General features: G+C 36.6%; 1 protein-coding gene and 3 long non-coding RNA genes across 14 annotated transcripts in view; 2 read left to right on the forward strand and 2 right to left on the reverse strand.

The window, feature by feature from the left end:
* Nucleotides 1–22,490: 22,490 nt before the first annotated feature.
* On the reverse strand, nucleotides 22,491–23,885 carry LOC135329110 (uncharacterized). The gene is made up of 2 exons (XR_010390327.1): nucleotides 23,795–23,885; nucleotides 22,491–22,728 (listed from the first exon to the last, which is right to left on the reverse strand). It is a non-coding gene; the product is annotated as an uncharacterized LOC135329110 (long non-coding RNA).
* Nucleotides 23,886–40,752: 16,867 nt separating this feature from the next.
* On the forward strand, nucleotides 40,753–211,591 carry COL11A1 (collagen type XI alpha 1 chain). Its single transcript, XM_026111218.2, has 67 exons — nucleotides 40,753–41,313; nucleotides 58,892–59,059; nucleotides 63,062–63,275; nucleotides 65,746–65,908; nucleotides 78,783–78,911; nucleotides 92,372–92,488; nucleotides 93,100–93,195; nucleotides 95,795–96,040; nucleotides 100,550–100,612; nucleotides 102,361–102,402; nucleotides 102,772–102,834; nucleotides 105,114–105,188; nucleotides 107,693–107,776; nucleotides 108,035–108,091; nucleotides 112,178–112,231; nucleotides 113,655–113,708; nucleotides 113,823–113,876; nucleotides 114,440–114,493; nucleotides 117,814–117,867; nucleotides 117,988–118,032; nucleotides 119,428–119,481; nucleotides 119,576–119,620; nucleotides 120,042–120,095; nucleotides 120,561–120,605; nucleotides 124,475–124,528; nucleotides 127,249–127,293; nucleotides 128,750–128,803; nucleotides 128,889–128,933; nucleotides 131,299–131,352; nucleotides 132,163–132,270; nucleotides 135,722–135,775; nucleotides 138,808–138,861; nucleotides 140,995–141,039; nucleotides 141,164–141,217; nucleotides 141,313–141,357; nucleotides 145,320–145,373; nucleotides 147,229–147,282; nucleotides 150,946–150,999; nucleotides 151,913–152,020; nucleotides 152,801–152,890; nucleotides 153,194–153,247; nucleotides 164,918–165,025; nucleotides 166,815–166,922; nucleotides 167,972–168,025; nucleotides 170,124–170,177; nucleotides 170,940–171,047; nucleotides 174,773–174,826; nucleotides 175,474–175,527; nucleotides 175,622–175,675; nucleotides 183,440–183,493; nucleotides 184,008–184,115; nucleotides 184,311–184,364; nucleotides 184,659–184,712; nucleotides 185,957–186,010; nucleotides 195,407–195,460; nucleotides 195,974–196,081; nucleotides 196,171–196,224; nucleotides 200,889–200,942; nucleotides 201,834–201,941; nucleotides 202,537–202,590; nucleotides 202,680–202,715; nucleotides 202,835–202,888; nucleotides 203,672–203,921; nucleotides 206,188–206,300; nucleotides 207,122–207,190; nucleotides 207,879–208,112; nucleotides 209,840–211,591. The coding sequence occupies exons 1-67, from the start codon at nucleotides 41,199–41,201 to the stop codon at nucleotides 209,984–209,986; spliced, it is 5,424 nt and encodes a 1,807-aa protein (XP_025967003.2). The 5' UTR covers nucleotides 40,753–41,198; the 3' UTR covers nucleotides 209,987–211,591.
* A 7,625-nt stretch (nucleotides 211,592–219,216) lies between these two features.
* Nucleotides 219,217–288,358, forward strand: part of LOC112989847 (uncharacterized) — a 201,300-nt gene continuing 132,158 nt past the window's right edge. For all 7 annotated transcript variants that reach the window (XR_010390180.1, XR_010390177.1, XR_010390175.1 and 4 more), the window contains exons 1-2: nucleotides 219,217–219,314; nucleotides 219,783–219,851. This is a non-coding gene — a long non-coding RNA (uncharacterized LOC112989847). The remainder of the gene's footprint in view (nucleotides 219,315–219,782; nucleotides 219,852–288,358) is intronic.
* LOC112989846 (uncharacterized) overlaps nucleotides 276,221–288,358 on the reverse strand; it is a 385,773-nt gene continuing 373,635 nt past the window's right edge. For 4 of the 5 annotated variants that reach the window (XR_010390170.1, XR_010390171.1, XR_010390173.1 and 1 more), the window contains 3 exons: nucleotides 286,201–286,279; nucleotides 278,045–279,878; nucleotides 276,221–277,944 (listed from right to left, as the gene is read on the reverse strand). This is a non-coding gene — a long non-coding RNA (uncharacterized LOC112989846). The remainder of the gene's footprint in view (nucleotides 277,945–278,044; nucleotides 279,879–286,200; nucleotides 286,280–288,358) is intronic. The other variant, XR_010390172.1, reaches the window with a different exon arrangement.

A 288,358-nucleotide genomic window follows, 5' to 3' on the forward strand; every position in this document is an offset into this window, starting at 1 on the left:
GGACCTGTCATGCTCATCTGTTCCCACTGGCTGCACTACAGTGCCACAGCCACATCATAGTATTACCACGCCACAGTGATCTCATGAGTCTAAATATACCTGACACCAAAGACATCAAAATTCTTAGGCATGTGTGTCCTGCTGGTAGCTGTGACCCTGGTCCTGAGCCACTCTAGACTGCTCAATCCTTGTGTACCTCTGAATCAGCTGCAGTAAAGTTTGTCTCAGGTAAATATGGCCTAAAACAGCATAGTATCACAAAAAGAAGTATAGAAAAAATAAGATTTGGTGATATTATTTGGAAGACAAACTTTATGTTTGAACATGTTCTACAAATGTGGATTATTTTCAAGGTACAGGGTTCAGCTGGAGGTCTAGATATGGGTAATGGACACAGTGCAACATGGATGTACCCTATACTTTTTAAATCCTATATCAAATGTTTAAAGAGCCATTACCCAGCATCACGTTCTCTGACATTTTTGAAGAGTGTCCTTTCTCTAAGCTATTTTTAAGTTAACAGAGCCACCAATTTACGTTAAAAACTAAACACAACAGAAAAAAGGGACTTGTGTTACTCTATTTCTTGTGGGCTCTTTCCTTCCATTTAATTGCTGCGAACGGGAGAGCATAAGTATTATAACTAGAATGGGATGGCAAACTGGCACACGTCCCACACTATTTATACTGTCAGAGTCTACTTCTACTTGTTTCTGACTTCCTTAGCGGCACAGAATACTTCCTCATTGGCAGAGATTCATTCCTCATTTCACTCAACAAAGACACATCTTTCTTCTAGAGAGCCTTTAAAAGTGATCGTGTAGGCTGTTGGTAATAAGTCAGAGCCATTTTTTTAGATAAATAACAGTTCACATCAGTACCCGTATGAGCAGTATCATATGAAAAATAAAAATATTTTGTCTTCAGGGAATGATTCTTCAAATGATTTTCAAACATTTTTCTTTAGACTGCTGTGAATTAAAAGTCTCCTGTTTATCATCTGCTGCTTCATAGTTCTTCCGGCATGCAATGAATCCAGAAGAAGGTCCACTCCTGCTAGTCCAGTAAGCAATGCTGGTGCTAGGCTGGTGGGAACCATGGAAGGAGAGTAGTCAGGAGACTCACCTGTACTTTGGATTACTGCCACTGTTAATTAACATGGGGTCCCAGCTAGCTCTTCTGATCACTTATCCCTAACGGCATCCCTGACTGTGTTTACTGTTAAGTCATTCCTATTGCCCATTTCATCGGTGAGATCTCTCAACTAAAGGAACAGAAACAGCTGTGAAACTCATTAGTGTTCAAGACTTTTTTAAATCAAAGCCTCCTCTCTGTTCCAATGAATTAGCTGGATTTTAGCATGCCCCACTGAGTTCATATCTCTTCTAAATTTCTAAATAAGGCCAAATTTTCTGAAGTAACAACCCCAAACTCAGCAAGCCCAATTCTCTGTTCACCTCCCCTTCTGTTAGCCCATGGCCCACACTGCACTTTCCCACTCAGATTACATGCATTTGATAGCAGTTTTTCAGCTGTCTGATGTAGAGTACTGTTTGCCCCACCAAGGAAATGAGGTAGAAAACATTGCACTAGATGGCATTAACAAGGTCATGGACATTATATATCCTCAGTTAGACTGTGAAATCTCTTCCACAACTGGTTTAAATATTCTGCATTTAAGTGTAATTATTACATTGAAATAAACAAATCAATTTACTAGAATTACTAATTGAAATGTTTGATTCTGGAATATTTCTGATATTATCCTTTTTCCCACCTATCAATCAGACCTACTTGAAAAGTGAGCACTTATCTTAGGCAAGATGTTAAATATTGATTTTTTAAATGGTCTGTGGTTTTTGCAAGCTCATTTTATATTACAAAATACACAATTGTGACTTAAACGTGTGTCACCGAAATTTTGGGGCACAGCCAAGTAGTTGGATATTTACAGCATTATGTTTACTACAGTCATGAAGCCTTTTTGCTGCTGGAGTTAAATACCATTAGATGATGAAAGAATGGTTTTTGGAGTACTTTCAAAATCAGGGACTGAGAATTATGTGGCCCATACGCAACTCATTCAACAATTTTTCTTCTCAGCAGAGTAAAAAATAAAGCTAAGATAACTTCTTACTATAGTGTTACCTGTTGCTTTTTAAAGTACCAATTGTTTAGTTTGTCTAAGTAGAGCAACAGATTCCACAGATTTTGTTTAGTCTACAGGTCATCTTCTGGGCAAGCATTTCAAGAACATATGCCAGTAGTTAGCTGAATAACTACTGTGTGCCAGAGGCTGTAAGAGAAGAAAAATCCCTCCACTTACTGTGACTAACAGAATAATAAAACAAAACAAAGAGAAAAATGTACAGTAATATACTCAAATAGATATTTTGAGGTTACAAATCAACATTTTTTGCATTCCAAATTTATCATAATCTCTGCCAAATAGCTTTCAGATTGTTCTCAGAGGGAAACCATTCAAAAGTGCCTATGGAATTTCAAATTCTAAACTTAAGATTAACTTAAGAGTTCAGCTTTCATTGATTTACCTAGGTACTTAAGCTTAATCAGGTTTGAAAATGTGACTCAGGTAAGTAAGTTAGCTAGGTACTTTGAAAACTGTACTCCACATCTATTTAAGGAACATCTTGTTAGCGACTATATTAACATCTTACCACTAAAGTAAAACCACTTTGGGTAGATGGCCAAATTTCCTCATCTCCTCTCACGTCTAGAAGACATCTCAAATCTTTGTTATATAGTGTGCTTTCGAACACATTAGTACATACAAGAAAGCTCCCTCAAGAAGTACCATCAGGAGAACACAGATTCTACAAAATTCAGGAACAAACAGGTTACTATGTATATTCCCGAACTGTTTTCGTATGAATTCCTACTTAGTGACCCGACCCCAGCTACGTAGGTCAGGTTTTGAATCCTGTACGTGCTATTACTTCCAGGAACTCTTCTACAAAGCCCTCATCTTGGCTTCACTTTATACTCACAAATTGTGTTACTCAGAATGAGTCAAACAAATATGTGCATAAACTATATAATTTGCTTATTGCTCTTCCCCTTCCCTTTTCTCTTTCAGCTAATTCTGACTAGTCCTGTTTGTCCTGCTTTTATCTTTTCAGACACATCTAGTACATCATAAACAACACTAAAAATCAACAAAATCATCACCATCTTCTTCCTCTTGTGATAATGACAATAATTCTAGTCTCAATTTTCAGGTAGAAGTTCCTTTTCCAGCATGCATGCTTTAGTTAAAGATAAAGTTAGAAGCATGAGGCAGCTTTTTCACTTTCCTACAAAGCATCTGGCGTTGACCACTTGTTGGACAGGATACCAGATGCACCACTATTTGCTTTCTGTATGTCAGTTCATATGTTGTTAAAATTAGAACCAGACTAATACAAACCTTGACCAAGCAAACTGAATTTGCCAAGTTACTAAGAATGAATTTCAGAATCCCTAACACATCCATGTGCACTTAGTGGCATTCATATCTTCATTTCGCTATGAACTTCTGCCATTATTACCATAAAAAAGAAAGAAAATCAAAGGCAACAAGTAAAAAAACCAATGGATAGATGACAGACTAGCCTGCTAGTTGAAGCATTTCTTTGTTTCCATTCACCTCATCTATTTTTTCTGTCATTTTAGTTTGTATATAAGATGGCAATAAAAAATAAAAGGAGAAGCATAAAAACAGCTTCCGCCACACCTTAAGCAAGTGTTTCTGGTTTCACTAGGAGCAGAAAAGGAAAATAACAAACTTGGGAAATACTTTGAATTTATAACTGTTTTGTTGTGAAATATATTCCAAAGACAACAAAAACATACCCCACTAAATACTATGTAATGCATTTTGCAAGTCAGTTCATAACACATAAAGATGTAATAACTTTTAAGCAAAGAGCATAGAATAGAAATGTCAGCTTAATTTCTAGTGACCTCGTGAAAATTGTTGCTCTTACATTGAAACGAATACTCTGTGTTTGAAACCGCATAGAAAGATTGGGTATGTCTGTAGCAGGTGAGATGTATGATGTGTGGCCCTGACTCTTTTTCGCTCAGTTTCTGCTTCATAAATTAGAACATTTTATTAGGAATAAACAGTTTCTAATGATCTCCTTCAAACTATATAAATTGAAAATATTGTATGTAATTTTGCAAATACGTTTGCAAATATAGCAAAAGCAACACAAATACTGCAAAAGAGTTCATACCACATTTTCACCATAAATTCTTAAATGAGTTAATGGGTTTTACCTAAAAAGACCCAAAGGTACAAACCAGCTGTTGATGCTAGCCCAGGAAGCCGAGTCCAGGCCTAGGTGTAACCAGGGCAGTCAGGTGCCCACTGCTGCCCACCCGGTGTCTGCCGGAGCCCCGGGAAGGTGCCACAGCCACTCTCGCTGTCACCAGAGAGTTCAGAGGCAGAGCTGGTGGTTGCTTCCAGAGTGGGCAGGGAGGGGAGAGGAAGGGAAACACCCCAGCGAGCAGCCGTTGCTTTCCTGTTGTCAGAAGCAGCAGGGGCAGGAGGGTTTCCTCTGGCCCAGCTCTACCACTCCTCCTTTTCCTGCCACAGGAGTGCCTCCTCCTCCTCCTCCTCCTCCTCCTCCTCAGTCTTGCCTACTCATCTGCTGAGAAGACTTGAGGCAGGTCTCCAGTTTCATTAAAGGAACTGAATAATAAATATGCAAAAGGGCAGGAGAAATCATAAGCCAATAGATTTTATTTTATATTTGATTAGCAGGCTAGTCTTGCTGAAAGTAACTTACAGCCATTAATCTGCTAGACCTTGTTCTAGTCATCCTAATTATCTTAAGAAGAGAAACCAATTTTCATTGCCTATCTTACACTTACTCTTTTCCATCAATACCTACAAATTTTTTTTAGCTTTCAAGAGGATTTTATTAGAGACGATAAAAAATGTTCCTAGGGAAAGTTCAAGTTCACATTTTACATTACAATGCAGTGCAGTTCATGGAAAAGATTAAAGCTGCTAAAAAACTCATTTATTTCTTGACTCCTTGCAGCCATTCCTTGTACAACTGTCTTTACTAATATATTAGGAAGAAAATATGGGAAGGTCCTTGCCAGCACCCCTGGAAAGCGCTAAGGCAGCAGTAGCAGAGAAACCAACTGTCCCTTCACTAAGGCACTAGCCTTTGGCAGACTTCCCTGGAGCTCTGTTTCCACCTCCATCCATGTCATGCTCCACCCTGACGAATTCCTGCACACCGGGCCCTGCCCCCTGCACACATTCCTCTTACAACCTGAGCCTTTGGTCTCTCTCTTATGTACCGTAAACTCATGCACCATTACCCCCACTCTGGCAGTGGAGGTGTCATCATTTTGAGATGCCTGGGAGAAATAAAATATATGTTTAATTCTGGCATTTCAAATATGGCTTGCCTTACTACACATTACTCTGTGCATGTGTGTGTGTGTGTACGCATACATGCATGAAGTTTGGAATTTGTGGTAACAGTGACTGTTCAGCAGAGAAACACAAAAAGGCAAAGGAACACAGCAAACTTCCAGAAAAAAGATCATATTTAAATCTTTTCTCTGTATAAACCAGGAAATTCTTCATTTAAAATATTCAGAAAATTCCATTTTCCTCTGGTAGGTTTATTACATCAAATTGGGAGATTGAATTCAATTACTGAGAGTTAAAAAAAGAAATCTACTTTGATTTTAAATATAAATGTGGATGTATATTGAACAAAATATTAACTAATGATACTTCCATAGTCTGAACTATACACACCATGCAAATATCTATTGCATATAAACACTATAAATTTTTCTTTTAATATTAATGTTATCTTTTTCATGAGACAGAATGTTAACACCATCTTGATAAGCCACTTACGTGGTGTCGGAATGAGGTAAATAACTAGCCAGGTCCAGTTACGGCTAGACCACAAGTAAACTACAGTTTCTGTTTTTTCAGAGGTGCCAAAGTGGATACCAGGTGTCCAAAACCATTAGTCTACTGTTGTGTAAACAGCAAAGAGCATCTGAAAGTCTAATGGGAATTAAAGGTCAATTTGATGTAAAGAAGCTTGCTTGTAAAGTACTTTGATATTTATTGTTTCTGTAACTATTAACTAAATAATCAGATCAGTGTTTTATGTGTTTATTTTTCTAAACATAGGTCATATTTTCAGTTGACTATTAGACTTCTAAAGCATTTTTCTTTTTCAGTACCATCTGAGAGCAAAATTTACTGCAAAATGCCAGCTTGTTACAAATATATTTGAAATATATCATTTGATAACAGCATTTTTTAAAGCCAAAATCCTGACTGGCTGCATGGCTACATGTATGCAAGCAAACTGTGGCATTCACAGCTGTTTATCAGTCTTATATACCAAGCCATATAATTCACTGCCTCACTGGGAATTATGTTTGCAGCCATTTCCACCTGTTATGCATCTACATAGGCTTTTGCTGCTTTTCTCATGGATACCTTTGCCCAGACAATGCCACTGTGTTGAGGCTAGTTATCTCACCCAGAACTGAGGTTCAATTTTCATGGTAGACACCAGGATCAACTGCCATTTGTTTTTTTCATGTGTTGGATGTCTACATTGCGTTCTAGCAAGAATTGGACCTGTGTTTTGAAGGTTAAGAAACTCTCCATTAATCTGTTTTTAATGATAGCTCACTAGGATTCCTGCTGAAACTGTTATTTACTTAAAGCTCAAGGCAGGTTCTTGCAGAAGAGTCTGGATACACAGCTTAACCCTTATACATAGCTTTTGTGATGCTCAGCTTAATAGTGTTTGAGGGGTGCATCTCTGTTTAAGGAATAGTCACTTAAGATAAAAACTTTTATATAAAAAAAGATTCCTTTTGCAAAAAATGTAGTGTCACAGCTCCATGGATGAGAGAGTTGTATAGCAGCTGACAACACTGAGAGAGTGGAGACAGTACATATTACTTTCATCGTATGTAATGAATCAGTGCTCTGGATCCAATTCTGCAGCAAGTTCTGAGCACTACCAGTCAGCCCCTTAGAGCCTTAATTTCTTGATTCTTAAAAATGATTTTCAATTCTATTAAAAAAGGTTGTTTTTGTATTTCTTTTGCAGTATTTGTATTGCTTTTGCTATATTTGCAAACGTATTTGCAAAATTATATACAATATTTTCAATTTATATAGTTTGAAGGAGATCATTAGAAACTGTTTATTCCTAATAAAATGTTCTACTTAATGAAGCAGAAACTGAGCAAAAAAGAGTCAGGACCATGCATCATATGTCTCACCTGCTACAGACATACCCAATCTTTCTATGCGGTTTCAAACACAGAGTATTCGTTTCAATGTAAGAGCAACAATTTTCACGAGGTCACTAGAAATTAAGCTGACATTTCTATTCTATGCTCTTTGCTTAAAGGTTATTACAACTTTATCTTCTGAATTCTATGTAATATGTGTTCACTGAAGAGTCAGCTCTGAAGGCCAATAGAAAAGAAAGAGGCACACGTCTAGCATTCTTGTAGAAATGATCTGCACTGGCTCACCTTCAGCCTAAAGCTCTGTATCTTTATGTTTGTCCACTTCGTAGTCTGTTTGTTTATGCTTGTGGGAGATGCAGCATCTGTCATCTACGCTTTGTCTGTCAGATCGTCTCAGCCGCCGCTTATGTGCGCTAACCAGAGACATCTCACATGCTGTGCCCTGGCTAGGCTTGCTTCTCCTCTGCTCCAGGCAGGCTTCCAACCTTTTCCCCCGCTATCCCAGCAGTGGAGTGAGAGAGATCTGCCTACAAAACCCTGTTTTGCTACTAGTCAAAGTCCATCCATAATACTACCTCACATCCTCTCACTAATCCAAACACCTTCATGACTTAAATAAAACACAATCAAAAGCTATTAGCATAGTTAATATAGCCTTGTTATGCTGCTAGACACAAAGCTAAGTCATGAATTAGAAAACATTAGCTTAAGAGAAGAAACCTGCAGAAACAGCTACAAATAGAATTTACCAATGTTCTGATATTAATATGGTATGGCATAAGAAACATGAAATAAACTGAGCAGTGTAAGTATGCACTCTATTCATAAAGAAGTTCCCAATAGCTAGATTTTAGTTTTATTCATGCTGATGTGAATCTTGAACAATTCCAGTTTTCACATACAGCTGCTCTGGATTTGCCCTGCTGTAGCTGAGATCAGCACCTGGCCTTCGAACTCCCTTCTCTTGCTCAAAAGCAGCTGATAGGAAATCTTTAATTATTTTACTCTAAGCTTGCCAACCTTCTGTTAGCTCTTTTCTCTTTTGGGGAAACTTATTCCTTGGACATCACTTAAGCTACTATTACTGCCTTCCTTGATAATTAAGATGTATATCTAGCAAGGGAAAAAAACAGTATGCTGAACAACTCTGCAGCAGGTACTTTCGTATGGGATGTCTAACTTTTATAGACACAAGAATAAATGTTACCTTTTCTAAAGTTTGCCTGACTTTACTGCTGGCTGTAGCACAACACTGTCCAGCCTTTTACCCTATACAGAGACATCAACTGAAGCTGACGGACAACCCTGACACTGAAGAAGCCTTCAGTTAAAAAATCTCTAACTGGGACCACTTCGTTATTTCAGTTTTCCAGCTCTTCACCAGAATCAGGACTCACTTGCAAGAACTAAGCTTTCCCTTCTCTTGTTGAAATTCAGAGTCAGCACCAGTGTGGTTCTAAACTCCACTTTCTGCTTGAGGAGCTGAACTGTGGTCACTTGTTCTCTCTAACTACCAGAGAATGCAGGAAAACTGTAAAGATCAAATTATGCCTTTTCAAGGGCAGACAGCTCACATGGTAATGTGCTGAGCCACCACCAAGGAATGCTCTGGATTCTATTAATACAGGGGCAATTTTGTAGAGTTTTCTCTAAATATATAACCTTACAAAAAAGCCTTATTTTCATGAAGCTAACACAGTGGAAAATGTGGCTAGAAAATAACTAGTATAAGCATGATAACTTTGGCTTGAATAAAAGGAGGATTATTATAAAGCTTATAATTCAGAAATTTGCAGTCAGATCATAAAGTAGCCTACTAGTAAACACCAAGTATTAAGGATTATAATAATACATATTTCTCTGTTAGTGACAGAAAGAGACATAAATAAACAAAGACCAATTCACTAATTGTAGCATGTATATGTGAAATGATTAGACTTTATAGGCACATATCAGTTCAGAGTAACAGTTCCAACAGAAAGTTTCCAAACTGATTATTTCAACAGCCTTCTTTCACACAGACAGGCATACAAAAATTCTGATACATACTGATATACTAGATAACCTGAGAGGAGTGTTAAATTTCTTAACTGTATATTAAATTGATACATGTTTTCCATGGCTAATCAAAATAAAAAGCAGTTGTAACAAATCCGCAATCAGTATGAAGGGTTTCAAATTGTTCACCTAGAGAGACAAAGTTCCCACACGCAATCCAAATTCTGCATTCCTCACAAGAACGGTGACCTGAGATTTGCTCTGTGATAGTTAAACATAGGATCCCTCCCACTGCGCCACATACACGTGCACATAGACACACACGCAAACGCATGCGCACGCACACACCTACATACACACACAGAGTTATGGTCTAATTTCACTATATAATGGTGGCAGGACGCTTAAGCCTTTGTAGAGAGACTTGTGTTTCTGAGACTGAATATACTACTTTAAATAAACATGTATGATGTTGAGGTTTATACTAATTATTACAATCACTTAAGAGATCTTAGAGATACTCTGGATAATTTTCTGAAAACTGTAGTTCAGTACTCAGATGCTAACAAAAAGACAAATAGAATTTAAAAATGAATAGGAATGAAATAACAGAAACAGGAGAAAATCATTATACACTGACTAAATCCCTAGCACATGCATGTTCCCAACACTGCTACTGGTTATCACCTTCCAGATAGGATGTTCCAGTATTATATAAGTAGATGGAAGGTAACCATTTAAAAAGTTGTGGAACGGTTTCTGGAGAAGAACAGATGTAAAAGATCAGGACTTCTCAGCTTTGAATGAATAGATCTAGACATAAAAAAAAAAAAAAAAATTATAACAGAGAAAGTGGTCAGGAATTATTTCTTACTATTTCTCATAATTCAAAAAACTAGCAGTCACCAAAAGAAATTATCTAAATTATAGATTTAAATTTTAAAAAGGAAGTACTTTTTTTAGATATTGCATCTAGAAATGATAGTATTCATAGCTGCAATATTTTAAATGCCTAAGGTATAAATGGGTTCAGAAAGGAATCAAGCAAATTTATGTCAAATAGGTTCATTAGTGGCTTTCAAACATGATGGTGCAGGTGTTTCCATCTCAGAGAGTCTTTAAACAGTAGATCCCCAGAAGCTGGAAGTACACGGGGAGATGTTCTTACATTCCTGTAAACTTCCACTCCTGGCCACTGTCTGGGACAGGATGCTGGATTAGCTGGAGCACTGATCTGACACGGTATGGCCACGCTTATTTTTGTTTAACTGCATTTACTTGCAAAAAAAAGAGAATGCTACAGAAGCATCCTAGTGCTTTCTAAAGGTGCCAAAAAAAGGAAGGTGGAAAATTCAGTTATTTCAGTGAGCATCCAGTATTTAAACTGTGAGTCATTAATTTGAGTTGTTCTGGCTCTGACCAGTGTATTCTTCCTACACAGACAGGAAATCTTTAGCTCCTGAGTAGACAAAAGAATGGTCCTGAGGAGTGGCTAGAGTTTCAGAATAAAATAAAATAAAATGGAAAAAAAAGAGAATTACCAATGCAAACAATCTGTTTCCTGCCTTTCGGGAGTCTCGTGCCTTGCTGTATAGAACAGTATAAACATGAGCTCTCTGTTTTCTCATGACATTTTCATCTCAATCCATAGTAAAATCATACTTCACCATAAAAAATCCAATTAGAAACAACTTAGTGCATTACTTTGGAAACGAATTTTATGCCAGTGATAAAAATGGATCTAAAACAAGTGCTATTTTTCCTTCTTTCCATTACATTATTTAAAAGAGTTATTAGCACCATGGCCCATTGCTTGTTTTAATCTCAAAATCCAACATGTAAGACTGACACACTGTGATACTTAAACCAGAGCTTTAGTCTCCTGACTGTTCTCTCCTTTTTCACACTGGTGGCCTGGGCTCTGTGCCTGCTGTTCTGGTACACACAGGAGCCATGAGAACAGCTGCAGAGCCTCTAAGAAAAATCTCGCTAGTGGCCTGGGACTTGGAGTGCTGCTAAGAGGTATCCTACCAATCCAAATAGCCAGGCTGCTGAAGAACCAAGGAGAGGTTTGGGTTGGCAATAATATCTTGAGCACTGCTTAAGCCAGGAATCAGGAACACTGAGTATTTTCTAGGTGATTCCCTATGGAATAAAGACTTTGGGATTACACTACAGTTCTTTGTGTCTGTTAGATCCATTTTGTTGCATTGCTCCTCTCCCTGACAATGGTGACTGAAGGTTTTCATAGGGAGCTCTAGAAGGCAAAGCCATAATGGGACCTTTTGAAATTACTGCAGGCAGAGGAAGGAGGCAGTTCTTGGCAGTTGGCTCAAGGGGAGATGTTTTCTGTACAAGCTGAACTTAAACAAAAAAGACTTGGACTTTCAGCAGTCTTAATTCCCATCAGCCCACCCTGAGAAGTTTCTGTTAGAGAGGAGTTCAAACTCCTCCCTCTCATCTCTCTCCTAAACTGGGAGTTCCTCCTCTCTCATTCTTCATTCTCTCCTCCCCTTGTCCAGAGTGAACACCTTCTCCCCATGGGGAGAAAAACAGCTCAACAGCTTGATATCCTCCTATGAGCTTCTTTGTGGCTCTTCTGGTGGCTTGTGCTTGTCATTACCAGAGCAACATGAAGTCTCTGGTTTCTCCAAAAAGTGGAGGTGAGACTGCAAAATGAGATAAACTATTTCATGTTTTAAAATTTAAAAACTCTTCAGAAGATTTGTGGATTTAATGTGTTTGCATTTCTGTGCAGATATAGTTAAATATCTAAAGTAAATGATGGTTAGGAGCTATCTATGCTTCAGAGATTTTTTTTAGTAGGACGTACCCCTATTGGTAAACATTTAATTACTGAAGGAAAGCAAGGAATTTCTCTTAAGTTGCACAGTTTACATTCAGGGCTTTATATACTTAAGAATTTTTATTCTACTTTCAACGTTTCTTGGACAAATTCTTCTGCAGTTTATATCATGTTGAGATCTACACTGTGAATGCTGGAACTGTGCCAACGCAGTTTCTTCTTTTCTTTAAAATGAATGTTTCTATCTTTGTTTTTAATATTGTATGACTTCAGCATATTCAAGCTGTCATTAAAAGAGCTAAGTACTCGTAGGTCTATAATGCTTGCCCAGACAAATGCACATTCCTGTCTGTAAAGACCTAGCCGGAATGTCTAGCAACAGAGTTTCACATTTTGTGCAGTCAATTCTATTTCATATACTGAGCCACAAACCCATTATAGTTGAAAACAGCAGAAAGTCTGTTTTAAATTAGGTGACACAAATACAGTAGTAACACAAACCATAGGAATAGAATATATATGTACATGCAAGGCAACCAAATATGAAAGGCGAGTATCAATTAAAAAAAAACTTTCTAAAGGATAAAGTCACTATGTTTAGCAAATAGTACTTAAGAATAAAATACTACATTAATTGAACAAAAATGCAATGCAGTGCTTTACGTTTCACTTTTGCTGAAGTTCCATAAAGTACAAAAGCAACAGAATTAGGTAATCCCAGAATCTCTTCTATGAAGACATGCTGTATGCAAGCAGGGGTTTCTTCCTTTAATGAACAACTGGAAAAGACAGTACTATATGAACTGCTAAACAATATGGTAAGGCAAGTCATTTAGACTCATATGAGACGTGCTCATTAACCATGAATAAAGCAGGGTGAAAGAGGAAGATGTGAGCAGAAAATTAGACACTAATGCATTTTATACCATATATCTAATTCCTTGAGAAAGCTAGATGACTGCCTGCATCAATCTTATTTTTATAAACAGGCATACCAGAGAGGGATCTAGATTTCATATGGAAACAAAAGCAAATAGCTTGCAATTTTTTTACCTCATTTATATAGGTGTTCTGTTCTCTAAGTGTCATTGTGATTGATGCTGCAATTTGATGTAATAAACCATTTTTATTTGCATGATCAGACTAAATTCATATCAGTAAACCAGTGGGTTAAAATGATGCAGTCACCAATTTAATACAGAAGTGGGTCTAATTATGATGTCATTAACAGGAAAAATGCATTTGTTTTCATATTGTGAGAATCTGAAGCCACTTGTCTTTTGTCCAGCCTGGTTCTAGCCAGTATAGTATATTGTTCTGGTTGTGCAAGGACAAAGAGCAAAGTTATTCATAGGATGTTAGTGTCTGCACAATCTACATGTCTGCTGTGGTTTCAGATTCTTTAGGCCAAGAAAAATTGCCCAGTTCAGGCAATAAAGCCTTGATTTGTATTAAAGAAGTTCAGTAATTCAAGAGGAGCTGGCACAAAGAATAAAGAAGCTGTGGCTGTTCACATATTGAAGAAAATATTTTTCAGTTTTAAAATCAACTTTGAAAGCACTATAGAAATGCTCCACTTTTAAGATTTAAAGCAATAGAATAATGTTTTGCATAATATATATCTGTCTTAGTGGACATTATGAAGTAATAAGCTAAATACTAATGATGTGATAGTTAAGTGAAATGACTATTGTACAGTCACCAATTGGCTCACATACAACTGAGAAACTAGAATCTTTTCTGTTGAAGGAGGCAAGGTTTGCTACATAAAGCAAGTAGCTTCTCCTCTCCTTAAAAGGCACCATGGCGTTTTTATCTTGCATCAGTTCTAACACTAGAAACAGATAGTACAGACTTCGCTTTAATGTCTTTTTTGCCCCCCACATAGAAAAGAAGTCATAATAAGAGAGTGTCCAAAACGGCTTATTTCTTGCTCTGTATCTATCATCCAGCTCTGTCTTTCCTTCTTCCCATGTTTCTCTTTTCCAGATTTATTATTTCACTTGTATCAATTTATTTTTCCTCCCTTTCGTTACTTTTTGTCTAAATATTATTTACTTCTCTTTCATGTAATACACAAGGTATGTTTAAAAATCAATTTTCCTCATAAATATTATTCTCACAGATTCTTCAAATCCATGTGCCAATATAGTATGTTTTTTTAAAATCAGTATGATGCATTAAGGATACAGACTGTCTTGTGATAATTAAGATGACTCAACACAGCAAAAAAGGCTGCAACATCCTAGGGTATTCTTAAAACTTGCATACTTTTTGATATACCAAAAATATTTCCTCCTCAAATACTACTGTGGCATATCTGCTACATAGTTCATCCTTGCTCATCATCCATATTAATGAATAGTGTGGGTGAGGCTCAAAGTTAAAAATTAATTAGTATTTGATGTTTAAAATAATGTTTTGGCAATAAATATTTCATGTCCAGCCTTTTACATAGTCTTCAGAAAGTGAAGTCTGTAGCGTACAATGGGACTAACAGAATGGTTAGGCAGATTTTTATCATCTGTCATTTTTTACCTGTCTTTGCACTCAGTTTCTTAATAGCTATCTCACAAACTCTATCAGCTGGGGTAATTTGGGGATAATGTGGATGAAGGACTGCTTTTTTTAAATATCAGTCATTGAGTGTTCTCATATTCCTATTTAATGCTTAGCTAATAAATGTCTTCCCAGCTGCACTTGTAAATAAACACTGAAAGTACAACAGATCTGTATAATTATTTTCCTAACATAGCAAACCAAACCTCCTTATATAAAGAAATTTCCCCCAAATTTCTTATGTTTTTAAACATATCTCTCTCAGTGAATGGAATTCATGAGATTTAACCCTAAAGCAGTATCTTTATGTCCAGTTTATTGTTATTTCCAGAGCCATGTGGGTCTTTCAGAAGCTTGGCGCAAATTTGTATTTATTTAGTTATTTTCATTTTTAATCATTCCTGCATTTTCATGAAGCCAGAGTGTAAACCCAAGGGGATTAGAGATTTATCATCTACATGTTTGTAGAGTATGGTGCAAATCTGGAGAAAATGTTAATAAATGTGGACTAACGCATACTTTAGGAATCTATTGCATGGCTTTCTCCTTCACACATGAAAGGTTCGGAAGACATGGGACCAACTTGTGGATTCTGCATACTTTGTCAGTTCACGAAAGATCTGCAGAGAGCAGTAAAGGTACGAAAGATGACCACTGCAGCAGGAAATTTCGATAAAGACAATTCACTTCCTTTGAAACCAGATGCTACTTTAAAAAATACTATATAAAAATATTAAAAAATATAAATATATAAAAATACTGTATAAAAACAGAAAAAAATCCAAAGAGTATATAATATCAAATTCCTGTTGAGTTTTCCACATGACATTTAAAATAAGATCACATAATTCAAACAGTGATCTTATTCTAATGCAGTTATTGACAAGTGGGATGAATCCTTCTCCATTGCTTACCAAGCAAGCTTGGCTTAGACTAAAGATGCCAAATTTTAAGGCAGCTAAAGTTAGGTGAAGTGTATTCTGTTCTTCGGTTTTAGATTCATCATTGCAATTTATGTCAGCAAGTATTGTACTCACAAAAGTATTGTGCAGCCTGTAAAACCAACAGCCCAGAGACTCTAATCTATTTTCTGCCTGTTATACTAGATATTTTTAGTGTCATCAGCTTTATTTTCTTTCTAGGTAAGCCATCTCAATTGCTTCAGTTCTCAATACACAAAATCTTTCCCAAGCTCCTTTTTTTCTTGATAGTGGCATCTGAATTTTTTCTTCATTACTTTTCTTTAGATGGGATTATCTATAAGCTATAAGTATTCCAGGTGAAGGCTTTCCACTCATTGACCTAATGACCCTAAGCATTTCTTTTAAAAGATGCATTCAAACTAGAATGGATGCAAAGGAGAATCAGGGAAAATGAGAGCCTTTTTTACAAGAGGTGACTAAAACTATAGTTTGTTTAAGTCTACTAAAGCTGATGCTAACATGCTCACTTTAATATGCTCCTTTTCAATTAATACATCAGGTGAATGAGTTGCTGGAAGGAAGAAGAGCAATTATGCATTTGCATAGACAATATGTACAAATTAGTCATGAGTAAATGCAGCGTGCAAAATAGATTTTTTTTGAACATTAGAAGATAGACATCTGGAACAGTCTTTCAGCTGCAGAAGTCTTGGGCAAGCAACCAAACTCATCTGAGATCAGGCTTGATAAATTTACAAGAGACTGTATGCAAGAGTTGCCTGAAATACCAGGGGACTAGACTTTAGGAGGTCACTTCTTGCAATCCTGTAGTTTTATTTCCACATTATCCTGTTCCCTACGCATTCCAACATTCAACTTGCTCTCTGAAGCTGGCTGTACTTTGAGCAAAGGACTTATTTATTAACTGTCAACAGTGAGGTTCTTTAACTGCATACTATTTTTTTTATTCTGGTTGTGCTACTATTACTTGAATTACTTGCATCCTAACTTTCCTTTCTTATCCTGATATGCATTCTGTGTGCATAGCTTCCTTTCTCTGCTTCTTATACTGTTGTCATAATGGTGCAGTGACAATATGCCCAGTAATGTTCCATGGCATGTGGAGTTTCATAAATTCCAGCTGTTGATCATATGTTCAGTCTTTGGAACACGCACAAAGGGGATAGTCTCCTGCATCAAGTATCTTATTCCTGCAATATTTAAACACATTATAGAGCATAACTCTGTCATTTTTATTTAATGTTTGTAGAATCTCCCTATTTTTAACAGCAAGATAAAAGAAAAAGAGTATCTCAATATATTAGTTCTACTATCTTGTCTCCTTCCTCTCTAAACATCAGATTCTGTGGTGGCTACAGATGTCTTTGCCATGTGTCCATCAGTGAGTCTAATTTGTCCATAGTCTGATTTCCCAAAGAAATATTCATTAACAGAATACAGTTACTATCTTTACTATCAGGAACTGAAAACAAAGATTTAAAAAACTCTCAATAGTCAAAACAAAACAAAACAAAACAAAAAACAAAAAAACCCTCCAGAAGTCTAAATTGGATTGCTGTTGACCAAGAAAGTATGACTTTGGGACACAAAGGTGGAATTAGAGATGCTTAATTCAATACTAACAAAAAACTGTCTCTAAAACATTTATTTAAATGTAGCAGAACAAAAATATTTAGCTACCTAGCTGCACTTTGAGCTTCTGTCTGGAAGACAGAATTTCTGAAATAGTGAAATAGATTTTCTTTTATTCCCACATGGAAACAGAACAATTCAATTGTCCTCTTTTCTCTGCCTGGCCTCATAGCCCTGCCTTTCTCTACAGGATGTCCAGCTTATGTTCATTTTAATTGCTTTATGATGTAGGTTCACTACACTCTCAACAAAGCAACCGTTTCTCCATATTATTGCACTGTTTACACAGTCAACTTTCTCTCATATCTTTCCTGCTTACCTGAATTTTTGACTGCAAACACTGGAGTTTAGGGGGGATCTTTTTAGATAAAAATTTCTAGTGCTGTCTAAAGCAAATTGATTACATTTCCTGGCAATTTTCAACACTTTAAAATTTTCTTTTGTTCCACTTTCCTACAATATATTTGAATCAAAATTGTTCTTGACAGATATAAAAACAGATTTTCAGTTTGGTTGTCTCTCTTGCTTAGCTTTGATTATTGCAAAATAATAAAAGGGCCAATGCTGACATTCTAATTTATAATATCTGCATTTTACCATTTTATATTCTTCCTCTTCTTTTTTCTCTATTAATTTATAAAAGTACTCTTAAATATGAAGAAATTACAGAAATCAATAAATATTTATTTTACCTATTGGGCACAAATTGTTTAGCTGAGAACACACAATTTAAGAATGTACAAGGAAGCCAGTTCTAGAGTAAAGCTGTTACAGCTAAACCACAGAGTTCCTTGCAAGAGAGGAACAAAAAGAGCTGCAAGAGGTCAAAGAAAATAACCTCTTTTCTCCATCATTCCTAGACATTTCTTTTCAATCTGTTCTTAAATATATCTAGTGATAGAAATATCAGAGACTATTTTATGACACTCCTAGCAAAATTAAATAGAAAACAGGTCAGATGGATAGCTGGCCTATCAGTCCACTAACCTACATAGAGTTCTTACCACTAAAACCAACTGAAATTCTTCTGCTTTTCAAGACTCTGAGTCTCTTGATGAACTAGTGAGAAAACACACAGACAAATGCAAGCATGTATACATGCACTGAGTTTAAATTTATCCTCTGTTCTCAACTTTTATTTTATCTGAATTTTCTAAACTCCTTTTTTTCAAACTACAGAGTATTTTCCTGTAGGGAGTAAATTCCACCTTGAATTCCAGCCAGCTGAAGGCTTTGCATTCTATACCCTCAGAGTGTACACTGGGAAAATTTATGAAAATGGAATAATTATTCATCTAATATTCAGTCTCTGAAAAAAGGTCTTGGACAACATGTGTGTCTATAATCTACAAATGCAATGATCCACTCCCTCAGATGTCAGCAAAATGAATTTTGATTTTCTAGTACTTTCTATCCTGTGCTGTAACTTTTACTAAGTCAAAGTAAGTGCAGAGTAAACCACTGCTTCATCAGTATGTCTCAAAGAGCTTTCATTTAAATTAAAGCCCAGTTACACAGGCAGTGTGGAATTAGTCCCAAATCTGCATATGTGCCAAAGTACCTAATTGTATTTATTTCCTGCTCATCTTGACCAATCTCCTTATTGCAAGGTTTGTTATTCTGTAGGGCACTTATATAGGCTGCATAAAATAAAATATATCCTTTTTCCTCACTTTTTAATCTTCTTCAGAATAGGGCTAAATTAGCCATAAAACTGAGATCTCGAGTATACAGATGCAACTGAAACTGAAGACTTACCCAGATGAGTTGATCGGAACCACTGAACCACTTCTGCTGATTTGCAGAAGAAAAGATGCTGGGTAAAGATGCTGAATTCTTAGAGTAAATTCTAATGAAAAAATTTAGGATTAAGAGATATTCATAATTAAGGGCAGTTCCACTAGTCAATAAAAACTTTTGGATTTCCATAACCATTCTACACCAAACTCAAACAAAATGTCAAAATTCCTGAAAGAAAATTTTTTATACGTTTGAGCAAACTTGATTCAGTTGTTTATAAGAAAGTTTTCCTATTGCAGAAAGTTTTGTTTATTTCCTTGCTGAGTTTCTTCTCCGCAAAATCTCATATTAATTAGGATATAATATGATAGATTTTATTTAATGAGCATGAAGCAATTCTTCAGTTATATAAAGAGTGAACTGGGCTAATCAGCAGAGCTGCTACAGCATTTCTCAGGGGTGTCCTCCTCAGCATCTCAGATAGAAGAGCTGCTACAGGTATATCAGTAGGCCTTCCTACAAATGAAAATTAGATCTAATGTCTCATTTTACAAATTTCTCCCTATTTTATAATTTCTCTTTTCTTGGGCTACTTCATATATATCTGCAACCATCTAAAGGCATTTGAAAATAAATGAAAAGAAATATAATCCAGAAGTATCTGAAACCATTGTAGTCTTTCTCACTTTTGTACATTGAACGCTTTGTCACAGAGACAGAACACCAAAGAGTGGCACACAGAATGGAAGGTATCTTTCTTCCCCTTATCTAACTGAATAAACAATTAAGATTCGCAGAGCTGCTGTAGAGAAAACAAAAACAAAGGACCTTGCAACAGGTAGTACACATAACAAGACAAAGTGTAAAAGATAAATCACGTTGCTGCTCGCAACCATCACTTCAAGCAGATACATTTTCAAACCACTCAGTGGCATAGCAAAAACACTGTTCTGCTGAGATGTAGCTGCATGTTGGCATTCTCTGTTATTTGTAAACCTTTAACAAAATTAACAGAAGTAGTAAAATATGCAACTATATTGTTTTCTAAACATACTTCTCCATAACTCTAATTCAGCGTTTTTCAAAGGTTCTACATGCTCAAATTAGAATTACTGTCTTACAGGGTTCAGAATATCATTTTCACTGTTGAGATACTCTTCAGTCCACATAATCAAAGTGCTGGCCACCTTAAACTGCTTATAAGTATGTCTTCACCAAAATGCTTTATAAATTATTTTAACTGCAGAAACCTAAATGCCAACACTTCTTCACATCTCAGACTACTAATGAGATGCCTGTAGTAGCTGGAGAAAACATAAATCTCTCCTAAAGGGGAAGGACAATAAGAGGGCTAATCCATACTTGCTTATGGAGTCCCTGGCAAATGACAGCTGCCATGACATGATCTTTGCCATGTGCAACCCCCAACAAGGTACTATTGACCTCTGTGGCTACAAATCTCCTACAGTATGCTGATGGCTCTGTAGTGTATGGGGGGCTTGCCTCCTGTGCCAGACTTGACCCAACTGTGACAGTTATCCTCACATGGCACAAATAGCAAGGTGAAGGAGGTGAAGGAGCTTTTCCCCCTCAGATTTGCACACTTCGATTCCCCTGATGTAACACTGGCTCAGAAAAGGCTGTGAAACAACACTGCCTTGCTTTTGGTTCCTTTATCGAGAAAAGTTGCTGTGCTGACGTCTGTATGGATAGTTGTCATATTCTTTCTCTCACACTACACTTCTGTGAGCCAGAACTATATCATAACACATAAATCTGGGGGGGAGGGAAGTGGCCCCATCATGTGACTGAGAAGGAGAACATACTCCAGTGTGGGAGAGTGTCTAAGCCCTTCTGCTAGCACTGAAGTGTCACCTGCTCCTTTGTCCTCAGCTAGAATGAGATACAGGGAAACAGTAGCAAAATATCTCAGTTACAACTCTTGTGTAAAATGGCTTTACTTGCATGCCAGGCAACATATATGTATTACTTGGTATAGATTAGCCTTGCTTAATTCTTGTTCTACAACAAGAAATTAGCATTTTAAGGAAAAAAAAATGTTAAGAATATCTAGAAAACTTTTAAAATTTCCTTGAGGCTTTACAGGTTTCTTAACCTCTCAAACTCAGGAATACTTTCCCAATGTTTTAATGTTTTTCTTGTTTAATCTATGTTTTGTAGTGTCCATTTTATGTTTTATGACAGTGTAAAGAAAATGCAGGAAAGAGTATATAATAATATGATTCCAGCACTAATGATATGATTCCAGCACTGTAACTCTGGTCTTGTGCATCTAAATGATCACATTCCTTTAATATGCCATAGCAAGTTTTAAAATGCTGCATTTAATGGTAAGTTGGGTAAACCACAATTGCAGAGCTTGGTAATGCTTGTTTTGGCTTTGTAAAGTAAGATATCAAAGTGGTATAAGATCAACTTGCCATATTTGGCACCATCATGTTCAAGTTAGACTTGCATCCTAGGTGAATGGATAGTCAAATACAATCATCTCTCTGAAAATAGCAGGGTACTGTATATAAACTAAAAGAATTATTGGTTGTAAAGCAGTCTGGACTGAATATAACATAAACTCAGCTGGCTGGAGCTAAGGGAGCTGTTTCTTTTGCTCCATAACAGAGCTCTTGTTTCAGAAGCTGGAGACCCTATGTTTAGCCCAGCAACAAATTCCTCTTAAATGAATTAACTGTGTGTAGATTTGATAGTGTGTTTACCAAGACTTCCAGACGTGTATTGTTATGTCATATACCTTGTATGGTACGGTGTGGCTATCTATTAGATTTTAAAATAAACAAAAGTCTTTTCTTTAAAATCTCTAAAAACAATTGTGCCATAAAAGGTTTCTAGTCATCCAGAAGGCTACTATCATAGCCCTCATAAAATGACTGGTCTGCCCCATTATAAAGTCGTGTATGCATCATGGGTTTTCCTTGTTTCTCACTGGTCACAATGGTTATAGCCTCTGGGACCAGTTCTTAATTCTGTATTTCAGTTACCAATATCTTCCTTTTCCCATTGCCATTCTAACCCTCTTTCATTTCCTAAAGAACCTTATACATCTAAAATTTCCTGTTTCAGCTCATTATTGTTATTAAAGTCAATTTCTCACTTAAACATATATACACCCTGGGCATGAATATAACTGGTTGCATGTGGAAGTATGAGTGAAGGTTATTGAATGAGTCCCTTATCATATCTGTGGAACATACTGGCTAAAATTTGAATGTACATTTGTAAAATCTTTATCTTGGAGAAGAATTAGCACAATGCCCAAAGCATTCAGTTAACTAAATCATATGATTTGCATTTATGTGCTTATTTATAATTATTACTGAAGAATGGTGCTCAGGAACAGCAGAAGAAATACAAGATGGAAAGCAGTAAGTTCCATTTTTTTCATCTGAAAGGCTTGTAAACCCACCATGACTTCATGCTCTTGACAGTACCAGGGATGGCTGGGAAGCTTTACCTGGAGATACTGACAAATGTAACTGGGATTTAAAAATATGATTAGAGGGACGCCTGCATGACAGCAAATAAAAGAGATTTTATTTGTACTGACAGACATGTATTTTGTACAGTCCCAGGGAGAAATGTGATCTGCTGTCTTGCAAATCACAGCTCGGAAGGCAGTCTTCCAAATCCTGTACAGGTGAGCAGAAAGACCACGAAATAAGGAACAATGGGGTGCAGATCCTGACTCTACTTCATACAACACGCTGGTTGAAACATTTGTCAGCACTGAGAAGAAAATCCAGTTAAGATCTGGAAAAGGGAGAAAGTCATTTATCCTGTTTCTTAGGCAGATTTTGCAACTTACCCTGTGTTCTATGTTGTCATATTTCTATCATCTCTCCCGCTAACTTCAGAATGACCATGTAGGCTACTTACATAAATGCCTGCTAAAAGTCATTATTTAATGACTTTTAAGGTCTTTAATCTTCTGGGAAGTATGGCTACAGTCTATTCAATATTCAACTCTAAAATACTAAGGAAGGTATTCTATTTTCCACTGCTCACATTTAGTTCTTCTGTTGAATTAAACAAACCACAACCTTGATTTTATCCAGTTATAAATCAGGTTACTTGGCATTCTTCTAAAATACAAGTTCAGCACACTCACTTTATTGCTTTGAATGAAAGCCTGGTTATCTCCACCATCTCATTTTACTTGCTTTCACCACTATTGAACAACTAGGCAAGAATCTACTAATCTCAATCCCTTAACTTGTATCTTTTAATCATTGCCTTTTGTTCCTCTTCATATTACTGTAAAAGCCTATATAACTCATCAAATGCAGGCAACTATCCCTGCTTGCAAATATTCACAACCTCAGCTTGTGGCTTTATGGTTTACTACGGTTTCACTTCATCCTTACATTTCAAATCTCTTCTCAGCTTCCCCCACCATTTTTCTCCTCTCTTACAAACATGATGGGAAAAATGTGCAAATTCCAAAATACTTGGAAAAATACTACTTGATTAGTTATCCTACACATTTTCTCCTGTAAATTATAACAGAGGCAATTAATACACTACAGCTGCAAGAAGCATTTGCTTATCTCTCATTTGATATTTATAACACTACAGAGATAAATAATGTTTTGATAGTGATTCATCTGCTGCTTGTTCATTGGTATTTTTGTTTGTTTTCACTTTTTGTGAAACAGTAGAATTGGAAGTCTAGAAAACTACAAAGAGAAGAGACTGGCTGTCCCTTGCCACTGATGTGACAAATGCTAAATGGCAGTGATAGGTATTACAAAAACAGTAAGTTTTAAGAAAAAGATGTACCCAAAAATATGGAATAACATATACAGATTCCACTTACCTCAGGATTAAGGCTATTATTGAATAACACAGTATCCACAGCAGTAACCAAAGATCCATTTTTGCATGTGCCAAAAAATAATAGGCAAAGGACTCCTAGTAATCTATTGGCAAGAAACACAAATTCTGTAACAGGGTTATTGTAATCCATCCTGATAAGAATGCATGGAAAAAATCTATACTTCTGATACACTGATTTTCTTCTTACATTTAAAATAAGAAATGGCATAGCACAATGAGGTTAATGAGTACAAAATCATCTGGTTTTGACATCACTTATTGTTGATTTACATGGACCTAAGTCTATTTAAACAACCAAGTAAAACTGGTGTGAGGATAAGATTCTGCTCTGTATGGTCAGAATTAAAATCTCCCCTTAGCTATATTTATGTTTCAGAACACAAGTTTGTTATTAGCTGTCTTCTTTCTACCACCAATTCCTGAATATTTACGAGAGAGTATATATCCAGATACACAGACTAGAAAGGAAGTAATGTATGCATAATTTACCAGAGCTGAAAATGCAGTCAAATTACACAGGTTATGGCCTACTGATTAGTGATGAAAATTTTATGCTAGACTACACAGATACATATTCTTTTAGAGCAAACATACAGCATTTTAAAATATTTTTCTCAACTTAAAATACTTGAGTTATATTTCAAAATTCCCATGACTGCAAAACAGATTGCCTTAGTCTGATGAGTCTAATTTTGAAGACTCTGGAAGAAGAAAAACAGTATAACTGAGAAATTGCATTTATTGGTTGCTTTTAAAAACAGCCAATCTGTTTTATTTTGCATAGGAATGTTAGGCTTTAAGTTGTGGCATCACAGGACTCATTAACTCAGTGTAATTTCCCTTTTTTAATGACATCAGTTTTCTAGTTCTAGCCCTCACTGCTTGTTTCTTGCTCTAACAGACTGTTTCACAGCAAGTCAACACTAGTCAAAGATGGAATATTGCCCTTCTGGGCTTCAGGTCAACTTAATTGGGAGATGAAGCTCCACAGCTGGCAGGGAAAAAAAGAGAACATTTTTGTGGCAGGTTAGTTTAAAAAAAAAAAAAGAAAGAAAGAAAGCTGACTGAAACTGTTCAGAAGTTTGGAATGCTACTGGGATCTTGTGGGAGGTGGGTTAAGAGGCAAATGCAGGTGCAGTCATCAAAGATGTATGGTAAAGGAAGCTTATCACATGACTCCACAAGTCATCATAGAGATACCAACAGCCATATGCTAATAGGCAGGCAAAAAGACAATTCCAGCTTAGATTTGTCACAAAAATAAACATATTTGCCTTAGAGGAGTCTGTCTTTATAACCATCTGTGACAGGACACTAAGCAAGCCAGAACTTTGAGGCAGAGCTGTCTGTACCCTTGCCTTAGAGTTAGCACATCAAAAATGGTAAAATAATTTTCAATCTCTAAGCTAGGTTTTGGTGGAACCCAAACTGAAACAAGATAGCCTTTGAAACAGAGAAAATTCAAATCTGCCGAAAAAGACAGGCCCACATAAAACATTTTGTAAACAATTTCCTCCCTACTCTAGGTGCCTGTACATCAAAATCCAGCTCCCAGGTCGAGCAGTTTTCAATTCTTGAGTTGCTACAAACTCAACATTCTTTTCTGGAGCCTAAGGAAAATTTCTTTGTCCCTTTCCCCCTCCTACCTACGTGGCTGCTCCCTGCCTCTCCTGAGAACTTCCAGCTCCTCCCACACTGCCAACTCCCAACCTGCCTGCCCTGAGCTCCAGAAGCTTTGGCAGCTGAGCAGGGCCAGTAACACTCTGAAACTCATTCCAGGGAAGACACATCATCCCTTCGAACTACAAGAGTTAGCCTGATCAATAAAGCCCGCGCCAAGCCAAAGCAGACAGACAACCTGCTTTCCTCTTTCTACAAACTACAACGTGCAATAAACTGTGAACAACCAAGTAACACAATATACTTTTCATCACACCATGGATGAAAGACAATTTTCAACTGTTATGAATCAATAACTTTAAAATAATATGAATGCTGAATTTAGATTGCTTACTTCCATAGTGTAGCAGGATGATTGTGTACCACCCAGCCCTCCCTGCTCATTTGCCCTGGTAGTTTGTAGAGCAGTGAGGAATCTTTGACAGTTCTCATGTGTGGAGCTGTACAAGGCTCTTGTTCAACACATACTCAATCAAATAGAGCTCACTGGCCTTTGTTCTTTTCACTTAAAAAGAGACTTTTCAATCCTGTGCTCACATATTTTCTGGAAGCATGTGATAGCACATTTCTGCTGCAAGAGACAGTGTTTTAATGGGGGAGGAACACAAACTGCAGGGCAGAGTTTGTTAAGTCTTGTTTGCTGAGACAGGTCATCTTTTCCCATGAAATGGCCTTTACTGCCATTAAGACAGTTCGTTGGATTTTTTTTAACTCCCCAAACATAGGTTTGCCATAGATCTATGGCAGGCTTGCATGGACTTTAATTTTTATTAACTCCTGACCCTTCACTTTTCCCCAAACAAAATTTTGAAAACCGTGGGTTCGAATTAACTACCAAAATATGAATCCCAGCATACACAGTTTAATCTGATCAAATAAAATCAGCAAGTTTTTAAGAAGTGAGGATGAACATATTTTTTAAAGATAGAGGCTTGGCAACTTAAGAGGAAGCAAAGCATTGAACATCCATTTTTGAAGGGAATTTTTCAGAGACAAAATAATTCCTGCATTTCTTCCCGCTGTCTTCTGCACAGAAAGAAGCCACTGTTTTATAGGCCAGATCATTTTGCCTCTGGGAAGGGGAAGTCAGGAACAGGGAAACTCCCTGTTGAAGGGACAGCAGCATTCCCATGCCTGCAGCCCATTCCTGTGGCTCCCACAGCTGGAAATTAAACAGAAAAAGTGGGTAATGCAAACTTGTGGTCAGGTTTCAAAGTTAGTAGACTGTACTAGCTTGACATGTTTGAAATCAAACTGTGCATTCTTTCATTCCATTTTTTATTGTCTGCTCTGTCTAGGTGCTTGAAATATTACGAATATCTGCTGTGACAGCATACTATTACTCTCAACCACCATAATTTTTAACACATTGTTTCTATAACATTTCCTCTTTCTCAATGTAATATTGGATTAAATTTCACAATGTGATTAACATGTGAGGGCAACCAATATTAAATAAATTAGCAGCTTCATTTTGTAGGGCAATTTTATGGATCTTCTTAAATTATTTTTCTCCTGCCAAAACAGAAAGTCCAGTAAGTTAGAAGCATACGGGGCAATACATGCTATCACAAGTGATGTTTCTGAACAAATAACAGGATGACAAAACACCAGCTCTTTCCCATTACCTTTTATAATACAGAAACAGCTTCAGCATTTTTGGGGGGACTTAAGATGTATTCAGAACAGATATCAACATGTAAATTCTTTACAGGCTAAGGTAAATCATAGGGGAAATGATGCCTTGGAGACAAAGTAGTTCAGAAAAATCAACCATGATAGAGACGAACAAAGTGACAGACCCACAGGCAACTCCCATGTCAGCAGCTCTGCTCCTCGTGAAGTCTGCCAAGAAGCATAACTTGCCTAGGTATTTCCAGCTGCCTGTTCATTATTTCATTATTCTCATTCCTGTCAAAATGCATCTTTCTTGCAACACTGTCATTCACAAAACATCCACTTTAGGCTCTAAAGGCAAACAGGCCAAAATCAGAGTTTTATTAATCTGAAATAGGTCCACTGAAGTCAATAGTCATACCCATTTATATTCCTGGAGAAATTTGGCTCAATATTTTAAAATGCAGGAAATTCTGATCCTATTGGAGACTATTCAGCTCGGTGCAATTGCCCTGGGTTTGTGGGAATTTAGGGGATGTTTTCCAAAAACTAAGATGGCCAGACTGGGGTTCATCTCAGATATTACCTGAGATTTTTCTACTAGGTTTTATCATCAATATTACATACAACACACACAAATTACATAGTGTCTGTAATGTGCCCTTAGGTACAGAGGTCATTCTCTCAAGCAGAAGGGGTTCCATGCAATGCTGAATGGAGCTCCTGAGAGGACAAGAGTATTGATTCATGTCACTCAGATACTCTGTCTCTGATCTTGTTGGTTTCCCCTACGGCAAAATACCCTCTGCAATATTAGAGGAGGATAAAGGCATGCTGCAGAAGCTACTGCTCCCTTTCATAAAGATGAGCTGTATGTTGGAAAGCCTCTCCAGTCTGGGGAAGAGATTCCTTCCACAGTTGCTTTCAGCCATTTGTTCTGCTGCTTCCTATTCATCTAATTACTCTTAATGTTGATATGCAGCCTCTTTTCTTCGGCATTAGCAGCACAGGCATTACTGGGTGGTGGAGACTGGGAAGAATCACCAAATGAAAAGGGACATTCACAGTGCTGCAAATGAGGTTTTCTCACTCCCTTCTTCCTGTGGCTCTCCATAGGTTTTTTTAATACCATAATCACTTACGGTCAAACAAAAGAGCACCTAAAATGTACTAATCATTTTTTTTTGGGCTAGTTCAACTCTCCTCCAGCTCAAAATAATAGTAACATCTTTCAGTTTTAGCTGCATCTTAGGTGCCATATGGATGTCCAAGAAATAAATATTGATTCTACTTTCCATACGTAAATACACATATACATATAATGATTTAAAAAATGTCAAGCTACTTTGTAGTAGTTGGATTTATTCCTGGATAGAAAAAGATATACATATATATATATATATATATACCTCAACTGGGTACACGTAAATACTTCTATGCTAAAAAATTAAGCACCTGCCCAAATACTAGAAGGATCAAAGCCATAGCTGGCCTGCAGTTGTGGGAAGAAGTAAAGAATAGAAACAGTATTTATATGGTGAAGATAGGTTGGATGTTCTTATCTAGGAGAAAGTAAAAGACAAGATTTCTATATAACATCTGGAATAAATTTTGAACTTTTTACATACCTAAAAATAAAAACAGATGCATAAAAATCTTATTGGCATAACACAGACCAATTTTGAAAGGACTATTATCTGCAAATGCAATGATCCTTAAAGCTTACCTTGAGGAGGACTTAAGGATTCTGAGCAATGTAGGAAGGATAGCAAGGTAGCTAAAAAATCAGTACTTGGAGTGAAATACACACTTTTCTCTCCATTTTTCAATCTCTCTCTCATATCTGATCATAATGGTAGAATATTAGAAGATCAAACTGTAAAATTTTGGAAAATAACTCCAGTCATTATCTGGAATCAATCAGGATATAATAGATTAATATTTAACATGAGACAAATATCTCCTCCTACACTTCATTAACTGCAAATGTACACTGTAGATGTTAAATGCAAATGTAAAGCTTGATTACTCCAGATATTGGGAATCTATGTAGAATCTACAGTCTGAATCTGGGTAGTATAAACCAACTCTAGGTTTTGGTGCTACCACCTTCAAGGTATTACAGATAATTACAACAAGAGTGGGAGATTTTTTAATAAGAGTCGTAAAATATATTACATTATCTCTCATATTAAAGAAAAACAGGCTATGAACAGTTAGACTATACCCTTGAATTCTGGACTTACTATTATCTAGTGCAGATTCTTATCACATATAAACTTTACTTAATACTACGAAAACTTCTGAATCAGTTGCCTAGTACTTTAGTATTAAACATCAGGAACATATAAACTCTATAGTAGTGTAAAGAGCAATGTAACCGAACTTAAATTTCTTTAACTGAGAAGCCAAATGTGGACTTTCACATTTCCTATTTTACAGTATTTCATGAAATTCATATGAATAAATTAAGCTGGATTTTAACATACAATTTTACATTTTGTTTCTAAGAATCTCTAATTTCTTTATCTAGTTTATTGTTTTTATCTTCCTTGACTACCCCACTCAAGTGGACCTCAATACTTTTTGTTTCAGTCCAGACTAGCTACAAATGAATCTAATTATTTTATAGTTTGGGCTATCTGCCTACCACATAGCAGCAACTAGATACCAACCAGTTGTTAATGCAACTTTGAAAGTATGCATTAGCTTCATTTTTTTCTAATAAATATGATAATTTTCATGGTATTGACTCAAATAAAAAATAATCACTTTCTGAAAAACAATCAAAATACTGGGCAGTTAAGGTACAAGTTGAGAGCAGTACAGACTACAGTAGAATTAATGAAGCACTGTGAACATTTCTCTGATGTCCTTTAAAGTGCTGAATTGAACAGCAATCAATATTTTGATTATTTGATATATGAATGAATATTATGCAGACAAAAGCTTAAGCTCAATTTCACAATATCATCAAGTGGGACAAGGCATATGCAAAAATGTTCTCCTGGTCCTTCATTTACACATTATTTTGTGATTCTGCTTGAGTTGCTATTTTCTCCTCAGTTTGTGCTAACTTCAGAAGTTAATATTCATATTATATTACAGTAAACAATGTAAAAAAGGGATGTCTTTTACAAAGCACCTGCTTATTGTGGATTCAACTAATATTTTCCAGACACTTGCCTTTTCAGTATACATACACACACAGAAAGAAAATGTAAATACTCTGCTTTTGAGAGAGGAATTATGAAGGATCTGGGCTCTGCAGAAATCCATGCCCATGGACAGGAAGCCCAAGGCAATTTGGCAGTTTTAGTGCAATCTTTGCTTCATTTTTCCCTGTCGCATGAAGTACTCAATGCCTTCTGGGAACTGCTGTTAACATGCACAGCCCACTAGCCTCCTGGGACTAGTCTCAAAGACTTTGACAGGGCTTACATACTGAAGGTTGCCTCACATTTCAAAAGGGCGTAATCAGTCCTAAACAGAGGTTTGAAGCCTTAAACAATTAAAAGGCATCAAATCAAATGAAAAGTTTTACCACGTCTTAATTTTAAAGCTATTGCACATAACTAACTCAACCACTTTCAGCAAAAAGTTTTCTTCATTCTGTGGTAAATACAGAACTATGCCTTCTATGAAGAATAATTACACTGCACAACTATGCATGCCATTCAGTTTTCATCAACTAGTACTATTCTAATGTACGTTTAAACCTATTCAGAGGTGGATGATGGGAAATATTCAAAGAAGTCTGCTACCACTCTCATATACCAAGGCAGTTAGAATTCGACAATCCAGTGAGTCCTTTGACAGGAAGGCATATGAGTTTAATAGAGTTAGTATGAATTTAATATATGTGCATATTTATGGGTGATAAAGTTCTAATTTTTTATTTATTTATTTTTACTTTTTTATCTGCACATCATGTTTCTACTTCTGCTCTTCTGGGACGTGGGCAAGTGAGAGGGCAGGCATGAGACAGGGAAAGATCTGAGGCAGAAGGCGTACTGGAAATGTTATCTTTGTTTTCTTAGGTGCATAACTTAGTGCTCTTTTTTATAGAACAGGATAAACTTTTTTTCAACTCCAAACTAATTTACTCCAAAGTAATTTAACATGTGATTCAGTTGAGAGATATCCGTGCATAGGGAGCAGAAATACAGGACTGCCAAGACCAGGCATAAGTTAATCTGCTGTTAGCTATGTACCTCCTTAGTTCTCTCCCTGTTTTAATTTCCCCCAGTGCAAAGGTAACTGTGAGGGTGGTAGCATTAGTGTTGCCTGAAACTAATAAACATGCTACAAGTGTGTGACACATGCAGACCATTAGTCTGTGCCTGCACTGCCTCCTTGTGTATTAGCTAGGCCACCAGTGCTCCTCCCTACAAGACAATGCCCCGGAACAATGCAAAACAGGGCCTATAAGAGGCCTTTTATACTTAAACACCTGCATTCTTAATTTGCCACAAGTCTTACTTAAAAATGGACTGTGGTATTACATGCTGGCCCATAGATTCAAGAACAGAATAATTAAAGTAGAACCGGTCACTGAAACTCTGATAATAAGATAAACATTTGGCGATGAGAGTAATTGAGCCTGTCCAAACTGCCATTATTAGTTCTCCCAACTCCGTTCCAACTGGTCTGCAGCAAAAGAAGTCTCAGATTCATTGTAAAAACAAATCAATGAAGGGACCAACTAGATAAAAGCAATTAAAGGCAAATATTAAAAAGGTGTTGTGTTGCAAAACCACTATAGATTTATATTAATGATAAGTTTTAATGGGCTGTTGAATAGATTCAGAAATGGCACCAGAACATAGGTTTTTGACAGTTCTGGCATGTAATGGCAATATCTAAAAAAAAAAAAGAAAAAACATCTATTCAGAAACTGAGAAACTAATTCCTACATGAAATCCGGATGTCTCATTTGTAGTTGTCTTAAATAAGGAAAATTCTGACATCTTTAATAGGTCTTTCATTTTTTAGAAGATTTTACATTAATAGACAACATAATCTTTTTATTTTTGAATCAAGTATAAATACAGTTACCAAAGGTTATGAGCTGACCAGATCCCCAGAAGAAAATTATGCAAATGAAAAAGGAATGGTTGGCTGCTGTATCAATTACACTACATTGTGCTATACAGTAACAGTAAGTGAACCTTAAAAGATTAAGGAGTTTGGCTGAAATAAACACCAAAAACTTTATCCAGATTGCCAAGCTGAGCTGGCAATGCTGCACGATATCTGATACTTCCTGCTGCTTGCTAAAAAGGATGGAAATGTTGCGATGTTTATATGCTGTAAAATGCTATTTCAGCAATATCCTCCTTCCTACAATAGCGACTGCTGCCATACACTTATACAAGGTCCAATATCTCTTTCCTCACTAGCTGGGATGCTTTTGGAGGGCAGTGACCTGAGTGCTTTTGAATTCTTATGCCCAGGTGAGTATACAGCAGCAAATGAAAGGAGTGAGGAAGCTTCCTGAGTCAATCCACCCTCCCACATGCCTATACCATCTTCTACACTTGCAGAGAATCAATTACAGTAGAGATATCACTACCTGAAAAGCAGGTTTGTTATTTTAAATATGCAATGAGCTTTTTGCAGAAGAGGTAAGAGTAGGATTTTTTTAAATGGCTTTTCCTCAGGGAACTTCACAGGTTGACAGAGTTGTAACATCCTAAGGCCAAACATATAGCACATTCCCAGAACAATCCCAGTCATGGAATCTTCCATTCACAAAAATGTGGTTCTGTGGATCCACAATTCACAAACTAACTTCCCAGTTATATCCCAGTATGCTGTAGCTTCTAAAACAGGCCATCTGTATCAGCATCAGAAGAGACTGATATTGTCCATGTGCTTACATTTGTGTGTAGTGTGGCTATGGAAAGCAAGAATGAAGGAACCTGACAGAGAATTAGAAATTGTCAGACTAAATCTATCAACAAAAAGAACAAAGTAAATGAAATATTGTCCTCCTTAATAGTGGCAAGATTTTACCTTAATATGATCAATTACTTCCTCCTCTGATGTAATAATAGATGCATACTGATAAAATAGGAGGGCTGAGGAATGGAACACCTGAAAGAACATGACTGTGTGATATGGAAGTGTGCCTCATATTAGAAAATGGTTCAAGGAAAGAACACATGCCTTTTTCATCTGGGCAGACGGAGCAGAATCAAGCCACGATCTAGGTTGCCCATTCCCTGTTTTTCCAAACAACCATAATCTCCATTTTGACTAAGTACATGAAACCTACAGAAAAATTGAAAATAATGCGTTAGACCCTGATACCACCAGCTGCTTTCCTCTCCCTTTGAGGCACAGAAAATCCACCATGGGGTGGGTTCTTCAGGACTTCTTTTTCTAAACCCCAGCCATAATCATAAACCTAACTTTTTAACCATATTATATGACCACTAACCACAGCAGACACAGTGAAAGTAAGAGACTGACCCATACCTCTATCTCTGTGACTCACACAAAAATCAGGCTCTCCAAACTTAGTCTTCTCAAGCCCCACTGTAATGCCTACTTAGGTAACCAGCACTTACCGCAAAACAGAAGATGAAGCACCCTCACAGTACTAGCAAGCCACACAAAGTTTGGGGACAGCAAGACTCTTGAATTAAACATAACCCCAGTCCTAAACCTTACTTTCATTGCAGCAAGGTGACGGACTTACAAAGACACTTCAAGCCTTTATTTCCAGAGCTGTAATCTTAGGTATAGTCTGTTCAGTAACATTTACAATAATTCTAAACTAAGGCAATGGCCTATGAAAACGTCAGAGCTGCTCTTATCTCAATAGGTTGTACACAATCCAAAAATTAGCCAGCATCCTCAAGGCCTCATCTCTCAAACCATAACATCTAACCCCATCCCTAACCCCCAATTATATATGCATATGAATAATTATCAAAAAGAAAATAAAGTCATGAATATTCCATCCAACTTCCTATTCCTGCAAGCAGTGCACTGATAAGTATGGGTCTTGAAAATGTCCTTCTTCTACCCTAATCTTACAGCCAACCTTATACCTAACCTTCACTATACCCAGGTAACCAAATACAACTACAGTGCTGAAAAAAAAATATTGTCCAGTGACAGCAACAAGCTGCCTCTTATTCCCCCATCAATAACCCAGTCTCTTGGGGTCATCTTTTGTTCACTGTAACCTTAATGACAAAATATACAAGCTTAGCAGATGGAAAAGGTAGTAAACTGAAAATAAGACATTTGCCTTTGATGATACCAGCCCACTTTCTATTTCCACATCCTGAAATACACAACAATCAACTCAGTTGCCTGTGAATTATGTTGTTGAGTCCTAACCTAAACCTTGTCCCTCTTCTCCTGTTGACAGCAACCTTCCTAACTCTTCAGATCTGTTAAAAATTGATGCTGAGGTAGGGGCTTGACACTTTCCCAATCTTAATCTGAAAGATAGCCAGTCATAAAAAGAACAAATGCCAACAGTTTGTAGCATCACTGGTCTCTTTTCTGCCCCTAACAGGGTGCAATAAATTGGATTCTAGACAGGAAAGCTAATCTCAAGCTTATCCAGATCATCTGGTCTCAGGACCCTAGAACAGTCTCTGGCCCATTTTATTTACTAATATATATTTAGTCTAAAGATTCCGAAACCTCAGTCCTAACTCCAGTTCCTGTAGCTGCATCCTAACTACTGCCTTATTAATAACTAGAGGACCAATTACCAGAGGAAAAGTCATTGGCTTCTATTCTTATCAGCTGAGTCTTATTAATTCTTATTTCTAAAAACACCATAGATTCTACCCCAAAGTACGCTCTTGATACTTAAGCTTCCAAAACCCCAGCCTTAACCCGTTTTAAACAGTAACACCACTCCTATTCTTACCTAGGGCAACAATTCTACAGAGATTGACATAGGAAAAGATAGTACAAGACTTCTAGCAGTATCTGCCCGATTCTCATCTCTGCAGTCTTTGTAGAGTCCAGTGCTAATTTATAATATATTCATAGGACCCACTCCTGGAATACAAGGAAATACCAATCTCTGGCTTTCCATGGTACTGTTTCTATGCTTATCTGCAGAGGACCCTGTGGAACAGCACATTACTCAGGGATGCAGACACCTTATATTAAAAAACCTAACCCTAACCTCAAGTGTAACAAAAGCCTTGTTCAGATCTAGCAAATGAATTCCAACTGTAAAACAGAATAGAGACCCTTAGTTTATTTCTACATCTGGTATAGAAGTATCATTTTCTCTGGAGGAAGAAAACGACTAAAGGCTTTGGCTGCTAAGTACTGTAGCACAAAGCTTGCTGCCAAGATTGTTGCATTTATGAGAAATGAATTTACCTCTTGATGCTTTATTTTCCTAAGCTGTAACCCTATGCCTAACACTAGACTTATTCTTAGCCTATAGGAAAACATAATGCAAGGCACTGGTTTCTGTCGATGCCTGCTTCTTTACTATCTCCTTGTTTCTCACAGGTTCCAAATGTAACCAAATTGTTCCAAACTGTGACAATTTAGACCCCAAATCTCAGCCTTAAACCCATCTCTAGTAGTAGTTTTATTTTTAGGAAGGGCACCAGTTTCTACAGGAAATCGCAACATAGTACATCAGATTCTATTAATACCTCCCTGCTACTCATCTCTGGTAGTCTTGCAGAGTCCAGCATTACTCAGGGTTAGGACAGTTACAATTCTCAAATCCTAACTATGACTTGAACCCCAAACAAACTTGCAGGTGAGGGAGTAACGCCTAGTACTAAAGACAATATTAGCCAATGATTTCTACCAACAGTGGCCCCATTCTTACCTTTGAGGGGTCTTGTAGAAAGGTATATTGAGAGGTCTTTGCCAAAACCCTGATCATCATAATACCTACCTCCTAGACAGTCTACTAGCCCCCATAGGACTGGTAAAACTCAAGGCACAGGTCTCTTTCAGTATTAGCATATTTAATAACTCTTACTTATTGTTAGGAGTGACATAAATGCCTACAGGGAGAGACATCATCAGGTATCAGTTTCTATCAACAACAACCATCTCTGGACACTTCGCAAAAATCTATCACTGAACTGAATTCAACAATAACAACAGAAAATTTCCCAAATCTTGACCAAACCTCACATATAAATTATATATAAATTATGTAGAGGCTCATATACAAATTATGTAGAGGCAGGGGCTAATCACTATAGTACAAAACTATAATGAGTAATGGCTTTTTTGACCCAGGCCTCTTTCAATTTCTGGGGGGAGTGCCAAGTCCACATCAGAATTCTTGATGCTTTAATTTCCAAACCCTATCCTATTTTAACCTTATTTATTACTAGGGGATCAATCTCAGCAATAAAATACGATTTAAAGTTTTGGATTCTATCCATCCTGATTTTCTTCTTACCTCTGAGCTTTTGCAGAATCCACTGCCAATCAGGGATGATAACACTTCAGATTCTACAAACCTAACCCTAAACTCCTCTCTAAGTGGGGAGGGGAAAGGGGGCAGCCTGGTGACAAAAGGGGTCCTGTTGGATCTGTCTTTTCTAACCTTATTTATAGCTAAAAAACAATCCTTACAATACAGAAGTAACATAAAACGTTAGGTTCAATTACCACCTGCCACAGTTTTATCTCTGAAGATCTGCAGAATCCTACATTAAACTTGGATCTCAACACTTTGTATTCCAAAACCCTGACTTAACCCTATCCTAACCCTAATTTTATATAAACCTGGTAGGTGAGTCCTAAAGCTGGTATCAAACCTCATACACCTTTACCTTCCCTCCCAAAGAGTTCTATCATGTGATCCTTTAAATTCCTAACCCTAACCTTAACTTGAACTCTACTTATTACACAGGCCTAGAATTTTTAATCTCTCTTGTTGGTGTTTCTGGTAACAACTCCAGTCAGTGCACATTCAGTTTAAAAATGTAAAGAATTTTTCAATAGAAACTGTACAAATTCAATCCTCAATATATATATGGCAACTGATATGAACTGAACTTGCAGCCACCTCATGGCCCTGCTTTTTGGAGGTATGAAATCCAGTAAGAGTAGGTCAACGATGCGCAGTGCAGGTCTGTCTAATCACTCCAGCTTTGCCAGTGTCAACTGAAGATGCTTCTTTACACTCTCAATAGGAAAAATTAGTAATGCTAATGTTGCTATACTGCTTTGGCACCTGAGTGAATGAGTACTGAACTATACTGCTTTGTATCAAGTTTCTTTTACCATCACTTGTTCTCCGTGACTCTTAGTTATCTGCAAGAAAGAATCAATGGACACTGTGACACTCTCTAGTCCAGAGAGTTTGGTGAGGAACAGAGAAAGCCCTGGCTACGTCATCCAAAACCTTAGACAATGGAACTGGTAGAGCTCAGTGGAGTAGTAAACTTCTACTGGTAATAGCAAATAGTACAACATTACACTTCTTGAGGACAGAATCACAGAAACAAATAGGGTTGTTTATTTGGTCTGTATGCATGTATTCATATATTTCTCTCCCATAAAAACTACCCCAAAAATTAACATTTCACCTAACAGAGGTTATTCCACTAATCTCCATTTGTAAGAGATCTTTTTTTACAAAGGTTCGTTTCACTGAAGCAGTATAACTTACTTTTTTTTTCCAGCAGTATCGTACAACAGAATACTCTTCAAAAACATAGATCTGCACCAGAAATGAGACAAGGATGAGATATCCACCTACCAAATAAAAAGAATTAAAGTCACTGCAGTGAGTGATGACCTTTAAGACAGGCACATATCAAATTTTGCAACACTCATTCTGCAAATTTTGCACATTATTGTATTTTGCAAATACAATTTTGTGCTGTGAACATAATTGGAGAAGGCAGTTCAAGTTTTAGAAGGCATCAACATCTGTGCAAAGCTAGAAACAAAGTATTTTAAGACAAGTCTATGTTCCCAAGATACATGGAAAACAACAATAGCATAGAATACTGGCCTCTCAGGAGGTTTAAAATATCCTTTTCCTTACAATGCATTAGTTATTCCCAGTGAAATAACCCCTTTATATACAGAGAGAAGTCTCTGCTTTTGGTTACATCAGGGAACCTGCTATTATTGCAGTACGATTGCAAGACAGAGAAAGAACACCACACTTACAGTTATATTTTTTTTACAGTGCCTATAGGCTGAGTAATGTGAAAGTGTTGCTGTGAGTTTCTTGTAAGCTACAGTGGGCCAAGGAAACATACTCTTCTCTATAGTTCCTAACCCCTCCCCCTCTCTGCCCCAAAATACAACAATGACCCGTCTGTGTACATACAAGAGAGCAATTCCTAATATTTAAACATGGGCTAATCTGCCAACATTGATGTATCAGGGACAGAACATAATGAATGTCACAGTGCTTAGTCTTTCTTTTCACTAAAGCTGTCCTGAGGAGTAACGAGGAACAAGAAAGCCAACAGAAAGAACAAACTACTGTGAATCACAGTTGATTTTAAAAATAAGAACATTATTCATCTCTCATCAGTTTTTCTTGGAAAACTTTTTCATGTTTCAATCCTCTCTCAGATTCAGAAATAATATCTTTATTCTGAAATTACACTGAAGTGGTGAAATTTTCTACCAAAAATCTTCAAGAATTATTTTATGACTCTCATAAAGTTTACCTGTCCTCTAAAACATTTCTATTCTTTGATGCATTTTCGTTGCACCTAGACCATTATTGCATTCTGCGACATGAGCATGGCAATTAAGATGATCACAAATAATAACTATAACAATCAGTTAAATGAAAATCAATAATCCTCAAATACCAAATTTAAGGTAGATGTTTAATAAAGTTGCTAATGATGTGCTGCAAGGTGTGGATCACCACTTCAAGCATCTAAATTGCACATAACATTTGGCTTATGAGAAACTGCAGAATCTCACAGTAATTTGGTACGCATCTACGTGGCTTAATGCAGCAGCATCCAGAAATAACTGAGCTAGCTCCAGAAATTGTGGTTCTGGTATTAGAATTAATATAGTTGTATAAACATGGAACCTCATCTGGACTAACATATTCTCCTTTTAATGCCTTACAGTGACCTAAAATCTTAGTCTGGGAGGCCAAATATTCAGCATTTTGACTTATCTTGTTCTGCTTGGGCCTGATGCAAGGTCACAAAAAACAGTGGGCATCTTTCCACTGACACTTGGGGGCTGAACCACATCCCCTAAAATTTAAATAACTTTAAAGGCACTGTGTTAAATTACTGTTCTCTACACTGTGACATTAACTACCTGTTCTTTCTCAGCATCTCTCTGAAATACTTCCTCTTCCTCTCTTGGCTAGAGACAGCTTTTTTCTTTTTATTAGGATCCCTTCTAGCTGTGTTCATCAAGGCTAATAGGAAGGCTCAAAAAAAATGTCAGAGGCAAGCTGCGATGAGAGACTAGATGTAGCAAGAATGCTTGTGACAGAAAGATAATTCATAAACACCAACAGGTGACTTGAAACTTCACAGTATATGAAATTTTCCAGCAACAAAGTGTCAAGTAAAAACAATAAACTGCCTTTGGACTGCCTTCTGACATTGAAGCAGAAGGACGAAACACCAAAGGAATTATACAAATTTGTTCTCAAAAGCATCTGGTGAACCTCTGAGGACAACACGAAGGAGGTAAGCAGCAACAGTACTCAAAATTAATTCCTGGCTTTTAGGTATCTGTAGGTGTTTAGGATAACTCTACAGTTAGCTCTGAAGGAACGAGCTTGGATACAGAAAACTGGTATAGACACGGTATTTTGGTGCTTCACAGCTGTATTGGGGCTAAACTACTTGAAGTACCAGAATAAGCCGTATGCTGGTTAACTATTGCAAGCAGTTATTTTTGATGTAGAAGGGCATCAACAAAGCCCAAATTTAAAAATCCAGTATGTGCCTATACTAAAAAGCAAGCATAGGTTTCTCTCATCTGAGGGAGAAACCGCAGCGTTGAGGACCTGATCCCTCCAGAGGGGCTTCATGGAACCTCCGGCAGGGCCCAGCTCTGCGGCACGTTTCCCCCCTCAGCACCCGGGTCGACCCAGCCGAAGCCCTTCGCTACAAGCTGTGTGTGACAGACACGCTCGGGAGTGGCTGCGTGCGCGGGGTGCGAAGCGCCGAGGCGGGCAACGACTTTCGGGCGCCCCGGGAGCACTAACAGCTCCCCCTCGGCGCCCCGGGAGCGCTAACGGCTCCACCTCGGCACCTCGAGACCAACGGCTCCCCCTCAGCGCCCCGGGAGCACTAACGGCTCCCCCTCAGCGCCCCGCGCGCAAGCAGCCCCCTCCCCGCGCACGCTCCGCGCGGCTGCTCCCTGCCCACAGGCTGCTCCCCTCCCCCCTCCCCCCGCCGCCGCCGCTCGCGCCCCCCGGGCCGTCCCTCCCGCCCGTCCCCGTTTCGCGCCGCCCGGGCGGAGGGGCGCCGCGGCCGGCACTGCGCATGCTCCGAGCGCGCGGGGCCGCGGCGCGGTGGCGGGCCGGGCGGGGGGCGGCGGGGCTGAGGGGGGAGCGGGGCGCCCCAGCGCCGGCCGCCGCGCTCCTCCGGCGCCGCTGGGGCTCGCTGCCGCGCGGCCATCCCGCCGGCTCCCCCCGCGCCTCCGGGAGGGCCGGTGCCCCCCGCCGCGGGGGGCCGGCGGGGCGGCCGGCGTGCCGGGGCCGAGGCGGAGGGCGGTGCTGTGGGCGGCCGGCGGCGCCGAGCGATTGGCTTCGGCCCGGCGGCCGGGTTGTCAGTTGGGCTCCCGGGGGTGGCCGCTGGGAGCCTCTCGCCCAGCCCTCTGACGGGATGAAGCCTTTAGGGGGATGCGGAGCTCCTTGCAGTGTGATTAAAGCCCCTCATCCGCCTTCAGTCTGAGGGCAGGGCAGCGGGGAGGACGGGTCGGAGGGGCCTGCGCAAGGCCGGGCAGAGAGGGAGAGAGAGACCCCCTCTCCCCCCGCCCCAAACAGCCCCTTTGGTATTTCACGTATGGCTCTATAGGAGAAATCCTCTCTGGGAATATTGTGCAAGGGACGGAGCTGGTATAAATTGAAGGCGCCCGGGTTTAACTCACACTTGTGGGCGCCCAGCATGGAGATGCAGAGATGGTCCACAAGGTGGAAAACGAAAAGGTGGCTCTGGGACTCCCCTGTAACCGTGCTCATCACTCTCACCCTCCTTCTCCGGGCTGCGGAGGTCAGAGGAGGTAAGGAGGGAGCGGGGAGCGGGCGAGGGCAGTCGCCCCTCTGCGCCGGGGCGGGGGCATCCCGGGCAGCGCTGCTGCCGTGCTTCGGGGTGGGGGTGGGGGGCCGGCAGAGCCCGCCTGGGCGACGGGGGCATACCAAGGGGGGTGAAAAATAAATGGAAACGATGCAACGCTTGACTAGGGTAAAACGGATGAGGGCGAGGCAGCGAGGGGCGGCGCGGGGGCTGAGGGGTGCCGTCCCTGGGGCTCGGCGGCGGGTTCGGCGCGGCGAGGGGGCCGCGCGGGCGGGCTGGGGAGGTGGCAGAAACACTTGTTGAACGGAGCGATTTTTCCCCTCTTTCAGCGCTAAATCCAGTCCTGAAGTCATAAAGTGTGCCTGCGATTTTCGGCTCTGTTGAACTCGGTCATTAGGCTGATAAAGTTCCCCGAGTCTTGGCTGAAATGGAGCGACAAGTCTCTGCCTTCCCCTCGGAGGGGCGAGGGAAGGGGAGGCTGGGGGACGGAGGCTCTCCGCCACGATTCCCTTCATTCCGCGGTTATTTGTTTTCCCTTTGCAGCGGCTCACAGTGGGCAAACTGTTTTTCCCGGCCCCGCGGGGAGGAGAAGGCGCACTTGGGCCCCCCCGGCCGCGGGCGCCCCGCAGGTGGTCCGTGCGGGCTCCGGCTGCGCGCACGGCTAGCCGGGTGCGGCGGCGGCAGCGGTGGTGGTGGTGGGGGGCTTGCTCGCCCGCCGCCCCCGGGCGCTGCCCGCGCGTGTGCGGAGCCGCAGCGCGGAGCCGCCGGGGCCGGAGCGCTTTCGCCCGCCGCCGCGGGGGAGAGGCGGCCTCTTGCCCGCTCCCGCCGGGGCCCCCGGGCGCGTCTGGGGGCCGCCTCGGCTGCGGTTGGGGTCTTCGCTTCCCTGCGCGCCTGACGACCGTGAAGGGCGCTTAATTCTCCCAGAAGAAAGCTTTAATTTTTCGTGCGGTGTTTCCGTTTCTGAATCTCCACCGTCCGCCTCGCTAGTGGGAGCGCGGTGAGGGGCTCGGGCTTTCCGTTCAGCCCTGTGTACCTGGGCACGGCTCGGACCGTGTCACGTCGATCAGGGATTCCGCCCCCTGCTGGCCCCGTTTGCTGACAGGGGGTCAAATTTCATCCCTGTGCAATTCCACGGGCTCCGGTGGAGTTACACCCAGGACGAATTAACCTCCCGCAGCTTCCAGGGCTCGGCTGCTCACTACTGTGTTGAAACTAAATTTATTCAAGAAGGAGTATTGTAGACAAAGCCGAGACAGATTTTTATGCGACTTTTCGTGTGACCCATCACTGTAGAGCTGACTCTGTTAACCAGGATTTATGCAGATTATCTCTGCCTGGTGAGTTGGATATAGATGAAAATTTAAATGAAAATCTAAACCCAGGCAGCCCATAAGAATATCAGCATGAGTTAGCTGGTATTTACTGAAATATTTTCAGAAATATTAGGTGCACTAATTTGTTTTTAAGTGTTTGAGAGGTGTATTGAAAATGAAAAAGCTAATTTAAAAATCTTTTCCTCTGGTGTTCTGTACAAAGGACACTTCAGAAACATAAAACTTCACGTTTCCCATGTTTGAAGCATTCTGAACAGAACTCAGTACTTCAACTTTTCTGAAATACAGTATGCCATTTTCTTAGAAACTACAGGCAGCTGTGTGTTTAGGGCTTGATCTGTTATTGAAGTCAGTAAGAGTCTTTCCATTGACTACAGAGGGAGTAGAATTTGACCTAATTTCCCTAATGGAGTACAAGGGAGATATTTCTGAGTAGTCTTTTATGTATTCTAATCTTATTTAAAGTGGTTCAAAGATAAAATAGGACATACTGACTCACATTTGAAAGTAGGAGAGGGAAAATACTGAGAAATAAAACAAAATCGCATACTAAAGGGGGTAAAAAGTAAATGAAAATGATGCAACGTTTGATTAGGGTAAAATATGAATCATTGACCTTATAAGCTCTGTTAAATCCTGTATTCTTTCATTGGGTTTTCATAAATTCCACCCACATAAAGAAAATTACACAGTGTATTTATATAAAGTGCTAATCGAATAGTAATGAATTCTTTTAAAGACAATGGAATCTGTTCCATTTAGAGAAACCTCAAAAAATTCCTAAAATTCTTGACTTTTTTTCAAGTTTCTTTTTTTAACATAAAAAAAGAAAGAGAAGTATGAGGTGTCTTTCATAGTACCAAGAAGGGGGATGTGGAAGTTTTCTGATTGGGCTCCTGAGCTGTTTCTTCTTTAGACAGAAAAAGCTATAGAAGTTAGAAGCTGAATGGGAAAATTAGTGACTCATATTTGGTCAGCTCAGTGCCCACCAGATCTTAAGCAGCTCTTTTTAGCAAATATTTTTGCTTTATGACTTGGCAAAAGTAAACAAAATTCAGTATTTTAAAAGACATCCTTTGATTTTTCTTTCCCCTTCCTCACCTTTAGTACTAAATCTGTTGGTAATGTGTTTGGAATGAATAAACTCATTTACTTAAAATGGCATGGCTTCAGCACTATAAATTTTTGGTAACAGCCTGGCATCAATGCACTATTGTGATGCTGATTTAAATTTCATGGGCAAGAAATGAAAAATCAGCCTTTTTATTATTTATAAGCTTTTTCAAGCAAATGGAAATCCAGCTCTTACTCTGGGTGTAAAATGATATTAAGAATCCTGACTGAAAATGAGGCTGTGAAACTATATATAGAAAATACGTTTTGGACCTTCTGTGTAAGTGAATCTATGTCTGGACAAGCAGATTTATTTCTAATATAGTGTGCATATTTTTTACAGTCATCTTAGGAAATACAAAGGTTTCTTGTGCTTCCCCCAAACATACTTGGAAACTGGTGGGAGTTCTAGGTGCAGAAGGAATGCAGAACTGGGCCCAGTAGTAATGGCAGCACACCTTACACTGTTACTTGATAGTAATTGCTTAGTGAGTTGCACTGGAAAGATGTAGCTCTGTTTCTAAAATGAAAGCTGTTTAATATATCTGACCACTCCATCTTTACAAAAAGATGTTTTAAAATAGAAACGTATATATCTCTTCTCAAAACTGACTATTAGTGATGTAAAACTCTTAATTATAGATGCAGTTTTAAGGTTGTAACAATGTGAAACACTTTCCTCATTCCTTTATTTTACAGTAACATATTTTTGTGCATTAATTTTAGTTTAACAAAATACCACTAACCATCAGAAACAGAAGAAATACAAAGGATTCTGAGATAAATATTGACAATGTAAGCAAAAGTGATCAAATCAAAGGGAGGTTTGATTAGATTTTGAGTAACTGTTAGTGGTCCCAGCTGAAAAGCTTGTTTGAGTCCCAGGGATCAGCAGGTGAAATGGTCCTGTCTTCCCAGTATAGTGCAAAGGAGAGCTGTGTGCATGTGTCTGCTATATAATTCAGATTTTTTTTTAATTGTTTCTAAAGTAAAGTAATTATTTCAACCTCAACAGACATCTGGCAAAGAAAAATGACTCATATGTGTTGTAGATTCTCTAGAGCATGATTCTTTACATTTAATTTATAAGGAGATTTGACAAGGATTCCAGAAAGGACTGTTGAGGCTGAATGAAGCTGTTTCTTTTTACTAGCTCTGCAGAAAAGAAGATGAATACTTTCTGACTTTAATTTTTGTGTATATCTTAACAAGTATAACTTACACACACATGTTAAGTGATTTTTGGCTTTACTGTCTAGCACCTATTATTTGAATGTTACTAGGAAAACATTTTTTCTTTGATATGAGACCTGTTCTGATGCTATGGTGTTTTCTGACTGCTGAAAAAAAAATGAAAAAGCTGCTGGTAAAATTAGTGTCTGTGGCAATTGTAAAATGTAGCAAAGGAGTGGGCATCCTCAGTATGGCAATTGTCTTGCCCAAAACCATACGGTCTCCTCTAAATAGAGCCCTTAATTCCTACGGGGTTTCAGCGTAATAAAAGAGGCATGGCATTACTGCTGAAGTGGAGTTATACCTAAAACACATTGGAGCAATTATGTCTCTCCCAGATTTGTTTTGTACAGTGGTGAACAGTAGGGTTTCCATCTGCCAGCAAGATTAAGAAGTTGCTTTTCTTTTCTCAGTAAAGCTCTCTGCTGCTTTTCAGAAGAAATCCTCCCAGCATTGGTAAATTTATTGTTGTTCTGACTATTTGTTGATAATGGGGAGAATAAATTAAGCAGAGCTTGGGAGAAATTTGTAGTGTTCTAGGAATGTGAATGATATGCAATGATAAAGATTTGCCCTATGGATGGACACAGTAGAGGACAGTGGCTTTAAAGGAATTAGGTGAACACACATGCGTATTGTGAGGGCTTATAACTGTACTACCCAGTATGAAATACCAAGTTTACACACTGTAAATGTAAGGATTAATTGTTGACCTTGTTATTACAATAGTAGTAGAAGCTGGCAGAACTTAAATTCTTTTCAGCACATTATCACACATAAGGGGCTGTAAAAAACTTTGTAAATTCTAGATCTGGGACTTCAGTGCATGTCAAAGTGTTAATGCATACAGTGTGTGAAATAGAAGTTATTTGGCAGAGCTGATATGGGAGCAAAGTGTTTGCTACCAAGCTGAATTGAAAGAGGTATTATAAAATATGATAAAAAACTAAAGACCCTGATCCTGCCATGAATGATATCACTGGCAGCTAAACTCTGCATATGATCAGGATAACTGTATGTTACCAGTCGAATCATGGTTACATTGTTAAAGTCTCACTGCAGTCTAAGTTTTACTCACTGTACTATATCTGCTCACTTTATATATCTGATCAAAATATCATAGTAATCTGGCAGATTACCAGGCACTCATAGTAAAAAAAAAAAAAAGAAACATTCAAGGTTTTACAACTGTGCTGTCTGCTAAAGTAGAATTCCTGCTCAATCCTATACAACAGGTTACAGAATTGGGGTTGATTTGCTTGTCTTGCTGTCAAAAAGGGAGTTATACTTTTAACATCAGTGACAGTATGGTAAAATTTTCATGTTCCATGGTTTTAAAAGAATCATTTGTGTCTATCTCTATCTAATTAAATAGGATTCTCTAATCTGTAATTAAATAGGATTACTTTAAATGGCACTACTTGTGAATGTTCTCCTTAGCTGTATTTTGATTTTCTAAACATAATTCTATGCATATAGCTGAAAAATGTACAAATGTTCCACATCTGAAAACTCTTTGAAGCCTATTAGGATATTTCTATATAAATATCACTTTGTTTGTCTACAAACCTTTGGTTTAAGCAGCCTCAATCTCTTACATATTTAACTGCTGAGGGCACACCTTGTCTCTTACTGTAGCAATGACCATTTTTAGATTGTGTCTCTTTTTGCTATGGTAATAGAAACATGATACTCCAAGAATTTAGTACTTGTTTTGCTGATTTTCACAGTTAGAAATACTGCCTCTACTGTCTGTCCAAAAAGAACTTTTTTGATGTTTAGCAGAGGCCTGAACGCAGTTAGACACTTGTGCTGCAGATCTGGTATAATCCGCTTTGATGCAAAATAGGAATAACTTCACGGAAGTTCTGAGACAGAGCTTAAAACATTGTAAACTGATGGACCAATACAGCACTACACCAGATGATTAACTGGCCCAATATTTTATAGGTAACATGTGAAACGTTTTATGGAGTTAGGATCAGGTCTTAAATGCTCAGTTGTAATCAGTGTTGCCGAGCAAGTAATAAAAGTACAGAGTAGCTATCTAGTCTGAAAGAAGTATTTGGTATAAGTAAGGAAATAGTCACTTTTTCTGGCAAAATGTATAAAGCACAAATGAAACGTCAGATTCAAAGTCTAGGTTACCTCCCTGAATTGTGCAAATACTTGTAACTAATGAAAACCGAAAAGAACAATTCTTAATTCTTGAATGAATATTTCAGCTTACTAAGCCTGCAAGCTAACCTCATTAAAGGTCTGAGCATGTAGTTGTATATAGCTGAGTTTTCCACTCATCTCAACTTGGGATTTAAGTCTTTGGGTTTTTTTTAACTGCCTATTATACATTGGTATTAGAGAAGAGATATAATTAGTTGTTGGTGAGTATAAAAATGAGTCCCATATGTGCATAGTCTGTCTTTATTTTCTTTGAAATACCATTTCTGTATTTACTAGCTTTTGCAGCACTGGAAGTCAATGAAAACTTTCCCAATAATTGGTGTGGAAACAGAAATAGCCAATTCTGAGCACTTTTGCACAAGCCATCTGTTTGTGAAATAGTCAGTTGATCGTAGGCCATTTAAAGCATTCCTGCATCTGGATAATCTCTAGTTCTTGTAGCCATCAAATATGAAGCACTATAATGACACCTTCCCACAATGTCACCAGCCAAGAGCCCAATTAACCAATCTATCTTAAAGATAAACTGTGGGAAAACTTTAACAAGCCTGTATTTGGCAATATATGTTCAGTTAATCTCATATTTGATCACCTAGGAATAAACAGCTTGATTTTTCAGGAGCACTGTATAATTACTTTGGGTAGTTTAATCAGATTAATTTTTGTATCTTGAAAATGCTCTGTGCCTCACATTTGCAAACCACAGAACAGAGTTCATATTATCCAGTTCTGTGAAATACTTTGGTTAACGCCAATAAAAAGTATTGGCAGCTTCATGATAGGCACTGCAGGACCAGTGCTGAGATGCTTGGTCCCAGAAAGCTGTATTCTGTTATCTGCCCCAGGGGCTCTTAGTACAGAGTAGAGAGACAGGCAGTTTTCAGATTGCCAGTCCCAAAAGCCACTGAGGAAGTGCTGATCTGCCCAGAGCTGGACAGTAGGAAGTGTTAAGGACAGAAGAGTGTTTGAACCTTCTTTGGGGCTCAGACACCTGTGGCAGAGCTGCAGGGTATCATTGCTTGGGACATAGCAACTAGAACCTGCAGTGAGATGGTAACAAGGTCCATTCCTTCTAAGAACTGGGAAGCTGAATTAAGCCTTTTGAATGTAACATGCTCTTCAGTTCTCGCTCTTGGGATTTTGCTCCTGTAGTAATGCTTAATAGGGTCCTGCAATGTATCCCAAATGTCAGAAAACTGACAGTCTGTAACAAATCCAAATTCTAACACTACTAGTAAACGCTTCCCTATTCATCATTTGTGACAATGGCAGTATTTATTGCTCTTTATGTTCTTGCAAGCTTAGGTTTAGCTAGTAAACCGAATTGCTGCTAACTGTTGATAGAAACTGAGCTAATAATCTGGGAGACGGTATGCGAGGAGGGGAAAAGTTATCAGATTTCACAGCAGGAAAACTGCTGAAATAGCTTGACAAATGGTAGCTAGACTAAACCTATGTAGAAAAACTTGACAAAATTTCTATTTAAGACTGATTTGCAAAGAAAATCTTTCCTCTCTTTCTGGACTAACAGCACTGTTCTAAGAGGTCAGCAGCAGAAATTGAAGCTTAGCCGTCTCTTCATGAAAATACTTTGTGAACAAGAAAAATTCTCAACTCTTATCTTTATTAAGCCTTTGGCTTCCTAATAAGTGTTACTTAGAAACCATCATCATGCTAGTTTTTAATTCTGCCCACCTGTAGAATGCGTGGAGAGCCCTTAGAATGAGCACTTATAGTTATGAAGATTCCAAATTTTAAGAAAAGTCACTAACTGTCGGCTATTATGCCTCTAATAGGTACCATGGTTTCTATAAACTGTGGAACAGCCAGGATTTTCTATATAAGTTTCTAAATATATACCTAGAAATCTAACCATAGGTGTCCTTTTCAGGAAACCTTGGACACAAATATAAAAAGTCCCTTCATCAGTAGCCACCAAATATGCATATGTTAGCCTACCAGTCTATAATAGTTTCTACTCTTTAAATGATCTGACACAGTAAAATAAAACTGGCCTAAGCTTTAAAAAAGCACCATTTAGAATTAAAGATGAATGTTTCAACACTCAGAAGTTTTAGTTTTGCAGTATTTCCAATGAAACAGATTTAACTGGCAGAATGAAACATATTTCCATTGAAAAATATAAAGTAAAATAGTAATGATTTAGAAACATTAGTCTTATTCCTAAAAGTCTCAGATAATTCTTTTTTATTGGGGTGAATTAAGCTGTTTAGTGCTCCAGGGTTGTCTCTCGCCAATTGTGAGTTAGTGACACTGTTATAGGGTATTTCTGTGGTCATTTCTGATGAATTTTCACTTTCACATTAATCAAAAGAAGGGCCTTGCTGATGAATAATGATAACTCAGGAAGCAAATCAATAATGTTTATTGAATTTGGAAAGGGAAAAGTTGCAGTTACTAAAGGTATTACAAATAAAGCAAACAGTTGCACATTGAGTTTTCTAAGACATATCAGTATAAAGTAAATGAATACTGGTTCTTTTTTTCCTTGAGTTTGGTTATTATTTGTGTTTAAAATATGTCTGCTGCCATGCTCTCTGAGAGCATCTTATAAATAATGTAGATGAACATAACCCATAAATAGGGAAGGATCATTGTACTTGAGCTCTCTTACAAAACTTAAAAACCCAGGTGTTACCTGACCAAAATATAAATATCAATAGGATTTCAACTTCTGTGCTTTATTAGGCACCTGAACAAAGAGAAAATTTTTTCTGATCTAAATGAGTCATCCCTTGAACAATTTCTGATGGGAATGAATTCTGGAACCAAAGGTTGCCACAACAGTCACCTTACTGTCATATCAGTCCTGGAGGGCCTCCTTTCAAGGCTTCACTTGCTTTTAAAAATCCAGGAGCTGATTGTTTTCCTCTGTATCCCCTATCTGCCACAAGAGTATGTCTTGAACTGTTCAGTCATTAGTCAACCAGCACTTTTAACTTCAGCTAAAATTATTTGATGTACAGCTTGCAGAAAGAGAACAGATGCCAAGTTTGGGATCACCTACAAAAAGGTTCAGGGCTATCTTAGGTTCTAGTAAAGCTCCTATGTGGCTTGCAGCAAGTTCCACAAAGAAGAGAAGAAAACTCAAGGTGGTGGGACTTCCTAGATAAGAAGGACAATTGTGCATTCTGACTTTCTTGGATATCTCTTAAAAGAATAATCAAATTCACTCAACAGAACTCTTATCTGAATGACTAATATCTTTTCAATCCACAGGTATTGAGGGCCACTGAGAACAAGTGATAGGATCACTTGAGATGCTTAACCTCTTAAGATCTGACTAAGCTAAACATGAAATACTTAGTGATATCCACAGTAGTGGGGAATTGCGGCCACTCTTAGAGTTGACCCGTAAACTGTTTTTCAATAGAGCTTTACGTAGGAAAGGATGGTTAGTAACTTTTTTGTTAACTGATTAGCCTGTATAGATCAAAAAAGGCATTTTTGAGGAAGCAATGCAAAAGTATGCCGAAAATATATTCTTCTGCAAATAAAAAATTTCTAGTAGTGAAGCATCCAGGTCATCTTCCAACTATCAGTGGAACAAATGTGACACTGAATTTGTCAATTGATTTGCAACAGGAACAGACTAAAATTACTGGCAAGATACTGTGAGTGGAAGCTGATAGGTATGCTAAGAAGCAGCAGCTCAAGTGTTTCATATGCTTACGTGTAAATTGACATGTACACACTAGCTGCCTAGAATGACTGGGGACAGAGCTTTTTACTTAGTTGTATCAGTGGAGCTCTGTTTGTGTTGCATTTAATGACCATACCTAACATTTACATTAATGTTTCTGACTAGACTGATTTGAGTAAACCTTATCTAGTAGCTATTCTGATATTGTTTCTGTTTGGTTCTCTCTCTATCAATAGTACACTGGTACACAAGACTCATGGATCAGGGTTTTCTCATGCTTTTCAAAGAAAAATTAATTTTAGGTTAAAACCCATTGAGGCTTCTGGCCCAAACACGTGTTTTAAAAATTAATATAAAAATAACCTTGGTTCTTTCAAAATTGTTTCAGAAACAGAATTACTCAAGAAGCTTAATTGTTTAAGGTTACAGGCTAGTTTCAGAAACTGATCATATGGAAAGAGGTTGTTTTGCTGGTTTCCGTTTTGTCTTTTTACTTTGTCTTTACAGCCAGAAAACTGCCTGTAGTAGTTGGCAGAGGTAGATAATATCTGGTAGACCTTGGATAGATCCAAATATTTTGATTTCACATTGCATCACTTTTGCTATGTTCAGCAAAGGCAACAATGAGTGTCTTAGCACATATGTGGAAAGCCTCTTTTTTTTTTTTTTTTTTTTTTTGGATCATCATTGCAGTTGGTCAGTAGTTAGAAAACTGTAGGTCTTAAAAGCTTTTGCTGTAAATCAAAACCTTTTCATAGCTTTAAAGTTGTTAAAGATACTAGCTTTACAAGGTGATTCTATCTAGAAAGACATGTATATATGTGTGTGTGTGTGTATATATTTATGTATGTATGTTTTATCCTTTTACCCAAAATAGCTGCTGCTGGTGTAGATCCAAAGACACCTCTGCTAACATTAGATGTTTTGAGCCATCTTTTTTGTGTACCATACAGTTAGCCTTTGGAGGGTAAATGGGTTTTATTACAGTGCAGAATTTTAATGGTGGCTGCTGAAGCACAAGTAAGAAACTCTATTGCCTGTCATTGATCTCTTAAGTTTGCAATGATCTCTGTTATAGCATACATATAAACTAAGAAAATATGATTAAACACAATTCAGATGTAATTATCATCTCCTCTTGTATTTAAATAAATCCTGGTGCCAAGAATCAGGCCTGGCCATACCAAGGCAAATTCTCTTGCTTCTAATACCTTGTCCCTGTTCTCATAATGTGAATCACTTTATTTAAGGGTCATCTGCTCATCTATAAGAAGCATTCCCATAGAGAGATGTGGAATGATAACTTATTCTAAAAAATTGGGATCCTTCCCCTGGACAAGGCGTCTTGAAGTCCCATGGTAAATAAGTCATCAGCGCAGATTGTGCGTCTGAAGGAGTTCAGTTTCTGCATTGTTGTACAGTTTCTCAGTCCCTCATTCCCTTAATTCCATAACCTGTGTTGCTCTTACCCTGGAACTTCCTCCACAGGCAGTTTCTGCCAAGAGAAAGGGAGAGCCACATTAGGTAACAGGTTCCCAGTCAGATATATCATGAAATCAAAGTGAAAGAAGAGATTCCTCTCATTCTATAGAACAAGTGATGCTTATTTATGTCATTTTAACATATCAAAAATTAAGAATATGCTATTTTTCCAGCTTCTGCTTAACTCCAGAAATAATCACATTGACAATTCACTGCTTGTTAAGCATTATGCGATATAAAGGCACTAGAACTTGATCCGTATGTGTAGTGTCAGTATCAGTATTAATAATGATGATATGTGTCAGATTTTATTTCCATTTACAGGTTATGGAAGGAAGTGAAAACTCAGATATTTTTAACTGTGAATATACAATCAAAATGTAGTTCAGATATTTTCAGAGTTTCTTTTCAATCTATAGTTGCATTATCTTATTTAAAAGCTGTTGTAGGTATTAACACACTAAATATAATATGCTGCTGTAGCCTTTAAAATAAATACATCCTCATATCTATAAGAAGTCTAGGCTTGGAAATGCTAACAAAAACTGGAAATCAGTTTCTATATGCATTTTCTTCCTCTTCAAAGAAACAAAAAAACACAGGAGGTTTCCCTGACACAATTTGCTCCTGATATTCTGTGCTTACCTGAGAATATAAAAGTGTGATATAACATCCAGTTCACAATTACTTAAGTCCGCTGACTTGTAGGCGCTCCTAATATATTCGGCAAGACCTAGATCAGAATCCTATTATTCAGCTCGCAATATTTGATATTTTCCTCTTATTTTTCAGCAGAGAGGTGAAAGCAGAGGTGTGCGTTTTAGCAGGGGAGTTTCTTACTTAAGATACTTTTGCACAATTTTGGTACCATTTAAAGCAGCTTAAAAGATTTTTATATCTCTGTCATTCTGGCTCTTTTTTTCCCCAAGCTTTCTACTTAATCCATGTGGAAGAAAGCTAAAGGGAAAACAAAGGGAGAAGATTAAATACGGCTTAGGTGTTACATTTCATAGGAAATATTCTGAACCTGATGTTCTCATTCATGCCAGTATAAATGTGAAAAGTTCACTGAGTGAATGGATTTACTTCAGTCATACCATGGTGACGAAGACCAGAATTTGGCCCTATAAATTTAAATATTAAAAGTTACAAGTTATTTCTGCTCTTGAGCTGTTATGTCATTAAATTTATCTTGTGCTTTCACTCCTTTATTTTTGGAAGCAAGGCACTTATGCTATAGCTAATGAATTAATACTTTGGCATGTTGAAAAATACAACACTCATGATCTTATCTCACATAATTCTGTCTTTAAAAAAAAAAAAAAAAAAAGAGTGATATTTAAAGAATAACTTTCCTCAATCTTTCCAGATATCCCAGCCCTTTTAAACTCTGCTCTTCTGGGTGCTGCTATATAGTCCATTAGTTCAGTGAAAGTTGTACATGTCTCTTTGAACTCTGTTTTTTGAATCAAGGACATACGCTGCTGAGCTTCGCACTAGGATATTTGGGGAGGAGAACAATCCCTTGCGATTTGTTCTCTCTCAATGGACAAACAGCACAGTGGAAACCTGCTTTTTGAATGTGGTCTGATACTCAGGAGAAATTCATCTAAAAGTGAAGGATTTGCCCTGACAAAGAGGCTTTTTTTCAAAAGGTTATTTGGGGGTTTTGGCTGACTTGACCCTAGGAGGCAGCCTGCAAGCAGCAGTCCAGTGTGGCCATAAACATCTGCATAAAGAGGCCAACTTTGGTAAATCTCTGGCAAATTTGCCATGCAAACACAGCCCAATTTTTAAAGCTGATGACTAAGTTTTGCAAGCAGAATTAATTGCACTTCCCTAAGACTGGTGAACAGAGCTTTTGCATGATGGTTATTTATTGGTTATTTCCTTGTGTTCCCAAATCTTAGCACCAAATCAGAAGGATGCAAATCTATTACATCATAGATCATTAATTTGCAGTTATCTTTATTTCTCTTCATAGAGAATTATTCAGGGAATTAGATCAGAGGGTAAAATGATTTAGGCAAGCTGAATGATATATACTGTAAGGAAGCTCTTGTGAGAGACTCTAGATCTGCCAGTGTCTAGGTTACATTAACACTGCTGCATATAAATACAAGCTGTAATCCTAATCTGTGGCTTTTGCACTGGTGTCATTTGTCTGTTTCTTACCATTCCCAGACATCCTCTGGGGGAGGAGTGTTAGAGAAGAGACAGTTTTAGGAAGAGAGCTGGGAAGAGCTGGAGCTCCCAGGGAATGGTGATGCTGAGCACTGCAGAGCCTCCAGAAAGTGGCAGAGAGAAGCCACAAGTTCAGTTGATAGCTTCCAGCCAAAGCTCATACTGGGCTAGGTGAGCTCTCTTTTTCCCTCTCCACCATGATCTTCTTAGCAGGTCAGTTCTTCACTCGGTGAGGACTTCTTATCCTCCTTTGTACTTCAGAGACAAATGGGATACCTCTAAGCAGTTGTGATTTAAGCTCTGCTATTTTTCAAGACCCATCCTATTTTTTACTGGATTCCTTAGAATAAAGTATGTCTGTGTGCTGTGTAGCATATTGAGAGTGACTATGTCCAGTACTTCCTGTAGAGGCATTTGTGCAGATGATCTGAATGTGCACAGTCGGGTCATCAAGGATTTTGAGACTAATGTCAGCCTGGTCAGAGCTACTGAACTAGGCTCCCATAGTTCCATAAAATGTGTAAAGTCCTCAAATACATCAAGACAAAATTTCCAGCAAGGAAAAGAGGGTGTGTCTGCAGAAATCCAAATATATGGTAGCCCTGTGCATGGCTTCACACAGGAAGAGAGTAGGGCAGAAGTGCTTTACATAGTGAGGTGTTGTTTTCAGCTGGGGGGTGACGATAACAGCTGTAAGGAGAGTTCCATGCCTGCCACCTCCCAGCTGAGGTACATCACTGGTTGCATCCTAATCTGCGCACTTCAGGAGACTCAAGACTAGGATAAATAATGACACACCCAAGAATGTTGTAAAAACATATGTGAAAATGAGGCGCAAATTCAGTCAGCCAGTTCATTTCACAGGCATATCCAAATGATATGTAGGTTTCTATCAAAAGCAAATTTTTGATTAAGAGGCATATTAAAGTTTATACGTTCCTACCTGGATTATCTAAAGAACTTCGTTAGGATCACAGCACTTCTTACCTATTAGTCAAAGTGGTTATCTGAAATCTATTACATAAATTAGGGAAGCAATTTCTGTTACTCATAGCTTCTATTTATGAAATCAGTCATGTTATTATTAGATATAAACCGCCTACTTTTTTTGCTGAAGTTACTTCATGTACCTTGTCTTTTGTATCTAGAAATCATTGTAAAGTCACTCTAATGTTTTTGCTATGAAATCCCTTGACTTGCAGTTTGCGGAAATAAATGTCACTTCTGGACTACTCTTATGATTATTTGGTATTTGTGGTTTGAAAATTGCTCTGCTCTATCTAGCAGCAGAACTAGTGGGGAGCAATGAATAAGCTTGTTCATGAGTGAATACTCTTCCAGTCAGCCAGGCAAGGAGTAGCCATTATTCTAAAAATGAATGAAGAATAAGAATCTGCTACAAATTATAGAAAAGGGCAAAGGAAAAAGGAATGTAGCAGTGGTTGATTTATACAGCCACTTGGAATTTGTACTGATATTTCCAGTGACTGCTTTTATATTACTTTACCAGTTCAAATTATTATAGATACTGCAAAAATATCCATCAATTAATAGAAAACAGTACGGAAAATTCTTCAGGATGGTAATATCTGTAGAAGCATGTGGAGTAACTGTAGTATGAGTCATTACATTCCTCATGAAACTGCATTATACCCACTAAAATTATTTAGCCAATACTTATCAGAGAGGTAGGGCTAATGTTTCAACAATGTGCAGATTTTGAAACTTTACTTTCAAGAGTATGTAAGCAAAATTACTTGAATCTGTAGAATATATGGTTTTAAGTCATGGAGTTAACTAAGGTTTATATTGTAGCATTCATTCAAAATGTATTAACTTGTAACAAACCTTGGCTATTTGGTCTATATTTGATAACATGATTTGATGGAAAATGGAAACAAGAAGTTGAATGATGTAAAACCATTTTAAAGAAGGTCACTTAAGCATTTTTATGAATATATTTTAACGTAGAAAAAGTTATATGCATTCTAGGCTGATTAAGAAAACGTCAGAATTTTTTTTTTTAAAGAGTACACTTCTGGTGTTATTCAAAGTTAGGTTTAACCACAAAGTTGACTGCTTAATATTTGGCAATGCCAGGAGGTGAATAGGATGAACTATTTAAACTTAATTTTGTTCACATGTGCTATTGATAGAGAAAATACCACAATGATTTCTGAGATGCTACAGTGTGAGGAAAAACAGTAACATTGGCTAGAACTGTACAAACAATAAAAAGAAGTAAGTACAGATGTTTCAGTCAGTGATTCTAATTAGTTTATCACTTTGCCTATGTTTTCAAACTCTTAATTTGTTGTTGGTAAATATTTGAATAGTTGAATATTCACGAACAATGGATTTTGAGCCTGGATTCTACATTTGCTGACTCATAAAATGAATAATAACAGAAAATAAATTAGCTATAGTTAATGCCACAGAGCAGTTCAAAAACATGAAAAAGGGACACATCTATCAAACAAATTTCTCCACTTTAACAGTGAAAGTCATCCAAAACTTTGTTGGCAGACTTTATCTGAAAATACAAAGACTGCAGCATAGTCCCAGTGGGGAAATGGTCAGTTAAAATTCGGTTTCCATTTAGAAAAATAAATTAATGTAGCCAAGGTCTGTAAGGAGTATGGGAATGAACACCCTAATATTTCCCAGGAAAAAATTATGCAGTAGGCAAGCTACATCATGTCACTGTCTCTGTTGAAGTATTTGTCCATTTGTACTTCACCCTTTTGCTATGGTGGTAATTTATCTATTAAGAGTTTATTTTTACATTTTAAAATCATAGCATATTGGTCTCAGAGCAGTAGCAGCTCTGGATTTCTTAGGATCCACAACTGTGTGCTGTTAGTTACAGAAACGGCACATTTGAAATTTGACTTGAAAATAAGGCTTTGTATCTTTAACAAGAATAAATAAAAAGTCCTGCTCCTGAGATGCAATAACCCCTTGCAATAGTACAGCCTAGAGACTGATTGGGTAGATAGCAACTCTTCTGAAAAGGACCTACGGCTTCTGATGGACAGCAAGTTAAACATGAATCAGTTGTGTGCCCACACTGGGCTGTATCAAAAGAAGTGTAGGTAGCAGACTAAGGCACATGTCATTTGTTCAGCAGTCATTAGACCACTTCTGGAATCCCCAATACAAGAAAGTTTTTGATAAACTGGAGCAAATCAAGCAGGTGGCTGCCAGGATTTTTGGGGACTGGAGTGGGTGGTCTGTGAGGAGAGACGTCAGGAAATGGGCCTGTATAGCCTGGAGAAGGGAAGGCTTAGGGGGCACCTAAAGGCAGCTTTCCAATACCTAAGCAGATATCCTCAAGAAAACAGAGCAGTGCTGTTCAGAGATGCACAGTGGGAGGAGGCATGATGACAAGCATCAGCTGAAATGGGAGTTTTCAACTGGATACAAGTAAATGGTTTTCAGCATTAGCACACCCAAGCATTGGAGCAGGTTGCCAGAGGGGCTCTGGGTTCGCCATGCTTGGAGGTTTTCAAGACCAGACTGGACGAAGCCCTATAAACAAACTATATCCTATAAACAAAGAATGTCACAGCTCTTTAAGGACCAACTAGACTGTCCCAAGTAAAGATCTGAAGAAAGGCTTGATCCAGACAAATACTGGATACAAATAAAAGAAAATAGTTATCCCACTACCTCACCTTCTTTGGTTTTCTGTTTGAAGACCACCCCCCTGCAAATCGCCTTGTCAAACTAACCCTGGTCCATCTAACTATATCCCTTTTCTGATGTTAGCAAAGGTGGAAGGGAAGTAATTCCCCAAACCTGGACCAGTCCTTTCACTCCTTGCAGGCAAAACAGGTAAATTTTTCTTTCTCTAACAAGATGAGGGAAGAAATCAGCCTCTTGCTTATCCCTTTGTGACTGAGAAGGCAGTCATATGTAATTAGAATATATTTCATTGTTAGTGGACAGATGAGATTCTGGCAGCAGATTATTGGTAGCTGAATGCTTCTGAAAATTTTGTGCAAGCTTTTTAAATCAGTTACACTCCTTAGAAATCACTTGTTAAAAGAATGTGTGTTGCAAATTTCACTAACCAAGATTCCCTGAATTTGGGAAACAGTGATTTTCAATTTGTGGTCAAGCTGTTCAAAAATTTGATCATAGCTATTACACTGGAGGGGATGAAATCTTACATATTTGAAAAATGAATAATCCTGTTAAAACAATATTCTTGTCTAGGAGTTATCTGCAATAAATCAAAACAGGATGCAGCTACTGTTATGATTACACATATGCTTTTGCAATGAAATTCATTTCGTTTTTAAAGGCTGCATACTTTGGAAATGCAAGATGAGTAATTCTTTTTGTTGTTATTTTTGTTGCTTTTTCAGCTGAACCAGTTGATGTGCTAAAAGCATTAGAATTTCACAATTCACCAGAAGGAGTATCAAGAACAGCAGGATTTTGCACAAATAGAAGGGATTCAAAAGGATCAGATGTCGCCTACAGAGTTTCAAAAACTGCACAGCTCAGTGCCCCAACAAAGCAGCTGTACCCAGGTGAGATTGTCAGAAAGCTATTACTCTGGTAAATTTTCTTATTGCCTATGTTTTCACACTGTCTAAAGCACAACATGTAGCCCATCATCAGTACCACAAAGCACTTCTGTTACCCTTCAGTTGGAGTTGTGTCAGCATAAGAACATTCTCTTTACCCACTGAATGAAGCCATTTTTAGTGCCTTCATTTATAAAGCTCTTCACCAGAATCTGTATCACTGGCAGAACTAGCCTGTAAGTCATTTTACCTGTTTTTTCATCACTCTGTCTGAAGGGAAGCTTGTTTGGTGACTTTAGTAAGTTTCTTCCTCCAGTTTCAGGAGCAGTCCACTTAAAAGCAGATTTTTTTGGAGCAATGCTGCAGTGGTAGGAATGAATTGTATTTCGTGATTGCAAAATCATTCCCAGGAAAAAAAATACATATTTTGTATGTTCACTTAACTCATCTGTTCACTTTTTTATTTGTGGTGGAAATTGAAGAGATAGTCACTACAGAAATTTATTTATGTTAATTTTGTTCGCAGTTCTTCACTTTTGAATATACCATCTCAACCAAGCTACATATAAGTTAAGAGTTGTCCAGCTGAAAATATCATTCACTGAGTAGCATATTACAGTCTGCATTGTCATTAGTATAACTATATGTGTAATAAATTACTACTTCACCTAAGTGAGGTTAGCAGGATATGGACTGGACTTTCCTTAAAAAATGCAAAAATGATCCAGTATATTGAAAAACTGCACAATATAATAAATTGGCACCTTTACATTCAGCGTTTTACAATGTCTTTCATTGAAGTTGAGTGGTATAGCAAAACTTTTAATGAGCATTCAAATACAACTGGACAAAGACTGAACTGATTTTCAATCACTGACATTTTTAAAAGTTTAGAACAGAACAAGCACTTTCTGCTAAACCAAAGCCTGAGAATCTAGACATTCCCTGGGAGGAGCTTGGGTTAACTTGCACTCAAGAGGAGATCTGTCAGCTATAGCAAAAATTGCTCATTTGGTTCCTGAATGCCAGAACAAATAAGTACATGATGTTGCTTGCTGACATCTACATTTCTGTAGCCTTTGACAATCTTAATTTAGGCATGCTTCTTTTTAATGCTTTCAGTTTCTGCATTACAGCTGGGATAAGTTTGCTCGATTTCACACATCTGTTGCAACTCTTCTGCATGTGGGAGGTACTAAAAAGCATTGCTTACAGTATAAAAAGAAACCATCACAAAACCTTCATATAGGAAAATACCATACTACTCTCTGCTTCAATAAAAAACCTAGAAATATTTTTTAGGAGGTGATTATGGTAATTACTTCTTTTTGAATTTTGTGGAAGAGGAATCCTCTCCCCACCACAAGAAAAAAAAATCCTTCTTTTTCAGATAATATTCTTAAAGATATTTGGGTGACTATATAGCTTTTACTTAGTGCTCTGTAATAGAGGAAAGACTACAGAAGGTGTCCAAGACAAGACTCAGTTGTGAGACATCATTTTAGCTAAACAGAACAACAAGTTATAATATATCCTGTGCTTGCTTTAATCTAACTCCCACAACTAATCAGGAAGTATCTTTTAATTACTTAATCTGGTAATTACAGCTAAGTAATGTTTTAGTTATTATAGCTCAAAGGGAGCTAATAGTAAAAAAAAGTTGGAAGCCTCAGTATACCTACCTGTAAAAATGGATCTAATAATATTTGCCAGCTTCCCAGAATATAATGAGCCTTGATTTCACTGGCTGAAAGGTGTTATATAATTGTGAAGAATCATTCAGATAAGTGCTTAGATTTTTGTTGCACTGTTTGTTTATATTTTCTTAGTTATCTGTTCCAAAAGCATATAAGAATGACAGGAATAGCAATTCATGCATATACAAAGATTTTTTCTAGTGATTTTCCCTCTGGTATTGTTCAAATATAATCATACCGTTTCTATTACATTAAGATATAATTGTTTCAGACAAGAAATTTAAAAGTAGTTGAGAAGGCTTTGATAACTGTTTCAGACAAGTATCCAAGAACTGTACATAGCCATACATAAAGATTTTTTTAATGCACTTTCTGTTAGGATGTTATTTGTTTTCTGGCTTTTTAAATTAAACTGTGCTTGGAGGAAATGTACTTATAATCATACAATGTATGTACAAGGTAAAACATTTGGGAATATTATGTCAGATACAGCACAATATGACTGAACTGCAGCACATTACTTATATTTAGTCACCTTTCTTAGAAGGGTCGCTCAGTTGTTTTTTCTTCTCCATAGGATGTTGTCTGATGGAAGAGCATATGCTCAGACTAGATGAATTAGTGTCACCTGCCTTAAGCATTTTCAACATATCTTTCAGATTTACAGTTCATACAAGGCAAGCATTCAGTGCTTTTCAAATCATCTGTTTGGCCTTCCTTCTTCACAGTCATCTTTTCTGTCTTTCTTTTTCTACTTCTGCTGTCATCTATTTACTCTGATATTAGAACCTATAACATAGTTTAATTAAACAAATTAAAGCAACAGCTTTGCTTTATCATTAACAATCTTGACCAAAAGCGCATTAAATGTTTCCTATTTATTGCAGTGACCTTTGGTCCCTTTGAAATAAGATCTCACAAGGCCTAAATTGGTCTACGTTACTACAATGTTTCAACTTTGTGTAACTACAAAGTTTAAAGATGGTAGAAAGCACTTGAAACAGCATTGCAGCAGACAGTACAGTAAATGTAAGACCAAGGATTTCCTATTTTAGAATAGAGTAGTATGTCCTTTTAAAAATGACATTTTAATACCTTTTGGTTTCATATTGTAATTAACAAGTTAATGCCATTAATAGCTGGTTTTCAGGAGAAACTTCATGGAATCTTTGAAGAGTTTTCCCACAATAGCTATCTTAGAAACAGTCCTAGATTTTCTCCAATGGAAAAAAAGACTTCCTAAATCAGATTTAAGTCTTGAATTCTTTCATGCTTTTATTCATTACAAAATATAATTTATAATATTTTATTAAAATTTACTCTGTTATTTTATTAAAACATTTAAGAACATTTTACCCATGCTCTCCTGCACTCAAAGTTGCAGTTATACACATTTTAAAAGAATGTATATGCCAACATTACAGTTAGATTCTAATCCCTCTATTGCTAGCATGTCAAAGCCCTGCTGAGGCCATGTTGATCCAGTGTGTATTCTGTCTTTTAGAATCTCGATCTTACACTCATTGTTATTAAGCCTAATAAACTTTCACTTCAAGTCAAATGCAGATTTACAATTAGATTCAACAGGAGCAGTAGTGAGTACAAACCTCTTTATAGACAAGCAGTATCCATTTTTAATTTTTTTTGCTTGTAGTTGTAAAAGTTGAAATGATGATTTGAAACGATGATATATAATCTCTACTTCAAAGAGACAGCATCAGGGAGCCAGTGGAAATAAGATGCTCTTTGTTTTCGCCTGGAACTCCCATTAAATAAGACTATGCACGTATTTTTTTCAATAAGTTATTCACAAAATGATCCTGGAAACATTGAAATATTTTATATATACATATATGTATTATATATTGCAAGAGAGAAACTAAAACAAATGGCCATCAAGGGAGATCAAGTGACTGAGAACAAATGTGCTGTAATGGCAATACTTATTTTGTTGACTGAAATTGTAGAGCACACTTGAATTGCTAAAAAGAAGAGGAAAAGAAAAAATAATGAATTTGAAACTTTTATTTCTTGCATATATTATATTTCCACGTAAATTCACAATAATTTTACAAATCCAGTTTTTAACAACTCTTAAGGTATATCTTTTGGGAAGTAAAGTGAGATCAGAAAGAAAAGAGGAGAAGAAAAAAATTCCCTAATGTAATTCGTTATGTATTTATTCTGCAGAAGGAAAAAAAACAAGCAGTTTGGATGCAGATCCTCTATACTTTCAGCAGAATGTAAATGTTCATAGAATTTTTTCATCTTTTCCAAATTGGTAACACTATATGTCCCTTTTTTACAGGTGGAGACTTTCCAGAAGATTTTTCAATATTAATGACAGTAAAGCCTAAAAAGGGTATCCAGTCTTTCCTTCTATCTGTTTACAATGAACAAGGAATTCAGCAAGTAGGTGTTGAAGTTGGTAGATCCCCTGTCTTCCTGTTTGAAGACCAAAATGGAAAACCTGCCCCAGAAGACTATCCTCTTTTCAGAACAGTCAACATTGCTGATGGCAAGTAAGTGTAAAATAAACAGAGTTGAACATAAAAAATAATACCACAAACCACTGTATCTGTGATTGTATGGTCATTACAAACAGACATCTTTAATATTAAAATCAAGCAGTTACAGTTTTTCCAGCCAGGACTGCAGTGCTATAAAATCAAGGGATCTTTGCAGCACAGTGCAATTCCAGCTTCAATTGGCATATATAGCTACAAATAAAGCCAGACAACATTTCTTATTTGCCATTTCCATAAATCAGAAAAGAGGAAATACTCACAGAAGTTAAAGCTACATCAAAACTAAACATATGAAGATTCTCCCTGGGTGGTATGGGAAGATACTCTGTTCTCAAAAGACTCGGGATAGTTTCACTATAATGGCTCTCTAGAGGTCCCTTCCAGCCTCAACCATTCTGTGATTCTGTCTTCTCCATTAGAAGGTGGCAGAGTGAAGGCAAATTAATAGGATAGCATAGAATTGTTCCTATCCTGAATCAATCCAGTGAATAAACATGACAGTTCAAGATGTCTCTGTGTAAGGAAGTTAGAATAAACTAGAGATTACCTCGAAGAGCTGCAAGGACCTCACACTCTGCCCTCAGTAAAGGGGAATAGTCCCAAACACATATTGCATTTAAATACAGGTGCTATTTTTTTTATGCACTAACTTCCCTTTGTGGGCATGCACTCAGTCTCAGGGAATGCCATTCTAGTGCTTTTCACATCCATTATTGTTGCTTTTAAAGGAATATTCATCCTTTCAAAGGCTTTTTATTTATTGTTCTGCAATCCTGGAAGAACAGCCACAGTCTTCAGAGCTACACAGAATGAAATTTTATTAAAGCGAAAGAAAGCAACTTGGTAGGAAAGGGCAAATAAATTCAACTATAATGAAATAGACTTACATTTATAAATCAGTAAAGGATAAAAAAAAATGTAGTTGTCTTTTAGCCTTTGTGTTACCACAAAATGAAATTATACCATGAAACCCAATAAACTGATGCATTTCCCCAGCAGAAGATGTAGTAGAACAAAACAACTGACTTTTTTCATTGGCTTCCTCTAAATAACATTTTGGGTGAAATTCTGATGTCTGTGTCAAAGCTTTGTTGAGAATCTGATAGGAATTAAGAAATCAAAATGAACTTTGTTGTGTGCAGTTTGCCGCAATGAGACTATACCAATTATAAATCAAGGGTAGTGAATGCAGTCCACAGAGTGTGCTATGTTTTCGTGCTTTCAGCTTCTGCATACTTGCCAAAGGTCAACCAGTATTTCTCATCTGACTCAGCTGTTCTGCGATGGATGTAGGGCAACAATCTTCATCTCAAAATAAGATACACTAAAAAACATGTAAACTGTGTAATATGCCTGAGGATGTATGCACAGTTTGCTTTTATAATGATAATGTTTAACGCATTCCAGAGGAAACACAGAATTGGCATTCTGGCTCAGTGATACTGTTTAGCAGTCAGACTGCATTAGCTTTGAGGTGTTCCTTTTGATATACAGAAGCTCTTTTTAACAATGATTCCAACCGTCTCTCTGATTTAGACAGTTAGTGACAAAAAATGCCACCTAAAATCATTTGATTCCAGCCTTCCTCTTGTCTGTTACCAATATGACACACTTTCTCTGATGCTTCTTGCCCTTCTCTATCAAAGATGTTATAACTTATTTACTCCCTGTTACATTATAAAGTGTCTGCTTCTTTCTCTGAGATATTTAAGTTGTCATTGCAGATAGCCTCACTAAATTAATGTGGTCTGTCATGTAATAAAGTGCTATAAAGCACATATTACAGTTTGGCAAATTGTACAAGATTTTGTTCTCAAATGTCTTTAAAGTAAAATCTTTCATCAGTATTCCTAATCTTTCACTTTTTTTGATGAATTATCTATACAGAGCTATTGTTGCAGGAGTATTGGCAAGCATTTCTAAGTACATGTATTTGCAGAAGGATCAATGTTGGAACTGTAGTCCATTTTTGAAAAACCTCTAAAGCATGGGAGTTATTGAAATAGGCAAGCAAAAGAGTTTGGTAAAATTTTGGTGATTAATCACAGAGCACAATTAGTAAAATGTAAATAGGAAAGAATTCACCGCCCAGCCACTCTGGGTGAAATATTTTTGCACAAGTAATTCCTTAAGTAATTTGGAAAACCAAACACATTCTTAAAAATCTATTTAAAGCTTTAGAGAAGACCAGCTTGAACTCCATCTAATACGGGATTCTTACAGTGAGCTTTAGATCAGATTCCTTTATACTAAGGAACAGAACTTATATAGTAAATAGCCAAAACATCCTTTGTACATTTGTGTAGGTATGAAAGAAGGAAAGAAATTTAGACATTTAAAATTTTATAATTTCAATATCTAAGACATTTCACTGTCTCCCAATCTGTTATAAATTCTCTTGTTATAAGCATATTGACCTGTTTTTAAAATAGAGATTACAGCAGAAGTATGTCTCTTTTGATAGGTGGCATCGAGTAGCTATTAGTGTGGAAAAGAAAAGCGTTACCATGATAGTTGACTGTAACAAAAAAACCACAAAACCACTTGAAAGAAGCGACAAAACAATTGTGGACACCAATGGCATCACTGTATTTGGAACCAGGATTCTGGATGAAGAAGTTTTTGAGGTAAAAATCAACATTTAAATGAAGTGCTTAATGCAGATTAGAATATCTCTTTAAGGCAAATGTTAGTACAGTGTAGAAACTTTGACTTATAGAACCTGTTAGGATCGGCTGAAGTGAAAGAGAAGTGGAACAGAGAACTGTCTCTATTGTTGGAAAATGTGCTGTATTTTTCTGTTTTTCAGATTATGTTGTATCTGGAAAGGGCTTCCTTTTATTATCTTTCTGCCTGATATTGAGATATCTGAGATATTTAGGAGAGTTAATCTGAGGAAAATTGAATAGTATGATATTGAATCATTTTAGTTCTGCCTCTCTTAAGCAGTTATAGCTATTTGTGCATGGTAACAGTATTTGGGAGAGGGGGAGAAGGACTTGGAAAGGGCTTTTTTTGTGTGTGTGTGTAATGAGAATCTCTTATATTGTTTATCCCACTTACTAATCTTTCCAGTAACTGCAGCATACTTTGGCAAGAAGGCCATATATATGTTTCCAACATTTACTGGCCAAGAAGTAAATATAGGGAGGGTGAATTGCCTCTAAAGAGGCATGTGACTGCCAATCATGAGGCCTTTCTAGGTAGAATCCTTAGGTCAACAATTATTTTTACAGGCTAATAATGAATCTTCTCTAAATCTACGCTCTTAAGTTTCTTTTATCATATTGTTATACAACAGTCAGAACTGTCAAAATTTAAATTAAAATTGGACAATAAGAATAAAAATACAGATCAATAGTTAACTTATTTTGCATGCAGAACATCTGGGTTCCATAAATGCCTAGAAACGTAATCCTAGCTTTAAGCAGCACATATAATTGAGAAGTTGCATAGGTATCAAGAGAGGAAATATGAATTCTGAGTGTATCACTGTGGCATTGGTTCCTTGAATTTCATGAACTTGACAAAACCTGAGCCTTCTAAATGGAGAAATTGCTGGCATGGTTTAATGGGTCAACCAATATGACACAATTTTGGTATTCACAGCCTAATTTATCTGTAGTACCCCATACAGTTTGCACATCAGAAATAAATTATTTTCCATCTGAAGATGAATTCCACCACTGCATGCCTCAACTGGAGGGGAGCGAGCAGTTTTGGTCCTCACTTGGGATAACTCCTTGCCAATTGCATTTTTTTTGGGGGGGGGGGGGGGGGGAGGGAAGGGGGGGGGGAGAGGGGTGTCAGCAACCAAGTCCCACAGTTTTTATATATAATAAATTGCTGAAATATGTACAATATTGGTATATATAAGTCAAAAGAATTCAGCAAAAATGTAATAAAAATAGATAAACTGGTATTTTGTTAGTGTTTTACAGGACTAGATTCTAATGGAAACTAAGGCAACAAGCTCTGGCTTGTTCTTATATGGTTTGAAACCATTTTAAAACTTGTCAAGAAGGGAAGTATACAATAGCTAAACTGTGGTCTTTGGTTTTCTTTTACTCTGTACAATTGCTAAATAGAACTGTCTGAAATTTCAGAAGTGCTGAAATGACTGTACATAGTTGTTTGAAAATAAATATAATCATTGATGCCACATACATAAAGGGAAATATCTGGTTTAATCATCTGCATTTACTGCTGTGTTTGAGCAGAACAGAAGCATGCTAGGGACTTCTCATCTGTGAAGCTGTTGATGATTATGATATTATATCTGTCCTCTATATTTTAAAGTGTTTTAAAGGTTCAGTGAAGTTCAATGAACTTTTCACTGAAGTCTCCTATACTGACTTGGCAAATTGGTACTTCAAATCCAGCTCAAACCCACTAAGAAGAAAAATGACTATGGACTCGCAAAAGAAAGAGTGCAGCTGTTTGTAGTGCCAGTTTACAGACTGAATGTAAACATTCAGCACTGAGAACAGCAACATTTCTGCCATTTGCAGCATCATTGTAGATTTCCACGTTCCTTTAGTGGCTAGGTTTCCTTAGCTACCTGATTGCGCCCCTTTTCTCTTGCTTCGTTCAGGGGAATCAGTTAGGTTCTTGTAAGGCTTTTCTTGTGATAGCTGGGGGGGTTAGATATAGTCTGAAGTCTCTTACTTAAATTAGAAGCTTGCAGTCCCTTCTTTTAGGATTAGTTTCCACTTTCTCTTTTACTGTAGAGCCACCATGGTTATGTTTATTCATATGTTTTCAATTATTTGATTCTTTAACTAGAAATGTAAGGGTTGAAAATAGGCAATTAGAATGTCCTTCAACATTTAAACAAAGTGCTGTATCATATATGTTTGTAATGATGTGTGTCCTCCAAAGTCTGGCCAAGCAGACTATAATGTAGGGTTTTAAATGTTTAAATATATACATTTTAATCAGTTTAACATGACTACCTTGATGTCACTTTCCTGTGCTGATGATCAATAATCTTTGAGTCTGTTTTAACAGAACTAAATACCTGAAAATATAGATTTACAGAATCTGGGATAAATCCTGGGACATTTATTTACATGAACAGCCTTTTGGATGAAAGAAATTGCTAATGTATTCTCTGTCATTTTTTTTACCTCAAAGTTAGGACTACTGTGAGCAAAATATTTGCAGGACTGAGTTCAACCTCTTTGTATCTGATTGTAGTCTTGCCCAGCACTGCTTTTAGTAGTCATATTTTCTTTGTTATACAAGAGGTCAGACTGAGAATCTGACCTGCAAAACCAAACTAACATTGACAGGTCCAAAAATAATGCCCATATTGGATTTATTAAGCAACTGTGTATCAAAAATGCATTGAAAACTAACCAACATACCTGATGTCAGGTTACAATGGTCTCTCTATATGTTCAATGTAAAGTTATGCTGCATGTACATACATGGTGCCGTTTGCTCAAGATTGCAAACACGTGGGGTGTCCAGAAGTCAGGTAGCTCACCTCAGTGAAAGGAGGAAAAGGGCTGAATATTGTCCCAATAAAAGAGAGTGATAAATGATTACCCAACCTGCTAACTTGGAATATTCAGCAAACATTCTTTGGTAGCTTAACCTATTGGTGCTAAAGAGGCCTTTTTTAAGATTTAAGACATGTTCCTCTGTTTCGGCTTTAAAAGCAAGAGCAAATTTATCTTAAGTATTTGCCCAAATTTTGTTGAGGTTTTGTGTTTGTTTTATATGAGGAATTTATTATTAGGAGTTGCTCTGCTGCTTATTCCTCAATGTAAGTGCTAGTCTGATATTTTATGATATCATCAATTAATATGGAAATTGGTGTGATGTCACAAGCAGGATATTGAATTCAAGCAAGAGTTAACCGTCAGCTGCATGCAAATGCTTGAGAAGCAAATAATAAACTGCGCATGTGTCTTTCAAAGTAATAAAATTATATTGGCTAGAAATGATGTGCACAGAATCACAGAATGGTTAAGGTTGAAAGGGACCTCTGGAGATTATCTAGTCCGACCCCCCTCCTCAAGCAGGGCCACCTAGGGCACATTGACCAGTGTCGTGTCCAGATGGCTTTTGAATATCTCCAAGGATGGAGACTTCACAACCTCTCTGGGCAACCTGTTCCAGTGCTCAGTCACCCCCACAGTAAAGAAGTTTTTCCTTATGTTCAGACAGAACGTAAGGAACTGCTATTGACCAAATTTTGGGTTCCTCGTTTACGCTGCTAAGTAGTTGCTCACTGAAGTGGAGCTATTGGCATCAGTGGGACTCATTTGTAAATGCTAGTTTTTATAAGACTGACACAATATAACTTAAACTTTCAGATGTCTCATTTGAAATTAATCTCACGTATGCTTTCAAATATAGTGTGCACCAAGGGCTGGTTTGTAAGTGACTGATAGTAAGAAGAGAATTCCTTCCTATAGCATACAAATATTCAAAAAAAAAAAAAAAAGAAAAAAAGAAGAAATTAATCAGTGCTGGTACATGACACCTAGTACAAGAGTTTTGAAGTATGTCCATTGAAATACGTCTGTAGCTTAAATATTTGATAAATAGCAGGGATCTTTTTATTCTTTGCCAGCTTTAAGGATTTGTCATTCCTCATTTAGTACTGTTAGTGTGAACAATACAACAGGTATTTTATAATAAGTTATTAACTAACACAGTCTTTATGCAGAGATTTCCCTATAGAGAATTTTTCCTTCAAAACTGTCCAGGTTTCAGATTGATACAATGCTCTTTTAAGCACTGTGCTGTAAATGAGTATAACAACCCAGATCCTGATGTAGGTAAAATTCTAATTTAAAGCCAATGAAAGTTTTGACTGAACAGAGTTTACAAGACTAAATCCTTGGAGTAATTCTAGTTAATAAAGGGTGGAGATTTTCCTACGAGGCATTAACCTGATTTCATTAAAAAACATTTGAACACTTATGTACCCCCTAAGGTTCCTCCAAAAAACCTGAGTGAGCATTCGAAGATGTAGTGAGAACTCCTTGATAGCAATATGATTTAACCTATAGGCCCATTCAGACAAATAACTGTCCCTCACATGTTTGTAAGCATGGCAGTTCCAAGTGCTTAAGTGCCGATAGGCCATTCATCTGTGCGCATACTGCATGAAGAAGATAGCAGTAGCAGAATGGGTAGAGCTTTTACTGGCTGACCAAAATTGCTGAACAACTAGGGTAGAACAGGGAAGCTAGCCCAAAGTAAAATTTCCACGGACATGTAGCATGAATGATGAGTCATCAGTACTTTCTGTTTCACACTATCCTTTTGAACTGCACTACTTACTAATGTAGCCATAGCCAATGTGGTTTCCGTTACACGTCACCTTTAGTGACCTGCTAAATGTTTACTGTCAGACAAAAAATGGAACACGAATGGAACATAAACCAAAAATGCAATAGGTTCTGGGCAAAAATATCAATTAGCAACCTTCTAGCTATCGATCGCCAGAGAAGTGACCAAGTTCTAGCTTGGGATCAAAAAAAAGAACCCAAAAGAAAGCAAACCAGTTTTCCATTTCAGAGGCAGGTAATAAAAAGACACATTTTTTGCAAAAGCTTACTATTTGGCTTTTTTTTTTCTTTGATTTTTATCTGAAAGGATGGTCATTTGGTCATTATTGTTGGTTTTTTTAAATAGTATTTCCAAACTTATGCACAAAGAGCAAAGGTAAACAATTCTGTTTTCCTTTTTTCACTTCCTTATTTTTAAAAGGGAGGGGAAAGGAAGAAAAAGCAAAGCTCTGGTAATTACTTGGAGTTCCAGTTCATTTTCAAGGAATATTTTTGAGAAGCCAAGAAATGGCCACTCAACTAAACTACAATTAGATTTATAGTTAACAATCTAGGCCCAAGTAGTACTGCCTGTTACACCAACTCCAGTAAGTTTTACAGATGGGATTTATTATCCCCTCATTTAATATTGTGTGTAGTACACATTTAAGTTTTAAAGAAGAATAAAGGATATTCAAAGATAAATGGTAATTTAAAACATTTGCATGTGTTGCACCAAGAAAATAGGATGTCCTTCTCAAGACTTTAGACACAGTTTTATCAATTTTCTGTCAAGGAACTATTTCTGCACAGCATTAAGCAGTGTTCACGTATTGTGTGTGTGTGTGTTATGTACACATGCTGTACACATAGGAATTGTAGTAACCTCTCACAGCCAGGACTTGCAGCAGACTTAGGTCTTTGTCAGACCTAAGAACAGCCATGTTGAGAAGGTTACAAATTATGACTGGACCTACCAACCTATTTCTTAACGAGGCTGAATCTATAGTAGGGTAACCACTAGTTTTCGAAGAATCAAGAAGACATTGATTTCTATGGAAATTTTGACCTGTACAGAATTCTGCTTTCAGAATTTATTGCTTTTACAGTGCTTCAGTCTGGCAGGCTCTTAATGTCTTTCTTTTGCTATATTATGCAATGGGCCTGGGTTATGGAATATTATATTAAAGGCCTCTGGAACTCTTCATCCCTCAAATCTTTGCAGGATGATTAAATGAATTCTGCAGCAGGTTTTTCTAAATTCTATAGTAACAATATCCAGGCTGTCTAGACTTCTATTCTTTGGAGTCTATAGTTTTACTGTCACATAACTAATTAGAGAAGGTTGGCACATAGGCACAGTTAGGGTTTCCATTGATTTACTGAAGATTCCACCCTTGAATCCTTAGGTTTTAGTTATCATATGAAAATGGAAGTTACTGATTTTGTTATCATGAGTTCCTATAGTGCCTGGCACTGCTTTCGTTATGCTCTTGTCACCATTTAGGTAGTTATATCTAAAAGCAAATTGTCATTATAAGCACAGAAGAGGTACTCATTTTGGGTATCCAAAATATGAGTTAGAAGGACAGGGTTTTGCTAGTATTAACCCTCCCACTCTAGCTGTCTGAGTGTCATGTAGAACTAGGGAACTAGATTATAAAAAGTTAGATACTGGAAAAAAACAATAGTTTTATCTCTGATTCCTTCATATAGTGTGATTGCTCTTACAGCCTTGAAAGAATTCACACTTCTGCTTTTTTAACACTTCTTCCAGGTAATATTAGAGCAGATGTCCTTTATCAATGATAGAGGCCTTTAGATGATAAATAGAATATAAATGAACTGCTTTATGGTTGTACTTCGATAATACACCATATTTAGAGAGCATTTGTAAGATTACATAGTTAAAGGGAAAAGAGAATTTGCTTCATTGTTTCAAGAAAAGAGATAATATCAAAGACTTTTTATGAAGTCACAATTAAGGTAAAAAGGAGCCATTTACATGTATTGCATATAATGATAAAATAATTCATTCCTTACATACGAGGCCCCCTAATTTACATCATTGAGCAGGTCAGACACCATAGCTATTGGAGACTTGCCTTATCTCTGATCTCTGCTATAGAATTTAACAAAGGCTCTGAAAAGATGGAATTAACATCAAACATAGTGATTACTACCATAAGGCTAGTATTAAGAGGTTATTCACTCTGTTAAATTGTAAGGAGAACCTGTCAATCCACTGTTTTCTTGTAAATTGTGTCTTCATTTCGTATTTCATTATAGACAACTCAGTAGTTTTCTCACTGTTGCAAAGTGTTTCAAGATCAACAGGCTATGTTTTCAGTGCAGATAGCCCACCCTTGTGCATTGCTCCTTAGTGAGGTGTATTTTTCAACAAAAGCTGCAAGTGCACACACACGTACCCTTTCTGATTCTGGAATGTCATGCTTTTGCCTGTGAGATATTCACAGAGGAATTTTCAAAAAATGAGTTCACCATACACTTCTAGATCTTAGCTGGACCATTCCATGTTGCAGAACAGTTAATTTGAGAGAATGTCTGTGCAGCTGTTCCAATAGGCAGATATTCAACAGATCTGAGCATATTCTCCCACCCTGGTAGCTCTGTAGCCTCTTTCTTCATACGTGTTGTGGCATGCCACAAAGATGCTCTGAAGAATGTTTCCTCAGATCTAATAAATTCCTTGTAATAAGCCTTGAAGAATTCTGCAAAGAGCCTTTCATTTTTTCAGTATGTTTTAGAATAATGCCATAGAAGTAATCCTTCTGTATCTCATTTGCATCCTAGAATTAATTGATGGGCAAGCTATTTTTTGATTCTCAGGCAGCTCATTTCATATAACCATAAGGCTGATTCAAAAGCCTATGATTTTAATTATCATCACATTCCCAAAATAGATAGGAATTAAAACATCCATAGACTTTAACTATTTCTATTCTGTACTGAGATGGATTGCTCAGCTAGCTACTTTTTGAAAAATAGTTTCCTTAGCTAATTTAAACCAGTTTATTTCATTTGTATTTGTTAGAACTCTGTGAAAGGTAAAAGGAATTTGAAAGTTGCGTCTTACTGCATTACATTATTTGGCATCTCACTCTTCATTCGGTTGTAAAATAGATAATATATTGTTTCTGTTGAATGGAAGTTTGAGTCATTCAGCTGAGCTTGTTAGAATTGATTAACCATTTTTTTCAGTGCATATATGTTTTCAGGCTTACGTATGTTGTTAGCACCCCATCTTCCCTTTTCTGGGAAGACCCATGTTGAGGAGCTTTGGGAAGTTGCCTGAGTACTCTTTGCTCCAAAAAAAGCTGTTCATGACGATTTAATAGGGACAGAAATGGAACTAATTTAAATAGACAGCTGCCTTTTTATGCATATTTTTTGGCTACTCTGTTCTAGTATCTTCCTCCCCATCTCAATTCTTTCTCTCTTGCTCTCATAATTCTATCCTGTGAGACTTCCTTTTGTGCTGCAAGTTTTATAGGGGAATAGCATTATGCATATATGTTTAGATACCTCAATGTCGATTTAGAGACTTTTAGAACTGTTAACAACCCATGACTCCATTTAACCATATTCATTCAAAGTTCTTGGGATTTGTGCAGGTAAATCAGTGTGTGCCAAATTTCATGACTTCAGGTCTTAAACTACTGCCAGCTTGAATATTTGTAGTTTATTCACGAAGAGCTTTACAGCATTCTATTTAAGTCTCAAAGAGTCAAGTGGTTACAATCAAAGAATGCATTTGTGAAGACTGAAGTCATTTTGTGACAAATTCTCAATGAGTGTAGATTTGTCCAATAAACACCTGTGACTATGGGATAACTAAGTCACAATTATGAAATTCACAATAATGTATGTGGAAATTTGTGTGTTGTGTTGGTGACCTGATCTGAGTTGAAAGCTCTTCAGTGACTAGTGAATAGCATTGTCTGTACGTCAAATGCTCAAAGAAGCCATTTAACAAGCAAAGACAGAAAATTGAAAGCAATGACTGTATTGAAAAAAGAAAAACAATAAGTTTATTGAGAATATTTTTATAGCAGATGTTGAAGGAGAAAAGAGGAAAATTGATATGTGAGATGCCAGATAGTAAATCAGTCAGTTTCTCAGTAAACTCCTGCGTCAATAGCTAAGTAGCTTTGGGTACAACAGGTATACCCTGCAAGACTGAGGGCCTCCCTCTGTGTGGACCCATGACAGGCAGACAGGCGGGGCTGGGAAGTACAGTCAATGGATCAGGAGCAGCTTTAAGCAATTTGCAGACATCTAAGCCAAGTGGTAACAGCACTCTGAGTGCTTCTTGCAAGCACGCAGTCCAGCAAAAGCCGGTGCCAAAATTCCATGGCATTAAAGACCAGCACAAAGCAAACTCCAAAATCCTGGCTGTCTTCCCCTAACTGGGTTCTTTTAGCGTATCAAACTAAACAGACAGCAGTTTTAGGAGCAGTTCCCGCATTACTCACAACAGCGGGCACAGTGTGTTTGTGCTGATCTGTATGGGCCTCTCAGGGAGCCGTGTATGTTTGTGAGTATACAGCAAGGTGTGTGATTCTTCATATCACTTAAGGCAGAACAAAATGACCTGAGCTCAACAGGTGAGGACAGGGGCTCTTTTATCTTTCAGTTGCTGATTTTTTCTTACTCCTCTGCTTAGTCTTAGCTTGCCTGGTAAAAGAGGAAGGGCAGACCATTTTGGAAACACTTTGTGCTGGAGGAGACGGGATGCATAGCCTAGACAGACACTGACCGTGAAACCTCACAGCACTACGCTGCAGTCTTGAGGGAGTCGCATAAGAAATCAAAGAGAGAATTTCTCTGTACCTATAGCACGTGTCCAAATAAGGAAGCATTAGTGAGCAGGGGAAAATAAAAGAGACACAGGCAGGGGAACAGACTGCTGCATTTGTAGCATTTCTGGAAGTTTAAAAAATACATTCTAATCCTAAATTAATCTGAGACACATGAGTCTGTGAAGCAAAATGAGTTAAGATTGCTATAGCAAACAGATTTGTAAAGTATAGTCATTGTGTGCTGAGAAACTAAATATTTTGAAATTTATGTTAAATAAGTTGGTAAATAATTTTTATAGAGCTGGAAAAATTGCAGAGGGTTGTTTGATTTTTTAGTTTGAGTCTTTCTTGCTTGTCTTCTGGGATGTTTCTTTTTGAAAGGACTAACTATTTTAAAATATTCCCCAATTTTGTTAATTTGTTAAAAGCTACTATTCTGACAGGTTCAAAGAAATTTTGGAAATATTGAGGTGGTAATGAATTTTCCCAGGTCTACATTTCTACATCCGTTATGATATTTTCTCTTTAAAGACAAAACTTGCACAGGTATACTAACAAAGTGATGTCTTTGCCCCCCCGCCCCCCTTTTTTGGTAAAAACAAAATAAAATTACATTAGTAGTATATAAAGCCTTGAAAATTTTTAAGTAATAGAAATGCCAGAAGCAAACACTCGTCTTTTGGGGGAAATACAGTGAGAGACTGAACTTAATGGGCTTTGACCTAGAACATGTGCCAACTTTCAATAACCTTATTTTTATGATAGAGTAAGGAGCTCCTGTATAAAGAAAATTTATAGTGGAAATGTTGGCAAGAATTTACCTAAAGCAGCGTAAGTGGTACCACTGTGTTAAGAAATACAGTGGATACCAGACAGCTTTCTGTAGAAAATGATAAACATACACAGTCTCTGTAAGGGATCTCAGCAGAGCCTTTTTTATTATCCAGAATAGTGGGTCTTTTCAGTATGATGTTGTTTTTACATGTGATATATGGAAATAGAGATGAAAATAACATTTGTTAACTGTCAGAACTTTTATTTCAACATATTCTATATTGTATATTTACATATCACTTACTTAATTATGTTTGGTTCCAATAACTGTGTCTCTGGTACAGTCTTTTTGTATTTTTTCCCCCTCTTCTATGGGAGTACAGATGTGATGCAAACTGCCAGAATTATAGCTGATCACTTGCATGCTGAGCTGCATGCTGGTAGCTAGGAAGTGCCCTGAATTAAATCTTAGGAATTTAGACTGGTTCCCAGTGAACAAGTAAACAAACAGCATGAAAATGACAGACTGGAAGTTACACCTTCCCACCTGCTTTCCAAACCAGACAGCATGTTCAGCCAGAATTTTGCAGCTAGTCCAGCTGGCATTAGTTGGCATTGTTGTGCCATGGGAACAATAGTTAGGATTTATTTAGAGCACTAACACTATCACTTTCTCTGAACATTCTAGTGAACAGATGTTGTTCGTAACAATACTTAGAAGTTAAATGGCTTTAAAGTTCATTAACTGCATTTCTCATTTGGATGCAAGCTTATGAACATGCTTTTGATTCTTTGTCCTCTATAATACATTCTGTTCATCTCAATATATATTCTACAGATATTTGGGGGATGGAGACATGAACATATTCCTGTGGTAATGCAGGTGATGTGAAACGTATTAATGCCTAGAATCTGTGATTCATAGCTAGGCTGAGTCAATTCCTCATCCATCTCATGAATTATGCTATGATTTATTATACAAAAAACAAGTGTTAACACACTTTCTTTGAAAATGACACCTTCATAAAATTTCACACTCACACTTTCATTTTCTACTCAATTATAGCTAAAGATTTACAAACAATGTTCACATACATTTATTTGGCCATTCAAAAGCTTGTGGCACATTTTCTAAGAATGCAGTAACAGTTTGCTTTAGTTGTCTTTTCACTACCGTGGTGCTTTTTTAAGACATTCTAAGTTAGATCCCTTTTCTTAGAAATGTATCTGACTAATATGAGACATATAGCCATTGGCTATATGAGAGGGAATGTAACACCCGCCTATCAGCCAGTCTCAACATGCAGTTGCCATGGGAGTCAACCAAGCAAAGGTTAGGAAAATCCTTGTACACACACACTTGTGGTTTACTGAAACCTGCTCCAGTTACCAATATCCAAGGATATTCCTGTGATGGTGGTCCATGCAGAGGACCACAAAGGGACTCGCTCCTTGGCCCCAGCACATGCAGCAGCCTGTTATCAGCTCTAGTCATGTATTGCATCGAATCAAAGATGAAACTAAGGTGCCATGCTGAATTCAGGGGAAATCTTTTTGAGCACAGGGCCAAGTGAGGTGGTGCACATTTCTGCAGCAGATCACAGTAACTGTCTCTTCGCCCACATGTGATTTCACCTGGTAGGTGCATCTCCTGCCAGACGAACAGTGCTAGTGCTGCATAGTTGGCTCAAAGAAAAATCAACCTTGGAATTGGCAATTTATATTCATTTCCAGTGATTCATACGTATTGGTGATACTACACAATTTGGAATAGTGTATTATTGTGTCAAGTACTGGTCATGCTGTCTCAGACACGATATCTATATATAGCTTCAGAAAAGACAGAAAAAGTAATGAAAGGCCTAGAAAAATAATCCTTAAATGAAGAAAGACTTAGATGATTGTATAAGGGAACAAAGTCTATAAAATAATGAATGATCTAGAGAAAATAAAAGAGAGGGTGTCTGCTGTGGACATTCTGGAATTTTCAACCTCTTTATTGGAAGTCATTGCTCATAGTATAAATGATTAAGTATTAGAATCATTATCCCAGGAAGATAACTTCCATTTACAGCCTTTCTCATTTTGCTCTCAGCACTTCCTTAGTCCTGTTGTTTATTTTGGAATGGTACATAATACGTTACAAGAGATTTTAATTCATTTTTAATTGTTCAGAACAGAGCTTTGCAAAGTTTATCTGAACCAAAACTCATAGAAGTTTCAGGTGTAAAAAGTTAGTTTAATATTTTTGGGAATTTACATGTGAATTCTAGATATCTCAGAATTTTTACCCTTTTATTTATCTACTCCTTACTTAGGCAATCTGTATGTAAAAACTTCCAGATCTGGCCTTTTGTAGTGAAATTGTTCTGCATCCCTGTAAGAGCATCATTTTCATGTGATGTAATCACCGAAAATCATTTTGAAGTCAGTCTGAATGGAAAATGCCATCTCTAGTTTAAGTAACATGTTATATAAAACCACAAATATTAGTGTAAGGTCTACTACATGTATTGTATGCCTATTTTTTTTCTACGTGAGAACTCTGTCCTTCTGATGAACTGCAGCAGGCAATCTTTGATTTTGTTGTTTAAGCTACATATGCTTTCTTGCAGGGTGAAATCCAGCAGCTGTTGATTATAGCTGACCCCAGAGCTGCATATGACTATTGCGAGCATTATAGCCCAGACTGTGATTCCCCAGTGCCCAATGCTGCTCAAGCTCAAGATCCTCAAGTTGATGAGGTGAGTAATCAGTCATGTATTACTAGATTTATTGCACATTAGTGGTTTTGCTGGATACAAGTTACCCAGGGAGCACTTAATTACAGCTAAATGGCATACATTATGCTAGACATGAAGGAAGAAGGTTGCAGGAGTGCATTCCTTTTTGCTGCCTACTCATTTACGACAAGCACTTGAAGGAGCCTATCACTAGTGTATTTAAATTCCAGCATGCTCAACAAAAGTTAAATTATAATTCCCTAAAAAAATGGTAGCAATCTGAGTTCTTTTAGTTGCACCTATTTGCTGCTTCTTTGTATATTTTTGATTTTGCTGATGCTGAATACCCCAAAATGCCACATTTGAAAGATATGGGAGGTATGAGTACTCTGCACTTATAAAGTTCTGCTGCTAGAAATGTCATGTATGCTATGAGCTATATCCAGTGCACAAATGCATGTACATACTAAATGCTTTCAGACAGCTCTGCTAGCAGGTAAGTATCAACAGGCACAAGACAGTTGGAATTTTTCCCAGAAATACAAAAAGTGTTAGTATTCATAGAAACAGTTGTCACTGTAGACAGTTCTCACAGCCATAAACTGAGTAACTTGCTAAAGGCAACTGAGGAACTTCAGATTAGTCCTCTGAGAATCAGCTGTTGTAAGAATTGTACATGTTCCAAATACTTCTATCAAAATTGTCTCATATTTCTGACATTGTAAAGTGGGAAAGCTTTTGCAAAATGTAACTAGTCTTAACTGAACTTGGTTCTGGATAGTCAGCATACACTCAACTGTGTGTGATCTGACTGGCTGTTGTTACTCAAATGCTCAAGAGATCAGCATTAAAAGCCTGCAGAATCTAAAACATCTGCTTTGAGGCAATTTTGAGGCAGGTTTTTTCCTAAATACATGATAATTTTATTTGTTGTTACTATTCTATCTGACTGAAAATTATATCATCATATGTCAAAGGTCCATGGGGCCCCAAACTTAGTTCAAGGGGACTCGCACATCCATTGCATCAGAAGTTCAGTTCAAGATGTATCAGGTCACCTGCACATATGCAGAGGCCTTTACAGTACATTACAGTGCCTGAAGCCCGGTCTCTGTGTGAGCATCATGTAGAATCTTATGTCCATGTGCCTGCCTATGTGGATCTCCATGCACTATGTTCCAGAACAGATCAGGGTGAAAGTACATGACTGATATTCTATGGGAAGAAAATAAAAGATAGCAAAATAAAACATTTTTTTTCTCCTTATTAAATTTGAAATTTTGCTTGGGAACTTTCCTGGGCTTAGCTGCTATGTGTTTCACCATTCTGTTTATATATATATATATATATATATATATGTGTGTGTATATATGTGTATATATATGTATATATATATATAATATATATGTATAATATATGTATATATAATAATATATATATTTTTTTATATATATATATTTCCTGTGTGAAGACTAGGAAAGTTTGAATGGGCTAGAGCTTTTCTATTTTGAAATGAGAGCAAAGAGAAGTCAATCTGATGAACTGATCTTTATGGGAAAATGTTGATAATCATGTCTTGGTCTCTTTCTTGAACAAGACTATATCTAAATACTTAAAATGTATTAAATAAGTGGGTAATACTGTCACCTCCAAAGTGCCACCAACTCCTAAGCAGGAGTTAAGATGGCTTAGACAGTTTGCAAATATTTGCTTGCTCTGGCTACCATTGATGGCAGTGATGGCTCCTGTGCTTCAGTGCAATAAATGTGGACAAGACTTGGAGTTCACAAAAATCAGCTGGAGTCAGATCGTAGTTTCAAGGCCTACCTACCTCTTGATTAATTTGGAATGATTACTTGTGCTCAATTATTACCAATGGCTACTGCTGAATTGTAAGACTTTAATTCAGTGTTTCTAAAGGTTGTAGGAAATGAATAAAATAGGTTCAGGGACTACTTTTCTTCATAATAAATGACTAGCTGAATAACCCTCTGTCAAATTTTAAATTTATACTATGTCAAAGCTGTTTGATGCTAGCAGCAGTTGAGAGCTAGCACTCCTTTGTAGATCAAAAGAATAACCTCTTATCATAGTTATAAAACCTATGGTGTGCACATACATAATTACATGCTCATAGTGTAGAGTATCCAACTATATACTGCACACATATTGAAAACAGTTGGTCAGCACCAAACATTATCCTATCAATTGAGAAAGGGTACCATAAAATCAAACAGTTATGCACTGTTCTCCTTGGATGTCCTGAGCAGAGATCATTTATAGCCTAACGTAATAGCCACTAAAGTCAGCAGATACTTTACCATTAAATTCATCAGCCATTGTAAAAGTTAGTTTTTTAATATGCTTTTCTAAGACCCTCATTTTACACTTCGATAATCTGAAAATACAGACAGTTTGTGGGAGCATCTACAACGAAAAAAGTAAAATAAAAGTTCTTAATTAGTAATATAACATTTTAAAGTGATTTTGAAAGGATAAAATAATAATAGTAATAAAATGGAGAAGTCTCATTTCTGCTTGCATCCATTTATTGGTCTGAGTGGTTGTTGAATCACTTTGGTTTCTGAACTGAAGAGACAATTTCCTGGTTGCTATCCATGAGCCTACACACAGAGGTTTATATGAATATTCCCAGTGAAGTCAATGGATCTCTTTAACATGTTGCAAAGTAGTCATCTGAAGTAATCACATCAGTAGTCCTACCAGTGCAAAGAATAAGTGGGATGAATATGAAATGGATTGACTGGCTGAATTGCTCGGAATGATAGAATTGTCTGCTATAAGATAAGACGGCATGCCACCCATGACAGCAGGCTACTTCGTTATCTTCTGAGATGCAGCTTAACAAATCATGCTGATAATCATTTTCAAGTAAATAGGTGAAACAGGTCTTAAATATAGATTGGAGGAAGTTATAGAAGATACCATTGCTGATTTTTTTTAGAACTGTGTTTTATGATAGATGATTGCAAAATTAATTTAATAAGATATTACAAGATAAAAAAATAATTACAGCCAGTCTACATGGAAATCAATGTTTGCCTACAAGCCCAATTGCATGCTTTGAGGAGATTACAAATTCGATAGTGATAATGGATAGAATTTGTATACTTAGATTTTTGTGAAGTTTCTGATTTGTCAACACATGATATTTGAATTAAAAAAATAACATTATATGAAAAAAATAAAGTACCCGATAAAATCAAATCTGGCTGCTGTATTTCAGAAATTATTACAAACAGAGTGCCATCACTGAATGAACTTTTTATTGGAGCTTCTTAAGGGTTGGTGCTAGCAATCTAGAAATAAGTGTAAAATGGATGCTGTTAAATTTTGTCCATGTCATGATATTGCAGACTGGTAAATAATGATATCAGAGTATTCCAGATCTGTATGTTAATACAACTAAAACAAGTTACATATATCCAACAAAAAGAAAGAAATGCAGGCCAGTCCTACCGTACTTGGGAACATACATGCATACATGCAGCTGTAATTTGGATGAATACTTCAAACTTGGATGCGTGTGCTGACGAATGAACCTGTTGCATGATGCTGATTATGCCCATCCCTCGGCTTCATCTGTTGCTATGCCAGCGCAAGCAATTTGAGGGGTACATGATTGACCAAACTGAGATACTGATCTGGGTGAAAGCTAACATGAAAAGATAACTGTTTAGCTAGATTGGTTTCCTGCTTTTATCTCTCCGATTTTCTCACAAACTGTTGTGACTGAAAAAGGGAAGAGGCAGCACTGGGCTAAAAGCTAGGTGGGATTGTGGCTTTCAGCATCAGTTTCAGCTTAGGCCAGCATAAGCTTAGAAAGTTTGTTGGCAATTGCCTCAGAAGACTCTGGATCTCAAAATGGGGAAATAATTTGTATATGAGTACTCAAAGCAAAGCCGTGGCAAAAAAGGCAATGCATTTCTTGGTATTTAAACAAAGAAATAAGAATGCAGATGAAATTTTACTTCTCTATGTGCTGCTGACTAAAACATGTACTGCAATATTACATACAGTCTTGGTGTTTAGTCACTAAAACAATCACAAAAACGTAAAGGATTCAGGTAAGAGCTACAGACTTGCTGTGACTTAGGGAATGGAAAACTTGATGTCTTTGACTGGTCCACAATAAGAACAAAAGATTGAAAGCTAACCCAGTTAGCATATGTCAAGTAGCTTCACGAAAAGAAAATATTGGCTGCATACAAACAGAGGGAAAAAATGAAAAAAAGGAAAGTCAGGTAATTTCACATAGGAAAGAAACTACTCAACTTTTTTTATTAACAAAAGAACAAACTATTAAAGTGGTGTGTCTCTAAACAGATATTTTCAAACCAAGGATCAATGCATTTCCAAAGGATGTGTTTTGCCAAATGTGATTTAATACTTTAGTTGAGTGCAGGTAATTGGACTCAATACAGGGGTGACTGAAAGAAAATTTGGAGTCCGAAATTATACAGGAGTTGGTCAAGGTGACCTAAGGGTCCCTTCTGTCTTTACATCTCTGAGCCTCTGAATTATTGCAGACCAGAACAAGAAACTGATACTTGCCTTGGAGGAAAGAGGTGAATTAAGCGTTTGCAGAGACTGCTAATGTCTGTTACTAGCACTGACTACAAAACCCAGAGGAAGTGGTTGGCTCTTGTCCATGAAACAAAAAAGGCATATAGTAAATTAAGTTTGTGGAGTTGCACCTAGGAAGCTAAAGAGGATTCTTACTGATAACATAAACTTCTGTCATCTCCTGGCATGCTCACAGCTTGGGAATGGAGTTATTCTGAAAAGCTGGATGATTTTTGGACCACTAAAAACATCTGGAGAGAGAAAGTTTTGGCTAAGATGATGAAGGTTTAAAGGCAAAATCCACAGAAGTACTTTGTCTGTATAACTGACTGTAATCCACATCACTCTAGGCAGTGTTTTGCTTCTGCAAAGGGGCAAACTTAATCAAATGTAGAAGAAAATTTAAAATACCCAAGGTTGTAGTTTTGTTGGCATTTCTTTCAATAGCAGTTACACAAGTCCTTTTCTTCTCCATACTCATTTCCACCCCACCTGTGCTATCCTTCCCATTCAGCAGGTAGAACTTTTTGTGCATTTGTGGACAGTAAGAGTTGAGACTTCATCTGGACTAAATATAACTCATCAACAAAAAAATCAGAAAAATAATGGAATGTATTGTAGTGAATCCCCATCCCCTTAAATGAGCCTGAGAATGCACATGTCACACCATTGCAACATCAGGAGTGTAGTAATTGTTGTCTAAAATTTTGGATTTGTTTCATATGGGTTGTCTTAAGACTCTGACTCCGCTCTTGTATGTAGATTTATTGGATGCTGATTTAGAATCAGTGTCTCTACTGATGTAAAGTGCTGTGTTGAGATTTTCTTCTCCTTTTTGGGTTTTCTTCTTGCCCTAGGCTCAGATTCAAAAGGCAATTTGGGGGATGCAATAGTGCATTCTAGTTCTTACCTTTTAGGTGCAGAGTACTCTTGTCCCTGAATTAAGTGCTGAGGTCACCCTAAATAAGTCTCAGGGAGAATTAAGCATTGCACAATGGGATTCACAAAACCAGGAAGCTGACTGAATAAAGACATATATCTAGCCAACCTATGAAGGGAGGACCTATCTTAAATTCCACCCTTCTCCAAAGTCTAGGCTTAGTCAGCTGAGCCACCCCAGTCCCCTTCCCATTCTCTTACCTACCCAAGGTCAACCTCCTGTCTCCTCTCCCATCACCTCGCCCTTCCTTTATGGGGTTTAGGTAGGAGTAATCTAAGGACCTAAAGGTATAAGCTTTGGAGTTGGATGCTCTATTTCCAGTTCCATTTTAGTTGTATCAGTCACCTCTTGGGTCCAGGTAACTGTTGTATCTACCTAAACAAGGTCCATTTAACTGGGTAACCCTTGACTACCTTTTGCATACTGGCTCTTTAAAAAAATCTGTTGAATTTGGCTGTTTGCCAGGACTGTCAGGCTTTCTGTGGGCAGTTCAGGCTAGACAGAATAGAGATGTGCATGGGTGGCTTTCCTGTGCCAAATGCTTTTATTCCTCTGTGTTTTGTCCCTGACTTCATCTGACCTAGGTGTCATTCAGTCTGAAATTTGAAAATGGGAAAGCACTCAAGTAATAATAAATAAACAGTATTTTATTATATACTGTTCTATACACATGCTTTACTCTGTTGTTTCGTTTCTATTGCTCATTTCTGCCTTCAAGACATGCTTTTATTTAACTATTTAACTGTGCATAAGCTGTCCCCATGCTTGACTGTGAATAGCTATGTATGAGTCTCCTTAACTTCTGAAGCATAGAGTGATGACCTCAGCTGTTGTCACTGCACAAATAAAGTGTTGCCTAGAACGTACTACAAAAACTGTGTTGAGTGTATTTGCTTCTGGAGGAAAAGGAAAGGTATCTGGCTACAGAAAATGCTCAAGCTTGAACAGGGAGAGAGAGTACTTCCCAAATGGGCCAAACCAAATCTTTACTTAATTATTAAAATTATTACTTAATCATTATTACTTAATAACTAAATTGACAAGAAGTAGGGAGGAGAAATAAATAAAAAATGTCAATTTTCTGTACTAGACAGTTATCCTTCCGTCTTAGAATTTTACTAACAACAGTACTCCTTCTTAGAAAGTCTGATGGCTAATAATATTGGTTGAATTTTTGAGTTAAAAGATAGGATGAGTTACTGTGGAGTTTCTGGTGCTATACATTCAGATACATTGCAGGGTTTATGAAAATACTTATTGGCTATTGGTAAATTGGCTATTTAGCTGAATAGTGTCTTTGGGAGAAAAGGGTCTTTTATTTTGTTGATTTTATTTAAGCTCTTTGCTCCATCCTGCTCTTTTATTTCCGAGGGTTTTTTTTGTATTGGGCTTTAAGATTAATTCACTTTCAGGATAATTCCAAAATAGCACCAGTCATTCTTAGTGAGAATTTCTCATAAGATCTCATTACTATTGGATACAAAACGTGTCCTCTAGCTGCAACTGTAATCTAAAGATCTAACTTGATAGCCTCAGTGATCATTAAAATTGTTTCATGCTGAGCTTAGGTTATAAGGATTGAATATGGGTGTCAAATTATATTAAAAAATTATCAGGATTAATTTCCTAAGGAAGTTAGGCCTCTATACTTTTCTTATAAATATCCTCTGAATAGTCTGGCTTCTGTCTTGTGTTCAAAATCCCTTCTGCTATAAATGGAAATGCATTAAACTCAGTTCCAGTTCAATCACATATGTTTGGCCAACTCACAGAAATTAGAGCAGGGAAAGACCTACTCAATCATGTACTCCATCTTCCTTGATGTTGGACTGTACTCTATAGTATATTTTCTAGAGTGTCGTCAGGTCTAGTTTTCAATGGCCCCAGCTGTCAGGCTTTCAAATCTTCTCTTGGAAAGTTCTTCTGCAACCTGATAAATTACTGTCTGACTCCTGCTGGAGAAATTGCTCCCTGAAGGAACTTTGCTTCATTTATTTTGGACCTATCCCAAACAAGTGGATTACTTGAAGAAATGAAATGTATGCCTTTAATGAAATGAACTTGGAAGTGAAGTTGCAAATGGCACCTATATATGTCAGCTGGGAGGTTTTCAGAGATCCTTTCCATTAATTTAGTGTCATTTCTTTCAGTTGTTTGGCTGATCAGAAAGTCTAATTTTCTGAAGAATACAGGAAATTAACTGTTTTCATGTTCAGTTTCAATCACACTGAGTACTGCAGTTAGTTAACTTAGCAGGCTGTAAAAATAACAAGCTTCCAGCTCTCTTTGTACATATAGAAAGAGCATTTTTCTTTAGGCAATTAACTTAAAAGACAGTGTCTTCTATCATATAGTCTTTATACTGCCCCTGAAAGTAACGAAAGGAAGGAGATAAAAGGAGATAGGAGCAAAGCCTTCAACTTCCAAAGACAGCCTATGCGAAAATAAGAACAAGACAGTTAAAGGTCTTTATTAAGTTTTCCAACTTCTTCTTCTGCCCTAAGAGTGACATATGCTACCGTTTATTTATATTATTTCATCTGATTTTTAAAAAGTTTTATTTTGTTTGGCATCCTTTATTTTATTGCGTTTTGTAAAGTATTACTGGGCCTAGAATAGTTCAAAGTAATCTTTGCCTCCTTAGCTAGCTAGATCATTTAGCATAATCTTTAGGCAATAAAAAAATTGAGCTTGTAACAGTTTTTTGGTTTAGGATATAGATTGCTATGTGTCATTTTCTCCTGGTTCCTCCTAATTTGGAAATCTACATCTCAGGATGGGGGGATAGATTTCCAAGTAATTTGTATATGGATTGCAGAAGAATTCATTTTCAAAGTAGGGCTGTCTTCAGAATATTTAAGTCATTCCACAGTTGAAATATGCCTTGCATGCTGCTGATCTTTTGCTTCTGAAATTCATCTGATGAAGAAAACAGTTCATCTCTTTAATTGGAATTGCATGATGATCTGGTAGTGTAATATAATTGCTCTGGTAAAGAAAGCATGAGATCATAGTGGAAAGATTTTGTCCCATCAAGAAACAGCAGGTTTTATTCTTCCTTTCATTTGTAAGAAAACAGTCATATGCAATATTCATTACAAGGATGGCTGTGCTGTAACTATTGGTGGTCTTACAACAGAAGAAAGAAAAACAGAAGAAAATTGCATTGTGTTTGAAGTATGTGTTACCTGATGCCTGTTAGGAGAAATCCCTCACTAAATTCCAGCTATTGTCCAATATGAGGTCCTAACTGAACTGTAAATATCACGCATCCCATCTTTTCCTAATTAATGTAAAATTATTGGGAAAGGTAAAAGTTCTATGTATTTTGCCATTACTATGAACAGTTGGGGAATTTCATCTCTGTTGTCTCGGAGGTATTTATAATCATCCCCTTATCTAGCAGAATTAGGGCCTAGGTAAACTATGACAGAGAAAGCTCAACTTGAGCAGGATTGAAATAATGCCACACAGCTGTGGAAGATATATCTTCCATTTGGCTAAGTCCATACCCATAGGAGGATCATCAGAATGCTCCACAATCTGAATGTCTCCTTAAAAGCCATTCCAGCTTCTTGAGTCTCTGACTGCGCTACTAGCCAATAATATCTTCTTTTGTTATATAGCTAATAAATGAAATAATTTTCTCTTCACTTACACTCCTCATCTCTGTGATACCTGTTTTCCTTCCCTATAAACTGGACATAATATCCTTGACTAAATTTAGAAAGAGGAGAAGATACTTTCCTGTGTACAGACTCTTTCTCTACTAATTAATTATGAAATTCTAGGTACTTTTTCCTACATTTTCTAAAGAATCTACTGTTTCTCCATCCCCTTATTAACAGTGCAACCGTGACTGATTTCTGGGAGTGTCCCTCCAGCTAATGACAGAACTAATACTAAGGCCTGAGGTATCATGGGTTTTCTATTCAAAAATCGTAACATCCAAAATTTGAAGGTGCTCTTGTCAGGATTTGCTGAGGCCCCAGAGTGGGTCATACCGCTGCCTCAAGTCATCTCATAAAGGTGACCTTGTAGTTGTGTAGCTCCAGAAGGAGAAAGATTAAATGCTGCATAGGCACTCTTGGCTGTTAATAGCAGGGCATGTGTGAGTTGCCAGTGTCACAGCAGGTGATTCGAGCCCCACTGTTTACTCCATGAAACCTGCTCCTGGTGTTTGTAAATTTAATCCTCATATAACCGAGCGGTCCTTCAACAGTCTTCTAGTCTCATCTTAAAGAAAAGGAATGGCCTTTATCAGGTTGAGTTGATAAAATTCTGCTGTGGAGGAATATCTCTAAAATACATCTTCACACCAGTTTGGGGTATAGAGATGCATTCTTCCTTTTGGAAGGATTGTGCCTTGGGAAATATACTTGTAAGGTATTGCAACCGGTTTCTGTAGTTGCAACAGAACCTGCACAGTAGAGAAAACATATTCCCTCCATTTACTGGATAGTGTGAAAGACCGAGATTGCTGGTCTTTCAGAAGGAATGGTCTGGAAAGAAGGATTGCTGAAAATTAGAAAGCTCTGGAAGACAGGGTTGCTACTAACAAGATTGGCAAGCTTAGGGCTAGTGCATATCCTGACTTCTCCCTTCTCAGTTCTCTTTCTTCACTTGCTTGGCTGTAATCTTATTCCAGAATGGAAACCGGCATTCCCCACTTCTCATCCATTCCTGTTCTTTTTGTCTGTGCCTGCATATCATTGTTACCCAAATGTACCACTATGTTTGTGACAATATTTTGCATATATGAAGAAAGTTTAATTTTCTTTTATAGAAACAAATAAAGCACAGTCCCAAAAAGTATTTTTCCATGTGTTTATGCATGATGCAGTAGATCCCTCCACATATTCATGCTGTTGTGTGAGTGTTTTCTAGTTTCCATTCATATACGTCTGGCTTTCCAGACTATGCCTCTGGCAGATCTTAGCACAAATATCAATTTATTTACCACTTTCCTTTTTAATGCTAACATACCTGGCACAGATGTTTTTCCTGTTTTTTATTTTTTTCCAGTCAACATTTCTGCTTAATTTGTGGCCTCTGAAGAACTTTTTGTAACCTGCTGTTGTTATTTTATTAGCCACATAGTTCACACAGTTGAGCACAGCCATTCACCTTTTCCTTGAGAGATGCAATAGTGCTGAGATTGGAAAATCAGTTATAATACTGAGCAACACACAGTTATATTTTAATTATTAATTATCTAAGATGAATGTTGGAATGAATGCTTCCAGTTTCAGAATAGTTCTACAATGCTTGTTAAAAAGGAATCTGTTTTACTGGAAGTTATTCAAAACAAACTTCTAACAGTATATTTAAATTTAAATCCTCCTAAGGAAACAGTAATTCTCCCCCCAATCATCCTCCACCTATCCCTTAAGGTATTGGACAATTTTTAAGACACGTAGTGTGTTGTTTTGGTACCAGTAAGAATTATGTTGCAGAATGTTTGATTCATTTTGCTTGTCTGAGGAAACATGTAAAAGTGTGTAATTGATTGTCACTGGTAGGCCAGAATGACTGAATATGAAGAGTTAAATTCCACTAAAGACAGATTTTTTTCTTGTATATCAACGTAGACTTGTTGACAGAAGATAAACAAACCAGGTTTTATGCATTTGCACACATTTTAATCATTTCTAAACAGATATGACTGTTTCAGTGCTATTCCACTACTATTTAAAAGGACTATTTTTACCCATATGGTTAATTTTTTTACTTCTTTTACTTTTTACTTTTTTCACTTTTTACTTCTTTCTTAGGGTCTCCTAGAAACGTGCCACTGTGTTTTCTTTTCAGGTTGTCAGTGGCATACTTCATTAGAAACAAGTTGTATAGAGTTGCGTTTCCAGGACTGCAGAAGCCAGAAAACACGTTTTTATACATGTACACATCTGTAAAAATATATCATCACTTCTCATGAGGCCCTTGGACAATGCCACTTGTTTCATTGACTTCACTGGGAGTACGATTGAGTCTTAATTTACCAAACAGGGAGAGAATAATCACGTGTAACTTGTCAGGCTTAACTATAAAATACTGCTGCTTTTGAACAGTATAACTAGAATCAACTTATTTCAGCAGGTCATGCCAATGATATATCACTGATGGAATCAAAGCACAATTTAAATTATATAATAGGCAGATGTAAAGGGCTGATATACTTCAAAGGGAGGACACCCTCCACTTTAAATGATAATGTTATATCATTTAAGTTCAGTTTTCTGTTATAAATATGCAATGGAGATTGGGACAGTTAACAAAACAATGCCACTTTCTTTCTATATGTTTAAAGAATATCTAACCAAGGTGAATAGCTAACCAAGTTGTGTATGTGCAGAAATAATCAAGAGGGCAATCAAATAAAAGACTTCTGACTTACTAAGAAAAATCGTATCTTCTTTTTAAGGAAAGATGACTATCAATACAAGAAGTGCATGTAATGAAAAAAGCAAGTTAACTGGTGATCATAGTAGAAAATGATACATTTTGTTTAAAAAGTTATAATTAGCCAGAGGTGTCAGAGGAGTGAAATAACCAAAAGCCATGTTTAGGGATTTGCAGGTGCTTAAGGCCTTTCAGTATCTCCATATTTTCTGCTCAGTAAAATGTATTCAAGCATAAGTACGATAATTGTATCAAAAGCCATTGCCAGGGAAAACAGTTAAACCAGTATCATTGGCCACATGGTGGAATATGTTTTTGAATATGGAGATTTATTTTAATCTTAAATACAGTTTCTATTAAAATGTCAATCTGTTTTTAATGCTGATGATATTTATGACATCTAAGAATCCTCCGAGTCATTTGGAAGTGTATATACTAATCCTCTCAGCTATCTAATTAAACAAATAGCTATTTCCTTTGTTTTGTAGACAGTGATGTTAGTTTATAGCAGGAGAAAGGATATTTTGGAAGTGGCTGTCTGTCATGAGGCACGTTAGAACATTTATTCCTAAATGAGGAAAAGCATCAGATCCTGGACACAGCTGTACCTTCATTTGACTCCCTGCAGAAGTCAAGACAATTGGTAGCAGCCATGAGACTGCTTTAAATCACAGGACCAGCAAGTTCTTGCAGCTACAAGCAAGAGGGGAGTAGAAAGATAATTTAAAGCCACCCTTTCATTTCAACTGTGATGACTAGCACCTGGTACACCTAATATCTAGACCAGTGTCTCCATGGCAGAGCCAAGATTACAGCTTGGGAGTTCCTGGCTGCCTAGTTCATGTGCACAATGTTACACAAGCTAATTCTAAACCTATTTTCTCTTTTAAAAGTTCTGTGAGCCAAATCTTCATCTGATGTTAGTTATAGATACAGAGTTATGGAGCAATTTACAGCAGCTGAGGATCTGACCTTTAAATGCAATTAGGCCAATAAAGTGTAGAATTTGCTCAGAACATGTGTACCATGGAACTGCTCTGGTATTGGGAACTCTCCAGCAAACAAGAGGATAGCCATGGATATTTGTGAGTTATGGCCTCTCACCTGAATTGTAAGTTTTTTACCTTACTCATGTTGGACATTGGTATCTCTCTAGCTTTTCTAGTCACCAGAAGACACACAGGCAAAAGAGTATAGAGAGATGTATTACTTGGATTTAAAGAGCAAATAAGTATATGATTTCACAAAGGTCAGTTGGAGCACTCAGTAATCCAAATTATAGTTGACTCTTCTATGCAGTCCAATAAAAGAGTGTTTTTTCCTGGCACTAGTACTTGCTTTTTTATTACTTTTGTATTGGGCCATTAAAAAAAAAGAAAAAGAAATTGTATTAGTTTTTTTTTCCCCCAAATGAATAACTATATTGAATTGTTTATGCTACCTTTTTTCCTTAAGCTTTACTCCTAATTAAAGGTTAAGATGCTTTCCAGTTTTGCTAATATAGTTTGCTGCCACTAACATGGGAATGCCCGATATTTTTCCATTTGCAATGTAGTATACACCAGAAGATTTTATCGAATATGACTATGAGTATGGGGATGCAGATTATAAAGAAACTGACTCTGTAACAGAGGGACCCCCACTATTCGAGGAGACGATAGCACAAACAGAGGTAACAATCTGGTCTGTTTGTTGTGTGGTGTCCAGCTGTCCCCTACCATGTGGTTTGTCATTTTGTGTCTTCTGCATATAAACTTAATGATTTCCTTTCACTCATTTCTTTACTCTATAGCTGTAACACTTACTTTCACTTAGAGATGGAAGGCCTTACAGCTGCCAGCATTCATTTCACATTTGCTTACCCTTCTTTCATTCATGCTTTCATTCTGCATTTTCCTTTCATTTTATTTATGTTTTCCCATTCCATCTTTCACCACGTTTGCAGAAAAAGAAAGCCAAGGCCAAAAAGAAGAAGAGGACAGTGGCCGCTAGCTCAAAGGACAAACCCCAAAAGGCCACAACAAAAAAATCTGAAAAATTTGCATCCAGGAAGAAGAAAAGTTATCAAGCAGCAACAAAAGGCAAACTAGGGGTAAAAGTAGCAAAGAAATAATCAAGATCTTTCCCAGACCAAGACTGGAAGATCTCTGATCATGAGAAAAAATAGACCTAACCCCACTAGATGAATACATGTCTGGCTAATACCATAACCTGAATAAAGCGATACCTCCTGAATTTTTCCTGCAGGGGTTTTCTAATAATGTCATTTTTCTTTAATATTAGGCAAACATTGTTGATGAATTCCAGGAATATAGCATAGCTGAAACTGACTACGGCTCCCAGACAGAGGCTCCCTCCAGAACGACTGAAGCAAATGAGGTAATAACGATGCTAAGAAAATTATAGGCAAAAATACTTATCGATCAAAATCAGGTGTCGATAATTGACAAAGCAAAAACACGTTATTAAAGGAAGAATGTCTGTCTGTGAAAATATACATATCTATAACAGTGATTAATGTGATTTTATGCTCTCTCAGCTAATCAGAACCTAGTGTTTTCTTGGGCAGAACTCCCACTAATTCTGTAGAGATCTGCTGATTCTTGAGACTGCACAATTCATAATTCTGGAAATCCTTCAATAATATATGCTATGGGAATGTAGGGTTGTTGCATCCAGTGTGGATGTGAATGGAGCTATGACTAGTATAAACTAGATTAAATACTGGACATAGTCCTCCTTCTCCAAGAGGAAGAGAGATCTCTTGAATACTTCCTGTCGCTCTCGAGATGCAGCATAAAAATGAGCCTAACTAAAGACAAAGAATGGCTGCCACCTACTTGATCTTCAATATGAATTTCTGACAGCTGCTCTTTTGCCTGAAACCAGGCAGAAGGAATTAGTTATCATTCTCCTTCAGGAAGAGTTCCTGCCCACTCCCAACTCAATCATTTTTCCCAAGTATGCGTTCAACTTAGGTGCATTGAACTGTATTTGAAATATACTGTCCTAAATCCTTGGAAAGTTCTCTTTCAAATTCAGTAGTGAATCAGATCTAGAAGAAAAGGTGACTACCTGGTAACTTAAGAGTGATAGCTGTTTACAGCTGCTAATTTTGGTATTCAGCCAGCTGAATTTTTTTAATTTAGATTTTTTGCTTCATGCAAAATAGCAGCATACTGAAATTGAGTGGGAAGCCATCCTTTGCTTTCAACAGTTATTCAGCCAACAAAAACAAATTGTTTCTCACTGAGATTCTATTCAAATGAAACATTGTATTTTGGACTGTTTGAAAAAGAGATTATAAGTTACGTTAAAAGCCATGTTTTTAGAAATCCACAATGACAAGCCTAAACATTATTTTTAGTGATATTACTGCAGCTAAAGCCAGTGTTGATTAATATGCCTACATATTAATTAATACTAGTTTTAGAAAGATAGTGGCTGATTATAGGAGATATATATTTTCATTTTCATTTTACACATTCCTTTCAAAATGAAGATATACTGCTTAAAAGATGTACAAATCCTGCACCTTTAAACACGAAAGGAATCCTGAAGTTATGAGGTCTTTTAGACTATGTTTTGAATTAAAAAATAATTGTTGAACACTTCATTTGACTTAAAAAGCATAACAAAAGAGAGGAAAAGAATTGTAGTCTTTTTCCTCCTATGCGTCTTGGAAGGTAAAGGTAAATTAAGAGATATTTTAGTTAACTGTCTCCATCAACTTGTGAGAGGTTATATTTAAATCATTCTTAAATTAAATCATAGGTTAACTGTGCAAGAGTATATTTGTTTTGTGATAGATCCAAACTGTTAAATTCTCTCCGTAGTGAGAGCAGTACTGCATAAAGACAAAATTTCGCTTAGAATTTGCTCAGATATGTATTTACTCTAGCTGTAAGGCAAAAGTGATAGTCCTGTAGTTAGTGGAATTAGACAACTTTTAGGCCCTCTATTTTAATTGCAATATATTTCAATATTACGATTAGACCTTTGTATTATTAATGACCCTGGATGTTGATTAGCTTCTTAATATATTTTTTAAGATTGTATTCATTCACCTTATGTGATCACAGAATATCCATCTCATATTGGTAATGTTGGAGCTTTGATTTTTTTTTTTTTTTTCTTGAGAACTATACTTCCAAGAGAGCTGTGTAGCCTAATGGAAAACTTTTTTTCCACAAGTGGTTTTGTACATCTCAGATACAGCATTCTTTAAAACAGCTTTGGTGCTTGTAAGTTGATTGCTTGGTTTGACACTTTGCATAATTGAGGATGAAAGCTGCAAGCAGTACTTAGCTTTCAGAAATGTTCGAATTCATCTTTTATGTGTTTTGCAGGTGGAATTTTGACTCAGCCAAAAAATATATAAATTGCTGTGAAAGACATGAACCATAACTTTTTGGGTGATATATGAGCTGGAAAATCATTAAAAGGGGAAAAGAAGTTGAAACATTTAGCTTGGCATTATTATTTATTGACACAAGATAGTGAAGATGGCTGGCCCAAATTAAAGTGATGTTTGCACTTGCTGTATATGGTTATCGTAAACAGATCTGAATTCATTCTCTGCTCATTTGGGTGCATGTGTTGATTCATGGATACTTGACATTGTAAGTGTGAAACCAAGCAGGGAAACTTAGCTATATTTGGCACTGAAGTAACATTAAGCAAGCAACACACATACAGTGCTAGATATATTGTATTCAATGTTTTTGGAAAGAAAAAAAATGTATGAAAGCATTACTTCTTTGTACTAGTTGTGTACATACAATGATCTTTTAATTGCTCTGAAAGGCTGGACTTCCATTCCTTCAGACTCTAATTAAAAGATACTATGCTGTAGTTCTGCTGTTCTCTCTTCTTTTTGACAAGTCATCATAGTTGATCAGCATATGCTTACATTGCTTTACTAACAATAACCCACATATTCCTCCTATTCCCAAATCTTTGCTACTGATATGAATAGCAAAATCCTGTTGAAGAAGTATTTGCTGAAGAATACATAACTGGAGAGGATTATGATAAAAAGGCTGAGGAAACTGAATATGGAAGCAGAGGAGTAAACCTCAGTGAATCTGACCTTCTGGTAGATGGCGATTTAGGCGAATATGATTTTTATGACTATAAAGAATATGAAGAGAAACCAACTGATTCCACTAATGAGGAGTTTGGTCCAGGTGTTCCTGCAGAGACTGATATCACAGAAACAAGTGTAAGTTGGCTGCAGGCATAATGCAGTAGTATTAATTTAATTTAGCAATTCTTTTAGGTACAGAGCCTAATCCAGAGGTCATTGTGCATGTTAGAAATGTTCTCTCTACTTTCGATAGGCTTTGGATCAAACCCATGCTCTTGTCTTAGTAATCCTGAGCTTTCTAATTTTATTAATAGATTTTTTTTTTGGTCACTTTCTGTTGAATGGAGTAGGGGAGGATTGAAGATGGGAGGGAGAAAAGGAACTCCAAGAAAAAATAAGATGAGCACAGTTTTCAAAATATTTCTACACTTAAGCTAAAGCTGGAAATAATATGTTATAATTATTGGATGCAGGTGCAAGAACTGTAATAAATTGTAATGTTTTTATATAATTACCCTAAAAAAGTTGAAATGTGTGTGAGTATCTAGAAAGTTATGAACTCTGCTACCTTCCAGAGGGAAAACTCATGAGTGGGAAGCTGAAGGTCTGAACTCATTCATGAAAATAAGTTTAGGCAATGGTGACAGGTTTATGACCTTGCAGGAGTGATATAACAGCTCTGCATATATAAAGGAAGATAAGATGACATGGTGGATCCTGTGAATCATGCACTTTTTCTGTGTTTTATAGCTCTCTTCTCCCTCTGACTTAATCGTAGGCTGAACAGCAAGGCTTTAGTTTTCCCTTAGTTGTGCCAAAAGCCTCATTTACCAGACTGTGGAAGCTGCAAAGAAAACTAATACTACTAAAGCTGGAAGCAGAATTAATTCTCACTTGGATTTCTAATTGGGAAGGCCCTGAATGTAGTAGGAAAGGAGAATTTTGTTTGCAGTATCGGTTCAATCTTGTTTATATTTTTTCCTCGCAAAGTCAAAATTTCAGTTAGCAGAGGATCCAAGAAACAACAGCAAATGCGGTGAGGTCAATTCTGTCTGCCAACCTTGAAACTCATACTTCTATATTGCATTTATCACTCCCTTCTAAACCCTGTTGGAGTGATAGTATTTTTTAATGATTCTTATCTATGCAATGTGATACAGGCTTATTTTTCTCCTAGCACAGATGGGGACACTGTGGCAGAGTGACACAGAAAAGGTCAGATTATCTGCAAAGCAAAGAGCCCATAAGGCACCATTTGTGCCCGCATTAAGCGAAAGACTGTGTAGACTCTATTCTCCGGTGTAAATTTCACCTTAAAATGCCTTGCTACAAAACTGAAGGAGTCAGGCGGCTGGAATGAGAACCAGGCTCTTGGCCTTAATCTACACCAGCTTTATTATTACAACAATCATATGCTGAGTCAGTGGCATCATATCATTTTCCTTTAATATATGGATGTATTTAGAATAAGTGAGTTCTATTTTTGTTAAAAAAGGCAGGCTGAAAAGTACTTAGCATTATCCTTGTTGTGATTGAACAGAATTTAGCCTTTTTAGATACTGTAACGTAATTGTGCAAGCTTAGGACAGAAAGATTAGTTTTCATTCTTCTGATAAAAAGCCTGACTACAAAATTTTTAGCAGCAATGGAAGTGATGAGATTTCACGATTTCAGCCAAACAGTAATTAAAAAAAGACCTGGTTCAGACTAGACCTCCATTAAGTTGTCTTAATATGGGATAACATATTGCTCATCAAAAAGGATCAGTACCTGACACCAATCATGTATTGATCTATATTCAAGAACTTTAAGTGCTTCTTCTTGAAAGTTTGGGTTTTTTGGTTTTTTTTTTGTTTAGTTAGTGATGTCAAATAATTAAGTTCTGCATTTTAAGGTTCTGTTGCTTTTTTCTTGCACCTAAAAAATATCAGGTGGATTAGTACCTTCATGAGCAGCAGGAGAAACATTTTCCTTAATGCCATGTTTTAGACTTATTAGCAGCAATATTCATGGAAGAGCATCCTTTCTTAAATGTTGGTCAAAAAAGTGGCTTTGGATCATAAATTAAAACTGCTAAGTCTTCTCTCTAAACAGGTGTTATTGATGTCTGGTCAAACAGACATTTATGTTCTGCAATCCTACTGAAGAGGGAAAGAACAGTAATAAGAAGCACACAAATATAGGAATGGAGTCTTTGTTTTCAGCATTAAAGATTCTTTCCAAAGGAATCAGGCTCATATTTGTTATGTTGTTAGTGCTCAGAGATGCTGTGCTTTGTGCTACTTAGAAAGTGTTGATCCAGAGCCTAATTAAAAAATCATCTACCAAAAAAATGTTGAGAATCATAAAGCCTGATTTTGAGTTCATTCTTCCTATACCCACTGGAAAGCCCATTGCTGAATGTGGGAAAAACACATGAGCTAGTGCTGTTTAATATGGTTAAACTAGACAGACTTAAAGAATTTCTAAATTTCTAATTCATATTTATATTTAGAATACAACATTAAAGAAAATGGAAGAAAAATTAGAGCTTTACATGCTTACAAAAGATTGCATGTGGGATGTGATATTTTCATATTTGTTTTCTGTCTGCCATTTTCCTAATTGTTTAAGCAGAGTGGGAGATGGCCTTTGGACCAAAAATGAATTTGCAGGATATTCCAGTCTCTAAAATTAAAATGTAAGACCCTGAATGGTTACTTCTATGTTTCTAATTCTTTAAACCATGGAAATCGCCTAGGAAAACATTTTACATGGTCATAAATGTGCATGTGCAAAAACAAAATAGTGTATGTAAATAAAGCCTAAATATACGTATACTGGATACTATTAAACAGTCAGCACATGCCATTTGTCTGTGATTGCATTTTCATGGTATAGCTTATGTTGGTAGGACATGCTAATATTACTCAGTATGGAGCAATGAGTGTTGAAGTTTTAATTGTGCCACAAGTTTCAATATATGACACTCTGAGCACCCCCTGCTTTTCAAAATCTGGGCAAGCACGTTTACCATCTTTCTGCACTACTAGCAATTTTGTGCAAATGTCAGTGTTAGGACATGAGAATACATTAGATGCCTTCAGGTGAACCTGTATAAAAGTAGTTACTCAGCTCATGCCAGTTATTGATATTTTAAAGTAAATATGTTATTTAAGAGATTTGCTTTAAAAGTAGCATGTTTTTTTTAAGGGTTCTATATTACTATGCAGCAAGGATACCCAAACATAGGAAAGCTAAAACGTAACAAAGCTATATATATTTATTCTTTATACTTTAGCTCAAACTACTTCTCTAATATCTTTTAGGTTATTTAGTTTATATCTTAGGTTATTTAGGTTAAAAGTTAATTTAGGCATCCCTTTCTTATCAAGGGCAATTATGAGTAAAATGCCTAATGCTTACCCAGTTGTATTATAATGCATTGAAGTTGTGATATCTTTACCCCTTTCTTGAAAGCCTACAAGTATTATAATGTTTCCAAAGATGGAGAGTTAATCTCCTCTTTTTACAGCCAATTTTGTTGATCTATAACTCTTGCTACTTGACTTACATGAACTATCACTTCTAAGTGACTGCAAAATGCACACGCCATGACTCTAAACCTTTGCTTTTGCTTCCCAAAATATTTCATATTGAAATAGCATAGCATTATGCTCAGAGTCACTGGACCTGTTCAAATCACCAGTTGCGTTAGTGTAAATGTGGAATCAGTCTACTGAAATTAAAGGAATCATTTCAAATTCTCATCTGATGAGAGCTGAATTTGATTCCTAGTTTGCAGTGGATATGTTACCAATCAAGCTACTTTAGAAAAAAAAAATCTTATAGTTTGAACAGAAATCAATTTCTTTCTTCTTTGTTTGTGATTTAAATGTGTCCATGTTCTGCCATTAGCATATGTTATTGACCTATTGTTTTAGACACTTCTGTTATCTTAATCCTGAGCCCAGAACTTCCCATAGAGCTGATCCTGGAAGAATTTTACAGCTGATGCTAGTTCATATAGTTAGGAGGCAAAATTGGCTGTCCATGTAATATAATTTAATGCTTACATTGCCACTTACCTCCTTTCCCATTTAAGGCATGAAGTCACAGACTCTTAGACTGTCTCTTACATGTTGTGGATGTCTAATTTCATTCAATTAGAAGCATGAAGAATATTGTCCATATGAAGCCAAAGGATCTTTCTTTCCAGCTTGCTTTAGGCTTGTTTAACTCAGGAAGCCATGAAGGATCATTGTTTATCATTGTCATAAGCCAAGAATATGTTAATTTGAATAAGAAAAAAGAACTTTGTAATTTGCACACACAAATTTTAGATTCTAAGTCCAGAGTCCTAATGCAAACCATGGGATACACTTTAATGCAAATTATTGAATCTCTCTAGAAAACTCATTTTATTTCTGCAAATATTACAAAATCCAATGATTTGAAAAGTATTCCTGCAGTTTTTGCATTTTCTATTTCTTATATATTAAATACTTTTGATCGATATGGTTTGTGCCTATGATGTATTTTTCATAGTACAGATCTATTCCAGCTTTAGCTTTCAGTTACAGGTTATTTCAGTTCTTTAGTGTACCAGATTCTTAGGCTTTCTACTTATTTTATTCTGGGGGGGGGGGCTTTTTTCCGGGCCAGGTGATTGGACATGGGTCTTATGGAGAGAAAGGACAAAAGGGAGAACCGGCTGTGATTGAACCTGTAAGTACAGATGTGGGTGAGTTTTTCTTAAGTGCTATACAACATGCATGCACTGTTGAAAGTCATTATCAAGCCATGTCATTCATGGTAGGATAATAGCACCTTATATATGATCTATGAAACAATCATCTGCAGCATGGACTGCGTAAAAGTGATAACAGCATTCTGTTCAGCCTTCTCTTTCTGCTATACAAAGGACTAACTGCATGGCCTTCAAAACAAGCAGAATCTTATTACGCAGAGGGAAACAGCATAGAGCAGCTCTTCAGACAGTTTAGCAACTACTGCTTGAACAGACCCACAGAGAGAGCTTCAAACTCAGGTATAGGCCATGCTAACTACAGGTTTCGGTATGGGCAGGAAGGTCCCCCTGAGGGGCTAAATAAATACTCATATGCTTATATGGCACGGTCAGACTGCTGGAAGCTGAATTAAATACTGTCTTCAGAGGTTACAAATTGGAAATAAACGTATTAAGGGACCAGTAGCCTACAGAATTTTTCTCATCTTTAAATAGCAATGTGGTCACTAAGCGGCTTTTACAGTAGGACAAAGTTATATTGTAGCATTGTGGATCACTTGTAAGCTAAAATGTACCTGAATTAAAACAAACAGATTACACAAAAATGTGCTGTTTTATAATATCTTGGAGAAGTTGAATGTTGGTGTGCTTTACCCTTCCAGATTTTGAAGAGCTATATTCAGATATGCACTTGATCCGAATGGAAATTAAAGTTTTAGCTCATTTTTATTTCCTAGCAAACTAGAAATAGAAACGGGAAAAAATTAACTTATGCTGAAGCCTAATAAAATAGTATGAACATTGTTAACTAAGCATCAAAGGTCTGGATTCTGTGATCCAAGAGTTCACTTCTAGTTCTATATTCCCATCCCAAGGATTTAAGTTACTGATCAAAAAGAAAAAGGACTACAATAATGAGCAAGTTGCAAGTTAAGACTGTGACCTCTCAGGCATGACCTGTGAAGAAGCTCAGGGTGTGTTAGCTCATAAAATGCATGGCTTTTTTAAACCATTGCAAGATACATTTAGTTTATATCTATACTACAGAAGTTATCTACTACCACTCTCCAGCACTGTTGGAGTTCACTACAGCTAACTTCCAGCTTGCTTCTCCAGTCTTTCTTCCTCTGGAAAGCCAAATACAAGTGGGGATTATAACCTGGAATTAGTACCTGGAAGACTAGCATCATCACTCAGGCAAAGGAACTAGAATGTGTTATAAGACTGACAAAATAGCCAGTTATTCACATCCAATTCTTTAACAGTATTAAAAAAATTGTTATTGTGAATCAAGTACTATGAGATACCTCCAGCCTACAAGTCTGCTGCACTTTTAAAGCCACAGAACAATTCAGATTCCAATTCTAGTAAATGATCTAGAAAGCTTCTAACAAAATTTCTCATAAAAGGTCCTAAAATAGGTTTAAAACAGCATATATAAGCTGAATTTCAAGTGTCTTTATTTTACTAATGATTTTTTTTTCTTGAAACTGATAGCACAGAAAGTAAGACATTCCACGAAGTAAATTTGACAAAATTCAGTACTATTAGACTATGTGGACAGAGGATCCTCAGAAATGTTAACTTTAATTGTTCAACTAAGAGATATTTTTTATATATATATATAAAAATATATATATAAATAAAAATTCTTACTCTTTTTTTAATCTCATTCAGCTTTCTCTGAGAGATAATCAAAATACCATCTTTTTTTCTCTCCCTCCAGGGTATGCTCATTGAAGGACCACCGGGACCAAGAGGACCTGCTGTATGTAGATTAATTACACCCTCACTTTACTTTCATTTGATTTATCCACTGTGCTTTGTATTTATGAGTTAACACAATTGAAATTAGTCTCATTGTAGTTCCCAAAGGTATATTGAACTTAGTATTTTAGGATGGGAGTAAAAAGGGTCAGCTCCATGATTTTAAGTGACAGCATGCTAGAAGATGAGTGCCCATGAAAATCAAAGACTTTTGAAGATTGACTATAAATCCTTGTAAGAAAAAATATGCGTTATAATAAATGATTTTCTCCAAATATGTCTTTAACATAACTTTCTGGAGGAAAAAATAGTTCAAAAACATGCTGCCAGCAGTTGTTCAACATAATAATTTATCATTAATTTTCCATAGGGTCTTACAGGTCCCCCAGGTTTACAAGGTCCTGTTGGTCCTCCAGGTGACCCTGGTGAAAGGGTAAGTCAATATACAGATTATCCTGAGTATTCACAGTATGTCTTACACTAATTGCTACAGAAGTAAGAAAGATCTTTGTCTTAAATATATATGCTTAGCTGAAGAGACTTCAGTTGATTTGAGGCTGATCTACTCAGCTGAGGATCTGCACAAATACTACTTTAGAAGGAGGAATATGTACTATAAATACAGAAAAATAAATATGTATATATTATATATAAATATATTTATATATTTTTTCCTTATAAATATGGAAGAGTTAAGTTCCTATTTGTCTATATTTTTTTGGAAGTTTTGGTGTGAATGATTCTAAAACGTAATGAAGTAATCATAACCATCCAAGTAAAAACTTTTCTTTTGCATTTGAATGAGTTTTTAAAAAAACAGTATGACCTCAAGATGCAGAAAATAAAAAGGACTTTGCTCTACAGAATCAGAATATACATAGAAATAATGAAAGTGATGGATAATATGATACAGACAAATTATTGGCCATATTAAATAATATAATGCATTAAAGCCTAGATCTAGTCATGAGTATAATTGAAAGCTTAATTATTATTTTGGCGCTACCTGTTTTCACAAGCCTTTTCCTACTACTGCAAAGAACATGATTTTAAAATAGCCTAAATATATTTAGTTGAGGAAAATATTTTGCTACAAAGAAAGACCTTCTTCAGTTTTGTGAGTGATAGTTTACTGAAGAGTCTAGCATTTTGTATTTGTGTATACAAGGTACTGAGACCATGCTATTTCTTCACTGGATAAGTAGATAATGTTAAAATCCTAAAAACACTTCACCTAGACAGTAGGTCAGCATACACATTTTTTCTTTCATATTTCTTTGTTGTAGTTTAACTAAACAGCTATTTTCGCATTTAAACTGATAGAAAGGGAATTTTAACACATTGTAATGGAATAACCACTCACAATCCTCCGTTTTTTTAAACTAACCCCTTAATAAAATTCATCATAAAAACATCTTTATCTAAACACATCAAGTTCCTGCCATGGAAGAAACTTCATTTTTATATAAAAAAGAACACATTACACAAAGAAATAATTGTAGAAATGAGTTACCAAACTCATGGGGAAAATAAGGAATTTTGCAGCCAGATTCTGCTATCAGATTCCATCCTAAAGGAAAACATTGCTCACTTGGAAATTTAACGTATGTGGCCAGTTTGTTTGTTTGTTTACTTAAATTGACAATTAGTGTATATGAATAAAGAAAATAAAGACTGTAGCTGTTGTTATAATTATTCTGTCTATAGTTTTTAACTCAGTTAAAAAATTTAGAAAAGTAATATTCTGAGAAAATTACTGCTAAAGAAAAGATGATTGCTTAATTAAAAAAGTATTAATGCATAGAATAATTGAGAATACTGTGTAAGCACAGAATTACACAACAATTTATTGTAAAATCTACCACCTTTCGTAGTTGTCTATGGTGCTTCAGCTTTTCTTTTAAATTATTATATCGTGTTAATCCTAATCATGGCTGTAAAACAATTTAGAAATGGATGAAAATGCCTTTCTTTAGAGGACAGATGTAGGCAAAAGTCCTGCTTATACTCTCTGCAGGGATGAATTTCACTCATAAAACAGTGTCAAGAGAGAAGAAAGTATAAAAGTAATCCAATCTTCAGTTTCAATTGGGAACACAAAGACTCACAACAGCAGAGTTTATCAATGTAGCATTTCTCGTTAATCAGTAATCATGAGGACCACATATATTCATTAGTACATTTCTTCAGCCTCAGCTTACACCCAAAATTTAGCTTTTTTTTAAACTGTCAGAGAAGAACACATTTAATAGATTTCAAATCATAACTACAGGACTTATGTAACCTTTGAAAATTAAGCTTATCAATGAGTTTAAAGAGGGTCAGCAATATGAGATTTCTATAACAAATGTAGTAAATACAAGATCATAGTGCAAATCTCAGCTCAGCCTAACTTATTTAGTCATGACTAGAGCCTCTATAATTAGGTACCCCTTACTTCATATATATATGATTTATAAGTAAGATAATTGAAGAGAATAGCTCTTTCCCCATTGCTGAAGGTTATCTGAAAACCCACTTCTTTCTTTATTTATCTCGCTAATTATGACTAATATTCCCACATCATTTAAAAGACTATTAAATCTCCAAGTGCATCATAAGAATACTGATCTAAGTGTGTGTGGGTGACTCTGTAGATTTATCTTAGAAAGCCATCTCTTTCTTCTCATCCTTTTTTTTTTTCCCCCCCCTCTCATCTCTTTGTTTTCATAGGGTCCACCTGGTCGCCCTGGTCTCCCTGGTGCTGATGGTTTAGCAGGTCCTCCAGGTACCATGTTAATGTTGCCGGTAAGTAGGATTATGATTGCAGGGTAGTCAGTCTCTAGAAAGAGGAAGTGTGTTTCAAGAAATGTATAGGTGTTTTCTCTTTCATCTGATTTTGTCTTTGGAGTGAGAATAGTAGGTTCTTTTATGGTGTAATCATCTGAAGATCGTTTGGTACTCTTTTCCTCATACAAAATGTAGGCTTTAGCTTCTGCTCGCCTGCCAGATTGGAACGTATACATATTATATATTACAATCATAAGTGACTAATACACATACTGAAATCCCCCTTATATTTTCAACTATACAATACATTTTAAACAAGCAGTTTACTGTTGCACAAAGAGCACCTACTCTTCTTGACATGGAGAATTTTAAGCATGCAGTGCTTAAAATTGGACTCCAGTGACTCGTTTGACAAGACAGTGCATCCTTTGGATAGAAATATATGCACTTAGTCAGCTCTTCTCCCACTGGAGTCAAAGCAAAACACCATCTGTTTTAGCAGGAGGAGAAACAAGCCCAAAGCTGTTAAAGTGCCTTGCAACTTTCTCTAGTATGAGAAGTGCTATGTGCATGGAATTCATTGTTCCTAAGTGTATGTGAAAGATCTGATGAATACTGGCATGCCGGAGAACTGATAACACCAGTCAAAAATGATGGTGCAGTGTTTTTGGTAAGATACACTCAGTAAAAAGGCTTACATGTTCTGATGGATGTTTAAGGAGCCTTATCTCCCATCAGTATCAATGAGAAAAGGAAGATTTTGTAAAGTTTATGTTCTATTTATGAAACAATCAATGAAAGGTTATTAAAATAAATATGTTTTTGACCTCATGTTTGCACTAAGGCTCATTTCTGTTATCACAGCTGGCTATATCAAAAAAATATTTATTCACTAATAATTAGTTGATGGAAAAAATGCCACTACTCCTGAGGGGAATTATTCCCAAATTTTCCAACAGTAATTGCTGGGCCAGATTTATCTTTTATCAGTTTGCTCCATTAAGGGTAGCAACCATTGGCTAATACTTAACCTATCCATCACTTTGGAAAATCCTACTGTCTGTATTTTTAAATGTTAATAAGTTAAACCACAAGTGATTTACCAAGTCCAAAACAGAAATTTCTGGGGAAACAAGAAATTGGCTTCAGATATCCTGCATTCTAGGCTAGTAGCTTAATCACCATCCAAACTTTTTCTCCACATTTAGCATGTTAATATCAAAACTTTGTTGCTGAGTCAGTGGCTCAGGATGATCTTTGCTAATTATTTGAATTATATTGTCTTTCTACTGTATTTTCTAACCTGCTCTAAATGCATGATGAGAAATTTGGTATTCCCTTGGTCTAGTTCCAGCTGAAATGTCGTCATTGCAGTTATCCTAAAAAACATGAGCTGTATAAATATCTCACAGTTGAGAAGGATAGATGTTTGGATATATAAAAAGTCACTTTTATTTTTAGAACGATTCTAAGCCTTTGGTAACATGTGGGAAATGCCTTTTGTGGGACGTGTGGCTCTTCACGTGTGGGACTTGAATTCGTTAGAATGTGTTCATCTTTTCAATGGATGCAAGATAATTAATTTAGGCACCTTTGCTTGGAAAAATATTTGTAAAAGTGGTTTATTCTGTATTTTGCCAATTCTTACAAACCCTGGTCTCCTTTTATATGGTAGCAGACTTGATAATTCTCTTGCTTTCTAATTTTGAAAAAGTCTAGTGTTCATCTGTGGGGCCTTAAAGCAATAAGTTTTCCAAAATTTTCAAAAAGTCCCTTCCATTGTGATAATAGTATGACTACAGTAGAGAGATATCAATTACCTTGCCAACTCTAGACACAGACATACTCCTGCAGGCTGTAAAAGATTCATGGCCCTGGTATTGTGTGTGCCTATGGCATAACCTAGGAAAGCCATGCTTCTTGTTGCAAGACAATGTCTCTGCAAGATTGCAGAGTTTCTCCTAGCAATTTCATGAACAGACAAGGAGTACAGGAATGAGTGCTTAGATTTTATTCTTTAATTTATTTTGAAATTCTCAGAAGCAACACAAAACTGTTCCATTTTTAGATACCAAATATTTTTCAAATTGAAGGCTGCCTTAAGTTGAATTGCATTTTTGTGTGGGTAGTTAGAGATGTACTGAGAATTAATTAATGGCACAAATCCATTTTGATACAGATTTTTAATGAGATCTTGCAGATAATTAGAGTCCATTTTGATTAAAAGTCACCAAAAAACCCCAAAACAAAAAAACAAGAACCAATGAAATTAACAAAATATTTGTTCATAAAGGATTAATTTGTGCTCCAGTTCAAATCTATTATTCATAACCAAATATTCATGCTGGATATAGTGGCCCCAGTGCAGCAGTCTTCTGGCCGTTATGGAACGGTGGCATAGTGGAATGAACTAGAGAGTGATACCCAGTATCTTCACAGTGGTTTACACAGTTGCAGTGAATAACAGGTATGGTTTTAACTTAATAAATTCTGAATTCCTTTTCTTCTTTTGGTACTGGCAGTTCCGCTTTGGTGGAGACGGTGAAAAGGGTCCAACAATCTCAGCTCAGGAAGCTCAAGCACAAGCTATTCTTCAGCAAGCTAGGGTAAGCACAAACAGCCTGCAGAGAAAATTGCTAGAAGGGTACAGCTCCAAATGCAGTTCCATTTTATAGCATGCAGGATGTGACGTAAAGAGCTGTAAGCATCATCTTATGACAGTAGATACCCTTATTAATAACTGAGTTACTGGTGGCAGTTGTTTGCTAATGGTTTATGAAATTGTGTTATTATAGAATTTGAATGCTGGATTGACAGTTTTCTCTTGATATCTGCTTCTTTACTCTGTTTTTTTTTTTTCTCAGATTGCTATGAGAGGGCCACCTGGTCCCATGGGACTCACTGGAAGACCAGGTCCTGTGGTATGTAAACAAATCGTACCTTACCTACACCTGTGCATTTGTACTCATCTTATTTGGAATGGCACTGGTATAATGAAGGCCATAGTTTGTATTCTTATTCAAGGTCTGCAATGCAACCGGAATGTTAAAGCAGTTTTTAATGTGGATTTGGGGATATTTGAACAGAACACACTGGTGGACTTACAAAACTGGCGAATAGCCTTATATAACTACATACACCCCTGCAGTCAGTTATCTATGTAATAATGTTCACAAAGTTTCATGTGGTAAATGTGAAACTCTGCAGAAGAAGATATTAAAGCAAGAGTGTACAGAATGACCTTGCCCCACTGTTTAAGGTGCATCTGGAAAGTTTTTAAGAGGCATTGAAATAATCAAAAACCATATAGATTTCTAAAAGAATTACACTTTTTCTTTTTCTTTAGATCTGAATTTGGCCCATGCAGCTAATACTAAGTGATCTGGAAAATGCAGCTGTCCCTGTGCATGTTCAAAAGGTTTATATTTGGTACTGGTCTATACATGGAACACAAAAAGTTTTTCTAATGATATGCAAAACAACTTTTTGATCACAAAGAGGTTTGCAACTGTATTCTCTAAAAAACACTTTAAAAGGACAATGGCACAGTGAAAGTAGAAAATCAGATAGGTTGCTCAGCAAGCAAAAACCACCTGATCAATCTTGATATTGCAATTTCCTCTTTTAGGAAATGGGTACTTTGCAGACTCAGTAATCCACTAATGCTGTAATTTAGCACTTACCATCTTTCAAAAAGTCATTATAAAGCATCCCTGCCACAATATAAAATAACAAATGCTGCAGCCAAGATCATAGGCTTTGTAGAAAAGTAATCTTTTCTATATTTCTCCCAGGTGATTATATTTATCCTTTGATGTAGGCTGTGAAATTTTTTTCTAGCATTAGTACAGAATCTATATTTGAAATCATGTGACTTCCAGTTAATTTGGAAACCAGTATTTAGTCTATTTTGGTGGCACAGCTAGGTTGGCAAATATTTGGCCTCCTTCTAATTTTGATCCATGTCTGCTGTAATTTTTGTGTACATCATCATTACAGTGATTGGCACCCGGAGCACAATGTTGCACTTGTTATGACATCGGACAAGCATCTAGTTTTAAAACACAAGCAAAAATACAATTGTGCTATTGAAGAATGAAAAGAAATTATGTCTGTATAACAAAGAGAAAAGGATGACATAAGTTCCTACCTGGTTTATTGTGTGAAGTAAAAGTGACTGCACCACTATGTCAGCCACAATAATAGCATCATACACACAAGACAGCAACATAAGTTTGGAGGACACCTGTTTTTCTGCTTGCCTTGGTATGCAATAGCAATTTCCTCCACAGCTGTTTCCTTCCACTTAGCCCTGTTGTGGAGGTTTGGTCAGAATTTTAAATTGGTGGAACTGTAGTATGAGAAATATGGTTCCTTCCTCTTCTTTTGCACGTCTTTCCTTCTTTAATGTGATGCTTCAGTAACAGCCATTGTTGAATGGTAATAATCAAGTCATTCTCTTCCAGTCTGCTTTTTTCCCCTCTCATCCTTATGTACAGTAATGTACAGTACACGTGACTTTAACTGTTAGTTTGTAAGGAGGGGAGACAGATGGACAAATAGGAATGTAGCATCCTATCTGTTATCACGTGCAGAAAATACTGGCCAGCTTATTGCCCATCACACTGTATGTACATCAATATAGCAGCACAGTGCAGCTGATAAGTTGCCTCAGCAGCTCTCGCTTCTGTTCCCTCCAGTGACTACTTTTATTAGCAGGGAAATTCCAGGGAGGCATAAGATAGCTGCATGCTGTAGAAGTAATATTTTAGGGAGAATAAGAAATACTCCAGATCTTGTTCTTCCCTGATCGCTAGCAGCTCAACATGCCTTTCAGGCACTCTTGAGAGCTACATAATAGTAAAACTGCTGTAACTTGTATTCTGGGCTGGCAGTATTTGGCCTCATCTTTATATAGCATCAAAAAACCTTTTCCAGATGATGCTGTGTTCCAAGTGGCCAGTCTCATGAACCCATCCCTGTTTAGCTAGGTGAAATTTGGTGGTTTCAGGTAAATTTTAGCTAACCAGATCAGAATCTCCTCCTGTCCCCAGAAGCTGAAATCACTGGGATTTAGTTGTATTTTTAAACTGGCCTATACAAGATTAATTCTTTTCTAGATTAACTCTTCCAAAGTGAATAGTTACTACCAAGCAGAGAGTTTGGCCCATAGACTTGTAATTGATCATGATTTGGTACATGATACTTATAAAAAGTCGAACAACACATTGAGTTTATTTAACAAACTAATATGCTATTTTCAGCAGAGTATTTTAAATCAAGACATCTGCAGGATGACATTCAGTTTATACAGACAAACTAATTACAGAACTGCTGTAAACAATGAATCCGTTTGTAAAGACTGGTTTAATACTGACAGTGAATAGTTCCTTTAACTGAAGTATAACCTGGCCTCATACCCACGCTAGTGTATATTTTAGAAGCCTTCATGAATTTCTGTATGCAAAGTTCAACAAATGAATAATATTAATAGTTGTTTTGCTACTATGCCACCAGGAGGCTCTAGAAATCCAGTTCTTTGATCTGGCTATGTTTTTGGCCTAGAGTTCCAGAAGCAGCTGCTGATTCTTGGTGTGTCATTTGCTTGTGTGCCTAGTGCATTTTGAGAATGGAATAGCTGGAGATTTTGACCTTGCTATGAGCTGTATTTTGTTAAATTAATTTAGTAGCCAGTAAGATACATTAAGAAACATATCAAGTATTGATTAAAAAAAAAAAAAAAAAAGTCTTGAACACAACAGTGTCATAGCCCCAGTCTAGCTTCAACTGAGTCTGGAGATTGCATGCTTAATTAACATAAAATACAAGAGAATGTTTTGTGTACAGATATTAAATTTAATGAATTATATTCATTAAAAGCAGAGTTTACACTAGGAAAACCCATACAGGCTGTCACCACCTACCAAATCCACTGTTCTCTTCATTGCCAGTATCAACTCAGGATCTGGTTTTCAGTTTGCTTAAGGACTTGGTTCAATACCTGCAAAATCAGTGGGAATCTTTCTACTCCAAGATGCTAGACTGGGTGCTAAAACAAGCCTTGAGACCACTCCTTCTTTCTTTGAATGAAGTCCCTAGGGTAAACATAGGAGGAGAATCAAGCCTCCAAGGTCTGCAAGATTTGTTTTATATTAAATGCATACGTTTGGTGATCACCTGTTTCAGAGGTCAGAAACGCAGAAATTCTTTTGTCCATAATAGTAGACTTCAGTATGTTCCTTCCCTGAGACCTGTATTCTTTGTCGGTATGTTGGGATTTTTTTGTTTTGTTTTGTTTTGTTTTTTGTGTGTGAGACTACTATTAAGAAAACAAAACTGACTTTAACTAATTCTAACATCCTAACAGATTCTATGTATGTTATCTTACCGTGGCTGAAGATCTATTTTAGGACTGCTTATGGTTAAAACTTTGAAAATCTATACCATCATCTAATGATGGTAAAGAAAATCAGTTATATAGATTTTTTGACTTGTTCAGGGCTAGATGCACAAAGACCTTGTGCACAACACTGGTTGATGTCAAGGGGGATTTTTCATTGACTATAGTGATTTTTGGATGGAGCTCTGAGACTATGTTGTTTTCAGTAAATCACAGAAATGGGTAAAGGTGAAAAGAGAGAAGTTTAAATTCTGTGGACTTCCCTGCAGCAGGTGGACTTCTGTTTGCATGACTTATGTTCTTCCTGTGCTGATATTTAGCTGTCAAATACTAATGTAGAACAAAGGGTTATATTTGATCCCATTTAAATCTATGGGAGTTTTACTTTGGTAATAGAAAGATTTTTCTGGCTCAGGCCTAGTTTATAGACAATGATATATCAGGATATATCTGCAGACTCAAATGATGATTTCACAGCACTTAACAAACATGGGATTGTTTGTTTTTTTTCTTCCTGCACTTAGTGTGTAGAAATAGCAAATAACTTACTAAATTAAAGTTGCGCTGTATTTTTAAACTAACAGAATGTTTCTCTTTTTTCATCAAGGGTGGGCCTGGAGCAGCAGGTGCTAAAGGTGAAAGTGGTGAGCCAGGTCCCCAGGTACAATAATATTGCCTGTTATGTTTGACCTTGTTTACCTTTATATGCTTTTCAGTATAAGAAAATGCATTCATATCACTTAGTAGAAATCAATCAGTGATGTGCTTCCTGCATGCAATTGAAGAAAAATAGCTTTTAGTCATACAGTCCTATTTAAATGAAATAGCTAGACTCTTCATTTTGAAATGCGAAAGTAGCAATCTGCCTTTATGTAACAAAGAACATTTATCACATGTGGAGTGTCATCATTTGAAAACCTGTTTTAATATTGTCACACAGATTCTTTCCTCTGTTCAAAATCATACATGCTTATAAAAGCCATGAGTCAGTCAGCAATCATATGCCCTTGGGCTCTGATCTTATCAAATCTCATGAAGTGAGAGAGATTGAATTTAGTTAGTAATTAAACAGGAAATTTTTAAGACAGACTTGACATGCCAAGAAGTAGTCTTTAGGTAATGCATTGGTAAACACATTGCCTCTCAGCTTGCAATTATATCTGCTCTTGTGCAGTGATCTCAAAGAGCACTGAAAAACATTGGTATCTTTCAGCTTAAATCTAGAAGTAATATGGGTTTCTTAAAGAAAATGTGTTAGAAGTCTCTGGAACAATGATTTTGCCAGATGCCAAGTGATATTGTGAATTTAATGCATTATTGTGTGGCTGTCTTAAAAGTTCATATGGATATTAGCATAAAATTAAAGGAAAACAATTAAATAAAAAAGCACTGTGAACAGCTGTCAATCTTCCCATTTGCTTACCTTCATCCTTAGTATTGTTTCCGTTCCTACCCCATAATATTGGATGCTAGTCCACTGCTACATCCACCTGAAGAAGATCCATTTGGATGGGGGATGAGAATGCTTCCACGGAAACATACTTCCACCCCATCTTCAGTGAGAGTAACATATCTGAAAAGTGGGATTAAGTTTGCAGTCTGCAGTTTGGTCTCCCTCTGGTTAAAACTGCGGAGTAAAGCTAAGACACTATATGAGCTATTTACTAGCACAAGTCATGTTGGTGTGTCAGTTAGGGATCCGAAATAAGTACCCTTCAGTTTTCATCAAATAATTATTGTGTGGCTAAATTAATTTTGACATGACTGGAACAAGGGTTTTCAAACCACAAAGCCATCAAAAGAACGTGACAAGCTTTTATGTAAAAAAGACCAATTATGCCATGTGTAGTGTCATCTCATGAAAACTAGTGTTAAAATTGGCAGTGCTTAGGCCAATTTGAGTGCCCAAGTCCTATTAAAACCAATGGGAATTAGGAATACACAATCCGTCTCCTGGAAAAATATTGTAGCTTTGTGTAAAAATAAATAAATAAATAAATTATATGGTGTCCTTGAGGTGAGATGTTTAACTAGCTTTTTGCTGACATTAATGTGATTCTAAGAATTATCCTGTTTAAATTCAGGGTCCTCGTGGTATTCAAGGTACCCCTGGTCCAAGTGGGAAAGCTGGCAAAAGGGTAGGTAGCAAATGGATCAAGCCTGTGCTGGGTAAATAATTGCTAACTAAATATATTTGAATATTAACTCGTTCCACTGCATTTTCAAATGCTTGGTCCTTTGGGTTTTTGCAGGGACGCCCTGGTGCTGATGGTGCTAGAGGAATGCCAGGAGAACCTGGTGCAAAGGTAAATAATGAGACCTGAGGTTTTATTTTAGTCTTGAAATGGGCTAGACAGATTTTAAATAGGCACCACAGCTTCTGCCACGCTAACCCAAAGTTCTACTCTCAAGTGGAAATACTGAGGTTTCAGGTAGCTGGGTCAGAGGCAAGAGCTGAGAATGAATCATCCATTTAAAATATGCTAATTAATGGTAATGGTTGACCTTAAATAACTTGATCATTTGGGCATGATTCCTATTGAGACAGCTTCTAGTTACAGAGTATTAGCAATAGTGAAGTCAGTTTTGCAACTGCAAAGTGTGGCTAGAACCAAACTTTCATCTAAGTGTAGTTTTCCTTTTATAAATGGCATAATTACAGTGCAGTGCAAAGGCTGATGTGTGGCATCTTCTCTTGCTGTGATACTTAGAAGTAAATTTTCTTAGTTTGATCTACATGTTTGATGTCCATGTGTTTCATTCAGTAAGAAAAGTGTACATATAACCACAGGTAGAAATTAGTTTCTAGAGAGAAGGCACAATTTAGAGTAATACAAAATATACTAAACCTGTGCTTTTTCTTTGCTAGGGTGATAGAGGATTTGATGGTCTTCCTGGCCTCCCTGGTGACAAAGGTAACAGGGTAAGATAAACATGCATGTTTTTATACAACAACATACTGATACTGTCATGTAAATAGTATACAATTAGTATAGAGTTCATTAAAAATAACACTAAGGGCTATGGAGAAAGTTCAAAGAAAATGTGAGCATTTCACGCTACAGAATAATATCTATATTGTCAAATAATGTATGCTTCATAAAACATTTTAGTAATATCAATCAATACAAAATAATTCACATTTGTATTACTGATTTAAATGCACATGCAGAATTCACATCATGTCTTCTACTTGGTATTGCTCTTATTTTTCTTGGTTAAGGAATTTGCCTGTTGGATTTAAACTTCTTATTAAAGGAAACAGTAATACAGTAAATTAGCATAAAGTTGCTACACCAAGAACATGTCAAATTTTAACTCTGCTCAAAAGCTCGCTCAAAGAATGCGTGTGGGTATTTAAATGTAAGCTGAATTGTTTACTGTGGCTCATTCTGATGACTTTTGGTTAAAGACAGATCAGAGTCAGATCAGATAAGTTAATAAAACTTGGAAAAATATTTAAAATAACTTGCATTTACGTCATAACAATCTATAAAATCAGGCTGCATCTTTCCCTGCAAAGTGTAGAAATAATCACAACAGCGGCTTTCTGCTTTAAATTATACACTCAGTGTAGGTGCTAGTAACAACATGCTCTACTGAATGCTAGTAATAACATGCTCTACTGAATGCAACTCCTTGACTGTTGTCCTGGTAAGTGCAATGCACCATAAAAGAAACAGTGAATGGAAATGTCAATAGAACCGTTCCCATCTGCACTAGAGCTTGATGAGCATGGAAGGATTATAGCTTTCACCCTTGAACACGTTAGCATAAGTTGCTGCACTTCCCAGGAACTCTCACCAGTTTTGGCTACTGACCGGTAATGTAGTTCTTTGTAATAACGTCTGAGGCTACTCTTTTGGGTTCTGTTTGCAATGGAAAAATAACTTTTAGTGCCATTCAGAAACCCCTTGATCCTCTTACACTCTTCAAGGAAAAGGGAAGGATGAAAAGCAATCAGCTTTTCACAGAATTGAAATCTGTCTTGATCAGCAGGTGACCAGCAGAGGGTGCTAGACATTAAGCTCTTGTAACTCCTTATCTCTTTCTTTGAAGGCTGAGCAGAAATTGGTTCAGAGCCAGGAGATATATCTGCTTTCTAATCATGAATAGCTGAATTGTCAGTCCGTGGAACCTTCCATGATAAAACTAAATCAATTTTTTTATTTTTTTCTTGCAAATATTTCATTGGGTTCATATTTCCTGAATAAATGGGGGGAAAAAAACAGAAGAATAAGTTTGGGTTCAAATTTGCAAAATTGTAATGAAAAGTAATGCCTTCTTTTCATCAGCTTTCCAATCCCACTATTTAAGAATCGCTGCACTCTTGTGTTCCGATGGGAGTCTTCTACAAACATACAATTTATGATCTGTCTAGAAACAGCTCAATTCAAAGTCAGATCAGATAGCTGAGGCTCTTCAGATTCATAATATAGCAACAGCATATAATGCATATATTTAGTTCTCTATGGCTTTCAGTGAAGAGCACAGGAAGGAAAATAAAAGAAACATTGTTTTCTGTTGTAGTTACCTTTCACCTCTAAGAGAATTAATGTTGAAAATCTATAACCTTAGAGTAGATTTCTAGGACTTCTTTTAGGATTAGTCGTATCTTAATTGTGAGTTGCGAATTGGATGCCTCTCTGAAGACAGGCTTTTGTCAAACATGAGTTGTTAGACACCAGTAACTGAATAAGATTCTCTGGCCTCCAGTGCAGGGGAGATCAGACTACAAGGTTTAGAAGTCCTTTAAGCGTTAAAATTTATGAGTATGAACTTTTTTTGTATAGATTTAGTAGAAAAATACACCTTCTCAAGTGTAAAATAACCATGCACAATCTACTAGAAGAAAGGGGTGTAAAGAAAAGAGAAAATCAGGCCTTAACAGAATGTTTGAAAGAAAGAATTAACAAACTGAAGATGCTGATAATGATAAGAAGTTATGTTCTGACAACATGACAATACCACGACACTGAACTCACTCTCCTAATCTGGCTTTAAATGTCATACGATTAGAAGACAAGAAGGGTAGCCATTTAGGGGATGAACTATTTCAACATTTGACAGTTTAAGCCTGTGCTGTAATCTTCACCTGGATATTAATTGGAAGGCAGAACACAGATCATATGTGTCATGTCTCATCTTTCAGGAGTATCATTTAGCATGTATAAAGCCACATGCTGTATCAGCAGATCGTGTTGTATAGTTTCAAAGCTTAGCAAAATACAGAGACTGTTGCAGTAATTAATCTTAGGACTGTAAAACTGTAATTCATAGAAATTTGTTCTCTCATGATGACCCCAGCTCGTAGAGGACAGAAAGGCAGTGGAATGAAATCCTGACATCCCTAATATGAGAGAGCTCTGGCATAAGTGAGCAGTTACCTAAAATCCCCTAAGAGTTTGAAAGAGTGGAGCCGCTCAAGAGTGACTCCGAATATCTCTGCTAGGATTCATAGCAGTGGTCAAGCTTCTTGGAGGTACTGATAAAATTAAGGGAAGTAGCATGAATACTTGGTTGTTGTCCAATGCCAGAAGGAAGGCTCAGCCTAAAAACCTGCTGCCCAAAAAGAGGTCAGTCAGTGATGTTTGAGCTATGCAGCACACTAGCTCTCTTTAAAAATGAGGAAAGAAAAATAAATGCTAAAAGTACAGTCCAGAATCTACTGAGGTTCTCCATATATAGACTTGAAAAGCCCCAGCCTCAGAGGGGAAGTGTGGAAGTCTGGCTCCCTTCCAAACCCTCAGACAAATCAGTCCCAAGGCTCTCTGTGGACTGGGCCAGAGCAGGTGGTTCTGAAGGGTGGCCATTGCACTTTACTATGTATATTCCAGGGCCCAGCAATTCGTTTATTAACCTCTGACCCATGTACACATTCCTTATTTAACTGTCAGTGATACTTTGTGGTGGGGGGAAGGGCCTGCTGATGAGACACAGTAAAATGTGGGTACACATTAGCACTACCTCTTGTAACAGTAGTCTGTGTATGTTCTGGGGCCAAAATAGTTAAAGAGTCAAATCTTACAAATAGTTCATTGTTTCGGAAATGTTAATTTGTTTTTATACTAATGCAATAAAAGATTTTGCTGAGTACTATAACCTACAGATTTGTATTGTTATGTCAAGATATGTTTTGATGCATCAGACTGCAGCTAACACATTTGTTTTCATTTCACTTTCCCATCTCTTGTTGTTTCCAGCCACAGTCATATTATTTTAATGACTTCCCTTATCCTACAGGGAGACCGTGGCCCACAGGGACCTCCTGGCTTACCTGGTGAAGATGGATTAAGAGTAAGTTGCTGTTTATTTCACATATACAGTAAAATCTACAGAAAGTTCTCACATAATCAGAATATGGTCACACCATGTGCTCTTTTTCTTGAAACTCCTGTTCTCTTTCTACAAAAACAGGGAGAAGATGGAGAAGTTGGACCAAGAGGTCTCCCAGGTGAAGCTGTAAGCAGTGTTTTCTTACTCTTCTGTTTCTAGCTTGTACCCTGTTTTAAACAAAAATCACTTTCAGATTTTTTTTTCCTTTCTGTGGAGCTGTTCTGGATTCCAGGTATAAAAATTAGCATGTGCATGGAGAATATTGATTGTGGCTGAAAAGCAAACAAATGAACAATTTTGTTAAGGGTGAAACACTACTAACAAGATAAGAATTAAGTCAGGGATATATCCAGTCAAGTAAACACAACTTCCAGAATCATAAAGGATATTTCTTTTCCTATTGACCTGTTGTAAAATCAGTCACTGTAGTTAATTCACCTTGATATATGAGAATATTACCAAACCTCCGTTGCTTTGAAAATGTTTTACAAGTATCTATTTATCAGAAAACAAGACCTGGGTTTTTTTCCTCTTTTTTTCCCCACTGCTGTGCTTCATTGCATATTTTTATACTTGTTCCACATACAGAAGTTCCACTTCTGTCAGTTGGAATTCTGCAGGTGCTGCCACTGCAGAGCAGAATTCTGCATTGCAGATGAGAAATCATTCCTCAGAAAGAGGAATTTTTCCTTAAATGTTTGGTATGCTGCTAGCTACTCACAAATTAGGAAGAAGGTGCTACAGAGTCACAGTATTAGTGATTTGTATCTATATCATACATGAGGAGATTGGAGTCCTGCATACTTTAGCAAGTGTGTCACGAGTGAGGACACAAATGATGAAAATTAATGTTCACTTACATAGTGTAAAGTCAAAGATTATGCTATAGGGCAAATCTTGCTCATCTTATTTAGGAGTATAGCCCTAGGTCTTCAGTGGAATTTTTGTAGTGGTAAGTGGAGCAACTCTGATTTTGGCTTGCAGAATACTTTGCATTTATTATAATAAAATTATTAGTAAATTTTAAATATTTATTGTATCTTTATTACATAGATAAGTATTATTTCAGACCTAGTATAGTAATACACAGCATGACAAAACATCTTGCTTTCAAAAAAGACTGGCGTATACATGTGTGCTACTATTCAGGTCAGACCTTCAGGCCAAGATACAGCTGAAGCTTCAGTGGAAGATGCTGTGCCAATGTTCTGTACAAGCAAAAAGAAACAGTTATCTCCTCCTACCTATCTCCGAAGTGACCACATGGCTGACTAAAACAAAGCTTGCCCTTCCACTAACATGCTGTTCAGACATATGGCAGACTGCAGGAGAACCTGCTATCAGTGAATTTTTTCCTGCCTCTCTGTCCGTCTGTCTCTCCATCTGTTTCTCCCCCATACCCCTTACTGCCTTCCCCTCCTCCCTCCTACTCCTTGTGACATTCCTTGGCCCCATCCTTGCCTTGGGCCTCTCTGTTCAGAGAAATTCTTATAGGTCTTAATAAGCGTTTCTTCTCTACAGGGTCCACGGGGATTACTGGGCCCCAGAGGTACACCTGGTCCCCCTGGACAACCTGTACGTATGTATAAAACATGAAGCATTTTATTTGCAATTTCTAGAAGAAAAAAGAAAGTCTATTGAATGTTGCTTGTGTTTATATTTGTCATAGGGCATTGCAGGTGTTGATGGCCCCTCAGGCCCAAAAGGAAACATGGTGAGTAAGGTAGCTGGAAATTAAAAAAGAGAGTGGATTCTAAGAATCCTTTCCACTGTCCCATCCCTTCCATTTAATTAAAGTGTTCTATCAAAAGATTCAGATACCTCATGATCTTATCTTGAAAAGTCTTCTGTTACTTAGTTTTCAGCCCAAAGGGCTAAACATGCTTTCTTTCAAGCTGCTTTAGCCCCATAGACTCCAGTGCTCAGGGCCTATGTGTGGGCTGAATTCATTACTCTCTATTAATGAAAAGGCCATGATATTCATTAGCACGAAAATAATCACACTGGAGAGAAAGTTGATTGTAGGCTTTAAAGAGGGGGGAACAAAGATGAGTTTGTTTTCCTTTTGGTTCTGACAATGAAGATTTGTAGTGTAGAAATGCACACCTAATGCCTTGGTGTTTTTTGCATGGTAGGGTCCTCAAGGGGAACCAGGACCTCCTGGTCAACAAGGAATCCCGGGCCCACAAGTAAGTGTAAAATAACTCTCAAAAAATATGACCTAACATGCGGCAAATGTTTAATGAATGCAAATTAGTATAAACTTAACTTTTCACATGCAAAAACTGATAAAGCTTGAAGGATTTTATAAATAATGCTACAAATGTGCCTTGTGTGGTGGGAGCAGAGCTTTCAAGTAAGCTTTCAGAGGGATTTTTCATTCAGGAGAAAAATGACTCATTCAGTGTTTCTGGAATGCAGCAGGAACGGCCACACCTGGAGGAGGGTTCTGAATAGGATCTTGTTACAGACCTACTGCCAGAATAGTGGCTTATGCAAAAGACTCACACAAAACTCCTGATCTAACTGGTAACGGGGAAAAACAGCCACTTATATTTGCAAGTGTGTTTAAACAGATTAATGAGGGACTTTTACTAGGGTGAATGTATGTATATTGTTCTCCCTGGTTTCTCACACTGGTTTCTTTTTAATAGGGGCTTCCTGGTCCGCAAGGTCCTATTGGACCTCCTGGTGAAAAAGTAAGTTACAGCATTATTCTGGTATTTCACAGTCAGTTCTGTACAATAACCTTGCTTATGTGGTTGAGGGCTTCGCTATGTTTGAGAAATTAGTACTCTAAGATCTTAGAATTAGCAGACTGTCTTGAAACCATCAATTAAAGGAATGATCAATGGAGGCTTGCCTTTTCTCTCATTTACACTTTTTCACAAGCATAATTTCCTCCCTTTGATCTGGATTAATTTTTCTGTTATTGGCTTCAGAATCCAATCCACAATATTAAACAGTGCATACTTGTGTGTAAATTAATTTCACTGCAAGTTGTGAAAATTATTTTATTATGTCCTTTTTATAACAGTTTTCTGTTATCTTTAATTTTTTTAAAAAGCCTGATTCCACTCTCATTTTACAAGGTTTATATTTTGATACAGCTCTACAGTATAATTGGCATAACTGCAGTGTCAATTAAGTTCTTGTTCTAATCTATTTGTACATTTTCTTGTGGTTGGAAACATCTTCTGTAAATTCCAAAACTGTCACTACTGAATTTGAAACTAATATTACTCTTCCCTTCCCTTTTTGCTTAATTCCCTCATCATTGATTCTTCTTTTATTTCTTTCCCCTTCACTGTTTAATATATGTTTTAGGAGAAATTGAAGGGGATTTTGGGAAAGAACATACATGCTTTCTACCTGCCTCTATGCCTGAGAAGTATTATTCTAACAAGATGGGATACATCCACAATATATGCATTCCACAGTCTTTCACAAATGCATACCTTGCCTTTCTGAGAGCTGTAGTTCTGTAAGCCTCTTGATTTTTTTGTTCGTATCTTTCATATGGTGTGGCCATTTTTTTTATTCCTGAAATGCTAAATAATAGCTAAATTTTGTACAGTAGGAGAGTTCTTCCCCACCCTGCATTGTGCATGTGCATGTGCATGTCCATCAAGTAATTCTTGAAGCCTCTTCTTAGCATCTTATGGAAAAATATGGGCCCTTTTTATTGGCTAAAGATTGTAAGAACTGGCCTTGTGCTTATTTATTGTACCATGGTATCTTGCTGGGTTTAGTCTTGTTATATTCTTGGTTTATCCCTGATGTCCATATCAAGGGGTTTACATAAAACTGTATTTTATGCACTTAGCTCTTAGAATGTTGGATATAGGAGGGTTCCCTCTTTCCTTTTTTTGCTTTTTTTTTTTTTTCTATAGCTACTCTACAGCTGGGGTGGGCTGATTTAAATGAGATTAGAATACTAAAAAGGTTTCAGTTAGTTTGCTGGTTCCCTGCATACCTGAATAACTATGACATTGTTCTGTGATTCTTCTCACTTTAGTGCTCTTCCTTGCTTTTGTATTTAATATTAACATGGATTAAAATATTTTCTTAACAAGCCTACAGTAGTTTACTATGTATCGTGTTCTGTGAAGTTAAAAAGACTACTAAGAAATACACCAAAATGCAAAAGTTGTATTTGTAAACACAAACAATAAGTATTCCACGCAAAATTTAGAGGCTTTGTTAAATAAACATATGATAGAAGTGAGTTTTACATTTTATAGCATTAAAAAAAGGCAGCCTTTGATTTACAATCCTGTCTTCACCAGCTTTATCTCCTACACACAGAAACCTCACATCCAACCAAATCCTTACTATTCTCAGATAACTTCTAGTATGACCCATTTCTGTGGGCTAGAGAGCATCTGACATATCTGTAGATGTAGATTTTTTTTAGAATAGCTGAGTTAGTTCAAAATGTATCACATTTCAAATGTAGAGAATGAATTAAAAATATTCTGACAGTAAAACCATACCCTGTGGGCTGTTATTGGGTGGAGCTGGATCACTGCACAGTGGGGCAGAACTCTCAGCAAGCAGGACCTGTCTGCTGTGACACTTCCCCAAGCGTGGAGCAATCTCTCCATCCCACTGAGCACTAGATAGAGCACTACCAAGTACAGAGATTGTGAGGCACCACCACTAATCATGTGAAGAGAAACTGTTTCAGCAGATCTAATACTTTTGTCTAAAGCATTACATGGCTTTAGGACAAAATGGCTCAGGCAGCCTAATCTTCATTTGATGAAAGGGCTTGTTCTCCATCCTAGGTGCTAGAGGCATCCCTATGGAAAAGTAAGTCTGAGATCTCTCATTTCTCCTGCTGGTTAATGCATACACTACGTAAACTGAGAAGCATCCTAGATATGTTACATATACACTTAGAAATTCCATAATCATTTCTGAGATTCTTAGGATACTGTCTCTGATGGGACCTGCTGAGAAGGCTTTTAGACTTAAGATTCTAGGTGTGTGGTAGGACAGGAACAGGCCTAAGGAACAAGTGAAAATATTGGCCAGTTGGCAGGTTCTGATGACCCAGAAACTTCTGCCTGCTAGTTTCCTTACGTGCAGGCTTTGCAGCGTGTGAAGCAACAATATCCAGATGTTAAAAGAAAGTTTTCTACCTAAACCAATTTAGAGAGGGATTTCCCCTGTCAGTTCAGGTTTTCCTTGTTGAATTCAGCAACACTCCAAATTTCTGTCTATTTCAGCCTGCTTACATTTTCTGTTTACTTATATATCTAAATATTTAAAGGCAGTTATTGTGGTTCACATAAGCACCTCTAATGGAAATTGAGCAACAATATTTAAAATATGAATACAAATAGTTTTCTCCTGATACTGAATGCCCTTTTCTTCTATTTCCTTCATGCGGTGTGTATTCCCAGATCTATTCACATCAAAGATTTTCTCCATTTAAGCCCATTTATTTAGAAAAAATTAATGGAAAAAAAATCAAAATTTTAGATGCTACAGCTCAAGATGAAGTATCATGCTGCTAGCAGATTCTCTTTTAAGGACATTATGTACAATATACTTCGTGACAGCTTACTACCCCAAGATTGCTCATACTTCAGACCCTACTCATAAAAGCTCTGCACATACAAGCAATCCAAGGGAGATCAGTGAGTATGTTCAGGAAAGAAAAAAAAAAAAAAAAAGAGTCTCTGAAATGTTAGTGTTTCAGTCAGGTAAAACAATAGCAGCCATAATATCGTCAATATACTGGAGTCAGAATATGCCTAGATGGCTAATCTGAAAGTGACGTTTAAGGCTCAGCTGTGATATAGAATTGCCTGTGTACATTCTTATATCTAATAGGACCAAACTACTCATGATTTTGTTGCTGTTGCAGCCACTGAATGCTATGATAGGGTAATGTTGACACTAAGGAAATATTTCAGTTAATATATCATCATTCAGCTAATGTTAATTACCACAAGCAGTAGCTTGCACATTTTTTTTTCTAGTTTATTGTTTTTTTTTTTTTTAATTGACAAACTATTTCTGTAATATACTTTCTGTGGTCATTATGTGTAATATACACCTGTGGTCAAAGTATCTAGTTTCGCCTGATGTTCATAATCCTCACAACTCTCTAAAATTCAGTGCTGTGAGTTTCTTTTGCTGCTTCTTGATTCACACCTGCAGACAGCTGTTTGGAGTCTAAGGTTCACAGCACTTTTGTTTTTAATAGCATTTCTAGCAAATAGCAAATCATTTTGATTTGGGCTTTAAATTACACAAACACTACAATATCTTCTTTGATACTTCACTGGATATGAGCATATTTCTTAACTGTAAAGGTGAGCTTTTAAAGTAACTTATTTGAAATTAATGAAACTGATATATATTAAAGCTGATGAACTGAGAACTGATGAAACTAAGATGGGATCTAAACTTCTGGAACATACCCCTTCCACTCCTGCATTACTGTATTACTGCTTTCTTTTCTTTTTATTCCTAGTGCTGTTTACAGACAATCCTCATTGAAGTCTCTTTGTCTGATATCATTCTTAAAATGTGTCTTTGTTATTGTACTTAGGGACCTCAAGGCAAGCCTGGACTTCCTGGCCTTTCTGGTTCTGATGGGCCTCCTGTAAGTAACCAAATACTTTGTGCACTGAATGTCTAAATACTCTTACCAAGTAACACATAATTTTAGATACTAATGTTGCAAAGAGAAAATGGAGAGTAAAAGCATCAGTAGTCCTACTTGGAACAGCATTTTAAAATACATGTGAACCCTCTGTATCACTTAAGCGGTTAAAACTTTGAGAGCTATGATTTTGAAGTAGCTGCTAGGAATGGCTTTGGGCTTCAAGATAATGAAATGCATACAAAACATCTGCATTGATGAGCAAGTAACCTGACTGACATACAGACGGTGAAATACTGTAATACTGTTCACCATAGTCCTACTATATCACTGTGGAAGAGCAAATCTTTTTTTTTAAAAAAAATAGATGTCTGTGGTCACCACTTATTTTCTCAGGAAACAGGATAGGCTAGTTCTTTCTCTGCTTCCTGACCCAAGTTGCATATCACATGTTTAGACCTCTACACTGTCTACGCTGGGACAGACCTAAGCCAAACTTTATAATCCTGCAATTGCGAAGGAGTTCAGCTTCTGAGGACACACTCACTCCTGTGAACAGAGGATGTAACCACCCGAGCAGCATTGCTTACAGCTCAGGCATTAAGCTTACAAAGGGAATCAATACTTTTAATGACATGCTTGCACAGAAGTTTTCTTGCATCAAAAACATCATGTTTTTTACCACCAAGAACCATCAGACAGTCAGTGCGTCTTCTCAGACCATCTCTCCTTTCCATGCCATTTTCTCTTACAATTTTTCTTCCACAGATTATATCTGTGTTTCTTAAATCAACGGAAGCACTCAAGACTTTCAGCAGGAGTTTTGCTAGGATAAGAACTACAGAACTGACTGCAGGGGTTTTGTTGCATAGATGAATATATTACAAGTACAGAATTTTACCCAGGGCCATCACAATCTCTCTTTTTAGAAACGCACTTGAAAGTCCAGCTGAAAAATTATGGTAACCTATACTAAGTAGTCTTGAATCTTTGTCTAAACATTTGAGCTTTCCCTTTATCCTTCTCTACATGCTGAGAATAATATTAATTTCCAAACATCAGCATTCTTTAAAAATCTGCATGTGTTAAACCTTAAGGGGGGAAAAAATGCTGTAAGAGATAACCAGGTGTTAGCACAGGTATGAATTCATACCTGATATACATCCCTACTCCATGTTATCTCCCTAATGCACAAGTAGGTTTGTTTAGAGGAAGGGGAAGGGAGACAGGTTCAACTAAATCCATTTGAATTGACATGACCTACTTATAACTGTAGAATTACTGTGGTGATTGAAGGCAATGAGCAGTATCTACTTGATTTGAGTGAGATTTGTGTCTCGTCCCATGATATCCATACTAAGATCATGTAAAAGCTCGTGGACATTTTTTTCAGGAGATCAGAAAAATTCCTGCTATGCTGTTTCATTTCACTGCTATGTAAGGAAATGTCATTCCTTTTTGAACGAGAGAAATTGTTAAAAGTGGTATATTATACTGGAATTAATGGAGCTCTAAGGGACACAGGTGTGCTCTTTAATTGCAGCATTTTTTGAGTCATTTAATGTTAGAGAGATCTCTAATACTGGGTGGGGATTTAAAATCTTGTGCACAAAAAAGCATGTTCTAGGAGATAAGAATTAAACCACTGACATATGTGCCCTTTAAAAAAAAATTCTTGTTAGTAAGACAAACTCTTTAAAGCAAAATGAACAATTAGGTATTAAATAATTTTTATTTTAATCATTACTCTTAGTGTTAATTAATAAACCACATATTTTAATCTGTTTTCCAAGCTAGCAAATAAAATATAAGCACCAGAGGTTTGGCATATAAGATTAGCGGGCACTTCAAAATTATATCACATCTGACAGACTGAAAACATTTTGGTGTGTCAATGACAACAAAACATAAATATTTTTAGTAACTGGCTACGTGTTATGTAGCCTATGTTATGTTATGTGGGACTACATGCTTGGCAAAACTAGAGATTTACTATACTCCAGTAATAAGACTGATCAACATAAGTAGAAAAAGGATTCCTGACTGATTCTCATACATGATAATCTTCTGTTCACATTTACTTACATTAAATTGCCATTAAATTTCACAGCACTTTAGTATAAATTTTGTAATAAAGAAAAATAATTGGTTGGTAAATAATTATGTTTTGAGTGCTGCAGTATTTTTAACTTTGGTGATATGGAACAAAAACTAAAACATAAACATATTTTGTTTTAAAAGCAAGTAACACTTTAAAGTAAAGATATGGAAGTAGTGCAGAATGTTAAGTAAAACTAGATCAATTCCTTTATTGGTTCATGCAATAAATGCCACAGTCTTTTGAAGGTGTTTTAGGAATGTCTTTATGCTGTAAGATCACCCAGCCTGTTTAAAAATCAAGTCCAAGAGTGTCTTACATTTAAATCCTCTAACTGCTGAAACATTAAAAAGAAGGGGCGATCAGGGTATTGCTGAAAACATTCACATTAACGTAATCATTGTCTGGCTCTTCCTGTCTTTCCTAAAGTAATTCAGTATTGAAAGGAAAATCTTTCCTTAAAAATTGGTTGGTTGTTTTTTTTTTTTTTTTTTTACCTTTGGTATACAGAAAAAGGGATGTTTAATGTCATGAAATTCAAGTGTTAAAATAACTGTATTTTTGTAATGAAATATCATTTCCCAGAGTGTTTTCCAAACCAGATACATTTCTTTTGAATCAGGGTCATCCTGGCAAAGAAGGTCAGTCTGGAGAGAAAGGTGCATTGGTGAGTTTCAAAACCTTTTTATATGCTTACATAGCTTTCAAGAAAGCTTTTGCAAGTTTTTCGGTTCTGTGATGCGTTTGTGCCTGAAGTACTGTTTAGGAAGATAATAGAAAACCCACCATGCATTCAGAGCATCTGTGTGCTGACAAACTTATTTATAATATTCTAAGGATGGAGGAGTAGTAATATAAACTTATGTGTTACTCTTTTAAAGTAAAACTAATTGTGGAGCTGACAGAATGGCAATCTACAAAAGTAGCATACATGTCATATAAATCAGCTTGCAAATGGTTTGATTTTTACGATTCCATAACATAGGGTACCTGCTAGAACTCTTCAGAACTTTTAGAAGAACCAAAGTGTGCATATACATTGGACTTTTTTTAGGTCACCCTCAAGTCAGTGACAGTGAAAAGTAATTTTTTTGCTGTAATAAAGCATTGAAGGTTTTTTTTAGGCTCTTTAAAGTTTTCTCTAGCTTAAATTTAATATTGACCCTTACTTATCCAGAATAGCACCCTATTCCTTTAGTACCGCAACTGGAATCACTTGGACATTTTGGAAAGTACAATTCCACAGACATCAGCATACTAATATCTGTCCACAATGATGTAATCTGTTAGAGACTTTGGGATTTTTATCCTGATTCCCTAAGAAAATAAAGCTTACAATGATGATGTGTTTTGAAAGTATATGTGTATAAGCACCTGTCTGTCAGTTGTTCTTCATGCCTTTTGAATTCTCTGATTAGTTCCAGCCAAATTCGATAGAACACTTTATTTCTCAGAGATATTAAATGCCTGAAGGTTTGTGAAAAGACGCAGCTGGAAATGGGAAAAAGACTTTATTCATACCCCTATTAGGGAAAGATTGTGGCACATACCTCTGACATCAGAGAATCAACCAATTTTTTTTTTAAACTATGCACAGGGAGTGCATAGTATAGAAATTAAACATCTGTAAAATCCTCAGGAAATGGTAAATGACAGCATCCAGTTACCAGTCTGTATTGATTAAGCACCATTAGCCTTTTAACTTTCAGTTTTGAAATCTGCTTTTTTGAGAGACCATGATTTTTATTAGCAGCATTATTTTGATCTGTACTTTTGAATTCTGCCATCATTGTAAAGAACATACAAATTTTCTCCAGGAAAGACACCACTGAAATGGGTACTGATTTGTTTATTTTACATTTCTAAATGTCCGTTGTTTTAGGTTATTTATATTGCGAGTAGATGTTTCCCAAAAATACAAATAGAACCAAGTTTGTAAACCTATAAATGGTTCCATAAATGCAACCTTTCTTAGTGGCAGACAGCCTGAAAAGTCTATCAACCTAATGTTATTTTGATGTCTCACACAAGACTGCTGCATTGTAGTGAAAGAACAAGGATTAGACTCAGAAGAGAACTGCTTGTTAAGCAACTACTACAAAGTTCTTTACAATATATTTTAGGGGCCTCCAGGTCCTCAGGGTCCAATTGGCTATCCAGGTCCTCGTGGTGTAAAGGTAAGATATAATCATTGGTTTCTTCCCCCTAGCCCCCTCTTTCTGATAATATATAGTGGATAATTCTTTTTATTCTTTTCTTCAGGGAGCTGATGGTGTCCGTGGTCTCAAAGGCTCCAAAGGTGAAAAGGTAAACCTATGACTGCATTTATGTCCTTTCTGTTTTTCTGTGTTCCATATTTCTGTGCCACCTCTTCTGTCTCCTTCATTGCAGTGTGTTTTCTCCCATAGTGGTAGGGTTGTCTTACCCCTAAGGACATACATAAGTCAATTACCTCCATGGTTGTTAGCATGGTTACAAAGTGAATGTAAAATATTCATTTATGAGAAGGCTTTTGGATTCTTTTGGCACCAGTGTAAATAACTTCTCCCTAAGGTGCTCTGAACTGGAGAATTAGACATCCTATTTCCTGTTAATAGATATTACAGTGGATGCTGAGGAGCTTGTTGCCTCAGAGAGATTTGTGGTAAAAAGAGTGTTATTTTTATGATTTTGATAGTGTTATAGGCTAGATTTTGTATTTCTTATGTACCCAAAACTTCCAATAACTTTTTAAGTTCCAGGTATTTGTGAGCCAGATCTCTGACTTTGCCCAAGTGATGCACAGCCCCAAACAGATACATATATATAAACACGAATAAAGTTTTTACTTTCCCCTGATACCATTACTTCTCTACATAGAGCAAATCCTCCTGGCAGAGCAGACACCAGCTGCTGCAGTCTCTACTGGCTTCTAATGATCTGCAGTGGCTGAAACTGCAGCCAGCATTGGCTTGAATTCCCACTTTCCTCAGCACTGAGAATGAGACAGATTACAGACACCCTCACTCACACCACCTGATCGCACAGGAAAATTCGGCCTTATGGCTAGTGGCTGCTGTGTATATATTTATATCTATATTTCTAAAGCAGAAGACTCTTGCCAAAAAGCCTTGGTTTCAGCACTAGAGATCTGTCTTTCAGGCTCAGATACAAGAGCTGCTGTACATTTTCAGGCTTTCCTAAATCACAGTTTGTCTAGCCCACGGACTCCTTTTAGGGTTGCTCATTAAATCTAAGCTAAAAACCAAGAGTATGTTTAAAACCCTGCAGTGACTGGAAAGTTCAAAAAAAGCAGCCTTGTCTTGTGCCATTCTGAGAGATTAAAATCTAGCTGGGACAAAATACAGGGTTCACATGCAAATAAGATATGTGTATAGATATATAGAGATAGATAAATATAGATATATATCAATAAATTCTGGTTAGCATAATCTCCACAGCATTTCTGTGGTCCTAAAAGTTGATCTCACAGCTGCAATAAGACACTGATCACTCCTGAACATCTCAAAATGTCACACAAAGGTATTTCACAAATTGCTCTCCCAGAGCTTTAAAGGTCTGTTATACAGAGATCTTTTTTATCAAAATCATTCAGATACTATTATGCTGGGGAAAATCATTCATCACAGGAAGAGCTTTGCTCCCAGTATATAAATGAGCATTAGATAAAAGTGTACCATCTGTAATCTTTTGTGATCTGGACATTGGAGCTGTAGTTGTATGATAAGTGAGACTGAGAGAGTGAATCAAAAGCTGGTATCAGTAATGCTAGAGCAAGTCTTGAACAACTCCATTGCCTCTGGAGATTTCTGTTTGTCACGTAGAGGTAAATACAACTTGACCAAGTACTGTCTGCTCATACTTCAGTATGGAGACCTTTTAAAAGGCATGGACTAAATTAGCTGCAAGTACTTGTTAGGCAGTAGAAAAGTAGTTCTCACTAAGAATCACAATAATGTGTGCCTGTTTTGCCACTGTACACAGATTCAAGCTTGATGTCTGTTTGTTTTTCTACTTTCTTTCAACCCCATTGGCCAATGAGATTCATCAGGAGTAGGCAGGACTAAGTATTGCCAGACATCCAACCACTATATAAATACTAATTCTTCTTTTAGTAGTTATGAACATTAATATTTGTCTTATTTTTCTTTTATTAAGACAACACTGCCATTACCAGCCTATTTGGTTCCTTTCATGATACTATTAAGACACTAATCTAAAAGAAAAATTAAGTAAAAGGAAAGTTCTGCCATTGCAAATAAAAACACTAAATTATTTGCCACCAATTTTTTAATTAATTGGATTGATGGCCTTATTGAAATAGGAGAAAACCAAAAAAAATTCAGGACCTTATAAGGGGATTCATAATCAAACTTAAGAATTATTTTGTCTCTATCTTTAAACAGCTTTTAAACAGCTATTATTAGGAACTTTTCAGCTAAGCAATCATTTTATATAGTGGACTGATATACTTTCTCTAAAATAGCAATAGCCCTATTAAAATACTCTGGTGTGTCAAGTTCTTACTTTATCTGTACAAATTATTTTAATCTGTAGTGGATGAATTATTGCTATTGGTAGCACTAAGGTTATCTAGTATTTTTTATTCTTTCTGCAGAAAAAAAACCCTTTCCTATACTAAAAATCTTGATATATACATTTCTGTCTTTAGGGTGAAGATGGTTTCCCAGGATTTAAAGGTGACATGGGCCTTAAAGGTGATCGGGTAAGCATTTATTTGATAGCCCGTATATTCTTAAAAAGAGTAACTGTCATTATCTTGAAAGGATCATTTAAGCGAATGAATAAATTTAAACCAAAAATAAAATAAAAGCTAGTAGCTATAATTATTTTTATTCCCTGAGCATGCACAGATTTCAGCCAGAGAGCTGGTTCTTGTGAATCAGCAATCCCTAGCTATAAAAAGAAAGATAATGCCAGTCTTGGATTTCCTTTTGAATAAGCTTCTTTCTAGATAGAGACTTTGTCAAGATTCCAAGATGTCCGGTATTTGCCTGAGAAAAAATAATTTATCCGGAATAAAGGTGGTTCCATTCCAGTATTAGCATCTCGCAAGTTTCTGACAAAAAGTCTTTTATTTAGCCCAAAGGAAGAGGGCTGACTTCTTTCCAGAATAGTGTTGTGCAGGTTCTAGACAGCTTCTCACAAGAGCCTGCTGGCCAACATCTGTTACCTGTAAACATATGCAACTGTGGTGATGGGATCCACATAAATACTTAGAAACACACATTTTTCTTATACAGACCCTCAGAATGCCTTCACAAGGACTTAGGGAAGGAAAAATAAGAATAGACAGCTTCCAAACCCATTTCTCTTCAGGCAAGGAAACTGGGCTCTAGAACCTGTAAAAATAGCATTTTGTGGCTAACTTACGTGCATTTGCATTGATTAAGCAGTGGTATTTTTCTTATCTCCATATATTCTCCTGAAAACTTATTTTCAACTAATTGTAGGTAGACTCGCTATTAGATGCATACAGTCAATTTTTCCATGTTTACATGATGATGTATTTTAGGGAGAAGTTGGCCAGCCAGGTCCACGGGGAGAAGATGGCCCGGAAGGTCCAAAAGGTCGAGCAGGTCCGTCTGGGGACCCAGGTGCTGCTGGTCCAGCTGGGGAAAAGGTCAGTAGCCAGATACCAACATAAACATGTCATTGCCTCATAACACAGATGGGGCCCACAATCTTCTCCGCCAAAAAAAACAAGCCTACAGATCTTGAAGATGTCCCTTTAGCTGCCTAACAGTGGCTTTTATGAGACACTACTAAGGCAAACCACTAGAGTTCACATTTAAACAGGAATTGGTAATCATTACTTTTTAAGTATACAAGAAGTCATTATAGCACTGTAAGGCAGCTAAATCCCAATCCCAAACTGTGTACCACACACACCAGCTAAGAAAAATATGAAGCAAAGTAAATACTTGGGCACTAAGAGGGATGAAGATACTGCTGGAGGGTACATTAATAGTCAGTCATATTATGGCAAATTGTGAAATAAAGACTGTTTAAAACAGAAAACATATCCTGAATAAAAATCCAAACTGAGATTGGGGGCTGTAAACTGTGAAAGGGGCTGTTAAAAGGGCGGAATGATTAAAGTAAGGGGACATGAAATACAGGAGAGAACAAGCACAAGTATAAGAGAGAGACAAATCTCTGTAGAATCCTCATTTCAACAAAAACCCCTTGAAATGACTTGAGATACAGAGGGGGAAAGGAGACTGAGGAATTTGTGTGCAGCCAGCATATTTCACTGGGTCATAGCATCAGAAAGAAAGTTGATTTCAACTGTGGCATTTTGGTTAGCTGAGAAGGAATGGCAAAATAAGACAAAAATGAAGATTCAGATATATCTATATTATATTTCAAAAAAGTGAGACGATGCTGTTGAAAATATTTCCATCTAAATTTTTTTGATGAACTATGGTTTTAATGCTGGTTATGTCTTGAAAAGAATAGGGCAGAAAGACATTTTACATTTCTTTCTCAGTTTCTCTGTCTTTAAGTTAGGAACAATTTGTACTTGCCCAGCTACATCCCATCTAACATCAGGTTTAATTATTCTACCTGTCTATCTATATACAGTATTTAAAAGTATATATTGAAGTCTTAACTATGTGTATGGTACTACTAAAAAGAGGCTAGAAGGTTCACAGCCAAGAGTTTTGCCAGGAAGAACAAAATGTATTCAGCAAACTTGGGAACAAACTCTTTCATCAGAAGTTACTACTTTCTGTAGGTATGTTATTACTAGAAGTTCAGAAAGAGGTTAGAGTTACAATTTGAGTCCAGTGTCATTCATCAGCTGTTATAAAAGAACATATCCAAAAGCTCAGTTCACTCATTCCAAAAAAGATTTTTTTTTCCAGCTTTACTTAACCATTAGGAATTATTTATAAATTAATGTTCCCCACAAGGACATGTTCTTGCTAGCTGTTAACACGGCCATGAATCACATAACATGTAACGAAAAGAAATCCAGGACTATTCTACATCAATGTAAGTTGAGTTCACGTCAGAATGCCAGTGTGCTCAGTGTTAACTAGATCAGCAAAACAATCTTTATAACAAGGGATGTATTATCGTTGCCTACAACATGGTTGCGTTCTTCAAAGAGGATTGTATGTATCATGGTCAAGGCTATTTTCAGTATAGCTGACCTGACAAAAATGTACAATATTAGGACTCTTACAAAAAAAATTGTATTGCTGGCATGATATCTGCAAAATAATTAATTGATTGAGGACATCTGCAAAATAGTCCCTCTTTCTCAAGTCTTCAGAACCTGCATAAAAACAAAGAAAAAAACTCTAAACATGAACTTGGTTTTGTAGTCATTAGTTTTAAATATGAATTTGAGTTATTTTTACTTCTTCCTGTTCAAATTACACAATGTGAATACTGGTTCATGTTTTCAAACTTTCCTTCTCCAACTATGAAATATGTGGAACTTTCACAGTCTCACAAGTCCAGAATTTGAAGCCTTAAAAATCAGAAGATATGTGAAAGAATTACTGGAGCTGGCAACACTGGTTTGGAATTTTTGATCCAGAGCTTTCCCATTTATTTATTCCTTTTATTGCCTGTTGAAAGTCAAACATCTTCTGCGGATACTTGGCCGTGATGCAGTGGGTCAGAGAGCAATTCTATGTGGTGGTTCTTGTGATATTTACTTTAGCATAAAGGCTAGAATAATCTTTGTTAATTTTTATATCTCTCCAGAAGGAAGTGCCTGTAAGAGCAGCTATCAATGTCTCATCCCCTCTATTATTTACTATGACTTGACTTTATGCAAAGTCATAGTCTTCTGTGCTTATCAGTACTGCTCTTCTATTGACTGAAAGTACCACAGTAGTCTCTTGTTCTCTACATCCGACTGATCCTGTGATAAGAAAACTCTTTTCCTCAAGTAGGGTAGGACTAGATTGGCTTAATAATGAAAATACAAAGTATGGTGAAGAAAGAATGAGGAACATATCAGAAAGGAGCTTATCAAAAAAATTTCATATCCACACACACAACCTAGACAGCTGGGCCTTTTTCTATCAAAAAATCAGTGACAAAACGCTCTCTGAATTTAGCAGAGTTTGATGCGCTGTAATGCTGCAAAACTTTTAAATCATTCTAATGCATGCAGCTTGTTTCAGTGTGTCACGTAACTGGTAGCATTATAATTATTTTTATAAATGGAACTCTTCTTTACTAAGGTTTCAGCCAGAGACATGTGCTTACATGAATATGATAATGCACAACCCCTTTATTCATGTGCTGTATTTTTTCAAGGGTAAACGTGTTATATTTTGCAATCATGTCTTTTCCATGGAGATCTTCCTCAAAATGTGATAGCCTGGAATATGGATTATGTTTAGAATAGGCAGAGTTCCCATCTCTCAAAGACTGAAGCTGCTTTCCCCGCCATTGAAAGTGACAAGCCGTCTCTCATCACCTGAAGGTCTGAAGAGACCAACTCCATGAGGCACGTTATTTCATTTCTAGGAATGGGCAATGTCAGTGTTGATCAAACTGTTCATCTTGTTGTCTTTTCTGAACATAGCAAGGCAGCCATATTTGTTGATAAATCTGTTCATATCAAATAGTCAGCGGAGTCTGATTTACCATATTCTCAAATAGTTCAGAAATCTTCAAGAAAAAGCTATTGCTTCAAATAATTATTCATGAAGGATCTATGGAAAGCAAAGCAGCTATTGTACAGTATGAAGTTAAAAGAATTGATTCTCATTAAAGCCTGGTAACCCCTGATTTATTAGAGGATATTAATAGTTTAGTGACCTCTTCCCCGAAGCAATATATGGCAGTTTATGAAAAGAAAAAGAAATAGAGATATTGGCTTTGCTGAACTCTCTCATTGGAATGGGATGTTTTTTTAGATTTTGAGAACTAAGCCAGGTAACTATTTCTCTGGTGTTTAATAGTTAAGAAATAGAGTGATATTTTATGAAATATAATATTTAATGAAATCTAAGTTGTGGAAAAGATATTTTTCTATAGAAGTTTGCTAAAGAACTCAGAAGTATGATAAAATATAATTTAACACTGTCATTTTATTGCAGGGTAAGCTTGGTGTACCAGGATTGCCAGGATATCCAGGAAGACAAGGTCCAAAGGTAAATGATCTTGCTTTTGTGACACTACAGAAAATTAGTCACAATGGCAATTATTCTTTTATTTATGTGTCTGGAGGATCAGGGGATGGGAATCAAAGCATGGGCCGTTATTCCCATTTTCTTTCTTGACAATCATGTTCTGAAGTAAAGTCTTTAAAAATGTTAGGTCGCCACTGTCTCCCCTTTTCTTAACTACACTGCCTTCAAACCTTTGCCAACCTTTCATGAGTTGTGTTTCTGTGCCAGCATCAGGCAGGCATACGTTACATGATGTTGGAAAAGAAGGGACTGCTGATATGTTTGAAAGAGAATAAGCACTATATTGGCCACAAAATGGGTGCTGATAGGGATGGGAATTTTCCATGTAGTATAATGATTCTGTTTGTCTCATTACTGCTTCTTCCACAGACTAGCCATATTTCTCTGCAACATATTTTCATTTACAGTTTTTGTTATGTATTCCCTTTGCTTCTGTTTAGACAAACTTGTGACTCAACCCTTAGTTGATTTATGTGCCTACGTCTATTCTTCTGCTATCCTTTATGCTTTGTTTGCAATAGAAAATATGTAGCTGTTTCCTGGTCTAAGTGAAGGCTTAAACATTTCCATTTTTAGAATGGAAAAATACATTTTTAAAAGTATCATCCTAACGCAGCTTTAGGAAATGGGTATGCTAAATTAATATAATTAAAAAAAAAACTTACTTCAAAGAACTCTCTAAGATGAGTAGGAAAGAAAAAAAAAACCCACCATTCTACAGACATTTCTCGGTGTAGATGAGGCCATCAGGGAGACTTTGGATCTTTAGATGGTCTCAAAGATAAGTCATCTAGGGAAACATTGCAAGTAAAAGAATCTCCTACCCCTTCTATACAACTGAAAAATCACCCTGCAGTGAAATACTCAACTTTTCTCTAATTTGGGATCTGTTTTTATTTTCAAACTAGAAATTATATTTTTGGGGCAGAAATACAACTTCCTGCCTGGCTAAGCAAAGTGTTTTTTGATTCTGGCCTATATTTTCAGTGAACAATCTGAACAGTATTTATCCACTGAACATTCTGTGTTAATGAAAAATATCAAAACCATCTAAGGAAAATATTCATGAAGAATATTCACCTGGAGGAACATCTTTTGCTTCTACCTTTTAACTCAAATGCCTGAGATTTCAGTCTCTCTTTTTGTCTCCTTTACATCAGAACTGTCTTTTGAGAAGTCTAAGATCAAAGAGGTTTTACATTATTCAGTTCTAAGAACAAAAATGATGTAACACTTCAAATAAAAGTTGACTGATTCTTCAGCAAACAATTGTTCAAGAATTTAATTTCATTAAATTTTCATCAAATTAAAATTGAAAATAGTTCTCAAGCTGAATTCACTGTTAGCTCTTCTAATTTGTCACTCTAACTTCCAAGAAAGGTTAATGGTAGCTACAGTACTTCAAGTAATTTAAAGGCTTGTTTTGAAACTTATTCACAGTCCAGCTCAAATTAACACAAGGGAGTGAGGAAAGGAAAACAGCAGAAAAATGTACTAGCTGTGTAAAGGAATTAAGAAGTCCTGTCTCAGAATTGTTGAGAAGGTTCACGCTACTCTTTTTGCTGTCAGTGTTTTTTTCTTTTTTTTTTTTAACTTTCTGCTAAGAGTTGTTCTTAGAGTACTAACATTATCTGATAATTTTCACTATGTTTTTTTCTCCAGTCCAGTCCCTCTTCATTAACACAGTTGCAGAAAGTACTGAACATACAAGATACTTGCAGCCAAATCATATCCATTGATGCCTGATCATTTGAGTCTGTTTTCTTTCCCCCAAAGAATGTGCTTGGGCTTCACGGAATAGAATTTGTGCAGATTTTATTCATACTTTAAGTTTAACTGGTAAAGAATTTCAAAAAGAAAAAAAAATCTCATACTTTTTCTGCCACCAATGAATATCAGTCAAGTTAATCACTGTCAATTAAGTTGTACTGTCCCCAAGCCAGTGCAGTTAATGGGTAATTGGAATGACTTGTGCTAAGTAAGATTTATTAAAAGGCAAACATTAGTGAGAAAAAGAGGAAAAGAAAAAGATATTAATTGAAGTTTCAATGAAGACAAAAAGAAATTCTATCAAGTTTTTTTGCATTTTAGAAAGTGGTTGTTAAGCCACTAAAGTACTAGTAGCAAGATGTACAGCTATAGATGCATTATCACAGCAGGCAGTCCATGCAGAGTCTGGCCAGTTGTTTTACTAGCTGGTCAAATCAAACAATGTTTTGATTTTAATCTCCAGTAATTTAAAAGCATATTTTATTAAGTCTATCACCTCTTTGACCCCAAGTCCCTTGTGACAAATTAATACATTGGCAGCTTACAAGTCTGTTCTCGCTCTGGAGCTGTACACCAGGAGTAAAAAAAAGACAATAGTAGTATTCAGATTAGAGTGAGCATTAAGCAGAAGGAAGAGGGAGAAAAGGGAGAAGCTGGAATAGTTCCTGGGAACTGTTTCTATATGTAGAATCAAGGTAGATAATCTCCCCATAAATTCTGCTCACTAGACAAGCATGTAAGCACATTACAGTGAATTAAAGCACATGACCTTATTTACAACTGGACCACTGTTTTGATATGGCAGTACTTTACAGTTACTTTCAATGGAGTTATTTTGTAAAAGAATTATTATACTGTGAGATAGACAGTAGAGCCTTGTTTGTTCCTCTTTGTTAGATACAATTACAGTTATTTCTAGTGGGCTGTTAATGATCTCTTTCCTACTGTTAAAAATGTTGCATATTTAGTGAATTCTTTATTATCTAAGAAGATGATAAATAATGTCCATTCTATATGTTGATGTTTTTTGCATTGCATTCAGGACTTGAGGCATTGCGGTAAGTTAATTTACAGATACTCATCAGAGCTGTCATGCTTACAAATTAGATGTGATGTACAGTATACATCACTTTGGAGATGTGCTTCACATGTAAATTAAACGTTGACTGTACTATGGTTTTGTTACTGATATTTTCTGATATTTGCATTGGTTTCTTATGTAGGGCTCAACTGGTTTCCCAGGATTTCCAGGTGCCAATGGAGAGAAAGGTGCAAGGGTATGATAATTCATGTTTGTATGATGCTTAACTATGTGGAACTCAGTGCTACAAAGAAGTCACTGAGACCTAAGGATACAAGCTATCATCAAAAGAACAATAAAACACAGGACTTTTCCTACTTAGGATAAACTTCTATAGTTATATAGAATACTGAGACAGAAGTTTTCATTCTTTAAGGCATTAACAGGAACTCAGGCACTTTCTCACAGGGTACCTTATTCTGTAGTTATATATTTGAAAAAGAGAAAAGAGTTCACCTTGATGAAGAATCTGATTTGACTGTGTAGCTGAATGAGCTGGCAAGGACTATTTTCCTGTATCCCCTGAATTATCGTGCTACTGTGCAATTTACCCTCAAGGGAACTCAACTTGTATTTCCAAAGTCTTCTGATTTACCACAAGCTTTTTTAGAGCCTCAACTTTGAAAATGCAAATATACCATACAAGAACACATACTGTTATCAAATCAATGCAAAATGACAGCTTTTATCTGCTTTATTTACTTGAAGCAGGTGAGGGAAAATCTGTTATGCATATTCTTCAAACCATAAAAATGAGATATAGGTTAGAAAGAAGGTCACTGTACTGTTATCTCTAAAGCTCACTTAAATATAGCTGATTATGTTGTTAGAAAGCTGATGAAATTATCAAAAGTGAAAAGATGAGTCAGAATTCACAGATGGTAGCAGCCCAATGTGTCATTAAGTCAAACTGAAGCAATGTATATTGTTATTGCACTTAAGAATCCATTTTAGTTTGCAGCATGAAAACAGAAGCAGAAATTCGTATTTTTTAAGATGAAACATAAGAAAGCTAATTGCATTTGCAGTTGCTTATATGTAGTTTAGATTGGTCTTGTATTATTTTAGCGGTGATAAAGATATGTTATTATGGACAGCCACAAGGAATAAAACGTAGTGTTCAGGGAAAAATGAGATATAACTGCTATTCAGGATATCAGATTAAAAAACAAACAAAAGGACAACACATCAATGAACAGACTTAAAATTATGAAAATGTAAGGGGATTGATCCATTATCAGGCCTACAAATAACTTTCAGTTCAGCTAGAGTACTAACTATATAATTAATACCATCAAACTGCATGTGTGTTTAAAGATTATGCTGAACATCAGTGAGACAAGATTAACTGCCTTTTTTTTTTTTTAATCTGAAGCATTTCTTATTATTAATATTGCCTAAAGGCATATCATTGTGTGCTGTGCTACCACACACACTGGTATTAGGAAAGACAGTCATTGTTCCTGTACAGTTCACAAGCTGAGTAGCATTATAAGAACAATATATCATTTTTATTTTGATAAATGAGATAAGGTTGATATAAAAACAAAACAATAAACCCTCAAGATACAAGAGGCATATGCATTTAATTGGCTTTTAAATAAAAGCAGCCTTTATACAAAGATATCTCTGCTGATTTTTTTGTTGTTCACCACAGAAATTAGCAAGTACCAGTCAGTAAGTTTCTTTCTTTCTGAAGAATACACTCCTGAATTTTAAGCTTCCTTGCGTTAGAATGCACAGCTATACTAGCCTAAATCCAAGTCTAAAGAAAGGAATCTGTAGCATGTGGTTGGAGATGCACTGTAGCAAAAAATTAAGGGCTAGCATTCTGGCAACTTCTATATCTCTGCGCAAGTGTGCAGCATCCTCGTAGCTGTTACAGTCCCTATTTCTTTTATGAAAAAGAGAGGATTAACTTTTCTTTTCTCTGTTAACCTGTGGAGCTGTCCAGAGGAATCTGGAAGCACTGTCTTCAAGCCTGTTACATTGGGAGTGCTGCTAGGTCCTTAGATTAGTGCAGATGGATTCTGCTTGTGTGGTGTTTTCACTACTATTTTAAGGTAGTTTGGAATGTCCTACTCCCTGTGACAGAATCTGATTTTAAGGCAAATTTATTGCATTTGGCTACAAGTCTCAGAGAACTCAGGAAGATAATCAATTTTATCAGGGACCGTACTTCTGTAAATTAAAATGCAAAGCAGATACTTAAATATAAAATAGCATTTAAACATAAGGGAGTTGCACTCTGCCCCCACTTCAGTAAAAAAAACTTCATCTCACAAAGCTGTTGTCTGCTAAGATAATTTGTGTGAACTTTTCTTTACAGGGCTTACATGGCAAACCAGGCCCAAGAGGACAGCGAGGACCAACAGTATGTAATTTGCTTTGCAGTTTAGAAGCATTTCTATATTAATTGCCTCCACTGTACTATAAAGAATGATGATGACTTGGATTTGTTGTAGCACCTATCAGCTGCATGTTTGTTAAATTGACAGGGTCCAAGAGGCTCAAGAGGTCCCAGAGGTCCCACTGGCAAACCAGGCCTGAAGGTAATTGTCAGGCACACTGTACAGACTGGCTGCAGGCTGTTTCTTTCAAAGAAAATAGAGATTTTATCTTTGAACATACTATCTTTCCTTTCTAGGGTACTGCAGGCAATGATGGTCCTCCTGGCCCACCAGGTGAAAGGGTATGCCTCAGAAGAGCTATTTATGTACATGTTGTTATTCTCCACCATTTGGGATTGTGGTATGGGGGCTGGAGGGCTGGTTTATTGTTTCTCCCACTCGTGTATTTGCCTTTCTTTGACCAGAGTAACCAGAACTGACAAAACCTCAATTCCAATGATATTGCTTTTCATAAAGTTAGGTGTGAGTGACCTGAAGTATGCTGAAAGCTGCTGCTTCCATCCATAGCTCAGTTTTGTAAAAATAGGGCAGAGATTACACACGCACTTTGTGTTACGTATCCATGCAAATTACAGTTGGATTTACCAGCCTGTGCTCTTAAGAATGCCCCATTTACTACAATTTACTGCTTGTTTATGGGATTTGCAAATAACTCAGCAATCTCTGGGAGCTTCATTGTTGAAGCAGCAGATTTTTTTGGTCTGATCAGCTAAGAATTCCCTTCAACCTATTTTCTGCATGCTTGAGAAATCCTATTGTGCTTGCTGAAATAAAATTTTCTGCTCGCTATTATATTACCAATCAATACACAAATCCAATATACAGTCAACTCATTACACAGCAGTAGATAGAAAAACAATATTAATAAATCAGATTTGTAATAGCAGCACATGAAATCCCACTCAGGTTGTTAAGTGGACATGTTCTCTGCCTAGGTATCTTTGCAAAGCTTTAGATCAAACTTTTGTTTCATAGCCCCTTTTCATATAAACTGCTACAGTTTCTCATATAGAGAATCTATAAATTCTTTCCCAACACCCATCCCCAGTGATCTCCAGAAGTCTGTCTTCTCAACAGCAAGTTCTTTATGCATCTTTCCATGTTCCATAATGTCACAGTTACACCACTGAGTGCATGCACACCTGCTGTAATAATATTGGCAAAACAACAGCAAACTGATTTTGCTGGAATGACTGCTAATAAGCAAATCTGAAAAAAGGAGAAAGGCCATGAGATCAGATGACATCTTTTGGTTGAATTGATTACTGGAGATAAGGATGTACATAAAACTAATAAACGGAGTATGGCACAAATGTGTTCTACAGATCTCAAATTTTCATAGTTTGTGTGTCTGCAGAAACTAATTAAGGTTAATTTTGTTTGTTTTATCCCTACTAGTTGCAAAGAAGGTATTAATAAACATCCTTCTGCTATACACACACAAAGGAATGCGGGTGCCTTCATGACTAAAAGGAAGGGTAAATGCCATGTTTTCTGCTTACTAAAAGGATGCCTATCCTGTTGATTGAAAGCCCTTAAAGCATATGCAAAAAATAATTAATACCAAGCGCACTGAAAACAAAAGCTGACTAAAGACCTTTCACAGTCATCTTTTTAACTCTTTCATTCCTGAAGCAGAATATTATTTAAGTGTCCATCAGAATGGTTAGTGAAGCAGGGCAGCGGTTGGCAGACTATATGGTAGCCAATACATATGGAAGACAGCACCCCGAAGGAAGGCTGCATTAGGAGGTAGAGAGTACCTATATGTCAAGGAAAAGACAATGTACCAAGTGGAACATGGGTAGCAGGAATAAGTGGAAAGTTTAGGCAAAACAGGCATGATGTGGCAGTATGGGAGAGACCCAGGGGCAGGAAGCTGGGAGTCAAAGGAGGAATGAGTGACCTAAGATGCTGGGTGTGAGAACTAGCCATAGCAAGGATCAGTCCAAGGAAGCAAGTGTAGATTGCTTTGCACTGAGGAAGAAAACCAGAGGCAAACTGCCAGGAACTGAAAAGCAGAACTTGACAAAGGAGGATTTTGCTGGCAGTGTCAATGAAGAATGAAGGTTATGAAGAAGAGGAGCTGTGAGGGGACTGAAAACAATGAGCAGATCAATCCAAAATGAAGGCATCCCTGGAGAGAAATGGATTAGAGCAAAGAGATGAAGTGTCACAGAGCACCACATCTCATGTCGCTTGTGCAATATTAGTGTAAAGTGTCCATTTGCTTTCCAATAGGGGTGAATATCAGCCAAAAATTAAAACTGCCATTTCTATTTGGTTTAGACTATTTCAGGTAGCTGACATGTAAATATTAAATAATCTGTCTCCTGTGTCTACTGTTAGAATGAAATTTAATAACAAAACAGAAAATGTAAATTCAGTAACATGCTGTTAGTATTCTAGAGCTTTTTTTCACATAATCCATCAACCCAGTAGCTTGAAATCTGTAAGCCACATTGTGAATTAAAAAAATGCAAGTCTTCTTTCATTAAACACCTTAAGATGTGAAGATCAAAGTACAGCAGGGATTTATGAGAAAAAAAGTGCCTCTAACAGAAAAACTTTGGATTCTGCTCTTATAACCCCGTTCCTGAGAGGGACCAATTTCTTTCATGTATTTTGTAGAATAGTTAAATCAATTTTAATGGTTTTCCTCTATAAACCTCCTCCATTTTTCGTTGAAGGTTTATGCTTTGTATTTTACCCAGAAACAAATGAGGAAAGGTCATTCGCTCACAGAGACAGCAGAATCAAAAAAAATACCATATGGAGCCTATTTGTGAGTTGTGGTGGTTTCAAAAATAACCTAAATGTAACAAGTGCTTTACGCCTATTTGGGGAGAGAAAATAAAAATGATAGTTCAGGAAGATCACAGAAAGATTTGCTCCTTTGCTTAGCACTTCTTAGTTGACTCAGTTTTAGTAATACAGTATAATCAAGGCCTACCCTGGAATCAGATTCTCTTAAGGACAAATTCTTCCAGACTGGAAACAAAGAATCCTCTCCCTCAGCTCCAGCACACAGTGCGTAGCCTGCTGCAAGGGGCGGCCGCGCTCTGGCGGTGAGCCAGGGCTCTAGTGAATGAGGCTTTTGGACCTGAGACAGTCGGTGCTTTATTGGAGGAGCAAAAAGGTAGCATAATTTGGGAGATGTGGCCTCCCACTTCAGGTCTTTACATTAAACTTCAAACCAACATTTCTGACATATTTTGTCAGCTGATGTCTTAGTAAAAACCACACATCTTATACCAACTAGAGCAGGATAAGTCTTGTACTGTATGACTAGGGTACATGGCTTTGCTGTGGGACCACGTAGAATAAAGTGAGGTTTCTCAGGTCGTTACTCCTTGACTTAACACACTAAAATATTAAACAGGAAAAATTCTTTTGATAACTTGACACTGAGTTCCATTCATATCAGTGACAAATTTTGACAGTTGGCCTTCATTTCTTTTAGTGAGAACTTTAGAAATGATCATGTAAGCTAGTACTTTGTGTAAATGTATATGTGCACATATAAGTATATATGTACACATGTTTATGCATATACATGTACATATACATACACAGCGTACTAACTCACATGATCATCTCTAAATAGATTTCTAAAAATATGCTTCCTGAAAATTTTCTCTTTCCATATATATATACACAGATGTGTAACTGTATAAATAAAATTTTCATGCATCACAATTTTTTTTCAGCTACCTCAGCTATTTTTCATGAAAGCAAGAATATTGTTCTTAGTTCCCCTTAACTCTGGAAAGCTTTTTGTGTTTGGAAGTAGTTTGTACTGTTGCCAAAATGGCTTGAAATATTATCAAAGTATAAGAACGGGTAAGGACGAGTGTTGGATTCAAAGTTTACACAGACCAACAGGCGATGAATTAATTGCCATCCTTTATGCAGTGTACAAAACAATGTTTCTTATTCCCAGCTAACTCCTATTTTATTATGCACAGTTTCAGGATTCAGACACAGAAATACTCAATACAAGTAGTTTTTCTTTTCTCTTGCTACATTCCTATACAGGCAATATTGCTTTCAGGAAATTCACCCAACCTCTCTATATTTGAGTTGTTGCTACTAGTATTTATGACAATATAGAGCAGGCTTTATACATATAACCAGGTATTATCTACAGTGTTCATAGATTTTTCTACTGAAGCAAAGTTTTCAGTCCAGTGTCATGGCAGCTAGAATAAAACTTTACTTCTTTGGTTGCCTTTAATACTAGGGACCGCAAGGGCCTCAGGGACCTGTTGGATTCCCTGGACCAAAAGGACCTCCAGTAAGTATCTTTCTAAATAAGTATGTACAATGCAAGCATGTTATTTTTCCTACAGTGTTTCTGAAGTTAATATTTGAAGGTTTATTTAAGGGTCGTTTTGTGTATAGATTACAAATAGATAAATTTCCTGCAAGGTTATGGAGCTTTAAGGTAATGAGAAGAACTCACTTGGATATTCAAAACAGTGGCTGAGCCTATCCAATTGGTGGAGCTTATATGACATTCAACATCATATACTGAACTGGAAACGCTCTTGTATGTTAATGCCAAAGTTCAGGTGGCAGACTGAGTTTAAGTGAGATACTATACCCTCTGTCTAATGTATATTTCCTTTAAACAGTAGATTCTTTAACAAAAATGCAGAGGAAGGAGACATTCATTAGTAATAGAAATGCACAGTAGAAGTAGCACATTTGAGGTTACCCTATAAAAGTATATTGCCTTTTATACATTAAATAAATGTATATTAGGCCAGATGGTGAAATGTACAATATTTGTTTATCCTTTGAATTAAAGAATTTTTGTAAATGCTGATATGTATCACTTACATTCTACTACACCATACACATGTAATTGAAAAATGAAGGTTACTGGGGTTTTTTTTGAGTGAACTGTGCTTATTTGGAGATTGTTGCAACTTGCTGTCAGTTGTTGCCAAATCATTCTTAGTTTATAAATGTATTTATATAAAAAGAACTTTGGCTGGGTAGGTCTGTTGTACTTATTAATTCAAGACTTTCACAGTTCTAGATCCAGCTTTGAACTATTCGGTGAAAGACAGAAAGCAGTCCTCCCAAAATTCATGATTGTGTAGAAGAAAACCAGTCACACCACCAATACTAATTGAAGAAAAATTATTTATATTATATTCCATAATTAGATCTTAAAAACCCATTCTGAACACATAAATTGAGGATGCCAATTCTATTATTTTCTGTTCCTCAATCTGATTAAATTTTCCTCGAGTACACTGTACAGAGTAGACAAGCAAAATCTCTGGAAGAATTAGAATATTATGACATCAGAAGAAATTCATGTTTTTTGATGACCCTGCTGGAAAGAAACCGATTGGAATTACTGAGTCCTAAGGTCATTTTTATCTACTTCCAGTGGAAGTCTGGTGCGAAAAGCAGAGTTGGCATCTTTCAGCAACTTAAAAATACAATAGAACGTATGCACAATGATTAGTGGAAGGGGCAACAGGAGGGAAATAAGACACAAGAAGCAGTAAGAGGTAGAGAAAGAAATGAAAGCAAAGCTTCTGCATTAATGAGCTTACATGGAGCTTCTCTTCAGTATGGAAACAGAAACATGCTCTGTACAATTGTTGCTTTGATGTATTACCTTACCAAGCCTCTTTTGGAGTGAACTGCCTCAGAGCATGTGCAGCACTCAGTGTACATAAAATTCCCATGAGCTTCAGCATGCTATGTTTACTTAGACTGATTTTTTCACCCAGGTATTTGCTATTTTTATTCCCAGCACCAAAAACTGCACCTTCGCAAATACTCCCCTCATGCTTCATTTTGCTTTAAGTGACTCGTTAAGCAAAGAAAAATGAAGGGGAAGTGTAGGGACTTTGCATGATTTCTAAAACTATAGAAATCCATTTTGGATGTGCCTGCATACTGCAACCCAACAATCACTCTCCAAACCATCGTTAATGCATATCAGGGAGGAAACAAAGAAAATGAAATGTTAAAATTGTATGTAGCTCATATCAGAGCAATTAAGCTGTGCTGAAGACCGGCCTGAAAAAATGAAGAGATTAGAGATTCCTATTGCTAATAGCACACTCTTTACAGAACCAAGAATGGCTGGAAAATGCATTGATTTATGTATTTTCCAATTTCAGGGGCCACCCGGAAAAGATGGCTTGCCTGGGCACCCAGGACAGCGGGGTGAGACCGTAAGTAAATGAACTCTACTGTACTAGTGTTGTAAACCTACTGTGGTCATGAACATGTGACCAAAGCCAAAGAGAGAGAGACAACTTAATTGAAAAAGGGACGAGGCTGGGACTGAGAGAGAACATGACTGTAGCTTTTTATGACTTAGGAGGTTAGGCATGGGAAAGCTTTATTTTTTTTCCATGCTATAAGGATATTATTCTTGACTATGCCCTGTTAGTAATGTCACAATGAGCTTAAGTAGGCAATAGAAGTAAGAAAACTTAATACTCAGGTATCAACTTTAGTAAAGGTTTGTCAAGCAATTACTATATGGTTCTTTTCTCACTGAATGCTATGTAACATGGCATAATAAAAAGTATTGATAATGCTAAGCTGCTGGGAAACTTAAAAGCCAACACTTTGAGAAAGTAGGATGAGGAATGATTCAATCAGCCAAAGCAAAGTTAAATTTTGAAACTGTAAATCCTCTAAAATCACAATGAATAAACTCTGGCAGCATAATGAAAAAAAATTAACATGTAACATTTTTAGTGCAATTGCTTTTTAAAAAACCTACTTCTGTAGTGCCAAAGCTTATTAATATTTCACTGAAATCAAATAAAATTCTTGCTTAGTTCTTCAGAACTAGAGAAAGCCAGAGATGAATTTAGAGAGAAATATTGTCAGCAAGTAGACTATGTTTTGGGTTCCAGCTTGATTAGAAATCTACTACATTTATGAAATTGAAAAGAAAATTGAATAAAAAATGAGATATTCTGTAATGGGGGTTTAACCGCAATGACTAATTGGTTTATTTTAATTGCATTAATAAGAGAATAAACATACTCCTTTTGATTAAAATATGTGTCTTTGTGGCAAATTAAAGTTATAGTCATCATCTGTTGATGAATAATGAATTTTATTTTCAGACATCCATTTTGGGTACTGTTAGCAATGATGCAAAGACTAGTCTTGTGTGCCATAAGAACCAATCTGAACCATGGTTTAGGACGCAGGAAGTTCAAACTGTTTGTAGTCTGATAGGAAAAACCATAGTCACTATTTTCCCTTTATTCTCATTTGTTTCTTGATTTCACTCATGACTAGAAACGGAAGACGCAAAATACAATAAAACTAGGGACTCTGCCACTCTATGATGTTTGGATCAGGTCCCTCTGTTTAATCATTACTATGGTACTCTAATTTTATATCTCGTTTGGGGTTAGTAGGTTTGCATTGATATAAAACTTGAATAACTCAAAAGCAAATGCAGCTCTTCATTAGCATTGTTTTCTGCCCTGTGTGTATGTGTGTACACAGACCAGAATTTTTTTTATTATTTTAAAGTTATTTTAAAAGTATTTTAAAAGTATTCCCCCCCACACACACAGTTTTTCATGTATGTATTTTTGTAGAAAAATAGACTTTTTAAAGTGAAAAGTAGACTTTTTTCCACTTTCTTCCTGAACATTTCCATTCCATATTAAAAAAATATAAATCAAAAGACTTTCATTGAGCTCACTGGTAAATCAGGGTCTTAGATTTCTGCTTCTGATTTAGGTGTATTTCCCATTAAAGTTCAATGGTGCATGTGGGTATAATAGCAACTACGGAATTAGACTAAGAGATATACTCAATCTTGACAAGTTAGAGAGCCATATTCCCAGATTGCACTCTGCAGCTTGCCTATGGAATAATAACATGTGTTGAGAGCTACTGAGGTAAATATTAGAGGAGAAAAGGATATAGCATTTTCTCCCAGTAAAACATATTCACTTCAAAGAACTGCCAATATTTGCTAAAATTCCAGAGATAGGAACAATAGTATCATGATAAATAATTTAGAATATAGGTATAGGAATAAACTAGAGAATAAAATTACTGTTTCCCCTTAGAAATGATTATCATTTTCAGTGATGTCATCCACAGATTGGCAGGAGGCATCAACAGAGGAGATAGCTGGATTGTCTGACATTATGCAAGAATTTAGTGTTTCATGTCTATGAAAGGATAAAATAGAAACGTAGTAGCTATTTCATATATTAGAATTAATCAAGGACCTTGTTATTTCTTACTGCAATAAACTCAGTTTTATTACATAATATTTCACAGGAATACTGAAAAAATGGAGGGTATTAGGTCCTTATGTACGCATGAATGATAGACTACTGTAAATTTTTTAATACTACATATTTTAGAAGAACCCACATGATGTCCAGGTCATCTTGAGTATTGGCTGCTGAAATATCCTTTGCTTATTACTCCTTTTACAAATCTAAATTTGTGGGAATAGATAAGCTGGTGATATAAAAAAAAAAATGCAGAGTAGTAAAGCCACCATTAGCATCCAGAGTTACTGAATATACTGGAAAACATTCATGTATTCTGCTAACCTGGAAATAGGTCTTCTCAAGGCACTTTCAGGAAATGAGTTATATTCAGCATTCCTTTTTCTTTCCTTACAATAGGCTACAGAAGTAGTTGTGGCTGAGTAAGGGAATGGATACATGAACAATTCTGTTTGTAGCAGTTCTGATTTTCAGCCTGGAGAGCAAAGGGGTTATTTTGTCTTTGTTCTTAATCTGGATCATTTCAGAGATCTGAAAGAGAGTGACTAAACAGTTATGGGCAAAACTGAACCATTATAACATCTGGCTGGCAGCAAGAAGGGAATCAGATTGAGGAAGGTAAAAAATCTTAAACCAGATCTGATGGAACAGGGTTAATGTCAGTGAGATTGTGTCCTGAGGAATGCTGAATAGGGCCCAAAGTTTATAACAAATACGGGCCAGATGACACCTTTGTCTTTACACAGGTGAGCGGAGGAGGAGGCCAGTATAGACTGTTAGGCGTGGGATAGTATATGGGACCCTGGATGTGATACAGCAGTGAATGCACTCTCCTAACATTATGCAGCAACACACTTCTAATGTGTTTGTAAGACATAATTTAGCATGTTTCCAAGATACAACCAGTGCTACTATAAAGTGAGGCTGTCATTCAGCTTACTGGCAAATTCTAGGCAGAAGTTGGGGGGGCTTGATTAGAATATGCAAATTCTATAAAATTTGCCAGTGTTCTGGAAAACTGTCCCAAAAACATTTGCTATCTATTCTCTGCTTCTCATTTTTTGTCATCATCTCAATTTCTCATTAACTCCATTCTCTTTTTTTTATTCATGCTGCCCTTTTTACCATCTCTGTATAACACTCATCTTTTCTGAATCTCTATTTCCTTCCATTTTCTTTCTTTCTAATCTTCTCTTTATCTTTAATGCCTCTCCAACTTAATCCACCATCTGTGTTTCTTTAAAAAAAAAAGGTCTGTTTGGCTTTATGATTCATAATGTATATATGTAAAATGTATTTTCAGCTGTCTTTTAGCTACATCATTTATGCATTCAGACTCACCTAATCAAGTTCACCTAGAGAGATCTGTAAAACTGACTGGAATTTTTACTGTAGTACCATCTCAGACTGATTGGAACTGATAGAGCCAAGAAAGATTAATCAGTATTTCACTTCTAAGCATACACAAGAAAAACGTATATTGCAGTTTTAGTTCCTGGAGAGAAGGAACCTGTGACATGGAATTTCCCTTTCTCCATTTCAGCACAGATACCAGTTTTGCTCTTCTCTATCTTGTCCTGGGTAACATAGCATATTATGATTATTTCTTAGGGTTTCCAAGGAAAAACTGGTCCTCCTGGTCCTGGTGGTGTTGTTGGCCCTCAGGTACATCATTCAATTTCCTATCTAACTTTATAATACTAATGTTTAATGGTTATGTTACAGCTACTGCATCAGGCAGTTTTAAGCTGCATTAAAAAGAAGATATTGATGGATATATCAACTTTGATGGCATCAATATATGTTTTAGTTTTAGAAGGATGTACTTAGCAATCAGTGATTCCACAAAATATACAAACATTGGGGTTACCATTCCGCTTTTTTATGTCATGTCTTCTTCATGTGATCATAAACTTCATGGTTTGCAGAAGTCAAGAATGCAAAATGAGATCTCTAACATGAAATCGTTTAGAAAGAACAATACATTATGTGGCTTTTTTTGCAGATGCCAAATTTTGGTCATTTTTAGGTTGTGGAGAGATTCACTGTCAAAATTTAATTTGATCTAATCTTACTTATTTGCAGTAAAATTAGTGGATTAGGTATTTGAATTCCCTGAGCATTTTTAGGTGATTCCAGCAGTGAAAATTTTCTGCCAGTGAATCTGAAGAGATATCTTTCAACTCTCCTACCTTCCAATTCATATTACTCAGAAAAACAACAGTGTTTCAAGACAGGCAGAGGCATGTCCACTGTCCTTTTGTAACATCCTCTCATATGTGCATAAGCACTGTATTTTTAAACCTTCATTGCTTAAGGAGCAAGGTCAGGATTTCACTCTCTGGAAGCTGTATAGACGTGTCTGCAGGCAGAATGCAATGAAAGATTTATTTTATGGGATAAAGATATTTTGTAAGTCAGCTTTGCCTGGAGGGGAAGGTGAGGAATGTATGCTAACCAATGAACATATTGTTCTGTAACAGACACTCAGAACAGCTGGATATTAAGATTCCTCCTCCTTCCCCCTAAAAGACATTAAATACCTCAAGATGATAGAAGTTTTTACTTTTGTGCTTAGGGTCCTACTGGTGAAACTGGCCCAATTGGGGAAAGAGGTCATCCGGGTCCTCCTGGCCCACCAGGTGAACAAGGCCTCCCAGGTGCTGCAGGAAAAGAAGGTGCTAAGGTATGATGTGGCTTCAAGAAAGAAATTGGAGGGGGCAGATAAACTGATGACATTTCTAATTGTCCTAGAACATACAGAATAAAATCAGAACGTACCAAACAAAACTGTGATTGACACATTTCACCGAGGAAGATTTCAAAGACTGGAAGATTCCTATTTCAGAGCTGCTTCTGCTCTCTTTGAAACAATGAGAATTCTCTTGAACCAATAATTAGCATTTTTGTAATTTTTAAAAAAAGGCAGTGTACATATACCACACTTTTACTGTGGAAATACATAGTAATGACATGTTCACATCTAAGTGGAAAATTGTACATGGGAATTTTGATATAGATAGATATATGTAATACTGGCTGCATGGTACAATTTCACTGATGAAATATATCTCTTAGCCTGTTTTTTGGCCACTGTTGGGCAAAAAAAGAAAAAAAAATGCTTATCTAATTACTATATAATTTTATTCAATCATTCATTTTAAATGGACATCATAACTTTCTTTATGAATATATCTTTCAAAACAATTTATGGTTTGCTTTGTTTTTCACTATTTATATGCCATAACTAATACTGTAGTTTGTTAAAGCGTGCTAAAAATTTAAACATATTGATAAACTAGAGTAGTGAAGATCATAAAAGAGCTTGTGGGTAAAGAGGCAGGGGCATAATCTTTTTCTGTTATTAATAAATCAGGGTCTGGTATTTCATTTTCACCACTCATTTAATGACTAATGTTATCCTTTTTAAAATTTTTATTTAATCAACTTGCAATATGTTTCAAAGGGTGACCCAGGCCCTCAAGGTATTCCTGGGAAAGATGGACCAGCAGGTCTCCGTGGTTTCCCTGGAGAAAGAGGCCTTCCAGGAGCTCAGGTATGATATAAGCACTAGAGAAACTGATACAATGTTTATAAAAATACAAGAGAACAATGAATTAACAGTCTTATTTCATGAAACCTTCTACTGTGCTAAAAAATGAATGCAGTAAGAGAACACAAATCAAGTACCAACAGTATTAAATGTCATTGGCTATAGAATCAAGAAGGAATTTATTGACTTGCTTATCCTAGGATTTTTACATTCTTCCTGTTACATACGTTGCAAAAATAACTCCTGAATTTTCCAGTTTAAGAGACAGGCCTTTTTTTTCTTTTTTTTCTTTTTTCCATTTTTTAGGGTCCAGCTGGTCTGAAAGGAGGGGAAGGTCCACAAGGCCCACCTGGCCCAGTTGTAAGTAAACATCATAATTTTATGGACACATAGACAGTATTATATAGTAACTTTTTTTATTCTTTACATGCTATGATATTTTGATCACAGTCCATAAAACAGCAGGCGAATATATATCATTCAAAGTGAACAATAATTTATTTCTATTAATTGCCCACAATAATGAGCCTATCATGTAAGGAATGTGAAGGTTGTGCATATCTGAAGCTTGCTGCTATCAGTAGGTATAAAATTGACTTGTTGCTCAATGCTTGCCACCTATGGAAGCTATTTTTGAAATGAAAGAGATTTTTGGTAGTGGAAAATCTACAGACAGTGGATATCGAACTATGTTCCCTTTGTACAACTGCAGTTCACTTATACAGTTGACCCAACTAATGTCAAATCTATTGCTGGTGTTCTGCATAGCCTAAGCTAGCTTTTAAAAATGTTATGTGATTAATTCTTCAACTTTACTCTTGCAGCTAATCTTTTAAACCATTTGGTTCATTTTAACTCATTATGAAACAGATACTTTTTGCTTAAGTTGTGATACCAGAAAGTTTTATATATATATAAAAAAAGAAAGTTTTCTGCTCATCTTCTGTGATTTCTACATAGTTGGAAAATGTCGCACAGTCTACTTTGTTCCACAGCTATTATAATTTTTTTATTTATTTATAATCTGACACAAAAAATGCTGGAAAAATCTCAATAGGTTCTGCTCACAGAATCTATTGTGATTTTTCACCCTAGGTCTGGAGAACTCAACAGACTTAAAGAAAGGTACATGTCCTAATCCTATTTCAAAGTGCTTTAAAACTGGTATAGTGAACCATGTAGCAGCAGGCATACTATACCATTATTTTTGCTGTATAAGCTTCACTGTAAAAATATTTTTCAATGGAAATTTAGATACTGTAGGAAGGAGGAAAAATTGTAGAGCAACCTTAAGAACTTTAAGAAAGTATGATGAGCATCGTTAAAAAAGACTTATTTAAGAAAAAAGTAAAACACAATTCCAGATTTCTCACTGAAATCCATGGGAATATAGATCATGCAAGAAAAGAAGAGTGGCCCATAAACAACACCGTCTTATGAATAGATAAGGAGATGATGCATTATACAATTATTCTAGAACTGTAAAAAATATCATTACTGAAAACCACCCATTGCTTTGAAGGCTTTATCTTCACTGTACTTCTCGTGTGGACCATGCTTAAAAACAGGCCCAGTGAAACTGTTACAAATGAGGTTTGCCTGGCTAATGATAGCTGTGTAAAATCATTTTACCAAACTAGTCTGGGAGTGTACTCCAAAAAATTAATTGGCATGCAGTAATATTCTTTCCCAAGATTTTAGTGTCAACATATGCATAAAAGTATGCTTGCCAACTTTTTGTGTTGTTTTTCCTTTACGATTAAGATAGAAGAAAAAGCAATGACATGTATTTATCCTTCAAAAAGAATAAGATATTCTCCCTTGACTGATGTTGGTGGATTTTTTCTAGATATTGCTAGGGTTGACAGTTATTTACATTTAGATTTTTGTTTCATGGTTGAACTTCTACTATTTATACCTCTCCTGCCTCTTTCACTTCAGTTTCTACTAATTATCAATTGAGAGGTATTTGAAAGAGGGTACCTGCTTAAAGTAGCCTACCTTTTGTTGTTTTTATGCAAATGAAGTTCTACAAGGATGCACTGAGATTCAGAACATGGTACACTTATTTCCAAATGTGAAGTGTGCAGATTGTGACAACCATCTAGTCAACTGAGCTCTCTCTTTCATCCAGTGCTATTGAAGTGGGCAGCCATTTCTGTTGGGCAGAAAAGTAACAGAGGAGCTGAAATTCTATGTATTTCAAAAATAAAGCTCCCCTATAGCCCAACAATTCATATTGAGATTAGAATGCATTAAATGGGAAAAAAAGGTAATAGAAAAGTTCTTGCTTTTGGATTATTTCTATATGATTGGAAAAGATCTGCTGTAGCATACTTCTAAGCTTTAATTCCTGATTTCTTAATACTTGGTACTTGCATTCTTAAAATTAATTCTTGAATTCTTAATACCTTTAAACTTTTCTTCTTTAAATCAAAAACTTGCATTTTAGAGTACAGTTCTTCTGAACACAATGCAGTACCTGCACGTTCTCAAAGGCACTGAAATAAAGCTCCTGAGCTTTCTGACTCTTTTACCTTATTCCTGTTCTCTACACTGACAGCTGTAATGCATAACTAGTAATACGTTCCACTTAAAAATGCCATCAAAAGGACTAAAAGATAAAGAAATCAAATCCAATAAAATTCAAAACACAAGCAACAAAAGACAGCAAAAAGCTTGTAACCTGACTATTTCCACACAGTTGCTACTTGTGAATTGGTATTTCCCTTGCTTTATTAATTATTTGCAATATAAAATGTTTCTGATCTGTGTTTGGAATCTGATAAATAGATCTGCACAAACAGGGAATTATAATTCAGAAGTCTACTGAGGTCAGTGTAACCCCACAGGGAGGTAATAGCCCATCTGCATGGATAAAAATGTTCAATCTATTGTGGCATCCTTGATTTTCTTGACATTAAAAATATATGGTATATGAAATATAAGAAGTATCCCAACAGACAAAAAAAAAAGCCCTCTGTTGAACTCTTTCCCGTAACACCACTCCCCCACACACCATGACTTACACACAATTTATTTATCTTTTCTCACACAGTCATCATGTTTCTATTTTCAGGCTTTCAAACATTCAGGTAACTGGGAATGAAGCGGAAGCTAGTAGGGAGGGTCAAAAGGGAGACCATCCCACTCCGTCCAATGAAACTGAACTGTTAGAAGAAAAGATAAATCAGAAAGAAGAAAGCACAGACCAGAGTAGTCTCTTCAATCTAAAGGTCGTGTCTGTATTTTCTATTAAGAGAGGAGCTAAGGCTGGACTCAGCTTCCAAGCAGATAGTTAGCTTAAGTGCAATGAACTGAAACTCTTCTGAGCATGCAGAAGCCATGCGGTGAAAGCATTCCTGACATGTTTGCACACCCCACTTTCCCAGACAGGCCATTCACACAGTAGCCATGCCACTACTGTCATGTAGTTTCTCATAAATGCACCTCACATAAGCCTGTCAGGCAAAAGCAAATACCGTGTTACAGTTGTCTGAATTCTGATATACACATGTTTGGATTTAAATTAAAATTTTCCATGTTTTTCTATTTCATATAAGGTGACTCTTCATTAGTATTTTAGTTCAGAACATCAATGCCTTTTTGAGGTGCATGTCTCAATCACCCCCAATTACCATGCTTTGGTTCATACCAGGAAGTGGTCTTGTAGCACATGAACTATATTCTTCTTATGTGAAACTAAACCAGAAATGAAATTCCAGGACTACCTCTAATACATTCCCGCTAATGGGAGTTCAGTGTCAGACCACAGCTAGCATGAAGTATACCCCAGAAATACACATAATATGGGTGTCAGGAGCACAGTACCAACGAGTTCACTGTACAAGTCCATTCCTTTTGGGGTCACACTTCCTGGTAAGGTAGACAAAGAATTATTTAGGAAGCTCAGAATTTTTTTCATGTTTTTCTCCAATCTTTCTTTGAGAAATAGGTGTAGTAGTAGCAGGTATTTTGGGCATAGTGGAAAGAGACATTTTCTATTTTGTACAGGGTGTGACTTCGTTAGTGTTTTTTCTGCCAAGTATTTGTGGACTTCATTGAGGAATAATACCCCTTCAAACAGGATATTTGAGGCACAAACAACACCAAGTTGACCTACAAGTTTTCCAGAAGTCCTCAGTGGTTTTTTGTTTTATTTCATCTTTCATTACTAACTTCTTATCTTGGATGCGCCTTGCAGTGAAAAAGATGCATAGATGCACCTAATACCAGATTTCTGTACATCTGCAAAGACCACAATTACACCACAATAGCTCACTCTTTTCACAGTAGTACCATAAGCATCAAATGGTCCTAAAATACTTTCCAGTCTATTTTTAGGCAACAGAGGGTACATTCAGTAGTGGGAAGTGTAATTATAGGGGAGTCTTCATTTGGCATTTATAATAATAATAATAAGATTCATGACAGTGGATGATTTTCCTCCAATTCCCCGCCAATACCAATTGCTCCTTACTAGCACATATACTCAATCATAAGCTTTATTTGGCTAGTGCCTACATCTGCAAGCATACCAAACAAATGACTATTCCAAATATTGTGCATGCCAATTACTGTGCCTAGAGGGATTTGGACAGAAGAAAGAGATGCATGAATGCACTCCAGAGCAAGGTCTTTTTCTTCTTTTTTTTAACCGTTGTCTTTTATCTCCTATCTTTATCTTCTGTTTGTTTTCTTCCCTTCTCATACTACTGCATAGAATGCTGATGAGAGAAAGCTCTTTGGAATGTCAAGCAGTCATTTTTCATTAGCTCATTTATGGAGAGGATGCCCAAATGGGACTGTGAATAAGCCAGCTATAGGCTATTCAATTAGCAGCATTGCCAGAATTAGAGCTATCTTCCTCTATCTGATAACGTTATTCAGTCATGGGGATGTTCACTTGTTGAGCATCAGTAAACCATCAGTAAAAAGTATTGTTACTATTACCTAATGCATACAAGGCCTATAAATTATGTATCTCTTCACAGAAAGTGAGATAAAAACAAGGTCACTAATGAGCTTATAATCTGTGTGGGAGAAATACAAGACAAAAACATAGTATTTCGATTCTGTAGAACAGTTAAAAAAAACACACTAACAAAAAGAAGATTCAAGGATGTGAGTACCACAGATCACAGGTTAGTAGGGAGTTTAGTAGCAAAAGAGGATTGTTTCATAGTGCAGGGGCAAAGTGACAAAAAAAGATAATAAGCATAGAGTTAAAGAGAGAAATTTAGGAAGAGAATGTAGAACTACGGTTCACACATCTGAAGATCAGAAGAGACTATTATCATCTCATCTGTTCTGCATAATTTTTCTATTTTTTTTAGCCAAGGCATTGAAAAAATTGGTAAAAGAAACTGAATCTCTTTAGTTACAACTTTCTCAGATTTCCTACAAAAACAGCAAAAGCTGAGATACAAGCAAGAATTTAGAAATTCAGCACATATATATACTGGCAGCAGCTCTGCTTCTGCTGCACTGACCCCTCTATCAAATGATCATTCACAGCATTATTTCAACAAGTTTTAAAAGTTAGGCAAGTATTTGAAAGTTTTCTTAAAGAAGAACAGACTTAAGGACCTGCCCAAAATGCTTTTCTGAGTTGTGATTATAATTTAATGTGTTCTTCTTTGATACTAGTCTATACTGTCTTTCTCACAGAGAAATAAGAGGATCCTTGATAACAAAATGTGTATTTCCTGTTCATGACTCATGTGAAATTTAAGTGCGACAAATAAAAATGCATGCAAAAATAAATGTGAAAGGTTGGCTGAGTAAAAAGAGCTAGCAGAAATTATGGCCACTGTTAGTGTCTGCTGTCTGATGTAGGGAAGATCTGTGAGTTACTTATATTTTTTTCCCCTCTATTCTTGCATCCTACTGATGAGTTGACCTAAAATTGTTTAGCTTATGAGATCTGACAGGATCAGAGACCATGGTGGTATGGCTGCAGGCAAGTGGTTTTTTTGTTGTTGTTGAATTCACTGAAGTCTTAGGAAGTTAAAAAAAAAAAAAAAAAGCAGAAATAGGACTCAACTCAGGCATCCATGCAGACTTTCAAAAAATCACCTGGAAGATAAAATCATCTACAGTTCCTGCACAAATACCATTTGAACAGTCTTGCAGAATTAGGTCTTACTGAAATAATTGACAAAATGGTTTAGAGCAACTGTTCAGCTTTGTGCATTTGCAGCAACCATTCAGCACTCTGTTTTGCCACAGTTATCTAGAGGGAAAAGCACCTTAATTATGGAAGCAGTACCAGTTACACCAGTGGGATCAGTCCAAGAAAAGCATGCCATGGATAGGAGTGGCAAACTGTGCCCTTATAGGCAAATTCCAATATTCCAAAAGGTAGCCAAACTTAATCTTGCTTAAACATGGGAGAAAAATGCCTATTCAGAGCCTCAGGCTACAATATCTATTACCTATCCATTCCATGATATACCACTTCCAGTAGATCATCTGGAAAAGTGAGATTACCAATAACTTTAAAGTGTTATAAGCTATCTTATAGGTGTCAAGCTGAAAAGCTAGGGAAAGATATTATTACAGCAAACAAGTCTCTAACAGTGCTGAAATGATGTGAAAGATCTAAATGATTTAGGAGAAGAGGACAGCTCTTTCTGCTTCTCAGTTTCCAGTAAGTCCATTGCCAAATCAATTTTTCATTTACAAATTCAGCCTGAATCTTACCTATCTTGCTTTAGAAGTGTTTTTAGTGAGGCATAGACTTCAAAATGGATGAGATTTTTACAAGCATCCTGTTTTAATACTGGCAGCGAAAAGATTCAGAATGAGAAAGAGAAGAAAATTTAAGGTTGTGAAAGTTACCTTTGCTGCTGTTCATCATATTATTAGAGACAGCAGCACAGTAATCCCAATTTAAAGTCATTTACAAATTTAAGTGGAATTAACATCTTGATATTACTACTGCATTCAAGCACTCTGCATCTCCCATTCAGCTCCAGAAAAGTGAATAGGTCACAGAGATTTGTGAGATAAGAGCCAGTGATTTAGCTCCCAAAAGGGTTAAGAAGTCTAGCGTTAGGCTCTTTGTGTTAAGAAGAAATTGTACCTCCATATGCTGAAAGCATATATTTTCACTGTGAGGGAACAACAGAAAATGAAACTTTCTCCCTGCATGTAGGGATTAGAAGGAAAGCTGCTGTACTCCATATAGGATTACAAACCATTACAGAGCAGCCTTCTCTGACCACCATGGTGTTTAGCGGTTAGAGTAGCACCCGAGGCCCTCTTGCAGGATGGCAGGGCCATTGTGTCCATGTGGATACACGCTCTTGGGGCAGCTTCCCCCACTGCTCTGGGAGGGACGGATGTGCTGCTCCTCCTCAGGTCAATTTTCCTGTGGAAGGGTAATCTTCCATCAGCTCTCCTACTTGGCAATCAGCAAAGGTGACACTGAGAAACCAAAATGAATTGCACACAACATACTACTTAGACCAGTTACATGAATGACAGCTGCAGGCTGTGTCATATAATTAACCCCAACAGTAGTCGTAGAGGACTGTCACACAAAGAGAGTTGGATCATGGAGTCTCTTGTGTTTTTGGTAATTAAATAGCAGGTTAGAATAGCTGTTCTTCATGCAGTGTCAAAAAAGATTTGATAGATGGAAGAAGGAGAGACTGGATCTTTTTTGCCAATTTTATCAGTTAAAAGAAAGAAATTAGAGCATGATGGTTGTTCAGCAGCATCACTACTGAAGTTCCACAGTGTGTCACAGTGTGAGACGGATGTTCCTCTTGCCTATTGATACTGAGAAGATTTAGAGGAGGATAATTCTGGTGAAGGGTGATGTGTTTTTCTGGAAGGAAAACAGAAGTGAAGTACTTGGGAGCTGCAGACACAAAGCTGGATCTGCTCAGAGTTTGACTGTGACCTTAAATGCAGTTGGGCCTAGCCCATTTTCTGAGGGTTACAGTATCTTTTAAATATTTATAAGGGGCCATGTGACCACTCCTTTTAAAATATATTTCCTCCAGTTGTTATTATCTGTATTTCATATTTTAAAATCTTCTTTCATATTTTCATCTTATTTAAGAAAAAAACAGAAAACTAAAACAGTTGCCTTCCACTAAGCAACATGATAACTATATAGTATGACATTACAGATTTTTTTCTGACATGATTTATTAGTGACACAAATAGCGTGCAGAGAATAGACTTTTTTTAATTATTCAATTATTTTTCATAGAACTATTTATGCTTCAGATTAAGTCCACTAAATTAAGTTTTTTCTTCTTATTTCTTATGGAAGCATAAGAAAAGATATATTAAGCAATTAACCCAGTCTGTGCTTCATAATAATTATGCCAAATTTTTAAAAGTTCTGAATTGTACCTGTATTTAATGCAAGCATAAATAATAAAGTTTTCAACAAAGAATAGACTCTTTTCAAAGTCCTCTTCTATATTAAACTATATCAAAGTCTATATAATATAAATCCTTCAAGTTTTACATCATTTAAATATCCTGTGATTTAACTTGGAAGATAATTTGCTTCCAATAAAATAGAACCTATATTTTAAAATGGAAAAATAGTAGTAATTAACTTCTGCAGCGGAGCAAATGTTCAAATCCTGTGGTTATAGAACAATAAAGGTAATTTTACCTTTAGTAAAAAAAGATTTTAAACCAGCAAAATACATTATCTCCACTGTTTTTGGTTCACACAAGCCTGTTTTCTCTGTTTCAACCTTAAGTGTGATTCTGTTAGAGGAAGGAGCATCCTTCCCATTAGACCTGTAAGAGTAAGACTAGCCCATTGCTAGAATACAGTGGAACAGAATACTCAGTTGTCTTTGTTCCTATGCTGCCCTGTGTACTCTGAGAAGCACCACAAGGAAATAACAAAGATGTATATCTTGAATCCTCAGGAAGAATCAAGACTTGCAAAGCTGAAATTCCTGTTGGAGTTCTCAGCCACTGATGGTGCAAAAAACCACAAAGGAGCTCCCTCATTTGCCAGTCCCTGCCTTTAGCCAGGACAGCATCATGCATCCGCCTCCCTGCACTTGCTGACTCTTGTGGGGAGATGGGAAGCAGCAAGTTAGATTGCAGTTAACCTCTTTATCAGGATATAGGAGTTTTTTTTCCTGTGCTTCTGCTACCATCATGAATCCGTTGAACAAATGTGGAAGCATGCTTGTCCAGAATCTGCCCACGTGATCAAGGAAATATTAAGAATTCAAGTCTAAACATTAAGGCAAACTCTTTTGCTCCTTGTCATTTTGTTGCTATTATGCAGCACCAGCCAGGTGTCCATTTTTTGCTAATGAGTTATAGAGATCTTTGGCTTAGGATAACTGTTTGGAATTTAACCCAGCTTGCAAAAAGGTTTTAAAAACACTACTGCACATAACTTTCGACTAAAGAATAAACAAATATGGATTGGCCAAAAGTTAGCATTTTGATTCTAAAATTCCATTTATTTGAGTAGAAGTTCTAATCTATACTGTTATGTATGCCCTTGTATGTTTTTAGAAAGGTTTATTAGTAGCAGAGTCTATTAGTATTAGTTTATTAGTATTACTTTCCTCTCCTTTTCCTCCTTCATTGCCAATTAAATGTATATGCCATCCGCACTCATAGAGCAGTAAATAAGACAAGAAAAAATCAGTCCAACCTAAGTACGTCTGTGTTTTTAGAGCAATGTAGATTTTTATGTACTTAGTCATTCTCCACTGAGCTCAATTCAGCAGAAATCATACAGGCAGAGCTCAGATTGTGAAAGGCTATGGAGCTTCTGTCTGTGGCACATTTACGTATTTAAAAGAAACATTGGTTTCTTATGGAAAGGCCATAAACCCTGCACAACACCTACACTGCCACAAGAGGAAGAACCAATAGGGAAGGCAGAAACTAAGTTTTCACTTACGCGTGCTTTGGTTGTCTCAGATACAAAAAAAAATTCTTTAGACAACTAAAGGAATACAATAATAAAAACCATATGATTCATTCAGAAGTGAGACATATCAGTATCAGAGTAAAAATGATTCCTCTCTGCAACTGTTTGCTGTAAAAATATGTTTTGGAAATCACCATTCCAGTGTTTTTTCCCACATACAGCACCTATCTTTTTCCCTATCATTTCCAACATTAGATTTTTAATGCTTTCTGTCATTATCTAAAAATATGGCACCCAAGCCTCCTCTTTATCACACTTTGAACTGGTAATTATACTTCAATAGAGTTTTACAAGAGTGGACTGAAATGCAGAAAACTATTGATCAGTGCAGCAATGTGCAGCATAATACCTGACCTAAAATTTCAGTTGGGGCTTGGGTTAGTTCTTTTTTTTTATATGGGGAATATTCTTGCATCAAGATAGTATGTTACTGTATTATGGAAACACAGAGGAAAAAAATGTCTTGGAAACAGGCTGAAGCACACTCCTATTATGAGGAACCCGTATAAAGCATTAATAAAAATACAGGAAAGGGTATTTGTGAAAAGAGTAAATTCAAGCTAGTATTGAATAAGTAACTGTTGAGTGTGAACTTCAGGTTACTTCTTTCAGGCTTTGTCTTCACTTGTACACATGCTGAATCTACTCGCTGGAATCTCACTGAATAAGAACAGGCATCTTTTCTGTTGTCAAAAGATACTTATAAAAGTTACACATAGATTGCTTCAGTATCTTCAGAATTTGGAGCTTTAAAATAGGACAGTACATTTTTGGTATGATCCTTTTTCTAGCCTTTAAAAAGATTGCAATGTTATAAAGTCAATCCTTCACTTAAAATTCCACAATAATACATGATTTTGAGGAGGGAATTAAGAAGACTTTGAATTGAATCTGTATTTTTTTAAGTATAAGAGCAGTCAGGACTTTAACTTTTTCCTTTAATTTTAATGCATTTGCATTTGCAAAGACTAAGGAAGGATTTGCTCTTCACAGTTTGGCTAATAGTTGTGAAACAAATTTAATAGATGCCACTGTTGCTAGATGTATTTAGAATTTCTTTTTAAAAAGAAAAAAAAATCTTGCATCATAATGGAATGACGTTTTACCTAAAGAGATCTTTTTGCATCATAAGTGGCCATCAAAAGAGCAAAGTATTAGAAAAAAAGAAAGTCATAAATGTTTTGATTATAAAGTACGATTTTAGAGTGGGAAGTTCTAATGATGATCTTGACAGTCAGCCATGTTACCGACATAGCTTGGCTGTGAGTGAGTGAGTGGCTGATACAATTTTTTAAATGTTTCCTGTGTTAGTGACAATTTTCAGGACAGTAAAACAGTTCTTAGCATTTTTTTTTAATGTTGCTCCTGCCATTAGCAGTACAATTATCACTGGCACACTGGATATCATTTTTACTTTGATCTCTAACATGATCATCACTGGTCTTGTTGTTGCTAGTACTGCACTCAGTACCACATTCTCCAACTGTTAATCTCACTTTAGCAATATACCATGCCTTGGTCCAGTGTTCAGAGTAATTTATCCCTGGAAATATTAATGCCAGGATATTTTCTGGAAGCTTTTCTCCATCAACTTTTATGACGTTACAGACAACATTGCAAATTTAGCAATACCTTGAATAAATACTCATCTCTGACATCAGTTTTCTTAACTATTTTATAAGTCTTTCTTAAAGGTATAAAATCAAAGGGCCCTTGACTGGTAATAGATTAAATGAACCAGTAGGGTATTGCCTACTATTTAAACAGAGTCACAGCATGCTACAGAATGACTTCAAACGTTGCTGTGAGTGCACTGAAACATTAAAGTGCACAGGAAAATTGTTTAGTGCTAACTAAACACCACTAGGAACTGTCTTAGAATTGCTTGCTTGTCTAAAGTATTTTAAACTACAAATGAAGTTTGATTTGAAACAATGAAACAACACTAACAGAGGAAATTCAACTTTGAGGGTATCCCTCCATATAGAAGGATGAATGAAAAATGAAGAGCGTTGACCTGCGCCGTGAAAAACACCAGCAGTTATCAGGGCTACATCAGAATTCTCTTATAATTCTTTGTTTCCTTCCAGGGTTCACCAGGGGAACGTGGAGCAGCAGGCACTGCTGGCCCAATTGGTCTACCTGGTCGTCCTGGACCTCAGGGTCCTCCAGGCCCTGCAGGGGAGAAGGGTGCTCCTGTAAGTAATCACAGAGTCACAAAAGACTGTCAAAGTACAGAAGTCACTACTTATTCCAGAATATTACTTCTTCTCACTCCAGTATTTGCCTATTGAACATATCCCCAGAATACCTGCACTACTCCTTTTATATTTAGAATTATTAAATAGTAAGACATTTATTGTCATATTCTCTAAATACGCAAGAAGGATTAAATGCATTATAATCACAGCAGTGAGTGAATATAATCAAAAATATTTTGTCAAAGCAGTCTTTCATTAAAACTTTATACCCAGCCACTCCGTATTACAGTACAAGCATGCTTGTCATCACATTCCACTATCACTTAGTATAATTTTCTGGTGCATTCTCTTCCCTTAATGGTTTCCTTTCTGGAGAGATTTCTTTAATTTTTCTTTTTGTCTTTTTTTTAAAGCTTTTGATGTATCATAATGCATCATAATAATCTCATCCTGCTTATTTTCATTTTGGAATCTGCTCGTCAGATTTTCTTTGAATGAAAGGCAAGTTCAGTTTTGCAGACATTTGGGTAACATCATTCTTCTTTATTTTCTTGAATTCAGCTTCTGGCACCCCAAAATATGTTTTCCTAAAATCAAATCATGATTTTGGACTCTACCCTTTAAACAACTGGGAAAAGGAAAAGTCATCATCAGCCAGTGCAGGGTGAAAAACAAAAACAAATCATTTTCCAGTAATTGTGGATAGCAGAGATTTTCGTTGCTTGAATTCCCCCCAAAAACAGCATCATGTTGAGATCAGGTTTCAGAAAGTTTGTGTCTTTAGCCCCAGTGGTAACTTATATCCACTTATTGCTCCAAGTTAGGACAAGATGCCTTTGATTTTTAAGATGGAATGAATTTAGCCATATTGCCCAGTTGTCACAGAGGCATGCCTCAGCTTTTATTTTCTTTTTACAGACTTGTATTACAGAGTATGACCTCTATATTTGTTGTTTTCTGATGATTCTGAGTATTAGCAAACCAATTGTCTAGAAGTTGTGTGAAATGGGAGTTTAGTAAGGAGCTTAGGAATTAAACTCACTGCTGCATCTAGCTTCCACTTGAACAGAGACCATGGAGCTGTCAGGCAGCCAGAAGAAGTGCTCAGATTTTCTGCACAGGCCCAGGTACAGGCTAGAACAGGTTCGAAACCAATCAGATATCAAGGAACCATCTACCAGCAAGAGTCCAATATAATGTAGAACTCCTTTCTTGCCTCTAGCATATCCATTTCTACACCCACTATGTTATTTCCTTTGGGGATTGCAGCCAAGATGATAGTTAATGAACTGACTTTGCAAATATACATCCATGGGAGATTCTATCACGCCAGAAAGAATCTTCTTCCTGTTTTTTTTCTCTCTCTTCTGTGCCCTCAAATTATGTATGAATTTTTTTGAAGGCAGCAAAATGGTTAGCTGTTTTAGTACAGACATGGAAGACAATGACCGTTCATTGAAATGGGTTATGTGAGAAACAAATAATTAATGACGGTGTCTAAATTCATCTCTCATGTTAACTCTTTTAGAGTCAGCAGGGCATGAAGTTCACATATGATGACAATAAAATGCCAGGGCTATTTGTGAGAGGAATGCAGTTGATCTTTCTTGGTCTACAGTTTCAGTATAGGCTGAAATGCTTTTTTATACGATAAACTTTATCAGATGTGTGTGAACATCTTTGGGTGGTACGGGACTACATCTATGTAATATACCGTCTGCACTGTACTATAATCTTCATTAGTCTCCTGTGATAACATTGATGACTTTCTTTTCTTCAAAATCAGGGTGAAAAAGGTCCTCAAGGTCCAGCTGGACGTGATGGAGTACAGGGTCCTGTAGGACTTCCTGGTCCTGCTGGTCCAAGTGGTTCTCCTGGAGAAGATGGTGACAAGGTGAATCCTTATAATTGGCATTAGTGCATCTCTGAGGTCTGTGCGTACAGTCCTCTGGCTGTAGCTTTTCTCACAATAAATATGGCAACTAATCAACTCTTGCCAAAAAAGAACACCCACCTACCCCTCCCAGAAAAAACCTCTAGTATGTCTGAGGGACAGATGCCACAGGAAGTCAGAATTTGTGTTCAAGAACTAGTAGACAAACATTTATATTGGCAAAGAAACAAGGATGAAAGTGTAGCAAAATAAATCAAAGCACACGATGTCAAAATTGATTTTTGCCTGTTTTAGAAGTTTGGCTTGCTGAATGACTAAGATGAGACATTCTTGATATGTATAAGAATTTGGAACCGCTGTTGCTAGGCTGAGGGTGTCAGAACAAATTATTCACAGCGGAGACATCCTGTTGACTTTTGACAGAATTTAGGACACAGCACGCTTCAGGATCATGTTGCATGTTCATTTGATTCAGCACTGTTCTTTTAGTTAGCAGAGTGTAAAGGTAAAGACTTTGAAGCTTATGTTTATAATGAATGACTGTTATTATGTGACCAACAGAGAGTATTTTCTGTGATTTAACATAATTTTCTTTTATTATTGTATAAAGAAAACAATTTTTTCTGACGTGGTTTCTTGGCAATTTGAATCATTTTGAAGTTTTGAAATATTGTACATAACAGTGAGAAGCAGTTGTTCAGTCATGTACAGTTAGATTAGTCTACAAATCAGAGTACTTTCATTATTAGTTCATATTGAAGGTGACATGAGGAACACAATTTCCTTTATTTAAAGCTCAGTTGTGCTATACTTCAAAGCCAGGTCTCGTTGCCCTTTGCAGTATAGAAGTCAATATCTGGATTAATATGTCACACTATTGATCAATGCAGAATTGTCTCCGTCAGGCCTTCAAACTTGAAGCTGCAGCATAAAACAGACAGAACAATCATGTAAAAGGGAACATTTAAAGATACTGTGATATTGACTTCAGCTAGGTGTGAAGGAGACCATTCTAAATGAGGAGTTTAACTTTTAACTTTCAATTACAGGGTGAAATTGGTGAACCAGGTCAGAAAGGTAGTAAAGGCGACAAGGGAGAAAACGTGAGTAGCAATGTCCTTCGTTCAATACATACTTCCTAAATAAAAAGTGCTCATGCATGAAGTATGCAAGTCGCCTTGCATACATCAATGAACAGAAACAGAGACACATTTGAAAAACATTCTACTGTTTACTTTATAAGAATTTTTTTCAAAATAATGTTAATGTTAAAGTACATTCTTAGGCACTCTTTCTGTATAAATTTAATTCATCCATTTTACATTGGAACTGGAAAAGACCAAGAATAGGCATATATTCTCTTACTGTGTCTAAGGTAACTTGACTGACTCGATTGTGTGATATCCAGCTTTAGCTTATTTTCCATAATGTTAAGCTATATGAAGAATCAGTAATCTGTTTTCATATATATATACATAAGTCTAATTATTGGAGAGCAAACTTAACTAATTTCAACATTTCAGAACAGCAAAGACCTCAGATGAAAAGGCTTATAGAAGTTTTCAGCTATTATCACTATGCCCATCAGTAAACTTGCAATTAATCAGACTTTGTTGCTCATGTAACCACCTATCTGCAGCTCTGAAACCTCAACTGCTGCCACAGCTGCCTTTCCTAATTGAAGATTCTCCCCTCTTGACAATTCTGATCCGTCTGTTTCCTTTTGCTCTCCAGAGTAATGGAAAAAGGAGTCTGACCACATCTGAACAACTGCTTGCAAATCAATTGCAAGGAACCTTCGAGCAATACTTTAAAGTCTAAATGTGTGTTTAAGTGAGATTAGAAGATGCCTAGATCTTGTTCTGAGCCCTGTTAAATGAACTAGTAGGTAGATTCAGATCTGATTTAAGTTCATGCATGCTAATTCCATTTTTCATGGTAGCTCTCCCTGTCTCTAAGAGAGACAGGATTCTTCCTATGAATCCTTTAGTTTAGAGATATGTCACCACAGGTACTAAAACTTTGCTTCTCCCATTGCCATCATATAAACCATAGTTCCATAGAGTGAAAGAATAAAGGAGATCGTTAAAAAATAGAAGAAATACATATCTTGAAATTTCAGACACTCTGAAAAATAAGATGTCCTAAAATACACATAGAACCCAAAGAAAACAAACAGGCCACAGGAGTTAAGAAGTCCCTATTCCTAATCTCCTCATAAAGGACAAGATAACCTAGCAAGCTCTTTGAATTCAAGCATACTTCTGTACTAATTAGAATTTCCAGCCTAGAAGGTACAGAAAACATCTTTCTCATGTGAAATCCCAGACTAAAATGCAACCCTTTCAGATGCAAGGCTTTATACTTTCTTAGTTCTGCCCCTTCTCAGTGTATTCCCTCCACCTGGTGGAAAATGCAGATTTCAACCTAGGGCACCATTTTAACCCCTTCATAAAGTAGTACCCTGCATTCCCATAGTCCCAATGTTAAATATTGCATCACATCACATCTGCAGATCAGACTGCTAAACTATACACGGTATAACTTAAAAAGTTATAATTCTGTAAGGTGCCTGGAAAGATTTGGAAGTTCCCACTTGAATACATTTATTTTTTGCCTTTCTGTATAGAAGAGGTTTAGTATCAAGGAGACTTCCAGTGCTCAACAATAACTCAGCATTCAGATGTTACACTTTCTCATGATTTATGGAAGCCAAAATAACAAGCTTTGTATTATCACAAAAACCTTTTACAATTTCATGAAAACTGATTCAGATAATAAGCATTCCATCTAAAGATAAATCGTTAGATTATGCTTTAAAGGTTGGCTTTTCTCTGCATAAATCTCATTAAAAAGTCTGATATTTTTAATTTTGAAAGAAAATATTTTCATCTTGATTCATGTTTGCATGGGAATCTGTTTTAAATATCCTGAAACATTACAAATGTGAGTGCTTTCAATGAATGCCAGTTTAAAATTTATTATAGACATGCAAATCTGGGTCTTTGAGAGCTAAACAAATAATGCTTGGCTGTACTGAATGTAAAAGACTTGAAAATAATACTACATTTTCTCCGGAGAAGTGCAGAAATGCTTAATAGACCTCGATCATGCAAATATTGTTCTCTCTGTATTTGCTGTTCATCTCATTCCAGATGCCATAATCACTGACTTTTCTTCTTGGATGTTTGTTTGTTACAGGGTCCTCCAGGTCCACCAGGTCTCCAGGGTCCTGTTGGTGCCCCGGGTATAGCTGTAAGTAGTCCAATACTCCAATACTTATTCAGAGCAATATTTATTCAGAGCAAACCTCAATCTTGCCATAACCAATCTGACACTTAGAAGTTCTTAGAACTGTATGGTCATTTGTGCTGCTTACTGAGGAATAGGTTTCAAATCACTGTTAACAGATGTATCATTGTGGCCTTACAGTCAGTTTTTTATTGTAAACTAGCCTGCATAGCTGCTGTTATATTACAGATTTACAGCAGGGCAGTAATTTGAAGGAATCATTGAAACTGAGGTAGTAGTGAATGGGACCAATCCTTTCAGCCAACTTGTTTGATTGGATGTATGACGGTCAGTAAGAAACTCAACTTGGTACCAGAAGCATTTAAGAGAGAGTACCTATTTTTAAATTCCTCTGATAACAAGTTATTTTTTTAGAAATCTTTGAATTCTTCTATCATAAAGATTGATAGAACTGTGTGCTTCTTGTATTTTACTGATATTTAGGTATTCAAAAGCTAGAATGTGCAAGCAGATGTGAAAGTTAAGAGCTATTCAGGGGAAATTCTTGTGAGACATGCAATATTATTTGACCTACCTCAAACCAGGGCATATGCCTGTATTCTATTTGTGTAACAGATTTCACTGAGTGGAACTGGTGTGATGCATTTGAAAAGACATTAGGGCTAATTCTAAGCCTTCTTGCAGTTGTTTTCCAGTGATTTCAGTGGAGCTTTTTCCAATTTTATGAGGCCTGTGATATTTCTGCTTTTCACTCTTTCCAAATAGGGTGGTGATGGGGAACCAGGCCCAAGAGGTCAGCAAGGGATGTTTGGGCAGAAAGGTGATGAAGGTCCTCGAGGTTTCCCTGGCCCTCCAGGCCCTATTGGTTTACAGGTAAGTTTATCATTTTGCTCTCCACCTGTAAAAACTCTTATTTCTGTGTCCAAAACTGAAAAACAGAGTGTTGCCTGATACATGATAGCATCAATTAATAATAGCTAAAAGATTCCATGTTCATAGATTTCATGCATGGATAACAGATTTAATGCTGAAGGAGATTGGTAGGATGCTCTAAACCTGAATTCCTGTGTACTATATGCTTTAGAATTTCACTCAGTAATTCGTTTATGCAGGGAAAACATTTGTGCTTGAACAAGATCTTTTACTAGAGATACACATTTTAAAGAAAAGATTCAATCTGGAGGACTATTTAACAGGGTCATTTGTCATATTTTTGTAATAGTTTTTGGCAACATACTGTGTTTCTCAGTGATACCCTCACAGACACCACTTGTGTTCTGAAAGATTAGCAAAACTCTGTGATGTATATACATCACTGCCCACATTAGCAAGTTCCTGTGGTTTCATCTTTCTTCCTATTCAAAATGTTATTTTATGAGTCTAAAACCACAAAGGAAACATATATTAAAATGTAGGATTTTCACTGTTTCATCCAGAATTATAGTCAAAAAATCTTGCTTTTTAAAAATTTAATTTGCTTAAGTACAGCAAATCAAAGAACAAGATGTTTAGGACCTTTGATTCTTTTTCATGTAGCTAACAGTAGCACACAGCACTTTGAAACTATTTCTAATCCATATATTATGCTTCAGTATGAATCATATTTAGTTCCTTTTCTAAAACTGGAAAACTGTAGCAATGGTGAGTGAATATACTAAACTGCATGTGTCCTTCCTGTCCACATGTCAAATGAATCAGCTGTTTCACTAAGCCACACCTTAATCTGAGTTTATCTTTTTTAAAATTCTATCGCATATTGCAGTTCACAAAACTTACAGTGAAGTTAAACAGTTCATTACTGCACCTATACAAGCCTCTTATGTAGATTCACACAAAAGAAATTATTGCGCTTGAAAGAGAAAATTTCTTTATTTTCAGCAATAATAAATCAGGAAAAAATTGGTTCCCAAATTTTGTTATGGTTTGTTATGTTTTTCAGTATTTTAAAGAGAGTGAAATAAAATATCCTTTTTATTTTTAAATGTAGGATGCTGTTTTTATTTAAAATATTTTTGAAGATTAATATATTCCACCTGCAACTTTTAATTTTAGTGTATACTAATCTACATAAATATAGAAATCTATTAGATTGAAACTTACACAAATGAATTATTTCAAACGAGGAATTATATTTCTCTGATTCTTATTTTCATTTGAGTATGTTGGTCCATGGACTAAGCTCCTGTATATGCTACTGTTATTGAAGTACCAGTGAGAAATCGAGAGCTTCTTTTATTCACTAATGCAATTCTCATGATAATAGTGATCTGTTTGAGAGCAACAACTTTATTTTTCTTAGTTCTAATATTCCATGGTAACTCTATTCCACTTGTTTTGATTAAATTCTACTGATGGTACTTGGACATTAAGTGAAAATATTTGTATTCATAAAAATGAAAATAGATAATTCTGAATATTTATTAACTTAATTGTGAATTTCCTTAATATTTGAAATATAATTTCAATAGTATTTTTTAAAAATACAGAAGTTGCTTACAAAAGAAAAAGTCAGGACAATTTTTAAAACTATAGCTTATCTAAATTATCTCATATGAAATTTATAGCAGTTTTACTTAAACCTTGAAGTATAAAGTGATAAACACCACTAAACACCATAAACACCAATACAACACACTGTAAACACCAATAAGTGATTACCACTTATTGTCAAGAGGAACTGAAAGGACTCCCAAAATACCATGTCCAATAACACATGAAATACTGATTCAGTGAAATCAGAGAAAGTTCACTGAGAGGCTTTGGAGACCCTTTCAGAGAAGGGAATATCAAGTAAATGTTTAATTGCCAAGTCCTAGTCTAGGATTCTGCCATACCCACTCTTTAGTACAATTATCTACAAAATTATTATTTAAAATTCCTCACAGTGAAAGAAAATGTTAAAACGAATTCAATTTTTATTCATTGAAATATTACAAGGTTACAAAAAGTGTGGAAAAGTAAGAAAATGTGAATGAATACACATGATTACTAATCAGGACCTAGCACTGCTTTTAGATTCTTCAAGAGTATATTGGAGGCAAATGGAAATTTCTCCATAAATTAATAACAAACAATCTTTTGGGAAGGCATGTGTGGAAAATTGCCATCAGCTTTAACATAACATCATTGTTTAGAACTAAATTTTACCCATTTTCTAAAGGGGAGAGTTTTCAAAAGCTGAACATATTGGTTATTGAATACCACAAGTAACATCAAATTTCCTTTCTGAAACAATCTATCAGAAATTGCGGAAATTGCAATTCTAGAAGAAAAGTCTCAGTAAAAGAATAAAATCAGCTTACATTTCCTTATACGTCAAACATTATTATTAAGGTATATTTCACTAGTTGTATTTTTCATAATGAAAAACAATCTTTTCAGACCTTGATAAATGTGTTATAATGACACTGAGTATGATATTGTTCAGGATCTGTAAACTATCTGCTGTGCAATTTTAGAATTACTTGAACCATTTTGTATTTATTTTTAAAAGTTAAGATATAGTTTAGCCAGAATGAAGTAATGTTAGACAGTAATAATGAGACATGGTTTAATTAAAATATTTTGAGAGGCACGATAGAAAATCAATTCTAATTAACACATAACATTGCTGTAACAGACACTTTGGATCATTATACTGGAACTAAATATAATAAAGACTGGCATTTTCTTCAGGATTATCAAGTCTTCAGTTCATTATCACTCTTTAGATAGTTTATACAGTGTTTCTGAGTAATTAAATAGGCGTCTAGGGTGAAATAGATTTAATGTGTCTGAAAGTAATAAAAACACCTGCTGCTGTAAATTGTATCATAAGAGCATATGGAAAGAAATATTCACTGACATCACTGCTCAGCTTGTACTCTAATCAATAAAAACAGTTTAGTGAAGATATTACTATCAGTTATGGCTTCCACTTTAATAGAATAGTCTATTAACTTTTAACATAAGCAAAGACTAAAATACAAAAACCACTGCATCATCAGATGAATGAAAGATGGCTCTTTCATCCTGATTAGATAATAGCAAATAGACTGTCACACCAACCACAATGCACTGAAAGGTCAGTCAAGTTTCCACATTAGACCGCAAGGACAAATATCATTTTTAGAAAACATATGCCAATGCAATGGCACTCAGCAGGATTCATTACTTCCCTGGACTCCTTGCTAAAGTAGTTATACGGCTTCCAATACTGAGGTACCTTAGGTACCTTTGCATGCCACTTCACTGTGCTGCATTAATCATGGTTTTTTACATACATCTGTATCATGGCATCATTAAATCATCCAAACCTCCACTGAAATCATGACTGTTTTTCAAGTCAGCCATCTCAGCCTGTCTGTATCTCAGCTTCTTTTTCAAAATTTTCTGCTTCAGCTGGTGTAAACATCACAGGACTACATATATATTTGCTGTAAAATAAAAAAAAATCCTTCTAAAATTATTTTTTTCTTTTAATGAAAAAGCATTTTGTTCTTGTGTTTCCCCTCAAGTTTCACACACAGATGTGATTTATATTGTTTCACATTGATGTATATCTCATCACTCCAGATACTCTACTAATACAGTTTTTTTCTATCTTCCATGTTTTTTAGGGTCTACCTGGCCCACCAGGTGAAAAGGGTGAAAATGGCGATGTGGGCCCAATGGTAAGACTTCTTCCCCATTAGCCACTCCAGGGGCCATAAATATCATCCATGTACTATTATCTTTTCTCTGTAGCTCACACTACTTGGCTATATTTACTCTATTTCTATGGGTGATCTTGAGACTATGTTCTCCAACTGTATATACTGTTCATCTGTCACAAAATATCTTCCAGGCCCTGAATGAAATGCAAGCTATCTACAATATATCAATACATACACAATATCTCCAGCACCCTATTCCAAGCCTGGCTGCTTTATTATTGCCTGTCTGTAAACACAATGTGCAGCTCTGTCACCTGGCTATGACAGTAACATGGCTTATCACAGACAGATAAGGTAACGCCAGAGCCTTTGGACGGTAGAAGAGGTATGTAGGTAACCTGCAGGGTAAATACAATGCAGGAAGCCTGTCCTCGAGAGTCCTAAGCATCAGATCATTCCCAGTTCAGGTACTGTATAACATAGCTTGGATCCCCAGTCACCCTGTGATCTCATGCCTTGGGCAACAATCTGGCCCTACAGCTTGTATAGCACTGTGAAGATTAAATGTCCTCTACAGATTGAGTATATTATTTCTCATTAGCCAAAAAGCCACATCAGACTTATTTTTATGACTGTAAATATATTCTATTTTCTCTTTGATACAGGGTCCACCTGGCCCTCCAGGTCCAAGAGGTCCCCAGGGTCCTAATGGAGCTGATGTAAGAATTAATCTATGTTTCAATTATCACATTCCTTTTAAAACTGAGTACTAAGCATTACATTTGGGATAACTAACATCTTTCATCATTGTAGGGTCCTCAAGGCCCCCCAGGCTCAATTGGTTCTGTTGGAGGTGTTGGTGAAAAGGTGAGAATGCTGATAATATCCTCTGACAAAGAGAAACCGTTGCAATAGGAATGTGATTATACATTTTGATTCTTCTTCCGGGCTATAGAGATACGTTAGAGTTCCCAAATATCCTTCATTGACTTAATACTTGTTAACAGCCATCTAGTTATACTGCTAATAGCTGATTTACAATGGTTGGCCTTTTTATTTCACTTTTTATATCAAAAAAACATTTAACAATCAGAGTAAAGAGCCTTGGAAGAAAAGAGGAAGTTTTCAGCTGAAGTAGGTAAAGTTGTGATGATTTCCTTAATTACATTGTTTGATGTCTAGAATAACATTGTTGACTTCAACAGTATTTTTTCATTTTATACTGGTGTGCCTTAGAATACTGTTTAGCCTTCTATCTGGAACATTAGAAAATATGAGCTATTATCTAATGTATCCATGGCAGACATATCTTTGAGGGGAAGTAGACCTGAAGCGTCAACATGTATCCATTCCTCATACAAATAGATGCAGTTCCAATAAATTCAAAAGTTTGAGGATGATTTACGGTAGCTAAAAACCTGATCCAGAGTGATGCTGTATGATATCTGTTCTTCAAAGTTATTTTCATTGATATTTTCAGATCAATATTCTGAAAATGGGGGTCGGGGGGAGGCATGTAATTTCATACCTTAGCAAAGAACATGTCATACACTATCTTTTTTTAAAAGGAAATATTTTGTATGCAATAGCCTTTATTTAATGGCTTTTTTGTGATTCATTTGAATCACCAGCATAGACTTTTTAAAAATGCTGAGCAAACACAAAATTCAAAAGCCAGCCCCTTGAAATTCCTACTTATGTATTTATTTTAAAAACTTAGAAGACTTCAGCCACATTATAGGTGTAACTCTTAAGTCATTTTGCTGTAAAGTTATGGATTTAATATGATTTTTTCTTTAAATTTGAGTCAGGCAATTTGAAAAAAGATAGTGGAATGAGCATAAGGTAAAGGAAACAGAATAGAAATATATTCCAGGCTACTGTATATATAAGTTGTTGAGAAACGATATAGATTGCTCTTGAGTCTTTAAGTATTTATCACAGAATATCATGTGCATTCAGTAAGACACTGGTGTCAGTGAATCCTAGGAAGGACAGCACGTAGTGTTGATAGTTTTTCAGAAAATGAAACAAGTTTTCCCTAGTCCCCTTTTCTTCTTGTCCCACCAGATAATTAAATGCACAGGTACCTTTTCCCTCATCTTCATCATTCACCATCACTGAACTTCAGCACTTCAGAAGTTGTACTTAACTTCTGCTGCCTTTCATTTCTCCACATACTCTGTTTGATACAGTGTACAACTATTGTACCTCTAGGTACAAATTTATCAGAGCTATGCATTTACAAATACTAACTCAAATACCAGCTCAATCAAAACCATTTGTATTTGCCATGATCCTCTTCTTAATCACTCTCCAGAAGCATGTGACTCTGCTTAACAGAGCCATAGATATTTTTCTTTTCACAAGATAAGGAAGCTGCCATTGTTTTCCGTGGATCATTTGTAAGAATAATAAAAAATCACAAAAATCTGCAATCCATCCTATAGTATCTTGCAAGCTTCTCATTCCTCTGTGGTAACAAAAGATCTTTCTTATGATACTTTTCAATATTGTTGACATCTACCATAAAATTTAGGTTATGCGTCTGTCTGGTTTTTTTTCACTAAAATGACTTTTCTTCAAATGGCCCTTCACTTATATTAGGGTCATGTCAAAAAGAATCATCAACTCCTTATCAGTATTACAAAACTATCATTTTAATAGAATCTTCAGATGCTTCATGATTTTTTCTACATGCCCATCAAATAAATCACTTCCCAGTGCTCTGGGATGCAGTGAAGAGAGTACTAGAATGATATAACATAAAAATAGTGATGATGGCTTGATGGAAAAAATGACTTACTTTGTCCCTTTGTCTTCTGCGATCAGAGGGTACTGATCTCAGGCAAATGAAAATACTGATTTTATATAGTAGACTTTTCATGCTGGTACTGTCGTATCTGAAGCTGACAGTGTTTCATTGCATCCTCTGTTTCAGTCATGCACACTGACCATCAACCCATCTCTTGGTAACAGTGGCTTTCTTTCATCTTCAACCTATTTTACTAGTAACTGCTAAAAATATACAAAGCATTATGCCCTTGTGCTTGATTGCATTATTTTTTAACAAGGATATTCCCTTTAAACTCCCAAGCATGTGACATTGTTCCCCCAGGCTATCTTAAAAGGGAGCTTGACCTCACAAAGAGCTGCAGGATATGGTTTTCTCTCTGGGAGAAGTACCAAAAACACATTTGAATGCGTGAGCTGGTAAAGATGGCAAAAAATCATTGGAAAAAGAGAGTCTGTTTGTCGGTGGAAAACAGAAGAAAATGGGCACTGTGGGAAAAAAAACATCCTTTGACAACTAGGAAATGGAGAGAAAAATTTTTGTATTGAGAACACTACATCCAGGGTTGCGCCATTACAGCTTTAAAAAAATGCTCAGATAAAACTGTGCCCCACTGAAGTCTGCAGGAATTTTGCCATTGGTTTCAATCAGCTCTTTCATTTTTATTGTTTCATGATCAAATTCCATTCCAGTCATTCTGTAAAAACATTGACTTCTGTTGTGCTCCCTGCTCTTCAGTTTCACCCTGTGGCTCTTCTGTGTGATTTAGAGTCCCCAGTTGTGACAGTCAGCCCACCAAATTTAATTCAAGAACATGAAATTCAGACTGTGCATCACTGGTTGTCATTTTTATTTCCTCTTGCTTATTTCCCATATTCTCTGCATTCATATAGAGATGCTTACAAGCATATTATTTTACAGTTTTTTATTTCTTCTAATTACTTTCCTCCTCCTTCTCAAGTTTTAATACATGCCAAGGTCTTTCCTAGTTAGGACACCTTCCTTCTTAATTTCAGTTGCATTTAATGAATTCTGCAAAATTAGAAATAAAAAAGAGTTGTTTTGTCAGGAGGCATTTGGTTTTGTGAGTCATTCAGTTTCACATGGTGTTCCTGAAATGGGAGGACAGTTCATGCTTTTAAACAAAACATGCCTTTTCCCTTTTCTCTTCTTCCCACATATTTTTCTCCAGTGTTATTCTTATTGTGTCAGCATGCTTTGGCTTCTGCATCACCTTCAGGGAAGACACATCATGCTATAGATTATACAATGCAGTGTTGATTATAGAGTGCAGAAAAATATTTTGGCATCTTCCCTGTCACTATTGTGGAGTGAAATACATTGTTCACGTTCATATTTGCATGGTTGAACTACAAGGAGGTATTTTGTCATTAATACCAGGGTTTCAAGGCCCCCTTATCTTCTGGCAAACTATAAACAATTTTTGTCACATTTAGTGCCATGTATTTTTAACTAGCTTGTTGTTTCCTCCACTGTATACATAAAGGCCTAAATGATCAAAGACATCTGCAGTACAAATGTACATGTAGCCTTGCATTATTAATGCCTGTAGCCTCTATGGAACGGTCCAGAAGTCTGGACACTTACACCCAACCAGAACCACTTAAAACCAGCTTCCACTTGGAGACTATTCTCTTTGTTCTGCTTATAATTGAGAAAAAGGGCAAGACCAAAATGTACCAATACATATTGATCTCTAATTTGATGTCAAAGACCAAACATGCAGATATTTAGTCTAAATACACAGTAAATTGCTCACAGCTTCTGGAAACTGGGCCTTAGAGGTTTACCTCAATCAAATGTAAAACTACTGTTCAGAAAAAATGTATACATGTATCGATTGCTTTTTCTATTCGATTTCACCATAAAGTTGTAGAGTATGAGTTTACAACATGGAAAGAAAATAAAACAAGTAACTGAAACCTCAAGCTTGTCTTCCACAAATCGTACTAAATATAAACTCAGGTTTCTAAATTATGGCTAATCTGTGATAAGTGCAATGAGTGATGCAAAATGAATGTCTACAGAAGCTAAGCATTCCTTTTATAGCCTCTCAGAGTTTAAATCTGCTTTACTATAAGAAAAAGTTTGATATTAGAAAACCACTACACTAGTCTAGGTTTATAGTCCTTCCCATTATATTATTTTAAAATAACTGAAATAATAGTACACTCCTAAAGAGTCCAACCCAGCAAACAAGTGAAATCAATACATTATGTGTCTGATCAGTCATTGATTTATACTGCGGATGGAAGTAAGAGGACTCAAAATCAATTCAATATGTTCAAATCAACACATTTAAGAACATGGCTGATAAGTTTGCATAGATATTTCTATGTGTACACATCATTTGTCTACCCACCTGTTTGTTTGTAAACATTTAATGAGTGCGTGCTCGTGCATAAAGACAATAGGGTGCAGGAGATTATTGGCTAGTTTGGATCTCTGTTGTAGTTTTGGGCGTCTAATTCTTATTAATGTTTATAGCTGCTAAATATTTAGTCAAAATGTGGCTATGGCAATATATGCTAGCTAAATATCTGGCCTTCTAATGAATTACTTAAAAACTTCATATGACTCACTGTCTCTATCTTTTCTCTTCCTTCCCCACCTCCCTAACATGCTTGTAAACATAATCCCTCCCAGAAAATATAACGCTTCCTCAGAATTTCTCTTTGGATTAAATTTAACTCTCCACCGAGCCATAATATAGACTATGTATAACACAGTCACATATGCGTATCTATGTGACAAGGGTTTGTCTTCTAGAGTCTTTTTTTTTTTTTTTTTTTTTTTTTTGGTGAGGATGGCAAAAAGGAGGAAAAGTGTAACTGAACCTCTTCACTAGCCCAAGTCAGTAGCAAGGCTGTCTCTAATTCTTACAAAATAAATCACTGTATTCCAGAATAAAACCAAAAGGTGGCAGACTTCTATCCACTATCTTTTTGTCACTGTGCTTTGTATGGACAGTTTTCTAGAACTAGTCTTAAAAAGGAAAGATCCGGCCTGATGACAGAGGAGGAAAAAATTCCAGATCAATAAATCTACTAGATCATAAAATCTATTTCCCCAAAAGAACATATTTCCCATGGAGAAGGTACATCTGATTCTGAACCATGCTTACCAAAAAGGCAAAGAAGGAAGACAAGGACAAACAATAATCAATAGATTGCACAGTTACTTAATAGATACAAACATGCACTCTCTAAATACATATCAGCTACTATCTTCCTTATCAAAACATGTCTAACTCCCTTACCAGCTGTCTGAAACAAGTATAATCTTTCATAGCATTTAATATTTGGAATATGAAAATCAGGATCAGAAAAGGAAAGGATTACATATGGGGAAGAGTTACAGTTTTTTTATAGAGCAACATATGATTTAGAAGTATTACTGTAAGACTAAACCATAACTAGACTAGTCTTCCACAGATACCCTTTGAGGAGAACACCCTGACGTTTTCTAACCCTTCCACTTTTGCTCTCTTCCACCATGCTGCTTTTGAGGAGTTACTATGCACCGAACCCATGTGGACTACCTGCATCTGCCAATTTGGACATGTGTGCTATAGCAGGGATCCATAAGATCCCAAGAGCACAGTGTTCTCCCAGTGACCCCAAGTACACTTCAAAAGCTCAGAGAAAGCCTATCATTTCTCTTCTTTGCATGAGATCATAAAATGAAGATGAGGTTGCCAATGGGAAGGGGAAAAGTGGTTTTCAGATCAAATGTGAATCATCATAAATTACAATATCCTTTGGCAAAAAGGCAGAAAAAGAACTTGCTCCCTGGGAAGCCTAAGATGGGATTACACTGGCACAGGTGCTTGTCAGACAAAACTTTGCACAATCTGCACTCATTTAATTAATCCTGCAATAGAATATGCACAGGGAGATCCTCACATCTTTGGGGAACCCTGTTAAAGGGCTATATTTAATTGAGGCCTATATTCTGGACTCTGTTAGATAAAATGTATATTTATTGATATTCCACTAACTTGAATAACATCAATTTGTTTGCTAATTCCAGACCTCATTCTCTGTAGCTACAGAAATCTAACCTGATTGATAGTTGTCACAGACAAAAAAACAGTACTAATGATGCTCTAGATTCAATAAACCCTATGTGGAGGGTAAGAAAAATGAAGATTATGAATCTTCATAGAAAGCACACTTAAAACTTACTTATTGACCTGAACTATCCAAAAGACATTTTTTAATAATGAATGCTGTATCACAGAAGCAAATAAGTATTAAGTACTAAAAGGGATAGCTACTTCTTAAGATTACTGCAAATTTAAATAAGTCTAATAAAACAAACTGCAGTTTCTAAAGGCAAGTTCACCCTCTAGAAGAGCCCTTTCTAAAGGACATTTTAATATTGCTCCCAAAATTCTGATAATCTGTTAATTATCTGATTCTGGAATTCAGTTGGGTAGTCATATCTTCTTCCATTCATCTAAAGTAATATTTATATTGAGCCAAAATCTGGTCCTAGTGAGGTCATCATGCTGCCACTGGCTTCTGTGAATAGAAGTTCAGTATCTATAGCATAAGAGTTTGTTTAAACTTCATCTTTAATGATCTACTCTTTTACACTCTCTGCATGGAAATGAGAGAGATGCATGTTGTATTGATTGAATTGTCATAGGACAAAGAGGGGCATGCGGGTTGTACAGGATATGATGGATACACAAGCTTAATTCCAAATCTGTGTTTGAGTTCAGTAAAGAAGATTGGATGAAATGAATTTTCAGCACTGAAGTACTCATATATTTAGGCATAATTCAGCAAGATTACTGGCAAGGTTTAGTTGGTTTCAAAAGGTGTATATATTTACCTCTGGTTAGAACTTTGCTACAAGAGAAAGATCCCCCTATTAATAGTTAAATTGACAAATCCTATGGAATAAAAATATATAATTCTCAACTCAGCACTCCATGACAATCACAAAGCAGGTTCTGTTATCCCTTCATAGACTTGTGTATCTGTCTGTAATAGCTAAACATTTTAGTACCAGATTAATTTTCTATAAAGATTTATTTATCAGTCTACTGAGCTAGAAAATAATCAGCCATAACTAAACTTTAAAATGAACAATTGTAAAGACAGTCTTTGACATGTACAGTACTGTGTATTGGCACAAAAACAGACTAAATTAACTTATATGTTCACTTAATATTGTATAATCTTTGACTTGCACAGATTGTCTCCATATGGTGTTCTCCTCAAAGCCATCTGGTTTCTAAACAATTTCCATCACCAGTAATACACAGTGTATGACTCTGTGGCCTGTGGTGAAAGTTTTATTAACTGTTATGCTATTATGTTATCCTTACACTTTTTTTTATAATAACAGTAGCTATAGAAATAATGTTTTTGTTCCATTGAAATTCATTTTCAGTTAGTATTCCCCTATTTGTAGGGATTTGCTTCTAGGCAAAAATATCTGTTCTGGATAAAAAACATGCACAGGCATTATATATTTTGGCTTTTTTGTGACTATAAACAAAGATGACAAACAGGAAATTTGCAGTACATGGTATGATAAAGAGGAAGATTTTCCAAAACCCAAAGGGAACGTGCATCTCCCTTTCTAACGGAAAGCTTAGTCTGACAGTTTCTCCCTAAAAGTTCAGATTCCATTTCAACAAAAATATATGTGAGTAAGTCAACCCCATTTAGGTAGACCCAATGAAAGATAGTTCCTGTAACCTGTTCACATGAACAAGCATAAGCAGTCTGTCATAACAGAAGTAAATTCATAGAAATATTTATTTAATGACTCATGAATTTATCCGCATATATTTATAGGGTGAACCTGGAGAAGCTGGTAACCCTGGACCTCCTGGCGAATCTGGGACATCCGTAAGTATTTTGTTTTCATCTTACCATTATTATGGTTAACTAAGGTATCCAGCAGTGCTTACTTCAGAAAGCATATAATCAGATTGGTTGTGCACTTGTGTACGTTTTCTTCAAATTTCCATTGAAGGATTTCTACCTTTGAAATGTAATTTGATTTTTTATGATTATAGATACATCTTTTACTATAATAATTAGAGATCAAAGCTGAAGACTTCATAACGGTGTACTCACTTCTTCCAAAAGTATTATCTTTCTCATGCATGTTTTTCTCTCTGAAGACAGTCCGTTGATGCAAAATAGGTTCAGACTCATATCTGGGTGCAGAGGTTGGCACTCAGACCTGAGATTCACAGGTATTCCAATCTGGGACTGAGGGCTAATTTCCCATCCACAAGCCAGCATTTATTGAGAAGGAATAATATTGCCCAGATCTGAGAAACAGTTTTATCATTGTAATCTTTTTTTTAAGCCATCCAATTTCCAGACAACCTTTTTGTGCTTACGTTTTCTGCAGGGTCCAAAAGGTGAAAGAGGAGAAAAAGGCGAGGCTGGTCCACCTGGAGCAGCTGGACCACCAGGTGCTAAAGGACCTCCAGGCGATGATGGGCCTAAGGGTAACCCAGTAAGTGAGCTTACTAATTTTAACAGAAAGCACTGTGAAGCACTGCTGAATCAATCAGTTTGCTACATATAAAACTGTGGATTAATTTCTACATGTGAGCTAAATTCATTGTACTCTTCATAAAATACTTTGTGATGATTGTTACGTTCTTCTCAGTGGGTGACACTTTCCTTGCTTTCTTCCCAATTTATCTAGGGCCCAGTTGGTTTTCCTGGAGATCCTGGTCCCCCTGGTGAACCTGGTCCTGCTGTAAGTATACTTAAAAAACAGTTTTAGCTCCTAATCTTGGTTTGCACTAAATTCTAGTTACCCCTGCCTCTCCCTTGTTTAGGGATGAGGTCTTGCTTGTAAGAGCTATTGCTTTAGCTATTCATATATTTCTTAAATCTTAAAACAGGTTTAGAAATCTTTAAAAGTTTTTGAAAATAGTGTCCTTAGGAAAATGCTCTGTAGAAAAACAGTGCCCTTATATTTGCATATGAAACTAAATGACTTAATTTAGCTGAATTTGATAATTCGCTCATTTTCCTTTAATTTCTGTAGGGTCAAGATGGTGTTGGTGGCGAGAAGGGTGAAGATGGTGATCCTGGTCAACCTGTAAGTTGTTTCTGTCATTTTGTGTCAGCCTCATGTTCACTCCTATGCTGAATCAGTGGTTTCTGTAAATTTATATCCTTAAAAATACTTTCTAAATAGATTCTTTTTTATATTTTATTGAAAAATATCTGTTTATTTCCTCACAGAGAAAGAAGTGCCCAAACTATAATCATAATCAGAAGCAAGAGCTCAATTTCTTTCAAAAGTAGAAACAAATGAGGTATTAAGGATTTGTGCCTGAATGGCTGAGAAAGCACTAAAAATAGAACAGCTCCTAGCGTAACAGGGAATGCTGCAGCTATATAATCTTCATCAGCTCGCTTGATGAAATGAAGCAAAATCTTGGTATTTCCACAGTCACATTTAAGATTTATCCGAGCAATAACCATATTAAGCATTGAAGTCCTTATATTTCTGAAGATTACCATATTAAAACATCATAAATTTAATTTCTGATTGCAAAAAAACTAGGATTTCCTATTTGGAAAGCCCCATTTCCAGCACTGAATTATCAGGGAACTATCCTATACAGTACAGTTTGGGGAAAAAAATGCTAGTACATTGAAAGATACATGTGGTTGGAACTAAGTTATAAACTGGGGTTTATATGCACACTTCAGGAAATTAGTACCTGTATGTCTCACTTAAAAGTAAGTACTTTTAGAATGTTAAGTGTTCATGAAGAACAGCCTGTCAAGCTGTTCAGCAATCCCACAGTATTTACAAGAAGAGTATCACAGCTACCCATATGAGGCTATCAGGGCACACAAGATCTTCAAATGAAATGCCACTTATGTGGCAGCTATCTCATAGATGCTAATGAAAATCTATAGCACCAGTAACAACCTGAGGACCTCACATTTGAAAATTTGCAAAGACCACACACAGGAGAAGAAAACTGAAAAAGTTAGAAACTCTTTTTAATAGGGTTAGGCAGTAGGCTAAGACTCTATGTTACGTTAGTGCAGCCACCTTTTTGTCTGAAATGTTTTGTTGCAAACAGGAAGAGAAAAAAGAATGGCTGCATTTTGTACAGTAACACAAGGTGTTAAACCTTTCAATAGACCACCTCATGTCCCAAGGAAGGATTTACTGATTAAGCAGGTATCACTTCTGTGTGTGTATTTATGGTACTTACTTCCTGTCCATTGAAAGGGGACAGTGTATTGCAGAAGTTTCTTGCATTTAAGAAAGATGATAACTTTATTCTTTTTTGCCACTGAGTTCATGATTTTCAATTGCAGGGTCCACCAGGTCCTTCAGGTGAAGCTGGCCCACCTGGTCCACCTGGAAAGAGAGTAAGTCATTTCTCCTTGTCTCTTGTACATTTCTCTTTTTTGAGACATTACATTTTAGAAATTTTCAGCTACTTGTTTTCCATGTTGTGCCACTCATATATGATGTTTGCTGTCTCTATTCAATAATGAGAAATGAAATGAAAAATACAAACAGCAGAGAAAACACCTTAACATGGGTGCTGTAAAGCACTTTAATCTGCCTTGATTTTAGCTATTAGGATCTGGCACTTTGAGGAAGAAAGAGGTATGTCAAGATATACAGCATCTCCTGGAACACAAAGCAGGAAGAAAATAACTCGTAACATATAGGTTGCATAATGGTCTGTCTATAGCTTGAAACCAAAAACGGCCATTGTAGAGCTTGGAGATTGCAGTCAAGAGTATATTCAGTGGAGTAATGGCAAAGGACAGATCTTCTGTCCAGTAATTTGGGGACAGCAACTGCAGACAGGCTGAGCACAGAGAACAGTGGAAGGGAAGACTCCATGCTCTCACCCCAGTCAACAGGTTAGCCCATCTGGCCATTTTGATTTGCAATGTCAGTAGAATTAAAAACAGCACTTTTGTAGCAGCTCCTTGGTGAGAGTTGAGAAGAATTTCTGTATTCAGCACAATGCATGCTATTCTGTTTTCAGATTGCAATGTTCTATTTAACTGCTTTGCTTTGAAAGCTGGCACAAGGTATTGCACTGGTGAGAACCTGAAAGGTCTCATGCTGCTTCTGAGACTGCTGTATACACGTTTATAAAATCAACACAAATGTTATTCCTTTCCTGGTTACCATTACTCTCATGAAATTCACCTATTTTGTGACATTCAAGTAAATTTGGGGCAGCCTGGAAACATTAGCAGTAGTGTAAGGTAGAACTGCACTTACCTGGTGAGCAATCAGGAGAGCAATATATCCATCAGTATGAAGGCTACTATTTGCCAACTTAAAGAAGAATAAAAAGACATAGGGAAGAATGTATTCCTAGCCTATAAATGTGCCTTTTCTTTTCAGCCAAGTGAATTCAATGTCTGCTAGGGTAAGAAACTAGCATTTTTGCTAGTTTGCTAACAGAAGTAGCTTTTTTTTCTCCTCTCTCTCTCTGTACTGGAAGTAGGAGTGAGAACAGTTCAGCTGAATCAGTTCTGCAAACTAATTTCAGCTCAGGCTTCTTGCTATTATGTCAAAAAGAGGTAGCATCCTTCCTGATAGTACTGAAAGCTGTGTCCTTTGTACAGTAACATCTACATTGTATTTTACCCAGCCAGCTAAAAAAATATTTATCTGTATGGCCGTGCTGGAAATCCACATTCAAATACCCAATTGGTTAAAATCTGCCAGGAGACAAAAGCACAGCCATCTATTTCGAATGAGATGTTATACACCTGCTATTGTCAGACAGCCTGTGAAGAACTGTGAGTAAAGGAAAGCACCGCAGACATCAAAAATGCATAGAGGCTGATACTATAAGATAATACAAGACATCATGCTTAGGTATATGATTGCTGGTAGGGGGCAGGAAGAATGTGTCTGCTTTGGTGTCTTTAACATCTGAAATAAAATAATTTCAGTTTAGTTTCTGTGAAAACCCATGCCATCTACTCCACAAACAAAATTAGCAAGCAGACATTTCTGTAACTGATGAAGCCATTCCATTATTCCTAAAGTCTTTGAAGCTTCACAGGCTTTACAAATACAGCTCATCCAAACCAGTAAATAATGTTATACTTATAGAACTGTATGATGCATCAACCTTTAGGTCTGCTTCAGAGAGCAATTAGATGCAGTTTTTACACTTAAAAAAAAGACAGCATCATTAAATGTAAGCTGAGAACTATTTAACAAAATGTGTTAAATTGGTCTATTTAATAGGCTTGAGTGAACTGACATGCTTAATTAGTTTTATCTATTTTACACAATAATCTATTTGCTGCACCAACTTGCAACACATTTATAATACTGCAAATGATTATGGTAGCATTAGGAATCTTATCACTAGAACTGGCATACAGCTTGATTGAATATTAGCAATTAATATGTTTGTTCTGCATCAAATTACAACTTCCTACTTTATTACATGGAAAGGCAGTAGCTTATTACTAGCAGATGGGACATATTGCACCTGATTATACTTAGATGAAAAAACACTGTGGAAATACAAATATCATCTATAATCTGTGGTTCAACACATTTCCAAATCAGTGATAGTACAAGAAAAAAAAGAAAAAGCTATGTATAAATATTGCCAAGTGATCCCATTCCTGAATTCTGGAGAAAACAGTTTGCAGCATCAGATTCTATATCACATGATTATGTAAAAGCTTCAAGTTTGTAGAGAGTCAGTGTTGTACTGATGTTATACTTGAAAGAAACAATGACGGATTGAATGCTTCATACTTTGCTGGCATAATGAAGAAAACATACGCTCTTCTTTAGTTTTAATCAGTTGCACGGTAGAATCAGTTTCAACAAAAAGCCCTGGCAATTGTCCTCTCATTTGGATTAGAAGGACATGTCTTTTCAGTAGTAATGCTGCTGTCTATAGAGGTGCAGAGCTCTGACCAAACTACTAAAAAGCAACATACCACCTCTTTTTTTGTTTTTCTGTATCTAAAATGACAAGCTGAAAGAGCTCAGGATTCATACTGTTACATCTAGTCCCTTGAACTCCTCATCCAGACACTGTCCTTCATTAATTTTCATTCTCCCTTTCCCCCATATGTATTCAATCCATGCCTCTTCCACCAATCAATGCTTCACCACTTTCTCATTCAAATACTGTTTCATTCACATTGTTCTATGGTCTTTGTTTTTCTTTTTTCTTTTTTGTATTTCAGTCACTACAGTAGCTGAGCATCTTATTCTCTAGACCAATTCTGTTCCCTAAGCCCCTTCTATCCTTCTCCCATCTCCCTTTATTTCAAACACATTCTCTTGCACTTAAACTGCATCTCTGTATTACTGCTTCCCTCTCCCTGTAATTACTTCTTGCCAGTGCTGTCAGTCCCTCCATATCAATGCCTGCATTGGTCCCCATTCCCTCAGAATCAATTACTGTCAGTCATATCTGGCCAATTTAATGGTATTAAACTGTTTAGTCTGAAAGAACTGGCATTTCCTGCTTGAAAATGAAATCTTATGAGTTTTGCTTATCCATAAACCCTTGGTAACTTGGAATTGACCCGAACTCAGTTTCACTGCCCAGTTGTATGAAATTATGTTTGTTACCAGGTTTCTGAGTTACGAGAAATATATGTCTAATATTGCTGGTTCCAGAGAGGTTCCCCCAGGGTTTCCTGGGAAGCAGCTTCTAATGAAAGACATGGACATGAATACAATTTTCCCATTGTTATCTGGGATACTTCAGCTACAGATACATAATTACAGTAAAATTCAAGTATCAAGGGAAGGCCAGGAATAAGCTGTTTTTCCTGGTTAGTGATGGGTAATACCAGTAATGGGATTACTGTCAGTTGTTGGTGAGACAAGCAGATATTAAAACTGTTCTACTGTGGTGCTCTAAAAGCTTTGGCAATAAGTACCAGAGGTTTGAACTAGCTCTGGGACTTACAAAGGATCTTATGGACAAGCAGTATGGTGAATTTCTTCTATTTGGGAAGAACATGGCAGAATAATGAGCCTGCTCCAGATTCCTGCTTTGCAGAGGTAAAATTCCCTAGCTTTCAAATGACCAGTTAGCTCAAGTCTAAATCCAAATAAAAGGTTAAGCTTAAGTTTAAATCAAAGGAAGAGGTTAAAGTCTACGGCTGACACAAGAATAGATCATTAGAGCATCCAAAAATGTGTGCCCTATTGATATATTATTTTCAGACATAACGATTGCTCTTCCAAAAAATACTTCCACAGATGCCTTTCAGAAACTGCTATTGCAGTAGATGTTTTTGCTTTTATAAGGCAGAAATCAGCCCATCTTCTGAACTGAGTCCTACATTCAGATGAATGTTTAGGTAAAATATATATATTTATATGCCAAAAATATAATCTAGGAAGGGCACACACTATGTTATAACCATTGATAAAGTCTGTAAAAGTGATTACATATATTCTTGAAAAAAAATTTTAATTCAATCATAATTAATATTTTACAGATTCTGACTTTTGAAATGATCTTTGCATGTAACGAATCAGATAAATGAATGCTCAGAAGGCTTTTTAAATCTAAATGGTTATGGTGTAAGTAATCATAGTAATTGTGCAAGTGAATCTAGCATGGATTTGTGCACATACTGTTTAGAAAATTAGAGCTATCGAATCCAGCATGGGAAATATTTAGCTGAATTGATTTTGTCATTAACAAATGGAGGGCCAGAGTCTCTCGTTCACCACAAGAGAGGATCAGTGCCCTAAAATAGCAACTGATTTTAAATTATATATTCATTGGATCAGACTTTCTAGAACTAGTTTAGTATTGACTAAACTCTGCTTTTGAAATTAGTGATAAAGCTCCTATAAATGCTAATGATAGTGGAATTCAAAAATAGTAATTGTTTAGGAAGAGCATCTTGCCAATGAAGTAGAAAGGCTTTGCTCAATATTTCATATATACAATAATATCTTGCTTTACTTTGATAGTCAAGACTAATTTTTGTTCTAGACAAATTATAACTTCATTTGTAACTTTTATTAAGAGACAAAACTAATAGTAAAAACACAGCAATAACTGTTAAAAGTATTTGAGAAATACATATTTCCCTTGGTGTAAACAAGAAAAAAAAATCTTATACTTGATATCCCCCAAAAAGGATATAGTTCTAGAATTAAAGGAATTTACTCCAAAGCATTTGCTTTTCTTTCTTAGGCAGAAATAATCTGTTAATGGAATATCGATTGTGGAATGTGAATGAGAGTAGCATAGAAGTATAAGCATGCCATAATTATTGTTGAAGTCATACAGAAAATGTTATCAGTTGCCTTATACATATATATAATATGCATATATATATGTGTGTGTGTGTATATATATATTCTTTCATAACTTTGCAATAGGTTGAAGTTAATTTCTTCAATAGGTTGAAATGTAGAGCAGATGGGACAATCTGAGTCATTAAACTGTATTTTAGTGCTAAGGTTATCATTCTAGCTGGCCAATGCAAATAGTTTTGTATCATCTTTCTGAAGGATACTCAGCAGCAGTTAAATACAATGTTTCCAAACATTATATTTTTCTGGTAAGTCATAAAAGCCTAACAATGCAAAAGAAAGAATTTTTAAAGTAAACGTATTTAAAGAAATCTGCTATAGCTGCTTGCAAAAATTGATCAACATTCTTAGTATTCCTGATTCAACATAGCTTATAAGCTTACTAGGAAACATAAACATTTGTTTAAGTTTGCAGATCTCAGTGCTCAGTTAAGTGTCTTGCCAGATCAAGACCTCAGAGGCTGTACACGATGGCTACGAGTTAATCAGCTGTCATATTTACTTTACATATATATTAAAAAAAAACATCCAGCACAATTGAATTTTTAGTAGAGGCAGCTCAGAACAAGAACACAGCACTGACTTGACTTTTCAGCTATCCAGGATGCAACTCCACCCTTACCAGTGCTGTCTGATTTGAGAATGGCCACTTTTTCTCAGCACATCTTCCTCTCAGTATAGACTTTCCACCATCCTCCGACAAGTTTATTGTTGGAGCAGTCTTAGAAAATCAAGGAGTCACAAATTGCTGTGGGCTTGTCAGTGAGAGTTTGGAGCTGTACAGTTTTCCTGTTGCTCAGCATGGGTCTACAGCATACTGTATGAAGACTGCATTTCTAGAGAGGTGTAAAGTTTTTCAGTTTCTCCTTACAATGTGGGAGAAAAGTGAATAGTTAATGAAACTGAGCTACCTTGCTCAGAAAGCTGAAAGCAGATATATGGCTGACACACTGAAAAGTGGTACATCCAAAAAGCCTTCAATGGGTCAGTCTTTCCTGATCCAATGCCTGCTTGTCTATAAATGCAGATACAAAGACTGAACCTCTCTACAGTTAACACTATGCTATTCTTTTTCTGAAACTTATTCTTTGCACATACCCTTTGCACTTCTTCTTTTGTGCCATAGAGTACTGTGTAACATCTTACATAGTTTGAATTCATTGATTTTTATCTGACAAATATTAAAAACATAAGGAGGAAAAGACCTCACCAAACATTCATTTTCATATCTATTCTTACAACAAATAATATATGCAATCAATAAAAATCAACACAAATAATCCTTTTGGCTTATCTTCTTCTTAGCTGTTCAGCTTGCTAGGCCCTTCAGCTGTGTCTACTGCTGCTTGGCATGTTTTCTTTATTAATGTCAATTAGATGTCTAGATCACATTCACCTTAGAGTGTGTTTATCACTGTAAAACTGTTAGAATTTAAAGAAAGTGCAAATTTAAAGGAAGAAGTGCAAGACTTAGCTATATGCTTTTTTAAACTGGAGTGCATACTGCCTGCTTTCAATAAAAGAATAGATACCAATACTGCAGCACAGGCAGCCTCTAAAATTTGAAACTCAGAAGTTTGTTTGGTTAGTTACAATGCTGAATAATTAGGAAAAAAATGAAGCATTTTTTGAAGGAGATTCTTTCCATTTTGGCTACAGCATCATGGTGCCTCAGCAGGGTGCCCACAGCACTTGTAAATTACACTGATTTCCTGTCTTTCCTTGATTAAAAATAAACAGAACAGCTAATAATATAATGGCAAACTATGTCCCTAACAAACTGATGAAATGTGGTAATGGTTTTCTTTGTTGAAAATCGTGTTTTAAGTCAGATGACAGACAGCTGTAAACAGACAGCTTTAAATTATATTAAGGAAATCCTGCAATACAGAACAGACAAAAATGTCCAGTATGTTCCTGTAACTCACGTTCATGTAAGTTTATTTCTGCAGGATTTTTTTTTTTTTTTTTGTCTTCTCAGTTCTATGTAAAAGCTGACAGGCAATACATGCCAAACTGAAGGGAAACAATCGTAAAAATCAGCATGGTAGCTGGAAGGAAAACCCAGCATTAATTTCAAGTTATTGTTATTGAGATCTTTTATGTCAGTTAAAATTTGCCAGACAGTCCAACAACTCAAGTGTAGGAAGGTAAGATAAATAACAATTAGCAGTCATTCTCTGTAGAAGCACTATCTGTGCCATGCCAGCAATCAGAGCCTGTTAGAAAAAGCTGTTCATTTATCTGCTTTGCACTTGGTACAGCATTGGCACTGTTTGATAATGAATGCACCCCTTTTGTTTAGCAATCATGATTCATTGTATTTGTTATTTAGTGATCACAGTGTTTTTAGCTCTGCTAATTCATGTTGCAGCTGCATTCCTGGGTTATGCAGAGACCATATTTCTCAAATACAAACTACCACACTCAACCCTTTTCAGTTTCTTAGGTAGGGCAGATTTTAACCTATGTAGGAACTTGAGTGAAGGGAATTTTCAAGCAGTAAAGACAATGGGTGTGTAGATTAATATATGTAGGAAAAAGTACTGTTTCTAAAATGTTTCTGAGTGTTTCTATATACCTGTTAATCATTTTTCTTGTTATCACTGCAAGCTGTAATCCACTCAAGCAGTTAGTTACAAGCTCAACAAAGAGATATATGCATCAGAGCTTCTACAGGGAATGGTAGTGATGCAAACTGTTCTTGTTTTAAAGAGTTATTAATTGGACGGCACTGCTCAGAGCTTTTTAGCTTCTTTGCATTTTCAGTATGTAAAGCTAAGAACCTTACCACTTACAGCTCTTAAAAATCCCAAAGAGAACAACATGTTGATACCCACAACAAATGGCCGGAGTCCACTGTGGGTAATTCAGTTCAGTTTGCATTATCTTTGATGGAAAAACTTTACTACCTCTGTTGGCGAAAAGGTTCATACAACACTGCAGATGTTCACTTCCACTCTGGAGAGAGCTTAATTTCAGAAGCAAATGAATGATCTTAATATACTTTTATCTAAATACTTATATCTTGAATGTAAATCTCCAGGAATTCAATTAAAACTGGTGGAGTTGCTCAAGGTATGTGCCAATAGTAGTGGACAGCCAAATGTATCAGGCTATAAAAAGTTTGGGCTAAATTCAGCTATAGTGAAAAAATTGCTGTTAGGTCAAATTGAGAGCTAAAGCCCTGAGCTCACAAAGCATACAGGTAGATGCTGGACTGAAAGAATAGTTCACATCTGTAAAATTAAGAATGTGGCTTAGTGCTTCACTTCTAGGGGCCTGCATTTTATTGCCTATTGTTATGAAGAGTAAGGCAATAAGTAAATGTAAGTGGTTAATTTTTTCTTGCTGCTGGTCCTTAGAGCATTTTTTGTCATTTCTGCATTACAAACTGTGTATTATGTTAATGAACAGATGAGTCTTACAGACCAAGTTTTATAGATTCAGAAAATCACCTTGTATGTGATCATGGTCATTTTTCTTTCCTTTTCCTTTAAGCTACTCATTGGTTGGCAAGAAATAGGTGGCTGTAATAAAGACATTTCCCAAGCTAAAAATTAACCTTGTATGAAAATAGTTAGTCCTTTATCTTGAGTGCTTCTTTCTAAACTAGGTATGTCTAGGAGAACCACTTCAGAACACTAAATTCTAGATACTGCTTCTGTTCATAATTGAAGCTATGAGTATTAATTCCCTGAACTGAAAATCAACCCTTTATTTTTGGAGGAGAAAAATGTCAGTTTTTTTTCCATCGGAACCTTAAGAAAATGAAAAAAGGGTGACAGCAGCAATATGTAGTCACAGAGCTGCTAGATTACTGCAACTTCTGTTTGTGAACTTCACCTCAACCTTATCCCATCTCAGCATCCTCCTGCAGTACTGAATCGTGTCTTCTTAGTCAAACAGAGAGTTTGTAGAGCAGTAGCAGAAAACGTGCTACCAGGAGCTAGATGCAGTTAGTGTTTTTATTTCATTCCTTATAACCTTTGGTCATGTGATTTTTCCCCCCCTTTCAAGCTTACTAGATAACAGTAAGGCTTGTATCAACTTTTGGCTGTCCTAATGTAATTGAAAGGCTTACTAAGCCCATCCCTGACTTAGAGAATAAAGATATAGATTCCGTTCTGTGCACTCTATAATGGCAGACCCTTTTGGAATCAATGGATAAACTCGAGTGAACAGAAACAGGCCAATGGAAGGAAGTTTAAAACTAGGTATTAGGTGCTGCATATTTTTTTAGATATTCTAAAAGCCCAGAAAATTTTATAAAGGGAAAAAGAGTTAATATGACTGAATGGGATTTTTATCCTCTTAATAAACTGTCAAGAAATAAATGTAATTTTCTTTTGTTAGCATTTACTACTTATTAATACAGTGGAAATTTTTAAGAGCTTTCAAATTTCTTTCTTTTTTGGAATATTTTAGTAAACTGAGATTATGAGCTAGCTCTCCATCTTTTACAGGGACCTCCTGGAGCCACTGGTGCTGAAGGCAGACAAGGTGAAAAAGGTGCAAAGGTAATTCATTCAGGAACTTTTTTAGAAGCATGGAAATGTAAACTATACACAAATAAATAAGTTGTTTATCATGCACTGAGAGTGTGAAACTCATCGAAGTAATCATAGGTAAACTCTAAAATCCAAATTAATAGCCAGAATTAGTGCAGAAGTAATGAAATTCATTTTCTCAGTGGTATGACATAGTAAGTCTGATTCATTTCTGTGGACAAGCGAGTAAGCAGTATAAAGAGATTGTACCTCAGCGGTGTTTGTGACAGTACATGATAGAGTGCCTGGTGGCCTCTCACCAGCACAGACACAACTTATCTCACCACTGCAGAAAAGCAAGGTGAGCGTGGTTTGCTGACACCACATGATTTTGGTCAGAAAACAGTCCTGTGGAGAACCCTGTTTTGGACTAGCTTTTGAAAAGCAGAGTGAGGAAACTCTTTCCTCTCTGCGGCTTGTATATCCCTACAGTGCTCAGCTGAATAAACTCCCTCCTCTCTGACCTGTTTACATTCTTTCTAGGGTGAACCTGGTGCAGAAGGTGCTCCTGGAAAAACAGGTCCAGTTGGTCCTCAGGGACCTGCAGGAAAACCTGGCCCAGAGGGTCTCCGAGGCATTCCTGGCCCTGTGGTGAGTAAACTGAGTATATAATAATAATTAAATGTTGTATTTCTTGTATATCCTCTGGTAAAGCAAACTTAATCATATGTTTTCTCTAGGGAGAACAAGGTCTACCTGGAGCACCTGGTCAGGATGGCCCTCCTGGACCTCTGGTGAGTACTCTTTTTTCCAGTGCCAAGGGACAAAAAACACCCTTTAAAATATACTCTTAACATATCTGTGGATAATATAGCAAAACAAATGTACAAGTCAGTTCTTAGCACAAAGTCACTATTCTTCTGTGCTGTTAGAATCTGATACGCAGAACTTCCTTCATTCCACTACTTTACTTTTGTAGCTGTGCTGAACGCTGCTGACTTATAGCAGGTAAAAAGTGGAATAAAGCAGTGGAAAACCAAGTCCTTGAAATCCCCTGAGCAGAATTAAAAATAAAATGAATGAAGCTTACTATCAAAAAATCTACTTCTGTCCCCACATCAGCAACATTTAATATGTTATATCATTTTGTTTCCATAGTAGTGGTAAATTTTGTACATCCATTGATGTTAATGACTGCCATGTAGGAGAACCTTATTCCTAGGGTAAAAGTTTAGACTGTATCTATTCCTTAGAGAAAAGAAAAAAATCAGATCAGAAGTAGGCCCAGAAAGGAAGTTATACCTAAAAAGAAAACATGCTAGTTTTATAAAAATGAAGGGCAGCATCATGTCTGTTGTTCATCCTGTCAGTCCCAGGAAATATAATCCATATTCAAAGTGTTTAAAAGGGCCTGAATGAGCCAAGCTTCCAGTTCCTAGGGCATCAGCAAGAGCTGGATACCACAGTTCTGTGCAACTTTTAGAATCTCAGTCCTAACTGATGTCTAAAAAAGACAGCAGGCCATAATATCAACTTCAGTTACCAATCCTCCTTTGTTTACAGCCAGGCCAGCTGAACAGCACTACATGTGTCCTCGTCCATTCTCTTTTACTTTTTGCTCTCAAGCTGTTATCTTAATGTTCTTCACATTAACATCCTTCTATAATATAGCAAAAGTCACTGGTTGCTGTGACTATGAGACTAATAAAATATTTGTCACTGCTAATATGTAAGTGTTAGAGATCGAGTAGGAAGATATCAAGTAAAATAATTACCACCTGCATTAGCTGCTGCTATTTTAAAAAAAATTAATTCAAGTCCAATTTTAAGTGCATCGTTGGATAAAATCTATGCACAGCTGCCATCTGCAATCATCTTTTATGAGGAATTGTTCTGCCACTTCAGCTAGAATTGAGTTTATACAATTTCTGTTTTATTAGTCAAGAGCAAACTGTTAGTCCTCAAAAATGCATTGAGATTCTGGTAGTGATCTGGTTATACTGCAAGGCAAGTTATTAGTAGCTTTGTAAATTAGCTTTACACAGTAGCCTAATTGCTGTAAAATTGGGAAAAAAAATGCATGATTGTTAGGTTGCTGCCTTGAACATTATATGACTTACTAACCACGTAAATTTTGCTGTGCATTAATAATATGATCAAAGCAAGGGAAGCTCAGAGATGACATAACATATTAGCAAATTATATCATTGCTTCTATTTACACTTGCAATTTTAGCGCATTTTTCTAACAAGCTGAAAAAAACAACATTGTGAGCACTAACTACACAATACTGGTGTTCTTTACTCAGCATTCTATGCAGAAATTTAAATCTAAACTATATGGCCAGCAGGGTAATTCTTCACTTCTCAAGCCAAGATGATCCAGTGTAGTGAAGAGATCTCATATCTCTTGCTCTCCAAACTCACTCGGTAGAATTCACCTCTATTATGACAGCTGAGTGACACATTGTGAATAAAAATCTTTGAAACAAAACATGGACTGTTATAGTTTGATGAAAAAAAAATAAAACAAGTGTTACACTCTCAAGGTATCTTATGGTTTGCAAGCAATGTTATCACATGTTAAGTAAAAACTACTTGTTATAATTTTGTCTGGAAAATTATGCCCACATGAACAATCCAGTTACCTTAGGAAACTAGGGCAATAAGGGGCTATCCTGTACTTCAGAAATGATGTGATTCTTAGTGTGGGAAAGAAAGGTTGAGAGTGTCAAGTGTGAAAGAAATCCTCTCTTCCCTTTCCTGCATAGACTTAGAGGATACGGAATAAGGTCCTTAGGTAGCCTTAATGCTCAAGTAGTTTTTGCACTTCAGCTATACACCTGAATCCCAAAACCTCTCCAAAGAAGACTGCTACCATTCCAGTAAGAAGCCAGAGTCTGAGCATCAGCTGTAAGATTTCCAGATTAGGCTTTTCCAGTACATAAAAATGAAAGTGGAGAAAATGGGGAATTTTTATGCCCCACACACTGGAAATATTTTTTCCAGTGAATTGTGATCTGGCACAAAGGTTTATCTAGCATCTGCTGATGTGCATATAAAGGTGGTATTACAATGGTATCTACACATAATCTTGTAGTTCTCTGGCCCTTAAGTAACAATAATGAGCAGATAATGTGCTGAGTAAACATTATGCTATAGCTCTTAGTTGCCCTTCATTTTAACATTCTAATTTTGTCTAAAGTCTCATGGGCAACAGGTTGTTTGTAAGGCAGAGGTTGGGAAGCAATTAATGAGAAAGTGCAAGGAATAGGAATAGTGTTAAGCCCATTATAAAAAATTCTTCTCTCCAAAGAGTTTATGATTTCAGGCAAAAGGTGGCACTACCACCACAATGGTTTAAGTAATGTGCCCAAATTTACTAATAAAATGCATGGTGGGCGAATCAGGGACCTGAAACCTGATCTCCTGGGTTACAATACTGAGCTGATGTCTAAAAGCCAGTCAACAATTATTCAGAAAAAATAATCATCCCTTTCCCACATATCAGTCACTAGAAGCCTCCAAATACATTATCAAAAGATCCCTTCCAAAATTTGAGAACTTAAATTTTTAAATCAAACCTAAAGCTGAGTGTATTAATGAATTATATACTGCCAAGCACAGAGGCTGCTTGTTGACTAGTCAGCTCAACTGGAACATTTTTAGATGCATTACAGCAACTTACATTTTATTTTTGATTTTAAGTAGGCAAAGTTTATATGTAAAAGTGGCTGAGATTAGGCTTCCCGTCTTCCCTTTCCTCCCTTCCCTGTAGACTGCTATCAGAAGAATGTGAAAGCAGATTTGCAGTGGAACACAACACACTGCAAATGAAAATGCCTGATTCTGTATTCCTGAAGCTTCTGTATTCCAGTTAAATTTTCACTTTTTATTCATGAATTATGTATTTGCCTAGGCTTTTGCATCTAATGATATCCCAAAGTAGAGATGGAAAGGATATGCACTGAATAATATTTTGTACATGAAGTGTTATGGCACTTCTGAATCTGTGCCAGGTTGAAAAGGTCACTTATTACTGCTATCTATATCATAACTTCACAGATGTCCACTGCCAGCAGGAGACTAGCAGTGATGAGATACTGACTTAGTCTAGCAGCTCTACTCCTAATGCTTACATGTTCAGTGTGAGATAAATGGCCGCTGAGAGCTGAATGCCTTTTCTGTGCTTGCATAGGCACTGATAGTCTGAATTTTTCACCTCACTCTGTACAAATTACAGAAAACCGGCATTGCCACTTTTATGAACCTCAGAAAGTTCTTAGATCCCCCAAAAGTTCTTCCAAAATTATATATGAGGATTAAAAAAAAAAAAAAGCTGGAGAAAAAGAAAGCCTGCATTTTTAAAAGCTTCATATAAGTTCTTATTTTTCCATGCCATCTCTCCAGCTATACTTTTAACTATTGGAAGAAGAGTATCTTTATGGGATTGACCTTATGACCCCAATAAAGATAATTAAAGCACTGTCAAGGAAGAGAAGTTTGTTTCAAGTTCTTCCATTTTATAAGAACAAAATTATTCAGTGGTTGTTGAAAGCTGGTATTTGCAAGGGATTTACAGAAAGTGAATCTTAACTATGTGAATGTTCTTACCCCTTGCAGTGGTTTCCCAGGTAGCAAGATTGCAATGGAGTTTCCCATAGATTTTCTAAGCATCAATTTACATTGGAACCTCCTGAAAAAAAAGTGTTTTGGTCTGTCTCCCTGCCTTCACCCCAAAAGTGTGTAAGGGCTTGTGGAATGGTTCTATTGATCCTACACTGGCTGTTCACAGCTCCCTCAAGGAAACCATAATCCCAAGATAGTGCCTTGAGTAGTGAACCAAAATATGAAGTAGTTCTCCAAGAAAAAAACAATATTGAGAAGCAGTTATGATAAGCAACTCATTTATGTTCTGCAAAAATCTTACTGAGCTTTAGTAAACTGGAAGAAAACAAATTAAGAGAATATTTTCCATCATTTGACGAAAGAATGGGCTAAAATAAGCAATTTAAGAATATTCATGCTACTGTCTTATAACTGAATAGGTACAATAATTACGGTGCAAGTAATAATTGAAAGCATGCAATGTAACCACAAGCAAAGTTAAGCTAATCAACAAAAATTAATTTATTTGTTTATATATCACATGCTTCACTGGATGCTTTTGGTGCTATTTAAGAATTTTAATTGACCCTTCTTCATAGATTTCTAATCATAAAACCCATTTATAGTTTTCTAATTATAAAGTAATTTAAATGCTACAGTAGCAGCATTATGCCTTTTTAAACACACATGTCAGTATTATCTTGGGCCCCACCTCACATGCCATCAGTCAGAACTATCAAACATTGAATGACTCTGTACTTTAACTTAAATTGCCTTTAATATTTCAGGAAAACATCATTTGTGCAATATGTTAAAACTTATTTTAACATTGTTTCCTTTTATTTATACAGGGTCCACCTGGCTTGCCTGGCTTGAAAGGAGATCCAGGTTCCAAAGGAGAGAAGGTATGTGAGAATATCTCCCTTTTGATTTGTTGTTTGTGCCTCTGTGATTTTTGACCCAGTCCAGAAGTCTGTATAAAATCACCAGTAAGAAACACTGTGCTTTTCATATCAGAAAGCAACATAACTTATGGTACCTATCCATCAGCTCCTCACAGTCTTAATATTAACCGTGAAGTTTTAAGCCACATCTTATATCCTAGAGGCATGCAGAAAGAAAAGGATTATTGTCCATGTAGTAATCTATTGACCATGTAAGTGATTTTTCATGCAATGAAGACCCCAAAGACATTGATGTAAGGAGAGCCTTTTGTTTTACAAAAACAAAATTAGAGAATTTTATTTTTAAACAACAAATCAACTACAATGTTTTGTTTTGCAGTAATGGGTTGAAAGATCTGAGATAGGATTTTCTAATGGAGTCCCCCAAAATGTATTGATTGTTTGGGTATCAGAGAACTGTAAAGAGAAAGGGTATGAAGATAATTATATCTTGTGAATTACAGTTTTTGTTTATATGCTTGGATCAGCTGTTTAAACAGCTATAATACTTGTAGAAACAAATGTGCAACTCTGTAATATAGTATCTCATTTTGAAAGCTGCTATGAAATCTGTACTCACGTATATTGTTATTTCTGTATCGGTTTCCATAAGAACTGACTATGTTGCACTTAGATCTCTTCCACTGAATAAGCAGTCACAGCTTGCAAGTAATCTCTCTGTCCAGAAACTACCTAACAACAAATGAATATCCTTTCAGAATAATCTGTTTTCAGGTTAATTGATGGACTAGCAATAGCAATGGCTTTCGAAAGCCCTAATTTGTGTGTTTGCATAGCACATCTACTTTATAAATATTGAGCTTTAAGTATATTTTCTTCTATGTTGTTTAGGGACATCCTGGTTTGATTGGGCTGATTGGACCTCCAGGAGAACAGGGTGAAAAAGGTGACAGGGGTCTTCCTGGCCCACAGGGATCTCCTGGCGCCAAGGGTGATGCAGTGAGTAAAACGTACTTCTGTTCATAATTCAAGTTCTGTACAAGCAAAGAGTGTATATTCCAGTCTTTCTTGTGAGAGACATATAAAGTTACTATAAACAATAACAGCCAGTCTTCTGCTAGAGGTCAGAACGTTCCCAGGCATTGTACAAATTCAGCTGAAGTTAAACAGCTTAAAACCACATCATAGAGTGTTTCAAAAGATGAAGGAAAGCATGTTAGGGACAAGGTAAAATCAGTAACACCAATCTCTTCTCATGAATTAACTGTACTAATCCAGGTAGCTTCTTTTCTCCTACTTATTAAGTCATGTTTTTAGACTCTGTTAAAAAGTGAGGCTTCTGAACAGATCTGAAGGAGCACAGGGTCATGATTATAAATGCTGGAGAGTGAGAACAACTACATGCAACTCAAACTGTCAGATAATATTTTAAATTTAAAGACTATTTATGGCCTTCCGCATTGAAGGGCCTAAGTCAAAACTTATCAGAGCTGGACACTTAGTAGGACTACCTTTTCATTAGAGACACATTTTTTATCCAGTCCTAGTGATGAGGTATGCAGAATACTTTAGTTCTGTGCTTATTCTTTCTTAGGGAATTTCCGGTCCTGCTGGTCCACTCGGACCCCCTGGTCCTCCTGGTTTACCTGTAAGTAATTTCATCTCATCATCCTGTTCAAAACACTCCTATCTTGTGTGCAGTATACACCAACTATATGTATATGTTCTTGCCCTTAGGGTCCCCAAGGTCCAAAAGGTTCCAAAGGATCCAGTGTGAGTAATTCTCCTCCATATTTTTGTTATTTTACTTTACTTCTGTGCGTGTTATTTTTTAACATTGTGTCATGTACATTTTACATGATCAACACTGCATTTCTTTCGTTGCTTTATAGGGCCCTGCTGGTCAAAAGGGTGACAGCGGTTTGCCTGGTCCACCTGGTCCTCCAGTAAGTAATAACTCTAACTTGACAAAGCATGAACATTGTACTGAGAATGATCCTGTTTTCACAGGGGTAGCAAACAGCATTTGTGAACTTGCACAAAAGGAAAAAAAAAATTGTTTGACATTTCATTTGTCAGAAAACAGGTATCCACCAGACATAGAAATATATTGTCTGCTCTGAAAAATCCATTAGAAATAAAACACGAAATACAAACTTGCAATAATGATTTAATGTGTCACATTGAAGCACTGCAAATGGAATGATTTTAGTTTCTGACAGTGAATACTCTTCTGTTTCTACTATTTTTTTTCATATTATAACAATCTAAAATGAAAACAGTCAAAATCTGAATGAAGTGTTTCAATTTCTTGAAAAGAAATATTGCTTTATAGACCCCCAAGTGGAATTCTAAAGTTTTATATAGGAAACAACCACGATTTTTATTTGTTATAGGCTACTCCTCTGCTTCACAGAACTGCCAGGATAAAAAGGCAATTGCAATTCAGTACTGCACACTTAGGTGAGGGCAGCACACTCTTCCCCAAATGGCAATGTAGCAGGAAGAGCTTAGAGCAGAGCATTAGTTCAGCCTCCTACAGTCTGTTCTTCTGCAACTAAATCAAAGCAAGTCTGCATAAACCAGAAGTAAGTGAAATAAAGAAATAAAGAGTTTGAAGAAAGCCTATTCAAAGTACCTCCAAGCCAGATTCTGTGTTCTTCCTCTGTGCAATTATACAGCTGGAAAACAAACAGAAATGGTAACTAGATATGCTGTTTTCCACTCAGGGTCCTCCAGGTGAGGTAATCCAGCCACTGCCAATCCAGTCACCCAAAAAGACAAGAAGATCTCCTGATTACATGTTATCCGATGTTGGTGATAATATTTTGGATTATGCTGATGGCATGGAGGAGATCTTTGGTTCACTGAATTCATTGAAGCAAGACATTGAGCATATGAAGTATCCAATGGGCACGCAGAACAACCCAGCTCGAACTTGCAAAGATCTGCAACTCTGCCACCCAGACTTCCCAGATGGTATGTTAATATTGCATGACAAAGGCAAACAAGGCTGAGGTTATGATCTGCTAAGATACATTGGCAGAGTCAACAATTATTGGTAGATGTTTAACACAGTTGCTCAATAAACACAGTCTTATTAAATCTAGTCTTGCAGATATAAAAATGTGCTATTTATAAAATGTGAGTATAGAGATTCTGTTGGTAAATGCTAAAATTCTTTAAATAAGTAACCTGCTATGGTTTTAGATTTAAAACTTCTAAAACTCCTAAGAAAAAAACAGCGATTGTTTAGAAAGGTGAGCCTTGCATTTCCAGAACTATCCAAATAGGAAAATGATGAAAGATTGATGCCATTTAGGTCAAAGGAAATATAATCACAAATGTCAACATGCTGGGATAGCTTATAGCTATTTTAAATCTAAAGAAAAATGATATTTTAGTATTTGTATATTTTAGCTTAGTATAAAAAAATAGCATTGGTATTATATAAGGCTTACTACTGAAAAAATTCACTATTATTTTACACTTAGAAACCATAATTTGGTCTAGTGAATGACCACTGTTCTGTAAAGTCCAGCAACAAGACATGCAAGTTTCTCTGACACTGTTTAATGCTACTAAGTGCTAGCTTAATAAAATGCAGAGCAGTATGAACTAGACACTATGTTCTGAAGAAATATCTTCATTTTATTATTCATAGCTGTTTATTTCTTCTTTCTAACTGAGTTTACCCCTCTGGAAAGCTTTAAATGAAAGCCAGCCTTCACAGAGTTCTCATGCTTTCATATTTTTTTCAATTGCAATGAATATTTTCCCTAGTTCAAAGCAATATTTTTCTGTTTTTAAATCTGAGGAAAAATAGATGTTGACAGTTTAGTAAAACTGTAGTGCTTTTACTCGAGATAGATAAAAACAGATGGTTGCCTTGAGGAGTAGTTAAACAGTGTATGTGCTATATGAAAAGTACATATTTTACAATTCGGTACCTCTATAATAATGAATGCTTCTTATAGAACATTTGACTTCTTCATTTACCAGTATTTGCTTATTTTTTGGAGCTTTCTTCATATCAAAGTGAACTTAATCTGGTTAAAATAAAAGTAAATGCATTCATTAAAATAGAAGATTCTCAAGGGGAAAGACTTATAGGTAGGAAAGCCTGTTTTCAATAAATACAGCCTAGATCAATAGAATTTTATATCATAAATACTTTGTCTAAGCCTTGTATTCAGAAGACAGAACTGCTGCAAGGTTTTATAATGCCTCTTCAAAACTCACACTGTTTACTTGAAACTTGATTAGAACAGTAGTGTCAGATAATCATTTGGTGTCCTGCTCTGAAACTAGCAGGAGGCAAGGACCCACATCACAGAAATTATCATTATAATTAGAATAGTGGATTCCAAATTGCATTGATTTTAATGGACCTCGGATAGACCACAGCTCTCTCATCCCAAGCCTTAATTCACCCTAGCATTTCAGAGCCTGAATTCTCAAACATGCCAGTCCCATCTCTGGTAGGACTGGTGAAACTATGGGAAGCATATTCAAGTTTAACTGTCTTTCCCACTGTGTCACCTAACCAAGATTTACTTAAGGTGTTTTTATCATCTAAAACAGCCTGGAGTTTTTCCAGTGTTGCAGCTTCACAACCCAGTAGTAAAAAAAACATCTGTGCTTGAGGTATATGTCTCTCAAGGGAAACTTTAGGTGCTTGTGACAGCTATGATCTCACCACACGCTGTGCCACAGTCTTTCCATGTAAGTTAGATATGAAAATGACCCTAGGTTTATCTCTGCACTAGGCCATAGCTTGCTTCTGCCTAAGGCTCTCTCTGCTCTGTTTCTGAATCCTGTCGCCACAGTTACAAATTATCCTTCTAGCTAAAATATCGACATGGCTGAATTGGTGAGACCTGCAATGTATGTTTCACACATAATATCCTCCCTCCTCTGGACTGAGGTCTCTGCAGCGTAGTTCAACCTCTGTGATGCTACACTGCAGTGCCTCCAAAACCTTAGCAATATTCTGCAACATAGTCATGGTTTGAAATAAAATCAGAAAAATAAACATTATGAATTAAAAACAGACTTTGGTCCTGGTCTTATCTTTCATCAACAACAACAACAACAAACACAAAGCAGAAAGAAGTGGTTTTTGCCTAGTCATTAAGATAACTCTCTGCTTCAGACTTTGGAGGATCAATAGGTAGAAGTAAAACCTGGATCTGCCAAATACCACTTCCATTATCTAAGGCAAATCTTCTCTCATTTGTTTCAGGGGAATATTGGATTGATCCTAACCAGGGCTGTTCTGGAGATTCCTTCAAAGTGTACTGCAATTTCACAGCAGGTGGGGAAACTTGCATCTACCCAGATAAGAAATCTGAAGGAGTAAGTACCAGTCTATTTGTTTTGTTGGCGGTTGACTATGCTGTTGCAATGTTGAACTAAACAGGATAATTAAACTGTCACATTTTCATTTATCTGTCTCTCTTGCAAGCTAATTATTGCATTTAAATTTGCATGAATCTGAATGAAGCAGTAAAATGGTAGAGTCAACAAATAGCATTTTTACTCTTTTGCTTAGATCAGGTTTTTATGCACCTGCTTGCTAACCTTTCACTGCATTCCATTATGCAACACAGCTTCTGCAGCCAGGTTTTAGAGTGCAAAAATTTGGCAACTGATACCAAAAAGCTAAACTCTTGCAATGTTTTCCTTGTGGGTTCACTTATACCTATTGATTTATACCTATGCAAAGTAGACGTAAAACACTACGTAATAACAGTGTCATCGCTCGTTGCTATAAATTACCTCTTAGGGGCATATGCTGCAGAGGAAGGCTTTCTAAAAGCTTGTCTAAGCAAGAGATCTATCAGTGTCAACACCAGCGAAAACTCTAATTTAGACACTCTTCACAGGAACAATTTACACCAGCAATTTACCTGAACCTTAAGAGATGACAACAGCATCTCCCTTAAATAGAATTATCTGTCTTTATACACTATCATCTCTGATTACATTTAAAGTCACTAATCTGAAGGCATTCTATCCAAGAAAAACATCCTATTTTAGAACTTCAAAGAGGCTGAAATCTCAGAAAGAAGAATCATTGTTTACTATCTGTTGTGAAATTTGTCCCAGGTAATTTAAAACTTTCATCGCCGTTACATGCTTTAAATATTTACAGACTCTGATGTTTTACCACACAGGTTAGAATTTCCTCATGGCCAAAGGAGAATCCAGGATCTTGGTTTAGTGAATTTAAGAGAGGCAAACTGGTAAGCGCAACATGCAGTAATTCACAAATCAAGTTCATGTTATCAGTGATCAACAGATCCCAAGGAATTTTAATCAGATGATAAAAAAAAAAAAAAGACTCCTCAGCCTCAGCCCTTTTGCCCTAAATATGACAGCAGCTACATGGCCTCTTGCCCACTGGACAGCAGGAGCCTGCTCTGTATTGTCCCATTATACTGCAAATGCACAACGGTGCCTATGCTCAGTTGCACAACTGACGGCTAGGATCTGGCTTCTGGCAGACCACACATCACCGCTGAACCTTAGTAAAGCAGCTGGAGTACAGATCCTCCACCCCATTCTGGGTAACTAGAGATACAATGCAAAAGAGATGCAAAAATGAGACTGCAGGCTGGCATAACATTATAATTAAACAAATTCTCAAAGATTTTGCTGTTTTACACTATATGATGGGGTTAATTCTCTGTCTTTTCCATTAGAATGAAGCTAAAATATATAGTTCTTCATTGTAAATATATTGCTACAACATGAAAATCTGTTTACTGAGTCATAGCTTTATTGAAGTTTAAAATCCAATAAAATGGTATGTGTTGGTTGACTTTATATTAAGACCTATTATGTGGTTCTTTTGTCAACAATAATTTTCTAGTTTTGCATTTTAGCAAAGGAAACAGCTAAATGTTCATGTGACTACTTCTTCTTTTCCAGCTTTCTTATTTGGATGTTGAAGGCAATTCCATTAATATGGTCCAAATGACATTCCTTAAACTACTGAGTGCCTCCGCCAGACAAAATTTCACTTACAACTGTCATCAGTCAGTAGCTTGGCATGATGCATCATCCGACAGCTATGACAAAGCACTGAGGTTCTTAGGATCAAATGATGAAGAGATGTCTTATGACAACAATCCTTATATCAAAGCTCTTCACGATGGCTGTGCAGTAAGTAGAAGTTCAGAATATTCTTTACTGAACTAACCTATCAATTAAAGTGCAAATCAAACCAATTCATTCTTTTCCCAAGTTTCTTCTGAGAAAAGCTTTTTAAAGACTTCATTTTCAATACACTGCCTTTTAGTAGATTTTAACTACATAGATAGTCTCTTACTTAATTTTCATATATGTTCCTAAAATATTTACCATAAGCCAAGTAACAGAAATGGCACTAACCTAGCATGGATACAGGCTGTCAGCACCAATGGGCTGAAACTAGACTTTTTCCTAGCATGCACAGAGTATAAGAGAAGAACAGAAGCAAATGAGCATCAGCAGGAGAGGCAGCCCTTCAGCAGGATATATTTATACTGAAAATTAAGGCATGCACAGACAGATTACTTAGCGAATGCAGTAAAAACATGTACTAACTCAGGCACATATATATGCCAAATGTGGTGAATTAATTGCATAGTTTGATATGTGACATTGTATTTCCTTTTCTCAGTTTTGGTAACCAAAGCCAGCTAAAGTCCATCGATTGTACCCTTCATACCTCTCACTCATCCCTGCTAAAGTCACAGCCGAAACATGTAACAGCTTTTCTGACTGCCTCTCCAAGAGGGTCTTTGCAGGCATAGCAAATGTTGCCTGTCTTCAGAAGCAAAATGGTCTGCACTTAACACTTTGAAATGAAAACATCAAAGCAACAAGTGACAGTTGTCATTGCCATTAGTCATTGTGTGTTCTGATATGTCAGCATTTTGAAGCCAGTTCCTGAGAAATCAGTGACAGAGAATCAGAGACCTGAAACCGTTAGGAGACAGAGCCGGCTCTGAGGCAGAGAAACAGCTAGGCTAGATGCAGAGTCTTCTCACCTCAGTAATTGGATTCTAATACATGCCTGCTTCATGGCAGTCCTTCTGTATAACCTGTATCTTTATTTAGCTTTCATTATCCACGGTGGGTGAGTATAGACCTCCAGAGAGATGTGGAAGTGACTTAGGGTGTAGCACCATCATTAAACTGAGAACACTCAGATTAACCAACTTGAATGCTCATCTAAACTCTAAGACCCTGGCACAGCTGAGAGGAGTCTCAGCAAGACATAGGAGACCATTTGAACAAAATGCAGTCCTAAAAACTAACATGACTTGGCTGGATGGTATCCAAAAGAGATGGAGAGCCTCTATTAGGAAGGAAGGGTGTGGCTAAGCTTTTATAATCTTCAAACTTCATTTTAAGTGCAACAGGTAGTAGTCCTTTCAGACTATTTCCTTTTATGTCCAAAGAGCTGCTGTTACATCTTGTGAGAAGGTTACAGTTTTTCTTCTTATAAGCAGATCTTGCTTATCTATCTCTCAGAATTAATTAGTGATTTCTTCACAAAGAAGTCTGCTATGACAGTATAATTATTATTCATTTAACAATATATATGTAAACTCAGAACTCCCTAAGAAACATTAAATGTCTTAGATAATTCTGTAGGCTTATTTTAGTAAGTCAAAAAGCTACGGGCTGATCTCTTTTTAAAATCCAGTATCCTCTTTTCATAATAAAATATAAATGTCAATATGTGAAACATACTTTCATGCTTTAGAGTTTGTAATGTCTGGTACATAAAGGGCAATCATTTATAAATTCTACACTTCAGAGGATCCTATGAAGATATGTAGCACATGCTTACTGCTCTGATATATAACCATATGTGATTTGTTTTGCTTCTTTTTTAACAGTCAAGAAAGGGCTATGCAAAGACGGTGATTGAAATCAACACACCTAAAATAGACCAAGTGCCTATTGTTGATGTGATGATCAATGACTTTGGTGATCAGAACCAGAAGTTTGGATTTGAGGTCGGTCCTGTCTGTTTCCTTGGTTAAGCTTAGGACAAAGATCAGATCAACAAAAACGTTGCACATTGGTGCTACCAACCCACTTCATGCCACATGCAAGTTTTGAATAAGGATGGCATAGAAAATACGTCTTGCTGTGTATGTATGTCTTATCTAGAAAGTAACTGTTGCCCTTGTAGGGCCAGAATCACATGACTTAAACGTATTTGGCAAAGATGCTGTGGCAGAGACAGACAACATAGGGCTTACTTTATGAACATCCCCCCCTTTGGATTCCTTTGGTGCTGTAACAAAATGAACGACATGGTGCTCCTTCCATTACAACAAAGAGGTGTTAAGAAAGTGTGTTTAATAAACTGTAATTATTCTATGTACAGTACTATACTGTTACTTCTCTGTCCATTTCCAAAACTTGCATGTGTCTCTGAATTGCATCTGGCTCTTGTTTTCTCATTACAAAACTACATTGTCAATACTGTGTATGTATTCTGAAAAATAAAGCTGTAATTGCCAGTGAATCCAATTACACTTTCTGATTAAGAATAAAATCCCTTTGTATATATTGATGTTGAAGAGCTTCGTTATTTGAAGCCACCAAGAAAACTTCAGGTGGCAAAACTGGAAGACCTTGAGCAGCACACACAAAACAATCCTTTTCTGCTGATATTACTCAGTGATGATGAATTTCAAGAATGAAAGCACCCCCAGAGGTGCTGTGTTCCATGGTGCTATACCTCAGACTTTTTATTTTCTTCTCGGATTCCAGGATTTCTTAAGATACCTGTATATACCTAAAATAAGCAAGTTTATATTTTTGGGGTGGTGAAAATATGCAAAAAGAAAAAACACAACTTCTGTGTAAGAGATCTGTTAAAATCTATGTGAATTAAATGGTTAGCCATATAGCTTTCCTTTTTTTTTCCTGCATCTTATCTGAATTTGTTTCCATTGTGCTTCTTTGATCTGCATAAATATTAAAACTGGATTCTAAACAATTATTTATGGATTTTTGCAGTGTTTACTTAGATTTTATGTGGGCAATGATGGACACTTGTTTCCTGAAGGGGATACTAAACGTCCACAGAATTGTCCTATACAATATTTGCCCATCCCATTAATATGAATTTTTTTTCCTGTTATTTCAACTGAAGGCCAGGGATGCAATATGTCTAGGTCATGTGATTCTACCTAGTTGCTAAGCAACATATGAGGGGACTGCTTCTTACAGAGCTGTTTTTGACCCAAAGTGTTAAAATTTGCTATTCAAATCTCACAAAAAGGTTGGTTTGGCCTTCCCTCTGAACATTTCATTCAGGTAGCTGGAAGTAGAAATTACATTTTAACTTTACAACAGAAATCCTTTTGTAATTATTTTTCATAATATATGTAAGATTTGAAAATAAATGTTTGTTTCTATGTCTTATAAATTGTTAAATTAAATAGTACTAGCTTCTGCTGGCTCATTTCCAACTGGTATTTTCTCATGCACGATTATACATGTAAAAGTGAGATTTCAAAAGTCAACTCCTTGCTGTTCATAATTTCTTTTATTTTTGAACCAAAGTTTGTAACTGTCACCTCAAAGAGGAAAATACAAATTTTATTAATAAAATCAAGTCTTGTCTACCTGGATTGGTCATTACATTTTTTTGAAGTCCAAAACTCTCACCCACTGTCATTAGTGTAACATCATTCTGCTTCCAGACCATCCCAGCTCAAAAAAACCACTCTTACTACATGTTCTGGCAAGCACTGGGCAGCAGCACTGGGACTAGAAGTGTTAGTAGCAAAGGTAATGATTCTGTCATTGACAATATGCAGAAGGGGCTGACCTATATAATTTCTTTTTTAATTTGTAAGGATTTGTAGCTGCAGCAACCCACATAGTGCCATGAAACACAAGGCAAGAACCTGAACTGGTTTATGCAGCCACTGTCTTACAAACTGCAATGTCTGAGTGCTTCATAATCTATGATGTGCTTATCCTCACAGGATCCCATAAGGTAGGCAAACAACCCAATTTGTTCATGGGAAACTGAAAACAAGAACTAAGAGCAAGACCTAGAAACTATTGAACACATACAAGTTGCAGAATCTTGTTTTAGATAATTGAAGCAGAACCAGTGAAGGGTCCAAACTAGAGACAGAACATATGCCATCTAGGAGAAGGAAGACCAGGATTCAGAGCCCTCTAAAATTTGTTATATTTTTTAATCCACTAACTGTTTTTGAGGATTCCAGACTGAAGTTTAAACTAGGTTTAAACTAGGTTCAGCCCTGCATAAAAGACAGCAGAAGATCAGGTGCTTTAGGCCAATTTGAGGTAAAAAAATAAAAGTGGTTATGATTCGGCTGAGTCAGGATTAGATTGCAGCATTGTGGCGTTTCTAAGAGTGCAATGTTGGATGTAAGAAGACAAAACAACACAGATCCTTTCTGAAATTGGTCCTAGGTGTCTTGCCGAGGTTCATGTTGAGAGCATCTCAAAGGAGGAATTGAACCTGAGTCTTCCACACCTGTCAGGCAAGAAACCTAACCATCAGATGTTTTCCTTAAACCTCCTTAATGTCTTAGCCAGGTACCTTACTATTTATTCTTCTCATAAAAGCAACTCACCACTGATAATTACTCTAACCCCTCTTTATCCATTCACTGTTTTCAATGTGCTATTCTTGTTCTCTCAAAATTTCTGATTAAAGTGGAAAAATTGCTGTTATATATTTTTAGCTTCCAAGCACAAATTATACTATTGATTTTTTGCCCACATAAGTGTCTCATATTTGAAGTGCTTAAAGAGAAAAGAGCACTCTTCACAACAGAAAGAAATTTCATATCAAAACTCATACATTAGTCTTTCCATTAAATAAACTTCAGTCTCTATAATTAATAAATGCTTCTAGACATGAAAACATAAAACCTAGGATTCATCATATGCTATTTTAAAAAAAAACCCTCTAAAACTGTGGGCTAAATTCCTTACTTAACCAAGTTTATAATAAAACATGGATCAGTGTATGTTACACAACAAATTAAAACTCTGTGTAATCACAAAGAGGTTGAAATTGCCATGACTTATCAATTTTACATCTGTAAGCTGGCAAAACTGAACTCGGATGTTGTGTGATCCTGAAGTTTCACACCACCTCGAAGCAGAATGGGCAGGTTTTCTTTAAAGCATGCTTCGATCCTCTCTCTATACAGAGAGAAGCTGTAGTGGAGACAGTATGACGTTTCTTTAGTGCAAACACATATGTTACTGTACTGTTTGCATGGAAATGGAGTAAACAGATTCAGCAACTTCAAGCCAATGGACAATGCTACAGATCAAGGCAATGTAGTGTCAAGGTTAGCATGGTCACAAGACAGAGACTTCTATGACAAGCTATAAATACAGAGGTATAAACTGTCTTGTGTATTGGTACAGGGTGTGTTTTCCCCTCTCTCTCTCTCTCTTTCTCTCTCTCTCTCTTCCCCCTTTTCTTTTTCTAATCCATGACTAGGGAATATACTCCTTTGACTTCTTTAGGACTGGCTGCTTTGCCCACTTCCCAGCACAGAACCAGGCCACCTCTTGTTGCAGGTTAGCTGCTCGCCATAGTGCAGGATCCACCAGCCAGACACCTTATTTTAAAATTGAGGGGTATCCAGGAATGAGTATTTTCCAGACCCATCCACTGCTAAGTAACTTGTTTCATATATAACATCTTAATGTACCACCACTTCTTTCTAAACTGACAGCTCTTGTCTTTTTCCAGCATCATGTTGTAAACGTCGTAAACTGCATTTATATAAAAGTAGGGCACTCCTTAACCGTAACATTGACTAAAACTTCTTTATAACATGAAATGCAGATGTAAAAAAGATACAGATGTTCAAGTCTGGGAGATGGCACTAATAAAAGTGAATTCCATCCCACCTAGTAACACTCAGGAAGCCACAGAACTAGTCAAACACATTACTGTCATGAAATATCCTTTGCAATATCATCTTCTTCAGTCACTTCTATTCACAATGGAAGCAAAATACTAAAAGCTCTGGAAAAGTTTAAATTTCCTTGCCATGGTGTTTCCCTTCAACATTAGTTAAAGACAAAATTTCAGGCACTTTTAAATACACAAAGGAACTACATCCTCACCATTGGCATATCTCTTGGAAAATTTCATAGAATGCAATGAAGATATTTTTTCATTCTAAGTGGACATTCATTATTGCTAACATAACAGGCACCTTGTGATATCAAAAACTACCATCTGCTTCAAAAAATAAGCATATTTATTTGCTTAAGTTTATTTGCCTTGGTAATAGCTTTGTTTCACGTGCATATGACTGGTAGAAGATGTCATAAAAACAATTGTTTTTCTATTACAAGCACACTCATTTTTCTGTGAATTAGCATCCTCTGTTGTACCCAAGGGACTAAAAATAACTTCAAAATGATAAAGACAGGAAATTGAACATCATGTCCAGTGTATTTACGTGGAAAGGTGTCTTGTGTTCCTTTTCTATGTACACAGATTATTAAAGAGGCTCATTGTCGATTCAGTAAAAAGCACTGCCAGAATTACTGCAAAGGTGCAGACTGCTCTGAAGCTTTTTATTCATTTTGTTTTCAGTAAGGACATTGAAGATTATTGCAGTGAAGACGGCTGCAAACATAGACATGCAGTTGGGCTCCTCTAGCCAAAAATAGGGCTAGCTTTGTTCTCATCTATGCAAATGCAGGCTCTGTTCTCATGACAGAGGATGGAGCCAAAGCCCACAATGCTACTGTAGATATGGCCATGGTTTATCCCAGTTCTCTCAAGACCTTTGCACTATGTTGACTTGGTCACAGCTTCTCAAGGGTGGTGATGTGATCTCCAAAAATACACAGCTAACTTCAGTAAGACAGGCAAGAGATTTTTTTAACAATTCAACAGCAGCACTGGGATCTAAGCATCTTCTCTGCTTCCTGATACAGGTAAGAAAATTGTTAACATCAAAAAGACGTTGTAGATAAATCTTGCTGGAGCATAACAAAACCTAACTAGCACAGTGATTAAAATGCACATGGAAATTAAAATTCAGTTCATCCAATTTGCTGGCATTACATCATACACTACTAAAGCATAATATATATAAATAGATGTCCCAGCAATCAAGGGCCCGTCAGTGGGTTATAAAATCCACAAATAAGAAGTAAATATATATGGTTTTTCTTCTCTCTTTTGATGGCTCCATGTCATCCTTCATTTATTCATGCCCAGTTGTTTTTCGGTTCAATCCAGAATTTGCTCTCCAGGAAAAACATTTATCCTGTTAACAGGTTTCCTTTCAGCGTTCTTTGGTGATTTGCATTTCAGTGGATAATGCTGACCATTCGTTTGCCTTTCAATGTCTACTATATATTTCATAAGCTATTACAATCTAATATATTTACGAACCAGAGAAAGTTTACAATTTTCTGATTATCAGCTATTATACTGACAAGTGACAAACATTATTGCTTTTCTCATACTCAGGGGTATTTTCAGAGCAACATAAGGCTCAGCAAGAATAATCACTCAACCTCCTTCATGATTTTAAAACAAAAAAACATCTGCAACAAAAAGTGCCAATAAGCCCTCAACAGATAGTAAGAAAACGGGAAATTAATCACTTCCCAAACTATAGTGTAAACAGAACAGTTGATGGAACATTTATCATTATTTATCCCTCTACATACATTAAAGAAGATTGGAAATACGTACTTGTCAGAATTCTTCTTTAACAACTCGTGAAGCAAACTATTCTTTGATTCTGTGTTCTGGCCTCCACTTTACGCCTTAAATGAGGGTAAGTAAAATTCTTAGCAAGAAGAAAAACAAATTCACTCTTTTCTAGCCAAAAAAGTTCTCTACTCTGGATCTTTTGTGATGCTTTCTCTATAGTAACGAAGAAATGAGTAATTAAAAGAATCTTTCTTTGCGCACAGGGCTTGGACAACAAGGCTGCCAAGAGTCCCCAGGATCATCCTAAGAGCCAAGAATGAACACAGAAGCCTCTCGGTCAGTCTTCACCTCCCTCTGAAATATATCATAGACAAACATCTTGAAAATGAACACAATATAGAATGTGCTAAAACGCTAGGCCATAGTGTGTGGCCTCCAGAGGCTCAGCCTGCAAGATCTAGTAGTTCCCTGGCATAAGTAAAGTGTAAGCACAGCTACAGCAGAGCCATAAAACTGAGTTTTTAGATGGAAAATTACAAAGTAAATGTTGAGATTTTCAACTGAACTCAGGTTCAGAGACAACATTCCAATACAATTATTATTTCTGGAACTGAGATATAAATTTGTTCTTTGTTAGCATACTTAGGGGTCTTGCACAGAAAGGCTGTTCTAAAGCCCAGTGAAGTCGTCTGGAGTATTATCACTGACTTCAATGACTTTTGGATCAGGCACTAAAAATATCACCCAGAGTCTTTTGACGATGAGCGTTAATACAGGTAAAGTATCTTATGTAACTGAGAAGTGGAGAGATTTAGAATGAAGAAGTTATTTTTATTGACACAAAAGCTTCTTTTTGTCAAATACTGACAATAAAATGAGGGAAGGTTTTATAGCCTATCTGTACAGCCTCTTGAGCCTATGCCTTTCTTTGTATTAGAATGTCATCTCAATGGCAGCTCAGGTGAGAGAGTAGCTCTGCTTTGTGGTGCTGTTGCCCAAATTGGTTCAAGAGATAACATAGCAAGATGTGGAGGCACAGGTTCTGAAGAATGCATAAACGTACAATCTTTATAACATGCAGTATTCAGTAACTTTCTGATTTTGATGTAAAGGGATCACTTCTCCCCTTGTTATTCCTCAGAAGGATTTTAGAAATATCCACTTTGCTCCAGGCATGCAGACTTGCTCAATGCGCATATTAAGATCAAAGCACCGTCATTGTCATAGATGGTCAAAAATGGAATTTTTGTTTGTGAAAAATTTCCACAGCATTCCCATTTCTGAACAGAGCAAACCATGTTTCACCCTTTCAGGGTTTTTTGTTTGTTTGTTTCTTTTTAAACTATGATGTTTCCATTTGAAATTGCAGCCTTTTTTTCCAGTTTTGCTCTGGGAGGAGAAAGTCTATTGATAGCCACACCGAGTTTGTTTCTCCATGTCCTGGGGGACAGGAGAGGAATAGAATACTGATGGTTGAATAAGGGCATCCATATGAAAAGCACAATGAAACAAATTAAAAATAGTTCTCAGTATGCAACAGAAAGGAGAAAAGTGTAGGGAGAAAAGAAACAAGAAACTAGTGAGAAAATATGTGGGAAAATGGTCATGGGAGCAGGACCTGGCTCCCTCCTCTCCCCAGCCCAGGACAGGAGGTGAGAAATCTTCATGGCCCTCTCTGGGAGCATTGTATGTGTTTTCTGGTATAAAGCAGAGCTCAGGGTTTGGTCCTGCAGTCATTACAAAGGGGGAGCCACTGGCCTCCTAGGTAGCTGGTAGCAAAACTCACTTCTACCAACAGCACCTAAAAAGAGCAGCAAACACTACAGGCCTCTGTAAGAAACATGGTGGCACCAATACCTGCAGCACTGGCTGGCGCCCCTCGGCTCTGTCCCTGGCTCTCCCGTCCTTCCTTTTCCAAGGCGTTCTGTCTTAAAGAGATGTTCCTGAAGGTGCTTCCTCTACAGGAGCTGTATAAGAAGCAGCCACATGGAGTAGCCGTATTTTATGGTGGCACTGAAAAGTAGAGGACATTGAAAAGGAGGATAAGAGGCATAACTTTTAAGGTCAGGTACTGGAAGGAGGGCGAAAGGAGAACGGAGAGGCTGCGAGAGCTATACAACCCCCCACTAACACGCTGGCAGACTCACAAAATGCAAAGCCGATTGGCCATCCACACATCCAGATTAGGAGCTGTAGACTGAAATAAGGCCATGACATAGGCTGCCTAATTTTGTGGCTTTTTCCTACTACAGAGAGGCAGATGGTATAATCCTTCTCAGAACTGTCTCTACAACAGGAGTCAGATGAAAACAGTAGGAAGTTTAGTGCACATTGATGACAGTGTGGAAATAAGTCTCTTTGCATATTAAAGTTGGTCTATTTCATTTTTACAAAAGAAGTTAAACACAAAACAAAGCCAAAATCTCTTGAGGATCCACATTTGGTGTTGCATCTTTCCAGGATGATTTTCCTGGAGAAAGCAAAAAATGAAAAAAAGGAATGAAATGATTCTTGCCTATTTTGAGGCATTAAGCAGTTCTGCATGCATGCATTCATTTCCCATGTTTTGTATAATCTTTCTGATGACTGTATGCACAACTGTACCATGGAGAAACAGCAGCTAGCTAGTGTGATTACTCATTAAATTTAATGAGTAGCTTAGAATTATCTACCATAAATGTAAGATGAAAGCAAAATCACAAATTTGAAAGCCACACTAAGAGGTGAAACATATGCAAGCACAGTTAGTTAATACCCTCTTAATATGCACAACAATAAATACTTCATATAGATATACAGCAAATCTGGATGCACAACACCCAGGTGGAACTCAGCTGTGATGGTGTATGAAATGATACGCTTAACTCTAATGAGACACATAATTCAGAGGAAGCAAAACCACCAACGTATTTCAGGGCTCTCCTAGCACCCGAGCACTGTCCCTACGCAGGCGGAGACGGCTTCCACCAGGCAGCGCTCAGCCCTCTTCCGTTTAAGCACAGTGGAGAAACACTGAGCTCGAAGCATGTTTTCAAAGCTCCATAAATAAATGTAGGCTAACTCCCACACGCGGAGGAGAGCGCTCTAACGAGGCAAAAGGCAGAGAGGGGCCTGTGAGGATTGTGCACACAAAGAGAGAAGGCTAAAAAGCAAGAGAAACACAGGCAAGAACAGCCAAGGAGCTAAGTACGCGGCAGCCTCCTGCTTGGGTCACAGGTAGAGACATTTGGGAAGGTTTTTTTGAGCAAAACCTCTGCCTTCACAGGGAGGCAGCCTGATCTGAAAGCGCTTGTTTGGGGCCTAGCGACGCCTGCCTCAGCCTCAGCCTCAGCCTCGGCCTTGTGCGGGGCTGCCCCGCGAGGCAGCAGCGGTGGCAGCGGCGGCACGGCACAGTCGGCCCAGCCCAGCCCAGCCCGGCCCGGCCCGGCCACCCTTCCCTGCCGCGCCCTCAGGCGGCCCCTCCCCTCGCACGGGGCGCTCCGGCCTCCGCCCTCACGGCCGAGCCGCCCCCTGCGCAGGCGCAGAGGGAGGGGCATGAGGGCGGTGCGGGCGTGGGCGTGCCTCGAGCCGGCCGGACTGTTGCCGTCGGGGCTGTTGGCAGCGTGAGGCCTTCGCGGAGCAGGGGCGAGTTTGCCTCAGGTGTGGCTGCTTTTAGAGCTTGTCAGGTAACTTTTGAGTGCGTGTGTGTGTAGAAGAGACGTGCCTGCTTCTCTCTTGCCAAAGAGTCCTGTTCTGTTTCCTCATATTGTTTTTTCTCAATTCTCTTTTCCCCTGAAGACCGTCCGTTAAGAATGCACCAGTCTCAGGGCCAGATTTTTGTGTCTGTTCAAGTGGGACAGGTGGATTCAGTTTTAGTTACGACCTCTGCAGAGGTCTAAGTAAGATACAAGATCAAAATATAAACCTTGCCTTTTCCCCCCTCAGATGTGTGAACCCCCTGCAGGACTCCCTGTCCTTTTGGGTGTACTACGGTCAGTGATGTTTTTCGCTTGCTCCTGTTACACCCTGGAGATGCTGCCCGTCAGTTAGCACCAATGTGTGGATTATTCTCTGAAGTGCTGGACATGTGAAACCACAAGCAAGAAACTTTTTTAAAGGATAAAATGGTGAAAGGAGTCTCTTTTTTTCTTTAGGTGTTTCTGTGGTAGAAGAGGCTGCACAGTTCTGCACATCCTGAATAGCTGTGTGACTTCTGACAGCAGGTAGGCAAATACTAACAGTATTTAAACATCTGTGTATAAACTAACTCAGGATTTGTGCCGTTTGCTTTGAAACACTGTTTAAAGAGTTAACTTTCACTGAAAACTCTTCTGTGTAGCCATAGATCATATTAAGCAGCTTTGTGGTGGAGGTGACAGCTCATCTTTCATGTATCTCTTCCTCTGAACATCTTTGATGAAAACTGAGCCACATTTAGGGCTTTGTGGTAGAACCTGGGAGCTTCCTTCAGTAAACTAATTCCCAAATTAATTGCTGTTACAGCTCATCACCCATCATAATGTTTCCAAAATCCTTCCCCTATTATCTTGATCTGTCAGGTTAAACTTATGTTTCTGGCTTTACACCCATTAAACATTGTAAAAGAGAAGCACAAGCTTCACTGCCCAAAAGGGAGAAGTACACAGAGCAGTTACTGTCCACAGATCTGCTTCTGCACTTGCTAAAATCAAATGATGTTTTACCACAGCTTTTAAGAAAAAAAGCTGAAAATTGTGTTGTCTGCAATGTATCCCCTTTAAGGGCTACGTCAAAGATTCTTCTAACTGAATTACAGTTTTAGAACATTTCTATGTAACATATGCAACCAAGTAAGAGCCTTGCACTAGTCCCACACGTGGGTGAGCAGCAAACTGATGGCTATGCTGTGCCCTGTACTACTGGCCAGGACTGTTCCCCTCCAGTTCCCCTCAGCTCAGCATATACCTGCTTAGAGTATTTGGCTGCCAGACGGGCAAGTGGGCTCATAAGTTAAAGCATTCCTGAGGACGGGAGGAGTCCATAGCATGGTAATTCTTAAATTCAAACAATTGCAAGCCATGTATTCTCCCTTGTTACCACTGTTCCTATCTGGATTGCAAAAAAAAAAGTCTCAGTGCTTAATGAATAGGATTCAATTATGCAGGAAATGTATGGACACATTTGAAGCAGATAGGGAAGAAAGGCGAGAAAGGTTAAGATGGTTTTGAGCTGTATCTCTCCTGAAGATAAATGCAAATTTTGTGTCTGTTAGATACTTTTGGAATAGCTGAAGAAAATATATAAAAAGGGGGGGGGGGGAAAAAACCCTTAGTTTTCCCTAATGTTCTCATGAAAACACTATTCAGTTGAAAACATTGCTTGTGCTATAAATGTAAAGCTTGACGTATCTTATAGATCTCAATAAGTTCCAAGTCTTAAGATAAATCCAAAGAAACTGTTTCAGCAGGCTTAGGTTTCTTGCACAATGGTGCAATACATCTCATTTTTTAGCTTATTAGAAGTTTTTTATTGATGTTTGGAAAAACATCTCTTCGGTCAGGGTAATAACACCCAACATAGTATGAAAAGTACTTTTATGAAAGTGTTTGTCTACTGATCAAATCTATTTTTTAAATCAAAACCAAGCAGAAAAGTTGTTCATACTCTGTCTCATGGGCCAAGCTTCACAATGGAGTGAACTTGCTAGTGAAACATCCACAGACCAGAGGATGCAAGTGTGTATATGTAGAGAACATAGGTAACCTTTAGCTGTCATGCTGCTTCTTGGAAATAAGTTATTAGAAGACATTAAGTACATAAGGCACATTAATGTAAGTATATACAAGGTTAAAATACATTCACTTTTCTCTGTAATGATACCAACTACTGATAAAGACATTTGGTCTAATAACACATCATTTCCACGTTTTGTGATGGTGTAAAACCAACACCAGAGAGAGCTGCTGAAGGTTGATACCAGAATAAGTGAAAGGGGAATCAGAGCCATTCTGCAGATTCTGACAGCCATCATGGTGATGTGATTAGTACCTGGACAGATGCTAAGAAGAATCCTTTTGCTGATTGACTTCTCTTCAAACCTAACACTGTGGGCAATCAAAGCAAATATGAACATCTGGCTGAGCTTTTGATTGCTGTGCTCACTCATTTAGTGCACCCAAATAAGCAACAATTAGTCAGTACAGCTTGTGGCAGAAGACCCATCAAGTTAATTCAGATTAAGTCAGAATAAATTGAATCCAATTGGCATTCATACAGATTGGTATGAATAGTTTAAATAAGCTTCTTCTGCACTACATGGTATTTTATTTACATGCAAAACAAATGCAAAGTTTCATGTTTTAAGTAAATATTTTCCAAAAACTTTTTGACTTCTTAAAGCAAAGTTTTCTGGGAAAACTGGCTGTGTTCTCAGGAAAGGGCATTTCTAGACTCATAAAGATAAAAATCTGTTGGCTTTTTCAAGTTCATATTTCTTAACTTGCCGACAAATTTGGACAAACCATTCATAAGCATATTGTCAGTAACAATTGCAATAATGCCTGTCTAGCATAATGTCCCTAGCATTTGGGTAAACTTAATAGCTAAGAAGAAGGTCAAGACAGCTACCAGATTGCAATAAAAAAGGAAAAGTCTAAAACTCAAGACTGATTTCCCCATTTTCTCAGTTGATTCTGAGGGTAGAATCCCATGGATACATAATTAAGTATCCTGTGAACATGTGTTTTCTTTAGAACAAACTACCATTCTCCTGTGGATTCTATTAGTGCAACGGTAAGCTAGGTTGCATGAGAACCTGAGATTAAAACTAATCAAAGACAAAAGACAAAGCTGATGTGTATTGGATTTTCCAAGTTAAGAAATCTCCCCTAAATCTCAGCTCAATCTGCCGTGATTCCAAAATCCTATTCCAAAATCCCTGCAACTGTTCCGCAACACATTCAGATGTGTTCACCTAAAGCCTAATGCAAGTACAAGTATGGGGAATGGTCACAGGCACAGCCCCAGCTCTGGCGCTACATGTGGAGTGGGTACCTCCCGCTGCCCGTGACCATATGTTCCCAGTGCGGTCAGAGCCAGGGAGTTTCAGAGCTACTCTGGAAGTATGTCAAATGGAGGGTAGAGCAGGGCCAAGGACAAGATGGGGTGAGTCGGTCTGTGTGCATGGGACTTGACATGCTGCCGTATCAGCTGCTGCAGGTCTTATGAATGTGGTCAGGCAGCTGTTAGAATCCTTCTTCTGAGGGTCCACTTTGTTTTGGAGCCAAGAAGTGGGGTTTTGCCATTCATGGACTCCCGTGAATATTAGGAATCCTAGACCCTTGAGAACAATCAGATCAGTTAATTAAAAAATTGTTACTGTGCTGCCTTCATAAATTGGAGTATTGGGCTTATGCTCCATAACTTCAAAAAGCCTTTTAGCAGCTGTTTTCTTGAAGTCCTTTCCATTAAAATACTAACCCTTCTCACACATCCATCGTCTAATTCAGAGATGAAGAGTTCTCCTATTAGCATTACCTTTAGAAATACTTTTGATGAAAAGTCCCTTAGATAGTCTAATGATATGGTCCAGTTGCTGTTAGGTGCACAGGCCCTTTATAAATTCTACTGAAAAATCAATACCAATCTTTCAGTGCTTTCAAAGGGTGTGGGATCAGGGCCATTATAATAGTGATTGTCTCTAGGAAATGACTGTACAGTGATCATTCTGCAGTGGCCTGGATGGCCAAATTCCACTCAATAACTTTCAAAATTGAAACTTGCTGGGTAATGTATAATCATCTCTATCAGAAAGGCGAGCCGCTGGGCTAACTGGCTAGTCAAGTACCTACTTACTTACTCCATTGCTTCCTCATTACTGGCCTAAGATTTTGAAAAGAAAGCCTCCTAAAAAAAAGTGAGTTCACAAATAAAAGGTCAGCATTTCAGACATGTTTAGTACACAGAGGAATACTATGAGCTGCGGGAGAATCAGCTGGCAGTTCCTCATTTTGCTTGTTTTATTTAGGGATTTGAAAGTGGACTGAGGAGAATGAATTTTGAAAGGCTGTGGTCCTAGGGAAAAAAGTCATTCCAAATCATAAACAGCAAAACAGCATTGGGTAGTTACAATCTCTGATTTTTTTTCTCTCGGTAAAGCAGCCTGCTTGCTTGGAATCAGTAGCAGGAGCAGGGGGGTATTTAGCAAAATTTGAAGTAGTGTGGCAATTACTTTCTGAATCGGACTCTGAATGTAATATATTATATGGACCATTTTTAAATGCATTCACAGTAATATGTGATGAATAAATACAATAAAAATATACTTGAAGTGTCTTTTTTAAAAAAGCTCACACTTACTTTTCCTGTGACACAAACCAGTACTGATTGTGCAGATGAGATTTCTCACACTCAAATCTACATCAGAGAGAAAAACAATCTGAATGTATCACCAGCTATCATCTTTATTAAGATATGTATGCACACCGTTCTTGAAATTAAACATCCTTGTCTAGCTGTTACGGATTTTCTTTTCCATCAGCTTATCAAGAAGTTGCAGTATATAAGGAGTTAGCCATACACTGAAACACAGCAGTGTTTATTACTTCTGATTAAAGTCAAGAATTTCATATAAATATTTCCTCATTAGTGGCCAAAACTTTGCTGCTAGACTTATGTAAGTAAGGTAAATAAAGATCAAAACATTACTGTACAGAAACGTTGAATATATTTTTCAAAAATTGTTGTTGCTACAAGAATTGTTTTATATGAATTGTCGTCTGTCAGACAGTCAAGCTCATAAAGGTTTCCAGAGTGTTTGGTTTTCTGATTAGCATTATGAATGGTTTTACAGCCAAAACAAAATGCAAGTTGTACTAGTTTTTCTAAGGAGATCTCAATTATGCCAGATTACTTTTTTGATTTTTATGTAGGGCTTAGAAAGGAGAGTGAGAGACACCTCAAAATACAAGGAAAAAAATCTAAAGAAATGTAACTGTAGAGATGGTCAGAAATGAAGATGGGGAAGTCCAAAATCTCGTAGCTTCTGAAGAGGCTTCTGGGACTCAATTTTGGGGCTGTTCGTGCAGAGATTTCCCTCACCCCTATCAGATCCAGTTTGGTACACAGGAGCCTTTCTCCTCTTCTGTATCTGTCCAGGCATTTAGTCTTGCCTTTCTATCTGGCAGCAAAGGGGACATAACTGAGGGTGTGGGCAAAGGGTGTTAATGAGGAAGAGAGTTTCTTGACGTACCTTCTTAACAGCCTACAGGTATTGTAGTGACAGTTTATGTCATTACATTACAGGCCTATGCTGAAGGGTGGACAGACAGCTGCCCGCATCTCTCTGTTTCACCAGAGATTTTCCTCCTCATCCTAGGGCTGGAGCTGACACACTGCCAGCTCGAGGAGTGCAGACACAGCATGTGCTAGAGCAATGAAAGCCTTGGGGGGGTGGGAATCATGAGCTCTTTTCGCACTGCCTCTATTAAATTTTTTTGTCCAGGTTGTGCAGCACAGTGACAACTGTAAAGTCCTCGGTGACCCAGAGCTTGTCATGCTCATTTGTTATTCACAGTCTGACCATAGTGTTCATTCGTTAGCACATTCTGTATCTGTGGTCTTCGTTCTGTCAAAGTGTCAGATGCAGCTGCTTTCTGCTAGGATTAAGACTGCGTATGTGTTTTTTTCTCTCTGTGATGGAAGCTAATATAATGATTTCATTTTCCAAGTAAGTCTTTTTTAAAGCTTTGTTTGCACCATATTCGTCACCTGTAGATGCAGAATATCACTGTCTAGTCTTTGACAGTAATAACAGAGCAACTAAAAGTCTTTCTCAGGGTTGAAATTTGTGTGTGCGTGCGCGCATGTGCGCTGTGCATGTTTTTCCTGTAATGCTTGTTGTATACTGGAATTGTTATAGCTGGTAGAAAGTTCCCCATCTTGAAAAACACTTGTGTCTCTTACTGATGCTCCCTTTCCTTTTGGGCTTGAATGTCCGCTAATGTCAAAGACTATCATCTTTCCTTCAGTCTCAGTGGCTGCTATCCAACCATGGAAAGTATAGCCTAAATGCGGTGTTGTGTTACACAACATCCAGAACAGACCTCATGTCCCTGAAATGACTTGAAAACAGCTGAAATTGCTTCAGCATTTCCTCACAGGAAGTGTTCCTAATTTTGTTACGTTTCTCATTGTTCTCACCTGGATTCTCTTTAATTAGTCCTCATCTCTTCTTTAAAAAAAATGTGGTGCCAGAACTGGACAGCTGAGACTTCACCTGTATTGAACAGAGAGGAACAATTACATTCAAGGATTTGTATATGACAATCTCTTTCTTGCAACGGCGTCACATTCACACCCCATATTCAGCCTGTGACTCATTATAAGCTCCACTCCTGTTCTGTCTTGCTGTTAGACGGGTGGTGAGGTTATCTACTTTCCACACTTAATTTCTTTGTCTGCTAGTAGGACTTTTATGCTTATTACTGAGTTCTGTTTTACTGCCTTAAGACCAAATCCACCACTGTGTCTAGATGATTTTGAACTCTAGGAGCTTTCTGTCATCTTCTTCCAACTCAATGCGAGTTACATACCATAAGTCTGGCACTAAGCAGTGTTTTCTTTAACAATGTAGAAGATCACACTTAAGAATTTGCCTAGAAAATCTAAGACCCTTGCTAGCCTTCACCCCAGCGTCCTGCCCTTCTGAGAATGAGCCATTGAAAACCATTCCAAGTACAATCCTTCAGCCGCTTGGGCACCCACTTACAGCAGTTCTCTGCAGTCTAGGTTTCCATGGTTTGCTTGTGGGAATGTTGTAGTGAACAGTGTCAAAAGCCTCAGCCTAGTCAAGACATAGTAACAGCCACTGCTTTGTCTTTATCCGTTAAGGCAGCTGCACTATCGAAGTGAAAGATCAGATTTGTCAAGAGCAAGTCACATAAAGCCAATGTTTCATGTTCTTATTATCTTCTGTGTGCTCATAATGTATCAAAAAAGTTAACCTGTTCTTTTCCAGTTCTAGTCTGCTTTTGCCTTGTTAAATAAAATGAATAACCAGTCCCTCATAATTAATCTTTATGAAGAGTGATGGAAAAAATGTGTTGAATATGTGAGCCCACTATCTGCTATTCCTCCCTTCTCCATTCAGCATCGGATTTATATTTTTTCATGTTTTCCGTCTTTCTTTCCTTTCTAATGGATTTATTAAAGTATATCTCCTTGTCTTTAAGCTCCAAATTAATAAGTTGTAATTAACTTTGTGACTTCACATTCCTGCATCTATTGCCACATGTATGCGGTTTCTCCCTGCTCCTACTCAAGCATGTTTCTATTTTTTTATGCAATGTGTTTATTTTCGGATCAGACAAGAGTTCCTAGTTCAATACTATTGATTTGTTAGTGCATTTATCTCTTCCTAATGTGTTACATCTTTGCTAATAACGTAGCACATAGAAGCTGCTTGGAACCAGTAGGGTCTAATAATTACTAGTCACAGATAACACAAATTCTAGCAGTGTGTATACAATTCAGTAGGTTTTGTTACCGTAACAATCTTGAAAGCTAATGTTTGTGACTGGATGCAAAGAAGTTGATGTTACGTCTTTAATGCCACTTGTTTTAAACAGTTGACAGGATCTGAATAATGTTCCATGTGCTGCTTCCAAACTGGCAGAAGGTTCCAGTCAGGGCTGCAAGTGTTTAACACTTCTCACATTTGCACTAAATTACTTTGTACACAATACAAAAAAAAAAAGCAAGTACAGTCAGTGAATATGTGCCACGGAAAGTGATCCAGTATATTTCATAGGGATTTGTTCCCTTGAGCTATTTGCCTGTCCTCAGAGATACACAAAGGAGCAGTTTAGATGCATCTTATGTTTGCTCTCAAGGTCTGACTTTTTTTTTTTCCCCTTGGTTCTTGGTTGTGTCAGTCCATGGCCAATGTCTTGTGTCCCCATGGAATTCTTGGAATATGTTTGTCCCAAATTTCATAAGAAAGAATGTTCTTGGGATACAGAATAGACCTCCTTGATATATTTATGCTTCACGTTTATCAAGACTTTTGAGTAAAAAATCTGAGAACATCCTGTGGTTTATTTATTTATTTCTTTTAATGCTGCTTTGGATTTGAAGTATTCTTGTTTCAACAGTCTCTGAGGTATTGAAGTTTATTTGCTAGTAGCGTTTCTTTCAAATGACTGTCTTAGTAAATGCAAAAAAAAAAAAGTGTGGAAATACTGGACCACCATTTGAACATTACTGCTCCATTAACATAGTGTGATTTTTTTTTCTTTGTGCATAACATAATGTTTGTATAAATGCTTGTTGCTACTGGAAGGTGTACTGTGCCATTTAGCAGCTGATATTTAAGTTATACAATGCATAAAGATTAGACTAGAGAAAATCTCATTATGATTTCAGACTGTTTCGTTGAAAACAGTTACCTGAACTGTCCACTCTCTATGTGACATCTATTCTCAAATGAAATTCCTGTAGCTTTGGGTTTTGTTTTTTTTTTTTTATTTCAGAGTTTTTAAGGAACAAATGTTATGCCCAAATATATTCTCTGCAATAAGCATATGTTAGTGAAATAAATGAGACTACCTACCCAGTAGTAAAATTAGGTTTTATAGGCATAGGTGCTACTAGAGTTATCAGACTCAGGGAACCCTTTACCATGTAGTTCTTAGTGATACACAAGCTACTGGCTGAATCAGCTCAACTGTATACCTCAACTGCATGTTAGTGAAATCATTTTATCCTCATAAGTTGATTTTAGGCCATTAAGGCAGTCTTTTTGCTTTGCATTGTATAGTCATTACATTTCCATCTGGTGATTTGTCTTCATTCAAAGCAGCGCTCAAATACTTCTAGTGCTTATAATGTTAACAAGAATGTGCACTGCCTTAATATAGTGTCAAATAAAATCAGAAAGAGTCATATGGATGATTGCAAGAGAAACTGCATCAGTGTGCGCAAGGTTATCATGTAGATGAGAAGTATAAATGAGGGATGAAATGCAATTTAAATGAATATTCAGATGGAAAACAAATGTGTCATTTCAGACAAACAATTTCTGAAGTATCTGTGTAGGAATCGTGACAGAAAAAATCCATGTTGTCATGAAAAACATCTCCTTTCAGCTGTAATTCTTGTAATAGGATGAAAAATCAGAAGAAATCAGGGTTGTTAAACTATCAGGAAATATCTGATATTTTCAGTAAGTGGTTCTGTTATGATGAAATCTTTATCTTTTGCTTACAAGACAAGCATTATATAACATACTGAGTTAACTTCCTTGAGTTTCCTGAAAGTTTGAGTATTAAAGCTGTTCTTTTGGCAAAGAGACTAACAGGCCTGAAAGCCTTCTAGCTCATTTTAACACCCTCTGTTTTTCTCATGGATGTTGGTGCTGACATTCAGAGATTATTGTGGGAACTGATCGTATTTACAAAACTTGCTACTTTTCCTCTTTGCAAAACACATCTGAATCACTTTTGAATATCTAGTAGATGTTCAAGATGTTCAGTTCTTGAATAGGTGCAAGGGAGACCCTCAGCACAAAGCCACTGGAAGCACTTTTACAATCTCTAGCTACTCTGGCCAAGAAGGAAAGCTTTTCATGAAGATACTGTCTCATATAGGTATCAGCTGCTGGCTTTATCCTCTGAAGCAGCTTGTGCTGCATTGTGGAGTCAGGATCCTGTACTAGACATATCCCAGCATAATATAGCATTACAAAGTCCATATATTGAAGGTTAAAATTGTCCCCAGTACCGATTGTGCTTGATCTTTCCACTGATTGTTTTGACTCTTTTTTTTTTTTTAATATGGCCAGCTTTGGAACTGGGAAAGCAGCCGGACACCAGCTTGGAGAGCTTCTCCACTCTCTTCCCCATCCCCTTCATTTGAATAACTGTTCACAAGTTGAATACTCATACTTGCTTTTTTGGGCCCAAGCTGGGACTACGTATATCTAATCTAGTCAGCTAAACTGCTAACTGATAAACTAATATGCTTCTTTTCTGTATATCTGTATGTACATGCCTTTTTAGATTGTCTGACTAATGAATGTTACTGATGGCTCAGTGCAGTTTTGGCACTGGAGCTACATCCCTTAAGTACCTAGTCCTGTTCTGTTCCCTGAGAAGGCAGAAAAAGCATCATCCCGACCTGGTCAGTGAGCTTTCTATCCCACTGCCCTTGTAATCCTTCCAGATCAGGGAAAAGTTAACACAGGACAATGTTCTCTGATTCTGACAGTATTTACACTTAAGGCAAAAACAGGACTGGCTCCTACAACTAATGGTGTAAGGTCGCTAACATTATGAAACTTCATTTCAGTTAAAAATATATATATATATATATATATATATTTTTTAAAATCTCAAACAGAATTTTAATCAGGGGTTTGAACACTCTTATTGTTCTTTCCAGATTAGGTTACACATACATTCTCATCATTATAGTCATCGTTTTATAGATGCATGGAAAAGGACATATGACTGACCTTCAAATCAGCCCTCAGCCTGGCAGATTAGATCAGTCTATTATCCAGGCCTATATTGCTCATTCTGTTTCAACAGTCAGATAGAATTTGTCTGTTATGGTAACAGCAGAAAATAAGATACTTGCAGCTAGCTTCCAGTATACCTGTTCTCAGAATTCTCTTTGCTTTTTTAGAGAACTGCAAGTTTCTGAGCTGCATACTTGAATAAGATTATCATCATTTTTCAAAGGCAGACTATAGTATTCATAATAGTGGCATTTATTATTAGATGGAGAGCTGATTTGCTTTAATGCATGTAATTCAATCATGTAAATAGTTAATAGGATTTTACACCTTTCAGGTATAGAAATCAGGTGTTTACAATGTTTCTCATACAGTTCAGTCTTGCCATTAGTTACAGATCAATGGCTGTTGTTTTCTCTGTGTGGGAGAAGTGGGGCTGCAGGTTGTAGAAGGCCTCAGCTTCAATAAAAATGTAAACCAGAGACAGAAACTTCTGGATATAGACTCTGTAACTGAACTGCAAAACAAACACTAAAGTGGTTTGCCACTGTTTGGTGAAGCCCATTTTGGCTCTAGTGATGTGTTTAAAAAAAGTCTTGACTGGAAGTTTCTCTTAACTTGTTTTTATGCATATAGAACAATTGAGAAATTGTAAAAAAATTCTAAACCACTTGTTCGGATTCTAATAAACGACATGATTTTAAATGCAGAATAGCTGTCGTGCTATGGAAGTCATCGAAGTTAGCTTGCTATGAAGACAAGTAGGGAGTGGATTTCTGAAGTCATTTGGATGCCTTCACACTTCTTGCATTCGTTGACATGAAATAAATCATCCAGATATGCTCCTTTGACAAAGTACATGAGCAAGTTTTGAAAAAGAACACATGCTGTGAGACTAGGACTCCTTAGGCCATTAGTTACTGTAAGAATGCTGTGTCCAAGACATGGAGTTAGGATTAGCACTGCACTTTGAATAATTTCAATTATCTTACTCTAAATATAAAATGAGGAATAGGTATTCAGGCCAGTTTGCAAGTTCTTTTTGAAAACTATTTAATTATCTATTGCATGAAAACACAAAATACAAGTTTTCATTGTGAATGGTCCTTGCATATAGGGAATGAAAAGCTTATTTTCAACATAGAAAAGGAGCCTGAAAGTCTGTTCCTTTTCTTTTCTCCCTTGTTTACTCCCTTAAAAAGTTTGTGGGCTATATAAAAGAGAAGAATTATTAGGAATAACTCATGTTTTCCTTCCTTGATTATACTACAAGATTCACTGGAGGAAAAAAAAAACAAACTATAGGATTTTTTCAGCTTTTTGATAACAGGGAACCAGAACTGAAATGTAGGCAGTGAGAGCCTTTTTTTAATAAAACACAAGCTTAACATGAATATGTTAATAGGAACGCAACTTGAAAACAGTTACTTTGACATTAGGAAAACTTTTTCGCTGGGAACATAAAGTAATGCAGCTGAGGGACAGGTTGCCCAGAGAGGCCATGGAACCTCTGTCCTTGGTGTTCAGGACAAAGCTGGGGCTGACCTGACTCAGTGCTGCCGCTAGTCCTGCCTGGAGCGGGGGGCTGGAGCAGACAACTTCAAACAATAGTTCTGTGAGTCACTGACTTCCTGCTGTGATTACCGAAATTAGTGAAGAATCATTTCCAAGAAAAGAGATAGTAGGGCCTTAGTTAAATATAGTAAACCTCCCAAAATATAGCAAAACATACTGAAATGCTAGAGCAAAAAAAGATAAAATTTAAGAAACATACGTGCAACCCTCAAAGCTACTCTACGATTTCAATATTTCCTTTGAATTGTACATACTAAATGGAACCAAAGAAGGGACTGACGCACTTTTTTCCTTGTGAGTCACCTTGACAGAAGTCAGATACATTTACTTTATCACAGCAAAAATTCTGTGCGAAGCTGGAGTATTTAGTAAAGCTGCCCACATCAACTGTCACCTGCATTTGAAAATAAGAATGCAATTTCATAATCTCTATAGTAATTCTCTATAATAGGATTTCTTTAAGGATAATTATTATCACTTTAAGCTACTTTTCTCCATTTTGAGATTTTCTTCCCCCAAATTTCACCCTCAAGTCTTTAAGATATAACAAGAAATTTTCTTCTATTTCCCCTATTCCAGCACTCTTTATATTAAGACATGGTTTGTAACTGCTTAGATAGGCTGCCTGTTTTGCAGGTAAAATTTTAAAAGTTGTTAAATTCTTCTCTAATAGTTACATTGGGCCAAGGTTAGATTCCATTCCCATCAGGCTGAGAGACTGGAGACTCTGTCACCCTGAGAGTGCACCTTAATGTAGAAAAGCTCAAGTGAGAACCTGACAGAAAACCGTCCCTGATTAGGACATATGCAACCAGCTCACAAACATGTTCTACTTCATTAATGAATAAATAGAGCAGGAGTCCACAGTAGCTTCAGCTACAGCAATTCCAAGGGGGTTGGTTTAGGGGTGAGAGGAAGGATCGGCTCAGGCTGCCACCGTTCATATTTTTAGAATCTGGAGATCTATGGTTGAACTTATGTGTTGGCCAATATGGAAGGCATCACGTATGCAGTAATAATCCTGTTCTTGCACAGGCATTTTCCCATGTTGTTGTACTGGAACCTCAAAGAAAATGGTGCTTGAATTGTGGTGGTTTTACTATGAAACAAGAAAACAGAAGCTGTATTAACCAGACTCACATCTCAGCAGCTATATTAAATCTCTTTGTAAGCATATGCATGAAACACATGACCATCTGTTCCACATGTCAATAAGTAATACTAACATCTCATCTGCTTTCTGTGCCTGCCTCTTCCATCCCCTTTTCCTTTAAATTCTTCTCCCTACATGTACCACTACCCACATATTTTTAATTTGTATCTTACAGACTGCTGCTTGGCTGCTCGTCTTATCAACATATAGTAGCTCTGTTGGCTAGGAGCACAGACCTCATATCTGGGGACTGATTACATACCACCTTGTGGCTGGTGCAGTTATTTACACCTCTTAAATGCAATTACAAAATATTGCTACTTCAGAATATCCTCATCACTGAAGAAGTTTTATCCAGATCTACTTAAATTTCTTCACTCTGTAGTGGGTCAAAATCTCAAAAGTTAAAATTAGGCCTGCTGCTATATCTAGCCTTATCATTCTAATCCTCCCATTCTGATCTTGAAGTTTCCATCTAATCTGGAAATTTCTCTTATATTCAGAGGTAGCGATTTGTGCGATAGCAGTGCTGTGAAATATTTACATTTTTCCCTTCGAAAAGAAGAGGAAAAGTACATTTCTGCTCTTCTATTTGGAATGCCACTAGGCTCCCTCTTTATGATGAAGAGAGGAAAGTGCACAGAATGAGTATTCTCCTCCGAGAACAAAATCTAAGGAACAACATGTTTGTGAGCTTGGAGGGATCTGTCTTGCCAAAGTTTGAGTCTCTAGTGATTATCTCACAGCTGTTCAATAATGACGCTGTCGTTGCTGTATAAATGCATGAAGTCCTCTGTGTACATAAGCCAAGGAATAATGCAGAGCTGCTCATCTGAGCTTTTCTAATTGTTCTTATACCAGCAGCTTAGGAATTCTTGCAGATGGGTTTATCATAATACTTTATTAGCATTTTTTTATGACAATTGCCTCTTCAAACTAAGCAACCCCTGGAGAAGAATAAAGCAATGGTGAATACAGTTGCAATGTTAATTAATAGACAGACACTCCAAGTGTGAATGTTTTAGCAAGAATTAAAAAAAAAAAAAAATTGATATGTCAAACAGCCAGGAAATATTTTGAAATCAAGAATTTTTATTTTCCTAGTAATTTGCTTCTTTGCATTAGAATAAATTGAGATGATATGGTAGGCAGTACACAAAAGTTGAGGGTTTTGTGTGTGCGACTTCGTTGTTGCTTTGGTGGTGATGTTTACTCCAGCTGCCCTTTGGGGGGACTGCAGAATTTGGCCAACGCTCTATGGTGTTGCTGGTGATTTCTAGTCTCTGAAGTATTACAAAAGAACATATTAATAGCAGTGTTCTGGGAGAGATTTTCTAATTAGGCAGCTAGAGTTAATTATTAAAGATGTACTAGTTTTTATGCTGCTATCTCCTGTGTGTAAGCAAAACAAAGGAGATATTGTCAGAAATGGATATGCTTTGTTATATTTTCCTACTCTGAAGAATGCTAAACCATCTGTGCATAAGGACTGGTTAGAGAAACTCATGTTGAGCTATTCCGTGGGGGGAAAAAAAACCAGTTAATAAAATCAAAGATAAATGAAGACAACTGACAATAATACTTGACTCTGGAGACATCTGAAATTGTCTTCAAGTAACTAACAGTGGTTATCTCTAATGTTTAAACTAATCCTGTCTCAGAGGTGAGGTCTGGAGGTGGATACAAAGATCTTATTAATCCACTAGAATTGATTTTACTACAGCTAATGTTACCTCTTTTTCTCGATTGTGTGTTGTCCTTAGCATCAGTCTCTACCTAAGATAAATATCACCTAAAAAGAAAGCAATAATGGAGAGGATTGGTTTGGTTTGTCTTCAAGTAGTTAATTACTTCTTCAGTCTGTACTCTGTGTTTCCCTTCTCAGTTTCCTGGACCAATAGAATGGATTCATATTGCCAAAGGAATCTTTTTTTTTGTCTGTGTTTCTCTGTATCTCTTAACTTCTGTTTTCTTTGGGACAGTTTTGGTGCTGAAAGATCCTCATAAATAAGCAATATCAACTGTGTAACTCTATGTTGCCGTTGACCTTAAAGAAACTCAAAAGATCCTATAATGCAATACAGTTATCAAACTCTGGAGATCATTTCACCAATTCATTTCATTTCACTGAAGCCATCTCTGATTTGTAACATATCAGCTGTTTAACAGTGTATTTATAAGATAACAAATAACCTCAACATTTCCTAAGAAACAGTCTTTCAGTCTTTCACTAGAAGTTAAGTCAAAATTTTTATCTTTTTTTTTAACTTTAATTCATGTGATTTACAGTATACCTACAAGAAATGTAGCACAAAATAAAGAGAATCCAGCTGAAGATTTCATGGGCTTAAGATAATTAACCAAACTGAAATTTTTCTGCGACACTAGAATGTATAGTTCAAGTTTCAGTAAACATATAATGAGATCTTCAGTGACTGAAGACAGCGAGGATTTGGAGTTGTCATTTCAAAATGTGTTTCTACTTAACAGTATGCCAGGAAACACATTTCAGTAAGACACGGGACTTTGATTCACATGTGCAAGGGTTCCATCAGGGAAGATATTGCCAGTCTGCACAATCTCCCAACAATCCTGGATTCAGTACTCTCTCCTGATACTTTGGTCTTCATGTTGGCAAAGGCTGAGAGCAACCTGCCCAAGTGTGATCCCAACAGGAGTGTATTCGGGACTTTGAGGACTCTGACAACTTATCTTGACACATTAGAGAGTTCTGAGCTTGATAAGGGACACTTCTTACCTAAGAAAAGAAGGAGACACTGGATAAAATATTAAAACTGACTCAAAAGAACTAGTTCGTTTCCTAGTCCTGCCACAAGTTTTCTGCTCAATCTTGGATAAAAGATTGGTTTTCTCTTTGTTCCATTTCTCCATGTATAGAGCAGGAAAATGATTATTTTTCCCTGTCCCTCCTCTCTCTTGGTCTAGGCCTACATCTTACTCTTGCTTTGTACATGCCTGACCCAAAGAAACAACATTCTTGGTTGATGCTCTTCAGACACTAATGCTATTGTGGTAATTAGTAAAATCATTTTAGCTTTTTCCAAAAGTGCTGAAAAATCCAGGATTGCCATTACTGCTCAGTGACCTTATTTTTTCCCACCACTGTGTCCCTGGTTTTGGAAAGTTCATAAACATCATGCAGAACAGAATAATTCACCTTTCATTTTAATTGCTTATTCTCTCTTTTGAGAGAAATTCAGTATATATCATGTGTTTTACACTCCTATGATTGGATATTCCAACTTGGCATGATTGCTTTTCTTAGAAACCAAGAAACCATAATCCGGGCACTCGAATCTTTGTTGTGACACATGGGTTCTGACAGGGGACCCCAGCAAAGTGAATTCATTTGAGCAAAATGGCATGCATAGAGGAGCATAAAAAGTATAATATATGCAGCTGGACAATACTGGAGCCCCAAGTGCTGAGTAGCAGCTGCCATTCTGGTGGGAGTGCTCCTTAAAAGCTGCCAGCTTTTGTGTAGTAAGCCAGAAATGGCTGGCTGTGGGAACATAATAGGCCAGAAAACTGCCAAGTGTTAAGGACGCAATGCCCAGACCACTGCCAGTACCTCAAAGCTCCTATAATCCAAGCAGATCTTTTTGGATGGTAGTCCGCTTGATGCCTGTTATCCCATGGGCCCACCTGACCTCCATTGCTCTGTGGGTGCAGGCAGCTCTAATGGCACTGCAGGTGTGAAACACAGAATTCTTCCCACTTGTAACTAATCAGTCAGAATAAAAGAAGGATTATACATATTGAAATAGAATCCCAGATCATAGAGTCTCAGGACAGGTAGATACATGATCGCACACAAATATCTCCATCTTGAAGCACACAGGGACAGTACCGATGACAACACTGCTCTGAATGGGAATTGTTACTGGCCTTGGCAACAGTCTCCCACTAACATTCCCCCACCCCAAATTAAGACTGTTCTAAGGAGTACAGTTTAAAATGTAATTGAATCTTTATCTCCTACAGAAGAGCACATGGAAAAAAGATGTGCATTTGGTAAGGAGAAGTTGCCTAGCACAGCCAGCATAATGTGGGATAACATTTGAGAATGTGAGCATTTTCATGGAAGTGCACTTTTATTTTTTTTTATTTACTGTGAAGTAACTGTGTTTCAAAGACAAGGTGATATTTTGAAGGATTTTTTTTTCCTTTTCAGCCATGCCTGAAATATAATATCAATATTTTATCACTTTCAGAGATGAAAATCTTCTCATCTTCATTCTTGAAAAATAGAAAAATTATACTGCTTTAAAGAAGCAATGGTGACATCAGTATTTTTTACTTTCTAATGATACCAGATTTTCATATGCTCACTGATGCCTCATATATATAGAAAATATTCAAGCAGTTCAGAAATGAGAATGAGGTGCTCATTGTTATTAGTAGAAGCCTCAATTTGTAAAGAAGTGTGACAAACTAGCGACAGAGAACCACTGAAAGACATTTAACAGCATTGGTTATGTCTCTGAAAATCGTTTCAGCTATCATCGTATTTTAGACAGTCACAAGAGTCCAACTGACTTTGATCTAAGAAGTTGTCATGAAAGAGATATGAAAGCTTGACAAAATACAGAGAAATCAATTTTTGAAACCTATCCAGACTTCTTCAGCTTGAATACTTGGGACACACAGCAGAATGATTTATTGGCATAAAAGTACTAGGAAAGATAAATTATCTTAATCCTTCTAGATATGATTGGATTTTTCTCCTTATTTATTCTGCTGCTGAGTTTGTAAACATGAATATTTTGCTCACTGTACTGTTACTCAGTTCTTTCCACTTAACAGATGAAATGGGCTTAGCATCTCCACCTTTGCAATACCACTTTTCCTCATTTACAAACATTGCATTTACAAAATATTTGGTTCATTATGATGCTGCAACCATTCTATTATTCCTCACTTCATGCATTGTTTTCCATTTAAGAAGTTGCCTGGTACCTTCTATATATTTGAGATACAGATTATAAGAAAATATTTAAAAGCACTGATGTATCCTTGCCTGAGTTGTGTTTGAATATAGAATGAGGTATTTCCAAAAAAAGGGAGGGGAAGGGAGGCAATTAGGTGCTTAATTCCTACCATCTTTCAGAAACAAACATTAGTAAATTTTTACTTGTGCTGTTAAACCTCTCTGCCTCCCAGTGCCGTTTATTTAGATGTATTCAAGTGCCTAACTTCTGTTGAGAGTCAGTAGACTCTTGCAAAAAAGTCTAGCACTTGTCTATTTTATGGAAAACACCTTGGAAAATATGGTTCAAAAGGCTAAAATCACTTGTAGGACTGACTGTAAGGTATAGACTTCCCAAAATGCATCCCAGCCAGGAGCAAATACAGTCACATCTGTGTGGTGCTGCAGTAAGGTCAGCTGAGGAGTGGTGAGTTCATCTAGCAGGGAATGGCGTGAAGTCACTGGAAATGTTGTTTTACAGCAGCTGAGAGACTATTTTGTTGTTGCATGTTTTCTCTGTGCTGTTGCTTAATTATTGTGATGTTGTGGTGATGTGTCTCTAAGTCATTTAAATATGTTTGAAAATGTAATCTGAGATCTCCTACCCATTGCTCAACTCCTAAGAATTCTCTAGGTTCTTCTATAAAGTTTTCTTTATTCCACAACCTCAATTAAATTACTGCTAAACAAGTTTACAAAATCTACAGTTGTTTTGAGAGTATTAGATTTCTCATTCTGCCTCATGCCCCTCAAAGGATGTTTTAAAGATTCTCCTTATGTATAACATTTTGCAGTTTCTTAGGAATGCTGGATTATAAAAATTACCTGATTTCAGTTTCTGATAATAGCCTTGCAGGAGCTCAGTCATTGTGATCAATGCTTATACGTCATAAATCTTTTGGGTTTTTTTCCCCTTTTGAAGAAGATTTTAAAACTTTATTCATTTGCAAAAAATATTTTAATATTTTTGGTATCTTACTAGATTGTTTGTAAGGGAATCATATTTATGCTTAAGGCTACTTAATGTTCAAAAAAGCGTAGTACTATTTGGCAATATGTTATTATTTTTCAATCTTTGCAGCTTTTTAATATTCTGCCCTGCTCTTTACTGGACACTTTGCACCTTTTAGATGCTTTATTTTATCATTTCTAACAGTTCTTACAGTCCTTTCCAGCCACATCAGATTTCATTCTTATCCTTATTTTTACTGAAATAAGTGAATTTCCCCGCTATTTCTTAAATAATCATCTCTAACTTTATGCAGTAAACAGCAGGTGGTTCTAACCTATCTCTTTCTATCCATTCTTTATGCCTTCAAAGTTAGTCTTTTAAAACTTCAATATTTTTGGTGCTATGTAGTTCATAATACCCTCAGGTAGTTTTCAGATCCAATAGTGCCATTATCACAAGATACCAGATGTTCAGTATTTCTCTCCCAATTATCATACTTAGGGCTTATGTCTTAGAACGAATTCTGGGGTCATCTTTGATCTGGCTCTTTGCTTCCAACATTGTGGGGACACAGTGCCATATTACTGCAAGATATAATCATGCAATAGTTAGTAGTTGCTCATAGGAACAACATTAGAACGTTTGAGCCCCGAAGAGAAGTCTGTAGGAGCTGGTTTTCCCACGCGTTCCACAACCCCTAAAGTCCATAGGACTACTGACGTGCTTAATGCTGTGCATGTCCTTAATAACTCCAAAAGCTAAGACCTTGACTCTGGATAGAGGAGGTCTTTTACACTTTTCACCTTTGCTAGGTTCAGCTGATTTGCAAAAAGATGAACAGTCTCCAATTATCATGTGTATCCTTTGAAGAGATTTATTTCCTCTTTCAGTTTTTCATTTTTTCAGTTTTCATGGGGCTTTGCGAAGACAACCCATACTTTGGATTCCAGGGTCCTCCACAGAAACCAAAGGTTATCATTTTACAAAATTAGGCCTCAATCCCAGCACAGGACACTTACTGTTCTAAAATCTTGGTTTATGGAATGTATTTTAAACCAGATTCATCACTCTGTTTCTCACTATCATTTCTCACCTTTTGCTTCATTTCACATAGTACTTCACAAGTCAACATTTTCCCCTTTCTTCTTTTTGGAGTTTGGGAAACTAGGGTAAAGTTAATTAAGAAAATGCTCAGCTACCAGGATCAGTTTTATTAAAGTTTATGTAGACAATTTGCAAGTCCTGCTATTGTTATGAATTATTTCTTCTGCTTTGCCTCTTACTAAAGTATTGTAATTACTTTAGTGTACAAACCAGCTACTATATCAATATACCGGAGTAAAGCTACAGCAGCTATTACAGAATGAATAATTTTGGGACTTGGTTTAGTATTATATATTAGCTGGCTGTCATAGGATTCAGTTAGCTGTTAAATCTTTGTTACTGAGACCATAGTCTATTAAATATGTTTCTCGCCCTCTAAGAAATGAGTTTGTGTACCAAATAATGTAATTTTTTTTGCCAGCATAAAAGGGCTTCCACAAAATAATAATCATTAATTGAAACTAAAACTTTACAAATACCTACAGGAGTCTGTCCTTCCAGATTAAAAACAGTCCATTCAAGCACACATTTTCCTGGAAAACTGCGGTTTTCTTCTATCTATCTATCTATCTATCCAACTGCTATATATATAACATCTAAAATCTGAGGTAACACTAGTTCAAAATATCATTTTCTTCTTCTCTCCTTACAAGTCAGTAATAGGGTTGAAAGTATTCGAAGCACAGAAGGCTTGGAAACTGGCTTGCTTGGTAAAAGTATGCCTGTGAATCAGTCCTCGACATGTCTTTTCCAGACAGTGCACTTTAAGTGCTGTTTTCAGCTACTTCCAGAGCAGTAGCCTCCGACATCTTTTACCATAGCATGTGTTCTTCTTCTCCATCTTAATTTGAACAGGATTTCTGTTTATTCGTGTTATAAAATTACTAATTACCTGCTTCGGGATTTAGAACTACCTTTTGTGACAGTCATGTAGATGACATGCTGGGCCTAATGATTCTGATTTCTTCATTTTTATGTTAGATTTAATTTCTCAGTTTCTGGAATAAACTGACTGTGTAAACTGCCCTGAGGAAGCTCTGGAAAGGTAGTCAAGCTGAGCTGAACCTTTCACCCTTCACTCATCACTAATTCACCCTAGGAAGCTGTTAAATAACTGGATGAACTGTGTTATTTATCTGAGTAACTGCAAATGGTAATATTTAGTTTAGATCTAAATGAACCTGTGCATTCCTAATTTATAATTAGAAAGCATTCTCTGTTCTTTCAGCCTTCAAAGACATTTGTCTTTCATTTTGCAGTCTGTCATGCTTCTGCATATCATCTTTTTCATTAACAGCTATTCCTTTATTTTTTCATTGCTTTGAATCTACTAGCCTGTTGTTTATCTGTGACAAGCAAACATAACTGTTTTGCATACTAATCTTGACAAAATCTGCTAGTACTTCTTTTCACTGATTATTAGACATGCAGGACAATAGCTGTCACCAATTTTTTCTACATTACTAGATTCAATGCTCCATTTCTTCTGTCAGAAAGTGTCATTTTAGTATTGTTTGCCCTCAATCAGCTGTTCTATGTACTTTTCGCTCTCATCTGAAGAGTCTTTATCTCATTCTTATTCTTTTCATTTATTCACCCTCTGTAGCTATCCCTAGGCTTTATTAATCATGTTTTGTTAGTAGGATTTCAAAGATTTCATCTTTGAGAAAGGAGGAACTTATATCCTTGGTCCCTCATCCATTTTTCCAGCCTATGCGAGTTAAAAATAGACCTTTAAAATTAACTGGAAACATGGCACAAAAAAATGGCATTTCCAGAAAAAGCAAAATAACACATTAAAATAAGAGTACAGCTATGAAAAATCCAAGGAAAAGAAGCAGTACATAAAATGACATGCCTAGATCCACAAATAGGCTTGCTATACACCCCCCTAACTTGTTAATTTTCTGTAGCATTTTGACGTCCTACTTATGGGGTGCAGTTACACCTCAGTAGGCCCTGTCACATGCTGGCTGCAAAACAAGATCCAAATCTGCATAAGCATAACCTTCACAAGAGAAGTGCATAGGAAATTCTATTCTCCTCTCTTGCTCTGTACAAACTACTGGTAATACAGAATTAGGATGATGCTTAGATAGAAGACAACAGATTAAATTACAGAGGAGAGGTGAGCCTAATTAAAGAGCAAGAACTACTCCACCCCACTTCTACAAAACCCTGCTTTCATAGGAAAAACAAATTCCTTCTATCACTTTACAGTTATACTGAACTGGGGAAATTAATCAGTTCTCCACAGCTGACCTAGCCCTCCTAGCCTGAAAATCTGCCCAAGAGCAGACAGCTATGGGTATTTCTTCTTATCAGAAGAAGGTGGCCCACTTCCAAAGACAATCGATAACACCCATAGCCTGAAAGGCAAAAATATAATAGAGGCAGAGGTTCATCTTTGATTATATCACCCTTTAACCTGGTCAAATTAAGCCCATAGAAACCTCATGCTTCATCCTGAGTGGAGGGAAAACTTCACCTCTAAATCCCATTTTTCACTCTTCACAAGCCACTCAAGTTCACAGACCTAGGAGGACTTAACACACTGTCCAGGAGACACTCAATTTGAATCCTCTCAAAAGCAAAACAAAACAAACTCAGGACATGGTCCCTCCCTACTTCTCTTTTTCACTTTAATTTTCAGTTCCTTTCCATTTTTCCTGACCGAGGCTGAGCAGTCTAATTCTTTTTTACATCTCTGACACTGACACCTCCTGAGATTCAAGTAGGTAACTGAGGTGATATTTCTAACATAGTGGATATCTCCTCTTTCTTCCCCTTGTCATTAATTTCATGTTGGACATGGTCTTCTAGCTCCTTTCACAGGGAAAGGTGGTGGTGAAGCTGTAGAGGGAACTCAGCAGAGAATTCCAGGAGGTAACCTAGCAGTGATCCAATGCACCACTGATGAGCAAGCCCTCTCCAGGCTTGCTGGACCACTTTGGAAGCTCTGTGGACCTCCTAGCCTGGTCCTTTGCGAGATGCAAGTCACTTCTGACTTGCATTTCTAAGCAAGTCTGTTGCTTAGGTTAAAAATATTGCCTTCTTTTCCCTTGCAAGATCGCAGTTTTTTGAATAGCTGTGATTCTAGCAAAGGTAGAATCTAGGTCTAAGCAGTTAGAGTAATTTCTTTTTGTCAAGAGTCCAGAGACGCACAGCAAGGGCAGTTAAATTGGGTGACTAACTCAACCTATTTTTGTCCCCAGGTAGTGCAGCTTTCAGATTCTGTACACCTTGTTTGCAGTCTTTCTTGTGGTTCAACAATAGTTTGTATGTGATTTGGAGTTTCTTGTAATTTGTGTTTCACTGCATTTCTCCTATGGACTCTGCAATCTTTGCTAACCCCAAGACCTTTTGTTCATGAGCAGACAATTCATTTGCAATCCCATCCTCCTCAGTTCTCATCTGAAAAAAAAGAAAAAAAAAAAAAGAAAAAAGATGATGATTCCTAGCCATTCTTCTTAACAGCCAGCAGGCTTTTGAGAGAGAAATGAGAACTAATGTACTGAGGTTTTTTTAGGAAGCCATAAACATTTCCATCTAACAATATGCTGGGTTTTTCCTTCTTCTTTTTTCCCCCGCAAAAGGACAGGATTTCTGAAGAGCCTGATAAGCAGTAATTAAATTGTGCTGAATCCTTATGTCCTCAGGGAAAGACCAGTCATCAGAGACATTTTTCATTGCTACCCTTCTTCACATCTTATGTTATACAGAAGAACCCAAGGACTTTGTTTTCATCCACTTGAGAGAAACCACAAAATTTCCATTTATCTCAGTGGTAGAGGATCAAGATTTGAGGCCTTGGACTCAAGTTCAGCTACCTACTGGAATCCACTTCTAATACACATTTAGCTAGGTGCTAAACTTTCATGTTCTTTTACTCAAAAAAGGAACAGCATTCCTAAACTAGAGCCACACCTTATCTTGTGGCCACATGTTAAATATAGGGGAAGGGACAGGGAGCTCCTGTAGCTTGGAGCTAGGTGCCTATATCTAAATGTCTGCTGTAAAAAACAGAGAAAAAAATACCACCTAAGTGTGATCAATAGATTAACAGTTTGACCATCAGGTGGACTCTCATGTTCAATCCTGAGAATGCTTAATTCAAAACAAGGATTTGAGCCACATTCCAGGAAGTCCCAGTAGGAACCTGATTTACTGGAGAGGAAATGTAGGCATCCCTGGGTTTAGGAACAGGTAAGTGGTGGTTCTGCGCCCGGTTGCGTCCAAATACCAGTTTTACATGCTTGGAGAGGCATATAGGGGCACTTCAGTAACTGTAAGATTTGGACCTTGATGTTTCTGGGGCTAAAACAGTTTTGATGCACTGAATCAGTTGCCTGTTGCCCACTTTGGCTTATAACCTGCCAAAACTTCCTTTTATGAGCTGCGTGTGCCAGCTCAAGAGAGACTGAGCCATTTCTTTCCAGTTCAGTCTCCCTACCCAGAGGCAGTTTTTTCAGTAGCAAAGTGAATCTCTCTCATAATAAACTTAAAGATTTACGTGAGTAATTACTCATTCTGATATAACTTTAATTACTGGATATTCATTCTTTCATTAACTAGTATTGCTAAAAAATTATGTAATGAATGCATGCACCATTAACAAGACAGAAAACCTCCCCTTCATGTCTGCTTGGAAGCACATCAGCTGGTTACAAAACACTGTCTTTTCCCACTCAACCTTGACCGAAGATAGAACTTGTTAGTTGTCATGGCGATAAGAGCATTCACGTGGTAGGAAAGAGAAATTAGCCAGGTTCCTTTTGAAATTACTCTGATAGGGTGCCTTCCTAGGAAGATTTATACCAGGCAAAGATTGATAGTACTTAGTTTTGTTGAAGGTGAATGTTTTGAAAAATCCATCAGTATAATAAATCAGTATCAGATATAGTTTTATCAGATACAGTTTATCAGTATAGTTTATAGGTATATTATGGTTTTATAGTGTTCTGTTTGCCAGAACACACCAGTGATTGATTGACTAAACAGATGAGTAAAACAAATATCAAGGAAACTAAATACGATTTTTTTTTCCCTTTGAGGGCATAGTAGAAATTAGACACCAAAATGAAAGTAGTACTCTGTGGCCAGTTTTTTGGGAGGTGTTTTGCATTGCTCTGTATATAACTGGGAGGGTAAACTTGCCTTTAAAAGCAAAGCAGAATAATATTGTTACCTCGGAAAGTTCTAGAGGCATTTAATAAAGCCAGTTTTGCATGTTGAAAGTGTGAATAGTTTGTGTTACCAGTATGTAACCATCTTCTCATTATTGTCAGTGTATTTGATTTAAAAGATTAATTTAATTAATTTAATTACCTGTGATCAGACTGCAGTAGCCATTTTGTGGCTTAGAAGCTATATACTAAGGTCTGTATTTGAAATTTTACTCTTGTTTCAGTTTTCATTTTCACTAATCTAGAACAATTGAAGTGGATGTTTTGTGTGAGAACATGCGGACAAGAAATGTGGTTACCCTCAGTGAAGACGTCCTCTTGCAGATCTGATTCCACAGTTCCCTGTAAATAAAACCATGGTAATACAGACATTCCAGAAGACAACCCCCGTGGCAAGATCAACTACACCTAAGCAATTCCTGGCTGATACTTCCCGTGTGTACGCTTAATTGTCCCTATTGATGGAGATTATACAGCCTTGCTAGGAAAGCCATTCCAGTGCTTAACAATCCTTATAGTTGAGAAAGGGATTCTTTTCCTAATGTAAAACCTAAATCTCTCTTGCTGTAGTTGAAGTCCTTTATTTATTCCCTTATACACATTGGATATGAAGATTAATAAATTCTCTTTGTCTTTGCAGCAACGTTTTACATGTGAAAACTGTTACTCTGTCGCTTCTCAAGGTGCATCCACTGAACCAAAACCAGTCAGTTTACCCCGGGTAATGGGTTTATCCTCCCCATCAGCTCACCTTGATAAATCCCATGTCCTTTGCCTGCCCCAGCTGTGAAAGAAAGTACATGAAGTCAGTTTAGGCCAAAAGGAGAGGGCCACCCCAAATGTGATTTTCAGACAGTGTTTTATATTGCAAGTGGCTAAGAGAAGTCTTTCATGACTCAATGTACAGGGAATAATTCTGTTGGCTTCAGTAGGACAACCATAAATTAACTTTCCTAAACAAAACAACCCAAGGCTGTTTTAATCTTTCCTCAGAGATCTTGTTTTCTAATCTTCTACTCATTCCTGCTTCCCTTCTTCAAACTCTGAAAGGTTCCTATTTATCTTGCAGTCTGGTACCTATACCTAAATGTAATACTGAAACCTGAGTTTATACTCAGCTAAGTGTAAACTGTACTATATGATACCCAGTATAGCTGACTTCTTTTCTTCTTCCTTTTTACAACAGAATGACACATTCTACAAAACTACTTCCAAATCAGGCATACTGTACCTTCTACTTAAAAAGCATGATACTTTGTACTTGTCTTCACTGAATTGCCCTCAGGTTTTTTTTGAATTTTTTTCCTGTTTGTCAAGATCATTTTGAATTCTAATCTTGTCTTCCAATCTCCTTGCAGCCCCTCCCAGCTTGGGGTCAAGCAGTGAGTGCTGTATAGAGTGCTCAGCAATTATACAACCCACACAGTGCTCAGTTCTGCATATTTGGCACAGTAGGGTTTGCAGACTTACCTTGCTACTGTTAGATGTGGTCCTTCCTAATTGTATAATGGAACAGGTAGAATGAAAAGCCAAAGATTTTAATAATCATGAAAATAACACTGCCTTCTAATTCCAAGAGGAGGTAGGATGGGTCACACTTGAAAATAGGCTGCTCATGTGGGAAAATAATTATGTGCATTTCTGCCTTGAAAAGGGGCATTTAAAGCTCTGACCCTCTTGAGAGAGCCCAGCAGTGGCATGCTGTAGAATTTCCTGTCCCACCCTAGTTTTAATGTGGTTGCTGTTATTTCCAGTGTCACTGGGATACTCAGACAACAAAACTAATAATTTTGATGAACATAGCATTATTGTCAGTTTTCAAGTTGTGAAGCTAGTTTCTGCCAAAAAAACCCTAATTGCCTAAATGTAAAAGAGCTAAAAATATCTTAAAACAATACCATTGAATAAAGGGCTTACAGGTGTTATGAACAGAAGCATGAGCATCATAACATTTGTGTTCACTGATACACTGTCAGGAGAATTTCACATTATTTTGAAGAAAAAGTTTCAGAACCTGAGAGTGACTTTTAATGCAAGGAGAATTGAAAATAGAAGCTGTACCAGTTAGGAGATCACTATTTCTTCCACAGCCTCTTATGTAGGCAGAAAGAGACAGAGAGAGCATCCCAAAGGCTGCTGAACGTGTCTATGCTATTTATCAGATGTTACTGCTCCTCCAGGCAGTATTACCTTGCCCTAGTATTTTGACTGTATTTTATATGTCATTTTAATGGGTGGTCTGATATTAGCCTAGAAATGGTTACTGTTATCTTTGTATAATTGGAAAATTTGTATTGTTGATCTAAGAATTTTGTGTCAGACTTTTGGATGTGGGGAAATGGGGTACCAAACACAAAGTGACATAATTGTAATGTGTTTGGGGACATGGGGAAAAGCCACAGGGAAGACTCCCAAGGCAAGTGTTGAAAATGACAAAAAAAGGTCAGTCTCTACCAGGTCATCTCTCTCACTCATTTTCTAGGGAAGAAATCATTACTAGTGGCAAATATTTTTGTGTATTTTGAAGACAGCGGTTTTGAAGTGCTGGAGGGAAGTAATGAAAGGTGATCTCAGTTCCATGTCTGTAATGGCTCAAAGCCAAACCTGAAGTTCTGTGTAAAGCCTGAAATAAAGACATTGGAACTGAAATGAAAGGGCGGATATAGGAATATCTTTGTGTTTTTTACCACTCTTGACTCACATCTATATCTGCCTTTTCGTCAGAATAGAATTGAGCCATTGTGGAACTCTGCTGCTATAGGAAACTTTCATTTGGCTGGAGTCCTGTTATGTCAGCTCAGAGAGCAGGCAAGCTGGAACTCCGGGACCATCATCAAACTTGTGCAAACTTAGGCATTTAAAATTAACGCATAGTTTCACAGTTAGTGAAATGAAATGAAATTCTGACTTTCCCTGCAGCAGATACTGATCCATAGAAAATGTGTATCTACAAACTGAGGAGCATGTATATAAAGAATAATCTTGGCTAAAAAACTCCCTATGATGTAGTACATATTAAACTATTCCGTTTGGCAAGTAATTTGCCACTGCATTGTAGGCATCCAAAACCAGCATTAATATGGAGAGTTCCATTCCATTGTGTTTTGTGTTTTTAAGTATTTGTGTTTGCTACCTCAAAGTTATATTAATACACATTAGTAGATAAATATCTACACCTCTGTGGCTATATAGAGCCACTAAGACACCTTTGTAATATGTTTTCTGTGGCAATAATTAGTATCATATATGAATTATAAAACATTAGCATTGTATTGGTATTAGTGAATCAATAATATTTCAATAGTTTGGGCCAAGAATGGGAAGGACACAACTTCCTTCTGGTAATTGTTTGTCATAGCATTTTCGTTTCCTTTTTTGGTCATTCTTCTTGTGGCACCTGCTTATCACTACTCACTGGATAATTTGAGTTACTTTGTTTAAGTAAGCCTAATAGTGTATGTCGAACACTTACAACCCTATTTATATTCGAATGTTTATTTTCATCCCTCTAGTGACTAGCATTGAAAGCATACTCTTTTGTAACAATGACATTGTGCTCTTTTTATGCGGGGGAATATAGAACTTGGTCTCAAAGCTCCAGTTCCTCTCTACATTCCTTTACATTTCCTCAACATAAGTTCAGTTTTTCACTTCACTTTTTAGAATGGTAAGTTCTCAATATAGGCAAGCTCATTTCTCTCTTACTGCAGGAACATGTTAATGAGTAGTTATACTTCATTTGGCTTAAAAGATAATAACTAACACTGACGCTAAGCATTTTTTAGTCATGTAGCTTATGCTGTCTACTGAAATGTCTTTTTTCCTAAGGGCTCATTAGATATCTGAGACAAATGATGAATTGTTGAGTACAACATATTTTCTGCAACACTGAAAAATGTGTGGGTTATTGTATTCATGTAAAGCAGGTAATCTATGAATATATCAATCGAAGTATTCACTATTCCCATTTACTATTTCAGGGGTCTAATCTACATGCATTTCCTTGCAAGTGGTTGACCTGTTCACAGTAAGATCAGTAAGGCTACAAGATTTATTGTTGGCCTATTCTAAAAGAGCCTCATTTAGAGAAGAAGCTGCAACAGTGGCTGAAGACCTAATTAGAACAGTTGTGCAAGTTGCCTCACATTATTCATGACAGCTAGGACATAATATTCTCCTTGAAAAATCCACAGATGACTTTTCTTATTTTTCAAAAAGAATGCAGCTTAGAGCATGATCGCTAATGACACATCCTCTTGACCACATTCTCAGGTGGAAGTCATGAATTCAGCAAATACATTTGATGCACAACATATGCAAAATCTTCCAACTGTTTAAAGTCTTGTCCATCTGTCAGAATATCCATTTCATTGATTGGAATTACTGGCAGAAATGGCCAAGCAACTATAGGTGGTATATACATATACATGCACTGTCACCATGCTGCCACATATCACATTCTATAGGATCACATCAGTTCATAGTTACATCATGTAAATTAACGCCTTTGTCTTTGACTTGCCTTTTTTTCTATTTCTCCTTTTTCAGATTAACCTAATGCAAATAGCAGGCTTGTAACAATTAACAACTTGATTTACTTTACTAATTTTTAAGTGTTTACCAAAGTTGTCTTTCAGCATGAAGTCAATCAGATATTTTATACATATATTATATGCTTATCTTGAAAATTTGTATTATAGTGGTACTATAGCCTTAGTGGCCTAAAGCTATGTAAGAGGCCAGGGCTACAGGGAGAGGTGTGTGTTTGACTATAGCAACTAACACAGCTTGAAATAACACATGAATTTTCAGACCTACCTCTGGAAGATCTGAAGGGGAATGCTCATTGTATGCATGTGGATTTTGCTTTTTATTATTTCTGTGAGCTAAAGGTAAGCCCACTTCAGAAATGCTAATTTAGCACTGGCATTCTTAGCAAATATCAGAGGACCAGTGATCCATGAAGATGACGTATTTTCAACACATTGAGTTTTAGTATCTAAGCATACTAAGAATAAAGAGCTTTATGGAGGCAGAATTTATGTCAAATGACTATGTCCTAAGATCTGGAGAAAGTCAGACCAAGTTATTAAATGATCTTTAATGGCCTTAGCATTTATGAATTTTTTAAAAGCTAATAAATGAATTATTTTAAGTTTTATGGGTCATTATCAGTACCCAGCTCTTGCACTGGCATGGATAATTTTGGGAGCCACCATCCTATTTTTTTTATCCTTAAAAGGAGAGAATATGGGGTGTCTTGAATGGAACTAAGATGACAAATTCTACCTAAGTCAAAATATTTACTATTCACTGAGTCAAAATCCCATGTGATAATAGAAAAAGGTAATTTTCTTAGTTTCTGTCTTCTTTCTCCACTCCCTTTATAACCTCCAATTCTTTTCTACTAAACTAGCCTCAGGTCTAGAGTAGTTGTCAGTCTCTGGCTTGTGAACTAAATACTGTTCTTGCAGGCTCACCCCGCTTTATGCTCTGCATATTGTCAATAGTATTAAGTATACTAGAATTGTTTGGCATGTGGAGACAATTTGACCTCTTCTTTTCAGCTTCTGCTGCCCCCTCTTTCAAATTGTTCACTATTTAGGGGTTTATAACTGATTGTCTCTGTGTAAAAATTCATATGAAAAATACAGTCATCTTCCAGGAACATATTATGCCTGTAGAAGTCAGTAGAATGAGAAAAGTATACAATCTTGTCCACAATTTAGGAAAACAAAATATTCTCTCACAAAAATTGCCAGAATCTATCTTCTTGTCATTGCTGCAGTGACAACTCTTGCTCATATTCCAGTGGTCTCACAAACCTACCACCTTGTCCTCTTTTGCTACATAATGACAATTTCTGTCACATGTATCCAAAGAGCTATTACTGTACTTCTGTCTCCTCAGTCCTTAGAAAATTCTTCCTTTATTCTAGAGCATTGCCCAACTTCTTGCAAATAAAGCTGTCTACAGTTTTCATTCAATAAAATTGATACAGAGAACAAAAATGTTAGACTATCATTCATATTAAACACTGCCCCATACATGCTGGCATGATGTGGAACCATACAGGAGATAAATATGCTTTAGCTTTGTGCTTCCAACATGGGACTTGCAGTTTTTATAGACTGACTTAATAGTTCTAGCAGGAAGTAATTCTGTTTGACTAGTATGAACATGTTTGTTTATTTATTGCAACAGACAAGGACAGCATATAAGAGAAGATTTTTCACTGCCTTAAATGTCAGCACAGGGGCTAACTCCTGTTGAATTTCAAAAGAAGATAGGTGTCCAAATGCCATTTTGTGCTACTGAAAACACCTCCATTTGTTAAAAACTATATTTTGAATGGAAAAAGAAAATCTCTTTGTCTAGATGTGTGTATGTGTGTGAGCATAGTTACGTAGATATTAGATTAAATTCAGGATCTTGTTAACAGACAAGACTAATGTACAGAACATAAGTTGAATCCATATTAGTGAATAATGTGAGTTAAGTCTCTCTGGCCACTGGGTGTCAATGTTGATGCATATTACATCAAGGAAGAAGAATTTAATAGGCAACAGAAAACACATCTTTCTAAGTAGATAATATAATTGGATTGTTTGGGTTGACTGGGAAAATTTGCTTATTCCTTTCCTCCTACAGAAATGTTCACTTACAGTAATTAAACAGATAGATAGATAGATACAAACATTCCCATTTTTTCCTGTGCTAATTCAATATCTTTGGGATATGATTCCATTAGAGAAGTTTGTTTACCAAATTTCACTGCACTTCAGCTGTGTTGAAAAATTGCCTTTAATTCGCAGTGTACTGTTTGAGTACAAAGGCAGAAGCTCTTTTTTTTTTTTTTTTTTTTTTTTTTTAAGGCAAAATCTAATGACTGGTTGGAAGGAGAACTTGAAGACTTTGAAAAATCCACATATTTTACTGATATTTCTCTATAGATTTTGCTATGTTCTTTAGCATTCAGGACCCCATTTCCTCAAAATGAGCTAGCTAGGCTTACTGATTTACAGGACAGCAAGGAATCTTTGCTCACTGGTGTACATTGCTATACGTACTGGATTTAATGTGTTTGTTACCACATATTTCTGCAGTCATCACAACTATTTGTGACTATTTTGCTATAGTCTTCAGAAATAAGTTTGCAAGAAGTGAATCAATATGTTGCCAAGGACTCAACTCATTTTTCTAACACTTGAATGACTGAGATGTTCACTGTTGTCTTTAAATACTGAAGTATTTCCTTTCCAACAATTTTTAAAATGCTTGAGTAACAAAACTCACAAATAGGATCTTTTTTAAAATCTATTTCCACAACTTTTGCAGGTCCCCCCTTCAAAATTCACAAAATAAAACATTTTTCCTGTTAAGCAAGCAGTTACAATTAAAAAGATCATCTGATAAAGCACAATAGCATTTTGATAAAATTATACTTTCGCAAGTGCTGAAGGTCCAGATGACAAACTGGCAATCTGAAACAGTTGTAAACGTCTTCTGATTTTCTCCTCTCTTCTCTCCTTTTTCTTTATTGCAGTAGCTGCTCACTATAGTAACCATATTTAAACTCTGTCTGGGTCATGCCCATGCAGATTCATGTCTTCTTCTCATATAATTACATTGTTCCAGGAGGGAAATTATAATTTAATTAAGCTGAGCACACTCTGTTTGACTTGGAACACAAATCAGACAACCCACGCGCCAATTACGAATAGCCACCTGCAGATTATCAGTAATGAGAATGGTCTGATAAGAAAGCTCTTTTTGGCTCACACCAAGAAATTACTTTTCTTTTCCATTATCAAAGATCTCACAGTAGAAGCTTTAGAGTGGAGACTTGATGATTGAAAGCAATGGTGCATCACTAGTCTCAAAGATTAGGAGCAAGTGAGCAGTCTCATCCTCCTCCCCATCAATACCCAGTATACTGGAAAACTGACAATTCAACCAGCTGACAGAATCACTGAATATCAGTCATAGATTATATGTTAATTGGAAAGAATGCTTAAGCTCATTTTTTTGTGCATGTATTTATACCATCTGAGAGTATGGAAACACAGAACTGTGAACTTTAGGGCCTTAGGTATGCTCATCATAAGTTTTAGGAAAAAAGAATTTAAATTGTGGTATTGCAGTGCCAGTGCTCCAGAGGAGAGTGTCAATATGTACATGCCTTGTTACCATCAATTTTTCCCAAGCATGTCTCCAGAACCAGCAGAAAAATGAGGTTCCCAACAGTTTAAGCTGCAAGAGAAGGCTGTCAGAACTGCATCTTGTGCAAATGCCTCCAGCAATAGTCAGAATCTGAGATCGGTTCAGAGGGGAAACTGGTAGTTTGCTTACAGAAAAGAAGGCGAGGGAGGGAGGAAGGAGAGGTGAGGGAGAGAGCGTCTAATCATTCAAACACTTCCTATGGCAACTTGCTCTGTTGCAAGAGTTATAACAATAAATACTAGTTTATATTGTGCTATGCTACATTACAGGACGGCAAGGTAGGATAGGATTATACAGAAAGAAATCATTTTTGCAACTGGTGGAATGAATGCTCAGTGCTAGATTTCTAGAAACCATTTCCCACAATGCAATAGAAATCATCAAAGTGTTTCTATTTATTCTTCATTCATGTTGTACAGTAGCGTCTGTATGACATAAATATTAATTTTACAGAACTTTGAAAGAAACATCAAGTATTTTGTAAATGCCATCTTTTAATCAATAATACAGTTTCAAAGATAAGCATTAAATAATTATATCCTGCAAATATTATCTTCCAGCATAGTGTTTGTTATCATCAGAGATAGTCCTGTTGGAGTCTATATTCATCTTTATATTTAGTAAAACACAGAACATAATTAAAGTGGTATAAATACAAATACTTGTTCTAACTTCCATGACGCAATTGAGGAAGTAGAGTTGACATTAGGAAAAAGCATGTGCCAGTGAAGAGTCTGTAAAATATATTTCTTATCCTACCAAGGCTTGCAGCTTTTATGCTTTGTAGTGCAGCAATACATAGTCAATTATTAGAAATTATTTAGTAGATGATGGAAATGGGCAGTCCTTGCTTCAAACAGGCCAAGAATATGACAAAGCAACTGTCTCATAAGTTCTTGTTTGCTACCACTTCTTGCAAGGCACACAAATGAACGTAGACACGCTTAATTAAAAAGGTCACAGAGCAAAACATCGGGCAAACAGGATTTACAAGCAGATAAACTCAGCTTATTAGATACCCAATTAACTAGTATCCAGTTAACCTAGACAGAGAAGAATGAAGATAGATAGGAAAAGTTACCACAGGAAAAAGCAATGGGACTTGAATTCTATTTGTGCAGTTGTTCTCCAAGCTGTTTGTATGTGCTTTGAGAGACTATTCATGCTGGGATCTTCCAGTATTTCATGGAAAGAGAGAAGCATTTAATCAATAACCATTTAAAATCAGGTATACATGGAGTCTTGGGCAACTCTACTCCCCCTGGAGTGCCTCATTTAAGCTTCTGGTGTTAGGATGAATCTGGGCTGCTTATCAAACACAAATGATACTTCCTTTATTGTACAATTATTGTCTGATTATTATTCTTATATGAAGATGTCTCTTCAGAGTGTTTTGAGATCTCTATTTGCTGAATACTGTGTATGAAAACATACTATATATGTCACTCAGAGTAAGATTATATCAGTATTTTTCCTACTAAGGAGTATCTTACGTAACACACGATGTCATTGATTTCAGCAGTATAAGGAAACTTTGGCTAAATCTGAAGCTATTTAATTTGTCCTTAAAGTAGTAGGATAAAAATGTCCAGTATAGTTAAGGCAAAACTGCTATGCAATCTGTAATTTTTGAATTTGCTAATTTTAGTTGTGCATTTTTTCCTCATTATTTTTGCATCTAATTAAACTGGCCACGATTTTATTTAAAAGCAAACAAAGAAGGTTAGTATCTTCTTTTAAATTCCCTGAAAAATAATGTATTCTTCAAGTTTACGTGATCTTTAAGAGCCTATCATGTAGTTTACAGGAGAAACCTATTCCATGAAAACAATTCAAAGTGAGATACCATTACTGGAGTTGTTGCCTTGAATCAAAATGTCTCCTGTCAAATAATTCTTAAGCACGGTTTACTATACCAGAAGGTATTTTCCTGTGGTTTATGGTGAGTTTATATATATATATATATATTTATACATTTATTTATTTATTTATATGTATTTTATATATATATATAAATTTATATTTATATATATATAATTGTTTAAGAGAGGATTTAGGTATTTAGTATTCCGTTCCACAACAGGAAAGTATAAAGAAGCTATTTTAGGCGTTAGGAGGCTGATTCATAAAACAAAAATGAAGCTGGCTACAGATCTGGGAGTTTGGTGTTTTTATGCAGATAGCAAGTCTTTCCTAAAGGAAAAAATACATAAAATAAGTAAATACAAAGGCTGCATACTCCACAGGGATTTATTCCAAACATTCTACCTTTATTATTGCTTTTTCTGGATACAGTCTTTTACTTGTTTAAAGTTGTTTGTTGCATTGCAGTAAAGGTGATTATTTTCAGCTCTGTCACCTTATCTCTCTTTCTTATTCCTCGTATTGTTCTGGGGTAATTTAGTTAAGGCTGATTCTTATGTGAATTAGTTTAGCTCAGACTCTCCCCAGTGCTGCCTCTAAATAACTTACACAGGAGTTGAGTAATCCTATAATAGAAGGATATACTGGCAAATACTGACCTCCACTCCTTTCAGTAATTAAAATTAATTAGTTTTTCAGTCTATGACAGATACAGTATCTAGGACTGTACATGCTAGGATAGAATCAGAAACAATAAATACTTAGAACCACACTGTTCTTTTCATCCTCCAACTACTCACTGCAACAGAGGTCCTTTGAGAAGGTCTTTCTGGCTCCAAAGTTAATAGTGTCCAAAATTTTGGGCTGGAAACTTTGATGTAATTGGTGTCAGAAGACATGCCTCATGTTGAGGACCCATCCTTGATAAGTCAAGGAAGGAACCTCCAGTAGAAAATGGCACCTGGGAAACTTGCTTCCATTATAACAATTAATCTTTGTGTAGTTCCTCTGAAAGTCCTGTGTATTCCCCTACATTGCCCTTAGAAAACTGCATAGCAATAACTGGGCCACACTTAACCCGTGGTTTAGACAGTGGAACATACCAGCACATCAGGGTCAGCTATCCTCTGGGTTAGGAAGTTTTCAGGGCAGTCAGAATGTGGTTGTTTGGGTTTATTTGAGTTTGAGTCAACACTGAATGTATGCTAGAGTTAGTTTGCAACTCTGATCTTACTGCATGTTACATGTTTGCTCATTATAAAAACATTCTATTTTGTGCCATAAGTATGGGATTTTACTCAAAAGAGATTCAAGGCTGTAAATGTCCACCGATTGCACTGATAATCACAAAAGCTAGTCAAAAGGAAGAACACTGCAGACTTGATTCAAAAGCTAATGAAGTGAATGGGAATACAAATATTGAACAGTGAATCCTCACATAAATCTTGTAAAGAAGAAACAGAGATACAAATAGATTTGGACAAATGTTTTCAAACATGCACTGCTGTAAAATTATGTATTTCAACCTGTAGGTGGGTGCCTAATCAGTCAATCCCATTCTGAATCACAGTCAGTTCCTCATGATTCCACTGAAATTAATGTTAAACTTGTGGATGCACAGTACCTTTCAAAATCAGGTCATCCAGTTGAGAAGCTAAAATATGGACTTGGGTCCCTAAAATTAGTCCGCCATATTTGCAAATGTTGACTCAAGCTATTTGCATAGTTGTCTTGTAATAAGTGCTTTATGACTCCTGCCCTTGTGTACTCATCAACAAGAGAGAAGCAGAGAGTTGGTGTAATAGAACTCTATTGCTCTGCTTTGGATAAAATGAATTAGTACAGGGCACCAAGTGTGAATGGTTGGTGCTTGATTGCAGTGTTGATTGTTCAAATGTGCTTGAAACAGATGGAGAGATCTGTGACCACTTCATATTTCTAGCCATTTCCCATATGTTGCTCTTCTCTAAGGCTGCTTCTGGCTTGAAAACCATTTTGCTAAGCAATATAGGATTGTCTCTTCTCAACGTCCTTTACCACTTTGGTTGAAGTACGCATGCTGTAACTGCCCAGTGAAAACATCCACTTGCTTTTCCAGTTCTGTTACTCATAATTGTTAGTACTAATAAAGACATGGATACAGCTGATCTCCTACAAAAAGAAAATGCTTTCTGGTTTCTGGATAACATTTTCTTCCTAGCGCTCCATAGTTATGACTAATCTGAGCAACTTCTGGTCAGAATCCTAGCCACACTCTGGCTCCCTGCCAAAGCGAGATACAGACACGGACCGACCCCTCTCTTCCACATGCATCCTGCACTCCACAGAAAAGAATTTGGGTACGCAGGCAGAACAAGACATGTTGCACCCTCTGAATATGTTTGGCACGTAGAAAACCAGGCACCAGGACCCTGAGATGTGGCACAGAAAGCACCTGCAGTTCAGCTCATGAGAAACAACTTATGCTTATCTATTGCTCTATCTTATGCTTATCTATTTCTAGAGTCTTAATTAAAATAAGCCTGCTTAGAATATGCACTAAGTCACACAGCCAAATATTGGTCACTCAGACTTTGGTTTTGATATTCAAAATACTTGCAGTGTTAGAATTTCAAATCACAAATAGTTACTAATGTCCTTCTTTGCTGTTTTTGTATACTGTCATCACTTAGATAGGTCTGTGTAATTTACTGAAGGTTTAAAGTAGTTAAAGATATTGCTGGTTCTATTCTATTGCTATTTCTTCTTTCTGCACTATGGAAAATTTGCCTACGTCTTTCAGATTATCCATCTAAGCCATTCAGGCATATATTTGTCCAGGTGATTTTATGTTGTGGGAAATAAAATCTTTGTGAATTCACTAGCATTTACATAACAACCATGAAAATATCAAGATATTAATTATCCCAACATGACCAGTGATTTAAACGCCCAACTTGCTCAAGTGTTGCTAATGTATTTCAGTTAAATAAAAGTTTCTCTTTAAACCCACACTCTGAAGAGTATTATATTACTAATGTAGTAAGGAATGGTTTCTCTTAATCAGACATAATCAAATCATTATTGAAATATTAACTGTGAAGTGTTGTAGAAACTCTTATATTAAAAAAAAATTCATCAAGTACAAAAGTAACAAGGCAAAGAGCAGTGCTCAGCAAATTATTGCTAAGGCTTTGCTAGATCTCCAAGTCAAACTGCTTGTTTTATGGAGAGCACAGAAATGCCTCGTGCTCTCCCTTAATATCATTCAGCTCTCTCATTTTTCAGGAGCAAAATTACAGTTGTGTCATCATGACTCAGTGGAAATTCATTTTCTCTAACATTTCCTTCAGTCCCTTGAAATAAATCCTTGGGAAAACTTCCAAGGACAATGTTTCTGTAATGCAAAGGAAGTTCATCAGTTTTTGGTTTTCTTCTTTTTATAATCCTGTGGAGCTAGTGGCTAGCACAGATTCTGCAGGAATACAGTATTAAGCTGCTAATCCATATACAGATATACAGCTCAAAACTTTCATGTTCCCTAAGTGATTAGATCTGTAAAAAAGACAAATAACTTTGTGAATTTATTTTTCAGTACTTTTCTGTAGTCTCTTTTCTTCATAGTAATTGAATATTTTTGCTGGCTGTGGGTAATCTCAGATGTCTCCCTGTATAAGAATGCAGTACCTACCTAGTTAATCAGACTGTCTCTATAGCTCAGTTGGAGCTGTTTCCAAAAAGACCACAGGTCTGGGCTTCAGTATTCTTTTTTTTTTTTTTTTTTTTTTTTAAATAAGGGGGCATAATCACTGTAATTCAGATTCTTCATTGACTCTCAACAGAAGAAAATAATTGACTTTAAAGACTACAGTTTACTGCTCCTGTCTCTAGTTCATGATGTGCAGCTGGGGCAGTTTATTCAAGGATCTACATGAATGGGCAGCTGTGGAGAGGCTGGCAAGATTTGAAAGACTGTTCATAATATAAACTTCAAGGATGAGATTCAGGTCACCTAACTTTTAATTTTGGCAAGGTACGAGTCCAGGCTCTTGCTGTCATCAATGCAAGAGTTTTAGTCAATCCAGTGAGTGGAGTCCCTCTAACAAAAGGCAGGCACTTCTGGTTAGCTTGGCAACTCCTTTGACTCAGCTGACTGAACACATCTTCACTGACTGTTACAGGAGTCTAGGCATAGCTCAAATACAAGCTTCAACATTTTAGGCACCAAAGTTAAGGCAAAGTGACTCCCCTGAAGACAGAATGAATTCTATCCCAGATGCCAAAAGCCAGTATTTATACCCAGTATGTATTCCTAGCAGTGCTATTTTGTTTTGCTTAGCAGCCTACTGATCCTCACAATTACCCATCCATGAATATGCAAAATCTGGCATGCAGCAATTTCAGTGATGGTATCTTCAACATTTAAATATACTACAAACCTGAGTGTGAAGTACACTTTGCGTCCACTGCAGTATTTCCCATACACAGTTGCTCTTCCCGCCATGCATCCACTATGAAGAAGCTTAGTGTAGTAAGAACAAGAACGATGACAGCTACTTTTTCCTTCTGTTCAACTTCATATGCATTAACTCACATTTCAGCAGTAGCATAATCCAGTGAATGGGATTCACCATATTAGGTGAATCCAGACAAATCATTCTGTGTCCAGTCTTCTCTACTTCATTTCTTTTTATGGCTACATAGACTGCAAACTCTGTTGTATAGTGTCTTGCATAGCAATTAGAACAATGGCTCCTTTTCTACTACAAAGCCTCAAGTACTGTAATGAAGTATTAATTTGCTCTGCTCTCTTCAGGAAAGTGCAGAAGCCTGTACATCTGTAAGGATTTTCTCTTAAATCTCAGATATTCTGCTGCATTAAATAACAAGTGGCTGATAAACACTTTCATCTGACCTTTCTCTGCATCTCACACTTTTCTTTTGAATTACACATTCTTTTCTTGATTGTACTTTCTTTAATCCAAAAACTTCAAAAATATTGAAACAGAAGGGGAGATTATTGTAATACATCATAAAGCACAATGCCACTTTACTTCATAATATGAAAACAGAACTTGCTTAACCTAAAACTGGCTTTTCCTGTATGTAAGGAGACTACTTTAAAACACACCAGTTGTTAGAATATTAACTCTTAGTGAAAAAGACCCATTTTGCTGCAGTCAAGTCAGAAGCAATAATGATGTACAGTCCTACTGTTATTGGGAAACAATGTTGTAATTGTCCTCTTTTCAGGTAAGAACACTAATTTAGTAATTGTTCTACAGGTTCACAATAAAGTCTGTGCACTTTTTTCCAGTGTGTTACATGAAATTATTTTCTCCATTAGAGACATATCATGAGGGATTGACTTTAGGTTTGAATGCATTTCAAGCAAGCTGTTCACCTGTGTCTTTGAATAAGCACCCCTATTTTAAATCTTTTCTATAAAGATTTTACAACTTAGAAACTGAGGCTACAGTTTGCAAAGACAGAAATCTTGAAATATGTTCCTGTGATTTCTATTTTGACACATACATGAGTGAGTAGAGAAACCTACAACTACTATTGGCTGTAATGGGGCTGAGATGAAAATTTCAGTTAAGAAATTTATTCATGGCCAGATGGCATTATTGGCATTATATTAATAGCGGTAAGTACTTACCTATTATTAACCCGATTAATCACCCATCTAGCTTTACGGAAGGGTAAAGGCAGTTTTAAATGAGTTTATGTAAAGAAGTGCATACAGTTATCTGTAGCACTAAACAGGAAGAGCTGTGCAGATTCCTGTCTGCCTTGTAGCCTTCTGTGCAATAAAAACAGCTGATGTATGTTCCAATAAACTCTGATCAGGGCTTTCTAAATTCATCCTAAGCCTCGTAGCTTCATGCAGTCCATTCAGCACCAAGCTCTCGTAGGCTAATACAATAGACACATACACACATGATTCATGAACCAAAGAGAAAAATATAATTCAGATGAATATGTCAATGGGATTAAGATAAGGGACTTAACAAAACAGATACCATAAAAAAAATCAGATTACTTTTTCCTCTTCTTAGAGTAGTGTCCTCCCAAGCAATATGGGACACTCAGATGACTGCTGCATAACTGTTCAGATAAGAATACAGACAGGTGCATACAAAGGAGCAACCCTGTTGTTGGCATGGTGGTGAACAAGATGAGCACCTTGTCCTTCCTATCTCCATAATGCTCTGATCCCTTAATTGTTACAGGAGGATCTTTGTATACTTGAGCCTAGTATGACCAGAGAGTGCTTGCAAACAATTCCCACATCATCACCACAATATTGTGCTTGTAGGACTATCTGTACTCACCGCTTACCATCCATGTAATAACTCTTACATGATCTTCTTTATTTCAATGTAGTACTATTTGCCAGATGCCTCCCCCAAACAAACTTCCAGTTGCTTTCTCCAGTTCTCTTCCCCCCTTCCTCTAGAATTTTGTTTTGCTTGGTTTTTCAGAGTATCATTTCTAAGGAGCGGGTGATATGCAGGCATAAGAATATTTTATGTTCAAGTGCAGTAATAGCCCAGGTTAAGAGTGACCAAGACAGAATGACTAGAACATAAAGATGTCTTGTTAACTGGTATCACCCAATCTCCCTATATCTGTTCGCATGCATAGAAAGCAGCCCTGACAACTCTGGTGGGAGATTCAAGAAAAGGCCTTGTTTGTATTGATTTTCTGCTCAGCCAGTGATGTGGTATTTTAGCTACATAACACCTGAAGTACCAAGTTCAAACACCACTATGGACATGGAAAATTATTTGCAGAGTTTACTTGAGCCACTGTCCAGATCAGTTCCTGTGCTTTATCCTGCAACGTCTGTTCTTTAAATACACCTATCCTATTGCTCTGATGTTCTTGAAACAGTACCTGTCGATCAGCTAAACACCAAAAAGCCCAATTTAGACAGCTGCAAGAAATTTTAAAATGTTGTTTCTTTGGTACTTTTGATTTCTTCCAAATAATTGTCATTAAAAAAACACTTTCCCTCAAGGGGACTGAACAGTATTATGAGCCTTTTTACAGGGAGTATGGATTCAAGGAAAATTGTTTATTGCAGTCAGCCCTGAATACTAACTAATTTCAGTCCAAAATCTTTAGTGACTAAACAGAGTCCACAGATTCTGAAATGGAAGGAGATTATCATGGAAATAGTTAGATCTAGGATTATTTCTTTTGTTCCAGACAGCAAACATGTTAAGACTGAAAATTATTTTTGTAAGAGCCTATATTTTTTAAAATTACTATCTTAAGAGACATTTCAGAAAAGGTTGCCTTAGGTCTTGCTCATTCACTGCCACTATCCAAAATTACATTTTTATTTTGGAATTCTGAAATTGTGTTAAAAATGTTCTTTTGTCAGAATGCCCAAAGCATTTTATTCACAAATGTTTCAGTTAATACATTTTATGGACATTTAGTACGGAATAAGATTTCTTTATTATGCCAAAGCATTTTATTATTGCAACTAAAGATTTAACACTTGATGCTAACTTTAATCTCTCCAGGAAAAAGTTTGTCATGTTTTTTGAAATATCTTGATTCTGGCTAAACAAGAATATTTAGCCAAAAAATAGAGTCAACAATGTATTTCTGATTAAGTCTACACAATAGTATGATTCTAAAACTTTCAAGCAATCTTTATCTTAATATTCTCTCCAAAAAAGAGAGGTTCAGTGAAAAGCTGTTGTGATTTATCCCTAATCATTAGTGATAAATGTTTAGTTTGCTTTGCTAGAAAGAAGAATAAGGAGTTTGTCTTGATATCCCCACACTATACCAGAGCTAGCTGATAAGAACAGCATTGAGTAGGCAGACCTTTAGTAGTTATTAGGAGCCCTATCATAGACCAAAAGTGTATTACGTGAATTGCTATAAAAAACAGAGTAAAAGATCTCTCCTAATGTAAAGAGTTAGTACAAAACAGGGAGAATGCAAATCTTTTTTACAGAGTGCTTCAGAAGTTAAGGTTTTTGGTTTTAGTCAGGTCAAAAAGAGAAGACGAGCATGGATGAATCAAACAAAATGTCACAGTTGAGCAATGGCATAGCTCAAACCACTGACGACAGGATCAGCCTGTTTTATGGAATCATAGAATATAAACAAGATTAAGGGTTAGATTCCTCTGCATAGAAACAGGATGGTAAATAAAGTGTGCCAATTTAAAATATTTGTAAAGTGGCAGCTTTATAATACTGACTAGCTAATAAACAATGGGGACACTCCTGTTTGTGCTGAGGGGTCCCACCTTCAGAAAAGATGCAGATGATTATGCATTCCCTCTCAGCATCTAAACCCCAAACAAAATTTAGCCGTAACAGGCTGCCCACCTTCTAAAGTTTCTTCACATCTTAAGATTTATTAGGATTTTGGCAGTAAGGATCTTTTCTTCCCATTAGGAACATAAAATTCTATACTACTTATGTATCTCTTTCATTAAATATTTATAGTGCTTCATTTGGTTTGTGATTCATTTTAGGTAAAGTTCTTTTAAAATCAAGTAGTTTGCTTTTTTCTGGAAATGGCTCCTCTGGCTCCCAGCTCAGGTCTGCAGGTCAACATGTTTCTGATGCCAGCTGGCTTTTACTAGGTCTTTGCATTGCTTGGCATTCACATGTGTATGAAGAATGAAGGCTAATGCTCTAGTCTTCTGAGTCAGGCTCAGAATTACGAACTGCTCTTCTCTTTCTGATCATATGGGAATTTCAGGGCATGCAGCCAATTTGAAAAGATAATTTAATATGGATTTTTCTGTATGATGATGTCAGCATAAACTGTGGCTTATTTTCATGTGATTGAATCATATTATTTGGAAATCAAGCCGCATTGCCCGTTCAGTTTGTTCAAAGTTTGTTGAAAGCTAAGATAACAAGTAGCCAAACAAGTTCCTTCAGCAAACAAAACTGTGCGAAGAAACCAGCACTTCTGCTTTCTGGAGTCAACACTCATCATGAAAAAAATGAAAGCCAAAAACATAGGAAAATATCAAGGTTTTGATCAGTTTTCCGGAAAGGTCCAAGGATATTCTGCTGTCATAAATCCTTGTCACACATTGCACTTTATCATTTCCAGGCTGAAGTTCTTTGTGGCCAGGTTATAAGTCTTTGTTCTTGTGCCAGACTTATCTTTAAGCTCTTCATGCTCACTCTGTGCTAAGCTCTGATAAAAAGCACCCACATTCCTGGAAATGCATTAACTCTATCCATTCTTGCCTTTGTCACGGCTACCTTTATGACAGATTATTCCACTACATTTACTATTCTATGTCATTTTCTTCTACTGTTGTAGTATTATCCATTTAAGTTAAGGTGTGTTTCCTTCCCCATTTCCTGGGAGCTAAGAGCAAGCGCATGGTCAGTTTCCACAGTTTAATTGAAGCGTTGAGGTGAACTAGCGGGACCGCTAATCCACTCAAGTCTGAGCCTTGAGATATAAAGTAGTAATCTTTATGATTATGACTTCCAATCAAATTCTTTAGTTTCATTTAATATTAAAAGGACAGCTGTCTTACTCTTCTATATAAAAAGTTTGAATTCTAATTGTATTAATCTGGTGCCCTGATTAATATCGTGCTCTGATTACAATGCAGTATTAACATGAACTCATAGCTATATGGATTATTCTTATTTTTCTTTCATTTAGTAACTGTTTAGTTCATCTTACTTTGGCAAGAAGCACTAAAAGTAGTTTGCTTTTAATGCTAGTGCTTGCTTAGGTTTATTTTTATTTTTTATTTATTCAACTTTAATAAAATCTATAGAAGTGTACACTGAGTTATAGTGCTTTCAATGAGCAATATAGGCCAGGGCCCTTAGTGAATTTCAGCTTGTTCAATTAGGAGCCTCTTTGCTCTCCTCTAAATTAATCTTATGGTTCTTACAAAGGCTTACACTGCAGCTGTCTCTATTGCTACCTGTTCCTGTGGAAAAAAAAAAAAGAGCATTTACTCTACAGGACTGCTGATGGCACATTTTAGACAGGCACAGCAATTTGAAGGGATTTTAGTGATACAGAAAAAATATTTAACATGGGAAATTATTTACAAAGCGTAAAGGAAGTCGTAATGACTTAAATGATGAACCCTTCCAGGAAGTGATCAACTCATTTCCTTGGACTTGATGAAAACAGGAAACCCCCAAGTCTTGCAAGAACCCTTGGTAAGATAAAAATCTTATGAATAAATATCTCAGTTAATATCCTGAGACACCTGTTCTACAGATGCCATCTTTTCCTTTAATAAATATGTAGCCACTGGTTTTCCTTGCACAGTGCATAGTCATTGTGTTGTTCAGTTATAGTTAATATGGCTCAGGAAGAGATGTTAGGCATTAAGACCACAGAAAGCTCAGATCCTGGAATCTAGTGCAAGTAACATGTGTGCATGTAGAAGCTTCCAGGCTTCTTGTATTGCCTAAGTGTCTAGTAAACACAATTTGTTTTTCAATACAAAGAGATATTTACACCATAAGGCTGTGAAACCACTAAAAATAAAGCAAGCTATATTTAAAACAGAAACAAAAGTTTCAGTTCTGTTTTTAGAGGGCAAGAAACAATTTTCCAGAACTATCAGCAATGACTTCCAGTTCCCCAGAATAAACTGAACAAACATAAAAGAGCTTAGTGAGGGAAAAGCAAATGCTAATTTTAATTGAGGACTGAAAGAATGATTATGAGGTTTGAACTTTGACTTTCTTGTTTTCCCCTTCTGATATTTTTAAGCCTCATTTGCTAAATTATGATGCCCAGATAAAAATGTAATTACATACATAATTTATGTGTGATTTTTCAGTGCTGGAAACATATTTCAGGGAGATATATGGAGCTTACTGTATCTTTTAAAGGAACATTGCAACTCAGTGTAGTTCTTGGAAGATTCTTTGCTGAGAATGTGTTGTTTTGGTTGCTGTTTGACCTAGTAAAAGCTGCCTCATATGTAACAATTTCAAGTACCATATTCTGAAACATATCATTACTTCATCTAAAAAGCAAGAGCAATGTAAAAATGTTTGGGTTTATATTTTATAATAATTTATTCTCTAAATTCAGTAATTTTTAACTGCTGCAGATATCTTTGCATTATATTCAAATTTTCTCCAACCCTTTTCCCTCACAGGCTTCAATACAAAGAGGAAAAAGTAATTTGAAATTATCAGTTTTGGCTCAAGGTGCTTTTTGCAATTAAAAATAAGTTTCAACTCAGAAAATATGGTTGTAAAAATAAATACATATATCCCACTGAAATCTGAATTCAGGTTCAGGTCCTATAGTTGTCCACAACCCTTTTTGTCCTACGCGAGAGTACCATAATTGCCAGCATTTTGCATCTTCAGATGTACACTCCTGCTTGTTTCGTGATGAACATCAGGAGGCAGATTTTCATTCTATGTCTACTGAAGTCAATACAGCGATGACAATGCACCTCACTTCAGAGCAACACTGAGAACCTCTAGGGAAATCTCTGAAGTGCCCTTCTCAAGAGATCTCTATCATTCTTTGTCCAGTGGAGAGGTCTTCCCTCTCCTATTCCTGCTGCTTGTCCTGGCTATCTCTCCAGCTTAAAGCTGCTAATCAGTCATTCCATTCTGCTAGGTGTAAAACCTACAGTCAGCACACCTTTTTGTATTTGTCTTCAATTTTGATGCCTTCTTTTCCCAGTACTCTTCCCAGGCACATCTCATCTTACTTTTCAGATGGGCTTACTTTCCCTGTCTCCAGTTCTCACTTAGTTTCTTAGGCCTTTCCAATGTATTCTCTCTTTCTCCTTCTTAGGCCTCTGTAATGACAATAGTAGCTCAATCATTCTTTCATGCATTGGTATCAATGATCACAGTCATCCTGAACTTGCTTTTCCTCATTTTTATAACCTGTTCTTTTGTTACAACAAGCTTAAAGTTAGCTCTTTTCCACAGATAATTGGAATCATACAAAATATTTTCCTTAATAGATTTTTTTTTACCCAAAATGTTCTTAAATATCCTAAAGAACCAAAGAATTAAAACTGAGATTAAGCTATTGTTCTCCACTGTTTAACAAAGAATGCTCTAATTTGGGCAAAAGATTGCACCCTAAGATGTTTTGAGCATACTAGACCCATGCAAAAGATTCAGCAGAATCATTCAAAGACCAGGGCCAGCAGGGCATCTGCTCTGAGTATCCACGTAAGGAATGTAGACTACGGAGAAAAAAAAAAATCTAGGTTTTGCTGATGGCTTCTGCTGCTGCCCAGAGCTAAAGGTTTCAGGTCGATAGCAACACAGGAGGGAGGTAGCATGGGTCTGAGGGACCCATTGTCAGCTGAGTGGGAGCCTAAGGAGGGGGACATCCTCACTGGGGAGAAAGGGGTGCCCTAGGATCAAATTAGAGTATCACAGCTCTGACTGTGCTTTTATAATGCAGGTAGTACAAACTGCTATTGTCCAACAACTCTCATCTTTGAATAAGTCTCAAATCTATTTTCATAGGTGTAATCTCTTTCCAGCATATGATCTCTCAATCATTTGGCATACGTAAACTGCAGGATCGCATGTACTCTGTGAAATGCAGCTATGTTAAACCAATAACACAAAAACTAGATGAAGCAGAAGGACAACAGAATTAATAGAGAAAATACATAAAACTGAAGAATAGAAATGGCATTAATTCCAGTCTGTAACTCTGGTTGATATGCTATGTTTTGACATCTTGTTGGCATTTAAATAATTACTGACTCTATGGCAGTGTAGAATTCATCCTGTGTTCAGAATTTTAGCCATCTACTTTAGATTATAATATATTGTAATTTGCAAGTACAGAACAACTAGAACAAATGATCTTGTTGAAATGTCACCTTCCTACTCAACTGCTCTACTCTACTGTGTATTCCAAGTGTCATTTCCTTACTTTAATGGCAAAACAATACATTCTTATCACTTTTTATTGCATTAGCCTTGAAGAGCATATAAGAAAGTGAGCTGATTCTCTTTCTTCTCAAGGATCATTGGCAGAATTCTGAACTATGGGGCAAGTGCTAAGAATAAATAAGAACAGCTCCACTGATGTATGATGATTTATACCCACGGAGGATCTGGCCTGGATTACCAATTGCAGAGTCATTTCTGTCCTAAATTGTAGTTATGCCACCCCACTGCAATATGAATTTGTACAGGTGGAGTTTAGGGTCTAATTGGGCTTGCAGGAGCTTGCAGAATATTTATTGCTGGTGATGATGCCTGAAAAAGAAAGGATTTTGCTTGGCTTTCACTTAGACTCTGAATGCTTGTTTTCTAACCTGAACTCTTGTAGTGGAATTTTCCAGAATCTTCCTCTAAAACAATGAACTTCAATCCTGAAAACCTCAAGAGCCCCAGTTTTGGGGGGAACTGAGTTAATGTAGGCTACCTCAGTGTCTGAAACAGATCTTCCAGGAGCCTTGACATAAGGGATCTGTGGCATAGTCTTGCTATAAATTTTCCTTTAGGAAAGGAAAGCTAAAGTTGAACTTCAAGGTTCAATTCAGTTACCTAAACACAGGTGTTTAGTGCCATTTGTAGTGCTCTAGAGCATCCTGACTTGTGTCCAACTGCTGGTTCAGAAAGGAAAAGATTTCTCAAAACTCCTGTATAAAATCTGCCAGAAATTCTCAGTCATTTTCTCAGATACCCTAGAGCAACCCTGCAGTATGGAGGTAACCTTATCACACAGCCAGCCTCAGATGAGGAGACTGAGGATGTGCCCATACTGCTGGAGAGACAGGAGAGATGGGAGAGAGCACAACAAGATTTTGAACTTCTGAAAATAACTTGTCATGTATAAAAGGTATGAAAATTATAAACCTGTCAACAGCAGGTCCGTGCTTACCAGGAAAAATGAGCAATACATAACATAGATTTTAAATAAACGTCCCTAACCCTACATGCATTTAAGATGGAGCTATGCCTACCATTCATTTTTAAATATTTTTGTAAGCAGGTATCTCAAAGCAGTCTTAAGAAACTCCAATTGCTTTATATTTCTGTAGATAAACATTCCAATAAGAAGTCCCCTGACTAACATTAAAATTAGCAAAGACTAGAAAGCTGTTTTCCAGCTGGAATTGTATAGAGAAAGCAAACATAGCTGCACACCTTGAATAAGCACAGTGAATAACTATTACCCCTATTATGCTCAAACGTGTTTAGTATGGACCCATACTGAAACAAGTGAAGTGGAAGGCTGCTAGGATTATCAGAAAGAGAGTGTGTATCACTGGCAAAGAGGCCGGAGAGTTTGTTCAGTCTAGCAAAGGAAGGCCAAAGGAACCCCAAATGTCTGCTGGAAGACTCAGCAGGTAGGAGGAAGGCAGCTGTGTGAGCTAAAAGAAAATCTTGGCAAAATAATAAGAAATGTTTGTTAACTGGCCATCAATAAATTTAGCCTGGAAATTTAAAGATATTTAAACCTGGGTGTTCCAGAGGTGCATTCCAAAAGGATTTGTGAAAAAGAAGAGCTTAACTCTTTTTAAAATTTAGCATTTTTTAATATGTATATTATATATAATACTTTATATATAATATATACATAATTTTTTTATATATATATAAAGGATTATATGATATATCTGTAGAAGCAGAGGATTGCCTCAGATACACAGAAAATCCTATAAGCCTAATGCTCCTAGTTCATGAGAAATGATAAAAACAATTGTTTTACTGAAAAAATTCTGAATCCTTAAGTGGAGAATAAACAGCACAGGTATCAAGTCCAAGAGACAGAGCAATTTTTTTCTGCATTATGTGGACTACAGATAGATTAAAAATAGTACTTTTTTACAGTTTAAAAAGATTAAGTGAAAATATATTCGCAGTTAAAAATAATGGCAGAAATATCAACTGACTCAGAATGACTACTTAGGTACAGAACCAACTCCAGAAAATAACCTAATTTAAATGTGCAATGATTTGAACTGCCTATGATCCAGAACTCTAGAAATCTAGCAGGAAAATACCTTACTGTGGTATTGCCAGTTATGGTCTTTTCACAACACATCCTCAGCAGATACCACTGAAACAATTATCCTTCTAAAAGGAAAGTTTAAAGCTTTTTTCTTTCCTCACTCTAGCTGCACATTTGAAGGGTAGGCCTAAGCAAAAAAGAACACGTGAAAAAAGATATGAAGACACCTCAGTCTGCATCATATATGTATACAGTCTTGGGTTCCTTTTTTATCAATCAACTGGACTCTTTATTCATTTTTCATTCCTCTTATGGCTCTAATTATGATGGGTTTAACCAGGCAGAAAATAGCATAATCTAGTGGTATAGGGTCTCAGCTTTAAGTCAGAACACCATAAAGTTTCTCCTGGCTCTGCTGTGTGATGTTAGGCAAATTACTTCATCCATTTGTCCTCTGAAATATCCAACTGCAAGATGGAGATGAGAACATTTAGATACAAGCTGTGAGATCAACAGACATAAAGCACTTCCCAAGAGGAAAGTGGTTTTACGTGCCAGTGTTCATGGAGTTGTTCTGTACTGACATTGTAAAGACTATTAGCAGCAGGAAGCTTCACCCAACAGTAATGTAGCATACAGGACTATAATGGTACTGTCTTTATTTGCTGACTAGTGACGGCAATAAGGCTAGACTACAGCAAACTTCAAAGTGGTAACTCAGGCGTTCCCTTGCCATCCATGATCCAGAAGGGCAGCTCTGCCTTCCCTGTCTTTCTAGACAATGATATCCTCGTGTGTAAGATGATCCTTTGTGGAGAGCCAGTTCGTTAAGACCTGCATTCTTCCTTCATGTCTCCCTTTCTGCCTCATTCTTACACAGAATGTTTTCCGAATACACTTTTTCCTCCTGCCTCTTTTTTCTTGTTATTTTGCATCATTACTGTCACTTTATTTCTGCTACTGTTAACTCAGGGTTTGTAAGCCAACAGCTGAAATTACTTTCAGATTGTTTGGCACAGCTCTGACCAGGAGCACTTAGGACTATAATTTGGAAAGGGAGATGCCCTGAGAACTAAACAATGCAGATACATAAAATTCACTTAGAAAGCTACTATCAAAAAAGCAAACCTGAAACACACCATTGACTGCCCTGACTAAAATGGCTCAAATACTGAAATACAGTTTGTCTGTAGACCTTTTAAAAGTAAGTGAATATATGTTGTCCTGAATCTTTGGTACAAACTGTATGAGCTCAAAAAAACAAAAAAAAAACAAAAACAAAAAACAAAAAAAAAACCCACAAACCACTGTTGATCAACAACTGGTTGGATAAGTGTTTGGAAACTGATCTTACGTTTCCTAAGGCATATTTTGAAAATATGACTTTAATTTGAGTTGAGTTAAAATATTTCTGTTCCTAATATATGAACATAGTAAGTTCATATAATTTTGCCCATATGTAAGCCATGTAAAACTTACTTAATGGTTGGCCCATACCAACCATAATATTTGCTTTTCCTGAGCCTGGAACAGAACCAAAGGTTTTCCAATTTCTCCATGACTATGCTGTTGAAAAATTGCTGTGAAGTCCAGAGAATGTCCTACATAACTCCAGTTTTCATCTGTGTTGATGGAAGTATGAGGTAGCATTCCATAGTGAGGGATTTAAAGATTTCAGCTCTGCTTATGACCTAGATCAGTGACTTGGATCATCCAATTAGTGGAATTTCTGTTTCTTGCATCTGTCCATCTGTCCCTCTTTTGAAGAACACCAACGGGAATTCATCACTTTTTTTTTTTTTTTTTAATCAATGTCACATTGTGCTGTCAGGCACACCGTAATTTAAGAAATGCCAGTGTTTATGAGTCATAAAGCTTTCTATAAATTTGACTGAGTGAGTATTTCCTGGCCCATATTGTTTCAGAAAACAATTTCAATGGATCTTTCCAAACCAAACCACATGGACATTCTAGCTGATCAGCTCTGAATCAAAAATAAATATTTTCTGATGGGCAGCACATTGTAAGGCAGTGTGCTCAAATTACTATAGACACAAGTATTGCTAACTACTAGAACTGGTCAAGAATAGTATTTTATGTTTTTGAAGAAAATGTGCATTTTCTACATTTTATCAAAGAATGACAGTAAATTTTACAAAATGAAAAAACAATCAAAATATTTCATCTCAATACACAAAAAATGTTTTGGTTTGGTTTGTATTTCTTTTGATTTTTTTCAATTAAATTGGAGAAATTTATATAAATGAATTAAATATCGAGTTCAACATGGCAAATTACTTTCCATGTTGGAGAAGTTAGTGTAGGTGGCCAGAAGCCATATTGATTTTTCCCATGCTTCTTCCTCAGCTCTTTTTTTAAGATCAAGTGTTTCTGAAAGTAACAATGGTCTTACCATTTTCCTTTTGTCCAAATCCACTCAAAAGACATTCTATCAAAAAATCCCACACAACCCTAGAAATCACTGATAAATTGACTTTTTTTCTTTTCTTTTTATTTAAAGTGGACCTGTCAACAAAGAGTTTTTTCATTAAGTGTTTGGCAAGTGTTTTTTATGATTAGCTTTTAAGGAAGACTGGAGAGACAAAAACTATTCTGCATTTTGTATATACCTATATATGATAGTATACTACTGTACAGAAGTCTTCACTGTTGCATCATGTAGTCCAATGATTCTCAGTAGGAACCATAGGCACAAGCAGATGACAAGTTTTGAGATTGCAGAGTAAATGCCCTAGATATATATACTCTGTCATAGGTTCTGCATAAATGATAGTTGGTTGTAAAATAGGTTTTCCCTCAAAATGTTCCACAAAAATTTAGTTTTTTTTTTAACTCCTCAGTATTTCATTTCAGTCAATCCTATTATAGTCTAAAGCAAATTAAAAATAGTACCTCATTCATTTTTATGCATTGTCAAAGTACTTCAAGAAGGGGTAGAAATGAAATTTGAATCATGATGCAGATGATCAGTTTTCATTTCATGAAAACTGCTTTGTATCACTGCTTTTCTCTCATTGTTCTTCAGTTAGTTTCTGCACAGTTTCAAACTTCCTTAACCAGTTGAGCTCATCAGTTCCTCACCTATTACTTACACCCGGCTTTCCTCTGTACTCTCTCCTAATGTCTTTCTCCCACTTTACCCATCCAAACTCCTTCTCCACCTATCCCCAGTAGATTCTGCTCATCTTCTTTCCATATAAAATCAGAGATCTTCTGCATGGCATAACTGAAAGCAGAGGAAAGGCAGCATCTCTGTTTCAGTAGCAACTGCACTCTGCAGTTACTGCAGCCAGATAACAAAAATAGGAATCCTGCTTAGGCTGGGTTGGACAGGAGACTGCCCATTGCAGATGGGATCTTTAAGGAATAAAACTGCAAGTCTGTCTCAAGAATGTATAAACTGCAAATGTTACAGAAAGCTTATGTTACATTTCATGGGACTGGAAAAGACACTCAAACTTATTGGCCACACTTCCTGCCATATTTCCAGTCCTTACTCCATATGTCATTAGACATATTTAGCTTGAAGAAAAAGGTATTTTTCCTTAACTGTTAAGCAGCATGCATTTTCATAAATTACAGTGGGAAAAACATGATTTAAAAAGCTCATAAAATCCACCTCTGTGAAAAGAAACTGTCTGGTAACTATTACCTCAAACATTTAAAGTTTGCCTAAGTTAGAAGCATGAAAAACCAAGGTTTCCTAATGGGCGATACTGAGCAACATACAGGTACAGCGTTACCAGCTCCATGTGCAGCGTGTAGGCGGTATTCCACCTTATAGTGGAACGATGACACAGCCCGATCACAAAACTTGTTTTTGACTTGAGGTTCGATTCAAGACACAATTCAAAGGCTAGGACTGCTCAGGCAGTTTTTCTTTCAAGCTTATCTTTTTCTGTTCCCCCTTTTTTTTTCTTTCCAATCCTATTCTAAATTTCCATGAAATTTATGATAGCTCATGTAAATAATGTAGAAATTCCTCCTTCAATAAAAAAGTAAATAAGCTAATGCATTCTTTTGGTTCAGGTGTAAACACTGTACATTAGTTATAAAGATAGCAGCAGTACTATATTACCTGAGAAATTTACAGTTTCAACTGTAATGCACTTGATGTTATTTGAAATATAGTGCACCTCAATTCTGTAGCAAATTTCCCACACAGCCTGAGACTTGCTAGTGCTAAATACTGCAGCAAAGTGAATATTCTGCAGCTGAGAGGCATATGAAACCTTCAAGGAAGAGCAACGTTAAAGCAACTAGTCTTACAGCACTAGTTTTGTTGATTTAAGATAATTTCTTTGTCGACACTTTTTCATAAAGTTCCCAGAAGCTGCTGTCGACTATTTGTACTGTGCTGCAGGAGGCAGTGTGGCTGAAGCAGGGACCTTGTACCTGAATTTAGAATTGGTGTGTCATCTTCCTCCATTTGGCTGCTTTCAGGACATGTGAGGTTCTGTCCTTAAACTCTGTGGGGAAAACATAGTGGAGGGAGGAAGAAAAAGGGAAAGAACTAGACATAACCATACAGAGAGTGCGAGAATACAGGAACTCAGCAGCAAGGCAGGCGGTGGGGAGGGGCTGGGACAGTCATTGCTGTAATAACCTTTTTCAAGCTTAGTCATGTGTACAGTAATGGATAATCGGGGCCTATGGGTAATAAATTTCAATCGTTACTGTACAATGAAGCCTCTCAGAGAACATAGATCACCTAATGCAGGACATTACTGTATTATTCATGAATAGTTGGAGCAAGGGGGAAAGAAGGGGAAGGAGAAAGAGAGAAAGAGAGAGGGAAACAGAAATTTTGAGAAGTCATTTCCAAAAAAAAAAACTCTGATCTTTGTCACATATTTGATGAGTTTGGGATGAGACCCTAAAATGCAATAATTTTAAATGGATTGGACAAAGTCATGTAGAATGCAGAATTTCAAAACCAAGAAAATAAAATTGACATTTTCAGCAGCATTTCAAAAGAATTTATAATTCCTTAAAAAATTAACATTGAACTCCCTTTGTGCCTGTGAAGGACTCCCACTTAATGACCCAGGAGATGCCATTTGAAACACCGCGCTCACTGATCTTTACACATACTTTCCCCACAGCCCTTGTTTCTCCTGTCCAAATTTCTCAACAGAAAGCCCAGCTGAAGCTATACTCTTCCCTCTGCAGTGACAGTACTGTTTTAGAACACACATGCAATTAACAATGTAAAAATCTCACTTTAAATGATTTTTCACCAAAGCTCCAGGTAATTTTTTCAGTGCATACTTAGAGCTTGATTCTCATATTTCACCTTTTGTCCTCTAGCCAAGTTATTAGCTGTTGGGGTTTTTTTTTCCTGTTTTTTTTACTCTGTCTTCCACAGAAGCTTCCAGAATTGTTTGCCTTTCAAACAGTTATAGCCTATCTTCAAGGAGAACTTTAAAAACCTGATCATAGCTGCAGCTGAAGTGGTTCAGAAATCCCCTCGAGCTATCTGCAGGGTTCTTCTGTCACCAACCTGAGTGTCAGTCCTCTCCAGAGAGACTTGTAACAAAGCTTTAGTCAATTCACACAAGTTCAAACGGAAGAGCTGTCTGCATGGGATGATGTTTATTTAGGGAATAAGCAGTCCTTTGTCACACTGGAAGCCAAAATGTCAGAAGCTGCTATAATTCATCAGGAGACTTTCGTTCTGCTTTAATTTCTCTGAGCACACACGCACAACTCCAGCTCTTCATTTCCAAGTGGAGGAATTATGGAGGCCATTAAAGAAACATATAAAAAACCCCAGTATGTATTGTTGAATTATTTTATGATTTAATCTGTTTATTTAACCGTGATTCATTGATACATTTAAGGGATGAGGTATTTGAGAACCACTGTGAGCAAGTTCACTCATTTGTGTCTAATAACCTACAGAATATTACAGGTTACCGTATCAATACTTGAATCAAAGCTCCCTTAATAATAACTTAGAGAGAACAGAGTTTGCTCCTTAAGGTAATAAATGTTTTATAGGACTAAAAGAAGAACAGCAGTTCTTCAGTTCTTTCAGAAGAACTTAAAAGCTTTATGAAGATGCAGAACAAGTAGAAGAACAAATGAAATCCAACACTGACAGATGTAAGGAAATATATATTCTTAGAAAGAATATTTATTATTTGTGTTCAAGCAAAACAACAACAGCTAAAGAGACAAGAAAACATGGGTTCCTTCTGGAGACACAGAGGAGAAAAAACAGGGGTACACATAACAATGAAAGAATACTTAATACTGAATAACATTTCAATAAAGAGATTATAGAAATAAAAATATCTGAAGACAGAGAACAGAAATAAAAAATAGAAACATACTTTAGAAAATCTACTCTAGTTACATTGGCCCAGATTCTGAAAAAGTCTACGTATATCCATCTACCCTAAGTAACAGGAATTTTAATCTAAAGTAAGAGGCACCAAAAACATTCCAATAATAAACAGTTTTCACTCAAAACTTAATACATTTTTTTCACATGTGGAAATGCTTATGCTTTCATATTCTGAATGAAGTTGCTTGAAGATGTAAAATTCAATTTTCTAATAAGAGTTCTCAGGGTGATATATTTGATAAAGAATATCACTGATGCTAATAATAGTCCTTGTCAGACTCAGACCTGCTGTTAAAGTCAGTGATTTGCTTAAAGATTTGACACCCTGACAAAAATCTGTATTGCCTAACTGTGAAAAGGTTCTGGCCAGGTCCTTTGGTTGATAGCCAGAGCCTGAAGAGAGCCTGGCATCATAAAAGATTGTGAACAGCTGAGATTTCTGGAAAAGAAGCCTGAATGATTCAAATGATCATGTCAATATAACTATATGGAAATGGATCAAGAAGTGACATACATTGTTACAACAAAACTGGTTAAAATAAGCAGGTAAAAAAAATATGCATGAATTTAGTTTCTCCTGCAGTGTCTCCATCTATGCATAATTCATTAACCACTTCTATTTCATGATAATAAATTACAATTTTATAATTATTTATCACTTGGAAAATACATGCACTAATCTTTTATAAGCTGATTTTATGTCTCTGAAATGTCATCAAAATAATGTCTCAAATCTATGTATCTAGATTTATATGACCTCAGACTAGGCAGAAGGATTTCACTGGTGCAATTCTGCCCAATAGAGACACTGGAAGGGCTGCTCTCTGCAAAGAAAGTGCCAAAGAAAAGCATTTGGCTGAAGAGTCAGATGCTGTAATATTACCAAAAAATTTTTTCAACGTATACCATAGAAATATTTTGTTACATTCTACATCACTTCAATCAGTCTCTTTTTAAAGTCATATACATAAGAACTGCATTACATCTATAAATGCAAGTCTAACTCTGACCAAGAAATATTTGGATCATTCTCATATCAGATAAATAGCAATCTTCCGTCCCACTGCCCATAACCCATATACCCCATTAATATGCATACTTTAAAACTTTGTCTCATCTTTTTCTAAATACTGAAAGCAGTTGAAACAAGTCATGAAAGAGAACAGCTTCTTTTCTGGACAAAAAGGAGAGGGTAAGGAAAGACCACTGAGTGACTAAAGGTCTCCTGATTTCTTTTAATGTGCTCCTCTGTAATCAGATCCTCAAAAAGAAATAGGCCTGTTTAAAGTATCTTGAATATTTGGAGAGCAGTTCATGAGCCATCTAAAAGCTGGACATCTTTTACTAGCTAGTCATCTTGGCTTCCTCTGTAATTCATTGCCTCTTCTCAAAACTTGAAGCGTTTTCCAAAAATTTCTCCAATTGCACATGTCTGTACTCTTCAGAGACAGCTAAAAGTGCATTTCAAACCTGATTCACTCCTGTATTCAGAAAGTCAGAGTGTGCTGTTAGCTTGGCATGCTTCTTGGACACTTTTCAAAGCACCCTATATTTATTTGATATCCTAAGAGTGTATCTTACCTTGTTAGGACCATATCTTTTTCTCTGCAGAAAGCCTGAAAAACATAGCCATTGTTAAGGACCATTTTGTCATAAATTTAATGACAAAAAACAAGTAAGAGAACGTTGCTATCCAGTATTACCATAAAAAAGACTCTTAGTAGCTGATAATCAATGCCATTATTCATTCAGCTAATGGAATTTAAGCATGTTTGTTTGTGTTGATTTTACACATTTTTCTATTCCTCCCCAGAGTGAGTCAGATCTTTACACCTGGTAATCTTCCTCCGGTGTTCAGTCTGGGCTTGGTGTTCTGCTTACAGTCCCCCAAATAGCTATAGACAACAGTAACTCCCTCTCTGTTCAGCCTTGGGAAGTTGCATAGATCCCGTCCCTCAGCTAAGGCTATTTCTTAGGTGTAAAAGCCTGAGCACACCAATTCACACATCCATGGGCACATACATGGTTCAACAAAAAAACAAAAAAATGAAATTAAAGATTTTGAAAATTTAAGGCTTCTTTTTCCTCTTTGGTCCTTTCTTTTTTGATTTTTTTCTAAAATTTAGAAAATAAAGTTACATACAAAGAAAAATTAAAGTGAAAAGGACTGGTTATCAGTGTTTGCTGCTAAAAGCAGAAAAGATAGGAAGAAAAAAGTAACAGAATTTCCAATTTTAAAATGTGATTTAATTAAACCAAAATTTTAAAATATATATTTATCTATAGCTTTTCTAAGAAGTAACAACCATTCTGTTTTAAATCCTGTAAAATAGAAATGTAATTTTTAAATCTTTTTTTTTTCCTGGATATAATTTGTTGAAATAAATTCTGGTATAAAATTGGAGGAATTTAAAAGAAAATAAAAATGCTAGTGCAAGTTTCAGGTATCACGAGCATGAGTGGAGAATATTTCAATACCCAAAAGTTTTCAAAAAAATCATTGTATTTTTCAGAGATTAAAGGACCATGTACAGTACATTGCAATCCTTAGGAACAATGCTACCATATTATTTCCAGAAACATCAGTTTCTATATAAGTCAAATAAATTTTAAAGTCAAGGTTTATTACTACTCCTACAAGAAGTAACACACGATATTTTAAAATGCTTTATAACCGTGTTTGTATTTCTATTTCTAATTAAAACCTGTCTTGTATTTAATAGTACAGACTGGTTCTGAATTGCCATAATTATACATCTGAATATGTATATAATGGAAATGGAGCAATCAGAAGGCAAGCAGTTTTCCAAAATCTTATAAATAGCAACTTTAAAATGTATCAACAGATGTGCTGAGAGTTTTTTGATAAAGTGATACTGATAATTAAAAAGAATAATTAATGCATGATTTGCAGAGTCTTTATACTTAATTACTTTGGCATTGGTTCATTATCATGGGTGTTCTAAATGATTTACCAAATGTGGAAATGTTAATGTCCACAGTTTAGCCCAGGTGATCAGAACTGGCCTTTATTCCTAGGACATAACAAACCTGAAGAAAAATCTTGCCTTTTTAAAAATTTTATGGCAATGAAATATTTTAAATCATTGCATTTTTGCAGCTGAAATAGTCTGCACCTTTATACTTGCATAGACTTGTAACTGGTGTTTCAGTTTTTGTGCATGGTGCCAGAATAAATGTTTTGTTGATGGTTGCACTTCAACACTGCTTTGAAAATGTAGACGGTCCTGTAAGACTTGCTTAGTCCTGTGGCCAAGGCATAACTGGAGGGAGCCCTCATCACATCCATGTTCCTCTTATGATACTTTGTCTTCTGCTAGAATGACTGCTGCCAGACACTCGTGTATATGGGAAACCGATTTTTCTTGCTTTCTTGAATGGCTGTAAAAGAAAGCTTTGCAGAAAAGAGATGGAAAGAGACAATGTGAATTGCTTTGGTGCTCTATTTCCCAAGGCATAAACTGAAATAGAATGAATTTTCAGATTTATTTCATCTAAAAATACACTTTCCTTCATACATAGGATATTTTAAGCTCTTCAAAAAAAACACTAGATATTTTCCCAGTTTACAATCTTGTCTATTAGGCACAAATGTTTACATCATAAAACTCAAATCCTATTACAACTTTTTGTAACAGTGCTTTCATAATTATTGTAACAGCTTTGGAATTCATTAATGCTCAACTTAAGGCTAGAGAACAGGAATTATTCAGCTGAGTTTATTTGGGAGGAGCAAAATCTCCCTTATGATTGGTTTGGCAAACCAATTATTAGACAACAGAGGACAGTAAAAAGTAGCCTCAACATGAACCATGTTTTGGAAGATGCCCTGCAGAGAGATTGCTGTATTTACCCTACCACAAGCCTGAGAAATCACCTGACTACTGTGTATAAGTACCTTCATGAGAAGAAAATACATGATCTTTAATGCAACAGAGAAAAGGTTCACATGAGTTAATGGCTAGAGGTTTGATACAAATTTCAATCAGAAGGGTTAATTAACAGACTAAATCAACTAATGCATTCAGGCCCCCACATTCAGCCCCTTTTTCAACTAGCCTGTCCTGCAAAGGGAACCATCCATCTTCCCCCAAGATGACCAAAAACCAGGGCCTTGTGCACCAACTCAAACATTATGTCCTTCTTGCATCTACTAAAATCAGATCATGAAGCTCTTAGGTCCTGTTTTGAGATCAATGTAAGTATCACAAAGATCAAATGATCCCATGACTTTCTAGAAATAGAGGTTTTTTTCTTTCTTTTTTCTTTTCTTTCTTTCTGTTTTTTCTTTCTTTTTCTTTACTTTCTCTGAAGTAGTGTAGAAAACACAGCAATCAGTAAATTCAGAGAAGAAGCACCAGTGCAGTTAGCTGTGTATGCATAAGGCGAGATTTATTAAGTCCACCTCATTTCATTAAAAATCAGTGACAGTTAGTACACACTTCATATGTATTACCATATCCTGGCCAAACTATTTACTTGGTCTTTATAATTTAGGTGCAGAGAATAAATGTTACTTCATTTGTACTTCGCATTTGTGCTACTTCATTTGTGCTCTGTATTGAATAACAAACACTCCATATCAAAAGTTTAGTGTCCTAAAAGCAATTAAATATGTAATGTGTTCAATAGAAAGAACTCCAAATATCATAAAACTGATTTTTCTCCCTTACATGGGATGCTTAGGCATTTCATAAAGAAAAAAATGAATCCAAAATAACAGAATCAATTCTATTTTGGAAAGTCACCTTATGTGAATGTTAACTACTGTTTGAGTATGTTGATTTGGGAGATTTCATAATGCAAGCAGTACATTTCTTGCTTAAAATGTCACACTTGCAAAGGACTCTAATAAGACAATGTAATCAAAATAACAAATTCAGTTTACTAACAGGCAACTGTTCCTAATTTCGAAACTTGCCACAGGGGGTGAAATAGTGAATAGGAATAAAGACACTGTGCTGTGAACAGCATTGCAAGTCAACTGCTAAAACATCAAGGCACCCTCAGCCAAAAGGTTGACATTAAAGACTGGGGTTGCTGAAACCCAAGTAAGAGAATTTTAATTGCATCAGTATTTTAAAGCAAGCCAACTCAAATACTAGTTTGAGTTCAGTGATATCATAATTATGAAATTATATCACCCAATACAATTTATACAGCACCTGAGAGTCTTGAACAATAGTCCTACTGCATTTTTAAAAATCCAGGCATTTCTTTCATCACGTCTTGGATTTTCTTAAGTGCTAACTTTCCTTAGATGCGCACATCTCATTGATTTCAACTGGTGTTTTTGCTTCTAAAGCACTAGGTGCTTCTAAAAAAATGTCAGTTGTGGCATAGTTTTATTAAATATACTTTTCATTTTTTGCATGATTATTCCACCTAAGGAGCCCCAAACATTTGTTAACTTCACTTGAAAAATGTCCTAGTGCAAAATAACATAATTTACATTACATATTAGTCTCTGAAGTCTAACCATACTAGAAGTCTAAACAGTAAAAAAATGTAGGCCCTCATCTCAATGGTTTTATTTAACTCAACAGAAAAACCTGGAATAAAGTATTGGACGCAGTAAAACTAAAATCAGAGTTAATGTTTGATGTAAGAATTCACATTCTAATTTCACTATGGCTGAAATTTCTAGTCCATTTTTTTGTTTTTGTAAAGCAATACCTGAGCATGGATATTTTCTTCCCTATAATACAGATCTATCCACCTCTGTAAACACCTTATTCAGAGAGAAGTTAAAAAGTCATTTCTGATTTATTTTGGCAAAACTCAAGAGATTCTGTATTTGATAAAACTATAGTTATCAATAAAAATATTTTTTCAAATAAGCAAGTTTGAGTCAATGTTCAATGATGCAGAAATTAAGAATCTGATTAATAAACTTTCTCCAGGTTTTATAATGAGCTCCCTAAACTTAATTTCCACTGACATATTTAATAGTCCTGTTTAACCCTAAAAGAAAGCTAATTAGTTCCCTTAAGAGCTCATTTGTACAGCTCTGAGTAACTGTCATAAATAGACACTTACTCTGACTGAAATTTCTAAATGGTGCAATACAAACCCACTTTACTAGAAAATTACATTGTAGAAAATAACATGTTTGTGCAATAAGTGACCTGAATTCTACTGATTCTTCAGGAAAAAGATTAAGAAATGCAAGTCTCCATAACCCTTCCAAAAAACCCAACCCCTCCAAAATTCATGATTAGGCAGGGAATATACCGATGAATATGATACTTAATTAGCAATATCCCTTAGCTTGGCATTACATATAACCTAAAGTATAGCTTAATAGCTTTGTTATTAATCATGTCTTAATGTAAACACTTTGAAGCTGTTGCTACTTAGTAATGTTCATTACCAATAGTCCCAGTGGGAATCACAACCTTATTTCATTAAACCTCCTGCCTGCTGTTAATTGCTCCTAGGAAAATATGAACAAATTAACTGTGTTTTAAGAGCATTGGTGTAAATTTATATGCCTCTGTGTTTGATTGCTGGGGATTAGTAATGTTCCAGATAATTCTTCTCTATTGCACTCACTGTATACAAGCATTGGTACTGCTAGCCCATTTTAATCAGAAACAAGTGATGTTACAAAGATTAAAAAAAGGAAAAGATTGTTTACAAACCATAGTGTTTATCACACCAGCTGGGACACAGTATGAATTTGGGTCATGGGCAATTTGTAAGTTTTAATGATTTCTCTTGCGTGAAAGAAATTATGTTCTTCAGCATAAATGAATGATGTGTATTAACTGAGCAAATTTAAAAAAATCAGGATACTTTCACTATAATATGACATTAACAGGGTATGTGACACCTCGTTGTTGAAATCAAGGGCTTTCCATGTTTCAGAGAGGTATTTGACTTTGTAAAAACTTCAATAACATTCAATTAAAATACTAAAATAAGAAAAAAATTGCATTTAAATGTTAGCAAATATTGTTGTATGTAGTAGAAACAACCTACTGTACAATTTGCAATGAATGTTTGAGCAAATAGAAAATTCTCTTTTTTTTCATAAAAATGAATATATCTTAAAAAAAGAAAGCACTTTATTACATGCAAATAAAATGAGCACAAAACAGCTTCCACACAAGGCAACCTGTAGTGTGGTAGTTCCTTCTACTTATTTGGGTTTGATCATAGATACCTGAATAAAGTCCTTCGGAAAATAGGTGGCTACAATCCAAAAAATAGAAGGAGTTGGGTAAAGAGTACTGGAATATATTTAAGTGCCATTAAAGAAATCATTATTTTCTCCCCTATTAGCATTCTTAAGCTTTGAATGTCTAACTTAGGTACTCAGTATAACGCTTTGACTTTTTGGGGAATCAGCATTTCAAATTCAGTTGGATGTCTAAAAATCAGCAACGTGATTGTCATTAATTTATTCCTTGTCACTTGATCTCAAAAAAATGCAGTAGAAGTAAACAATTCAAGGGGTAACAAAGCAGTGGGACCTAGAAAAGGTATATTTAGGGAGACTAAAAATGCTGAGATTGTTTATCTTGAAAAAGGGATGAATCACAAAGGAGATGCTAAAAAGCATGTACAATGGGTAGAGTAAATTTCTGTTCTGTATGTCTCACAATGTAAGAACAAGACACTCAAAACCAAAAAACAGCTAACTGCGGACTGATCAAAGGTAATACAACACAGAAACAGACCGTGAGAATCATTGCCCTTAAAGATGAGAATACACAAAGAGGACAAATATTCAAAAAGGATTATAATTTGTATAAATTACAGGGATGTTCACTTACAAGTACTCTATATTAAAAAAGGAGGTTTAGAGTAGATGCAAAAACTGGATCTGAATGCTGGTTACTTGAAGCTACAGGGTTAAAAACAATTGCTAATTATTAGGCAACAGCTTATCCTAATTATTATGTTGAATTCTTTTCTAACTCATCTTTGCCTGGAATCTCCTGGGAAGATACTAGATACTGCATTTGATGATCTCCAGATCTCATCCAGCTTGACAATTCTTTCATTTTAGCTGAATTGAGGAAAAAAAAAAAAAAGCCTGTATATGTAGTATCACCTAAATTCTGCATTTTAGTGATCAAAATTATTCTGGAGCTGCATGAGATCACATTATTCAGGTTTCAGTTACTGTTTGTAATATTGATCTTAAAACACGTGCCTAACTTAATAAGTAGTCCTACTGACTCCACTTAAATCACCAAAAAAATGGAAGAGTAGGTGAATGTGTGCTTGCAGCATCAGTGAATGGGCTGGAAATAAGCATGGTCTTTACATTCATACTTAAAATTCTTAAGCCACAATACGAATATTGTGCTCTGGAAGCAGAAAAGATTTTGGACCATACTACGTCTAAAGGATCATTAAGCCTGTATTAAAAATACTTAACAAATGAAGTGTGAATTAATTATTTTTGTATAGGCTCACAAAACTACAGAGTCCAATGCATACCAGAAACAATTGCAGATGTGCTCTGAGTACTCCCGTGTATATCATTACTGAAACATGAGTGAACAAGATTTCTTCTATCCTGCACTGTCATCATTTTTTCACTGCTGTGCTGCAGACTTTTCTTTCATCCCTCCAGCAGTAACTGAGGCTGATTCTGAGAAAACTCGGGGGAAAGGGAAGAAGTGAATGTTTTAACTTCTGCTCTTAGTGCAGCAACGTGAAAGCTGAAATGTATTGTAGGACCCCAGTGTATCCATTATAACAGGGCTACAAAAGCATACACAAGCCAAACAGAAAATTTGCCTAAATTCTATTGCTTTGAATAAGAATCTGAGAGGCCCGTCCTACAATCCAACTTTTCCTATCACACCATACAGACCCTTTTTCCCTCTCTTGATTCACTGTGGCAAAAGGGAATAACCTCCTCAAAACTGGATTTGAAATTCCCTTCCTAGTCATATATTTCAGGAATCCAAGAGCCACATAGCTCTTTCTGTTCAAGGTACAGGCAATGAAAAAATTGCTTTCCCTCACACTTTGCAATAACTTACATAGTTTACACACACACACGCATGCACACACACATATAAAACTGTTGACATATACATAGTTTTATATATTTAGTTACAGGAGCACTATGTTCATGACACTATATTAAAAAGATGAGGTATTTTGTTTATTTGATTATTCATTCTTTTTTTTCCCTTTTCCCTGTGCAGCTACAGCTTTCCAGTGGCTGATAATACAAATTTAAAAATTCACTTCAGGCATAAATTAGGAATTTTAGGTCTCCACCAGAGAGTGTAGCTTCCTCACAAAATTAAAATATTATTTATTTTAAACCAATGAGGATCCACTTCTGTTTAATGTGAACGCAGCTGTGCAAAACCTACATTCTTAGTGTGTATGAGCCAGGTACAATCAGCTGGCCATAAATATCAAATCCTACTTCTAATGTAGAGACATTACAAGAACCAGAAAAAGTGAAGCTACAACTCCAGCCCATCAGTAACTGGCTCAGACTGCAAAGAAGTGCAAAAAACTACACTCCAGCCTATCTGAAAAGCCTTTCCTCAAATATTAGGCCACCTGTGCTGAGATTAGCATACGCAGCTTAAGTGATATCAGGGAACAAAAAGACAGCAGTTTTATTTATTACAGTGGAGGTAAAGCGTATAAACCTTCTATGCACTCTTACAGGTCCTATCAAAGAGTAGAGAAAACATTTGCTGAGACTGCAGAACATCTGCAAAATCACCTACCCTCAAAGCCAGTGATGCTTGCAGAGGATTTCTCTTTTTACAGCGGGAATCAGGAAGTGAATCGATTTCTGAATATGAGCTGCAACAAAAAAAATTAATAAAGGAGTATTGTTTGGACATGGTTAAAACGATTCAAGGGACTTGGTTTATATGTGCTACGCAGATTGAAGCAGCACCATCTGACAAGGAAATGCTATTCTCTGGCATCTTCACTGAATGAGCAATTTTAATATATGTTTCAGGGTTGCAACAAAACTAGGTAATCTGTGGAACAGACAAGCTGAGATCAGCCAGAAGGAACGTCTAGGACAATACAAAGACTGTGCATTTTCATTATGAGAAACAGCCTGAAAATGCAAACGGTTTCTGTGTCAAAGAAAAATTGCAAGAGGCTTGGGCAAACACATGGAATTTGCAGGTCAGGGACAAATCAAAACCTCTGGAAAAATACCACAGGAAAATTTATATTCATCAGCGTGTATGGGCTAATATGGAGCCCAAGGAGAGTATTAGCATGATTCTTTAACTGTCTAGTTTTTAAGATATTTTTATGGTGGGGTTTCCTAGAAGAAGCAAAACAGAACATAAAGTCTCCTGTGGAACTTGGTATTTCCATGGTTTCACAGCTGGCTTATCATAGACAATTCCAGAAAGTGAGAATTAAAAGAAATCTCAGTACTTGTAAAAGTATATGGACAGAAAACCTTTTGCTCCCTTACATGCTTTCATGGTAGGGATGATACAGTATTTTACAATACTGCTTCCCTCTGTACTGGGAAGCAGCAGTGACATGTGTTACCTGATAGGGATTCAGTTGGACTGGCACATTGTTATGTGTTTGGAGGGTTGCTTACAACACTCGTTAACTTCATCCCAAAACAGCTGAATTTTTGGAAAAGGTCATATAAGGCTGTCAGGATGGAATTACAGTCTTAAAACATATGAAACAACAATTGTTTTAGGTTTTGCAATGCCTAGATTTTGCAGTGTCAGTCTAGTATCTTTTATGGTTACAATCACAACTAGAGGCAAAATTTAGACATTTTCAGTCCTCTGGAATTATATGCAAGGTTAACTGAAATGAATGGAGAACTCCCTGGAGTGTCAATAATGAAAATAGGTATAAACTCTCTAGATCTAGGCAATTTAGAGATTACATTAACTCAGTGAGGCATCCAAATCTCCATCCTTTTCCTAGAATAAAGACTGCATTTACTTTATTAGGTGGCAGATGCATTTCCTCAAGATCAACCTTGCTGAAACCTATCTGGAAGTTAAAGTATGATAAAAAGGGATATATTTACTAATATAGACACTAGTTATCTTGAGCTTACAGATTAACAAATGGGACAGAACTTGCATCTGGTATTTGATAGCGATCTATAGAAAGAGTATTTTGGGACATTGCTGGTACTCATTGTCAATGGGACAGTATAACAATCGCAGCACCTACTGTTAAAATCCATTTGCAAAATCTTTGAAAGATTTTTCAAAGCTTGTTCTGATGTGGGGAAAAATACTTAATTTTCCCAGGATTCATTCCCAAGCATATTGGGATAATAACATTATTACTACTACTGTATCTTCCATAAATCTTAAGAAAGATGTGATTGTTCAAGAAGCATGCTACAATAGATACTTATCCTAAATGGTCTGAAGCATTCTGCCTGAGTTCAGCTAGTTCAGAACCAGTAGTAGAAGTGTTAAAACTGTCATTAAAAGCTCCCGAACAGATTACAGGTGACAATGAAACTCAGTTCACATCCGAAGTTTCAACTATTGTCATAATAAATGGTATTAAACATCTCGCATTAGCTCCTTACCAGATTCCCAGAAATAGATTAGTAGTAAGATTTGATCAGACACTCAATGAAATGACTATGCTGTGTTCCCAAATAAATTTAGCCCACAACACAAGATTATGTTTGTTTAACTGATTATAAAACTGCATCCCACACTGTTATAAATCACACCTCAAACGATGCTGTTTGAAGAATGTTTGGCCTTGTTTGTTAGAGCCTGATTGACTGAAGGATTCTCACAAACAAAAAGAGTTTTTTCAGTTTATATTAAATGGGAGGATAACCCATAACTAGTTGTTCTTGATTTCAAAAGGGAGAATAATGACAAATCAGCACAGGTAGCCACACTGGACTGT

This window comes from Dromaius novaehollandiae, chromosome 8 (genome assembly GCF_036370855.1).
Source record: "Dromaius novaehollandiae isolate bDroNov1 chromosome 8, bDroNov1.hap1, whole genome shotgun sequence".
In the NCBI taxonomy this organism is placed as follows: domain Eukaryota; kingdom Metazoa; phylum Chordata; class Aves; order Casuariiformes; family Dromaiidae; genus Dromaius; species Dromaius novaehollandiae.

Bases quoted from the DNA above. Each gene is read 5' to 3' on its own strand.
- COL11A1 (XM_026111218.2), top strand. From the start codon at position 41,199: ATGGAGATGCAGAGATGGTCCACAAGGTGGAAAACGAAAAGGTGGCTC. The intron at 93,196-95,794 runs GTAATAACGATG...TGATATGAATAG, and splicing joins GAACGACTGAAGCAAATGAG to CAAAATCCTGTTGAAGAAGT. The intron at 100,613-102,360 runs GTAAGTACAGAT...CTCTCCCTCCAG, and splicing joins AACCGGCTGTGATTGAACCT to GGTATGCTCATTGAAGGACC.